The following is a 267,467-nucleotide window of genomic DNA, read 5'->3' on the forward strand; positions in this document are numbered from 1 at the left end:
TGATCCTCCTGCCTCAGCCTACAGAGTTGTTGGGGTTATAGACATACACCACTGCACCCATTTCTGAATCTTTTTTTTTAAACTGTTGTCTGGAAATGGAGCCCAGGGCCTCCTACATATCAGGCAAGTACTGTACCACTGAGCAACATCCCCAGACCCTGCAGAGCAGAGAATTTGAATGAATGCAGGCCCCTGTCCTTAATGCTATGGGCTAAAGTCAGGGTTTCTCAACCTTGGCATCCAGTCGGGGCTGGATCATTCTTGGTGATGGGAGGCTGTCCTGGGCGCTGTAGGACTTTTTAAGCAACATCCCTGGCCTTTACTGATTAGATGCCAGTAGTACCTCTTAGCTTGTCAAAATGTAGACACACATTGCCAAGTGTCCTCTGGGGCTGGGGGTGGCGGTGGAGCAGATCGCCCCCATTTAAGAACCACAGGCCTAAGGCAACATGCTAAGAAACAGTTGATGGCATGTCATGATACAGTGAAGGTACAATAAAATTCATCAAACGAGCTGGCAGTTAGCACCTAGTATGCACTAAGTGCTTTGGCTCAGTTAACTCATCCCTCACAGCAGCCTGTGAGGTGGCTCTGTATGAGGCACAGAGAAGCGAAGCCCGCAGTGCGGATCACACGGCTCGAGGATGGCACAGCTGGGAATCGAACGTGCAAATTACTGCCTGCTGCCCTCGCTGAGGGGACCGCAGGTCACTACTGCGCATGTGAGGACCGGTGCTTGGGCCCAGCTCGCAGTCGGCGCCCCCTGGCGGCCCGAGAGGGGCGGGGCCTGTGTGGGGGGGTCCGGGCGGCGGTGTCGTCACGCGCTGACTCACCGGGCCGCGCTCCCCGGCCGCGCTTGGCCATTTATAGAATCTGCGCTGCCTCTGAAGTCACGGTCCAGGCACGACGGGGGCGGGGTGGGGAGCTCCTGGCTCGCCCCCGACGGGGCAGCCGGGGTCTCCCGAAAGGGCAGCCCTCCCTGAGTCTGTCCTCTCCGATTCTCGGTCTGTGACGCTGTACTTCTTGTCCTGTCTGATTCATCCCCGTCTCTGGGTCGCTGTTTGTCGTTCCTTCTGTGTCGCCAAGGTTTGTTTGTTTTTTTTTTTTTTCAGTCTCTGCCTTTGCCTCTCTCTCTCCCTCTCTCTCTGATGGCGCTGTGAATCGGCCTGGCTCACTGTCTCTGCCCTCATGTCTCATCGCTCCTTCCATTCTCTCTCCATCTCTCCATCTCCGTTTTAGTTTCAGGGCTCCGACGCTTTCTGTGTCTCTCTCTGGAGGTCGCTGTATGGTCTCTCTATCTGGAAGAGAGCGGTGGAGGCAGAGAGAAGGGGCTGATCCCAACCGGAGGCCCCAACCCCGGAGACAGCTCCATCTCCAAGTGCCCACCTGCAGCCCCCCTGCCCAGCTCCCAGCTGGCATTTCCCAGGCTTCAACCCCTCCGTGCCTCAGTTTCTCATCTAAATGAGAAGTGTGGGATCTTGGAAGGAACCGTGTTTCCTTCCAAGTGTCAGTCCTGAAAGAAAAACCGGTGCCTCCCCTCTGCTTGAGTGAACGCCCTAAACCTTGAGCACAGTTCATCTCTGTCCCTGTGTATCCTGGGAGACGGTTGAAGTCCTATGCTGCATCTGCTTATGGTGGCAGCCCCTCTTTGCTGGCTCCCTCCTGGCCTAGCTTTTCCCTCCAGAAAACAGGTAGAGGCCATTGTTTCTAATGGCTTCTGTTTTGGGGTGCTCAGTTGGTACCAGACACTGTACCAGGCACAATCTCATTCAGTCCTCACCATAACCCATTGAGAATGGAAACTCTCAGACCTATTCCATGGGTAAGGAAACTCAAGGTTCAGAGAGGTCAAGCCACTCTCCCAGGGTCACACTGCTTATACCCTTCCTTCCAGACGCTTCCATATTTCTAGAGTCCCCAAGTATGTTCCCACCCCCAGGGCCTTTGTGCTGGCAGTTCCTGCCACCTGGAACACATCTCTGCAAGATGTCTGTATGGCCTCTTCCTCCCTTAATTCAGTCTGTGCTCAGATGTCACTTCTTCAAAGATGTCCTCCCTGAGCACCTAAAGCAATAGCATGCCCCAAATCCCATACTGCCCATGAGAAGGTGGGCAGGAGGGAGCTGTTCATTAAGTGTTTACATCCGGAAATGGGTGTTTTTTATCTTCTCAAAACTTTAATTTTGGCTGGGAGTGTAGCTAAGTGGTAAAGCACTTGCCTAACATGTGCAAAGCCCTAAATCCAATCCCCACCACTGAAAAACATTTTAATTAAAAATTTGATTTATAAAAATAGCCATGCCACTCTCTTCTGTTCCTGTCCTTTTTTTCCCTTGCCCTCTCCTGACATCTCACACATACATTTGCTTATTATTTATCTCATCCCATGAGAATGGAGACCCCATTGGGACAGGGATTGCCTCAGCACCCAGAGCAGTACATACATACAGCAGGCACTCAAAACCTGCTCACTGGGGGCAGGGGCTATAGCTCAACAGTAGAGCATGCACTTAGCATGCACAAGACCCTGGGTTCAATCCCCAGTACCACAAAAGCAAAAAATAAGGAGGAGGAGGAGGAGGAGAAGGAGGAGGAGGAGAAGCCACCACTGCCGGGAAGCTCAGTGGCACACACCTGTAATCCCAGCAACTTGGAAGGCTGAGGCAGGAGGAAAATGAAATTCAAGGCTAACCTCGGCCACTTGGCAAGACCCCATCTCAAAATTTAAAAAATAAAAATGAAGAGGGGCTGGGCATGTAGCTCAGTGGTAGAGTGCCCCTGGGTTCAATTCCCAGTACCCACCCTCACACACACACATGCACACACACACACACACACACACCAAAAAAAAAAAAACCTAAATAATAAAAGGGACTGGGAGTGCAGCTCTGTGATAGAACACCTCTAGGTTCAACCTCCAGTACTGCAGAGGGGGGAAAGGAGGAAAAATCTTGCTCATTGAATAAATATGACTAAAGTGGGTGGGCAGAGACTGGAGCTCACGTCTGTCTGACATGTGGATGCCTAACCAATACACAAGGAAAGGGCATGATTTCCCAGCACCTTCTGGATGGAGGTCAGTAGAGGTACGGGGATTTTTTACATTTTCACTTTTCCTCTGCCTAGAAGAGCAATTAGGGGAGTGGGCAGGGGGTGTTTCCACCATGCGACCAGCGCACTGGTTTCATTAAAGAGGTTCTTGGCATAAAAGTTAACTAGTGAGATCGAAATAAAACACACAGACTCAGTTACCTTTTTCTATGACCAGGTCCAAGACGGCTCCCCCTCTGGCTGTCACCTCGAACCACCCGGTAGGGCAGCAAGGATTACTCAGGGCTAGCAGGAGAGAGAGAGAGTGAGCACGCCAGGGAGTAGCCTTTTATTGGGGAACAAGAAATTCAGGGGAGAATTCTATCCAATGAAGGTTGAGGGGGGCCGCACTCCAAGGTCAGGGTCAGTGATTGGTCCCCGGGGTCAGTGGTCAGTCACACCCCCGCACGGACAGGCTCTCGCACCAGGAGAGGGCCGGGAAAGCTCCGACACAGTTTAGCCAGAGCGCCTCAGACCCAAACCGGGAGTTGCCCAGTCACGTGTGAGAATGGCTTCCCACAGGGTGTGTGTCACAGGCTGTGATGGGGGCTATAAAAACCATTCTACAACTTGTCCAGCCTGGACAATCCCTTGTCCAACCTTGATCTTTTGAATGAATTTTTTTTTTTTTTGTAGAAAAAACATCTGGTCGAATAAACTTAATTTTTTTTTTTTTTTTTTTACTGGTGACTCTCAGACTGGCAAAATCAGAATATGTAACACTAGGCAATGCAGGGATGTGGGCAGTTTATTGAGAGTTTTCAAAATGACAAATGTCCTTAACTTCTGAATCAGCATATCCTCTTTTAAAGAATATTATGAAGAAGTACAAATGTAGATATGAAGAACGAGAATATGTGCAAGAATATTTATCACAGTGGCCTTATCACCCTGTGGGTCCATCAACAGGGGACAAAGGAGATAGACAAAGATGGATCCAGAATATACAGTACTTTTTTTTTTTTTTCAACTAAATGAAGTCACGGTGGCTCTGCATTTAAATGCAGGGGCTCTCAGCCAGTTGTGATGGCATACACCTGTAATCCAAGCTACTCTGAAGGATTGCAAGTTAGAGGCCAGCTTGGCTGACTTGGTGAGACCCTGTCTCAAAATAAAATGGGCAGGGGAAGCTCAGTGGTAACTCAATGGCTTCGACCCCAGGACTGGTGGGGGGTAGTACTCTAGATCCCTGGCTTACAAGTTTGAAGCCTGCTCTGCTGCTTCCTGGCTGTGTGACCTTGAACAGATGTCTTAACTTTTCTGCACATCTATTCCCTCCTCTAGAAAATGGGTATATCAATAGTGCCTGTTCCCTAGGTTTTCTTTTTAAAAAAAACTTTCTGAGATAATTTTAGACTTATAGAGGAGCTGAAAAAATAGTATAGAGACTTCTCATTTACACTTCACCCAGGTGCTCCTAATGTTAACATCTTACATAATCATCATAAATTTATAAAAACTAAGAAATTAACTTTGCTACAATTGCTATATTTTCATTCGGATTTCTTCAGTTTTTCCTTTTCCACTTATGTCTCAAGATTCAAGCCAAGATCCCTCCTTGCATTTAATTGTCATGTGTCTTTAGATTCCTATGTGACAGTTCTTCGGTTTTTTCAACGACCTTGACAGTTTCGGAAAGTACTGGTCGGTTATTTTGTTGACCCTCTCTTTGTTTGGTTTATGTCGATTAGATTGAAGTTTTGGCGTTGCTGGGAAGGATGCCAAAAAGATGACGATGTGCCCTAATGCATCATACCAAGGGCTTCATGATGTCACCATGACTCACTGCTGGTGATATTAACCATGGTCAATTGGTTAGGATGATGTCTGCCAGGACCCTCCACCTTGAAGCTGCCGCTTTTCTAGGGTGTGTGTGTGTACCAGGGGCGCATTATCATTCAGTTACACTCTCAGTCCTTTTTATTTTTTGAGGCAGGGCTCGCTAAATTGCCCTGACTGGCCTCAAACGTGAGATCTTCCTGCCACAGCCTCCCTGTAGGTGGGATTACAGGCGTGTGCTGCCGCACCCGGCGCTTTGCTAGGATGCTTCTGAGGACTGCGTGCTAGAGTGTGCTTGGGTCTCACATGTAGTACCGTGTTCCGTGCTAATACTAGTATATAAAATAAGCAAACGTCTATGTTGAAATCGACTACTCTGGAAGCATAAATAAGAAAATAAAAGCCAAGACTGCCTCATGAGGCGGGACTTTGGGAACTCTGAAGCCCGCAGCCAGGAGATCCCATCACCGCCCACGTTCCAGCTCAATAGAATGAACTGCGCCTACGCGCAGCTGGATGCGCGGAACAGAAGGCAGTAGTGACCCCAGCCGCCGCCCGAGTGGGCTGTCATCTGGTCCTGGGAGGGGCGCGTAAGCCTTCTAGACCTGCAGCTGATTGGATGCAGTTTCTCTAAGATTGGCCAGTCACCGGAGCCCTGATGAAGAGGGTGTGCTGCGTCTGCGCAAAGTTGTTGAGGCAGCTTTAGGGGTATCCGCGACCTCCCATCAGCTCTCTGAACAGAATAACTGAAAAACTGCAGAAATTGGTGTTTTATTTATTGTACGGAGAATCGAACCCAGGGGCTCTGTGCCACTGGGCTGCATCACCCAGACCTTTCTATTTTTCATTTTGAGACAGGCCTGAAGGGTGGCCTTGAATTTGAGGTTCTCCAGTCTCAGCCTCTCCAGTCGCTAGGCTTATAGGTGCGCACCTCCGCGCCTGCCTCAGAAATGGTTAGTGAGGACTGATAACCCTCCTTGCCCAGGGCCATGGCTACTGCCAAGACTCTGTGTTGTGTGCTAATTCATTTGAGTTACCAACAGCCTAGAGCTCGGTGTCTCTGGGAGAGCACCGGAGACTCTCAATCTCACCTCAAGTCCTCACTGCCTCTAGGTCTTACCTAAAGGCGAACTCAGTGAGGCTTTCCTTAAACCGCCTGGTTTCCAACAGTTACTCCCCCCACCCCACTCCCACACCGCCTCCTGTCTCTGCTTCATTTTTCTCTAAATTACTTATCATTTTAAAAGGGGCACTAGGGATGGAACTCAGGGCCTCCCAATTGTTAGGCAAGAACTTTACCACTGAGCTGCACACCCAGACCTTAAAGTTGACTTTTAAAGACTATCAGGTATATGGAAAAGTGTATAAGACATCATTTACCACTTTCTGCCTTTTTAAGATCAAAGTATCAAAGTAAAATGCACAAATCCTAATAGACAGCTTGATAAATTTTTACATAACACACCTGTATAATCACTGCTAAGTTCAAACCATAAAATATTTATATATAATATAGGCCTTTTGTTTATTTCCTCCAATAGAATGTCAACTCCCTAAGGTCAGGGATCTCCTTTTGCTCACTGCTGTTCCACACTTAGAGGCATTTAACACATGATTGTTGAGGGACTCTGAGCCTTCTTGTGGCAGCATGGGCCTGGCCTCAGGCTCCTTTCACCCTACACACACTTTGGCTCTGGGTCCAGGTGTGAGCAGGGTTGGGGGGAGGTCTTTCACTTCTCTTCAGTCCCTTTTCATACTTTAGGGACAGAGGACTCCCTTACCCACTGCTGGGGATGTAGCTCAGTGGTAGAGCACCGCTGGCATCAATCCCCTATGTGTGTGTGTGTGTGTGTGTGTGTGTGTGTGTTTAGAGAGGCATCAAAGTGATTCCAGCTCTGCAGTGCAGACTCTATCCATGACCACAGCACACAGTAGGGTCATTAGAGAATTTCAGAAGCTGTACTCAGGAACCACTGTGGACAGAAGAATAGGAGTTGGGCATTAGAGAGTGGGAGGGGAAGCTGGAGAGGACCAGGGAGGCCTCCACATGTCCCCCATGCCCAAGTCCCCAGGATTGACCAAGCGCTGCAAGGAGATAGAAGTGGGCACAGAAGCCAGCAAGGTAAAGCAGTCACCACTGGGTCTGCAGAAAGATTGGGAAGACAGTGGTTAGGTGATTAGTCAGTGGTGCAGAAGAGAGTCTCAGGGCTTATTTTAAAGTCTCAAACAGAAGCAGAAGCAGATAGAATCCCAACAAGAAGGGAGAGTTGCTAGGGTTTACAGATAGGATGAAAATTAGAAAACCCCATCCACTCATTTATTCATTTTATTATTTTTCAGGGCCAAGGATTGAATGAGGGCTGCATTACACATGTTGCCACTGAGCTAAATTCCCAACCCCTCATTTATTCATTTTTATAACAATTACCCTTGCCTAGCATGGAGGCTCTGGATTTGATCCCTAGCACCACACAAATAAAAAAATTCCTTCTTCTCAGAGTTTATGGTAAATAGTAAACGCTGTGAAAAGAATATATTAGGATAATAAATAACTCCACTTATTGAGCACCAATTATGTAGCAGGCACTATACTAATCCTGTATGTCCTTGTCTCCCTTTCACAACAGTTTCTTGAGGTACTTTGTTATTCCCATTGCACAGAGGCAAAAACTGAGGCTCAGCAAGAGAAAATCAGATGCTTGAGGACATACAGCTAGTAAGGGTCAGGAATGGGATTACAACCCAGTTCTTCTGGGGTCCAAAAGTAGAACAGCATAACCAAGCACACAGTAGCTGTCCAGTGCATATGGGTGGGTGAATGGGTGGAGATAGCATCTCCAGGGATCATTATATACCGTAGTCACAGGCAAAGAGAGAAACTTCATGGCAATATGGACATGTGGTCCCTTTGTTGCAGAGAATCAGCACTAGGTCTGGAGGGAGGCAGGGGACAGAAGTGAGCAGGAGGTTGAATGAATAGGACCCCTAGGCCCACTCACCCAGCAGGAGTCCACCTATCATAGGGTAGATAACCAAAAGCCTGAGCCATAGTTCAAGAGATGAGAAGATGGCTCACCAACCCCCACTCTAGAAAGCTTGAACCAGGATAGGTGGGGGACTGACACAGAGAGGCCAAGTTCCTCTATCTGCCTCTGCCTTGGCTGGGTGTAATCACCAATTTTCTTTCATTCTTTCCTTTTTAATGTTTTTTAGTTGTCAATGGACCTTTATTTTATTTATTGATATTCGGTCCTAAGAATCGAACCCAGTGCCTCATACATGCTAAGCAAGCGCTCTGCCACTGAGCCACAACCCCAGCCCACACATTTTCTTTTACTATAACAAAACACTGAGGCTGGGTGACTTTATTTTATAAAGTTTTATTTAGCTCATAGTTCTGAAGGTTCAAGCACCCACATTTGGTGATGCCTTCTTGCTGGCAGAGTACCAAGTCACCTCAAGTCATCATGTGGCAAGAGACCGAGTTCACATGTGTCTTTTGGTCTTTCTTCCTCTTCTTTATTTCTATTTTTATTATTTATTTACTTATTTATTATTTTTAAGAAGAGGTCTTGCTGTGCTGCCCAAACTGGTCTCAAACTTACAATCCTCCTGCCTCAGTCTCCTGCCTAACTGGGGTCACAGGTGTGCACAAACCATTCCCAGCTCTCTACATCCTCTTATAAAGTCACCAATATTCAATCACGGGGGCCCTGTTCTGATGACCTTTTGTCATCTAATCACCTCCCAAAGGTCCCACTTTACCACCACAGTTGGATTGTTTCCACCCTCTTAATGCTTCAAAGTGGGGATAAAATGTCAACACCGGAGCCCTTCCCGGGCACACTCTAACCACACCCCAATCACAGTACTGGGTTAGAAAGAGGCAGTGGGCCTACCCATGGGGCTCCTGAGTCGGGCCAATCTTAGGTGAGAAATTTCCCCAAAGGGTTCCTTTTTCAGCTGGACATCCTCAACAGTGCCCAACCCATGTTGATGGATTCCCCCACCACAGGAGCGCAGAGCAGGAGCTGGAGTGTGTCCGCCAGGACCTAGCTCACTCTTTTTTTTTTTTTTAATATTTATTTTATTTCTTAGTTTTAGGTGGACACAATATCTTTATTTTACATTTATGTGGTTCTGAGGATCGAACCCAGTGCCTCATGCATACTAGGCGAGCACTCCACCACTGAGCCTCAACCCCAGCCCCCTAGCTCACTCTTAAAGGCTGAGGATGCTTGTCTCCACGGAGAGCAGGTGCCACCAGATGAGAGTACTGATGGCCAGGCGAGCAAACCTGGGGAGGGGGCAGGGGCAAGTTAGGCCCCGCCCCTTACGGCATGACCCCGCCCTCCAGCCTCGCATCTTCCTACTACCGGGACTCTGGCTCCTGGAGTTTGCCTGGTTCCAGGGTACTTGCAGGAGCTTATTTGGTATAAGATGAAATCAGGGCCCAGAACTATAGGAGGAGGAGGCACCACAGGGAGGAACCGGAGGTGGTCATCCTCCTGTCGCCATGTCCACACCCCAGGATTCTCCTCTGCCCTACTGCCTAGCTTCTATAGCCAGTGAGGCAGATGCCAGCTGTACCATCTCAATATCACCATACTCCGAAGTGAGATTAGCTGGATATCAGGAGCAGAGGTGCAGATCGGGAGACTCAGACGGTATCTCTCACATACGTTTAGGGTAGTCAGCCCTGTGTAGACCGTGGGGATCGGACACAAACACACAGAGAGATCACATGGGCACTCAAAACACAGTCACAGGGTTGGGGATATGGCTAGGGGATAGAGGGCTTGCCTAGCACGTGGAGGCCCCTGGTTCCTCTCCCAGTAGCGAAATCCTACTAAAGCAGGGCTGATGGGAGGGCTGGGAGGGCTGATGGGAAGACAACTTGAGTCCAGGAATTCTTGCCCAACATAGTGAGAAGCTGTCTCAAAACCAAAAAAAAAAAAAAAAAAAAAAAAAAAAAAAAAAAAAACAACAACAACAAACAACAACAACAAAAAATTCTGCCAAGTGTTTTGTAATTGTCCATTTCATGGGTGAGGAAATCGAGGCACATATGGGTTAAACACTGGCCCAGTCACGGCGCTACGTTATTGGTCTGTCTTCTTCACTAATGTCATCATCGAATCCGCAGATTCCAGAACGCACCTGGCATACAATAAGCGTTCAACGTTTGCTGAGTGAACGAAGGAATCCGCGTCCCTTCCACCTTTAATAATTCCTCTCCGCGTTTCAGGTGGGAGAACGAGGCTTCCGGCTGCCTCACTGAACTTCCAAGCTCAACACCCCGCTTCCTTCCCGGCCCCGAAGTTCCCGGCTCGGGCGCCCACTTAAAGGTTAGGGGTGTGGCCTGGCTTGTTATGAGGCGGGACCAACGCCTTTCCTCTTTCCTATTGGTGATTCTCCCTTTGTGGGAGGGGACCAGCTAAATCTGCTTTCTTGATTTGCTGTCTTTCCGGAGGACCGTGACCCGGAAGCCTTCTGGGCCAACATGGCGGCGCCCAGCAGCGACACGGAGCCGGCCCGGGGTCCTCGGCCTGCTGCCTGAGCAGGTAGGTCTCGCTTCGGAAGGCGAACCCGAACCATTGGGATGCCGGGCGTTCAGTTCCGGGCTTGGCAGTGCGGAAGGACAGCGTCAGAGAGACCCGGCTGCAAGGCCAGGGCGCTATGACCTCTTGGGGTGCGGGGCGGGTACGTGCCGGGAAAGGTTGCCGTCCTGTGCTACCTGCCTCACTCCCTAATCTTTGCAGATGGGATAGGTGACTCAGAAGGTAAGGCTCTCGCTCGAGGTCACACAGCAAGTTGTCACTGAGGCGGGAATTGGAATCTGCGTCTGGCTGTTTCTTCAAGGGACGCTGAATCCTGGCAGCCAGCCTCAGAGTTCAGGTTTGTAAAAGCTTACCGCTTATTCCCCTTTAATTGATATTTGTTGAGCATTTACCACGTGCCAGGTACTGCCCTGGATGCCAGACACACAATAGTGAGCAGGACAGACAAAATCTCCCATTTCTTGGGGGAGCCAAACATCGAACAAGTTAGAAATAAAGAAACGAAATAGGTGAATTCAGATATTGGTAGTTGCTAAAAATGCATTAATCAGAGTGATGAATAGAGACCAGAATGAACAGAGACGGCATGGGAGACCTGGAGGAAGAAAGTTCTAGGCGGAGGGAAGAGCAAGTGCAAAGACTCTGAGACTGTAGTAAACTTGGTTTGTTTCATAAACAACATAACTGGAACTGAGAGTAGTACGAGTTTTGTTTAAAGGGAAGACTCTGGCTGATTTTAAGTTTGAGATACCATTAAAAATTTTAGGTGTAGAGCCCTGAATTTAGTTTATATTTTTAAAAGCTCTCTCTGGCCATAGAGGGAGAACTGACTGGAAGGTAGGAATGGGTAGGTATCTAGTAAAGAGAGCACATCTATTGGGGCATTGGCCTGCAGGTGAAAGAAATGGGCGCATTTGGTATGGATTTAGAAATAGTCAACAGGACTAGTTGATGGCTTAATTGGGGGAGTGAGGGTCTTAGTAGACTTCCAAATGACTCCTAGGTTTGTGGCCTGAGTGACTAGGAATGGTGGTACCATTGAATAGCATTCAGAGGAATAAGTTAAGCAGGGATATCAGTATGGGACACATTAAGTTTGGGATGGCTGGGTATGTGCCAGAGTGATGGGAGGCTGGAAATGAATATTTGGGAGCCATAAGCACATACATCATCACTTCTCAAACTTTAACACACATAGGATATCTACATGTGAATGTTGTTAAAATGCAGATACTGATTCAGTAGGTCTGAGTTAGGGCCAGGATTTTGCATTTCTAATAAACTCCCAGTTGATGCCAGTACTGCCAGACTCTGGAACACATTTTGAGAAACAAAGGTTTAGATTATTAATCTTAGTTGCATGATAGAGTCATTGGGGTGCCTTAAAATTCTGATGCCTGGGCTCTACTTACAGTTACTCTAACTTAATGTATCTGGGATATGACCTGGGCATAGGATTTTAAAAACCCCCTAGATTATTCTAATATTAATCAAGTTTAGGGACCACTGGAGTTACATACAGGAAATATATATAGAGAAGAACAAATTGAATGACACCTCTGGGTAGCAGATAGACAAATCCAGAATATGAGACTCTGTAGCCTCATTTTTCTTTTTTTTTTTTTTAAAGAGAGAGGAGAGAGAGAGAGATGGAGAGAGAGAATTTTTTAAATATTTATTTCTTTTAGTTATTGGCTGACACAACATCTTTCTTTGTATGTGGTGCTGAGGATCGAACCCGGGCCGCACGCATGCCAGGCGTGCGCGCTACCGCTTGAGCCACATCCCCAGCCCCTGTAGCCTCATTTTTCAAAATGGTTTCTAGGCCACCAGCATCATCATCACTCAGAAGCTTATCAGATGTTCAGACTATGTCTCTACCTCAGACCTGCTGAATCAGAACCTGCATTTTAACAAGATCCCAGGGGATCTTTCTTGCATCTTCAAGTTTGCAAGCTCTACAGACTTCAGAAAAGGAAGCATGTCTTGCTGATTGGCAGAAAAACAGAGACCTGGGTGTCCTGAAGAGAACCAAAAATGTTAAATGGGGATGGTGGGAGAGGGAACTTAACTGTGTCAGACACTTTTGAGAAATTAAGCAAGATGAGACCTGAGAAGTAGCCACATAGTGCTGGTAAGATGTTGAACACACAGAGGCCTTTACAAGACTGGTGTCATTGGAGTGATTGGGGCAGTAGCCAAGTTGGTGAGTAAGGCAGAGATACAGTATGCAGACACCTCTTGGGAGAGAAACTTTGGTATAAGAGGAGTAAGAGGCTAGAGGGAGACTTGGTCAAGATGGCAGATGGTTGAGGCTATGGCTGTGGCTCAGTGGCAGAGTGCCTACCTTGCACATGTGAGGCACTGGGTTTGATTCTCAGCACCACATAAAAATAAATAAACAAAATAAAGATACTAAAAAAAAAAAAAAGATGGGAGATGGTGAGATAAGAATGATCCAAATTCATTCTCTGAGGTTCTGATAGAAAATCTGGACACCATAACAAAATTATGAACTAATATCTCTTTATGAATATAGATGTTAAATTTCTCAAAAGCACTAGAACACATACAGAAAGAATTGTACATCATGACTAAGTAGAATTTATCTCAGAAATGGAGGGTTAATTTAACATCTGAAAATTAACTAATCTAACACACTATAGAAAACAATAAGAGACAAAAACCACTGGATTATCTCAATAGATGCAGGAAAAGTCTTTTTTTTTTTTAATATTTATTTTTTAGTTTTAGGTGGACACAACATCTTTATTATATTTTTATGTGGTGCTGAGAATCAAACCCAATGCCTCATGCATGCTAGGCAAGCGCGATACCACTTGAGCCACATCCTCAGCCCCAGGAAAAGTCTTTAACAAAATTCAATATCCTTTCTGACAAAAACATTCAACAAACTATGAATAGAAAGGAAATCCCACAATACAATAAAGGTCATCTATGAACACATGTAGCTAACATCATACATCATGTTGAAAGATTGGCTATGGGACTGGGGTTGTGGCTCGCTGAGGTTGCAGATCACTCACCTAGCATGTGTGAGGCCCTGGGTTCAATCCTCAGCACCACATAAAAATAAAATAAAGATATTGTGTCCATCCACAACTAAAAAATAAAATATTAAAAGATTGGCTGTGTTCCTTCAAAGATCAGAAGTAAGACAAGACTGTGTTTTCACCACTTCTGTACAATATTGTACAGGTGGTTCCAGCAGGGGTATGGACAAGAAAAAGAAAAAGCATCCAGATTGGAAAGGAAGAGGTAAAACTCTCTCTATTTGTAGATTACTTGATCTTATATATAGAAAACTCCAAGGAATTCAATGGTGAAACTTTAAAACTAATATACAAGTTCAGCAAGATAGCAGGATATGAGATAAAAACAAATTACAATGCAAAAAGGAAATTAAGAAAAATTCTTCTTATACAATAGTGCTCTACCACTGAGCTATATCCCAGTCCTCCCTCCCTCCCTCCCTCCCTTCCTTCGTTCCTCCCTTCCTCCTCCTCCTCCTCCTCCTCCTCCTCCTCCTCCTCCTCCTCCTCCTCCTCCTCCTCCTCTTTTTCTTCTTCTTCGCTAGGGATTGAACTAAGGGGTGTTTAACACTGAGCCACATCCCTAGCCCTCTTTACTTTTATTTTTATTTATTTATTTATTTTGGTGTCAGGGATTGAATCCAGGGGCACTTAACCACTGAGTGACATCCCTAGTCCTTTTTAATTTTTTTAAAATTTTTATTATTATTGTTTAAAAATATTTTTAGTTGAAGAATGAATACAATGACTTAAATTTTTTATATGGTGCTGAGGATGGAACCTAGTGTCTCACACGTGCTAGGCAAGTGCTCTACCACTGAGCCACAAACAGTGACAGCCTCCTTTTTTATTTTGAGTCAGGGTCTTGCTAAATTGCTTAGGGCTTTGCTAAATTGCTGAGGCTGGCTTTGAATTTGCAATACTCCTGCCTTAGCCTCCACAGTCACTGGGATTATAAGCCTGTACCACCATGTCCAGCACCCTTTTTATTTTGAGACAGGGTCTTACTGAGTTGCCCAGCTGAGCTCAAACTTGGTGATTTTCCTGCCTCAGCCCCAAGTAGCTGGGATTACAGGTACTACTACAACCAGCAGAATAAAATTCCTAAGAATAATTTAACATGAAGCTAGGCATGGCATACTATTGTGTTCAGATGAATTTTAGACACTTTGAAGGGATTAGCTTTATAGTATGTGAATAAAAGTGTTTTTGAACAAAACAAAACATAATCAGAGCTGTGCCCCTTACCAAGTAAGACTAGATTTCAGTCACCACTGTGTACAGTGAATGCCTTCAGGGTAGGGGGTGTAGCTCAGTGGTAGAACATAGGCCTAGCATGCAAGGTCCTGGGTTCAATCCCCAGTACTGCAAAAAAAAGAAAAAAAAAAAAAAAGTCTGCCTTCAGAACGTGTACCCTCTAAAGCCTCTTTTCACGCTTTTTCCACTGTATGCTTGTGACCCTATCACATTGTCACTGCCACTGATGTTACTGATGTCTGAAATACTTACATTCAAGTTTATTTTTAGAGCAATTTAAGGCAACCATTAAGAAATGTGCTATTAGGGGTTGGGGCTGGAGTTCAGCAGTAGCATAGTTGCCTCGTGTGAGTAAGGCATTGAGTTCGATTCTCAGCACCTCATGTAAATAAGTAAAATAAAGGTCTATCAACAACTGAAAAAAAATTAAAAAAAGAAAAAAGGAAATGTGCTATTGAACTGGGCGCTGTGGTACCTGTAATCCCTGTGACTCTGGAGGCTGAGACAGTAGGATTGAAAGTTCAAGGCCAGTCTCAGCAATTTAGTGAGGCCCTAAGCAACTTAATGAGATCTTGTCTCAAAATAAAAAGGAATAGGGATATAGCTCAGTGTTAAAAGCCCCTCTGGGTTTAGTCCCAGTACCAGGGGGGAAAAAAAAAAAAAAAAGAAATTGCTATTGAGCCGGGTCCAGTGGCCATGCCTATAGTGCCAGCTCCTTGGGAAGCTGAGGAGGAGGATTGCAAGTTGAAGACCAGCCTCTGAAATGTAACAAGACCCTGTCAAAATAAAATTTAAAGAAAAGGGCTAGGGATGTTGCTCAGTAGGAGAGTGCTTGCCTATCATGTACACAATTATGAGGTCCTGGGCTCTGTCCCTGGCATCAGGAGAAAACAAGAAATACAGAAAAATGCAGTCAGTGCCTGAGTTTAGACATGTGACCAGGATTGGTTTGGACCATAATCCCCAAAGGTACAATCCCAGATTGCCATAACCTGAAATGTTGAAGTTCAGGAAAGATCAAAATCCTTAAAGCCCAAAATTCAGAAAATATAATTGTGGAAAAAATAATTTTAAAAAAATCAAAAGAGGAGCTGAGGTTGTGGCTCATAGGTAGAGCACTTGCCCGAGGCACTGGGTTCGATCCTCAGCACCACATAAAAAATAAAATAAAGGTATTGTGTCCTCGTGTCCTCCTACAACTAAAAAATAAATGTTTAAAAAAAAATCAAAAGAGCTGGGCACCATGGCGCATGCTTATATTCTCAGTGACTCTAGAGGCTGAGTCAGGAGGATCACAAGTTTAAAACTAGCCTTAGCAACTTAGGCCCTAAGCAACTCATTGAGACCCTGTCTCAAAATAAAATATAAAAAAGGGCTGGGGTTGTGGCTCAGGGGTTAAGCACACTTGGGATAAATTCCCAGTTACCCCCCCGCCTTAAATCAAAAGACATTTATTTATACTTTTAGGGGCTAGGGTTATAGAACATGGCTTAGCATGCCCATGTTGGATGGGCATGATTGGATTCCTGCCCCCCCCCCCCCACCAAAAAAAGAGAGAGACATTTATTTGCTTTTATTGTTTTTGTTTTTTTTTTTAACTACACATGACATTACAACGATCTTGACAATTCATACATTAGAATCAATTGGGGTATAATTTCTCATTTTTCTGATTGTACAGATTGCAGAATCACATTGGACATACAGTCACCTATATACATACAGCAATCATAATGTCTATTCTATTCTGCTGCTCTTTGTATCACCCCTTCCTATTTCCTACTGTTGTTTTGCAGTACCAAATGGCCTGTATCCACAGCCTCTTTCTTTCATTTATTCTTTTATTTTATTCTGCCACAGGATCTTGATAAGTTTCATATGCTGGTCTGGAATTTTTTTCTACCTATATCAGCCTCATGATTTACAGTGGTGTGGTACTTCACCCAGTATTTAAAAATTTTAAAAGGGATATGTGAGCCAGGTGTGGTGGCATATGCTTGTAGTCCCAGCTACTTGTGAAGCTGAGATATGAGGATCACGTGAGTCTACAAGTTTCAGACCAGCCTGGGCAACATGATTCCGTGTCTCAAAAGTAAACACAAACAGGGCTGGGGTTGTGGCTCAGTGGTAGAGTGCTCGCCTAGCATGCATGAGGCACTGGGCTCGATCCTCAGCACCACATAAAAATAAAAAATAAAGATATTGTGTCCACCTAAAACTAAAAAAAAAAAAAAAATAAGAAAAACAAACACAAACAGATATTTGAAAAACAAAATGATAGAGCCACGTGTAGTGCATGCTAAGCAGCTGCTCTACCACTGAGTTACAGCCCCAGCCCAGTCACACTACTACATGAAAACAGCAAAAGGCCAGGTACGGAACATGTATATACAGTGTTCTCTCAGCTCGGTACCATGGCACACACCTGCAATCCCAGCCACTTGGAAGGTTGGGGCAGGAGGATTGCAAAGTCAAGTCTAGCCTCCTCAACTTATTAAGACCCTGTATCAAAAAAAAAAAAAAATTAAAGGGCCTGGGATATACCTCAGTGGTAGAGCACCTGCCAACACCATGGCACTGGGTTCAATCCCCCCTGGGTGAGAAGCACACTTTATAGACCTCTTTATGTAATAAAATAGGCAATAAATTTTAAAAAAAGAAGAAGAATGTTCCAGTAGTGAGGTGAGGGAACTGTTACACTAGCAAATTTGTGAAGACAGTGAAAGGTTTGGCGCAGCAGAAAAATCCCTGATTATAATAGTCACCCAAGTCCATTTTTTAAAAATATACTTTTTTTTTTTTTAGTTGTTAAAGGACTGTTATTTTGTCTATTTATATAAGGTGCTGAGAATCAAACCTAGAGCCTCACACATACTAGGCTCTACCACTGGGCCACAAGCCCATCTTCTGGATCAGAAAACCATTTGAAGTCACAACAGGGTCATGGCAGGGCTGGCGAGGTAGCCATAGTCTGGAATACACCCTCTTGTTTCTGTTAGTAGCTAGGCTGCCAGGCTGATGCATCTCTTGTGTCTTGGCCAGGTGGCTGTCCAACCGGCGGAGGTATGAGCTGGGTGCAAGCCATCCTTCTGGCCCGAGGCCTCTCAAGGGGCTGGGGAGGCATCTGTGGGGCTGCCCTCACTGGAGCCCCCTTCTCTCAGGTAACCAGCAGGTGGGCATTGTATCAGGATGGAGGGAGGAAGGCTTGGGACTTGCTTTTTTTAAAATTTGTTTTAGTTGTAGATGGACACATACCTTTATTTTATTTGTTTTTATTTTTATGTGGTACTGGGATCAAACCCAGTGCCTCACGCATGCTAGGCAAGCGCTCTACCCCTGAGCCTGGGACAATCCCTGCCCTGGGACTTGCTTTTAACCCTTCTAAAATCTACTCAAAGGAGTCAGCTCTGGTTGGTCTGAGCTGGCCCTTCTGTGCTGAAGGCCCGTAAAAAGTCCCTAATTTATGTATGTATTTACTGGTGCTGAGAACAGAACCAGGGCCTTGCACATGCCAGACGAGTGTTCCACCCTAAGCCCCCTAACTTATTTTAAGGGGTGCTAGTACTCATGTGGGCCAAACCATTGACTTTGAAATTAAGGACATACGAGCTAAGGAGATTTGGGTGATAACTATGGGCTGCTCCTGCAAGCAGGTATAGAGATGGACACAGAAAATTGAACTTACTTCCTGTACCAAAGTGACCTGAAAGTAGAAGCATGTCAGTAGCCATAGGTCACAACAGCAGTAATGGAAGGGTAAGCGCTGCCTTGATGAGCAGTTACCCAGCCTGGTCCTGTGCTGTCCGCTTCACTTCCAGCATCCCATTTGTGGGGTTTCCCCTTCACTGTGCATTCTAGTGTTTCCTTTCTGATTTGTGCCCTATGCCCACACCACCTGTAGTATTAATTGGCTGAAATTTCACTTTAAATGAGTGCCTTCTTTTGTTTTTTCTTTTTGCAGTGCTTGAGATGCAACTAGAGCCTCACATGTTAGGCAAACGAGCGCTCTGACACTGAACAGATGGAGAATCACGCTCCATCCCTATTTTATTTATTTATTTATTTATGATACCAGGGATTGAACTCAGAGGCACTTGACCACTGAGCCACATCCCCATCCCTTTTTTGTATTTATTATTTAGAGACACGGCCTCACTGAGTTACTCAGCACCTCGCCATTGCTGAGGCTGGCTTTGAACTCCTGATACTCCTGTCTCAGCCTCCCAAGCTGCTGGGATTGCAGGTGTGCGCCACGGCCCCTGGCTCCAGCTCCTATTTTACATCTGATTTAATCAGGACATGGACTGGCTGTTGGGGGCAGCAGCAGAGTAGAGAGTGGAGAGCTCCAGTCTTCACTCTATTGCTTTGCAGCCATGTGGTCCCAGGCATCCCACTTCATCTTCCCGTTCCTCAGTTCCTCATCTGTAAAATGAACATGAAAATGCTTCCTCTTGTGGACAGTTGTAAAGATTAAATGAGCCTCACATTTATAACCTGCTCGAGGACTGCATTGCTTGCTTAGTATGTGTGTGGCCCTGGGTTTGATCCTCAGCACTGCAAAAAAAAAGTTCATAAAAAATGGCTCAACAGTTCCTGGCAGGGAAGACTGTCAGTATTGCTCCTGCATTGTGTTTTGTCACTCTGTATTGGTGTCTGATCTTGGGTTTGTAACCCACTACCGTATTCCTCAGAGACCCTCAAGATGCCAAGGGCCTCTCAGGAAAGAGATTACAGCAGCTGTCCTCTGTCCCCAGGTGCTCCCCCAGGCCTTGCGGGGCCTCCACTGTAGTACAACTACCCACAACTCTGAAATGTCACTGGTTCCTCATCCACCTGAGCCCCCGAAGAAGCCCATTAAGGCCCTGGCGCCCCATGAGGAGCTGTTTAGGCAGGAACCAGGTGGGGAGCGAGACAAAGCAAGCTTTGTGCGGGCTGTGCAGAATTTTGGGCAGTACAACGTGCGCAAGCGTGGCCACGTTGACTTCATCTACCTGGCCCTGCGTAAGATGCGGGAGTATGGCGTTGAACGGGATCTGACCGTCTACAACCTGCTCCTGGACATCTTCCCCAAAGAGGTCTTCCGGCCTCGCAGCGTCATCCAGCGCATCTTCCTCCACTACCCTCGGCAGCAGGAGTGTGGGATTGCTGTCCTGGAGCAGATGGAGAATCACGGTGAGGCCTGGGCACAGCTCAGGGTGGGGCAGTGGGTGACCCTCACAGCAGGCCACCTCCTGCTCCAGTTCTTGGGCTCCTCCATCACTCCATGGCTCCACTTCTTTCTCTCTCTCGTCCTTTTCCTGCCTCCTTCTGACTTTCCCTTTGATTTTGTTATCTGTCCCCTGACTTCAGTTTTCTATCTTCCTCTTCCCTTTCACTCCTCTCCCTCCCTCCCTGAGGTAATGTCTGCATCTGCCTGGCACAGGAGTGATGCCCAACAAAGAGACAGAGTTTCTGCTGATCCAGATATTTGGACGCAAAAGCTACCCCATGCTCAAGTACCTGCGTATGCGGCTATGGCTCACCCGCTTCAAGAACATCAATCCCTTCCCTGTGCCCCGTGACCTGCCCCAGGACCCCGTGGACCTGGCTAAGCTGGGCCTGCGGCACATAGAACCTGACCTCAGTGCCAGGATCACAGTATACCAGGTATCTACTCTTGTCCACTCCAGCAACTCTTGCCCCTGGTTGGGTCACATTGTTGCTCCTGGTAGTCCCCTCACCCACCTAAGTGACTGATTGCCTGGCTGAGCCCTCCAGTAGATTCCCATGGCCCTTACTCCTTGCCACAGCTTGACCTCTTAGAATCCATTTGGCTGCTATAACAAAATATTGTAGATTGGATGCATCAGTTCATTTTCCTGTTGCTATAACAAAATACCTGAGCATGGGTGCTTTATAAAGAAAAACGATGCTGGGCTTAATGGCACATGCCTGTAAACCTAGCAACTCAGGAGGCCGAGACAGGAGGGTTCCAAGTTTGAGGTCAACTTTAGCAATTTTGCAAGATTCTAACTCAAAATAAAAAGGGCTAAGGATGTAGTTCTGAGGCAGAGCACCTCTGGGTTCAATTCCCTGTACCAAAAATAAAAAAGAAAAAGAGGTTTATTTAGCTTGCAGTTTCAGAAGTTGAAAATCCAAGATCAGACAGCTCCCATCTGTTTGGCTTATGGTGGAAGCACACGCAGAAGAAATCATACAGAAAGGCAGAGAAATTCAGGGGCCAGCCTCACTTATTTTTTAACAACCCACATTAAAGAGCACCAATCCAGACCTGGGTGGAAACCAATCTGGGATATCAGTCCTGCAAGAACTACATTTGGTCTTTTCCAAAGGGTGATGCCTCCAGTGACCCCATGACCTCCCCCAAGGCCTCACCTGGTTTTGTTGTTTTTGCAGTACTGGTGATTGGATCCTGGGCTTCGCAAAAGCTGGCAATTAGTCTACCCCTGAGCTACATCCCTTTTAATTTTATTTTTTGAGACAGGGTAATCGCTAAGTTGCCCAGCTGGCCTCAAACTTGCCATCCTCTTCCTTCAGCCTCTGGAGTAGCTGGGATTTCAGGTGTGTGCCACCATGCCTGGTTGGGAGAGCATTTTATATACATATTCTATACCTCGCCTTTTGTTCTTTTTACTTAATGGTCTAACTGGGCTGGGGGGATATTTAGCTCCTTGGTAGAGAGACTCCCTTGCATGCACAGGGCCCTCCATTACATTCACAGCACCACTAAGTGGGGAAAATCACGACTGGGAGACATTGATCCATCTCAGCTCATTTTATAACTTGAAAGGACACACAATATGCATTACAAATGTTGTTCGGACTGGTATTTTAGTCAAAGAATTGTGGATGTTGCAAAACATTGTTTTATTTTGTTGTGTTTTTAAAATTATGTTCAGGGTATAAACTTTGAAAAGATACAAAAGGGAGTTCCTTCTCACTTTGGAACACTGTCCTTTGTTTTTCATGTCTCCTTCTTGAGATATCTGAATGTGAATTATTTTTCTTTTTTTCCTTTTTTTGAGACAGGGTTTCACTAAGTTGCTGAGGCTGGCTTTGATCTTATGCCTGGCTGTTTTTCTTTAATTCACCAGCCCTAAGCACTTGTTCCATGCCAGGCACTCAGTGTTTTAGTACCATCTGAAGAGCCATTATTGTCCTTGTTTTACACTTGGGAGGAACGAAAGGCTGAGGTTATGCAGCTTGTGACAGAGCCAGGATTTTTAACATAAGTGGGCTAGCTCCAGGGTTCCCTTGCTGTGAAGGTCTTTGATGTTGGTGGCTCTGGCCCAATTGGATAGAAAGGAGGAGAGAATTTTATTTATTTTTATGTAGTGCTGAGGATAGAACTCAGTGCCTCACATGTGCTAGGCAATTGCTCTAACAGAGCTACAACCCCAGTCGTGAGGATGGGTTTTTAGTGACATGTAAGGGACCCCATGGAGGAGTACTGGATTTGCTGGCATCCCTTTCTTTCTCCTGGCCGCCTCTGTAGAGGCTGAGGGTCACAGGCTTCTACCCCGATCCTTTTCGCAGATGCCTTTGTCTGATGATTTGACAGGTACAGAAGATCCCGTCCAGCCACACATCGTAGGTAAGGACCCAAGCATGGGGAAGCCACCAGGCCACTGACCTGTCCCAGCCACTTCTGGCTTCTACCAGGCCTGCTGGGTGGGCAGAGCCTCTCAGGACAGCAGGGTACATGTGTGTCCATACCAGGTATCCAGAGTCCCGATCAGCAAGCAGCTCTGGCCCACCATAACCCAGCACGGCCTATCTTCGTTGAGGGTCCCTTCTCCCTGTGGCTCCGCAGCAAGTGTGTGTATTACCACATCCTCAGAGCTGACTTGCTGCCCCCTGAAGAGAGGGTAAGAGTCTAAGCATGGGTGGTGGGCTGGTAGAAAGGGAGGCTAGGCCTCCTTTACTAGATCCTGGGCCTCTGACCCTGCCTGTACCCTGCTTCTCGAGGTAGAAAGTGGAAGAGATTCCAGAGGAATGGAACCTCTACTACCCAATGCAACTGGACCTGGACTATGCAAGAAGTGGCTGGGATGACTATGAATTTGACATTGATGAAGGTAAAAACTTGAGCATGGTAGAGTGCTTTCCTAGCATACACAAGGGCCTGTTCAATGGCCAACACCACATACACATCTAAAAACGCAGGACCCAACACAAGGGGAGGTGTGACCTCTGGAGTCCCAGGCTGAGACACAGCCTATATACCCACTCCCTCATACATGTAATGTGCCCCTAGGGCTCTAGAACTGAGGCCACTCAGGCCTGTCATCCCTTGGTTTTTTCCCTCCCTCCATGTCAAATTTAAGGAGCACTTCTGTGCTAGTGACTGGGTATTATCAGGACAGACCCAGTCCACGAGTCAGTGGGGAGACAGGCAAGTTACATTTTGAGAAGCTCAGGGGAGAAACATGCCACCCAGCCTCAAGTGGGGGCATTCAGGAAGGCTTCCTGGCAGAACCTGGAAGAAGCAGGAGGCATGGCCCACGTAATGAGTCTATGTGAGGGACCACTTGTGCAAAGGTCTTCACCACAAAGTACTTCGAAGAGGTATGGGTAGGGAAGCCGCTACATCCCACCGCTAACTCTGAGGGCCCTCTCTCCCAACAGTGGAAGAAGGACCCATCTTCGCCATGTGCATGGCAGGTGCTCACGACCAGGCGACACTAGCCAAGTGGATACAGGGCCTGCAGGAGACTAATCCAGCCCTGGCCCAGATTCCAGTGATCTTCCGCCTGGCAGGGTCCACAGGGGAGCTCCTAACAAATTCTGGGCTGGAAGAGCCACCCCGGCCCCTGTGCGAGGTCCAGGAGGAAGAAGAAGATCACCGGAAGCGACAGCAGCAGGGCGGGAGTTGAGTGTGAGCGGGCAGGAGGGCACAGGCAGAAGACTGGTGCGAAAGCACAAGATGACCTTTGAGTGTACAGCAAATAAAAGTTTTCCTGCTTGGGGCTGTCTTCCCTCCTTGGCTGTGAAGCAACCCCTCTTAAATATCGCAAATGCTGGGGAGTCAGCGATGGATCCCTCCCACTCGGCGGGCCTACAAGCTCTACTGCCAGGAACTTCACGCTCTCCAAGGGAAATTGAAAAGTAACGAAAAGAGGCGGGTAGAGAGAGCGCATGCGCATATTCTGCTCTAGTTCTCCTTTTGGCGCTGCCGGTCAGTGAGGGTCCGCGAGAAATTTCCCGGTGGCGCCGAAGATGTGCGCCACTTCCGGTCGGGCTCCTAACAACGGGGGAGGCTGGTAACTAGGGTGGGGGGGATGGCGGAGCGGGCGCCGGAGCCCGAGGCGGAGGCGGAGGCTGAGGCGGGCGCAGGCGGGGAGGCGGCGGCTGAGGAGGGAGCGGCGGGCCGCAAGGCGCGGGGCCGACCGCGGCTTACGGAGTCGGACCGAGCCCGGCGGCGGCTGGAGTCCCGGAAGAAGTACGACGTGCGGCGCGTGTACCTGGGCGAGGCGCACGGGCCCTGGGTGGACCTGCGGCGCCGCAGCGGCTGGAGCGACGCCAAGCTCGCCGCCTACCTCATCTCGCTGGAGCGCGGCCAGCGAAGCGGCCGCCACGGGTAAGGGGGCCCGTCCGGAGGGAGGGGGAGGGAGCGAGCAAGCGAGCGAGGGAGGAAGGAGACGCCCCCATCCCCCGCGGAGCTTGGCCCCGCCTGCTCCGGCTCAAGGCCACGCCCCCGGCACCTGCGAACTCCGCCCAGGGGCCAAACTGCTGGTCTGGGTCCCGGACTACTGGTGCCGCCACCCGCTGGGCTCGCGGCTCCGCCTCCCATGGCTCCTGCTGCCCAATCCTAAGATGCTCCCTGCCTTTCCACCCGCCTTTTGGTCTCTCGGTCCCGCCCTCTCAAGCTCTGGCTGCCCAATCCTAGGATGAGCCGCACCTCCAGGCGTTCTAACTACCCAATCCCTGCAAGAGCGCTCCCTCCCCTGGAGGCCTCGCTCGGGCTCCAGGTTCCCGCTGGGCCTTGGGATCTGTGGTCACGTTTTCCGAAAACCCACACCCGCGGCTGGGTTCTGGACATCCTGGAACATCCTGCTCTTCCCCTCAAGAGATCCTGGTGTCCCAAATGGGATTAAATATGACCCCATCCCCTCAACCCTAGGCTCCCCCCACATCTACACCTTCTGGTTCCTGGGGACAACTACTCCTTCTGTTTCCTGGGGAGCATTTCAGCCCTGAAAGACTCAAGTGAAGGGGAAATCCTGAAATAGCTAGTGAAGTGGAGGGAGAGATTTGCAAAATCTCAAACTTGAGAAAAAGCGAATGGAGTTTTTCCCTTCCTGCCTTATAGGCTAATGTGACAATTAAGTGAGTTAAAATGTGCAAAGAACTCAGAACAGCGCCTGGCAGTATATTAGCTGTTATGATGAAGATATCTATTCCTGTTTTTATTGCGAAAAAAATCGCAATCAATGAAATGTTCTGCTCTGGTTTTCACTTTCACCCATATGCATGTTTGTCTAGAGCATGTTCCTGAGGGTTAAGAATCAATCAAATCCTGCTGAATTGTACTCGCCCCCTCCCTAGGGTGGCAAGACTTTTTATGCCCAAGAGTATGTTCAGAAATGCTAGGAGCAGTAACAAAAATGCATGCTTCATGAAGCTGATATTCTACTGGACAGAGGGAATGGCTTATGCAGTGGCTTGTCTACTACAGACAAGAAACAAGGCTGGGTGCAGTGGCATATGCTGTACTCACAGTGACTCAGGAGGCTGGGGCAGGAGGATGGTAAGTTCCAGGCCACCCTTGGCAATTTAGTGAGGCCCCAAGCAACTTAGACCTGTCTCAGAATAAAAAAATAAAAAGGGGGCTGGGGATGTGGCTCAAGTGGTAGCGCCCTGGCCTGGCATGTGCGAGGCACTGGGTTCAATCCTCAGCACCACATAAAAATAAATATATTGTGTCCACCTAAAACAAAAAAATAAATATTTAAAATAAATAAATAGGGCTTGCGATGTGGCTCAGTGGTAGAGCACCTTGGTGCTCAATCACCAGTACCACAAAAAAGAAAATAATAAACAAATTGCACAGTATAGGAAAAAAAATCACGAGTGTGAGTTAGAAGTTTATTTTATTTATTTATTTATTTTTGTTGTACTGAGAATTGAACTGAGGGTCTCACACATACTAGGCAAGTGCTCTACCACTGAGCCATCCCACTAGCCCCTAAGTTGGAAGTTTAAATAGGGCCTGAGGGTGGGCCACTCTGAGAAGATAGCTTTGAGTAAAAGACCTGAGAGAGGAGCCATGCACATATCCCAGGGAAGAGTGTTGAGCGGAGGGAATAGCAAGTGCAAAGGTCCTGCAGAAGAGAAGTCAAAGACAGAGAGATGATGTGACTAGTCTTGCAGTACCTTGGCAGGCCTTGAGAGGACTCCAGACTCTCCTCCCAATGAGGAGAGCCCTGGCAGGAATTTTTGCTCTCCTTAAGCAAGGGAATTTCAACAGAGAAGTGACATGGTCTGGCTTATATTCTAAAAGAAGCGCTGTTCAGGGTGTATGTGGCAGAAAGAACGGGTGAAGTATGAATCGAAATAAGGTTGGCCAAGAGTTGACAGTTCAAGCTGGTTGTAGGTCCAAAGAGGGCACTCTAATTTTTTCTGTGTGAGTTTTTATATTGAAGAAAATAAAAAAACTTTTTTTTTTTTTTTTTGTCTCTGGGAATTAAACCCAGGGAGCCTCACATATCCTAGTTAGATACTCTACCACTGAGCTACACCACCCCCCAGCCCAACATTTTTAACAGCGCCTTACACCGAGGCTGTAGGGGTGAGCATGGGAAATAGAGACCAGGAAAGCAGCCAACCTCAAGAGAAAAGTGCTGTTAGGATCCTATGCTGCAGATGAATACAGAGAGGGGATGTCACTTGCCCAAGGTCATGGAGCCTGCTGCTGGGATATAGAAGAGGAAGAACAAGGAGGCAGGTAGAGCGCTCGCCCAGCACGGGCAGGACCCGGGTTCAATCCTCAGCACCACATAAAAATAAAGGTATTGTGTTGTGTCCATCTACACCTAAAAAATAAATATTAAAAAGGCTATCTTTAAAAAAAAAAAAAAGAACAAGGAGGCAGGTGGAGTGGGAGGAAGGGAGATGAGGGCCCCCAGAGACTCAGATAGACTGGCTGCAAGGTACTGGCCTTCAATTTATAAACCAGGTGCTAGGTGACAGTAGGGTGACCCATATGGGGTCAGGAACCTGCCTGGAAGGTCTGGCAGCTATCCTTGTGCAGGAAGCTATGGGGCCCCCCCCGGCCTTACCTTGGGTCCCCAAGGCTTTAGAGCACAGTCATTGGGCTTCAACCTAAGTGTGATGGTCAGCAGGCAGGTGAACCCAAGCTGTCTGCAGGAGCAGACTGTGGAGGGCAGCCTGGGGCCCTTGCAGAGCAGGCTAGGAAGGTCCGAAGCAGTCGTCCAGCTGGGTCTGACACTCTTCTACCAGGACTCCAGGGGCAGCATGGGTCCTGAGCAGCTCTGAGTCCTATTGCTGCAAAACAAGTGCCTCAAATTTAGCTGTTAAAATCGCACAAATCTATCATCTGGACTTTCTGAGGATCAGGAGCCGGGCACTGGCTCCTCTGTTCAGGGTCTCACTGAAATCAAGGTATCCACCAGCTGTGACCTCACCTGGAAGTACTCTAGGGAAAGATCTCCCTCCAGACTGCTTCGTGTCACTGGAAGAATTTGTTTCTTTGTGATAATAGGACTGAGGTCTTTGCTGTCTTGCTGGCTGTCAGCTGTGATCACTCAGTCTTAGAAGCCACTCTTGGGTCCTTGCCATATGGTACCTCCATGGGCCCCCTCCTGTCCCCATCTTTCCATTGTTGACTGCAGCAGGGCTTAGACTCTTTGAAGGCTTCCCCTGATTAACCATATTTCCTCTTTTAATTCCAAGTTACCTACCCATGAGAGGCATCCTATCATACCCACAGACCTGCCCACCTCAAGGGGAGAGGATGAGAGTGTCTTTACGTGGTATCCACAGGGATTGTTTCCAGGACCCCTAGTAGGTACCAAAATCCTTAAATGTTCAAGTCCCTTAAATAAAATGGTGTAGTATTTGCATAGAACTTATGCACATCTTCCCATAGACTATAAATCATCTCTAGATGACTTAGAAAACCTAGTACAATATAAATGCCATGTATATAGTTAAACTGTATTAGAGAATAAAGTCTGTACCTGTTCAATATAGATGCAATGTTTTTCCAAATATTTTCCATCCTTGGTTGAATCCAAGAATGTGGAACCCACACACACAGAGGGCCTACTGTACAGGGCTCCCCAAGACAGGCACCCTGAGAGTTCTCTTGGAACTCTGCCTGACACACCAACTTTCTGTTTCCCCTTCCCATTTCCTGACTGTGGGACCCAGGACAGATGGCCTCACCCCTCTGAGCCTCAATTTCCCTGTGTGTGAGATGAGTGATGATATCAGACCTCCCTCCGAGGGCAGGTGTCAGTGGAGGAGGGAGCCCAAGCCAGGCGCCTGCTGACATGGTGCTGGAGTTGGGCAGGTGAACAGAAGCTCACATTCTACCTAGAGCCAGACAAGTTGCTGTCATTTCTTAGCAGCTGTCAGGGCATGGCCCAGCCTTGATCCGCGTTTACCCATATTGCCTCTCTCTGTTGCAGGAAGCCTTGGGAGCAAGTCCCCAAAAAGCCAAAGCGGAAAAAAAGTAAGTGGAGCTGTAGCCAAGGTGGGGAGGAAAGGGACACGTGCCAGGGAGAGCCAAGCAGAGGGGACAGCTTATCTAAACCTCAGGGTGCATTATGTGCCAGCCCACAGTAGAGCGAGGCGGGACAGAGCCTGGAGCTCAGCCCTCCTGCCTGCTGGCCACAAGTTGGTAGGAGTCTGAACCTAGTATGACCTCCAAACCCTGGGACTGTGGGTCTCAGGTTATGTCCATCAGGGTGAAGGCCAGAAGTCCAAGGGAGAACCTAGGGTAGCAGTGAGCGCCCCCCCCTCCCCCACTTCTCTCCATTCTCTGGAGGTGGGGCTGAGCTGAGACTATGACCTTGAAATCCTAAAGGGTTAGGGATTGCCACTGACTTGGAGACCCTGGGTGTAATCCCTAGGCCTAAGGATCTCTTCTGGGCCGCCGCCTCATCTCCTGATCCCAAAGTTAGGGGTCACACCTCCATCCTACTGGCCAGGAGTCCTGGACCATCACCCTAGTTGCAGGTCTCATCTCGGGCACACTTTGTGTATCAAGCCCTGTTCGGTGCTGCATAGATGTCTTTGCTTCCTCTGTCCTCCCTGGGAGCCCTCAGAGATGGGATTCTTCTTTATTTCTTTATCTATTTTTGTTAACACAGGGCATTAAATCCAGGATCACTCTACCATCAAGCCATAACCCCAGCCTTTTTTATTTTTTATTTTGAGACAAGGTCTTACCGAGTTGCTGAGGGTCTTGCTAAATTGCTGAGATTGGTCTCCAACTTATGATTCTCCTGTGTCAGCTTCCCAAGTCACTGGGATTATAGGATTGTGCCATCATAGCCAGCTAGAATTCTTATTCTCCCCTGGTCCAGAGGAGGCAACTAGGATTTAGAGAAGTCAAGTCATTTGGCCGAAATCACCCAGCTAGGAAGTGGCAAAGCTGGGATTGGAACCCAGGCCTTCTGGCCCCACATGATAACCCCCTCGTAGCACCCTCTTATCCAGCAAATGTTTGCAGAGCACTACAGAGCACCTGACCCTGTGGAGACCCGCGGGAACAAAACAGATAAATGTCTCTGCTTTTGAGAAGCTGACATTCTAGTGAGGGAGTCAGACCAGGGACCTTCAAACAAGGAACCCTAGACAGTCTCTAGGTGCTCTCAGGAGAAAAAGAGAAACAAGTAAATTTGGCTAGGCTAGGATTTACACAGCCCTGGGTTCCAGCCCCAGTACTGGGAGTCAGGAGGGATTGGCTTCAGTAACCTGGGTGTGGGGTGGCCTCTCAGAGGAGGGCACATTTGATGAGAAACCTGCGTGGAGAGAAAGGGAGCAAGGCAGGTCTCTGGAAGAAGATGGCATGGTCCTTGCAAAGGCCCTGGGCCAGGCCCACACCAAGCTCATTTAAGGAGTAGCTAGGAGACTAAGTGGATGGAGGGGAGAGATAGGAGTGGGAGGAGCTGAGAGAGGGGGTGTGACTGAGCAGATGGTATAGGGCCTTGTGGGTCATAGGGTGGATGTTTGCTTTTACCCCAGTGAGGGCAGCCACAGTGGATTCTGAGAGAGGGGTGCTCTAATCAGGTGCCTTCTGGTGGCTGTGGAGGAGGGACAGGCACGAGCCAAGGAGACCACTGCCCAGGGACTGCTGGGTTCTAGGGCCAAGTATTGATGAGAATGATTACAGTACCAGGCAGCTAACGATTACTATGTACCTACTACATGCCGGGCTCCATTGGGCACATGGCTCCACTTAGCCAGTGAAGAGTCTCTGGCCAGTCCCTGTCATCTCTAGGGTTCTTGCCTCTGAGCCTCAGTTTCCTTCCCTGTAAACTGGGTGCAGGGCTTATGAGGGTATTCCAGCCCATGAAGGCATAGTGCCCCGGGTCCCTGTGGACAGTGGGCATGGCTGCTCATGCCTGTCCTGGGCCCTTTCTCTGCAGGGCGGCGACGCAACGTGAACTGCCTGAAGAATGTGGTGATCTGGTATGAGGACCACAAGCACCGCTGCCCATATGAGCCACACCTTGCCGAGCTGGACCCCACCTTTGGCCTGTACACCACAGCAGTGTGGCAGTGTGAAGCCGGCCACCGCTACTTCCAGGACCTGCACTCCCCGCTGAAGCCCCTCAGTGACTCGGACCCCGAAAGTGACAAAGGTGGGTCCTCAGGGCGAGGGTACATGGTGACTGTGGCATTTGGGGACTCTGCAGTCCCTCCTGGGTATGGACCTGGGCTGCCCTCCAGCCTCACTTCAGTGTCACAAATGTAACAGCAGCCGCACTGGCACTAGCTTCAGGGACAGTGACTTGGTTGAGCCCTTCAGAGATCTGTTGAGTCCTTGCAGAGCCTGAGTAGAAGAGATGGTCCCCACTTGACCTGGCTGGGCAGCTTCAGTGGAACCCGGGTTCTGGGCACAGGCTCAGCTTGGCAAGGTGGATGGTGCCCTCCTGGCCTCTAGCACCTTTTTTATTTTCTGTGACTCAAATTTGTCACTCTGGCTCATTCTCTTCCCCTCAGTCTTGCCAGGGTTCCCATTTTCTCTCCCCCTCACTCTCTTTGCTTCCCTCTCCCCTCCTGAGTCTGCTCTCTCCGTCTCCTTCCACCTCCCTCCCCAGCTCTTAGTCCCTGCCCCTCTCCCTCCCCTCTTTTTCTGTCCCACATTGGTCCTACTGGGCCAGGAGGGACTCAGTGTGGAAGGCCCAGTTGGCCATGTGGGGAGCAGAGGAGACCCCATGAGCGGCAAAGGAGCCTGCTGCCTCCAGGGCTTGGTGGGGCTGTGAGAGGAGCATGGGGCCCACTGCCAGGCACCTGCCGGGGCTGAGGGTGGGGTCAATCATCAGGGCTGATTCGTGCTGGCAGGCATCACAGAGCAGGTGGCATCCCAGCTGGCCAGGAGGAAGCTGGGGGTGAGAGGTGTTCCTGGTGGGCACCCACGCCCACGGTCATCCCACTGTGCAGCGGCCAGGCTCCCAGCTTGCGGGTGTCCTGTGCTCATGACCAGCACGCCACCCTCCTCTGCCGGTCAGAGCCCCCTCGATGTGCTCATTCCAGCCCTGCCCTCTGCCGCCCTGAATCATCCCTCCAGCCCTTCACAACCCTGCTTCATGGTCGATGAACCCTGGACCCCAGGAGTAACGTGACTGGCCCATCTGGCGATGGGTCAGGCTGGGGTGGGGTAGTACCCAGAGGAGCCCCTCCTTCCCCAAACCTATTGTAACTGCCAGATCTGGGCTCATAGGAATGAGCACTGTGATCCATTAGCCACATCTGCTAAGGGCATCGTGAGAGAAGTGACCTTGTCCGTATCCCAACCCTGCTCCCCCAGCAGTACCCCCTACCTGCTCTGCTTGGTGTCCCTGCCACCTATGAGTAAGTCAGGAGACCTACTGCCTGGGCTGTGGGAAGTCAGGGTTGCGTGGCTATTTCTGTCACTAATGCTTTTATTATCTGGAGAGAGGTTCAGCATTGGACTTAAGCTGGACTTCAGAGTTAGGTGTACCAGATGCGTGTCCTGGCCCTGCCCCCAGCTTTCTTGGTGACTGCCCCCTCCTTCAGGGGGTGCTGCAGATGTGAGGACAGCAGGAGAGGCTGAAACCCTCTCTCCCCAGCTTGCTGTCAGGCCTGGGCCGTCAGGAGTGGCCTGGGTTCGGGTTGGGTGTCTCAATGCCCATGTGTAACCAGTACATGAGGTGACCTACTCATGAAGAGGAGGGGGTCATTACACCTTACACACACAGCTTGAGAGGTTCTTGTTCACCGTCAGGCTGACCCTGATTTCAGACCTCTGGTGGGGTCTGGATGGCAGTGGCAGGAGTGTGTGGCAGAACAGAATCACTCACCTGATGGCCAGGGAGCAAAAGAGATCAAGGAAGGTGCCGGCGGCATCCCACAGTCTCCTGCAGGGCATGCCCCCAGTAACTGAAAGACCTCCTGGTAGGCCCCACCTCTGAGAAGTTTCCTCCATCTCTAGTCAGGTATAGAGGCACGTGCCTGTAATCCTAGGTACTCGGGAAACTGAGGCAGGAAGATCTCAAGTTCAAGACCAGCCGGGACAACTTAGCAACACCCTGTTCCCCAAATGAAAAGGTCTGGGGACTGTAGCTCAGTGGTAGAGCACTTGCCTCGCATGCTCAAAGCCCTGGGTTCCATCTCAGCACTGCAAAAAACAGACAAAGAACACTCGGTGCCCTCTTTGAGCCCTCTTCTGTTGAAACCCTGTACGTATGTCTTCTCATTAATACCCCAAATGCTCTTTCAAAGCAGGTGCCACAGCAATCCCCAGGACAGAGAGGTTACATGAGCGCTGTGCCCACCTAGCTAGAGGCAGGCACTGCTCTAACCTGGGAAGTCTGTACTTTCTACATGACCCTAGGACTGTAGGACCCATGGTCTCCAAACAACATGCCCCAACTGTGTCACAAGACTAACGAGGTGCCATGCATGGTGGCACATGCCTGTAATCCCAGCGACATGGGAGGCTGAGACAGAACTGCATGTTCTGAGACCAGCCTCAGCAACTTAGTGAGGCCCTGTTTCAAAATTAAAAAACAAAAACAAACAAAAAGGGCTGGGGATGTAGCTCAGTGGTAAAGCACTCCTGGGTTAGATCCCTAGCACCAAAGGGGGGGGGGGGATGTGTGACCGAGGCGGCAGTCATTTGTTTTTTCTCATTCCTAGTTTCCCTGGCTAAGATGTTGGCCCCTGCCTTCATCACAGTGCTGGTCTAAAAGTAGTTCTTTGATTCAAATGTGCCCTGCCCAGGGACCTCTTTTTTGAGATATTTACATTGCAGAGAAATAGCAGACCATAAACAAGATAAGTAAATAAAATATAGAATATACTTGAAGGTGGTAGGTGTTTTGGGAAAAAAGAAAGGAGCAAAAAGGGGCTTTTTGAGACAAGATGGTCCGGAGAGCCTCCCTGAAACATCACTAGATGAAAGGTCTGATAGACATGAGGGAGGGAGCCTTCTCGTGTATCTGAGAGAAGGGAATTCAGGCAGAAGGAATGACAAGTGCAAAGGCCCTGAGACAGGAACTTGGCTAGTGTCTCTGAGGAGCTAGTGGGGCATCTGGAGAGGAGGTAATGGGGAAGGGGCATGTGATAGTGCAAGGTGTGTAGCCATAGTAAGGGCTTCGACTGCTCCATCAAGTGAGTCAGGATTTTGATTGACAGATGCCAGCTGCTGAAACAGGCATACGTTGGTTGCTTCACACAAAGCCCAGTGCCCCAATCCATAGGCTCTGCCTTCCACGTGGGGACCCAGATTCTTTTTTTTTTTTTTTTTCCTGATACCAGGATTTGAACTCAGGGTTGCTTAACCACTGAGCCACATACTCAGCCTCTATGTTGCTTAGGACCTCACTGTGTTGCTGAGGCTGACCTCAAACTCAAGATCCTCCTGCCTCAGTCTTCTGAGCCACTGGGATTACAGGCATGTGCCACCATGCTGAGCATGTGGGGACCCAGGTTCTTCTATCTTGTGTCTTTAGCCTCCTTCTGGGTCCTGGCTGGCTGATCAGGACAGACAGGTAGGGGCTGGGCCCTGAGAGATCACATCTACTTCTGTTCCCTTGCTGGAACCAGCCAATGGGCTACATTGACATGCTGCAAGGGATGCTGAGAGATATAGTCCACCCAGGTTTTAAGAAGAAGAGCTGGGTTTGGGAACAGCTGGCTTATCCACAAGAAGTGATGAGTGGGTTCTCTGGAACCAGGGGACCAAAGAGAAGGGACTACTCTGGTCCTGTCCAGGGATGATTGGAGCCATAACCAGCATTTGCAGAGGGTGGAGGAGAAGCATTTGGGCTGTGGACAGATGACTTTTGGATGCAGTGCCAACAGGTTTTGCTGACAGATTGGAAGTGGGTGTGAGAGAGAAGTCAAGGTTAGCCCGGGACTTTGGCTGAGTACCAGGAGAGACAGAGCTATCACCCTTTGAGAGGCACACACATGAGCAGCACAGGCTCTTTTGGAGGGAAGATCCAGTAAGGAAGAGCCCAGAGTTGCTGAGCTGAGTCAGATGCCTGCGAGAGCTCCCCAGGGAGCTGTGAGGTGCAAGCCTAGAATTCCACAGGGAGGTCCAGGGTGCACGTGGAGTCATCAGGCCCCACATGGTTGTATAAAAACATGTATGGTGTGCGTGCCAGTACCTGTGCAAGTGGGTGCCCTCCATCTCAGTAGGTTCCTTATCCATGGGTTCACCCAACCAGGAATCATTTATATCATATTAGGTGTCATAGGTAATCTAGAGATGATTTGAAGTCTATGGGAGGATGTGCATAGGTCTGTGCAAATATTATGCCATTTTATGTAAAAGACTTAAGAATCCTCCAGTTCTGATATTCCGGTATCTACGGAGGTGTCCTGGAACTAATCCTCTGATTTGGTTCCCTGGTTATTGACTTATTTTCTCTCTCTCTCTCTCTCTCTCTCCTCTTTCTTTCCTTCTCTTTTCCCTCCCTCCCTTCCTTCCTTCCTTCTCTTTTCCCTCCCTCCCTTCCTTCCTTCTTCTCTTTTCCCTCCCTCCCTCCCTCCCTTCCTTCCTTCTCTTTTCCCTCCCTCCCTTCCTTCCTTCTCTTTTCCCTCCCTCCCTCCCTCCCTCCCTCCCTCCCTCCCTCCCTTCCTTCCTTCCTTCCTTCTCTTTTCCCTCCCTCCCTTCCTTCCTTCCTTCCTTCTCTTTTCCCTCCCTCCCTCCCTCCCTCCCTCCCTCCCTTCCTTCCTTCCTTCCTTGTCCTAGGATGGAACCTAGGGCCTCTGGCAATCTAGGCAAGTGCTCTACCACTGAGCTATGTTCCCAGCCCCCCTTTTTACATATTTATTTTTTAGTTTTAGGTGGACCACAATATCTTTATTTTACATTTATGTGGTGCTGAGGATCGAACCCAGTGCCTCATGCATGCTACACGAGCACTCTACCACTGAGCCACAAACCCAGGCCCTTCAGCCCTTTTAATAGAGCTTCCAAAACCCTTTGAATTTCCTGAGTGATAGAGGTTTTTGTTATTCACAAAGAGCCCCTTTGGAACACCCCGGAATCTATCTTAATAAAGTGATTAAGGGTGGGCCCCTACATATCTTCTGGATGGGGTTACCCAAAAGACCAAACTTAGGATCAGAAGTGGGAACTCTCAGCCCCACTCCCCAAACTGCAGGGGCTGGAGGTCAGGTCATTAAAAAACCCTGAAGAGTGAGTTTCTGGGAGCTCCCCGCTTGATGTACACATCACCAGCTCTGAGGGGTGTCCTCAGACAGGGCGTGGAACTCTGTGCCCCCTCCTCAATGCCTCTCTTCCGTTTGACTATGGTTGACTTGTATCCTTTATAAGAGGCTTGTAGTGATAAGTAGAGTACTTTTCTGAGTTCTTTGAGTCATTCTAGCAAATTATTAAACCTGAAGAGGTCATAGGAACCCCTTGATCACAGTTGGTTGGTCAGACATACAGAGTGGCCCAGGACTTGCAACTGGCCTTGGAAGTTGGGACAGTCTTGTGGGACAGAGCCCTTAACTTGTGTGATTTGAGGCTATCTCCAGGTAGACAGTGTCCAAATTGTATTAAAGTGTTGGAATGAAAGTAATGAATTAAACCAGTTAGTGTGGAGAATAGAGTGGCATTTAATGCCATCAGCCTGGGTGAGACCCGGGGATGAGCTGAGGGCTGGGATGAGGCCCTGGCTTGGGCCTTCAAGACATGAATGAGCTGGGGAGATAGCTCAGTTGGTAGAGTGCTTGCCTAGCATGCATAAGGCCCTGGGTTCAATCCCCAGCACCACAAAAAAAAAAAAAAAAAAAGACATGAATGAGCCGAAGAGACTAGGAAGGAGCTGCCAGGGTAGCCCAGAAAACAAGGATGTAGAGCTAGAGGCCCAGGGAGGACAGCACATCAGAGAAGCTGGGGTGGTCAGTTGAGTCAGGTGCCTTGGTGCAGCCAGGGACAGTGGCAATTGATAAATGACCACTGTTTTTTGGCAGTGAGAGAGAGGGTTACAGTGCCCTGCCCCTGGTGGCCCTTCAACAAATACTAGCTGCTGCTGCTGCTGCCACCATCGTAACTGCCTCCTTTCTTCTCTCATCACAGCGGGCAATGGCCAGGTGGCTGGCAGCTCTGACTCCCCCAGCTCTGGCTCAGGCTCCGACTCTGAGGAGCCCCCAGAGAGCCAGCCAGCCAAGGCTTCAGCAGCTGCAGCAGCAGTCACCCCCACCAGCCCAGTGGGCAGCAGTGGGCTTATCACTCAGGAAGGTGTGCACATCCCCTTCGACGTCCACCAAGTGGAAAGCCTGGCTGAGCAGGGCACCCCGTTGTGCCCCAACCCTGCAGGCAGTGGGTCTGAAGCCCTCGAGACAGTGGTGTGTGTGCCAGTACCTGTGCAAGTGGGTACTGGCCCCGGCGCCCTCTTTGAGAATGTGCCCCAGGAGGCACTGGGCGAGGTAGTAGCCAGCTGCCCTGTGCCAGGCATGGTGCCCGGCTCCCAGGTGATCATCATCGCGGGCCCTGGATACAACACCCTCACGGCCGAGGGCATCCACCTCAACGTGGCTTCGGGCAGCAGCGCCCCAAGCAGTGGCCTGGGCGAGGAGGTGCCCTGTGCCATGATGGAGGGTGTGGCAGCCTACACCCAGACAGAGCCTGAGGGCAGCCAGCCCAGCACCATGGACACCACCTCCATAGCCGGCATCGAGACCAAGAAAGGTCTGGAGGGCCCACTTTGGCCTCTGGCAGGGATCGGGTGGGACCTGGAGGGGGAGGGGAAGGAGTGGCCCTGGAGAAGGGCTTCTAGACAGCCTTAGCCCCCCATGGACACCGCCCTGTGTCCACCCCATAGAGAAGGAGGATCTATACATGCTCAAAAAGGAGGAGAAGGAGGAGCCTGTGGCCACAGAGCTGGCAGAGCTGGTGGCGACCGTGCCTGAGAGTGCAGAGCCTGAGGCAGAAGCAGATGGGGAGGAGCTAGACGGCAGTGACATGTCGGCCATCATCTACGAGATCCCCAAGGAGCCTGAGAAGTGGGTGCTGAGTTGGATGGGTGGGCACAAGGGCAAGAAGTGGCTCATGGTCTGCCTGGGCTTGGCATTCTGACACCAAGGGCCCCTTCCCTCTCTAGGAGGCGGCGGAGCAAGCGGTCCCGGGTGATGGACGCCGACGGCCTGCTTGAGATGTTCCATTGTCCATATGAGGGCTGCAGCCAGGTCTACGTGGCCCTCGGCAGCTTCCAGGTGAGGCCACCACCCAGGGCAGGCTGGTGGGCCTGTTCCTGTGTCTGGCTACCTGTGTGCTGGTCTGGGCAAGTGGTTCATGGAGGGCCCTGCTGTGTGCCACTGGCCTGTGATTCATCTTCATGAGCCCATCTGGCCCCAACTGGTCTCAGGAGCTTCCTTCAAATCCTCTGTGCATCCTGATACCTTGTCAGACCCCTCACCGCCTCAGCTATCTCTTCCCACAGAGATAAGGCATAACTGTCTGCTCACAGTTCCTCCTCTCCTGACCTCCTGAACTCCTCCCGCCTTGCCCTGGCCATGCTCTTGTTCTTAGCTCCGTGTGCTTCCTCCCCGTGGCTCTCCATCAGCAAGCCATTCCAGCCCCCAGGGCCAGTCAGGCCTGGGAGACTTGGGTCACTGTACCACCAGGAGGTTGGATCTGTAGTTTGCCCGCTGGAGACTGGATTTGGAACCCTGACGGCAGAGATGGGGTTTTGTCATATCCCCACACCTGGCATAGAAGGCAGGATTAGTAGGCCTTTGGATTTGCCAAGCCATGTCCTCATTAAGCATGAACTGAACACCCACTGTGTATAAGACCATCTAGTGAGTTTAAAAAAAATGAAAGAACAAAGGAATGAATGAATTAAATGCCCAGGGACAGCATAGCACATGATAGCCCTGGATTCCATCCTAGTCCTTCCACTCCCACCTCTGAGACATGTGTCCAACCACTGAGCCTCTGCAGCCTCCGTTTCCCTGTCTATAACTGAGCTGATGGTCACCAGGCCCTTCCCAGGGTTAATGGATATTCCAGTCCAGAGCCTGGCACAGCAGGTGTTTGGTAAACCCGCTCTGTGTCCCATGTGTACCTGTAGCAGTCTGGAAGCTGGGCAAGAGCACCCTTCCCTCTTAGCTGCCTAAGCTGATCCTGCCTACCTCCCAGCAGCCCTCTTTTCCCCCTACCTTCAGGAGGCCCTAAGGTGGGCCCAGCACCCATTCCTGCCCCTCTTGCCCCCAGAACCATGTCAACCTCGTGCACCGGAAAGGGAAGACCAAAGTGTGCCCTCACCCTGGCTGTGGCAAGAAGTTCTATTTATCCAATCACCTGCGGCGACACATGATCATCCATTCAGGTCAGGCCCTGGGCCAGCTGGCAGGACCAGCTGGGGACACAGGCAGGGACCTGGGAGCCAGGGCTGGAGCAGCCAAGGTTAAACCCCAGCACTAGTGCCTCAGACACAGGACTACCCCTCTTGGAGCCTCCATGTGCTCAGTAAGCTGAACCATAGTGACACAGGTGGGCCAGGCAGGACCTGACTTTTCTGCTCAGGCCCTTGACAAGATTTCATGCAGGACTTCGGGGTGGAGCAGGGACAGTGAACCAACTTCTGATGAGCCCTCAGAATGCCTGCCATATCACAGTAGTTTTTTTTTTTTTTTTTTTTTATCACTGTCCCCACCCTGAAAAACCCAAGTTGCTTAAAAAAATAAAAGCCAATATTTCAGAAATACTAAACACCAAAGGTGATACCACCATCTCTCCTCCAGGTGTGTCCTATAGCAGCACCCCAGGTCATAGATGGGAGCCAGTGGGGCCACCCAGGCCACAGGAGGGAGGAGAGTTGGGCAGAGTGTAGGACTGGAATTCCGGGTTTACCCCAGGGCAAGATTTGATACTTCTGTATGGCTGGGGAAGCTGGAGGGCACAGCTCTGAGGTTCAGAGCCCCCAATATTTTGAGAAGCCACAACTTTGGGTTTTTATGTGAAATTACCCAAAGTTCAAACACTGGGGACAAATTCAGATCCATCTTGACATTTTGCATCCTGTGCCCCTTAGAGACCAAAGTTTGAACCCCAGCTGTGCTTGGGCCTGTGACTGGGTGATGAGCTGCCACTTCGTATCATTTGCTGTCATTATAGGTTGACATTTTTTGAGCCCTGGGAAGCCATGGGGTTGGGCCTGTCAGCACTGGGGGAAACCCGCTTCCCCCCCCCTTCCCAGTGGCAGCATCCTCAGTCACATCTCTGCTGCCCCCAGGTGTCCGTGAGTTCACCTGCGAGACCTGTGGCAAGTCCTTCAAGAGGAAGAACCACCTGGAGGTTCACCGGCGCACACACACGGGTGAAACGCCCCTGCAGTGAGTGACAGGTTGTCCCCTAAAGGGTCTGGGAGGTTGGGGAGCCTACCTGGTGGCATCCACAGGCTTTCCCTCCATGCAGTTCCACCTGTGCTACCACCGCAACGGCACCTCCCCTTTCTGTAGGCTGCCAGCCCCCCTAGTCCCACCCGCTGACCCACCGGTTACTTACTTTTCGCCAGGTGTGAGATCTGCGGCTACCAGTGCAGGCAGCGCGCCTCGCTCAACTGGCACATGAAGAAGCACACGGCTGAGGTTCAATACAATTTCACGTGCGAGCGATGCGGGAAGCGCTTTGAGAAGCTTGACAGCGTCAAGTTCCACACGCTTAAAAGCCACCCGGACCATAAGCCTACCTGACATACTCGACCACTGACCGCCCCTATTTATTCGTCCACTCGGACATTGCACTCGGGCCTGTCTGGGCCTGGACAGCCGCGGGGCGCCCAGACCGCAGGCCGGAAGGAGGCGCCCCCACCCCCTCCCAGGGCTGGGCCCCCTGGGCAGGTCCCCACCCGCCCCAACCCCCTCTAGAGCTGGTGCCTGGGGCTGCGCTACCTGAACTATGTGTCGAGAGCAGAGAAAGATTAAAGTGCGAGAAGGGAGATGCCCTTCCCCTAGGTCTGGATGATTGAGGGGGCCCTCTCTCTCCAACCTACCTGGTCTCTTCCTGAGCAAGGCCGGGTTAGGGAGATGTCCCTACACACCCTAGAGGACCCTTTCCTTTGAGCCTCAGCTCCTACTCGTTCCTTGGGCCTGGGGGATCTTGGAGGTCACCAGGCATTTCCCAGGACTCAGAATCCTGGTGCCTCCTCCTAAAGTCTATCATGGAACACTCATTCCCCATCCACCCTCAGGAGGAGCTGGGAACGTGTTTAGTAAACCCCCCAAATGAAACATGTACAGCTAGTGACAAGCGCCCTGCAGAAAATGGAGTGATGTGTTGGTTTCCTGGCGTGCTGTTTAGGTGGGTGGTCGGGGAGGGCCTCCCTGAGAAGGTGGTAGTTGCCCATAGACTAGGAAGAAAACTAGGAGAGGTAAATATCAAGCCGGCCAATGCAAAGCTCCGGGGAATAACTCGCTCTGCTTGTTCCCAGATAAGATAACCACGGGGAAAAGGGAGTTGGCAGCAATTGGGTGCCTGCCTTGGCCCCATTTCCCTGAGGATGTTGCTGAAACCACCTCTGGGAGCAATGGGGAATGAAGCGTTGCCGCCAGGTGGCGCGCGAGCTGCGTAGGCCCTGGTGGCTGCCACCACGTGACTCAGGGGACGGCTGCTGCGAACCCGGGCACGTGCCCTTGGGAGCCCTGCGGCGCCACGCGCAGATTGGCCCCGGCTGGGCCGCACCTGTGCCTCAGTTTCTGCGTTGGACGCAGGTCTACTTTATCTTGGCACGGGAAGTGGCGAGGAAGAGCAAGTCCTGCTGAGGCTGCCCCCGCGAATCCTCTCACCCCCCTCAAACTAGTCCCCTTTTTTCTCCCTGTACGGCGGGAGCCAGCAGTTTCCATGGGAACCGCAATCGGGTCTATGCGCCCCGGAGTACCCCCATTGCCTGCACCGCTTCCGATCCGACAAGAGCCGAGAGGAACACTGGGTGGGAAAGCAGCCATCGCTTGGCGTCCCCAGCGTTGGCAGCCAAGTCGTCCCAGCAAGCCCAAGGGGACCTGCACTGCCACCACCCGGATTGCGCGGGCCACTGTGATTGGCCTGCCCTCTCCATCAGCGTGGCAGCATCCTCTGGTGCGCGCTCTCTCATTGGCTCAATCTCTAGGGCATCTTCCAACAATTGGTTCTCTCGAGGGCCATTCCTGATTGGTCAAATTAGGCTCTGCTTACTGATGGCATTCTGACAGTCTGGAGCCTAAAGGTGCATATACAAACAAGGAAAAGGTGGGGGCTGCGAATCTCCGGTACTGGGGTCTCTGCTACCTGCCAGCATCACCCTCGAAACAGCCGTGGGACCGCTGTCTGTGGTGCTGAAGTCTCGCTCGGAGGCTCCCTGCCCCACCCCAATGAAGGCTAGCTTCTGCACCTTGCTGCCGCCCCGACGTAAACACGCAAGTGTGCCCACGCACCAAAGGAAGCGGTGCTACACACACTGCCTTAGAGAGAGGACAGGTCCCGCCTAGCTGAGGGAGCATAACTCCACAAGAGGACCAATCACAAGCCCAGAAAGCCAGGCCATTTACCTGGCAGAACCACCACTGGAGTTTTGTGAGATCTACAAAGGATCTTAGAATTTGAGTTGTAGAATTGTAGTTGTAGCGTTTTTGGCAGGCTCGAGGACTTGGGTTCAATCCCCAGCACCAAAAGAGGGAGAAGGAGGATCTGTGATTTCCTGGGGTCCAAATCTCTTCATCCTGGAATTCCCCAGCATTGGAGTGTGCCAGTGCCCACCTTTTGAACCCCAGAGGCACAAAACCCACTCAAAATCCACAGAGTCTTAGCTTCCTTCCGCAAACAGATTTAGAGATACCCTAGTTACCAACACCACCATGGCCCTGATGTGGCTACCTGACCCCCCTCCAAATCTGGGGACCCAAGCCTCTGTTGAAATCTTGGTTCCTGGACCCTTTCAGGCCCCTCGGTGTACAGTGCCTCCGAAGGTCTTACATTGGAGTCACAATACCTCCGCTTTCTCTTTGCCCCTCCAGATCTAGGTGCTGGACGAAAGGGGTGCCCACACGGTCTCCCGGGCAGAAAAACTGCTTAAGAAAGGGTGCCGACGCAGGAAGCAGGGTCCGCGGGGGCAGGAGGACAAGATTCTGGCAACCCGAGTCTCCAGGATGCGCTTTTTGCAAGTGCTGAGTCCAGGCCAGCGCGCGTTCTTTTCCACCTGCCGCGCCGTCGGGCGCCGTGAGGAGGCGGGGCTCGGTGGCCCTGGCCAATAAGCGACGCCGGCGCTGGCAGCTGCTGCTATAAAGGGCTGGGGGCGGCGGCGGCGCGGCCCAAAGCGCGGAGCGCGCAGCGCGGGCCAGAGGGAGGGAGGGAGGGCGGGCGAGGGGAGAGGACTGAGCACCCGCGACCGGGCAGGCCGGACTGAGGGGTAGCGGCAAAAAGCAGAGCGCCGCGATCTCTGTCGGGAAGCGCAACCTCCCCGGGCCCCGCGGGGCCGCGCAGGGGGCGTCCTCAAGCCCTCGCCCGCTCCCTCTTTCCATCTTCTGCCGCCCGCAGGCCACCCCGGGGCCCGGTCATCCGCGCGCTCATCCTCGGGCTCGGACCCGTCCCTGGCCCTCGAGGGAGCCGCCGCCTTCATCGCTGCCTCTGCAGCGGCCACACCAGAGGCCGCCCAGGCGGGAACCCGGCGTGAGCATCGGGCGCCCCCCTAGGAGTGCACGACCCCCGGAGCCGCCCTCAACACGGACCGCGCCCGCTGGGCACACAAGAATGGTCACTGTAGGTATTCTCCTGTCGCCAAGAGAGAACTGGGGTGGGAAGGGGTTGGGTCCAGGCACCATGGAGATGGCGGGGGTGGGGGGGTAGGACCAGGCCTAGTTAGGCCCGGGTGGGGGGGGGTAGGACCGCACCTCGGGCCTGAGAGTGGGCAGAGCCGCGCCCAGAGTGTTGGGGGTGCTCGGAGTCTGGCCTGAGAGACCTTGGGGAGCCAGGCTGCGACTCAGGGGGCGTCCTACGACACCCTGGAGGCGAGATTGCACCCTCTTCGGAAGGCCTGATGGGGGAGGGGCCGCGGTGGCAAAGGATGCTTCCTCCATTCAGGCTCAAGACCCCGCAGGCCTCCCAGGCAAATGCAGGGCCCCATCCCTAGTGTTGGGCCAGGCCAAGGCGGCAGAGCATCCCCAAGAGCCTTGGAGAAGCGGGTGGCGTCGGATCGCGCGTTCCGGGCCTTGGCCGCGCCCGAGAGGCGGGCGTCTCGTCCTCGAGCCCGTCGACCTTGCGGCAAGCGGGGAGGGGAGAGGAGGGGGCGCGCCCGGAGGCCCCGCGGGCCCGCCGCCGCTGCTGCCGCGTCCCTTTGTTTCTCGGCGCTTCTTCGCGGGCCGTAGCCTCGCGCGGGCGCCTCGGGCTGCGGGGAGGGGGAGGGGAAAGAAGGGACCGCGGTGTGTTGTGAGGGCGCTTCCCGGCTCCTGGACCCCAGCCTCCCGGGAGATGGGCTAGGGAGCTAAGCAACCCCCTCGGCCAGGTCCAAATGCCCCACCCCGCCAGGACTCTGGGCCTCGGGGTGACCTTGAGCGCGCCCGCCCGCCCGCGCCACTCGTTCCGCGCCTGATGCTTTCAGCAGCCACCGAGCTGGTCAGCTCCCGAGCGCCCAGCCCCGCCCGTCCGGCCACGCCCTGCCTGACCACGCCCTACCACGCCCATCTAGGTCCCGCCCCCTAGGGCCCCGGGGGGCCCGGCCTCGCCCTAGCCCTCGGATTTCCACTCGGCAGCCCGGGCGTGTCCCGGGGGCGGAGCTGGCCAGTTATAGTCCCACCCCAGCTCCACCCCCGCCCCTGCCGCGCGACTCCGCTCCCCGCGCCACCGCGCGTCCTTTGTCTGGTCCCGGCGCCCGGGCCTCCCTTTTACGCTCTTCCTATCTCTCGATCGCTGCGTGTGTGTCTCTGAACCCTATGTCTCTTTCTGGGCTCCTTTTTCGAGTCATGGCCAGCACAGTGGATGTGGGGATGTTCAGCATTCCCTCCCTACCCGGGCCTCTCCGCTCTTGGACCCTGGTATCCGCCCACCTGTCTCTGAGAAACTCAAGCCTGGCTGGCCTGCTGTGTGTCCTAAGGCTGGTTCCTTCCCCTTTCTGGGCCTTATGCTGTTTCCCCATTAGAAAAAGGGAAACTAATGCACAAAGGAGAAGAGGGTGTGGTCAGAGGTCACCCAAGGGCCTGGAAGCTTTTGGAGGCCTGGGCACACCAATGGGGATACTCTAAGGCAGAGACATTCTAGGGTCCCGCTGGGAGAAGTGAGAGAATGAATTGAGACAGTGAGTGCCCAGCATGAAGGAGAAGGGCCTAGAAGTAGGAGGCTCAGTTGGCACCACGTGGTGGCCCAGCCTTACCGTGTGTGGCCACTCAATGCCCTATTGTCGCCAGTATCTTGGCATCTGTCACTGACTGGGGCCCTAGGATACAGCTGGGGGCCAAAGGGGCTGGAAGCAGGAGGGTCTCTAAAGAGTGGTCTCAGGTGTGCTCATGGCAAATCCTTATGTCACATGGATGGTGCAATAGTGGGAGAGTTGGAAAGAGTGACACAGAGAGGGGAGGGGGCAAAGAAGGGTTTGTAGTGGGGGCAGTGGAGAAGAGAGAAATGGAGAGGAAAGGGGGAGAGAAACCAAAGGAAGGAGAAACTCAGAGGCAGAGGCAGAGCAGGAGAGGCTGGAAAGGAAGGTCCCCTCCATGTCAACCTCTCCTCTCCATCTTTGACCTGCCCTCTCCCTTCTAACCTCACCCCCATTTTCTGATGTGGACCAGTCCTAGATGTACATGCTACCGTCATCCCAGGCCACAGATCACTGGGGGAGGGGGGAGGAGGAGGGGTGTGGCCTCCACCTATCTGATCCCCATTATCAGCTCAGCTGGCTCAGCTGCTGAGAAGGAAATGTGACACTGGCCCTGCTAAGCTGTCACAGCTGGGAGGGAGCAGGAGTGGTGGTGAGCTTAGTGGGCTAGGCCTCAAGGCCCTGGGCTGACCCTCCCTGTCAATTCCTAAGTCATCCAAGTTGGGAACACCAGTGGTGGTGACAGCCTCCTGTAACCTTGTAGACTGTGCAATCATCAGATCAGGAGTCAAATGCTGACTCCATCACCTCCATCTCTTCCCGTCACCCTTGGTGAGTCACAGGTCCCTGTAACTGACCCTCATTTCTCCATCTGAAAAATGGAGTAGACAGTCTCCACCTTTCAGTGTGGTTGTGGGAAGTCCATGAAAACTGCACATGGTCAGTACCTGGCACACAGGAGGACTTCAAAACCTGGGATCTGGGGTACCAGAAGCAGCAGCTTATATACTACAGATTGCCCACTGGACCCCCACAGCAAATACCATCAGCCTATCAGAGAACTTCACCTTGCTGAGCCTGGATGGGACTTCAGAATGCGTCTCCACTCGTGGAGATGCTATACCTTCCTTGGAGGGACAGAGGCCCAGAAAAGTGACATGACCATAAAGGCAACAGTAAAGAGGGTGGAGCTAGCAGCTGGCACACAGCATCCCTCAGCAAATCTTTATCGAATGAGTAGATTTCATCAACAGAGTGCATTTATTTAATAGCAGTGCCCAGGAGCTGGCATGGCAGCTCAGTGCTAGAGTACAGGTCTAGCATTCAGAAAAGTCCTGGGTTCAATCCCCAGCACTGCAGAAAATAAAATAAATAAAAGACAATGCTCAGGGCATGGCATACAGTAGGTGCTCAGTTTTGTGTCACTGTTATTTTTATTATTAGCCTTTGTGTTCAGAGTGAGCTCTGGGGTCCAAAACCCGGCTCTGAATTTATGGTCCACCACTTCCATCCTGTGCAAGCCCCTGAGACTCACAGAGTTTTGGTTTTCACTTGGGTCGATTGGGGAAAGGAGAATGTTCAGTTTGGGGAGAATTGACTAGGAAGTTTTGCATGAAAAAAAAAAAATCTTGTCCGGCAGGCTCTCACTCCATGACTCTGCTCTAGAAGAGCAGTGAGCTCAGGCTGTGGAGTGGGCTGCTTCACAGGCCAAGCCCATGGCAGACATCGCGAACCAACCAATGCACGTTCTTTTTGAGCCTGGATATGCCTTCCTAGTACTCTTCCAGGCAGTTGCCCTGAGTTGACTGGAGATATAGGGAAGTTGACCATCTGTGTTATCCTTTTGTTTTTTTCTTTTGTGCTGGGGATGAAACCCAGGCTGTCACACAGGCTAAGCAGGCACGCTACCGCTGAGCTACCTCCCCAGCCCTGTGGCATCCTTTTCATAAGAGTGAATGAGCTAGGTGTCATAGCCCATGCCTATAATCCCAGCAACTTGGGAGGCTGAGGCAAGACGATTGCAGATTCAAATCTAGCCTCAGCAACTTAGCAAGACTGTCTCAAAATAAAGAATAAAACAGGCTGGGGATGTGGCTCAGTGGTTAACATCCCTGGGGTCCAATTCCTGGTACAAAAAAAAAAAAAAAGAGTGAATGAGCTGGGTGCGGTGGCACACACCTGTAATCCCAGTGACTCAGGAGGCTGAGGCAGGAAAATCACCATCTTGAGGGCAACCTCTGTAACTCAGTGAGACCCTGTTTCTAAAAGTAAGTAGAGCTGAGGATGGAGCTCAGTGGTACAGTGCCCCTGGGTTCGATCCCCAGTTTGACGCCCCTACCAAAAAAATGAGTAAATGGGAGCCAGATGCTGTGGTTTGTGCCTATAGTTCAGCTACTCTGGAGGTTGAGGCAGGAGAATCGCTTGAGCCCATGAGTTCAAGAGCGACCCCAAGGCATGGCCATAGTGTTGATAAAACAGCTCTGGAGTTTAACAGGTCCAGGTTTGAAATCGAGTTCCCCATTCCTATCGCCTAATCTCTGTATGCTCAGTTTCCTTATCTGTAAAATGGCAACTGTGTCTCCTGTCTTTCAAGATTGTTGGAAAATAAATGAAAGGATACCTCAACGTCCTTTCCTCAGTGCCTGGCACATGGTAGACACTCCGTGAAGTGGAATGATAACCAATAACAGTATAAGGAGGCAGAGATGGTGGACATGACAAACCTGCTTACGTTTTCGATGATTATGCCCATGGCAGACACAATCCCAGAATGCTTTCCAGCTGTCCCCACATGTAACTTTAGATCCTTCTGCTGCCACCATGCTTGGAATTTGGAGTTTGCAGCAGACTGGAGCTGAGATCTAGAAATATTAAGTGGCATATCTGAGAGTACACAGCTGGGAAATGTTAGAGCTGACACCAGTCTTGGTTGTCAGTGGAAGTTGGAAATACAGACTTCAGATCGGGGAAACTCTTATGAAAACCCCTTGTCCACCATTTATACTCTGCTTGATCTTTGGGATTTTAAAACTGTCTGTTAACCTTAGTTTCCTCCTGTGTTAGAGTAGAGAGGGAATCTCCTCAGGATTATGAATAAGAAAAGAAAATTTTTGCAGGTAGAGTGTTTTGCACAGTGCTTGCCACACAGGAGTGCCCAGTATTTGGGGACAATTATGGTATTGCCTCTTGAGCCAGGGATGGCTGAGGTGATGTGTTCCTGCTGTTGTTTCTATTTCTGTGGCAACAGCAGACATTGCTGAGGAATCACAGCTGCCTTTTCTGCTGAAATTGTATATGACTTCTGAATCTTTTAAAATTAATTCCTCTAAGAAGTCCTGACCAATCAGTTTGATTTTATTTTGTTTTGGCGCTGGTGATTGAACCAACTTGAGTTTTCAAGTGAGGAAAAACTATTTGCCAACTGTGCCATAGGAGATGTAAGTAAATATTGGCTACTTTACCTTCCTGTGTACATGATAGACAGTACCAATCGCTCCCAGCACTATTTCCTACAGATGCCACTTTAAAATTCTCCGTATGGCTCTTCAGAGAGCCATTATCAATTATTTTGTTTGCTGCAAGGTAAACAGAGTCTCAAGAGGATAAGGGACATATTCAAGGGCATACAATGAGTTGTCAGAGCCAATACTAACTCGGTTGATTGGCATATGCCATAGTAGGAGAATGGCAGAATGGTCTCAAGTCTAGAGAGGTCTGCATATTTGTTACAGTGCTACTAAAATGTTGAGATGCTGTGTGACTTCAGCAATTTCTGTAACATTTCTAGTCTCAGCTTCCTCATCTATCCAAAAAAAAAAATCTACATTTGAGAGAATTTGGTGTATATTACATATAAAATAGCATTTCAGTATTTTTAGTTAAAAAATACTAAATAAAGAACTCTGCAAAACTTTGACAAACTGGGAGTATAGCTCAGTGGTAGAATGCTTAGATAGCATCACAATAACCCTGGGTTTGATCCCTAGCACAACCAAAAAGAAAAAAAGAAAACCAAATCAAGTAAATTTCATTTATCCTAGATTGGTTTAATATTGGAAAATCAATTGACATAATTTGAGGTATTAATACATTAAAGCTAAAAAGTCACATTTCAATATAGAAAAATTCAATAAAATTCAACATCTATTCCTTCAAAACAATCTTGTTAGGATATTAGAACAGAAGAACAAAATTTTCTTTGTGTGCAGTGCTGGGAATAGGCCTTGCCCAAGGTAGGCAAGTGTTCTACCACTGAGCTACACCTGCAGCCCTGAAGAAAATATTCTTAATCAAGCTGGGAGCCAGGGTGCACACTTGTAATCGACTCAGGAGGCTGAGATAGGAAGATTGCAAGGTGCAGATCAGCTTCAACAACTTTACAAAACCCTGTCTCAAAAATAATAAAAAAGGACTGTGGGTGTGGCTCAGTAGTTAAGCATCCCTGGGTTAAATCCCCAGTTTAAAAAAAAAAAAAAATTCGGGGCTGGGATTGTGGCTCAGCCGTAGAGCACTCGCCTAGCACTGGCAGGACCCGGGTTGGATCCTCAGCACCACATAAAAATAAAGGCATTTTTACACCTAAAAATAAATTTTTTAAAAAAATTCAAGCTGGGGATATAGCTCAGTTGGTAGAGTGCTTGCCTCCCATGCACAAGGCCCTGGTTTCAATCCCCAGCAACACACACACACATACACACACACACACACACCAAAGAAGAAAAAAAATTATCCAGATAAAAGTCATCTAGAAAAAAATCCATAGCAAAGATTATGTTTAGCCATGAAATGTTTAAAGTATTTCTCCTACTTCTTTTTGGTATTTTTTATTTGTTTGTTCCATTTATCTTTTTTGTTTTTGTTCTTTTCTCTTTCTTTCTTTTTAAAGCATTTCATTTTACATCAGTAATAAGGGAGCCATTATCACACTGTAGCCCCTGCAATAAGACAAGAAAAATAACAGGTATAGACTGGAGATGAAGAAATAAAACGGTCATTATTTGTAGGTGCTCTATGTTATACCAGAAACAAATGATAACAAAACCCCAAAACCCAAAACAGCTCAGTGAAAGAACTATGGGAGTAAATACCTAATAAAACAATTCTGCATAAAGCAAAGGAAATATTAACACATTTGGAATCAAAATTATCTTTGGCAGGAAGAGGAAAATAAACATCTTGGAGGGGCTTATGAGGCCTTCAGTGCTCTAAAAATATTAAATTTCTTATTCTGAAAAGTATTCATTTCGTTCTGAAAATGCACAGATTGATTTTGGGAATGTTTGTGTATATATAGTATATTTGCCTGTTTGCTGTTGCTATAAGCAAAATACCTGAGGCTGGATACTTATAAAAAAAAGAAGCTTACAGTTTTGGAGGCTGAAAATCCAAGAATGGGTAGGCCCATCTGTTCAGCCTCTGGTGAGGACCCTCTTGGCTGGGTCACAACATGACAGAGAAGCAGAAAGGGAAACAGCTATGTATACGAGAGGCCAAGTGCATGGGTTTATAGCATTGCTTTCTTGCAAACCCCTCATGCTTCAACATGTTGGAGGGTTCAGTCTGCAGCACTGAACCCTAAAACAAACCACTTTTGAGAGAACTAACTAGGGGCCCTTGAGAATAGCACTAATCCTTTCCAAAGGTGATGCCCCCAGTGACCTAATTACCTCCCACTAGGCCCCACCCCTTAAAGGTCCCTCCCCCAACACTGCCACACCAAAAACCAAACCTCAGCATATGAACCTTTGAGGGACACGCTCCGACCTTATCCAAGCCATAGTATGTGACATTTATTTACTCAGTGATGCTAGGGGTGGGGCCCAGGGCCTTGTGCATGCTGGGCAAGTGCTCCACCACCGAGCTGTGTCCCCAGAACACAGATGGTATCCATGAGATTTCTCACAGTAAAATCACATCAGGAGGGTTTTTTGTTTTCATTTTTTCCCCCAGTGCTTTTTCCAGTAAATACAAGGAATTATTAAGAGAAAAGTGCTGTCAGGCTGGGGTTATGCCTCAGCGGTAGAGCACTTGCCTAGCATGTGTGAGGCACTGAGTTCGATCCTCAGCACCTCATATACATAAATAAATAAATAAAAATAGAGGTATTGTGTCCAACTACAACTAAAACAAACAAAACAAAACAAAACAAAAAAAGAATAATGTGTTGGGAGCTGGAGCTGGGCCCAGTGGTGCGCAGCTGTAACCTAGCTACTTGGAAGGCTGAGATAGAGGGGTCACAAGTTCGGAGCCAGCCTCAGCAACTTCGTGAGGCCCTTTGCTATCTCAAAATAAAATTTAAAATGGGCTGGGGGAGCAACTCAGTGGTAGAGTGCTTGCCTTGCTTGTGGGGTCAGTCCCTAGTACTGTGCGCGTGCATACACACACACACAAGCAAATAATACATTGTCCCTTGGCTGTAATCAAGTCCCCTCAGATATGGCTGACCATGACCACTGAGCCCCTCCGTGTCCCTGCTGGCCCCTGGTGTGGGGACAGGGCGGTGAGCCGGTGTGACCTGTTGTCTCCAGCAGATACTGGGGGCCATGGAGTCTCAGGTGGGGGGGGGCCCGGCCGGCCCGGCCCTGCCCAACGGGCCACTCCTTGGTACAAACGGAGCCACTGATGACAGCAAGACCAACCTCATCGTCAACTACTTGCCCCAGAACATGACCCAGGATGAGTTCAAGAGTCTCTTCGGCAGCATTGGTGACATTGAGTCCTGCAAGTTGGTTCGGGACAAGATCACAGGTGTGGCTCCTAGCAGGTGGGAGGGTGGGAGGCGGGAGGAGAGAGGTGTGAAGGGACAGGTTTTACCCTAGGAGGAGTGGGGGCCAGTGGGAACTCTGGGGTCGAAGGTGTCGTGGGGGGCAGGGAAAGGTGGTTTGGGGTGGGGAGGGTCAGCCTCTCAGGCCTAAGCTTGAGGGGACACTGGCAAACCCCAGCATTGGGCAGGAAGGTCATTACCCTGGTCCTGCCACAGGGCAGAGCCTCGGCTACGGGTTTGTGAACTATTCTGACCCCAACGATGCAGACAAAGCCATCAACACCCTCAACGGCCTCAAATTGCAGACGAAGACCATCAAGGTCAGTGTCTTTATTCTCACCAGCCTCCCGTGTTCTCCCGTTGCCCACCTTCCATCCCCAAGGGGCCAGGCCTGAGTCTCTCCTTCCTGATTGGCTCACTGGCGAAGCCTTGGCTTCTCTGAGCCTCAGTTTCTGTACCTGTTAATGGGGAGAGTATAAGCCCTACCTTCTCTGGAGGCTGGGGAAGTGAGCCAGGCCTGGAGGTGGGGCAGGGTAACCAGGGTCCTCTGGGCAGCCCCCTTCCTGTCTTTGTCCTGGAAATGGGGGTGGGGGCCCATCTGCCATCTGGGGCCTAATTAGGGTCTGGGAGGGTGGGATTATGGAAAGCCCTTCCCCCACCTTTGTGTGATGCCCCTCCCCCATGGCCTCCACTCTCAGCAGCTGCAGCTGGGGACCCTACCAGCCCAGGTTCCCTTGGGGGGGAATCACCATGGAAACCCTTCTCTAAGTCCGCCTGGGGGTGTGTGGGCTCCGCCCTGCAAATCTGCTCCTGGACCCTGGGGGAGGTGGGTGGGGGCTGCCCATCTGGCCCCCAGTTTGCCAGGGGAACAGAGGTACAGGAATCTCTTGCCCTCCCTCACTGGGGGGCTGGGGAGATGAGGTCGTGACCCAAAGGGCCTCTCCATGGCCAACTGGCTTAGAGGTTCCCAGGGGGCATGAGGGTGGACCCTAGTGACTGACTGTGTTTGTACACGTCTGTGAGTGTCACCCGGAGCCATGAAACAGGTTAGTGATGTGGTGGTTGTGACATGGTATCAGTCAAGTGACTGCCATCATTGATCTGAGTGGTGAAGACCTGCAGTGGTCCCCGTGGGTCTGTAGATCTGGTGTTATTGTGACAGGTGCTTAGTGACATACTGCAGCTCCCACAGTGACCCAGTAGGGCACCACGGGTGTCTGTCATGGTGACATTGTGTGGGTGTGTCTACCTGTGCCCTGTGTTGGGGTAGAAAGTGTGCAACATCGTGTGCTTGTACGGTGGGCGACTGGCATGTCATTCGTCGACTCTTACTGTAGTTCGTGAAGCCTCCTGTGTCATCATGAATATGGGGATGGCCTTGTGACAGTCTCCTGCTGGCTTGTCCCTGTGCCATGCAGGGCGGTGCTTCTTGGCCTCCTGTGGGTCCCTGTGTGTGTCCCTGCCTGCGTGACAATCCTGTGAACTTGGGTCTGACTGGTCGCACCGGAAGACTTGGACCAAAGTGTTTTGAGTGCCTCATGTGCCAGGTCCCATCCTGGGAGGACTTTGGCCCACCTCTGCCTGCCCTCGGGGAGCCCAGGCCATAGAGACTAGGAAGGCCCATCAGACCTATTTTGTGCCTCAGAGAATCCCAGACCCCAGCACCTACCCCGAAGCTCAAGCCCCTCTTCTCCCCTCAAATCTGATCCATGAGTTAACCCTCCCTCGCCCTTCAAAGCTCCCAGCCCTGCGGGAGAGAGAGAAACCCTCAAATTCGTGGCTGTGACTTTTCAGTTTTTATTTATTATTTGCCTATTTATTTGCAGTGCTGCAGGTGGAACCCAGGGCCTCTCACAAGCTAGGCCAGCGCTCTGCCACCGAGCCACAGCCCCAGCTCCACGACTATGACTTTAAAAGTTACTCTTGTAGAAATGACAGTGGCCCCTGTGTCTGTTGCTAGAGGACCCCAGGTGCATGCAATAATCAGAATCCAGCCCCTCGGCCCACCCGCACCCTCCCGCACCCAAACTCATTTCATTTGCTTTTTGTTTGTTTGTTCTTACGGGTTGTTTGTTTTGTTTTGTTTTTTGTGGTACTGGGGATTGAACCCAGGGCCTTGGGTATGCGAGGCAGGCGCTCTACCAACAGAGCTCTATCCCCAGCCCTCATTTTTTAAATTAGTTATTTCCAATGAAGCCATACACCTTCACAACTCACTGCCCCCAACAAAAGCCAGACCCTTGACAGTGACTCCCTAAGCAGATGTTGATTTAGAAGAAATAGGAAGTAGAGATCAGCAGAAATAAGGGGGAGGGGAGCCCCACAGTGGCAGGTCAGCCAGTGAGCCTTGGGGGTGGGGCCTCCAGGCCACAGCTCCAGGACATGGATAAACACGCAGTGAGATGGGTCACACAGTGCTGCTGCTTTGTAAATGGACTTTTCTTTCCCCCACTTCACAATACTCACCACTGTTTCAGGAAAATAATGTACACGTCCACCATTTTCAAAACAGCTGAGAGAGTTTCAGTGTTGAGCTGGACCCTGATTAGTGACGCGACTTGAATGATAGGACCAACATATATAACTCACAACTGAGACGAGTACTTTGAGAAGTAGGGACCGGGACCACACTCAGATGGCAGGGGACAGGGAGTGTGTTTCAGCTGAAACCTGCAAAAGAAGGAAAGGGAAGAACATTCCAGCCAGAGAGAAGAGCATGAGGCTGGAACTTGCGGGGTGTATTTGACAAAAATGGAGAACACTGTGTCATTAGATCAGAGCAAACAAGGGGAGGAGTGGGGGAGATGAAGGTAGATTAGTGGTAGGGCAGAGTGCACAAGGCCTTGTGGGCTACAGGAAGAAATTTAGCTTTAATGCTGAGGAAGGTGGGAGCCATGGAGGGTTCTGTGTGGAGGAGGGACTTGACAGGGCTCAAGTGTTCACAAGCGCCCTCTGGCTGCTGTTGGGGGAACATATTGAAGGTTGAACACAGGTCCATGGTGGAGCTGGGCTTGGGTGGAAGTAGGGAGTATGCAGATTCCAGATAATTAGGAAGGTGCAGCCAACAGGGTTTATGGTGGGTTCAAAGAATGAAGGACAGAGAGGTGTTGAGACACGCAAGGCTGGAGGCTTGAGCATCAGGAGGACAGAACTGCCATTACTTTGGTCACCCAAGGTTGGGGGCACTCCCAATCCAGTGCAGCCATGCTGAGCATGGGCACCTGTGATACCCCTATGTCACCCTCTGCCTCCGGGTGCCCCAGAAATCTACAGATCAGGGGCAAGGACTTTGTGGGGGAACACCTGGGAGTCGGCAGCGTGGAGCTGGTAGCCAAAGACCTGAATGACCCCAGGAGCCCAGCGTAGTGAGGGGCCCACTCTCCAAGGGAGAGGGAAAAATCAAAGTTTGTTGATGGGGTAATGAGTATGCATGCAGGTCCCCAGAGGACTTGTGACCCGAGCCGCGGGGCAATCCTGACGTCCTCAGGTGACAGTTTCCTGTTCCCCACTCTCCCTAAAACCATGTAGGCACAGCCACGCCCCTCCCCCGTGCCACCTGGCCCCACAGTGACACTAGAGAGGGGTCTCCGCAGCTCTGTGAAAGGGACCTTTCCTAACTGTCCATGCGATGCCCCCCCACACAGGTGTCCTATGCCAGACCCAGTTCCGCATCCATCCGGGATGCCAACCTGTACGTCAGCGGGCTCCCCAAGACCATGAGCCAGAAAGAGATGGAGCAGCTCTTCTCCCAGTATGGTCGCATCATCACCTCTCGCATCCTGGTGGACCAGGTCACAGGTCAGGCTGCGCGGAGGGTGCACCTGACCGGGGAGCGGGGCAAAGGCCCTGGGGCGGGCAAAGCGGAGCAACCATGAATGGCAGGGCGAGAGGTGGGTCGGCGGGACTCCTGACTGGCGCCCTCACCCCTGGCAGGTGTCTCTCGGGGTGTGGGATTCATCCGCTTTGACAAGAGGATCGAGGCCGAGGAGGCCATCAAAGGACTGAACGGGCAGAAGCCGCTGGGTGCGGCGGAGCCCATCACGGTCAAGTTCGCCAACAATCCAAGTCAGAAGACGGGGCAGGCGCTGCTCACTCACCTCTACCAGTCCTCGGCCCGGCGCTACGCAGGCCCCCTGCACCACCAGACGCAGCGCTTCCGGTGAGCCTCGGGCCACCGCCCGCTCCCCTAGGTCCCCAGGTCCCCAGGCCCCCAGGCCCCGCGGGCTCCAGCTTGCAGCCCCCACCCCAACCCCACTCCCCCCAGCAGCCGCGCTGGCAGAAAGGTGGGTGTGTCAGGCCCGGGGCAGGCTCCACACAGCCGTGCCCTGCGGCCACTGTGTGGCATTATCATTATCAGGTACTGGAAATTGAACCCAGGAGCTCTTCCCGCCTCTTTCTTTCTTTCTGATACCTGGGGATTGAACCCAGGGCGCTTAACCACCGAGCCACATCCCCAGCCCTTTTATTTTTTATTTTGAGACAAGGTCTGGCTGAGTTGCTGTGGCTGGTCTTGAACTTGCCATCCTCCTGCCTCAGCCTTCTGAGTTGCCAGAGGCACAGCAGCCTCATGAGAACAGAACGTATATTTCCCCCTTTTTATGGAAGAGGACCCTGAGGTACAGACAGGCATCACAGGGGGACAATGGGAGCTCCTCATGGACCCTGGGTGGCCGTGGCAAGTTACCCACCCTCCAAGTGCTCTAGCAGAGTTGACTATGCTGTTATTGTTGCCTCTGCGAGGATTTATCCTTCCCAGAGAGACCGAGTCCTGGGCCCAGACAGCACCCGCCAGCCAGCAGGGAGGGGGAGGATGAGGACGCCAGGGCAGGCGGGCAGCAGCAGGGCAGGCGAGAGGCGGTGCCCGAGTGACCGCCGCTCCGTGCCAGGCGGTGTCCAGCCGGGCGGGGAGCAGGCAGCGGGCGGGGGCAGGGCTCTGCCGCAGGCTGGCCTGGTGGGGGTGGGGAGGACAGGCCAGCCTGTGGCGTCACTACAGCGGGGTGTGTCCAGTGGACACCTCTGACCACCACTTCTGCCTCCACAGGCTGGACAATTTGCTCAACATGGCCTACGGAGTCAAGAGGTAACAGTGCCCCCGCCCCACTGCCCCCATCCCCTCACCGTCCCTCCTTGGACCCCTGCCCGGCTGTACCCCTACCCCATTGCACTTTGCCCCAGGACCACCAGCGTAGCCTTGTCTGCTTGTGCTTAGGAACAGCATGGCCACTAAGAGATTGACACCAGGCAGACCGCGGTTCTGACCCTCGGGACCTCCCTGCCTCTCAGGGGCTGTCAGTATCCACAGAGCTGCTCTGGAGTGTGGGTCCAGGGGGGTGGCACGCGCCCTCCTGTTTTTTCTTCCCATTCCAATGAAAGGCAAGCAGAGCTGCCTGGGTACGACTCACCCCCTGGCCCCACATGAAGTCCCCGGGATCCACTGGCCACTGTTGATCATATGCGCCAAGGGTCCCAGAATGACCCCCTCCTGCTCCAAAGTTGGGGTAGACCTGTGGCCCCCGCACCACTGATCTTGTGGAAGTCCCCATGGTCATTGCTCAACAAGCCACCCAGGGCATGCTGAGAGGTGGGCTCTTGCCTTGGGGTGGGAGACTAGTGTGTTGGGGTCAGACCTTGTCCCTCCTGGAGGTGAAGTGACACTGAGCTGGTGCTCAGCACATAGTGAGCACTCAATAAAAGGTGGCCATCTGACGACTACTGTTACTGTTGTTCCTGACCTTAGTCTAGGGGGGAAAGAGATTGGAAAATGAGCAGGACTGATGCAGAGATAGAGATCAGGACTGTGCATGGACGGCATGAGGGGCTTGGACCAGCAGAGACCCCAACCCTCTAGGCGACCTTAGTACGGAGGCCTGGTAGTGGAGTCCCTGGCAGCAGGAGCAGGCTGGGCAAAGGCCCAGGCGAGGGAGCAAGCAGTCAGGCCCAGGCGGTCAGGGGTAAATGGTCCAGCTCTTAGGGTCCCTCCTACCCTCGCCACCAAAAGCTGAGTGATTTAATTCTGAAGGTCGGGGACAGGAAGAATGCCAGGGAGGCAATTTTGTCCTTTCAGTAGTTCATTCCTTAAGGACCTCGAGAGCGTTTCATTAATTCACTTAAACACCTCCTGAATATCTCCTGGGTGCTGTTCTAGAGCTGTAGCGTGCCAGGGAGTAGATTCTAGCAGAAGAATGTGAAGTTGATAATAGTTCAGCCATCCCCCTTATCCCCTGGGAGTAGAAGCCTGGAACCATAAATAATGCTGAACTCCACATGGCCCTTGTTTTCCCATACATAGGGATACCATGGAATGTTTTCACTTAACAAGTATTTACACACTGAGGTTGTGACTTTTGTAGTGTGAGATGCTACAGAAAAATTAGCACAATTTCATGGATAGATTTGTTTTTAGCATAGATCTTAGCAACCTCAGCAGTGTTTTTTTCTCTTTTCTTTAAGTTGAGAACTTTCACCTTTTTGCTTAAAGAAACTTTATCATTTCTCTTTGGCATATCTGAATTGCAGCATCACTACTCTTACACTTTGGGGTCATTGATTAAGAAAAAGAAGCGTTACTTGAACACAAGTATTGCGATGTTAAGACAGCTGGTCTGATACCTGATATGGTTTATTAAGTGACTAATGGGTGGGTAGTATATACAGTGTGGATACACTGGGCAGAGATAAATCACATCCTGGGCAAGACAGGATGAGATTTCACCTTGCTACTCAGAACAGTGTGCAATTTAAAATTTCTGAGTTGTTTATTTCTGGAATTTCCTGCTTAGTATTTTCAAAATAAGATTGACTACAGGTAACTGAAACTGCAGGAGGTAAAACTCTGGATAAGGGGGACCACTGTATATGATTTGAGTAGGAAAATGCTGGAAAGGGGCAGAAGGATGAGGAGGTGGGCCACTTTATGGAGACATAGGAGGCCACCTTGAGGGGGTGCTATCTATGCTGAGATGGAGGAGAGGCTCTGAACCCCCTGTGTTCATGTGCCAGCACTCAGCCCTGTTCTTCCAAAGAGGGTCTTCAGCCAGGTGAGGGTGCCAGGGTGCCTGGGGGGTGGGGAAATGGGGGCAGAGTTGCCCGAGGTAGTGTCAGGGTAGTGTCAGAATGGAGTCAGAGTTGGGTGGGAGGATGGACTGAGGGAAGGGCAGCAGCGAGGGTGCATTAGGGTTGAGATCTACAGGGCCCAGGACCAGTTAGGGTCCAAAGGTCATGGGATTGTTACAGATGGAGCAGATCATGGGTTGGTTCAGCCTAATATTCAGGGAGGGTCTGAGGCCCAGACAAGTTTGAGATCAGAGCTGGTGTCTCCAGGTCAGAGTCAGAGGCCATAGGGTCACTGCAAGCTCAGGACAGCACAGGGTCAAACACACAGCAGGCCCAATGAAGAGTCCCAGTGGCACCAGGGCATCCCATGGTCCCAGCGGGGTCGGAGGCATGCTGGGGATCAGGGCAGAGCCCGCGTGACCCCCAAAGTAGTCCCCTGTCGCTCATCGCCAGGTTCTCGCCGATCGCCATCGATGGCATGAGTGGCCTGGCGGGCGTGGGCCTGTCAGGGGGCGCGGCCGGTGCCGGCTGGTGCATCTTCGTGTACAACCTGTCTCCGGAGGCCGATGAGAGCGTGCTGTGGCAGCTGTTTGGGCCCTTTGGGGCAGTCACCAATGTCAAGGTCATTCGCGATTTCACCACCAACAAATGCAAGGGCTTCGGCTTCGTCACCATGACCAACTATGACGAGGCAGCCATGGCCATCGCCAGCCTCAACGGCTACCGCCTGGGCGAGCGCGTGCTGCAGGTGTCCTTCAAGACCAGCAAACAGCACAAGGCCTGAGCTGCCCCGCCGCCCCCGCCCCGGGCAGCAGAGAGAGAGAGAGAGAGAGAGAGAGAGGAGGGGCCCGAGAGAGAGAGCCCAGGCAGACCCACAGCCCTACGAAGCCACAGGGTGAGCACTCGGGGAGCAGGAGGGTCTGCAGGGGAGGGGGTGCCCGGGGGTCCCCCACTCCGCTCTCCCTGCCCCCCCATCCCAGGCTGCGCTCTTCACTCTCTCGTCTTGGTTTGGTTCATGGTGAAGGTTATTGTTTCTTTTCTCGGTTAAAAAGAAAGCAGAGACGAGCCTCCCAGTCCCCCCTCCATGGGATGGCTTGGGGGACATGGGGTGCCCTCTCAGGCCCCCTTGCCCAGGCTTCCCAACACGTCGGTGGGCCTGGAGAGAGAGGGGAGGGAACAGGTTTAAAAATCCCCAAAAAAGTGAAACATGAAGAGGGGTGTGGGCATTCCCAGCCCCCCAGAGCCCCTGGGTGGAATTCGGGGAGCAGGGGGCAGGGCTGGAAGCAGAAACAAAATGAAAAACAGGGGAGGGTGGGAGGGGAAGAAAAACTCTATTTTTGTAAAAAGGGAAAAAGACCTCGTGGAGAATTTTTACTGGGGATTCTTGAACTTGAAAAAAAAAATCACAAAAAAAGACAAAAAAAAAAAAAAAGAAACTATTTTGGCAGGTTATGTTTACCAACTGGGGCAGGGGTGTGGGGAGCAGGGCTGAGGGGCCGGGAGTCCACAGGGCCACACACAGAGGAACAGCCACACGAAGACATGCAGGGGCACATGCTTACACCACAGGGGCAGAGACAGGCACGGACACACTCAGAGGTCATTCAGGAACTCGCTGGCCAAACCCAGACACGTGGACAGGGGTAAACCTCAACAAAGAAGGAGACAAGTTTGGGGCTACATAATGTGGACACAGACAAAGGTGGCCATACATGCATGTAGGCGTGCCAACACACCCACAGGTCCACACGGACACACGATCGTGGACACAAGTCTGCTTGGATGTGTCGATCTAGACACCTGGTCACAGAGACACAAACACCCAGGAACACATGCACAGCACCCCACAGGCCCAGCAAGAGATCCCACCCCGGCCCTGACCCTGTCACTTCCTCCAGGCTGGCCCGGCCCCCCCTCCCAGAGTCCCCTTGGCTCCAACGTGCCCCAACCCCAGGTTCTCTGCACAGCTCTCTCCTGGCTCATCAGGGGTCTCCCTGCTGCCCACCAACAGGCGTGCACACGCAGTGTCCATGCATCCAGACACACAATACCTCGTTCCACTTTGGCATCATGGTGGGCTGGAGGCAGTCCCCACCCCCCACAACACTTGAGGCCAAAGGACCCCCTGTCCCTGGGGCTCAGCCTCCCTGGGCTGAGGGCGAGGCCCAGCCCTGAGCCTCCCCCAACCAGGGCTGGGCTTCCCCAGCAGCAAGCACCCAGCAACCCACCAGGCCCAGGGTGGATGGGCCCTGCGGCCCAGCCCCATGTCCCTTCCCGTCCACTCGTTACCCCTTTTGGTTTGTTGGGTTTTGTGTCTTTCCAGGTTGGGGAGGGCAGTGGGCAAGCCCCCATCTGGAGCTCCAGCCCTGGCTTCTGTCTGGATTTTGCTCCTGCCTCCCTTTTCATTCTTTTAAAAAAATTCCAACAGAAGCCAAAGACTGGAGCCCCCGGGAGCCCTCAAAGCCCCCACCCACCCCTCAGTGGGCCCAGTCAGAACTGAAAATTGCAAAGCCCCCCGACTAGTTCTAGTTGCCTTCTCCCGGTGTCCTCTGCGTTTGGTGTCTGGCCATGGCCCCATCTGGACGTCCAACTCTCTCTCCCCACCCCTCCCGGTGTTGTTCTTAAACGTCTGTGGAGCTTCTGCTGCAAGGAACAAAAAGAAAAAAAAAAAAAAAAAAAAAAAACGTCAAAAAAGCGACAAAATTTAAAAAAAAAAAAAAAAGCCAACCAAACGAGAGAAAAAAAAAAAGCAACAAAAAGAAGAAAAAAAAAAAAAACCACACACAGAAGAGATTAAAAAAAAAAGGAAAAAAAAAAAGACATAAACTGGCACCAGTTAACTTTCTTGTACTTTTTTGCTGAATTTAGCTTCTTGTAGTTTTAACTTATTGCTATGTTAACTATTTATTATTCCTGTTGCCCTGTAAGGAGATTTGTGTATATTTCTGTTACTTCATCCAGTTTGCAAGTTAAAGGAACGATGATGTTCTCTTTGTTTCTTTAAGTTTTGCCGAGATGTGGTTATGCCTAATTTATTTATAAAAGGGGAAGTGGAATCATTAAAGTAATAATAATTATTAATAACAGTAATGGTAGCCGAGTGGCACCCGGGGGGCGTGGGCTTCTGTGGGTCAGACCCCATGGCCAGCGACGTCCGGGGGTCTCAATGGGATTATTTTTGCTCTTGTCTTGAGAATTTTTTCAGTCCTCTTAGCTGGTGAAACCCCTAGCTTGTTCATGATACACAAACCTATTTATTCTTGTGGTTTTAAGTCCTCCTTCCTTTCCCCCTCCCTTCCAGCAGGGCAGGGACCCCTTAACGGGTCCACCCCCTCTTTCCCTGCTGTTTCTGGGGCTTTCTCCCCTCTGCCCTCCGCACATGCTGGAGGCATCCGAGCAATAAGGGCTGGGTTTGTCCCCCACCCTGGGGGGGCCAGGCTCTGGAGAGGGGGCACCTCCCCACACCCCCCACCGAGGCCTAGGCAGGGCCCTGCCACCCCCAAGACTGGGAGAGGACTTCTTTTTCTAAAACACAAAGCTCAGCCCAGCCAGGCCCCCTCCCTGGAGGCCAGCCCCTCCCCCCAAGGGGGCCAGGCCAAGGGCTCCCAGGAGAGGGGGGCCTCGGTCTTCCACGTCCCTGGGGGTCAGGGGCAGGGCCAGCGGGGAGGAGGCTCAGCCCCTCCAACCCTCCCTTCATCCTGTTATTTATTCGGAAGGTTTCAAATCACGACAGAGTCCATGTTGGAGGTGATAAAGAACTGTAAAAAAAAAAAAAAAGACAAAAAAAAAAAAACAAAACAACAAGAACACTTTGCGTTGCGTTTAGACTATTTATTACCGGGATTCCAGGCCTGGCCGCGGTAACAGACTTTTACATGGAATTGTTTAATTATTTGTACTTTTCATGCCAGAAAAATAAAAGTTCAGAATCTTAAGGTCTCGGCTGTCTGTGCACTGGCAAACAGGGATGGGTGAGGTTCTCTCATGCTGCTGTGCTGAGAGGTGAGCACAGGCTGCTGTCCCTCTCGGGGCCGGGGTCTCATTGCCCTGGGAGGGAAACTTGGCCTACCCATGGCACAGACAAGATCAGAGAGGATGAGACTGGCACAGATGGAAGCCCAGGCCACAGTGACCCAGGGTCTACCCGCCCCCTGCTGCTGGACTGTACTCCCTGAAGGCCATCTTCATGGATCTCTTGGGCTGCGGTGTCCCCTAATGATGAGGGAGGCCAGGCATTACCTAAGGTGGCTGCGTCCCCTTCGCTCACCCCACCCCATTCCCACCCTGGTAGAGCAAGCAGACATCACCAAGCTTGGAGAGAAGTCACATTTATTGTTTCAAGGTCACACAGGTCAAGTCATTCACTGTCCCCACCAGGGGAGGAAGAGGGGGGCAGGATGGGATGGAGGGGCACACCACCAGGGTGGGGGACCAATGAGGGCCAGTTCCTTTACCCCGTCTTTGGAGGCCACTCGGGCCGGGAGTTGGCTCTGCCCCACCTGGGCCCCTGGAACAGGGGGAGCCCATCAGGTTCCTGCCCACGGGAGGGGGAGGAACCCGAGGGGGCAGGCCTTGGTCCACAGAGTGAAGGGCAGGTGGGCGGCACTGCTGGGGGCTGGTTTCTTGCCTTGAGGTTCTAGAGTGGGAGAAAGAACAAATTAGAATGAGGGAGGGGCTGGGGTGCAGCTGGGGGAAGCAGCTGCCCTGGGTTCCACCCAGCATTGCAGAACAGAAAGAAAGAAGATGGAGACAGGATAGCGGGATGTCCCCACACTCAGGCGGGCAGAGACCCCATCTCCCTGCCCACCTCTGCCCAGCTAGAGCTCGTCGTGGTCTCCCTCGGCAGGTGGCTCTGGGGGTGGCTCCGGGCAGGCTGCAGGTGTCGTCAGCTCCATGAGGTACTCACAGCGACTGGGCTCTGTGGTGCTGGTCACCACGGTCTCCTTCCCGCACAGGAGGCGCACCTGGGAAAAAGGCAGGTGGGAGGCTGGGGCGGGCGCGGCCAGGCGTGGGTTCCCACCCACAGCCCCCTGCGTCGGGCACTCACGGTGGTGGAGCGGTTGGGGCCCTGCCAGCAGCCCGTGCCCTGTTCGTACTTCATGGCGCTGAATCTGTCGTGGTCTGGACCTGCCCATGAGCCCCAGGTGCTGTGGGAGAGCAAGGTGCTGAGGGTCTGCAGCTGGGGAGGAGGGAGGGAGGAGGCCCTGGCCTGGGACACTCACCCAAGGTTGGTGGGGGAGCCACCGAGTTTGGGTTTCTGCGAGACGAGTTTGAAGGGGCAGAGCCGGTAGATGTACCTGTGGAGGGACAGGGCTGACGGGTCAGGGGTCATGGGAACCCCTGCACACAAGGGGCTCACAGCCTCAAATTACACTGACCCTGGCCTCTGTCCCCATCGATGAGGAGGGCAGCCCATCCCTGCCACCGGCTCACTCACCCCTGCACTCAGCCACCGCCCCCTGCGCTGGCCGATTGGCCCAGGACTCACTCGTTGGTGGTCAGCTCGTAGCACTGGCTGTAAAGGTAGGCAAACTCCCCGTGGGGGCCAAAGTCAAAGGAAATCTCCTGCTCCAGGTTCCTGGAAGGGGAGGCATGTGAAGGGCAGCCAAGGACACAGGGACCAACACGGGAGCTGCCACTCGGGGACCCCCCAACAGAAGCCAGGCCCGCCAGTGCCCAGCTGCCTCATGGCTCCGGGATCTGCCTCCTCTAGGGAGCCAGGTGGTGTGGCTTTGCGTCCCCTGGACATAGGCCTGGCTACCTGATGGACTCCTCCATGTCCTTCAAGGACCGCTCAGCCTCCTCGAACTTGTTGCGGGCCTCCTGGGCAGCTGGGGAGGGAGCAGAGGTCAGAGTGGTGACCTCCACCCAGGAAGACGGAAATTGGGGTGCCACAGAGGAGACCGCATCCCCCTGCTGCCTGGTCTAACTTGGTCAAGGGTGGAACAGACTGGACCCAGGCGGCCTAGGGAAGGCCTCTCCTGCTGCTAAGATGCCTGGCTCCTGAGGGACCTGGCGGGCTCCGGCGCACCCGCTGCTGGCGGCTGCAGGGGTGACACAAACAAGCTGCAGCCCTGGGGAGACAGGCAGAGCTCTGGGGCTGGCGGGATGGGCGGCCTTCGCAGGCCTCAGTGTGCGGGGCTTACTGGGAGGTATCCCATCCTAGGGCAGGTGACAGGCACAGCCTGGGCCTCAGCCCTTGCTGGGAAAGGCAGATAGTGGGGCTCAGCTCCGGCTCCACTCCCAAGGGGCAGGGCCAGGCTGCTGGAGGTGACCACAGGGCCCAGGCTGGGGGCCCAGTGCCCTCCCCCCAGGTCGGGGCCTCACCGTCGATGAAGGCCTGCGTCTGCTCATCATAGGGTGGCATCTTGTCCTCCTCGGTGGGGCTGGCCGGCTGCGGGGTCTCGAGTGGGGGTGGGGCCTCCTGGGGAAGGGCAGTGTCAGCAGCAGCCTGGCCCCACCCCTCTGCCCCCTGCGCCCCAACACACACCTTGGGCTGCTCCCCCTGCACCTCCTCTTCCTCCTCCTCCTCCTCCTCTTCCTCCTCCGTCTCCTCCTCCTCTTCCTCCTCCTCCTCTGTGGGCAGCAAGTGCACTGATGGCTGCGGCTCCTCCTTGGGCTGCGACACATCAGGGGATGAAGTTTCTGGCAGCTCCGTGGGCAGCACCTGGCAGGGAGGCAGAAGGCGGGTGCTGAGGACAGGGGCACCTGCTCACACCATCACTGCCAGTGGCCCCACCCTTCTAGAGGAAGGGCGGGACAGATGACAGGAGGGGGCCTCTAGAAGACACATGGACTGTCCAGCTGGCCAGGGTGGCTGGGGGCCAGGACTGGAGACCATGCCTTTGTGAGGCAGTGGGGGCAGGGCAGGGGCAGGACGGCCTCCCTTCCCCCTCCCATACTGACCTCAGACCGATACTTGTCTCTGATGGCAGCCCAGACACGGTCATAGAACGAGCTGGCATCCGTGTGTGCATCCCCACCAAGGAGGGCCTGTTTGGCAAGTGGGGTCAGGACTGGGCTTCCACTGCCCGTTCCCAAGCACCCGGCACTGGGGCTTCGGACAGTGGTGCCAGGCACCAGCTTGTGGGGCCCTGAGGCCTGGGGACCAGATCCAGCAAGCAAGGTGCTGTGGCCGGAAGGGGGCAGCACAGGCCTGTTGAGGAGCAAGGCAGGGCTGGGCCTGGGGACCCCGGAGAAGGACAGAGGAGCCAGAAGGAGCAGAAAGACCCAGAGACAGCTCAAGCACCACGTGCCAGGCCTCTGAGGCCAAAGCCAAGGGGTGACAGGGAAGGACCCAGGAGTGGGCAGGAACAGAGAGAGGGACAAGGAGCAGCGGCCAGGCTGGAGAGTAGAAGGGAAGACAGAGCCAAAGGCTCGGGTGGGCAGGGCAAGCCGAGTATCCAGCCAGCAGGATGCCCGGGGTGGGGACAGAAGTGGGAAGCCGGCTCTCCCCTGCCCTGGCTCTTTCTTGGACCCCACCAGATGGGGAGAGGTGACCCTGGGCAGCCACCACCTTGGCCTGCCCAGGCAGCAGCTATGGTTGGGTGCCCCAAGAGCCCTGGCCGGGGTCAACAGGGAGCTTTCCACCAGAGCTGCCCGTTGGCCTGCCCACTCCTTTGTCCTGATGTCACCAGGTCTGTGGGCAGGTGGAGTACCTGGGCCTCGCCTTCAGATAGCACCCCATCTCCATCCGTGTCCAGCTCTGGATGGGTCTGCAGCTCAGCCACTGAGACCCTGTGGGGACAAAGACAGGGAGGGGTGAGGCTCCCTGGGGCTTATCCAGCTGCCTGGTGGGCCCGCCCGCTCCTGCCTGCCAGTGCTGTTCCCAGAGCTTCGCTAAGGACCTCCAGTGGGGTGGGGCAGGAGGCTGAGAGAGGCAAGGGCTGGAGTGGGGCCCCAGGCCAGAAGGAGCAAGCCCAGCGCCCCTTCCCCCGCCCGTGGCTCAAAGCAGAGATGGAGGCTGGAGACATGGGGACACTCACAGGATCCTTTTTCTGACCCTTACCAGCTTCTCCCTCCTTCTGCCCTCACAACTCAATGTTTTACCAAAACTGCCCACTGCCCAGCACCTGCACCCAGCCAGGCCCGGTACCCACGCTTGCCTGGACGCCACCCCCGCACTCCTATGACCAGCAGCCCCCCAGCAGCCCTTGCCTCTCCCTCCCGGGCTCTGAGCTCCCCTTGGTTCCCCAAAGCCCGGCCTTCACCATCTGCTGGGTTACTCAGCAAGTTCAAAGGCACAGAACTCACACAGGTCTGGCTTTCGCCACTTGTACTGGGACAAACTGGCCCTGGGAAAGCCATCCCTCCCCACAGGATGTTGTCTGGCCCAGACCCCCAGAGGTGAAGCCAGCGCAGGCTCTGGCCGGCTTCCCAAGGCAGATGGGCGGGGGGACCCCAGCTGGGCAGGCGGCAGGGCCACACTCACACCCCGTCCATGTCGTCATCCAGCTCCTGGAAGGTGTTGGCTGCCAGCTCCTGCTCCCGCTGGGCCCTGGACGCGGCCTGCTGCTCTGTGGAGGGGCCGGCTCTCGTCACCCTGTGCCCCGCCCACTCACTCCCACTGTCCCAAACTGGCCCTTGTCTGCCACTGAGCACCCCCTGTGTGTCCAGCGTGCTAAGGACACAGCTGTAGACAAGAGAAAAAAAGGTCCGTGTCCTCTGGAGGGAAAGGACAGGTAAGAAATGAAGTGGACAGGTGAAGCCTGGGCATGTGGGGTGGGGGACATGATGGGGAGAAGAGAAGTGGGCAGCGGGAGGGATGGACGCCAGGGCCTGGGCTGGCGCAGGCTTCCTGCGCACAAGGGCCTCTGGGATCCTACATGCTAGGGGGCGGACAACCCCACAGTGCCTTCAAGTGACATCCAGAATCCACCGGCTGCTCCCCACCCAGTCCCATCTGGCCCCAGCTCCTCACCTGCCAGGACCAGTCATCTCCAAGTTTTGGTTTCCTGGCACCTACCCTCACTCCCACCCCTCCCCCGGGGAGGGACTCGGGAACCAGGGCCTGTCCCTCTGTGCTCGGCAGTTCCCACTTCACCTGGAGCAAAGGCCCAAGTCCTCCCCAGAGTGACACACGGCCAGCCTGCCCCTCAGCACCCTGCCCTTCACCTCACTCCCCGCCTCGAGCATGTGGCTGTCTTGCTGCTCTCAGGAGACAGACCGACACCCCCCACAAAGCCCGTGCCCTGCTCCCTGCCTGGCTCGCTCCCCCGAGGGCAGGCGCTCACGCCGAGCGGAGGTTCAGTGCTGTGTTTCTAGCCTCTGGGGGGAGCCTGGCAGTCACAGGTGCCCGACAGGCTGGCTGGATGAGCTATGGGTTAGGAGAGATCGGAAAGAGCCTGTCAGCAGAGGGAGGGAAGAAAGAGGGCAGCAGAGGCCCAGAGACTCGGAGACCCACAGCAGGGCCTTAGAGAGGGGCTGCCCTGGTTCCTAGGGCCACCCACACCCCAGCTACCAGTATGAGCAGCAAGGACCACGTCTCCAATGCCGACCAGCAAGGCTCGGCCCCTCAGCTAGCACAGAGTGGGTTTCCTCCCCCTCCCCTCCTAGCCCGCTTCCATGGGGTGTCGAGGACTGAGACGGAGACCCTGGACCACGGCTTTGCACCTCCAGTCACAGCAGCACGACCCAACAGCGAGAAGTGCTTCAACAATCGCCAACCAAGGCCACAGGGATGGCAGGGGCAAGAAGATACAGAACACAGAAGTCATTTTTGCCAAAGGGACTTTGTCAGACCTGGCAAATTCAGATGTCTGTTTGATGAGACCTGGGGAGCAAAGGGGACTGGAATCAAAGTCCAAGGTCAGGAGACTAACAGGGCCCCCACAGACTCAGCAAGGCTATCTGTCAGTCATAAGCTAGATCAGAAAACTCCACAAGGGCTGAGCTGTGGCCCAGGGGTAGAGTGCTTGCCCAGCACCTGGGGGCCTAGGGCTCAATACCCAACACTGAAAAAACAAACACAAGGGTTGGGGCTGGGGCTCAGCGGTAGAGCACTTGTCTAGCATGTGCGCGCCCTGGGTTCGATCCTCAGCACCACGTAAAAATAAATAAAGGTATTGGGTCCAACAACAACTAAAACATTAAAACACACACACACACACACACACAGGGGATGGGGAGACATAATCTAACAGGTGCACATATCTCAGTTCACACACTGACTGAGAGCACAACAACTCCAATCTTGAACTTGGATTCAGGGGTCTCTGAATGGCAGCATTCTAAGCATCAGACAGAAAGAAAAGCACAAAGTACCTAGGCTGACAACTATTCCTGAAAATGACTTCCACACGATGACCAAAACACAAGGACAACGAGAAAAGAGCTGCCACCATCAGAGATCAGCCAACGGACAGCAGGAGTGAGCCTCCTAGCTCAGGCCCTCCTCCCGTCCAAGAGCAGACGAGCCCCTGGCCAGCCTGGACATACCTTCCCACTGCCTCCGGTGCTCTTCTTTGGCCTCCTTCTCTGGCTTCTCAGCCTCCTCCTTCACTGCCCGAAGCAACTCCACCTGGTCTTCCAGAGACTTCTTTCCAGCCTGTAGCTCAATGAGCTTTTTCTGGGAGGCAGAAGGCAAAAAGGCCAGCTCTCCTTCAGGTCTGCCCGCTTCTTAAAGCAACCTCCCTGCCTCTAATCCACTAGAGAAGGCCGTGGCCCCAGGGCTGGGAAGGACACTGCCAGTGTGCCTTCAAGGGACATCCAGAATCCACCTGCTTCTCCCCACCCCCATATCTCCTACTTCCTGGTTTCCTGGAAAAAGAGACCTTTCAGACACCTGGGTCTCCCCCTGCCTCTGGAGAGGAGCCCAAACACCCTGATGGAGCCCACAAGGCCCTGCCTGCTCTCCAGCCCTCTCTGTCCTGCCCTCATCTTAAAACTCACAGCTCCAACCCCCTGACAGCACTCAGACCCCCACACATGCTGTTCCTTTACCCTGGAACATTTTCCATGGCTAAGTCCAAATTATCCTAGGGCTTTTGGTTTAGATAGAGACCTCCTTCTCTAGGGGGGAGAGCATGGCAAGACCCACCTCTATGCTGCAAAGCTCCCAAACTTCCCTTCACTGTCTGTCTCTCCCCTGGGCGGTCCAGGTCTGGCCCTAGCCTCCTGCCAGTGCCTGACACGCCTTGTACTCCTACATCTTAAGAAGCAACAAGGGCTGAGGAGTTGTAGAGCGCTTGCCTGGAATGTGTGAGGTCCTGTGCTCTGTCCCCAGCACCACACACATACATGAAAAAGATGGAGACACTGGGGGACAGGCCAGGAAACCATCGATATCCCCACCTAGAGGCAGGCAGAATCCTTACCTCCCTGCCCAACTCTGCCTCAGCTAGAGCTCATCATGGTCACCATCAATAGTGGTTCAGGGGTTGGCAGGTGCTGCTGACCCATATCACCTTGTTTGGCCCAGCCCCAAAACTGGGAAGTCCCCGATCATCAACTCATTCTATAGACAGTGGCACCACAGACCAAGGATGCAGAAAGGAGGCCTCCTGTCCCTAAGAGACAGCAGAGACCCTTGAAGCTCACTTCAGTCCAGTGTCTGGCCTTGGCTGACCCCTGAGCTGACTGCCTCACTGTGCCAAAGACTAAATGCTCAGTGCTGTTCACCTGAGCAGAGCAAGGGGCAGACAGGTGGCAACTTGCCCCAGGACCCTGTTTAGGGGCAGGTACAAACCCCACGAGCACTGCCAGCCCACCCCTCTAGGCCTCAAGGCCCAGAATGTCCCAAGTCAGCCTCCAAGGGTGCCTCACCTGCTTCTCCTCCCGGGCCTTCTTCCAATCCTCAATAAGGATCTTCTTCAGGCGGAACCCTTCACGGGTGACCTCTGCCATCTGCTGCAGGGACTCTCTCTCCTTGCGGCCCTTCTCTCTGGGGTAGAGGGGACACATAGGCACCACCAGGGAGCACACAGGGCATACCCCATTGCCCTCTTCCAGAAGAGCTGAATGCACCTGCCAACCCCACACGCTCACACATCATGCTAAGGATGAGCCAGCAAATGCTCCTCCACCCCCAGGCTCCCAACTTTGGTGCCCCTCATCCCTTGTCCTTGAGAGGAAGGACAGTGCACAATCTTGGGGTCAAGGGGAGGTACTAGGGAGTATTGAAGACTGAGGGCTTGGAGGTGGTTCCTAAGAGACAAAGGAAAGAAAGGACAGAAATCACAGACTCCTAGACTGAAAGGGAACTGACAGAAATTGAACTTTGCTCAAGCCACTCTCCACTTAGAAGACCTAAAGTCAGGAGAACTTATATATAAGTGTTGGGAGTCTTAGCTTCCTTGCAAAACTAACCCAGCACAATAAAAAATAAATAAATAAAAATAAAAACAAAAAATACCTGACACAGCCCTCCCACCCACCTACCAAAGACAGGAGTTGAGAGTGGCTGTTCTGGTAGATGCCACAGTCCTCCCTACTCCCCACTGCCTCATACTTGACCCAGTTCTGTTGCTCACATCACCCACGTTTAAATTTCAGGCCCCACGCTAGCATGTGGTGATTAAAAACGGAGCAGGAGTTCCAGTGGAGCTATCAAGTTCCAGCTCTGCTACCTGCTAACAGGTGGCCCTGGACAAATCCTTTCCCTTCCTACACTTGAGTCTCCTCATCTGTTGGATAAGGAAACAATCGCACCTGCTTTGAGGTTACAGGGAGAGCCAGGGATGGAGGGTTCAGAAAACACCTGCCTGGCACAGAGTGAGCAGAAGAGGAGGGAGCCAGCACAAGCAAGGGGTGTGGCCCAGCAAGGTGGTGAGGGGTGACAAAGGGGAGGGTACTGTTATCACATACTTGCAGGTGTTTTCACAGATGATGCCACTGTTGTACTCATCTGTCCCGTCACAGCAGTCTGAAGTAGAGGTGGGGGCCAAGATCAAGAGCTGGCCGTGCCTCCACCCACCGGCCACCACTGCCTCCTTCCCCATGCCAGGGCCTCCATACTCACCACATATTGCATCGTTGACCCGGTTCGAGGGGATGTACAGGGCCTTGTAGCCAGTGTTGGTGCAGTGGAAGCTGCCATTCGGACAGGCAGCTGTGCCTGTGGTGAAGGCAGAGAGGGCCTGCTGAGTTCACCCAGCCAGGTGCCTAACTGTCATCTGCGCCCACAGCCCTGGACCCCCAGGACACAGAAAGCACCAGAAAGGTGGGAACAACCAAGGGAAGGTCAGAGCTGCACACTCGAGGCCTAAAACAACACTCTCCAGTGCTCCCTGCTGCCTCTCTCCTCTGAGGCCCTTCAAAACCCGGCCCTGCCGGCTCCTCTTCTGTTGTCGCCCCATCCCCAGCCAGACTGTCCCTGAGTCCCATCTCTGAGGGGTTGTAGAATGTAGGCTCTCCATCTGCAGCTCCTTCAGGATTCTCCTGAACACTCACTTCCCCTGAGAAGCCTTTCCTGATCTCCAGAATGTCCTGGAAGGGCAGGGTTCTCTGGGCTTCCACAGCACCATCTACTGCCCTGGTCGAAACAGCAGGACCTGATTTCTGTTTTCTTTTTTCTTGGGGGCGGGATGTAGTGCTGGGATGGAACCCAGGACAGACCTCTAGTATGGTAAACACACTCTACCACTGAACAATGCCCCCAGCCCAACATCGGCCAGGTTTCCGTGCCTGCTTCCTGGAAGCCATGGGAAGGCAGGACTGGGTTTCTCTCCATCATCTTATGGGGCCTTGGCGCTCAGCAGTGCTCACTAAATGAGGTGAAAGGGAGGTGAAAGGGAGGTGGGGGGATGTAGGGAGCTCACCAGGCTCGTCTGAGCCATCCTTGCAGTCGCAGTAATCATCGTTGACCTGATCAAAAGGAATGGTGGCTGAGCCATCCAGGCAGGTGAAAGGCTTGGACTCATCATAGAAGTGATGGTCTAGAGAGGAAAGAAGGCGAGAAACCTTCTCAACAGAATACCACCTCTGCCACGCCCACCCCTTGGTTGAGCCTGCGTCACAGGTAAAGTGAGGTAAAATGTTGCAAAGGCCCACCCCAGGAGCCACGGGTAGGCTCCTCCCACGCCCGACCCCCACCTCCAGCAAACTCACTGGTAAGGGCGACGCCCCGGGGCCTCTTGACCTCCACTGCCCGGCAGAGGGGCAGCAGAAGCAGCAGCAGCAACATCCCGCAGGGGCTGTAAGGCCGGAAGCGGGTTCTGCGGGAGGAAGGAGGCTGCGGGGAGATGTACCGCGTCCCCACGCTGCGGCAAGAATGGGACAACTGGTCAGCAGGAGAGGGCTACTTCCAGCCCATTGGATTCCTCCACCGCCTCTGGGCAATACGAGCTCCGATTTGGGAGCAGGGAGCAGACGACTCCCCAGTCCTGGCCAGTCGAAGAGAGTCTCACTTTGCTCAAATCAGGGGCGGGCAACTGAAAACCTCCGCTCCCTGTGCCGAGGCCAAGTGGGCAATCCGATTCCCGCCAATAGGCCCAAAGGGCTAACAGTTTCCCCCACCCACTGCGCAAACACCCCTTAGTTGCCCCTTGTACGAAATTAGACTGCCTTCCCACCCACTAGTCCATCACCTACACGAGGCCGAGGCAAAGGTCAGTAACACCCGCACCCCCCTTGCCCAGCGGCCAGGGATCCTGCTGTAAAAAGAAAGCGGAAAAGTCTAGGAAGCATCACTTCCGGTCCCACCATGCTCCTGGGAGAACGACAGCTCAGGGAAGCCATGTTGGGTGTGGCTAACAAGCGGGTGCCGGAACTGAGACGGCCATCTTGGGCAGGACTGTTAAGTCTTAAGAGACGGTAGATCAGAAGAATCGCGCTTAATGGCGGCGCAGAGTGCCTCCATCTTGGGAGTGGCGGCTCCTGCAACCGGAATAGAAAGTTCCTGAAAAATGCCGGTGAACCCCCAGCGGGAGAAGAAAAAGGAAAAAAAAAAAAAAAAAATGCGATGAACACGTGATTGCATCGCGGCTAGGCCTAGTCCCCTTCAGAGACCGTCCTTCTGCGCGTCATCAGCCAATGAGAGTCGTAGGGTGGAACGCAGGCGATCTCCATGGGAACTTCGGAGGGAGGAGGGGGGAGGAGGTTACCTAGCAACCGCGAGATGCTGAGAGGGCCAGCCAAGCCGTCGGTAAGTGCATTCCAGGCGCCCGAGGAACCAGAGCTGACGGATCCCGAACCGGAGCAGCGGACTCCTATTGCCCCTCTAGCTCCTAGCAGTCCTTGGCCCCAACCCAGTCATGACGTCTCCTCTGTGCAGGGCGGCCTCTCTCAACGCCCTGACTGCTCAGGACCAGGTCTCTACACCTTCTTCCAAAGCCAAGGGCAGTAAGGCTCAGGCCAAGTATGGCTATCCCCGAGGCAAGCACGCTACGCGAGCACAGGCCTGGCCCGCACGCAGTTCCAAGGCAGAATCCCTCCTCGGGGCGGTGAAGACTTCTGTGCACGCACAGGTGGTTGAGTTGCAAAGGAAGATTCAACTATTAGGTAAGATGGCTCCAAAGGACCCAGAAGGATCGAGGGTCAACAGTGACCACCCAGTTTGACTAGGCATGGTGTGACAAAGGAGTTTCACTAGTATGAATCTAGGTGGACAGTTTCTGGAGGCAAAAACTCACGCTTCTGTCGGGCTTGGTGGAGCAAGTTTCCAATCCCAGCGACTTGGGAGGCTAAGGCAGGAGGATCCCAAGTCTGAGGCCAGCCTCAGAAACTTAACGAGGCCCTGTCTCAAAATAAAAAGTAGAAAGGGCTGGAGCTGGAGCTTAGTGGTAAAGCGCCCTTGGATTCAATTTCCAGTACCCAAAACAAAAACAAAACGAAAAGAAACACTCATACTCATTCATGGTTTTTCTCATCTCTCTTTTCAAACTTACGAGCTCAGAACTGACTGGGGTAGGGGTTGGGTAGGTAGCTCAGTGGTAATAGTGCTTGCCTAGCATGTGTGATCCCTGAGTTCAATCCTCAGCACTGCCAGAAACAATGAGAGAGTGAACTGACTGGATTGTATTTCATATTTACTGTAATTTCGGTTCTTCCATATCACACATGTAGTAGTTAAAAAAAAAAAACAAAAAAAAAACAGATTCTAGAGCCAGAATTTTTGAGATCAAATACTGACTCTGCCTAATAGTTGTTTGACCTCGGGCCATTTAACATTAACCCTACTTGCTGTTTTTCCATCTGTAAAATGGAAATAGTAACAGTGCAAGGTGGCTACTTGGTATAAAGTGATTAGAAAGGTGCCTGGTATATGATAAAGTATTATAAAGTGAGAACTAATAGTTCTCATGGATAGGGCAATCTTGTCCTTCCCAGTGGCCATTTGATAATGTCTGTAAACATTTTTGGTTGTTACACTGCTGGAGACCAGCTGCTCCTGACATCTATTGTGTCGAAGCCAGGATACAGTTTAACATCCTACAAGGCACACAGCAGCTTCCCACAGCAAATTATTCAGCCAAAACATCAGTTGAGCAGATATTTGGGAAATCCTAGTGTGTAAATCATTATTGGTTTTTACTAAGAAATAATATTTCTGGGGTGCGGTGGCCCACACCTATAACCCAGGTACTTGGGAGGCTGAGGCAGGAAGATGAAAAGTTTGAAGCCAACCTGGGAAATTTAGCAAGACCCTGTCTCAAAATTTATTTAAAAGTGCTGGGATGTAGCTCAGTAGTAGAGCACTCCTGGGTTCAGTCCCCAGTTCTGGAAAAAAAAAAAAAAAAGAGAGAGGAGAAGGAGATAATCTTGAATAGCTGTTGAAGGTGTGGATGCAGGAGCAAGATTGCTTGTGACGTTGAGCAATTTAAACCAATCTGAGCCTTAGTTTTCTCATCTGTGAAATGGGTATGATGTGTACTTACTGGCATGTGATATTGAGTACCTGGAAAGACCTGAGTCCAGCATCCAACACATAAATAAGACCTGAAAACAAACTACTTTAACATGTATTTTGAGGGGATCGTAAGACATTTCAAGGTATGTGCACAATGTGTACCCATCAAGGTAATTGGCATATTCACAGACATTTGTCATTTCTTTGGAGAACACCCAAAATCCTCTGTACCATTTTGATATGTACAATTGACTTGCTGTCAGCCATAGTTATCCTACAGTACTAGAGAATGTTGGAAGTTATTTCCCTGTGCCGGTTAACCATCTTCTCTCCATCTTCAAGTATCATTATAATATTAAGTTGAAGACTGATTGCAAGAAGATCTTCCCTCTGGGAAGTCCCATCCTCCTACCTAATGACACTGAGCTTGTGTCTGCCCACCTCACCTGCCCCCAGAGAGTGACCGGAAAGCCTTTTATGAGAGCTCCCAGTGGAACATCAAGAAGAACCAGGACACCATCAGCCAGCTCCGAGAGGAGACCAAGATTCTCCAGCTGCAACTGACGGACTTGCTTCAGGTGAGGGTGAAGAGGTGGGTGGCTGGGTGCTGGGGGTAGGCAGGTGGCCTGAGTGAGGGGTGACGGGCTCCTCTCCTTGCAGGGAGATGAGAAAGTGGTCCAGGCAGTAATTCAAGAATGGAAATCAGAGAAGCCATACCTGAAGAACAGGACAGGCCAGGTTTGCCTCACCCACTGACCAGCTCCCTTGTCTCCATCCTGGGTACCCTTCTCACTGGACTTCCTGCTGCCACTTTCCACCTCTCCAGACCTTTCCCTACACCGGCTGCCAATCATTTACTCCTCGAAGAAATCTTTATTAAGCACTGGCTCTGTGTTTGACATGGTGTTAGGTGTCAGGGACCATGCAGTGACAAAACAGATCAAGTCTCCCTTCCAAGAAGCTCATATTCTAGTAGAGAAGCTGACCAACAAGACCCAAAATGAAACAAAACCTCCTCCAAAATTTGGGCATGGTGGTACAGCCTATAGTCCCAGCCATGTGGGAGGCTGGGCGGAAGGATCTCTTGAGCCCAGGAGTTTGAGGCCAATCTGAACAATCTAGAGACCTCATCTCTTGGGGGGGGGAAAACTGAACAACAGAGGTAAGAACAAAGGAATTTCCAGTAACGATAAGAGAAATAAATAAAGTAGTGTCATTTACTAGAGAAGGGCAAAAACTGGTACTTCAGATTGGGAGTGAAGTCAGCAAAGACCTCTTTCCAAACGAGGTGATATTTGAGCTGGGAATGGAACATTAGAAAAAAATCTGGGAAAAAAACTCCTGGCAGAGGGAACAGCAAGTGCAAAGTCCCTGAGGTAAGAAGAAGCATTGAGTGTGGAGACCAGGTGAAGACCAGGATAGCTGGGGAAGAGTGAGCCAAGGCAGGGAGACCCATCCTGGCCTCAACCATGACACGGGGTGTCATGGTTCCTTGAAGTGGAAAATAGACTTCAACAAGACAGGAGGGGAGGCAAGAGGAGAAGTCATCCAGGTGAAAGATGCTTTGGCCTGCACTACTACCAAAAGGGTAGAGGTTGAAGGAAATAGTTGCCTCCGGGGAAACCTGACAGAGATAAGAGAGAATTTGCTAACAAATGAGATATATGTGGGAGAAAAAAACTTTGATGGCATCAATGTTTGGGGATTTTTTTTTTGTCTGTTTTTGGTGCTGGGTACTGAACCCAGTTAAGCAGACATTTTATGACTGACTTACCCCCCCAGCAAGATTTGGGGTTTGAGTATGAATGGAGCTACCATAAGCCCAGATGGGAAAAATGGCAGAAGGACGCGTTGGTGAGACAATCAGGTGCTTTTGGAAGGGATGATTTTGAGAGTATGCATGTGGGCATAAGGGGAGGCTTAGTTTAGGTGTCTTCAGTGTAGAGATGGCCTCTAAGCCCCTGAGACTGTGTAAGATCACCAGTGGGGAGGGTATGAACCAGGAGGAGAGTCTGCGACTACCTCTCTCCGAAAACAAAAGACACAGAGACCAGAGACTGAATGGCCAGGGAGGTGGGTGAAAATTTGGAGATTGAATCCATCAAAGAAAATCTGCAGAGACGCTGATAAGAAGGGAGATGAAGGGGCTGTGGTTCAGTGGTAGAGCGCTTGCCTAGCATGTGTGAGGCACTGGGTTCCAGCCTCAGCACCACATAAAAATTAACAAAATAAAGGCATTCTGTCCATCTACAACTACAAAAAAAATTAAATAAATAAATGAAAATTTAAAAAAAGGGAGATCAAGGCCACTCTGTGGGAGAAGGGAAGAACTAAAAGACTCAGACCCCTGCTCTTGCACTTGTCCTCCTGCAGCAGGCCCTGGAGCACCTGGACCACCAGCTGAGCGAGAAGGTGAAGCAGGTAAATGCCTTGCGACACCAGGTGGTGTTGAGGCAGAAGCGACTGGAGGAGCTCCAGCTGCAGCACAGCCTTCGCCAGCTAGAGATGACCGAGGCACAAAACTGCAACACGGAGGAGGCCAAGGTAGGGCCTCCTCGCATAAGGAGGCGCAAGGCCAGGCCTGGGGAGCTGGGGCTGGGGGGAGGAATGGAGGAGGGAGGGGACTCAGCCATCCCTGCTGCCCACTAGACCTTGAGGAACCTGGAGAACCGCCTGGAGAAGGCCCGGATGAAGGCAGAAGAGGCAGAACATATTACCAATGTGTACCTGCAGCTCAAGGCCTATCTCCAGGTAGGCACTAGGCCTGCTTGGCGGGAGGAGGGCAGGTCTGCCCCGAACCACAGTCACAGACCTGTCCCACTCCCATGCCCAGGAGGAGAGCCTCAACTTGGACAACCGTCTGGACTCCATGGAGGCTGAGGTGGTGAGAACCAAACAGGAGGTGGAGGAACTGCACGTGGTGAATCAGGAGGCCCTCAACGCACAGGACATTGCCAAGGTGCCAGCCCACCTGTCGAGGTCTCCTCCCCCAGAATCTGAACCCAGCCTCGCCTGAGCCGCTCTTATCTGTCCACCACACCCTGCCGACCTGTCCCGGCAGTGTTTACCGGGGCCTGTGCGCTCTGCCTCCAGCCGACATAGGTACCAGCTGCCCCTCTGCTCGCCCTCCAGAACCAGCTGCAGTATCTGGAGGAGACCGTGATCCGAGAACGCAAGAGCCGTGAGCGCTTCATAAGTGATTGCAAGAAGCGTGCTGAGGAGAAGAAACTGCAGAACGAGCGCATGGAGCGCAAGGTGGGCGCACCCAGGGATGCAGGGCTTCGTGATCAGCCCACACCCAACACGACCTGGCCTTGTCCCTTCCCAGTCATGTCCCCATTAGCCCTCACCCTGAACCCTTTCCTACTCTAGACATTTCTTCTAACCCCCCCACCCTCCCTGACTCCACCTCCACTTGATGCGAGGGTTCCTCCCACATCCACCACATCCACATTCTGCCCTCCTCTCTCCTTCCCTCCCACCTAAGTGCCCCATTTTGGCGCTGCCAGAACCTCCCCTTACTCTCTGGTCTCCACTTATCCTTCCCCCTTCTGACCGGGCCTCTCTGACCTAAATCTGACCCTGCTGATAGTCCGCCCCTCTCTCGACTCCTCCCCTTTGTGCTGGCTCTGAAGCCACCTCCTGCCGAGTCCTCCTGATCCCCGCCCAAGTGTTCTTACCTGGCTCCAGGTCTTTGCACGGCCCCCACTCCCCAGTTTGAACCCAGTCCCCTCCCAGCCCTGACCCCAAACCTCAGTCCACCAACTGACCCTGGCTTTGATTCACTCCAAGAGCAGACTCAGCGGGAGCACATACTGCTGCAGTCGGACGACACCCTCCAGGACCACCTGCGCGCCAAGGACGAGGAGCTGCGACGGCGCTGGAACATGTACCAAATGGAGACAATTTTCGGCAAGGTCAAGGACGCCACCGGCGTAGCAGAAACGCACGTGAGTGCTGCAGTAGCCCCCTCCCTCCCCAGACGGACCCCAGCCGCGTCCCGGGGAGGGAGACCGCCACACTCCGCCTCCCCTCTCGCCGGCCTAGGCTTCTGCGCACGCACTTGCTCTCTTCATGAGAGACACCCCTTTCCCCTCAGCTGCCGGCCGACCGACCGGAGAAACTGCTGCCCTTTACACAAGACCCACAGGACTGCCTGCACCGCTTCCTCTCCTCCTGTCTTACCCCTGCACTGACTTCTTTGGCCTGCCCCCTGGGGGAGGACTCGTCTTGTCCTGTCTCTCACATTTTACAGTTGTCCTCTTTGAAAAATTTCTTCTTATTCTTCCTTTTTTTGATACCAGGAATTGAACCCAGGGACACTTAATCACTGAGCCACATCCCCAGCCCTTTTTAAATATATTTTATTTAGAGACAGGATCTTGCTAAGTTGCTGAAGCTGGATTTTTCTTTTAATACTTTTTTTTAGTTGCAGACGGACACAATATCTTTATTTTTATTTGTTTATTTTTATCGAATCCAGGGCCTCACACATTGGAGGCAAGGGCTTTACCACTGAGTTACAACCCCAGCTCCCTGAGGCTGGCTTTGAACTCTCAATCCTTCTGCCTCAGCCTCCCAAACCACAGGGATTTCAGGCGTGTGCCACCGTGCCTGGCTTGAAAAAATTTCAAGGCTCCTGTGTCCTCTTAAAGTGCCTGGTTTCCACTGAGGAACACTAGTCTGTACCTTTTGGGTTCTCTGTGACCTTGCCGCTGCTCCCAAGGAGTTGATCCCCAGGAGGCCCTGAACTCCCAAATATGGGATCATCTGGGGCACCAAGGCAAAGCCCTTTTCAGAAGTGGGTCCAGTGAGCGGATGGCTCCCCAGACGCCGGTATTACTAGTGAGAATGGACGAGATTCCCTGCCAGAAGTTGCTGGCACGTTAATTTTGGAAAGCAGCTATGCTCACCGCTGCTCTGTCCCCCACTCTATATCGATTTTGGCCAGCTGAAATGTAGACAGGGGCGCAAGAAAGATGATTTGTCCGGGATTTTGTACACTCTTGAGGCAACCCGGAGTCCGACCCACACTGCCCCCATACATCAGTTTGCAGAAGCCACCAGCTTAGACCACTTATCCTGTGTGGTGGGGAGGAAGGAGAGGAGACGGAGCAGGCCTGTGCCTCCCTAGGCTCTGACTGGGGCTGGGTGGTTCGCAGTCCGTGGTGCGGCGGTTTGTGGCCCAGGGCGACACCTTCGCTCAGTTGGAGGCTCTTAAGAGTGAGAACCAACAGACGCTGATGAGGCTAAAGGAAGAGAAGCAGCGGTTACAGAGGGAGCTCGAAGACCTCAAGTACTCTGGGGAGGCCATGATGGTGAGGTGAGGCCAGGGTGCTCAAGGGAGGCCGGAGGGAGGGCGGGGTCGGCAGTGCTCGGGTGGTGACTTCTCCTCCCCTCCCTGCAGCCAGCAGAAGATGCAAACTGAGATGCAGGAGAACCTCAAGATCGAAGGGCAGCGACATGCTGACGCACAGGATCAGCTGGAGCGCACCTTGAGGGCGATGCAGACGACTAAGGAAAACCTTGAGCACCTGGCGAGCAAGCTGAATCACGTCAAAGTGGTAGGCCCCGCCCTCGAACGGTTCAGAGCCTCTTAGGACTTTAGAGGTTCAGTCAAGCTTGGGGGTACCGCCGCCTAGGCCCAGGGAACCCAGGATGTCAAAAGCTCCGCCTACAGGAAAGCCCCTCCCCACTCATCGGAGTCCCCGCCCCATATCCCTGGTAAAGCCCTCTCTACCCCCAAGAGGCCTAGGATTTTAGATACTTTGACCTGCCTCAAGCTCCGCTCCCCATGGGAAAGGCCTAGTCTTCCTCCACCCCAAACCTCAGAGACCCTCCTCCAATCCTGGAGCGGCCTGAGACAGGAGAAGCCCCACCCTATCGTTGCACAAGTCCATTTTTTCAGAAGGTCGCTACTGCCTTCCTCGCGTTTCTTCTACCCTTCACCAAGAGGCCTCCCCGCACCTTTTTTATGCCTCTGGCGTTCAGAGACCCGCCCTCAAGGCGTGGCCTTTGATTTCAGAGTCCGGGCGCCTTGGGTAAGCACCAGCCCAGGGGGTGGCTCCTCCCCTCTGCAGCCGAGTCTCTGAGGGAAAACCCCAGCTTGGTGGCCCAGCCCTCAGAGGCCCAGCCTCTTGCAACTGACCTGGCTCTCGCTGGCCGCAGGAGAACGGCCGCTTTGCGGGAAAGGAATTAGATCCCAACGCTGGGGACTATCTGCAGAACCTGCTGGGCCTCGTGGAGGAAAAGTTGCTGAAACTGCAGGCTCAGCTCGAGAGCCACGATGTGCCGGAGATGCTGCGTCACATCGCCGACCGCGAGGTGCCCCTGAAGCCACGGGGCAGGACCCAGGAGACCCTGGGGCTGAGGGGGCGGGGCAGCCTTTAGGAGGCCAAGTTGGAGAAGCTCAGGAGCTGGAAAGGGGTCTTAGGGACAACGGTTTTGGTGTGGAGTGAGCCTTTTACAAAAGGGAGAGGAGCCGAAAGAGCTGCAGTGGGTCTCGCGAAGCCAGAGGGCGAGACTGGGGGATTCAGGGTGGGCACCCAGAGACTTAGGGGCAGGGTCCCAAGACCCGCGGTGGGCCTGAGTGACAAGTGGGTGCAGCTGGGCATCGCAGTGTCTGGTGAGAATGAGGGACGCAGCCGGGCTGGAGGAAAACTAAATAGGAGTGGGTAGTGGTCTCGCATCGGCATGGAGGAGGGGAGAGGAACTTCCCTGGGGCCCCAGCCTCGCCCTCACCTCCTCCTCTACCCCCTCCACTTAGTTCTATGCCACCCTAGAAGGAAAGCTGCCCCAGTACAACACTCGCATCCCCCTGCACCTTGCCAGTTCCAAGGACAAGTTCTTCGGTCAGTGCTGGCGGGAAAAGGGGGTGGGGTTTGGAGCGGCCAGAGGTGGTCTGAGCATGGGCTCAGGTCCAAGGTGGAGGTGGGTAGGGTGGTGATGACTGGGGAGGAAAGTCTGATTTGAGCTTGGGGAGCCGCATCGCCCCATCGCCCCGTGCCCTCGCAGACGAAGAGGAGAGTGAGGAGGAGGACAGCATAGTGGTGAGCCGCGCTTCACTCAAGATCCGCTCCCAGAAATTAATCGAAACCCGCAGCAAGAAGCGCAGCCGCTCGCGGAGGTCCTAGATTCGCATCTTGCCCATCTGGAGCCTCCATTCCCCTTCAGAGCCCCCGACTCCTCTGGGTCCAGTCACGGGTCCATGGGGCCCCTTCAAGGGCTGGATGAGGCCCGGACGGGGAGCTTAGCAGGCCAGTGGCAGCCCGGAGGAGAGGGGGCCGGACTAGATGTTCCCACAGTAAATCTCCCGAGGCGGGTCAGCGCTGGCCTCAGAATCGCGCAATAAAGGTCACTGACCAGCCTCCTGGGTATTCACCTCTTCTTGACCCCCTGCACGACTGAAAAGACATCGTCCCATAAAGGGGCCGCAGACAGCCCCTTCCTTCCAACCTGGGGCGTGATGACTCCTTTCAGCTGATGCATAAAGTCACGAGGGATACCCCCACACCTGGGGCGGAGCAGCCCTACCACTTGAGGACAGAGGACTCGGCCTGGGGACACATACCTGCCCTCCCTTAGCTATACGCAACTTCAGCTCTCCACACCTGAGGATAGAGAAAAAAGCCCTCCCTCGGGGACAGACGTGCCCTCTCCTGAGGCAGATTGATAGACGCCCACTGGTAGAACAGGGGTCTCCGAGGTGGGCCTGGGCATTGCGGTCGCGCGGGGGGCCACCAGAGTCCCGGGTCAGCCCGCCCAAGCGAGACCGGCCGCCCCGCCCCGCCCGCCCCGCCTGCCCCAGAGCTCAGCCACTGCCCGCCGGCCCTTCCGCCTCACTCAGCGGCGCCGCAGAGCAGGACGGGTGTGGGCCATGGAGCGGTCGGCGGGCAAGGAGCTCGCCCTGGTAAGGGGGTTGGGGATCTCGGAACCTCACAACCCGGTGACCCGCCCCCGGTCCAAAAACTTAAGGTTCCCACCCCTAGGACTCAAATCGGATCTGCCTCGGGTCCCCACTTCGGGACTCAGGGCTCTTAACCCAGTGAAGTGGCTGGTTCATGGGCGGGGGTCTTTGGGTGCATCTGAGGGAGAGATCAGAAGCATCCATGAGACTGAACCCTAGGACTCCACAAATGCCACCCCACCCCTTGAGAACCTGGGAGGAGTACCCAGGGCGGGAGGGCACTACCTGGGACCTGCCCTGCCGAGTCTTGTAGACCCCCGCGGGAAGCGGGAACCTCCCAGGAAGGCCCGGCTTGAGTTCCAACGGCTAGCTTGAGCCGTGGCCCCGGGACTGTCCTGAGCCCGCCTCCCGTCCAGGCGCCGTTGCAGGACTGGGGTGAGGAGACCGAGGACGGCGCGGTGTACAGTGTCTCCCTGCGCAGGCAGCGCAGTCAGCGCCGGAGCCCGGGGGAGGGTCCTGGGGGCAGCCAGGTGAGGAAGGGGCTGGGGGGGTCGGGGGCAAGAGGCGACCAGGTGAGGGCGGGTTGAGCGGAGAGACCTGGGAGTGACCGGGTGAGGGAGAAGCTGGAGAGCAAAGCTTGGGCCGCCAGGAGCAGTGGGGCTCGAAGGAAAGGCGGAGCTTAAAAGTGACCAGGTGAGGGTAGAAGGGTACCGGGGGCGGCTTGGTGAGTGGGGGTAGATCCAGGAAATAGTGAGGCCGGGCGATGGCGCGTTCCTGAGCGGGACCTGGGGTAACCAGGTAAGGGCAGAACTGGACAGACGGCTCTAGGGAAGTCGGGTTTAGTGGGTCAGAGCAGGAAAGAGCGGTGAAGTTTGGAAGCAGCCAGGTGACGGTAGGTGGGGCCTCAGCACAGCCGGTGGAGCGTGACTGGAGGGCCACAGAAGCCCAGGGTTGGCAAAGTGAGGGACCGAGGTCAGAGCTCAGGAGGACAAAGATGCCTGGAACCGGTTGCTGGAGAGTCCTTTGTGGACAAAGCAAAATAATAAATCAGAAATATTCAGATTCAGAGGAATAGACAAGATCAGATGGAATGGCTAGTGATGGCCGTGAATGAAAAGGGGCGTGGGGGGGCTCTCCTGGTCTCTCACTGCCGTCCCTCCCTGCCCCCCGCAGACCCCCACTCCCGCTGCCGATACCTTCCTCCACTACCGCACCAGCAAGGTGCGGGCGCTGAGGGCCGCTCGGCTGGAGAGGCTGGTGAGCGAGCTGGTGTCAGGAGACCGCGAGCAGGACCCAGGCTTTGTGCCTGCTTTCCTGGCCACCCACAGGGCCTTTGTGCCCACTGCCCGAGTGCTGGAATATCTGTTGCCACCACCGCCGCCCCCGCCCCCACCTTCCAGGTCAGTGGCCCTCAGAAACCTGCAGGTTCTCATCCCCAGATTCCCACCTGGGCTCCTTCCCCCACCTCCCCAGGTTTGGAACCAGGAAACACTCCCCACCCCAGAGCCCTCCTTCTAAGCACCCTCTGGCGCCCCCCTTTCATCTGATGAGGGCTTCTTCCCAGGGTAGAGAACAAGAAGACGGAAGGACAAGATCTGAGCTTCAATAAGAACTTGAGGTTGGCCGCCCTGAAAGGTGGGGGATGAGTGGGGTGGAGGGAGGAAAGGATTTCCAAGGTCAATGGTCAGTCTTGAGGTCTGAGGGCTGGAGGCTTGGCTGACCTGAAAGGTTGGGAGCTCCCAAGCTCGGGGCCCAGCTCTGAGCCTGCTCCTCTGTCCAGGGCTGTGGTATCTGTGCTGGGCTCCTGGCTTCGGGACCACCCTCAGGATTTCTGTGACCCTCCTACCCACCCAGACCTGGGCAGTGTCCGACTTTTTCTGGGCTGGGCAGCCCCAGGGAGTGCTGAGGCCCGGGAAGCAGAGAAGCTTCTGGAGGATTTCTCAGAGGAGCCTGAGGGAAAGCAACAAGAAGAGGAGCTGCTTGTGACTTGGGCAGGTGAGGGGTTCTGGTACCCGTTGTGCTCTGAGAAGGCAGTCCCATGCTGTCTGTCCTTCCAACTTCCTCCCCACTCTCAGAATCACAGATCTTGGGCAAGGATTCTAAACCACCTTGAGTCTCAGTTCTCCCCTCTGTAAAATGAAGATCTTAACTCTTTATCAAAGAATTAGCATTTGCCTTTGCTCCCCCTCTATCCAAAGGTACTCTGCCCTTGGGCTAGGGACCTGGGTTCAAATCCCAGTTTTGTTATTTGCTGACTGTGTGATCATGGATAAATCACTTCACCTCTCTGAACTGAAAAGGGAGGGGGTGGTGATAACAGTGCTTATTTCATTAGGCTCTTTATTCATTCATTAAATATTCAGCCACTGGTTCTGGCCCATGTAACCATGGACTAGGGCTCCCAATTCCTCAGGAAAGTTATTCAGTTAGAAAACAAACAATGGGGACTTGGCCAATAGTATTATTTTACTGATCCTTCATTATTAGATATCTACCACTTATAATAAAATGTCAACCATTAGTCATATTGATATTTTATTGTAGACTAGGTGCCAGCAAGCTGTCTGGTCCTTTATAGGACAAAAGTTGTTGACCACTGATATAGAACATTTTTGGAGTAGGGGAAAATATCTATAAACCTCACTCAGGTCTTTGTTGACATGTCACCTCCTCACTCACAGTGGCTTTCTTTGGCCCTCTCCTAACAGACAACCCCTCCCAACCTGTGTGTCCACTTAGTCTTTCTTATTTTTCTCTACAACACTCTTGACATCCCTCCCTGGATTCTAGCTTTTGTTCATTTCTGTGGCCTGTGAGCACAGGAGAGGAGGATCATATTAGTCTTGTCCTGACTCTGCCCCCAGGAGCAGGAATCACATGGATTAGTTGACAGAATAATTGTATCCTGCTTACAGAGTATCAGCTTTCACCCATCTGTGTTTGATCTGATCCTTATCACAAAAGCTTCTATCTCCTTAATCCTTATCCTTTAATCCCAAGATTAAAGTGGCCACATTCCTCTCTGCTTTCCAAAGTGGCAGCCACTTTCTCTATCCCTGGTGGCAAAGTCTCAGTTGTTAATATATTTGCACCCCGCTCCTTCCCTCCCTTGCCTTCAAGGTTTAATCAGTGAATCTCAAGTCTTTAGAATCACATAGTCCAATACGGTAGTTAGTAGTTACTACCCTTTGTGGCTATTTAAGTTAATCAAAATTAAATTTGTTAATTTTTTAAAATAAAAATTCACTTTTGCCATTATGCTGATCACATTTCCAAAGCTTGGTAACCACACTGAAGTGTTCAGGTAGAGCACATGTTGACCATGGCAGAAAATTCTATCTGCTGTAGTGGGACGTGGTGCACACCTGCAATCCCAGCTACTGGAGAGGCGGAGACAGGAGGATCGCAAATTTGAGGCCAGCCTCAGCAATTTAGTGAGAATTCATCTCAAAATAAAAATTTAAAAAAGGGCCTGAGGTGTATCTGAGTGGTGGAACACCTGCCTAACATGGGGGAAAATCCTGTGTTCTATCTCCATTACTGCAAGTAAACACAAAATCAACATTTTTAAAAAGCAGGGCTGTAAGCCCCTTGCGGTCAGAGGAGAAAAATGAACATTTATTGAATACCTAACATGTGCTAGTGTCTGAAACACACTTTTTTTTGTAATTATTTTTAGTTGTAGATGAACAAAATACCTTTATTTTATTTATTTATTTTTATGTGGTACTGAGGATTGAATCCAGGGCCTCACATGTGCTAGGCAAGTGCTCTACCACTGAGTTATAACCCCAGCCATAACATCTTTGAGTTTACTTTTTCCTATGGAAAACTTCAGACATATACAAAAGTAGAGAGACCAGTATAAAAAACATTTAGTCACTTATTACTTAACTTCAACAATTTTCAATTAGACCAAAAAAAAAAAAAAGGGATGTCTCAGACTTAATTACCTTGGGTATGCACTTGTAACTGATGAGGGCTTTTAAGACATAACCTTCATGCCCATAAACATTTCAAGAAATTCAGAAATACTTACCATATTTTAAGTCCATATTCAGATAACCTCATTGTTCCTAAATTGTCTGTTTTACAATGTTCTGTTCTTCAAATTGGAATGCAAAGAAATTCTACTCAAGGAATTTGACTGTTTCTTTCCCAGGTCTCCACTATTCTATCACAGTTCTCCCCTTCCCTTGCCTTTTCTTGGATGCTGTGTGTGTGTGTGTGGGGGGGGTCATTTGTCCTAAGGTGTGTCTCACATTCTTCTCGGTTCACGTGCCGGCTTCCCATGGTGCCATGCAGGTGTTCCTCTGTTCCCCCTCATTGCTCAAAAATCTAAACATTAGATTAGGTTTAGGTGCAATTTTCCCCCCAACTCTCACAAAAATTAAAGTTTTGTAATGCTACATGTCTAATTTGAAATGAAAGAGATAATTAAGCAAAGATAATTTTAGGACAATATGATAGTATCATATGAAGGAGAAATAATGAAAGTCACTTATACAATAATAACAGGTTTTGATGGTTTTTTTTTTTTTTTTTTTTTTTTGTTGTTTGTTTGTTTGTTTTCACCAGGAATTGAACCCAGGGTGCTTAACCACAGATCCATACCCCAGACCTTTTTGGTATTTTACTTAGAGATAGGGTCTTGCTGAGTTGCTTAGGGCCTCAGTAAATTGCTGAAGCTGGCTTTGAACTTTCGATCCTCCTGCCTCAAGCAGAGCTGCTGGGATTACAGGTGTGCAACACCAGGCTTGGCATACAGATGTTTTTGGTGTACTAATGCCTTGGCATGACTCACTTGGACACATGATGAGGGTGTCCAGTGACTTTGCCTGTAGTAGTATCACAGTGAAGGTGACAGCCACAAACACCAACTAGTGCCAGAGAGTGCACTGACAATGCAAAGACAGCTACATAGACAATGGTGACATTGCTTTCCAAATGGTGAATAATACTTGCAATTTCCAAACAAACAAACAAACAAAGTTCAGAATCTCAAGGTCCTTGCATCCTTGAAGCCAAAACAATTTGATTATGAGCAAAACAATCAGATTCTAGGTGCAAATTATAGTAAATAGATTTTTCCCATAATACAAATCTCTGGAGGGCCATTGGCTTTGGGGTGGCTAAATTAGCTATGCAGTCATTCTTCCAGGAAGCAAGATCTTTTCCTCAAAATGTCCCCTAGGGGGCGCCACCATTGAAACCCACCACAGAAAAATCATTCAGGTTTATGGAATACTTTATAGCAGTCTGGTATGCATAACTCATTTGCTCTTTTAAAACAATTCAGATAAAGAAGTTAAGGCACAAAGAGATTAAAAGTCATGTTTTATCTTTTTTTTTTTAAAGAGAGAGGGAGAGAGAAGGAGAATTTTTTTTTAATATTTATTTTTTAGTATTTGGTGGACACAACATCTTTGTTTGTATGTGGTGCTGAGGATCGAACCCAGGTGGCATGCATGCCAGGCGAGCACGCTACCGCTTGAGCCACATCCCCAGCCCGGCATGTTTTATCTTGATTTGCACAGCAAGGCTGGTGGACAAGCCTGGGTTTGAATTTGGAACTTTTTTCTTTGTGGTGCTAGGGATGAATACCTGGGCTCTGCACGTGCTAGACTCTACCACTGAGCTACACCCCATCCCTAAATTTGGAACTTTCTGACAACAATCTTCCCTCTCTCCAAAAGAGGACAGAAGAGTCTGATCTTAATACAACCTCCAAATCCTGCTTTCCACTTCAGATCTCTGTTCTGCCCTTTACTGAAGGTGTGACTTAGGGGCAAATTGTTCTGTGCCTCAGTTTCCCCACCTTAAATGGTGGATAAATTATAGCACTTCCTTCAATGGAGTTAGTGCCCTGAGCTAGCAAGTTAATTCATATGAGGTATTAATTTTTTAAAAAATATTTATTTTTTAGGTTTAAGTGGGCACAATATCTTTATTTCACATTTATGTGGTGCTGAGGATTGAACCCAGTACCTCATGCATACTAAGCGAGCACTCTACCACTGAGCCACAACCCCAGGCCCCCAGTGAGGTATTCATTATTGTTGCTATTACATCTTTTAAAATACTCAGGGAATTCACCCTATAGATGAGGGAGGTGAGGTTGAGCATAAAAGGATTTGCCCAAGATCACACAGGCAACTCTGGATTCAATTTGAGGGTTTTGATTCCCCTTCCCCCCACGGAACCCAGGGCACTTAACCACTGAGCCACATCCCCAGCCCTTTTGTTGTATTTTATTTAGAGACAGGGTCTCACTGAGTTGCTTAGGCTTTGCTAAACTGCTGAGGCTGGCTTTGAACTTTCGATCATACTCCCTCAGCCTCCCAAGCTGCTGGGATCATAGGCCTGCACTTCCGTGCCTGGCCAAAGTGAGCATTTTAAACCACATATCATTCTCAGGACCTCCCAGGGCCCAGTCCCCCAGACCAGACTCTCCGGAGGGCTTCATGGAAGAGGAGGAAGGGCCGAGGCGGGAAGGTCCCGAGCTCCTGGACTTCAGTGTGGGCGAGGTGGCCGAGCAGCTGACCCTTATGGATGTGGTGAGGACTGCAGACCGTGGCAGGGTGGGGATGTAGAGGGGAGGCGGGTTGCCGAGCCCCTACCCTACGCGCCTTCCCCTGACCAGGAGCTCTTTTCACGGGTGCGTTCCTGCGAGTGCCTGGGCTCGGTGTGGTCGCAGCGGGACCGCCCCGGGGCCTCAGGCGTTGCCCCCACTGTGCGTGCCACTGTGGCCCAGTTCAATGCAGTGACCGGCTGTGTGCTGGGCTCTGTGCTCGGGGCGCCGGGACTGGCAGCCGCGCAGAGAGCCCAGCGGATCGAGAAGTGGATCCGCATAGCCCAGGTGTGTGCCGAGGGGCGGAAGAGAGTGAGATGGGTCAGGGGCACAGGGCGGGGCCAGGGCACCTGCGGGGGAAGGAGAGGAGTTGGGGTTAGAGATGGGAGGAGCTTGGGACGGCTGGGCTGAGAGGCTGAGAGTGGGGGTGATGGGGAGGGAAGGAGACTGGAGGCATCCTGAGGGAGCCTGGGCAGAGGTGAGGCCGGAGCCTGAAGAAATGGGGGGGGGGGTCGGGACAGAGAGGGGCATGTGTCCAGGCGATGGGAGGGGAAGTAAGTTGATACCTGCGGTGACTGGTGACTTGGGTTCAGGGAGGAGGGTTCTAGGTCCAGAAGAGGGGCTGTTGACGCGTCTAGGACCCAGGGACCAGGAGAAGCCAAGTTCAGAGGGAGCGGCCGAGTCCGGAGAGGGAGGGGTCTCCCAGAGGAGAAGGAAGAGGCTTAGCTTGTCACGTGTGGGGCGAGACTTGGGGGTCTGACCTGAGGTCAGAAGTCACAAGATCAAAGGTGCCTGGTTCCTGGGAGTCAGACTAGGGACGTGACCAGCACCCCCATCCCATTAGTGCTGCCGAGAACTGCGGAACTTCTCTTCTTTGCGAGCCATCCTGTCTGCCCTGCAGTCTAACCCCATCTATAGGCTCAAGCGCAGCTGGGGGGCTGTGAGCCGGTGAGCCTGGGTTGAGGGTGGGGGCCACCCCATCCCAGCTCTGACCTTCTCAGCTCCTGACCCCTGACCACCCCTCTCTGTCCTTCCAGGGAACCGTTATCCACTTTCAGGAAACTTTCACAGATTTTCTCGGATGAAAACAACCACCTCAGTAGCAGAGAGATTCTTTCCCAGGTACAGACAGACTGGAACCCAGTGAATCCCAGGCCCAGCAAGGGGACTTGGGACCAGGCAGGAGGCATCGTCTTGTCCTTGTCACAATGTCCTTTCACTTGCATTTCAGCAGTGACAATTCTCCCGTCCATACTCAGCCTCACATTTTAATTTTCTCTGCTGTTTCCATTAGAGTTCGCACTGGGCCACAACCTTATTTATTCATTCGACAATATCCAAGAAGTCATGAGGGAAGGTTACTGAAGGTCAAAGTCATAGCCAAGTGTGGAAAAAAAATTGTTCTGGGGATTTACCTTGATAAGCAAGATTTTTAAATGTGGGCCAACAAGTTGGATTCGTTTTAGGCAAGAGTTAGGTTCTAATTACAACCAGGAGCTGGTTCTTAGAATCCAGATAGATGGAGTGTGAGGCCTGGAACCCTCAAGATAAGTGTGCGACTTGTTCACTCCTGCAGGTCTCAGTTTCCCCACGAGGCCCCCGCTGCGCCCCCTTATCTCCACATGCCCCTGCCTGCATTATTGCCCTTGTCCCTGTCCTGCTGTCATGGGTTTGGCCTGGCTGCAGCTGTCCCTCCCTCCGTCTCCATCAGGACAGGAATTCTGTCTCTCTCATTCACTGCTGTCTACTCAGCACCCAGGATGGTGAATGGCACTCAGTAGGTGCTCAATAAATGCCTTGTTAGTGAAGGCATATTCAAATAATGAGAGTTCAAGGGACAAGCCCTACCTAAGCATCTACTGTGTACCAGGTGCTATTCCTGCTGTGCCACCAACCAGGCATGATCACTGTCCCAGGAGCACGGGGACTCCAGCCCTGGACAGGGAGATGCAGAATGCAGCACTGTCTACTCCAGTGACCGCATGAGGAGCAGGCAGAGCAATGATGAACCAAATTCCCAGTGGGCCTGTCCCATCCAGGCTGGGGACAAGGATTCCCTTCTGTGCCCGCCATCACCCCTGCTCTCCCTCTCTCTCCACGTGTACTTTCCCCGGGGTAGCCCCCTCCTTGGGTTGGCTTGAAAACTCGCTTGTGATTCTTGAAAGAAGGAGGGGTGTACATGGTGGGTCTTGAGGTGACCTCTCTGAGGAAGGGTCTAAGGAGATCCCAGGGCCACTCAGTCCTTCCCTCCCCCACAGGAGGAGGCCACTGAGGGAACCCAACAAGAGGACAACCCTCCAGGAAGCCTACCTTCAGTGAGTGTTCCAGTTTGGGATGGGGGTCGAGGGGGACCTGGGGAGGGATGGGAGGTGATGGGGTCAGTGACGACGGCTAGTGACTAGAGCTTTGGGGGCAGCAGAAACTGCCCCCAGGTCCTGTTCCCTACCTTGGCACCTTTCTCACGGACCTGGTTATGCTGGACACAGCTCTGCCGGACATGTTGGAGGTCTGACCCTTGACCCTTGATCCCAGCTGCACGTACCCCACCCAGCACAGTAGGCCTCATACCACTCGCCCTGGATCCTGCCTTGTACTCCTGACCCCAGCTCCCTTAGCACAGTGGAGCTCCTGACATCTTAGCTCTTGACCTTGACCCTTTAACCTTGACTCTGATGGCTCTAGTTCAAGTAAACTTTGCCCCCAGGGGGATCTGATCAACTTTGAGAAGAGGAGGAAGGTGAGTGGCACTGGGCAGGATATAAGGAGGTGGCCTGAGGTGTGGGCAGCGGGGCAGGGTCTCAGCCACTGCCCCCTCAGGAATGGGAGATCCTGGCCCGCATCCAGCAGCTGCAGAGGCGCTGTCGGAGCTACAGCCTCAGCCCCCACCCACCTGTCCTGGCTGCCCTGCGTGCCCAGCGCCAGCTCAGCGAGGAGCAGAGGTGACCACCCTGCGGCCTAGCCCAGCCCCACCCCAGCTGACCCTGGATCACACGCAAGGTCCTGCTCACCCAGTGCACTTCCCTGGCTCCTTGCAAGACCCACATCTGAGCCTGGGTCCCAACCTGTGACCTCCAGCCTAGTTCAAGGGTCACCACTGACCTGTAATCCCACACTTGACCCCACCTGCCATTTTGACTTCCACCTGCAACAACTGTCCATCTGTCCTCTTCCCTACCTGATCCTATCTGATGATGAGTCCCTTCGTGACTTCTGCCATCTGAGTCTATGACCCTAATAACTGACCCCTGGTTCTGAGCAATGGACCTAGCCTGGATGTCTTCCTGACCACTAGACTCAACTGTCCCAATTGTTTCTCATTCTCTCAAATCCATGACCTTCACTGTGGTCCCAGTAATGACCTGGTCCTGAACTTTAGCCTTGACCCAATTCATCTTATTCTCACTCTGCAAATCCTTGTAGACCTGCCACTCAAGCCATCCCACTCCATCCTAAAGAGCCCTAATCCCTCATTGACCTGCTTTCCTCCCTGACCCCGAGGAACTACCAGCTTCTCCCCCCCCACACCCAAACTTGACCCCAACTGACGCTGACTCCTGTCTCCTCATCTCTCTCTGATGCCTGGACCCAACCCCCATCAACACACTGATCCCTCAGCTACCGAGTCTCCCGGGTCATCGAGCCACCAGCCGCGTCCTGTCCCACTTCCCCGCGTGTCCAGAGACGCATCAGCCTCACTAAACGTCTTAGTGCGTGAGTCTTGGGGGCTGCTGGGGGCGCATGGGCAGATACTGGGGGGCTGCTCCAGGGCTGAATCTGGCCTCAGCCTCACCCCCTGTCTCCATCCTCAGGAAGCTGTCCCGAGAGAAAAACTCGTCCTCTGGTAGCAGTCCTGGAGACCCCTCATCGCCCACCTCCAGGTGGGTACCCCAGTTAGAAGACAGCCTGGAGACAGCAGAGCCAGGGGTCAGGGCCGCTACCACCTCAGGCTCTGTGTCCCCCCAGTCTGTCTCCAGGGTCCCCCCCATCCAGCCCTAGATCTGAGGACCGTCATCTTGGACCCCCTGCTTCTCCAGGGCCCCAGGGCCCCAGCAGCAAGGTACCACGCCTGCCTGTGTTTGCATGGAGGGCTGTGTGTGTGTGTGTGTGTGTGTGTGTAACACAGGAGTGTGGGACCCGTTGAGTTCTCAGGGGTCCATCCAAGAGACCGTGTGGGTCTCCATAGCCCTGTTTGATCGGTCACCCACCTCGTGGCACAGATCTGGAGGGAGCTCCTGCTCACCCGCAGGGCATTCTGCAGAATACTCACCCTCTTACTCAAGTGTGTCCCTAGGAACCTGCACACCTGAAGGGAACTGGGCTGGACACCGTGGGCGGTGCTGTTCACTGGCATGGGCTTGCGGGTGTACAACAGGCGCGAGCGTGTGTGAACACATACTGCTTTCCTGTACACAGGATTTGCCTGTGAATGCGGGTCTGTGTGTATCTGGGTCATGTGCACATTTGTTTCTGTAACAGGGAGACGGGGTCTAGGTATGATGGGCTGGCGCATATGTGGGCCTGCTTGTGTCCCCTAATTGTGTGTCCGTGACTCTGGGGGTGTGGAGGGACGTTTGATTGTGTGTGCTGGGGAATGTGACCCTGGGCCTATTGAATAGACCACTGGGGGAGGGGCCTTGTGGTCTCCCACCCATCAGCACTGCGGATGCCTCTGCCCCCCCACTGCCTACAGCTGCCCCTGGGCCCGGACCTGTCCCTGACCAGTCCTCGCATCCCCCTCCCTGGGCAGCAGAGCTCGGAGGCCCGTGTGATTCGCATCAGCATTGACAACAACCATGGGAACCTCTATCGGAGCATCCTGGTGAGGGGCTGGGCTGGAGGCTTGCTGGGGACAGCCTGCCCTTGGGGCTGGGGCCCTCCCACCTCACCTCCTGCCCCCCTCTTCCAGCTTACTAGTCAGGACAAAACCCCCAGTGTCGTGCAGCGAGCCCTACAGAAGCACAATGTGTCCCAGCCCTGGGCCCGTGACTACCAGCTCTTCCAAGTCCTTCCTGGGGACAGGGGTGAGCAGGGACAGCTGGGAGCACCAGACTGGGAGGCAGGTGGGAAAGTAGCGGTCTGGCCAGGGCCAAGGCTGGAGCCCAGCGTTACCTGGGCTCACAGGGCCACAAGGTGTTTTAGGCACAGTTAGGGGTAAGATGGAGCAGGGTGGGGAGAGGAGGAGGAAGATATCCCGTGGGTTCAGGTAGCATTGTACTATTTCCCACCCTCACGCTGAGCCAGGTAGGAGGTTGTCCTGGTCTGGTGTGATGGAGGGGGCACTGAAGTTTGGCTTCTTAGAATTTATGAGCCAATGAGATTGTCCTGGTCAAATGCAAGGAGGGACTAGAAGTTTGTGTAACCTTAAATTTGTAGGATCATGAGTTTTTGGGGGCTCAACCTGGAGGGGCAGAAGATGACGGGGTGTCTGAGCTTAGATACAGGAGGAAACGAGGTTGTTGAGGCTCACCCTGGGGACCCTGGAGATGCCTGAACTTGGAAGAGGAGACAGCCACATGCTCTTGAACCCAAGGCAGAGAGCATGAGGTTGTTCAGTGTGGAGGCAGGTCAGAGGCTGTCTAGTCTTGGACAAGGAGAGACAAGAGTCATGGCGGAAGGGTGGCTGGACATTGGGAAAGAATGTATGAAACTGCAAAGGCCATGAACTCGAGCAGATGGGAAGTAGCAAGTCACCCAAGTTCATGGTGCCCGCAGCCTGAACTTGGCTGGGAAGTGGTAGGGGGAGGGGGAGGTGTGCGGGGAGTTGTGGTGTGAGCACTTTAGACCCCACTGCAGGAATGGCAGGAGGTGGCCCAGGCGCTGGGGAGTTGTCACTGTCCCCAATGAGAAGAGAATGAGGTTGGGTCAGCACTAGCTGGAGGGACCCAAGGCTGTTGAGGCTCTAGAACAAATGATAGAAAGTTGCCCAGGTCCTTTGTGAACCCACCACCATCTCCATGCCTGGCCAGAGCTCCTGATTCCTGACAATGCCAACGTCTTCTACGCAATGAGTCCAGCTGTCCCTGGGGACTTCGTGCTACGGCAGAAGGAGGGGACCCGGCACACACCTTCTGCCTCCACAAGCTGAGGTGGCACTCTCCTCCCTCCAGGTCACAGGCCCCTTGGGCAACTTGGGACCTGGCTTCTACAGCCATGGGGGCCGGGAACCCCTCTCCTGGAAAGCCTCTGTCCCCTAGTAGGGCTCTGTATTTTCTGGTAACCCCGCCTCAACTTCAGCCCATCAGCCCCTGGCCCTCTGACCTCTGAGTCCTGGACCCTCATTCCCGTGATGTTAGCATGCAGGGTGGCCACGATGGTGACAAAAAGGCAGAGAAAACCGAGAACCCTGAGAAAGGCACTGATAGTTACTGTGGATGCCAGAGTGGACCCTGCTGCACATGGAGGGAGGGTGTAGGGGCACTCCCCGACTTTTGGAGGGCAATGTCTTTCCTGATGTGTATATAGGAGAGTGAAGATTTGAAATTGCATCAGAAACAGAAAGAAATCACCCTATCAGAAGTCAATAAGGGCCGTGAAGACAGAAAAAGCACGTGAGCTCTCACTGCCCGTAGGAAGAAGAAACCGGTGGAGAAAGCAGACCAGGAGCCGAGCGGCCACTGCAAAGTAGTGATAACGATTCGTAGTAATAAAAATATTAACATGCCCACCACGGGCTTCTAGTCTGAGCTGGACATCCACTAAGCGCTTTATATCTCACTGTATTAATCAGAGTTTTTTTGCTTTAAGTAGTTGAAATCCTATTCAAATAGGTATGTACCAAAAAGAAAATTGATAGCTCATGTAATTGAGAAGGCAACTGGGTCTGGCTTCAGGCACAGTTGGATCCAGGGACTCAAAAGATATCAGAATTTTATTGCTGTGTGTTGGCTGTGGTTTTCTCTGAGAATGAGACTGTTATCCCCCAAAATCCAATTACCCTTTTCTATAGTAATAGAGTCACTGACTTTTTAGCTAGCCATTCTAGTTAAAGCTGCATTTCCTAAATCCCTGCATCAAGTGTGGCCATATAAGATATAAAAGGAAAGAAGAAGGGGTATATATCTCCCTCTCCCTCCTTTTTCTGCTGGTTGGAATGAAGATGTGGAGTGGATCATCTTGGATTGAGTGGCCCATGTCCTCTGAATGACTGAGCAACAAGCTGGAAGGAGCCTGGGTCTCTGCGACCTTGGAGCTGCCATTTTAGGATGCTGCCACTGGACTGTCACATAGGAGAGAAATAAATTTCTATCTTTCTTAAGCCTTTATTATTTGGTTCTCTGTTACAGTCGCTCAAAGAACAATTAGTATAGCCCTACTCCAAGGCAGGCTCACATCCCACCAGTGCTACTGACACCGGTTCTGGGAAATCAGGATTGGGTTTCATTCCCCTGGTGTGGAGACTGAACACCGAGAAATGCCAAGGCAAGAGCAAAAAGTTTTGTTTAAAGGGTAGAGGGGGAGAGAGAGGGGAAGAAGAGGAGGAGGAGGAGGAGGAGGAGGAGGGAAGAAAAGAGAAGAGAAGGGAGACTCCTCTGTAGAGGAGGGGACCCAAGGCTGGTGCCCGAGGGAGGGGGTGTTCTGTCCTCTGTAGATTTCAGATTTCCTTTCTTCTCATGCCCCCTCCTCCTCTATTTTGCCTACTTGACGGAAAGGTGCAGTGACCCAGAGCAGGAAAGGAGCCATTTAGAGGTACCGGCAGGAAGGGAGTCACCCAGGAAGTGCTCATTAACAACTCCTTGAGGAGAGGAACAGAACCTGGAGGCAGGTGGCCTTGGCAACAGATTGGAGGAGGGGAACGGGCTCTGGAGGTATTAGCATTTTGTTTCCTTTTGAATCAGCTCTCATTTTCCTGACTCAATCGATCCTTGCCTAACTGACTGTCCTTTTGCCCTGGTCTGAGGGCCCTCCTCTGCCAACAGAACTCCTCCTTCCCATAGTGACCACAGCAAAAATCTCAGAGCAAGTTCCCACTGGACCATCTTGGGTCACATGTCTATCCCTGAACCAAATGCTGATTGGCCAGATTGGGGTCCTGTGCCCACCCCCTGAGCTGGCACAGAAAATTCAAATCACAGGGGGGGTGTCTTGGTGGGCACACACATGGAAGTGAAATTCAGATGCTGTATGAGGAGGAGGAGGAGAAATTCTAGTGAATGGGCTTAAAACAGTTCCTACGGTTCTTTCTTTCTTTCTTTCTCTTTTTCTTTCTTTCTCTTTTTCTTTCTTTCTCATCCCAGCCCCAGTCCCTATGGTTCTAACCTTGTCCCTTTTGAGAAATAGCAAGGAAAGCCCAGGCACCATCAGGAGTAAGAGAGGGGATAGAAGAAGCTAACCTTCATGTAAGGTCTGATGGAACACTGGTTACAGTACACATCATGCTACTTTTCAGAGTTGTTTTTCTTCTGTGAGTATAAAGACCTGAAGACCATTTGAATATAACAGCATCCTATTTGAACTAACCCAAGCAACTAATAATTGCTATCCCCACTGTGTGCTCACTGTGTGCCAAGTTTTAAGAATTTCACTTAGCCAGGCTCCTGGCACACACCTGTAATCCCAGCAGTTCAGGAGGCTAAGGTGGGAGGATCAAAAGTTCAAAGCCAGCCTCAGCAATTTAGCGAGGCCCTAAGCAATTTAGTGAGACCTTGTCTCAAAAGAAAAAAGTAAAAAGTTCTGGGGATGTGGCTCAGTGGGAAAGCGCCCCTAGGTTCAATCTCTGGTATCCAAAAAAAAAAGGAAAAAGAAAAGAAAAATAATCTAATTTAATTCTCACCATACCCCTAAGGACTGAGCACTGTATTATCTCCGTTTTATACATGAAGAACTGAGACTAGCAAAAGTAAGTGGCTGGGCTGGGATTGTGGCTCAGTGGTAGAGCACTCGCCTAGCATGGGCGGGACCCGGGTTCGATTCTCAGCACCACAAAAAATTAAAGGCATTGTGTTGTGTCCATCTACAAAAAAAAAGTAAGTGGCTGGTGTTCAAACCAGAATAATATAACACCAGAAGAAATGTACTTAACCACAAGGCCAGTTTACCACTTTTATTTACAACTGAGTGTCTCTCTGTCTCTGTCTCCCTCCAGATGCCAGTTACCTAAGGAAAACATCCTCACTGATCTGTGTGTTTACTGGGGGTGGAACCCAGGGCCTGGTACACGTTATGCAAGTGCTGTATCACCAAGTTACACCCCCAGCCCCAACTTCTGTGGTTTCCTTCCTTCCTTCCTTCCTTCCTTCCTTCCTTCCTGTTTCTTTCTTGGTGCCGGGTACTCAGGAATAGTTGTACGGGCTACACAAGATCCACTGTTTGTCTGTATCTCTTAGCTTGGTTCTCTCTATTTATGGGGGGGCGGGCTACTGGGAATTGAACCCAAGGGCACTTTACCACTGAGCTACATCCACTGCTCTTTTTTATTTCAGAGTCTGTTCAGGGTCTGCTAAGTTGCTTAGGGCCTCTCTAAACTTCTGAGGCTGGCCTCAAACTTGCAACCCTCCTGCCTCAGCCTCCTGAGCTGCTGGGGTTACAGGCATCCGACGGGCTCTCCCCTAATCTTTTACACCATAAATACTTTTACTATGTGCCAGACTCTGTTCTCAGTGGTGGGACTACAGTAATCAAGAAAAGGGTCAAATGTCCCTGCCCCCATAGACTCAATAACAAAACATTAAACATATATCAGGTGACAAGCACAGTAGTAGCCAAAAAGGGAAAAAAAAAAGTTGTTTAAAGGTGAAGGAGGCATGTGGGGGAGGTGATCAGAGAAGGCTTCACTGAGGAGGCAGGTGCGGGGAGAGGTCTGAATAAGGTGAGGGAGAGAGCTCGGTTAATATCTAGGGGAAAAGCCTTCCAGGGAGAGGGAAGGAACAGCACACAGCTCATGTCAACTTCACCGTCTGGTTATTTCTTCCTTCCTACTGGCAAAGATGCCTCTCTGGTTACACCACAACATCTGCAAGAAAAGGGAGCCTCTTTTCCCAGCAAATCCAGCTGAAATCTCAGGATGGAAGCTCAGACTGTCTTGGTTAACAAGCCCACCCTGAACCAATCACTGAGTGTCAGGGAATGGTGTACTCTGATTGGCTAGTCTGGGGTAGGAAAGCTCAATGGTTACCCCCTCCCTTCTGTAGGTGTGCACCTCTGTGCAGGTATGTACCCCAGTTTGAGAAATTCAGTCCTAGTGAATGGATTTGATGATTTATAATATAATTATTTTCCAGATTATTAAAAGAACCATATAAAATAAAATACCAAGTGTATAAAAATGTAAGGGGCTGGGGTTGTGACTCAGCGGTAGAGCACTCGCCTAGCACATGCGAGGCCCTCAGCACCACATAAAAATAAATAAATAAATAAAGGTATTGTGTCCAACTACAGCTGAAAAATAAATATTAAAAAAATATGTGGGGCTGGGTTTGTGGCTCAGTGGTAGAACACTCACCTAGTATGCATGGGGCATTGAGTTCAATCCTCAGCACAACATAAATATAAAATAAAGATATTGTGTCAACCTAAAACTAAAAAAGAATATTTTTAAAAAGTAAGCATTTCCCCCCACAAAATCATAAATGAAGTCTCACTCCAGAATATGTGTAACTTTACAAATGAAGGACCACGTTGTACCTTCCTCGCAGCAGGAGCAGGAGCAGCCCTGCTCCTCTACTCAATTGCTAGTCGTTATGATGATTGTTCTTATTTCCAGTCTGGGGAGGAGTGCTGATCAGCAGGATAATATCAGTAGCTTACATTTTTTAAATGCTTGCTACGCATCAGGCTAGGTTTTACAGATGAGAAGAATGAAGATCGGGTAAGGTAAGTTACTTGTCTAGGGTCACATAGTCACACAAAGTGTGTCCGATGTTGCTTTTGGAGCTGTCCTTGGCCTCCAAGGGGCCACTGGTCCCAGGAGGGCCCCTGCCCCCTCCCGGCGGGTGCTTATCTCTGCCCAGGCTGCGTGCTGGTCCCGCCCCTTTGGGGGAGCTGCCTCTTGGAGGCTTCTGGCCGGGAAGAGCCTGCCTGGTCAGCTGTGTCCGGTGGAGGCAGCTGCGGAACCCAGCTGTGGACTGTGCCAGGGGCTGGTCCTCGGGGCAGGAGCCCTGGGCTCCCCGGGGCCGGGTGGAACCATGGGCCACCTCAGGGCTCCCCTTTGGCCCCGGGTCAGTCCTCTCTTTCTCCTGCTTGCTGAAGCAGCTTTGGCGCCCCCACTCAACCTGCCTAACCCCAAGCTTGAGAGCAAAGGTAAGAATGGAGTCTGTGTGGACCCCCACCCTGAGTCCTGGAGGGCAATGCTGGGGCCTGAATTCCCACTCTGGGTCCTGAGGGCCATTCTAGGTTCTGTACCTTCAGACTGGATCCTGGGGAGCAAGCTAGTGTCTGAATCCCCAGACCCGGTCCCAATGAAGCATGCTGGGGTCTAAGTCCCCAGGATGGGTCTTGGGGAAGAAGTTAAGAGAGGGGCATAAGATTCTTATTTTAGGGCTGGGGATGGAGCTCAGTGGTAGAGTACTTGCCTCCCATGTGTGAGGCACTGGGCTGATCCTCAGCACCACAGAAAAATAAATAGATACTTTGTGATATATATACATATAAATGATTCTTATTTTATCTTTTCAGGGAGTCTAGGACATGCTAAAGCCTAATGGAACAAGGGTGTGCTGGGTCTAGGACTCCTGCAGTCTGAGTCCCTGGGGGGAGGGGATCAAGCGGACCCTCCAATTGGGAAAAGAGGCTAAAGCCTCGAGTCAGAGGGGCCAGGCTGCAGGCGACTGTGAACACGGTTTGCGAGCGGGCGCCAGATCCCTAGCCCCGTCGGGTGGAAGAAGGGAGCGGGGGACACGGTTGGCGCTATCGGGAGCCTGTTGGGGCAGATAGGGGACCGCCTCCTCCATACACACCCAGCAGTGCACACATCCAGGCCTGGAGCAGCGCGGGCAGCTGGGGGCCGAGGTCTTGAAGGTTGTGCACTGCTCAGCTGGCCACGGGGTGGGCGGGTGTGTGTAATGGGGTGGGGGACAGTAGGCAAGCAACCTGCGCTGGGGAGTTCCAAGGGCACCCCCTCTGCAGACCCCTGGAGGACCCTGCTCCGGGAGAGGGCGGGGCGGTGCTTTTTTTCTTATCGCGTCCGCACAGGCGGCGGAGGGAGGGGAAGGGGGCTGTGGCCAGGAACAGGGCTCGGCTTCCCTGACCCCCTCTCATTGTCACTTCCCAGCGGCCCTGCTGGCAGCCCGCGGGTCCGAAGACCTTCTGTGCTTCACCGAGAGATTGGAGGACTTGGTGTGTTTCTGGGAGGAAGCGGCGAGCTCTAGGATGGGCTCCCACAACTACAGCTTCTTTTACCAGCTCGAGTGAGTCAGGGCAGATGTCCCACCGGTGTGTGTGTGTGTGTGTGTGTGTGTGTGTGTATCGAGGGGTGCGGTGCGGGCAGGTAGAATTTCCCGGAGGCCATAGCCTGAGATGTCCCCTAGAGCCTGGAGTTGGACGGCGCCTCCGGTTGTGGTCACTGGTGGAAAATCTACCAGGCCAGGGCTAACACTCCCCCTAGTGGCACGTGCTGGAATACTCCAGTGATCGCCGCTTCCACGCGACCCCAAAACATCAGGGACTGGGGCAATATAATTTCTATGCTGGACTCAGGCGTCACTACCCCGGAGCTGGGGCTTCCCCCGGTGCTAGTAACCAAAATGCCACCACAGTCTGGACAACACAAATTTCCCAGCTCCCCCTCCCAATTTGCTTCCTTCTCTCCTGGGTTCCCCGGCGCATAGGGGTGAGCCACGGAAGCCGTGTCACCTGCACCAGGAACCCACTGCCCGTGGCGCGGTGCGCTTCTGGTGCTCGCTGCCTACGGCCGACACGTCGAGCTTCGTGCCCTTAGAGCTGCAAGTCACAGTGGCTTCCTCGGGCACTCTGCGCTATCGCCGTACCATCCACATCAACGAAGTGGGTATGTGCGCGGAGAATGGAGGAGGGGTCAGGGGAGGGGGTCTTAGTCTCCGCCCACCTGATCAACCCCACTCTGCAGTGCTCCTGGACGCCCCAGCAGGGCTGTTGGCACGGCAGGCCGAGGAGGGCGGCCACGTGGTGCTACGGTGGCTCCCGCCTCCTGGGGCACCTATGACGACCCAAATCCGCTACGAAGTGGATGTCTCGGCCGGCCACGGTGCAGGAGGATCGCAGAGGGTGAGGCCTGCCGGGACCGTCCAGCCCTAGCAGCTCCACAGCAGACTGCCTGCCCCCCCTAAGTCCCCACCCAGAAGGGCCCCACGGCCCGCCCTCGAGGCCCGGTCCCTCCAGCCCCATCCCTGACGGCCCACATCCCACTGCCTTGATGCCTAAGAAAGCTCCACGCTCATTTTCACTACCCCTTTGCCAATGCCCCGCTGATCCGCTTCAACCCCAACTTCTGTCACTCTTAAATCCCTAACCGCACACTTCAGGACGCAGTTCACTCTAGGCTGTCGGGCTCCGCCTTTAGGTAGCGCAGGTCACGCCCTTTGTTATGGGATCTTTACTCTGATTGGCCTTGAGCTTTCCTGGGATACGCCCCCTACTCTCATTGGCCCAGACTCAGGCATTGCCTCTCTCTCCGACTAGCTGGATCCCGGCAGGGCCCGCCCCAAGCGCCCTTCTCTGTACTCCACCTTGTGCCCCTCGCCCAGGTGGAGATTTTGGAGGGTCGCACTGAGTGCGTGCTGAGCAATCTGCGTGGAGCCACGCGCTACACCTTCGCAGTTCGTGCGCGTATGGCCGAGCCGAGCTTTGGTGGTTTTTGGAGCGCCTGGTCTGAGCCTGTGTCGCTGCTGACTGCTAGCGGTGAGACCCAGGTGGGGGTGTGGAAGGAGCTGGGGAGAAATGCTGGGCAAACCCATGCCCTGACCTCCTCCTTACTTCCTAGACCTGGACCCCCTCATCCTGACGCTCTCCCTCATCCTGGTGCTAATCCTGCTGCTGCTGGCCGTGCTTGCCTTGCTGTCCCACCGTCGGTAAGCGCCCCCCCCCGCCCCCGCAATCTGGGCACGTGGATGTTCCTTGGAACATCCTTCTTTCACTAGGGAAAACTAGATTTAGGAGGAAACACTCTCCCAAAGTGACCAGACCCAGATTCTTGGTTAAAATTTTCTGTCCCTGGGAACGTGCACCTGGTTTTCCTTGTTCCTCAGTGTCTGCTCCTTCTTGGATTCCTTTGCTAGTTCCTTTTCCTAGTGTAATGACTTTTATCAAATCAACCAGATGGTCTTAAGCTTCTGAATGGCCCTTGACCCTTGTTGTCAAGTTCCTTAGATGCTTAATGATCTGACTAGCCATTCTGAGGTCTAATTCCAAGCACACACCGTGCCTTTTCACACCCCAAGTCTCTGCACCTGCAGTTCCTTCTGCCTGGGATGTCCTTCCTGCCGTGCCCACTAATTCACTTTCATGGCCTTGTTCACTTATTTGTGGGAAAGTACATATTGGGTACCAAAATGTGGTAGGCACTGAGGAGAGAGTGGAGAACAAGCCAGATCCTGCTTACAAGTCCCTGACTTTGTGGATCTCGTAGTTAAGTCAACAAACAAGGCAGACAACAAACAAGGGAACCAACAAATATTTAATTATAAATTGCTATGAGTACACACACACACACACACACACACACTCACTCACTCTCCCTGTCTCTTGCTGTGTGAAGCTTTGCTCTGCCTCAGGACTGCCAGCAAAGAGGCCATCTCCAGATGTCGGCCCTCAACCATGTGCCTTCAGAACCATGAGCCAAAATAAACTTCTTTATAACTCATCAAAAAAAAAATTGCTGGGCTGGGGGTGTGGCTCAAGCGGTAGCGCGCTCGCCTGGCATGCGTGGGGCCCGGGTTCCATCCTCAGCACCACATACAAACAAAGATGTTGTGTCCGCTGAAAACTAAAATATGTATGTGTGTATATATATATATATATATATATATATATATATATATATAAAATTAAAAAAATTGCTATGAGTGATATCCTAGAAACACATGGCATGGGTACATATATGATGGGATAGTTAGGGAAGGCTTCTGGAGTAGAAACCTCAGAGTTGATAGGAAGCAGCCATGTGAAAAGTGGGGAGAAGAAACTGCAAGTGCAAAGGTCCTTTGGTGGAAATGAAGTTGGGACACTGAAGCAGCTGTAAGAGATATGGCTGGAGCACTCTGTGAGGGGGGAATGATGAATGAGGCAAAGGAAATACCAGGAGGCTGATCACGCAGGACCTGTGGGGCAGGGGAAGGAGTTTGGATTTTGTTTTGTGTGTGTGTTGGGGATGGGACCCAGGGCCTCAAGAGTGCTAAGCATGCCTTCTACATGAGCTACATCCCCAGCCCTGGATATATTCCGAATGCTGAGAAACCACTGAAGGGAGTGATAAGAGTAGTGACAATAGTGCTCCTCCAGGCAAACCCTGGCAGGTTCGGAGCTTGAGTCAGTTTATATTGAGCTCCTTGTCATCCTCACAAATCCGCTCTAATTAGCCTTCTGAAGGACCTCACTGATGCTTCAGCCAAAGCCCCTGTTCCCCAGTCCTGATGTACCCCTCTGTGTCCCTCATGATCACAGGGACCAGGAATATTTGTACACATGTGACTGGGGGCTAAGAGCAGTGGTGAGTGTTCAATGGCTTATGTCCACCAAAATATTTCTATCAATTTCAACAGGGCCCTGAAGCAGAAGATCTGGCCGGGCATTCCAAGCCCAGAGAGCGAGTTTGAGGGTCTCTTCACCACCCACAAGGGTAATTTCCAGGTAGGTGGCCTGGTTGTCCCCCCAGAGCCTGGGGCTATCCTGCCCCTGAAAGTGGAAGCCCTGGCCTCTGAGCAGCTGGTTTTGCTTCTCCAGCTGTGGCTCTCCCAGCACGATGGCTGTCTCTGGTGGAACCCCTGCACACCCTTCACAGAGGACCCACCAGCCCACCTGGAAGTCCTTTCAGAGCGCTGCTGGGGGGTTACCCAGGCAGTGGAGCCAGGAGCAGATGACACGGGGCCTCTGCTGGAGCCAGTGGGCAATGAACGTGCCCAGGACTCCTATCTGGTGCTGGACAAGTGGTTGCTGCCCCAGAGCCCATGCAGTGAGGACCTCTCAGGGCCTGATGGCAGTGTGGACACAGTGGCTGTGGATGAAGGCTCAGAAGCATCCTCATGCTCATCTGCTTTGGTCTTAAAGCCCAGACAAGAGGGCGCCTCAGCTGCCAGCTTTGAGTACACCATCCTGGATCCCAGCTCCCAGCTCCTGCGTCCACGAGCACTGCCTCCTGAGCTGCCCCCCACCCCACCCCACCTGAAGTACTTGTACCTCGTGGTTTCTGATTCAGGCATCTCAACTGATTACAGCTCAGGGGACTCCCAGGGAGCCCAAGGGGGCTCCTCTGATAGCCCCTACTCCAACCTGTATGAGAACAGCCCTGTCCCAACCCCTGAGCCTCTATCCCCCAGCTATGTGGCCTGCTCTTAGGACTCCAGCCTACAGATGCTTGGGGATCCAACAGGACTGCAGCGCCAGTTCAGGTCCAAGACTGACCTGAACAGGAACGGAGAGGCTGCCCTCAAGGCTAGGGGCATTGCTAACTTTGACTGTTTACCCGACCCATTCTGCTCAGAAAGTCCCAACTGTGCAGTATTTTATAATATGTATGTTCTTTTTTTTTTTTTTTGTATATACATATATGTATAAAATATGTTAAGTTTTTCTACTATGACTTCTGCAAACTCTCTGTAAGCCCCATATTTCCCTAGGCCATGGCCACAGGGGCAGCAGATAAAGTCCTTGATCTCACTCTGAAATTTTGGACCTGGCAATGTGAAGACTAATCATAATGAAATAAATTAGTCATGTAAATTATACTAGCTGGTGTAACAAGCAGCTCCTAGATCTTAGTGGCTTAGCTCATTACATGGTTTCTCGCTGATATCCTAATTCAGACTGGTGGGAAGCCATTTTGGGATGAGTCAGAGGCCCAAACTCTTTTGGTCTATAGCTTAGTCTTCTCTTGGGATGACCATGGGGTCCTTAGATCGATGCTGTACGTCCTGTCAGCTAATAAACAAAGGGATGCAGCAGAATAGCAGAAGATTCCACGGTTCATTTTAGGGATCTCATGTGAAGACAGTCTCTTTTGTCACATTCTACTGGTCAGAAAGTCATGTGACCCAACTAGAACCATGGGATGCTGGGAGATGTAATTTGTTGTACACCCAAGGAGAAGAAAACTTTTTAGTAACCCTCTATCTAGTCTCTATCACTATAACAACAATAGGGGCTGGGGTTGTGGCTCAGCCATAAGCACTCGCCTGGCGTGTGCAAGGCCTGGGTTCAATCCTCAGCACCACATAAAAATAAATAAATAAAAATAAAGGCATTGTGTACAACTAAAATAAATAAATTTTAAAAAAACAACAATAAAACAATATCTCACAGGGCTTTATTCTGAATAAGGCTTTTTTTTTTTTTTTTTTTTGGTTCTGGGATTGAACCCAGGGGTACTCTGTTACTGAGCTACATCTCCAATCCTTTTTATTTTTTATTTTGAGACAAGGTTTCACTAAGTTGCTTAGGGCCTCCCTAAGTTGTTGAGGCTGGCCTTGAACTTACAATCCTCCTGTCTCAGCCTCCTGAGTTGCTGAAATTACAAGCTTGTGCGCTACACCTAGTCAGGCCATGTTTTAAAGAAAACACTGGCTCCTATAATTACAACTACTCAGGAGGCTGAGGTGGGACGATTGCAAGTTGTAGGCCAGTCTCAACAACTTAAAGAGACCCTGTCTCAAAAATTAAAAAAACAACTGAGGATGTAACTCAGTGGTAGAGCGTCCCTGGGTTCCATCCCCAGTACTGGGGACAAAAGGGGGTGGTGAGAGAAAGTACTGTGGTGATGCCAAATATCATTATGGCATTTAGCAGCAATTTTCATTTGACCCCTTTTTAAAAGTTTGGCTTAATCAGAGAAAGCTGAAAACATGCATACTTTATGCTACAGAAATTCCACTTTTTAAGTATATACCCTAGGTATATATCCTGGTACACCTATGTATACTGGACATGTTTACTAGAATGTTCAAGCAGTAAATAAGTCAATCTGATGAATAAATTAGGGTATAGTTGCCCGTGGATTAATATGCAACATCAAAAAAGGAATGAACTAGAAGATGTGGCTGAGTCTTAGTTACAATCTTAACTGGGCAAAGAAGGAAGCCTCAGATTACATTTATCATGAAACTCTTTATGCAGTTCAAAACAGTAAAAAAAAAAAATCAATTGATTGGACATAATATGTACATGGTAATACTAGGGTGTTTTTGCTTGTTTATGGTATCGAGGATTGAACCCAGGGCCTCACACATGCTATGCAAGCTCTCTCCCCAACCTCTATAATGCTAATTTTTATTTATTTTTATTTTTTAGGTGTAGATGGACACAACACAATGCCTTTATTTTTATGTGGTGCTGAGGATCAAACCAGGGTCCTGCCCATGCTAGGCGAGTGCTCTACTGCTGAGCCACAATCCCAGCCCTATAATGCTAATTTTTAACCCCTATATATAGAGCTAAAGAGAAGAAGCACTTTATATTCTTTAAGTGATGAATCTGCATACGTTCCTGAAATAAGTATTCCAGCCCCTGGAAACTGAGGCAGATAGGTTGTCACACACCAAGGTTCAGGGCTGGTCTCTAGAGCTTGAACTCTTGTCTGAGCTGGGGTCACAAGCCTGGGTGGGCCACCTGGTGATCTTCATCTCTCCATCTGGTTGGAAAGTCACACACCACTCTGTCCTGGGACCCAGCCCACTTGGCTCAAGGCAGGCTCGGATGTGGCACTCTCCTGGGCCTGGTGCATCTGGCTGCAGCCAGCACTGGGCAGGGAAATACCGCTGGAGCAGTGTCAGCTGCAGGGCATCCCCACTGTCTCCTTCCTCCTGAGTCTGGAGGGCCACCATGAGCCCACAGTCCCGGTTGGGTCCACGTCGGTGGCTGAAGTAGGCAACTGTATCCAGAAGCAAGGCAGCCAGGTAGGCGGCTTCCTGGGGCCCAGGGTCTTTTGCTAGGTACTCCTCCAGGCCATCAAGCAGCAGTAGGGAGGGGGCAGGCCCCGGAGCCTCATGGGCAGAGCACAGGAGCCGGAGAAGTTCTCCGGTTGAGGGTGGGTACTGGAAGCGAATCTTCTAGAAGATTCAAAAAAAAAAAAAAAAAAGAGAAAGAAAAGAAGAGGCCAGATTCAGCACAGGAAGTCAGACTCCCTGCTGTCCCAGACTCTCTCGCTCCCTAGACAGCTGGTTCCAGGGTGACAACGTGGTAAATATTCTCCTATTCATCCTTTTTCCAGCACTGCCATAGTCCTAGTTAAGGGCCAGTACTGCCAGAGGAAACCTGCCCCTACCATCACTCTCAGTCCGACCAAGCCCTGAAAATTTAGCTCCATTAGCCCCACCCCTCAATTAACATTGACCCCGCCCCCTGGGCCTGCCTCTAACACCGCCCGTCGTGAGCTGCTATTTCACTCAATTAAGTTCCGCTGGTTCCACCCCTCACGCACTCCTGACTCCACCCCATCATGGCCGCTCGGGTGAGCCCTCCCGCCATCCCCGCCAGGGACCTACCAATCTATCACTCAATCCTCGACCCGCCCCACTATTGGCTGGTATGCCTCTGGTCCCGCCCCACCGTTACCTGCAGCCGCAAAGGGTCAAGCGCCGCACCGGTGCCGCGGGGCAGGCTTTGAAGAGGCCTACGAGTCAGGAAGAGGACAGGGCCTCGGCCCTCTCCTGCTGCCTCCAAGGCCGCCGCAAATAGCAGCGCTGTTTTTCCAGAGCCTGGAGCACCGAGTAAGAGCAAAGGCGGCCCCGCCTCTGCCGTGTCCTCCCCGGTCCCCACCGCGCTGCCCCGGCTTAGCACCCGCCTCAGCGTCTCCGCCATTCGCAACACATCTCTGTCCAATCGAGAGCGCATTCCCAGCCTTGATCCCTCCCAAACTGAGGCCTCATTGGTTACAGTAAACTTAGCTTCTCTATTGGTCCCTGGAGCTGTCCGTCAAAAGTAAATCGTGTTTGCTAGCTCTCCCCCTGGGGACTGAGCAGATAACCTAGTCTTGAGTTTTGGAAAGATGGAGGAATTTAAGGGAGATAAGACCTTCCTCTGAGGGAGGCTTCTGGGGGAAGCAGCATGAGTACTATTACTGTGACTAATCAGCTAGTCAGCTAATCAGCATATCTTTTCCTATGCTTTCATCTTTAGTCTGTGCTTACAAGGTGTCTTGTAAGCAACATATACGCATTGAGTGTTGGAGCAAACAGGCCCAAATCACTGACATTACTTCAAGTCTCCTAGCCTAAGTTTGCTCACCTGTAAAATGGGTCTCATGGTGTCTCAGGGCAATATTGATGGGCTTGTGTCTGTGTGTGGTTTTGATGATGTCACCCAATGCAACTGAGAAGTGTAGAGGGATGAGTTGTGTGCTTGTGTCTCTACACACCTGAATATGGTCACAAGTGTTTGGGGCCACAGGTTCAGGCACACTGTGTGCAAACAACAACGACACAACAAAACAGCAACAGCTACCTAAGAGGCTCTGTGAGAAGAGGCTACTCACCTTACTTTCTCATTGGCATGGGGGCTTCTCGAATCTTGCTTGTGCTGAGGGAAGGAGCGAAGGGGGAATATAAGACAAAAGAGGCAGGAAAGAAAGGGGCTGGGAGAGAGAAATTCAGTAGAGGTCTGGTTTGTCTTGTCACCTCTGTCACTCCAGGGCTCAGAACAGCGTTAACACATTGTAAGTCTCAAATATGTTCTTGTTAAATCAGCAAAGGAAGAAAGGTAGGGATTTTGAGAAACTGGGTGAGAGGAAGGAACGAAGTGAGTGAGCATGATCACTGACTGGGTCTCCTCACCCAGACTTTGCCCCAGAGCTGCCACTCATGTCTGTGTTGCCCTGGCAACCTGGTCTCCTGGTAACTTCAAAGTGGTGCTGTTGCCTGGAGACCCAGGGGCAGGGCAGAACTGTGATTTCCTGGGCTTTCTCTCTCTCTGGGACCAGAAAACAGCTCCACAACATCCCCCAATACACCCACTCAAACAGCTGGGTACCCCCACACCCTTCACACACACACACACACACACACACACACACACCATGACATCTCTGCATATATTTCAATTCCAGAATCTCCATCATCCACATGCTCACAGCTATATCCATCCAGACACAAAGGATCCCATATGCATTCTGTCCTGTGTTCACACACATCCTTTCTCTTGCACACACACAAGAACACACTCTGATACAACTGTACCATAGCCACTACCTGCATGCATGCACATGCACACAAACACATACAAACTCCGAGGCACATGGTTACTCAGCTCTGTCAAAAATACTGCCTCAGCACCCACCCCCACCAGATACATTACACTGCAACACATCAGTTATACAGAGTAGTCAACACTAACATCACACAATTACCTACCCAGGGGCATTCTGAGGCCCCAGCTCAGGCCCTTTTTACTTGATGTTCCTTTACCCAGAGCAGTCATTCATAGACATCTGTTTATCTCATGTTTTGGTACTGGGGATAGAATCCAAGGGTTCTTTACCACTCAACCACATCCCAGTCCTTTTTTTTTTTTTTTTTTTTTAATTTTGAGACAAGGTCTCACTAAGTTTTTGGGAGTCTTGCTAAATTGCTGAGGATGGCCTCAAATTGAAGTCCTCTTGCCTTGGCCTCTGGAGTCATGGGGTTATAGGTAAGCACCATCACACCCAGCAGATTTATAAAAAACAAACAACTCCAGGGGTTAGGGTTGTGGCTCAGTGGTAGATGGCTCTCCTAGCACATGCGAGGCCCTGGGTTCGGTTCTCAGCACCACATATAAATAAATAAAATAAAGGTCTATCAACAACTAAAAAAAATATTAAAAAAAAGAAACAACTCCATTTAGGTCTCTGGCCAAATAGCATCTACATGGAGAGGCTTTCTCTGACCATGTGTGAAAACTTGCACAGCCTTCTCTGTTTTATTCCAAAGAGAGGGAGTCTCATCATGTTGCTCAGGCTGACCCTGAACTCCTGGACTCAAGTGAGTCCTCTGACCGAGCCCCCTGAGGAGCTGGGACTAAAGATGTATACACCACTGCACCTAGGCTCGCTCTTCAACTGCTTCGAATACCATCACTTCCAACACTAAGCGTTTACTTGATGACATCTCTCCTCTCTACAGTGTCAGCTCCACAAAGATAAAGTCTTTGTTTTGTTCACTGCGAGGTCCCCAGCTCCTAGCACAGCACTTGGCACCCAGTAGGTGCTCATAAATGTCGGCTGGGTGAGGACATTCAGTCGTGATGCAGACATTTGGCAAATCTCTCTGGACCACAGTTCTTTCTGTCACTTCTCAGAATTCCGTTTTTCTGTCTTCACAGAAAGGCATTTAAAACAGAGATGCTCCATGGGAGGGCACAGCAGCCCATGGTTGGGGCTGCAGAGGGGCCAGGGGTGGAGAAGTGGTGGTTCAGGGTCAGTCCCTGCTTCCTCTTAGTCTATGCCATGTTCAAGCGATTGGTTCATTACTCCAACAAACATTGTTTGAGAATCTCTTGTATTCCAGGGCCCGTTCGAGCCACCAGTGCCAGGTGCTTTGATAGAGCAGCTGGGGACCCAATCATGAGAGAAAAATAGACAAAGTCTCTGACCTAGTGGAGCTGACGAGAAGAAAACAGCCACTAAACATAAAGTGTATGAGCAGATGATTTAAAAATTGTTTTCACAGGGAAGAGAAGGTGGAAAGACCAATTGGATTTTTCAGTTTCAAATAGGGTGGTCAGGGTAGGATTTGCTGGGGAGGTGACAGCTGAGAAAAGACCCGAAGGAGGTGAAGGAGTGAATGAAGCATGAATGCAGGGGAAGAGCCTTCCAGGTGGACACACATGGAAGTGCAAATGCCCATGGCACTAGGAGGTTGGCTTTTGCTTAGAAAGCCACTGCGGTCTTGAGAGAGATTTTTTTTGTGTGTGGGGGGGTACTTGGGATTGAACTCAGGGACACTCAACCACTGAGCCACCTCCCCAGTCCTATTTTGCATTTTATTTAGAGACAGGGTCTTGCTGAGTTGTTTAGGGCCTCACTTTTGCTGAGGCTGGCTTTGAATTTGTGATCCTCCTGCCTCACTCAGCCTCCCAAGCTGCTGGGATGACAGTCATGGGCCACCATGCCCGGCTTGAGATATTGTGTGTGTGTGTGGTACTAGGGATTGACAAGGGCCTCACATGTTAGGCAAGTGCTCTACGACTGAGCTATACTCCCAGCGTGTTCTCAATGTGTGTCTTCTCTCTCTCTGTTATGGGTACTGGGGATTGAGCCCTTGTGTGATTTACCACTGAGCTACATCCCCAGTCCTTTTTATTTTAAGAGATGGTTTCACTAAGTCACTGAAGGCCTTGCTAAGTTGCTGAGGCTGTTATGGTTTAGATATGAAGTGTCTCTCAAAAGCTCATGTGTGAGACAATGCAAAAAAGTTTAGAGGTGAACGATTGGGTTAAGGATCTCACAACCCAATCAGTGAATTAGTCTCTGGATAGGGATTGACTGAGTGGTGCCTACAGGCAGTGGCTGAATGCGGTGGGTCATTGATACATATTTTGTGAGCCTTTGATATATATTTTGTGAGCTGAGCTTAGTGTCTCTCTGCTTCCAGATGGTCATGCCCTGAGCTGCTTGACTTCACCACATTCTTTCACCATGGTTCTGTCTGACCTCGAGCTGCGAGGAATGGAGTCAGCCATCTATGAACCAAGACCCCTGAAACGGTGAGCCCCCAAATAAATTTATCTTCTTAAAATTGTTCTTGTAGATATTGTGTGTGTGTTTTGTCACTGCAGCAAAAAGCTAAAACAGACTGTCCTCCAACTTGTAATCCTCCTGCCTCAGCCTCCCAAGTAGCCGAGATTACCAGTGTGCACCAGAGCACCTGGCCACAAGGGTTTCGAGTCAAGGACAATAGTGTTCTTTCGTACGTTCTAAAACACAGCCGTTTTGGTGGAGTTGAATTTGAAATGCTGTGACTCATGGAGGTGTTCTCTACTGGAGTTCATCCATCTTTTAAAGTTGAGAATGAGGTCAAGACCAGGGCTGCTGTCACCAACCTTCAGACCTAAGTCATTCTTACCCCCTTGTCTCCGCATCAGCACCTTGGACAGCGGTAGCGGAAGTGGGCAGAGGTGCTGTCCGTGGTACTGAGGTTTTATTTGATTCTTGGCCCAAGGGGAAGTTCAGGGGGAAGCACGGATTTCAAGTGTGTGAGATGTAAACAGAGCCGTGGTGGGCCAAGCAGGTTGGTCGATGCTGTCTGTCCTCCACCTTCAGCTCACTAGTTCTCCCATTTTATTCCCTGTGGCCAACGACCCATTTCACCATCTCCCCAACCTCTTCTTCCTCTATTTCCAACTCTCCCGCTCCACTCCAGCCCTACAGACCTCTTTGCTGTTCCCCAAACACATCAGGCATGGTCTCCAGCTCAGGAACTTTGCACTTGCTATTTCTATCACTGGATATTTACATGGTTCCTTTCCTTTACTCCTTCACATCCCCCTGGCCATGCTCTTTAAATTGTAAGCCAAGTCCCATCCACAATTCTCACATTTTCCCTAGCTTGCGTTTTCTCCTTATCCCATATCACTCTCTAATATATCAGCAGTCCCAGTCCCTTACCTAAGTCTTTGATCTCAGAGTTTGGAATTCAGAACTTTTCCAATTTTTTTTAAAGGTAATGTGGTGTAAATTCTGTCTTGCATAATACCCCTAGTGGGGCCTAGGTTTATATATAATATACCAAGACCAAACACCTTATCTACAGTAAAACAAGAATATTTGCATCAAGTGAAATAATTAAAAGCTATACTTAACCTCACATCAGTTCAGATCAGGTTTTAACACAAGGGAGTTAAGAAAGGATTTTGGTTTTCAAAATGGGCTTGGTACAATCAAAAGAATGAGAAGTTATACTCCATTTATGTATGATGTGTCAAAATGTATTATCATGTGTAACTAATTAGAACAAATAAAAAGAAAGAAAATGGGGCATGCCTTTAACCCCAGCTACTCAGGAGGCTGAGGTAGGAGGACCACAACTTTGAAGCCAGCCCTGGCAACTTGGTGAGACCTGTCTTAAAATAAATTTTTTTTAAAGGCTGGGAAGGTAGCTCAGTGGTAGACCACTTCTTGTCCAGCATGCCTGAAACCCTGAGTAAAATTCCCCTCAAAAATGAAAAAAAAAAATTTTTTTGTTTTCAATCTTTTATAAAAACTGGTAGTGTGAATCTATCTGTATATAGGTTATTTTCTTTGTTGCTTATCAGGTATTAGCTTATGAGTTCCACGAGGGCAGGGATTTGTATCTGTTCTGTTTACTGCTATGGTCCTTGTGCCTGCCCCCCCAAATTCCTGTTGAGATTCTAACCTTTAACCTAATGATATTGGGAGGTGGGACCTCTCATAGGTGATTAGGTGCTGAGATTCGTGACCTAATTAAAGAGGCCCCAGAAAGCTCCTTCTTCCTTCTGCCATGTCATAGTAGAATAAGACAGCCATCCAAGAGGGACAGGCCCTCAACAGACACCAAATTTGTTGCTGCCTTGATCTTGGACTTCCCAGACTCCATATTTTTTTTTTTTTTTTTTGGTGCTGGGGATTGAACCCAGGGGCACTAACCACTGAGAAACATACCTGGCCCTTTTTTGTATTTTATTTAGACACAGGGTCTTGCTGAGTCACTCAGCACCTTGCTAAGTTGCTGAGGCTGGTTTTGTACTTGCAGTCCTCCTGCTTCAACCCCCTGAGCTGCTGGGTTTACAGGTGTGCGCCACCACACCTTGCAGCCTCCAGATCTTTGAGAAGTAACTTTCTGTTGTTTATCAGCCACGTAGCCTATGGTATTTTGTTTCAGCAGCCTAACACAACCTGACACTTGGTAGGTGTCCCATAGTGTTTGTTGAATGAATGTGGCAAGAAGGGAAGCAGATTCCCCTTTCCTGGTTCCTAAGTATCTCTGGGATCCAAATGGCCTGTCTGAAGCCCCACAGAGCCACAGTGTCTGGAGCTCCCTGTCCTTCTGCCCTCCCCAGTCTCTTCTAAGTTCTTGGGGGTTTGGCACTTGGCACAAGCTCCCAATCAGTCCCTTGCTGCCAGATACTTGGCTTGGAGGTTCCTAGTGTCTCCTAGCATCCTCCTTCCCTCTCACACCCTTGCCCTGTCTCGTGTTCGCTCTGCCCCTCTGGCTATTGTCAGAAACAGGCCAGCTATCTGAGGAACACCTTCATGTGAGGCCCCAGTCATGTATTGTTTGCCCTAGTGGCTTGTGAGGATTATCTGCATTGGACGGATGAAGAAACAAGAGCACAGAGAGATTAATTAACTTTCCTGAGGCCACACAACAAAGAACCGCCAAGCCATATTTTGACCCAAATTGCTGGCTCCATGGCCACACAACTGCATCTCCACAGTTGTCCTCAGATACACTGTGACAGTACACCCACACCCAGATTCACAGCCATCCAGACCCACAGTCACAGTCCTTCACACCCCACTGCCCGGGGGAGGCAGGCAAGTGGCCAAACTTCTGTTATAAACAGGTTTTTATTAAAGATGAGAAGCCAGATCTTTATTAAAGATGAGAAGGGTGCAGGAAAGGGGGACAATGTCTCCTCTGCCCACTGCATTTGGCTGCTCAGGGTAGGGGAGCCCCCTCTGCTCCACCCATGCCCCCCAAGATGGCACATCTGCATGAGGCTGAGGCATGGGGGGCAGTGTGAAGAACAGGGTGGGTTCCAAGAAAAAAAAGTTCTTTCCCACAGCCCTAATAAATAACAGAAGGGTTGGGTGGTGCGCTGGGCACAGGCAAGGGGAGACACAGCACCCTGAACCCCAAAACATCTGAACTGGGGTAAGCCCTGCTTAAGTAGGGAGTCAGGTGGGACTGGGTGAGAGGGTGCATGTGGGGGAGGGGCTGAGGGAGAAGAGGTACCCCAAGGACCCTGCCATGGGGGAGCCTGCCCCCCACACTCCAGCTGGACCCTGTGATTCTGAGGAGAAAGGATCTGGTAGCAAAGGATGAACCCGTCTCCCCCCTCTCCTCTGCACAAACTTAAACACAGGCGGTCCCCCATTGGCTGGAATCATACCCACCCACTCTAAACTTCTGAAAGCCCAGGGCTCCTATTGGCCGTTCAGACACTGAATGCAGGCTGGAGTTGCCCTCTTGCCTGAGGAGTCTAAGAAGTGAGAGGGAGGCTCCCATTGGCTAGAGTAAACCCCTTTTGGGTAGAATTCTGAGAACTGGGGGTTCTCATTGGCTGGGCAATGGCCAATTGAGTCAAACTTTAGCCCTTAAAAGGACAATCCTAGGTACAAGGGCCCAACCAGCAGATGTGCCCACTGGAATGTCCCAGAGGGCAAAAGAGGCAGGGGTTCCCCTCCCCCATATCCTTCCAGCCATCTTCTAATGTCAGGGCCTGGCTGGTTTGTGGACAGGAGGCTTTGGCACTCACACGGCACACGCACATACACGTGTGGCAGGGGAGAAAGGGGGACATGGGCAGGTTCTGGGTGGATAGGTGGGCCTCACAGCAGGTGGTCGCGACTGGCAAACAGGTAAGGGCTGAAGTTGTCCCGGTGGAAGGGGGAGGGGTAGAGTCCACTGAGGGTATACAGGTCCCGCAGCAGGGGAGTGGGCAGCAGCAGCTTCCGGCCACGTCCACCACCCCCGCCTGGCCCCCCAGGTCCAGGAGAGGAAGGTGAGGGGCCCTGGCTGGGAGTTGGCGCTGGAAGGGGCAAGGGCAGTGGTAGGGGCGTTGGCTCAGACCTCAATCGAGGGCGGGGCACACGAGGTGATGAACACATGGCTGGGGCCCTAGAGGACACACAGCTGGGGATCAGGTGGCCACGGCGGGCGCAGTTCTGCGGCTCTAGAGGGCAGGCATCAGAGAGCAGGGCATTAGAGATCTTGGCAGGGGGCCATGAAAGTCTAGGTGAGAGCGCAGTGGCTGCCCACCGGGAAGTCCCCCCTTGTTTGTCCCCCCACTGTCCCCACACTCACTGGATGGGGTGAGCCGTGCCGGTGTCGAATGCGGCCTGCAGGCCTCGGGTTCCTGAGACATAGAGGCAGAGGGAAGGGGCTAGAGGACCCCTGGAACCCACCGGCCACAACCAAGAAAGGCTCTTTAAGCAAAGAACCCAGTGGAAAAGACAACCAGAGTTCTCTGGATTAATGGTGTCCCCTCAGGGGGCAGAAGGTGTGCACTCCCAGTCTTCAGGGCTGTTCCCTCCCTGAGACCTAGTCCGCAAGTGTGGCTGACCTCTCCACCTCCCCAGGGCCCTGCCATCCCACTTCCTGCTTCCTTGGGCCTTCTCCACCCACCACCCTCTCCAGCCGGGTACAGCCCCCGGCCCCCCTTACCTGGGCCACACTTAACTTTTCGAGGGGGCTGTCCATGGTGGGGGCCTGGCCCAGGTCCTCCCAGGGGGAGAGCCTTCGGCCAGAGGGAGGCCGGCTCTGGAAATTGTGCACAACACAGGTGACCTGTGACAGAGAGAAAAGGGCCTATTGAGGCCTGAGGCCAATGGCATAGGAGTTACGTAAATATTATCCCCATTTTTCAGATCAAGAAACTGAGGCTCAGGTTTCCACAAATAGCTAACATTTTGATGGTATTTACTATGTGCCAAGCACTGCTCTTGCGCTTCACTAAGAGTTAGGTACCCACAGGGCTGGGACTAGGGAGAAGCAAGCAAGGCTGACTGTCAAGGGCAGGATTCACCCTGTCTTCATAATAGCTCTTTTGGTTTTGGTTGTTTGGTTTGTGGTTTTTGCTTTTTGTTTCTGCGGTGCTGGGTATGGAAGCCAGGGCCTCACCCATGCTAAGCAAGCGCTCTACCACTGAACTGACCCCCAGCCCCATTTAAAATGTTAATGTTTTGTATGTTGTGATTACTTGGCATGAATTTTGATTTTTAAAAAGATTTCATTAAGCCAGCGCAGTAATCCCAGCGGCTTGGGAGGCTGAGATAGGAGGATCTCAAGTTCAAAGCCAACCAAGGGGCTAAGCAACTCACTGAAAACCTGTCTCCAAATAAATACAAAATAGGGCTGGGGATGTGGCTCAGTGGTTGAGTGCCCGAGTTCAATCTCTGGTACCAAAAAAGAAAGAAAAGAAAAAAGAAAAAGAAAGAAAAAAAAAGATTTCATTAAATTATTTATCTTAATTGCTGAATGTTTGTCTTCAATTTTGCATCCAAGACAGGGCCTTGCCATGATCCTGATCCTGTTATTCCATTTCACAGATGAGAACATACAGGCCTGGGTCAGGTTAAAGGACCTGCCCAAAGTAATGTGGAGCCCAAGGCCAAGGGGCCGATGGGAGGTCTCCCATGGAGATGGGTGGGTTTGGGGCTCACCAGAAAGGTAGCGATGGCTGCTCCAGTCAGGAAGCCCGCCAGCACGTCCGACCAGTGATTGCGGTACTCCGCCACGCGGACCACGCCCACCAGGAAAGCGGGGCACAGCAGGGCCAAGCAGAGGGAGGGTTTAACCAGGCGGGAACCCTTCACGCGGAACACGAGGGTAACATACATCTGTGGGAACCAGACTGATCAGAGGACACACTGAAGTGAGGTCGATCAACCCTCGGGGACACTGTCTTTCAGGCTGAGAAACACCATCAAACTTTGGGGCTGGAGGGCGCCATCCAGGACTACAGGCACAGAGTAAGGGACTCCAGGGTTCCAAGGAGCTCTTGCAGAATGGGGATGTGACTGAAATGGCAACTAGAGGGATCAGGAGTTGGGGTCATGGAGTCCCACGCACACAGTCTGCTGGGCTAGGGGAATGTGACCAGAGCTCCAAAGAGCAGAGGTCGGGACCTGGGACCCTTGTACTACCTGGACAAAGTCCCAGACGCTTCCTGGGTGGGGATGGGTTTAGGAAGTGGTGCCAAAGGGGCAGCTCTAAGAGCTTCAGCGGGTAGCATGCCCAGCCCCAGGAGGCCACTGCCAGGTTAGAACATCATCCCAGAGACCAGAAAAAGGAACAAGCAACAGAGGTTGGGACTAGGGAAAAACAGGAGAGTTAGAGATCAAGGGCAACAAGGGCGGGCCAAGGCCCAGGGGAAGGGCTGACGCCCACCGTCTAGCCCCCACCTACTCTTCAGGACTGTTGCCTTGTGGGAACCTAAGGAGCAGAGTTCGACACTCCCAGGACAGCGTCCTGATCCCAGTGTGGCGGCAAGAGCCTTCTTTGGGCATGCCGTTACCAGGGCAGGAGCCATGGTTAGACACCAAGGGCAGGTCCTGTGGCCAGGACCCAGCGGAGGAGTCAGGGACCCTAACGATAGACTCCGCCCTAGGACGGGATCATAGCACCTGGGCGTGGCCTCATGGAGCAGGAGGTGGTGAGGAATCTAAGGCTCCAGGTCTGGAAGCCTCCTGACGGCAGCCCACCTCATGCGCGTGTTCCTGACCCCTCTGCTCCTCCAGGTGCTCACCGCCGTATAGGTGACCGCGTAGGCGCAGAGGGCTGCATCCTTGCAGGGAAAGGCGCGGCGCGCAGCAGCCACGAGGCTGGGGCTACCTGCACAGGCACCCTGGTCAGTGACAAAGCGGTCAGGCCCTGGACGGTCAGGTGAGGGTGGTGAGCAGCCCAGGGCGGTGTAGTTGGGGCGGCACACTGACAGGAAGTGTGGCGTGGGGTTGCCAGTCACCACCTGCCCCGCATTGGCGAAGATGGTCGTGGTAAAGAGGCCGAAGGAGTACACGCCTGGTGGGGGGAAGGAAAGGGGTTCATGCCCTCAGTCCTGATGCCCAATGGCCCTCCCCCTGAAAGCCCCCAGTCTCCACCAGCTGCTTGATTCCTTGTTCCTAGAAGCACCATTAAAGCACACCTGGGACCATATTATACCTGGGCCAAGGTCCCCCTTCTTTGGGGACCACCATGAAGGACCTCAGAGCCTCCTACCCCTGGAACTTTCACTGTAAGAACATGTGGCCTCTGTCCCTCTCAGATTATCCTATGTCAAGAGTGGCCTTGCCTTGGAATCCCATTACAGCAGAGGCTGGACCCTGTAACCAGCATCCCATCAGATTAGGCCCAGGCCTGGGACCGCCTAAGAAAACCCTAAGGATGGCTGGGCCTCTTTATGCCTGTCCCACTTTTGCTGAGTTGATCCCTTTTCCCCTGGGGCCCTAATCAGCCAGAGCTGGATCTCCAGCCCTCTGCCACTGGAGCCATGCTCAGATACACGCTCTACTCCCAGCCCCATGACCAACTGTGATTGGGGCCCCAGGTAATGTGACTGGGAGTCTCACCTGCCTGCTCTGAGGACCCACTGTGTTTGGCCACAGGCATGGCGCCTTCTGTGCCCAAAACTCCCCGTGTTCCATTTTTGGGCCCTCTTCCTCCATGTGCCATTGTAGTTGGGTTAGGCCCCTCCAAGTCCTCCAGAACCTCCATTTTATTTCTAACTGAACCCAAGTCCCTCTTTGCCCCCTGTAGTCTCCATCACGCCAACTGGAAGACTTTTTCCTTCATACTCTGAATTCTATGATGGCAGAACCAGTCCTTCTCCCTTTGCCTCTGCAACTGCCTCCCCCTTTCCTATTACTACAGGGCTGACCATGGGCTGAGGCTCTCACCCAGGAAGCGAACCAGCCTCCGTAGCGGGGGGCTGAAGCGGCAGCAGGCCCCTGACACGATGGTGCTCTCCCCGATGACGGGGCTGGCTGAGGGTGGCGCGGGGAAAAAGGCACGTGCCAGCTCCCCCAGCAGGATCTGTGGACAAGACCAAGATGGGGTCTCCCTGGCCTTCAGGCCCATATTTCCACCAGCCCATGTGGCCTTTTGGCCTCCTGGGAGGTCCTCTCCGGGGTCTGACCAAGGCAACCCACACCATCTCACCGTAAGGGTGGGCCCAGCAGTGACCAAGGCATAGATGAGGGCGGGGGGTGCTCGGCTGGCAGCCTCAGGCCCCGGATACGGCTTGGCGTAGGTGCTGTCATAGCAGAAGAACCCCTGGGTGTGCACGGGGAAGGTGTCTGTGAACTCCAGGCGGTAAGCAAGCAGAACCACAATGCCCAGCAGCACTGACTGCACCAGCCAGGGCAGGAGAGAGCAGAGAGAGAAGAGAAGGTCAGAGGCTCTGCGGCCATGGAGACAGAGAAAGAGAAAGGAGGGAAACAGACATGAAGATGAAGAGGGACCACGACAAGGAGGGAGGGAAAGAACAGAGGGGAAGGAGAGGAAGAGAGAGATGAGGACAGAAGTGAGAGAAGACAGGAGAAGGGGAAAGAAGAGGAAAAAGAAGGGGGGTGGGAGAGAAAAGGGAAGAAAAGGGAATGAGAGAGAGGAGGGAGAGTAGTGATTACCAAGGAAGAGTGAGAACAGGGCCCAGGCTCAAAACAGATGGCACACCCAGTGGGATTACACCTGAAATTATACTGTAGAGAAGCTTCCCACTAAGCCTTTCTCTGTGAATTTATATATTTTACATTCCTAAGAGCCCTTGGAGAGAGGGACCCTAGTACACCCATTTAAGGATGAGGAAACTGAGGCTCAGGTGCCAACACACTTAAGAGTCCTGGAGTATGGATGGACAAGGCAGAGTGGGATTAGAACTCAGAGAAGGACACTTTCTGAGCCCAAGCTTGTAACCACTTCTCAAGAGAAGGGGGACAGCAATGGAGATCCTTGGGTAACAGGGAGAGATTAGGGAGAGATGGAATAATGGATCCAGGTGGGGACCTGGCAAAAGAAGGGAGACTGAGGTTGGGCAGAGATAGAAGAGACAGGAAGACGGGGTGCCACCTCTGGGAGAGGTTCTGGGGTCCTCACCTCCACAAAGACAAAGCAGGGAATGATGGAGAAACTCCTCTTCGGGTGAGGTCTCCCTCCCGCCATAGTGAAGGCTGGGCCTGCAGAGCAGGGGCAGGGAGTGGGACCGCCAGGGCAACCACTGGGACCCTGGCCTCATCCCTGTGGCCACAGGGACCACTGGTTCTGCCCCTTGAGCCTTCTGGACAGCTTTGTACAATCCAGATCCTACCTCATTGGCCCGTGGGATACTCCACTCCAACACCACCTTTAGCCTGTCAGGGACCCCAAAGATTCTACAGTGGTCCCCTTCTACAGCCTTCGGAGCTGGTAACCAGAGGCCTTTTAGGAGGACCCTCCCCACTTGGCCTTTAGAAGGGCTCCTCCATGACACCACCCCCACCAGGTTTTAGGGGATTCCTTGCTCTTTCCCTGGGGAACTCCATGCTCCATGCCCCCAAACCCTGCTGGGTCCCTCCGTGAGGCCCTTTTCCCATGGCCTCCTTGGGGGTCCCCTCCTCAGTCCCCATGGGCTGTGGTATCTGGTGCGGGCTGATAGCCAGGCTCGCCTTCTCTCCCAGCTGCTTCCCCTCCTCCCCCACCTCCCAGCCAGCTGCCTCTCCCCTTCCCTCCGCCAACCCTCTAACCTCAGTCTCCAGACTTCAGGGGCCAACAGTCACACCAGCTCACACCCATTCTCCCACCTGAACTCACCTGTGAAAATGCCCTAGGGCTTCTGACAGGCTGCCGCCACCACAGACTCACAGCCACTCCTGGTGGCCAGCAGGGCAGGGATAGTCACCCCCATTGTGAAGATGTGGAAACTAAGGCCCAGGTAGGCAAGGGTAGGCACTCTGGGTCCAAAGCTCCATCCACGAGGCTCGTTCTGCCATGTGACATGAAGGGTAAGGGTCACCAGAGGCCCCAGATGCCCCCAGAGTCACCCACATTAGCACCCTCACAGTGTACAACCCAATCACAGCCTCCAGTCCCAAATACTGCACCCCCATGACATTCATTCATCTGTCCCAATGAGGACCAAGAGCACAATACTGGGCGCCTGCCTCATGGTGAACAAGACAGGGCGCTCATTCACACAGGTACCCAACACCCACAACCTTCTAACAGCATTCACACACACACACACCAGGCACAGCATGCGCACGGCCCGTCATGGACACCCACACAGATCAAACACGTTCCCCCACACAGTCACATAGTCAGGGAGACCAGGAGACCCTACACATGTCACAGCTACAAGAACAGCCCCACACAAGTCCTCATCCTGTCACAGTCATGGAAGTAGACTCAGGCTGCCAACACACTTAAGAGTCTCAGTATAGAGAACCACCGTACACAATGGGAGTCACAGACCGGGTCACAGAGTCACACCCCCAGTTACAAGGCTTTCAGTGGCAGCCACACACATTAACAGTCTCTCATCCATTCTGACAGTCACTGGAGAGACAAGGAGCCATCCACAACCACAGCCACATGGTCACACAAGGGCATACCCATGGACCATGACAAAGACTCACATGTGGCCACATAAGGCATACAATCACAGACCCAAGCCACACACTCACATCATCAGAAAGAACACACAACAGCAGCCACACAATAACACACACACACACAACCATACTGACACCAAGACGGCCACATACAGTAAAAGCAATCACAGTGCCGCCAAATAGAAGCCACAACATCAGAGAGAGAGAGAGACACACACACACACACACAATCTGAGTGACACTGACAACAGCAGCCACACGATAGAGCAGACACACACACGGACACACCCGAAGTCACACAATCACTGCCATACAACCACACAACGACAATTACACAACCGCACACTGACACACAATGACAACCACACAATCAGTCACCCTCAGCCACCCTCACCACCATCGCTTGGCTCCTGACGTGGAGTCCTCTACCCATGCTCCCCTCCCCCAGCCCGGTCTGAAGCCCCAGCTCGCCGCCTCCCTTCCCCCTCCCGGTGCTGGACCCGATGGGACCCAACCTCGGAAACCGGAGTCCGGGCCTCGACCAGCAGATGGAAGATGGGAAGCCCCCGGAGGGGATGAGGCGGTGAGAGGACGCCCCAGGCCCCCCTCACCCAGTGCAGGCCGCCACCGCCGCCTGAGCCCCCGCTCCGCACAGACGGCCCGGGTGCGGCGGGGCAGACAGACGGATGTCTGGCCGCGGTGACGGACGCGGAGACGGAGACACTGTCGGGCGGGGGGGCGGGGCGGCGCAGGCTCCGCGGCCGCGGGAGGGGCGGGGCCTCCGGAGCCTCATTTGCATCGCCCAAGGGGCGGGGCCTTGCGGCGCCTCCGGAGCGTGTCGGGGAGGGGCCTCGGTTGCTCCTGGGAGCGGGGCAACTTAGCACAGATGAGGGTGGGAACGGAAGGACGGGGGCGGAGGAGGAGGACCCTGGGGTGGGAGGCCTCGAGAACGGGAGGGCGGGGCTTCCCAGCGTGACGCTGAACCCCTCACGCCCTCTGGGCCTCAGTTTCCCCATTTGGGCATTTGTAGCAATTTGTAGCAGAGGGCCAGATCCTTGGGACTCCCTAGAAAGAAAAGGCCCTTTGGAGAGATTGTTTGGTCACTCGTGTCTGGACATACTGACCCCTGATCTTGTCATATACTAAGTCTGGTCTCACTATCCCCTGACTCTAGCCCGCACATTTCGAACAGTCCCTGGGGTCTCTACATCTTTCCTGACACTGCGAAGTAAATGGTGGGAGTAAATGGAGGGAGGGCACAGGAAGGACAGGAGCAAGCCCTCAGGGGTGGAGGAGGGTCTCGGCTAGTTTATTCTCTGTCTGGAGGGGTCTTCAGGAAGAGCAGTCCCGGCTGCTCAATCTGTGGAGAAAGAGGGCGGGTCAGGGCCTGGCCCAGGGGACTCCAGGGCTTCAGGACAGGGGCCAGATGCCCAAGGAGGGAGCTGGGGTGGTCCTGAGGGTCTATGCTGTTGGAATCAAGGGCAGGCCAGAAGGGAAATGGGTGGGGTGGGGGTCAGGGAGGATCCTCACCGTGTGGAAAGGATCGGCTCTTGCCGAATTGTGGCTTATCAGAGTCTGAGTCCGAGTCCCAGGAGGGGAGTGGAGGGCTCAGGCACCGGTGCCCATTGTGGCCTGTGGAAGAGACATTGTGGCCCTTCACACATGAGCTCTGAATGTGACCCTGAATGACCCCTGGATGAAACCTCCCATAACTCCTTAATGTGACTTCAGAGCATTACTTAATGTAACAGTAACCCTAACCCTAACCCTAACTATAAAATAAGACCCAACACCTGGGCGTGATGGCACATCCCTATAATCTCAATGACTTAGGAGGCTGAGGCTGGAGGATCACAAGTTCAAGGTCAGCCTCAGCAACTTAGGGAACCCCTGTCTGAAAATAAAAGATAAAAGGGCTGGGGATGTGGTTCAGTGGTTAAGCACCCCTGGGTTCAATGCCCAGTACTGGGGGAAAAAAACGATACTAAATCTCGAAAGATGTGACTCTCTAATAGAACCTCTGAACATGACCCCACTAAGCAAAGCTGGCTAATTACTCCACCCCCGACTTGTGAGTGATGCTCAGTCTCCTCACCCCTGAGGCTTGAAGCCCGGGGGTGGACCCCCGAAGACATAGTAAGGCCATCAATGGAGTTCTGCAGCCCATGAACAGCAGACCTATGGGAGATGGAGAGATGTGGATCCCCCAAGACACTGGACTGCTCCAGGTGGGGACTACGCAGGGGGAACCCTAGGGAAGGTGAGTCCTGTGGGGAGAGGGAGGTCTGAACTCAGATGGGTTCCAGGTTCCAGTGGTCACTGCCAGATGGAACTGGAGGGAGCTGGTCAGATGAGGCTCAGCAGTTAGAGGTCAGACCGAGGGCTGGGCATCACCATATGTCACTCAGTTCCTTCTGGAGGTCATCCTTCCAGCAGCCATTGCCCCCCAGTGGCACCTCCTCAGTCTCTGGCCAGGCAGATGGATCAAACCCCTGCTGCTTCATCTTGGTCAGGACCTGGGATCCGCAGGGATGAGAGATCAGACACAATGATAATAATGACGATGGTGAAAGGGGACCATTATGAGAACTTATTATATGCCAGGATGCATTCAAAGCACTTAACCTTCAGTGAACCCAGCTACAGGATCAGGGAGAGCTATGTCATTATTATACCCATGACACAGAGGAACAAATTGAGGCCCAGAAACACAAAATGACTTACCTGTGCTTGCACAGTGGTAAGTGGCAGAGCTGAGATTTGAACCCAGCCTCCAGTCTGACGGCAGAGGCTGGTAGAGACCCCACACTCCCACCTTGCCCAGGGTCCCCCATCTGTTCCGCTCACCTTGCGGCATTTCACCTGTGTCTTCTGCATTTTCTGGATGTTCACCAGGTTCTGCGCGATCTCCTCCTCCTGTGCCTCTGTGGGGGGAGGGGGCTCAGGGGGACAATCACAGCAACAGGCCCCCCCTCTTGGCTGTAGGCTCTAGGCACTCACGAAGCTTCTGATAGATGAAGGTCACCTCCTCCCGTACCAGCTCCAGCTCCTCCCACAGGAACTTCTTGCTGAGGGAACAGGGCAGACTAGACCCATACTTGCTACCTTCTCCCAGGTCTCCCTTGCCTCCCAGGTCCCCATCTGTTCCCCCACACACACCTGCCTACCTTCCTCTTACTACTGTCCCTCTACCTCCCACTCCTCTCCTCCTGACCACTCTTCTCAGCCTCTCCACTCTGTTGGCCTCCATCTTCCTGCCTCCTTCCCCCCTCAGCCTCCCATACCACCCCAGCCTCCTCAGTCCCTAGCCTCCTTCCCCATCCCACCTCCAGCTTCCGGTCTCCCCTGCCTTCTGGTCTCCCAGCCTCCCCAGCACCCTCTCCCCAGCCACCAATCTCCCCTGAGCCACTCATCCCTTCCTCCTATCCCCCAAGCCTTTCACTGAGCCCTCATCCCCTTCCCAGGCCTCTCCCCTGTCCCTCTTCCTGGCCTTCCCTGCTTCTCCCAGCCGTCAGGCTGCCCTCCTGTCAACACCCACCTGTCCCTGATTTCTTGGGCCAGCAGCTGCAGGCAGCGAGTGGTGCGGACCCGCTGCACTTCCTCACTGTCACGCAGGGTCTTCTGCAGCCCCCGAAGGCCTTGGGCCAGCGCCCCATAGAGCTCCTGCCGGCCCTGCTCTGTGTCCCACTTCTGGCCCTCCTTCTCTCCCTGGCGGCCCACAGGGCTCAGCACCTCTGCAGAGAGGTTGGGACCTTGACTGAGCCCTGAGGTCAGTTTTAAGCCCAGCTTGCCCTAATCTTGGCCTGACAGGGTCCTGGAACTCAGACTGGCTGACCCTGACAGAACTACCCACCAGCCTGACCTTGACTTCCATCCAGTCCTTACCTTCAAGCTGCTGGATTTTGATTTGTTGCAGGCAGCTCTCCTTCTCCAACATGGTCACAGAGTGGTTCAGGAACTCAAAAGCCTGTGAGGGAAGAGGTCAGGCCTGGGGTAGGAAGGAGGGCAAAGTGGGGCAGAGGTTGCTGAGGATGGGGCCAGGGTGGTTTACCTTGGTCTGAGCCTGTAGCTGGCTCTTGAGTGACTCTAGTTCACATCTCAGGAGCTTCTGGGAGTCAGGAATCATCATCGTAGACTTAGCTGTGGGCAGAAGTAAGGGTGAGCTGGGGTGGGGACAAGGGCAGCACAGAATCAGCAGAGGCTCAGATTGGGATAGAAGCTGGGGTAAAGTACAGATTGGGGGTCTGCTGAAGCTGGAGCAGGGGTGAATGGTTAGTGGTAATGGTGGTCATCTGCAGGGCAGAGGTTGGAAGGGGAACAGCCAGGTCTTTCCCACAGTTACATTGGGAAGGAGGGTTCTTACCTTTGACTTTGGAAGAGTTGGTCTCCAAGGGCTTCTAGGGAAGGGGGACAAGAAGGGAGTGGAAATTTGGCCCAATTTGGAAGGTTGGACAAGAGTTGGGTCTTCTGAGATATAGGTGTCCCAAACCACAAGCGCTGGCAAAGCTGCCTCCAGGCACATCTGGCTTGCACATGCTCAGAAATGCACTGTGTGGCACATCCCACATGTGTGTAGACCTGTAAGTTGCCCCTGATAGCAGATGCCAGCCCTGTCCCTGGCTTGGGCTCAGGTGATGGCCCTCCTCCGTAGGGGCAAACAGCCTTGACAATGTCTGCAGTGGGCATCAACGGCACTACACACGGTTGCCAAAATACAGACACCCAGACATCCAACCTCAGGCACAGCCATGCATGCTAGGTTGTAAAACCCAGGCATCCATTTGCTCACATTTTGACATACAAGCCAAATCACAGCCAGAGACACAGCAAAACAAACAAACAAAAACCCCACCAAATAACATGACTGCACATCCCTTCCATCCACTCCTTACATTATGGAGATCCTGATGAGAGGAGGACGCTGTTCTAGGTGCTGAACACGTATAGCTTGAGTACCCTTGAAGGTCCCCCTGCCCCATAACCCCTTCCCTAAGTCCCACAGAAGTATACTGCAGTGTTTTCCTAGACTGAAGGGGTTTCCTGGGTGGGGTGACCTTGGCTGTGTTTTGATGCCTCTTCAGAAGATCCTGGTCATTACAGTGCTCCTGCTGGTCTGGGTTAGAAATGGAGGGAGCCCCATGTGGCTGAGGTCCCGAGCCCCACCCTGGTTTCCAATCTATAATCCTCACTGTGTCCTCAGAGGCAATAGGTTCCAAGGTCTCTGGTTCTGTGGTCCTGGTCCAATAACTCCTACAGTCCACAGCTTTGTCTGAAGAAGACCCTAGTGGGGAGGACTTCCTTGAGGGACAGGCCAGAGCATGCCTTGCATCCCCAGCCCCTCCCCTCTCCAGCCTGAAGGCAGCCCCTCAACAAACTCACACTTCCCATAAGCAGGCAAACACACGTTGGAGGATGAATGAGAAGGGGAGTGAGGGGGTACAGAGTAGTCCTGGTCCAGGGGTAGGCCAGCCAAAAGAGGGTCACTGTGAAGAGGGGGACAAAAGTTTCTTTGAGACCACCCCTCGTATCCCAACACTCCAGACCCTCCCTGACAACCCAGAGAGGCCTCAGCTCTGAATACCCAGCCTCTCAGTTATGGTAGGAGCTGAAGCTGGATGAAAGATGATCCCACTCCCAGCAGTTAGGTGGGGCAACAAGGAGGACCTAGAAGACTCCAAAGAAATAAGGCCTTGGAAGAGCCCAGAGATGCAAAGGACCTTAATACTGGCCCTTAAGGGGAGGCCATTCCTGGAAGGAAATAGCATGTGCAAAGTCTGGAGATGTAGAACCTCATGTTCTGTGTTAGTAAATTCAGGATGGCTGAAGGCAGCATCCAAGAGAAAGCAGCAAGAAGTCAGTAGAACAGCTCAGCTAAGGCACTGAAGCCAAGCACAGGAGTTTGGGCCTGGCCCTACAGGTGAATAAAACCAGTAGTGGGTGAGCAGGAGAGGCAGGGCATATCTCTTCAATAAATGTTAGCTCAATTTGAGCCCAGGCCTGTGCCAGCTAAGGCTGGGAACAGGAAATAACTTAGCTCTGGATCTCACATGGCCCCTCCTGTAGAATCAGAGCTGACACAGATGGAAAGACCTGGGGCTGATCTATTTGGAAAAACTTCCAGGTGAAGGGCACCTTGCCCTGGCTTACACTCAGCCAGTTCTCCAAACTTTTCTACCTTCCTCTTCTGTTGCCCTTGCTGAACCCTCTGCCTGGTGTCCTTCCCCTGGCTCAGTCTACCTGGAGGCTCCTACAAAACCCTACTTGGCACACCATCGGAAAACCTCTATTAATCCTTTTTTTTTTTTTTTTTTTAGGCTCATATTTTCTGAGTGTTCACTAAATCTTCACACCAACCCTGTAATGTACAGGTTATTCTGCCTGAAATTTTCTAGGGACCCCTTCAAGAGACACTGATTTAGGGAGATCCTCATCTTCTGAGGCAGGAGAGCATCACGGATAAGAAACGACACCCTCCAGCTGGACGGTCAAATCCCAGCTCTGCTGCTTCCCAACTGTGTGGTGTTGGAGAATTCTTGGGCTTCTCCATGCCTCAGAGTGTCTCCAACCACGAAAATGGGATATCATTGTATCCATTTTACGGGGTTGGCATGATTCAGTATATTGATCCATCTCAATGTTGGCAGTTTAACATAGTGGTGACGGACCTGAAGACCATGGGGGATCTGAGAGATTTGGAGGGGGAAAAGAAAAGCCATATCTGAACCTCAGCTGCAGGAAGTCATGCCTACCCTTCCCTGCCCACCAAAGTTGATGGATTCTTCCGCCATCCTCCGGGGAGAATTCTTTGGGAAGGGGGCGGGGTCAGCAGCCTGGGCCCCGCCCCCAGGTCGTGAATCCTGCCCTAGACAAGCTCCGGACTGCCTTCCATCCCTACCTACCGCATACCACCAACCTGTTCATGCTCTCCCATCAGGGACCGCGAAGCCAGTCCCCAGCTGTGACGCTGAAATTTGATCCTATGGGGGCACCATCGTATTTCCTAGGCGCGGAGGCCTAGGAAAGAGTCACAGAGAGGGGTGTGGCCGGCGTTTTAGCTCCGCCCTCCGCCGAGGGATCCGAAGGCCTATTTGGTGCCTTAGTAGCCGCGATGTCATTGGATGAAAGCCTGGAGAGGGGGCGGGATTCCAGGCTGCTTCTCGCTAGCCGATTACTCAATACCTGGAGGGCGGGACGGGGGCTGCAGAACTACGATCCGATTGGTTTCGGACTCAGCTGGAGGCGGGACGAGTTCTTGGTTGGGGCGGGTCCCGACGCGAGGCTGCAGGCTGCCCGGGAGGTCCGCGGTCCGCCCCGGAGCGCGGGAGAGAGGTACGGAGTTCGGACGGTACGGCCCTGGAGACTGGCCCCAGCGCCTGCGGTCTCCGACTCCGGGGGCTCCGGGCAGAGGCCCGGGCTCCCGACAGTGGGATCGGTGTCCTCGGATGAGGTTTGGGTTTTCCCAGGAGAGACGAGGCCTTCGGGAGAATATGGGAGAGGGTCTTCCTAGGATATGTCGGGTCCTGTTGGAGAGGAGGGGCCTTGGCTGTTAGAACTGGATCCCCGGAGGGATACTTAGGGTGATCTCTGAAGACCAAGCGGGCTTGAGCTGTTGGGACGGACATTTGAGGGGCTCAGAGGTGGCAGGAGTGTTGGGGTAGTCTAGGGAGCCTGAGATCTCGAGTGCTGACGTTTGGTGAGTTGGGGTCGGGGTTGTCACAGGACTACTTTGGGTCTCCCCACCCCCACTCCTGGGCTGCTTTCCCTGGATAGCTGTTGGATCGACTGTGACCCTCACCCGGAGCAGACCCACAGAGTTTAAGGCCACAGGGCAAAGGTAAAACCCTGAATCACTTGGTGCCTGTTCCCAGGGCAACAAGATGGAGGAAGGCGGGAACCCAGGAGGACTGATTAAGGTGGTCCATCTACTGGTCTTGTCAGGTGCCTGGGGCATGCAAATGTGGGTGACCTTCGCCTCAGGTAGGGACCCTCTTTTTGGCCATCATGGATACCCAGGGTGGGGATCAAAATGGGAGGGGAACCTGGAAGTGTCCTAATAGGCATGTGGTCCCCTACCTCACAGGCTTCCTGCTTTTCCGAACCCTTCCCCGACATACCTTCGGCCTCGTGCAGAGCAAACTCTTCCCTTTCTACTTTTACATCTCCATGGGCTGTGCCTTTATCAACCTCTGCATCTTGGCTCCACAGCGTGCCTGGGCTCAGCTTACATTCTGGGAGGCCAGCCAGGTACGCAGTCTTGAGTGCCACTATCTTCTGGAGACTTGTTTCCAAGATCCCAATGACCACCTATGATCATCCCTTTGAGGAAGAAAGAAATCATGCCCCTTCTTCCTGGTGGAGACAGAGCTGGGCACTGGCTATCCTTGAGCAGTGCACAGTCTACACAACTGTCCCCAGCAGTCCTGTCTATCCTCCAGTATGTCTCTCTTGGCTGCTGCTCCCTCTCTTCCCCATGGCTGGGCCTGTTGCCAAGCTGAGGTGACTCAGCTGTGCTCGGACTCTGACCCCAGCTCATTGTTTAAAAACCAGCCCAACTGGGGATTTAGGGTTCCCTACCCCATTCACACATGTCCCCAGCCATGAGGCAAGGGACCATCTCTGCATCTCAGGTTTCTCTACCTTGTTCTCCCTTTGCCCACTAAGTTTCTCAGATGTGGGCAGGTTAGGCCTGACAGGTGTGACAAGAATAATCTAGAGACAGAAGAGGATTATGGGTGACTAGAATTTCACAGATGTTTTAGTCACTTCCTGTGGACCCAAGTTATGGAGTCTGGGCTGAGGATAGAGGAGAGATGGGCTCCATGTTTTGGGATAACGAGGAGTCAGTCAGTTCTCTGTCCTAATTTTGGGAAGAGAGATCCTGCCCTTAGATAGCCACAGTTTGGGGGAACACAGGAGATGGGGAGACAAGCCCCTGCCCCGTGGACTTTCAGTCTGGGTGTCAGAGGAGAGAGGCTCAGGGGGAATAGAGGAGATGGAGCCACCCCCACGGCCTTTCCTTAGGGGCCGCCAGCTTCAGGTCCTCTTTCTGGGTCCAGGGAAGTGGGGGGGGGGGGTTGCTGGCTTTGATTCAGTGCTGTCTTGTTACCATTCTGGACTGTGAGGATGCAGACGCGCCCTCCCCAGAGCCCCTCCCACCCCCAGGCACAGCTTACCTTCTCTTCCCGCTGCGCTTGCCAGCTCTGCCTGCAGCTCCTGAGCCTCACCCTGGCTACCATCAATGCCCACTGGCTGGAGCCGCACACTACAGCTGCCATGTGGGCCCTGCAGATTGTGGAGAAGGAGCAGGGCCTAGGCGGGGAGGTGCCCGGCAGCCTCCAGGGCCCCGACCCCTACCGCCAGCTGCGGGAGAAGAACCCCAAGTACAGTGCTCTCCGCCGGAACTTCTTCCACTACCATGGCCTGTCCTCTCTTTGCAATCTGGGCTGTCTCCTGAGCAATGGGTTCTGCCTCGCTGGCCTTGCCCTGGGCCTCAGGAGCCTCTAATATGGACCCTGTATGTCAATAAATGCTTCTTTGGAGATGGCTTCTGTCGTTTTCTCGGCCCATGAGAAGCAGGGATGTGTGTGTGCAATGGTAGCTCTGGTCCTGTTTCCCTATTCACATGGCATGATTCAGAATGTTAGTTATACAGCCCCTAAGTCTTTTCCACTAGTGATACCCATTCATTGAGCACCAGCTGTATGGCAGGCATGGTGTTAACCATTGAACATACCATGTATTGTTGCAACAATAGCTGGTTCCTATCCCTAAGGGACAATTTCCTATCCCACTGACACTGGGAGTGACTGTGTGACTTGCTTTGGCCAATGGAATGTGAGCGGATGTGGCATGGGTCTCCTCTAAGGAGAGGTGTTTCAAGACAGGACATACCATGCTGCATTTTCCCTTTACCACTGCAACCATTGTGAGAACCAGTCATTGGCTATTGTGTGTTGTGAAGACTTTGGTGCTGTTTGTTACTGAGCATATTCAAGCCCTTCCTAACTAATGCACTGCATCTCAGTTCACCCGCATGGCACACGTAAAAAGAACCTACTGTTCTCCTGAGACACGGATGTGCAGAATTTAGCCAGTTGCTTGAACGCCAACAAATCCTGAACTATTGTAACTACTCTCCTACTGGCTTGAAGAAAACACGGCTTCTTTTTAAAATCTAAATGCCAATTTTATTTATTTATTTTATGTCAAATCTTACTGTGTGGGGGCTGGGGTTGTGGCTCAGTGGTAGAGTGCGGCGCTCTCTATGCATGTATGAAGCACCGGGTTCGATCCTCAGCACCACATAAAAATAAAGGTATTGTGTCCATCTACAACTAAAAAAATATTTTAAAAAAAGAAAAAAAAAGATCTTACTGTGTGGCCTCAGGCAAAGAGCTGCCCCTCTCTGAGCCTTGGTTTCCTCATGGGTAAAAGGTAGTTTTAACTACAAATGCCCACTTTAGGACCACGCACTGCCCTTTACCAACACTAACTCATCAGAATCCTCACACAACCCTGTGAGAGGGGCCACTTGAAGGATGGAGAAACTGAGGCCCAGAGAGGTTAAGAAGCGTGTCCAAAGTCACAAGACTAGAAAGTGTCGGCGCTCTTAACCGCGGGGCAGAGCCTAGGGACGGTCTACTCACCACCCGCTCCGCTCGCGAGGCTCGGGCCGGCCTCCCGCCCCTCCCACCGGTGCCTATGAGCCCCGCCCCGGGGCGGCCCTGCCCACCCCGCCGCCTGGGCGGAGTCCGCGCGGGATCCTGGTGGCTGCGGGCGGCGGCGGCGGCGGCGGCGGCGGCGGCGACTGCGGGGGCCCGGGTCGCGGCCGAGGCCCGGCCGCAGCGAGTTTGGAGAGTTCGGAGGCGGAACCCCGCGGGCAGCGCCCCTGGCGCGAGGTGATCCCTTCCCAGGGCGCGCACCCCGCTCCTCCCCTGCGCGTCCGGCAGGTCCGGGAGCCGGGCTGGGAGGAGGGCCGGGGGCTGGGGAACAAAGGCGGGGCTGCAGGGGACGCCTCGTCTTCCCCCGCGCTCCGCAGGGCTCCTCCGGCAGCCGTAACGGGGCGCGGGCGGGGCCCAGAGCCCAGCTGGGGACTTGCGATGGGACCATATGGTGATGGGGGGAAGCAACTGCGCTCCTCTGCACCGGCTGGGGTGCCTGAAATACAGTGTAAGGGACAGATCCAGGCCCTCCGCTAGTGTCAGGCGTGAGGGAGGGTCGGCAGATGGTCAGGCAGAGGTGGGACCGGTGACCGACAGAGGCGGAGTGGGGCGGGGGCCCTAGGCTGGCAGCCCTGCCCAGCGTGCTTCTCTGCCCCTCCTCAAACTCGTTCTCCCGGAACACGGGGTGGGGCCCGGCTTGGTCCGCATTGAAAATGAACCGAAGCCTCAAAGGTGGTTGAGAAATAGCTTAACCCAGGCTCCCCGCGCCTGCGTGCCTCCCATTCATGCAGGCCTTCTTGTGCTGGGGAAACTGAGGCGTGGGGAGGGAAGGAGGGTTGCAGGTGCATCCAGGACCTGGAGGACCCGTGGCAGACTGTGGGCCCATCAGGCTCCTGGGGTCCAGTGCCTGGAGAGGAAGGAGCAAGGGAGCAGGTGGTGGTCCTGGAGGTAGGGTTTGTTATAATTATGTGGCTGGGATAATTTGGATTTGCGGACTCTCACACCTGCCTGGGTGGATTGGGGCTGAGGCTGGGGTGAGTCAGCCTTGGCCAGAGGCAGACAGGCTCAGCCCCTTTGACAAATAGAAAATGGCAGGTCCCCACTTGGGAGTAGAGCTGGGGCTTTAAATTCCTGATGTGTCCACAGAAACCCCCCTCACCCCGGGAGTCAGGGAGACAGTTGAATTGGGTTTGGGTGGTGAGTAGAACATGCACCCTAGTGGTGGACACCTGCCAAAGTCAACACCCAGGCCCTGCAGTGGGGGGTTGTCTGTCTTGCTGGCAGGCTCCCCCCTCCCAGCTAACACCTGGGCCTCCCAGCTGCTCACTCTGGGGCAAAGTCCACACCTGCAGCTTCTGCAGACGTCCTCAGGGGCCAGAGGAGGCACCCCCCCATGCAGTGCGGGGTGTCTGAACCCTTAGCCAGGCCTAGGGGCCTCAAGACAGGAACCCCCAAACCCACTGTAACAAAGGCTCAATTTTTTCCTTTGTGTGAAGATTAAACAGCAATGGCATTTATTGAGCACCAACTGTATGCCGGGCACTGTTTTATAACCATTGGGTGTATTAAGAGCCTCCCTCTTTGTCACAGCTGTGCCCTGGATAACAGGCCTAGTTCTACTCCCAGGCAGGGCAGAGGCAGTCTCAGTAAGCGCTAACGGACTCAAGAAACTCATTTTAGGCTCCTGACTACCCACCCTTTCAGATAGGGCTATAACACAACCCCATTTTTCAGAAAAGGATGATGAGGTCGAGTCAGAGATGATGCCTCCGGGCTCTGGGCCTCCGACTGCAGAGCTGGGCTCCAGCCAAGCCAGGTGGATGCACCGGGGCTGTCATTGGTGTCTGATTCCCCTGTAGGACTCGCCTTTCCCACCGAGGACTCCAGGCCTTGTCCCCAGCAGGCTCCTGCCAAGATGGCATCAGCAGGAGACCCCCCAGCGGGCCCTCGGGACGCTGCAGACCAGAACTTTGACTACATGTTCAAGCTGCTGCTCATCGGCAACAGCAGCGTGGGCAAGACCTCCTTCCTGTTCCGGTATGCCGACGACTCCTTCACGCCCGCCTTCGTCAGCACCGTGGGCATCGACTTCAAGGTCAAGACTGTCTACCGCCATGACAAGAGGATCAAGCTGCAGATTTGGGTGAGCCAGGCAGCTCTGTGGGTCTGTGGCAAGGGTGACAGTCCCTTCAGCGTTGTTCATTAGAGGGTTCCTCAGGGGAGGGAGAGTGGCCCAGAGTTGGTGAGGGAGGTGGTACCTCTGGGTGTCATTGTCAGGGTGAGGCTGGCCTGGATGGCCTGCGGGGGGCCTGAGAGGGGAGATGGTACTCACCTGGGCCTGTTTGAAGTGCTGGCAACAGTGAGGAAGTGGTTGGGAGCCCTCTGAGGGTCCAGCCAGGGAACCCCCACTGCCTGTCTGCAGAGCCACGCCCTTGGCTCCCGAACCAGCTGTTGGTCCAGATCATCGCGGTTTCAAGTGCACCAAGGTGTCCTGTCAGGATGACACCCTCTGACCCGGGTGGCTCTTGGAAATGAGGTCAAAGGTGTTCTTAAGTCTATGAGAAGTAGATGACCCCTCAAACTGGGAACCCCTGCAGGGCAGGGCCAGCTGTGGCTGCGAATGAGTTCATGTCTCCCCCATGATTGGGACTGTGAGGAGCACTGGGCAGCGTCCCCTTCCAACAGAGTCCTGCAAGGTTTGGGTGGGGACAGGGTGGCTTCTCGCCACCTGACGCTGCTGTTTGCTTAGGACACAGCAGGCCAGGAGCGCTACCGCACGATTACCACTGCCTACTACCGCGGCGCCATGGGCTTCCTGCTCATGTATGACATTTCCAACCAGGAGTCCTTTGCTGCTGTGCAGGACTGGTGAGTGCTGCTGACCGCTGACCCCTTGACCTTTGTCCTTTCCCTGCCATCCCTAAACCCAGCTCATGGCCTGCCTCCACAGGGCCACGCAGATCAAGACCTACTCCTGGGACAATGCCCAGGTCATCCTCGTAGGGAACAAGTGTGACCTGGAGGATGAGCGTGTGGTGCCTACTGAGGACGGCCAGAGACTCGCGGATGACCTTGGTTAGTGCTCAGCCTGGGCCTCAGGCCCCGGGCCTCCCAGAACCCAACCTTCTTCCCACCCTCAGGTCCCAGATCCAACAACCACCACCAGCCCTTTGAGGATCTGCCCAGAAAAATACCCATGGGTGTGCCACATTCTCCATGTAATTTGATTTCTGGAGAAATCCATAGGAACTTCCATGCCCTGGGAACCCAGTTAATGGAGACTGGGATCCTAAAAAGGCAACTGACTTTTCCATCTCTTTTGTGTTATATCAGGCATCAAAACCCACCGTCTGCTACCTGTTTTTGTGCCATCTGTGATCTGTGAATAGTTTTAACTCTTTTTTTCCTTTCTGCTGGAGATGGAACCTAGGGCCTTGTGCATGCTAGGCAAGTGCTCTATGACTGGACTACATTCCCAGCCCCACTTTTTATATTTTTAAATAGTTGTAACAAAGAGAGAGAGAGAGCAAGAGAGACTGAGAGAGCTCAATAATATTTCGTGACATGGGAAATTTATTATTTTTAGATATCTGTAAGATTTTGTTTTAACCTTTTTTTTTAAATAATTTTTTAAAGAGAGAGAGAGAATTTTAACATTTATATTTTAGTTATCAGCAGACACAACATCTTTGTTTGTATGTGGTGCTGAGGATCGAACCCGGGCCGCACGCATGTCAGGCGAGCACTCTACAGCTTGAGCCACATCCCCAGCCCTGTTTTAACCTTTTAATTGACAAAATAATTATACATAATAATCGTAACACATATTGGGTACAGTGTGATAACAAGGTACGTGGATACAATGTGTAATGATTAAATCAGAATAATTATTGATTCCAACTCTTACACATTTATTTTTTTTAGGGTTTGGAGCCTTTGAATGCCAGTCATCATAAATATATACTGTGAAATATATATGAAATTCAATTGCAATGTTTTAAAAAGTATTTTTAAGTATTTATTTTTTAGTTGTAGGTGGACACAATATCTTTATTTCATTTTTATGTGGTGCTGAGGTTCAAACCCAGTGCCTCACGTGTGCTAGGCAAGCACTCTACCACTGAACCACAACCCCAGGCCCCTTAACTTTTTTTAATATTTATTTTTTAGTTGTAGTTGGACATAATACCTTTATTTGTTTTTATGTGATGCTGAGGGTCAAATCCAGGGCCTTGCACTTGGTAGGCGAGCACTCTACCACTGAGCTATAACCCCAGCCCAAATTGCAATGTTTATAGGGGTTGGAGATGTGGCAAGGCCCAGGGTTTAATGCCCAATACTATTCACACACACATAAAAAGAGGAAAAGGAAAGATTAAAAAAAAAAAAAAAACTTGCTTTTATACTTGAAGCTTCCCCAGGACATAGCCATACTCATTCACTTATGTATTTTGTAGCAGCTTGTCTTCTACAATGAATAGAGCTGTGTAATTGAGACAGAGTACATGGCCCAGTCAGCCTAAAATCTTTACTTTCTAGCCCTTTATCTTTCAACTATAATAGTCCTCTTTCCCTTTTCATTTTATTTATTTATTTTTGGTACCAGGGATTGGACTTAGGGGCACTCAACTACTGAACCACATCCCAGACCTATTTTGCATTTTATTTAGAGACAGGGTCTCACTGAATTGCTTATTGCCTGCTTTTGCTGAGACTGGCTTTGAACTTGTGATCCTCCTGCCTTAGCCTCCGGAGCCGCTGGGATTACAGCGTGCGTCACCACGACTGATGGAATTTGTTTTTAATTCCTGGGAATCAAACCCAGGACTACACACAGATGACACCAGGCCCCTACCACTGAGCCACACCCTGAACCCTGAGCCAGTACTCAGGGGCAGTTTGCTGAACAACAAAGCAGTGAATGGTGGAAGGAGGGTGTGAATGGAAGGAGGGTGTGAACTCTCCTACTCTGTGCCTCGTGACAGTGCTGCCACCACACTGTCCTCCTGGGCAAATGTGGTCTTTCTTACCCATGTGTGCCTCTGCCTCATACAATCTGCATTTTTTATATCTCAGTGTATTCACTACAGAAATTTACTAGAGAAACTAGAAACTACAAGAAAGTATCAAGATAGAACTAAAATTCATTTGCAGTCACGTCACTTGAAAATCATTACTAATAGCATTTCTGCTATTTAGTTTTGTGGTCTTTTTTTTCTATAGAAATACACAAATGTTGGGATTGGGTTTGTGGGGAGCAGATATGTGCATGCCTTTTATCCCACAAAATTGGGATCAAGTTCTGTCCTCTACTTTGTATTCTAATATTTTAACCTAATGACAGGGCGTGGGCCTCTCCCCTTGGCCCTAGTCTCCAGGTGATTTCTGCAAGCAGAAAAATAATACCTGCAAGTATTCCACTTCCTGATGGGGCATACCCAATTTCACCATTTCCAAGCAAGTGGGGGCTCCAAGGCCCAGCCCCACAAAACAAAGACAGTTTCTCTGACAAATCAATGTAAAAATGACAAGGAAAGCTGGGCGCAGTGACGCACCTGTAATCCTAGTGGCTCGGGCGGGAGACAGCAACAGGAAGATCGAGAGTTCAAAGCCAGCCTCAACAATGGCAAGGCGCTAAGCAACTCAGTGAGACCCTGTCTCTACATAAAATAAAAAATAGGGTAGGGCTGCTCAGTGGTCAAGTGCCTCTGAGTTCAATTCCTGGTACCCCCCCAAAAAGGGGGGGGGGGCTGGAATGGATCTCAGTGGTAGAGCTCCCCTGGGTTCAATCCCCAGTACCACCAGAAAAAAAAATAGTGTGTTTGCTGGGAGTTAGATGTAGGGGTTTATACAGGCTGAACTTTACCATTGAGCTGCACCCCCTGACCCCCTCATTTTTTATATAGTGCATCTTGACACAGGGATTGAGTCCTCTCACCTGTGCTATGTGTAATGTGATGGTAGGAACATTTTAATTTTTGGCCCACCATGACTAGTGGCAGTTGGGGATACATTGGAGGACCATTCAGGAACAGGTGAATGCAGGCATACCCTACAATGACCTTCAAGACTTGCAGAGTTTTCAGGTTGATGGGTCACTTTTTTTTTTTTTTTTTGGTACCTGGGGTTGAATTCAGGGGCCTCAACCACTGAGCCACATGCCCAGCCCTATTTTGTATTTTATTTAGAGGCAGGGTCTCACTGAGTTGCTTAGCGCCTCACCATTGCTGAGGCTGATTTCAAACTCGAGATCCTCCTGCCTCAGCCTCCTGAGCTGCTGGGATTACAGGCGTGTGCCACTGTGCCTGGCTTTTGTTTGTTTGAGAACAGGTTGCACTGTGTTGCCCAGGCTGGTCTTGAATTCCTAGGCACAAAGAATTCTCCCACCTCATCCTGCAAGTAGCTCGGACTGCACACATACCACTGCGCTCAGTGTTGGTGAGGTACTTTTTGCAGTTGGGCACGTCCCCAGAGCATGTATGCTACCCTGCTCCTTTGGGAAGACAAACTTTTCTTTCTTTCTTTCTTTCTTTTGTTTGTGGGAATTGAACGTAGGGCCTCACCCATGCTAGGCAAGGTCTCAATCACTGAGCTACATCCCCAGCCTTTTTAATTTTATTTTGAGACAGAGAGGTGCTAAGTTGCCCAGTGTGGACTTGAACTTGAAATCCTGTTTTAGCCTCCCAAGTGGCTGGGATTACAGGTGCACTCCATTGCATCCAGCTCTTGGCTCCATTTTCAAATAAATATGTGGCTTGGCAGGCCTCTTCGGGCAGCAGAAATTGGGTTGAAGCTGAGCTGTAGCCACCTGTGGACACCCCATGGCTACTGGACATTATTGTCTGGACTGTTGCAGCCACTGCCTTATGACAAAGAGATTCTTAGGATTGTCCAGTTCAGGGCTGCTGCTGCAGAGTTTTATTATCATTACCAGTAGCAGCAGCAGCAGTAGCAACATCGTTTTTCTCGTTTTACAAATGATCAAACATAGTGTCAGAGAGGCTAAGACACTCAGCCAAGGTCCCACAGCAGAATAAAGGGCAGAACTGGGCTTAGAGCCCAGGCATGCGGGATGCCCCAGCCCAGTCCTGCTCCTGGGAGTCTCACGGGTGTCTCCACCTTATATCCATCCAGGTTTCGAGTTCTTTGAGGCCAGTGCCAAGGAGAACATCAACGTGAAGCAGGTCTTCGAGCGCCTGGTAGATGTCATCTGTGAGAAGATGAACGAGTCCCTGGAACCCAGCTCCAGCCCAGGCAGCAATGGCAAAGGCCCAACCCTGGGGGACACCCCAGCTCCCCAGCCCAGCAGCTGCAGCTGTTAAGGATGGCTCTTGACCCCCTGCTGCCCCCTCCTGCCTCTGCAGGGACTGTGACTGAGGCACGAGCCACAAGGGCTGTCTCCAAGCTCAGGGCACCCCCATCCCTGCATGGCTCAGTCCCTTTCCATGTCACCATGGTTAGGCAGCCCCTGTCAGAGGCCGCACACCCCAGGGGCTCAGCTCCACATTTCAGGCAGGGGCTTGGGGACATTGCCATGCACTTGTTTGCTGCTTTCCCAGACATTTTAACAGGGGGCTGTGGGCAGCATGCCTGGGGGAGGGGCATCCACGGTGCCTTCGACCTTGGACCCTTGCCCCCGTGCCACCCTGTGCTGGCATTGCCTGGTGCTTACAGGCTGGAGGAAGATGTCTTGTGGCGTGGGTTCTCCAAGTTAATCCTGGGAGGTGTTGGGGGAGACCCTCTTTCTCAGGTCCCCCAGCTTGGCTTTGAGCCTATCCCATGAGTCTTCTAGATGCCAAGGTTCCAAGATGGGGCAGCGATTTGGCCCCTATACACTTCTCCCTCTGGCTTGCAGACCGTCTCCTGGTGAAAACAGTGTGAAGGCCCACAGAAGAGACAGTGGGTCAGACCCCCACCCCCGAGGGACTCTTAAAGTGCTTTGTGAGCTTTCCTGGGACCCATGTCACTCTTGACCCGGTCACTGTCTTGACTGATCCACTTCATCTCTGATCCTGAATTGAATTCTAGAACATTCTAGCTACATTGGTAGGGCCAAGAATTGCCCAACTCTTAACATTCCTGCTTGGGGCTTTCTGCCAGGAATTAACCTCGGAGCAGGAGACTGGGCCCTCCCTCTGGGGCCCCATCCGCCTGGTTGTATTTTCAGCAAGATCTTTCCAAATCTTACATCCTGCTACAAAAGGAAATTGGGCAACAATCCCACAGCCTGCACTTGCTGGTGACTTCCTGATGTCAGGTTTGGGCTTCTCCAACTTTTGAAGACCCAGTGTCTTGTTCCCAAGCCATGTCCTCAGGGTCCCAGTGACATGACATTTGTGCCAGTGGAGGAGTCCTGGGTAAAGGGTGCTTTGGGGTCAGGAAGGAGAATTGGGAAGTTGGGTTGCACCAGCTTGTCATTGCCTCCACTTGTGGACACAGCTGGGGACTGGCAGGTCCTCATGTTCGTGGGGGGATGTGCTGTGATCAGTGTCAGGGAGCCCACAAAGCCAGGACCCCTCTTTGGAGGGTGGATGTCAATTGAGGATCTATCTTGACCCTGGAGCCCAGAGGCTCTTGCTACCCACTGGGGTCCAAGCTTGCCTGGCATGGCACCCCTCACTGCTCCAAACCCCCACTGACCGCAGCCCGTACCGACACTGTGAGGAAGCCTAAGTGGATTCTTGGGGTCCCCATCACCCTGATTCCATGTCAAGGCTGTGTCCACTGCCCAAGCCCATGCAGCCAGAATGATTTCCTGCAGTTTTAATAAGCTCTACCTCCGCCCTGGGTATATGTGTGGGAAAACCTGGCTCAAGTTCAAATTAAATGACCAAATGGAAATGGACAAATCTTACCAACCCACAAAGGAGGGTATCTGAATGTTTGAGGTGGGAGTCCACTTTTTCTCGCTGCTTGAATACCAAAGTCAAAGCATCTCAGAAAGCTCTGAAGATGCTACAGGCTCATCAGGATTTTGTTGGCCAATCCATTCTTCTTAAGCTGCTGCCCCAAAATGATGGACCAGTGGACCATTGGTCGAGGACACCCATGTGATAAAGCAGCTGTGGCCGCATCTTGAACTTGACCTGAAGTTTTCTGTTTACGTTTGATTTTTCAAAAGTTCAGTTTCAAGTAGCAAACGGAGAGGGCTGCCTCGGGGTTCTCTCAAAACTCGGGGAATAATGTAGGAAACATTTTTTGGTTTCTCCTAAAACTGGGACAGATTTTAAGTTTTATTATAGCAGGGAGGTTTAGCTCCAAATGATCACAAGGGAACTGAAACCAATGTCCTCTTGGTCACTGAGTGGGAAAGAGGTCTGTTGAGTTTATAAACAGAAATTAAACCAAAGGCCGTGGGAAAACCACTTCTGAGCTCCAGAGGACTGAGGACAGAAGAGCTACCCACCAGTGCCTTGCTATTTCCTATTAGTAGTGTGTCTTTCCACGGGCAGTTTCAGTTGGAGGTTCTATTTTTCTTTTCCTTTTGCTTCTCCAGGGATCACCTTCTTGCATATTCCTTAACTCCTCCGCCTAGACTCATACAGGGTGAAACTTGATCTCAGTATTAAAGCGATAATTCTGCTACCGGCTCCTCCCTGACAGTTCTGATACACTACTGAATGAACTCTTGGCAGGTCATTTGTATCCTGAATGTGGTTCTGTGTAAGTGATTCCTTGGTGTCCAACTTGGAAATATATGCACTTTTCTCCACATGAAATAAAGTAGTTATGCCTGAATGCATTTGTGCTTTTGCTTCTATTAGTAAAATGCAGCTTCCGGGAAAGGGTGGACAGTCAGTTGAAGTTCGTTGGTGATACAGCAGAGCTCTCAGCAGGCCTGGGGCTGCCTCTTGTGATGCCCTATAACCAACAATTTGGTTCTAGAAAGTTCCACCTTGTGGAAAGCAGGAAGGGTGATATTTCTCCACTTAATCCTACTAAGTCTGTCCTTCCCACAGTAGCCACAGGTGACTCTGAACATTTGAGTCAGAGTATGTCCATCCTCTGCTCAGAACTATCCATGGCTCCTACCTTATTTGGGGAAAATGCCAAAGCCCTCCCCCTGTGATCCACAAGGCCCTGCATGATCTGACTCATGACTCCACTTACCTCCCCGTAGTTGCCCCCATGGCAGCCATGTTGGCCTATTTGTTTTTATTCAAATATACTGGGCCCATACCTCAGGGCCTTTGCACTGGCTCTTCTGTCTTCCTGGTCCACTCTCATCCTAGATCGTCTTACATGATTCCCCTCCTCTCCTCCTTTAGTTCTTTGTAGAAGTCCAACCTTCTCATTGACACCCCTGTTTAGTCCTACAGCCTCTCTCCAGTGTCTCCCCCCACTTTCTCCTTGAACTTAACACCTTGATCATGCTAAGTGCATGCTCTACCACTGAGCTCCATCCTTAGTCCCTCCCCGGTATTTCTGATGTCCCTTCCTCTGTACTTGATATCCCTCCAGAACCCCTAAAACCTAAACTACTATACAATTTACTAGTTTAAGTGTCTCCCTCACAGCTCAATTTTGTCCTTTTCCCTGCCAAGTGTCACTCTGTTTCTGACTGTGATAAAATAAAAAATAAATATTTGATCTTTGTCTCCACTGGTTCCTACAAACGCTTCTAAAACCCTTAGAATCTTTGGAGAGAGAAGAGTATCTTTTGCACACCAAGGAAGCGACTGGTGTGATGTGGGGGGGGGTAGGAAGCTGCAGGGTGGGGCTAGGTTTTGAGAAAGACCAAGGCAGAATTAAGGGGTTATTCGTGGTCCCACCCTTCAGCTCCCTGCTCACCTTGGGGGAGGGGGCAGAGAAGCTGGAAGTTGAGTTGATCACCAACGGCCAACACAAACCCCTAAAGGATGGGGTCCCGAGGGTTTGGGGTTAGTGAACACACTGAGATGCTGAGACGGGGAGAATACATGTGTAAGAAACTTAATCCAAAGTCATATGTTAGTGGTACTGGGAGGATTTGGGGTGGTCATGAGGATTAGATGAGGTCCCCTGAGAGTAGGGACACCCATAACGACATTGTGGCTTTATTAAATGAGGAAGAAGCCCTGAACTAGCACGAGTGCTGCGTCTCACCTTGTGATGTTCTGCATCACTTTAGAACTCCACACCAGAGTGCCCGTCTGCAGGGAGGACTCACTAGATGTGGCACTGGATATTTATATATATATATATTTTCTACCATGGATTGAACCCAGGGGCACTTTGCCACTAAGCCACATCCCCAGCTCCCACTCCCCTTTTTAAATTTTTTTTTCAGTTGTAGATGGACACAATATCTTTATTTATTTATTTTTATGTGGTGCTGAGGATCAAACCCAGGGCCTCACATGTGCTAGACAAGCATTCTACCACTGAGCCGCAACCCCAGCCCCTCCCAGCCCTCTTTTACATATTTTATTTACAGACAGGGTCTCATTGAGTTGCTTAGGGCCTCACTAAGTTGCTGAGGCTGGCTTTGAACTTGCAGTCCTCCTGCCTCAGCCTCCCAAGCGGTTGGGATTACAGGCGTGCACTGTGCCCAGCTTATTTATTTATTTTTTAAATTTTGAAATAGGGTCTCGCTGAGTTGCTGAGGGTCTTGCAAAGTTGCTGAGGCTGGCCTTGATCCTCCTGCCTCAGCCTCCTGAGTGGCTGGGATTACAGGCATGTGCCACCCTGCCTGGCTCCCAATAAACTTTTCTTTTGTATATAAAACTCCGTCTGTGATATTATTACAACAATAACAACAAAAATGGAAAAGGACACCAGGGAATTCAAGCGAGGGCAGTTTTGTGGGACTGAGCCCTTAAAGTGAAAGGACCCCTTTTGAAATTAAAAGAAACTTCCTGGTAAATGGTTTTATTTCTTGAGCTGAGAGCAGGCGCCAAGGTAAGACTGACATTTTTCCAGCTAAGCATAGCCGAGTTAAATCTGCACATCACATGTCCTGCCATTTGCAACATTGGTGCCTCCTCTTCTCTTATAAAAGCTTCTGCCCTCTGAGTCCCCAGAGATGGAGATTTAAGACAGGAGGATCTCTATCTTCCTCAACTCCGACTTTGAATAAACCTATTTTCCTCATCAGTCTGGCTCTCGAGTTTCTGTGGAGTGTGACAGGAGGCAAAGCCAGATGCCCCCAAGCGCAAAACTGCACAGTCTCACACTAACTCCAGGTAATGTGGATCAGGACCAAATTGAATGGCAGGACACCCGGATGGTGTCCATGGAGAACTGGAGAACTGCTCTGTGTGGGGAACCCCCATGTGTGTTCTGAGTGTTGTGAGGGGGCTGGGTTGTGGCTCAGTGGTTAAGCGCTTGCCAAGCACGTGGGAGGCACTGGGTTTGGTCCTCAGCACCATGTAAAAGTAAATAAAGTAAAGGAACTGTATCCATAATATATATACATATACATATATGTGTATGTGTGTGTGTGTGTGTGTAAGAAGATAAATAAATACAAATTTTATATATACGTACATATATTTATTTATTTACTCAAAAAATAAGTGTTGTGACTGGGGTTTCTGACATAGAGCAGGACACTCGATGATGTTGGTTGAATGTGGGCATGTCTGCAGACCCCAAAAGAGAGACTAAGGCCAGGAGCTCCACAGCCTGTCGGAAGATTCTCAGCTCTGCTCTCTGTGTCTTTCCTCTGCATCCCTGACTCCCAGGAAGTGGTGCCCTTGAACAAGGGGCAGTTGCCCAAAGCCCCGACCTAGGCCTGAACCAATGACTGTGCCAAAAGGTGGAATGAGCTGATTAGCTGGCGGGGTCACATGCCAGCCCCTGGCTCAGGCACCGACAGTCTGAGACCAGCGGCTTCAAAGAAAAATAGATGTGTACTTGCCTGAAATGGGAGGTTGATTGCCACGGTAGCAAATGTGACCTGCCCATTCTACCTTCCTCTGATCCTTCCAAAATAAAGACTGGAGCCTGGCGATAGCACACACCTGTAATCCCTGCAACTCAAGAGGCTGAGACAGAAGGGTTATGAGTTCAAAGCCAGCCTCAGCAATTTAGCAAGGCTCTAAGCAACTCAGTGAGACCATATGTCTAAATAAAATATAAAAAGGGCTGGGCAGGGGCTGGGGTTGTAGCTCAGTGGTAGAGCACCTGCCTCACACATGTGGGGTACTGGGTTCAATCCTTAGAACCACATAAAAATAAAATAAAGATTATTTCCATCTAATCTAAAATAATATTTAAAAGGGGGTGGGGTGGGGATGTGGCTCAGTGGTTGAGTGCCCATGGGTTCAATCCCTCCAGAATTTGCTAAGTCTCCATTGTGCAATCCCTAATGAATAATTCAGTCTCCTGTGGTCACTGGATGACACCTTTGGTTCATTGATTCTCAGCAGTGACCATGGGTGCCTTAACATCTATCTCCTTGGTACCCCATGACCAGGCCACATCCCTGTCCAATTGAATGAGAAGAGGCTGGGGGTGGGGCTCAGTGGTACAGCACCTGCCCAGCATGTGCAAGGCCCTAGGTTCCATCCTCAGCAGGGCAAAAAGAGAGGAGGAGGAGGAGGAGGAAGAAGAAGAGGAACCTAGAGGTTCTCAAACTGGTTTTTCCCAGACCAGTAGTGTCTTGTTAAGAACTTTCTAGAAATTCAGATTCTTGGCCCTTCCCAGATCCCCTGAGTCAGAAGGTACCCAGTTTTTACAAGCCATCCAGAAGAGTCTAATGCATGCTCCAATTTGAGGATTGCTGGGCTAGAACAAAAGGGACCCCAGAGACGTGACAATCAAACCGATGTGTGGAGCTTGTTTGGATCTTGATTCAAAGACACTCAGTATAAAAAGACATTTTTAAGCTAATCAGGAAAATTCGATGATGGCCCAGGTATTAAGTGATTCCAAGGAATTGTCGTAGGTGTGATAATGGCATTCTGGTTGTGAACACAAATGAATATATTTTTAGAGATATCTACTGAAGGATGAAGGGGAAAATGACATTGCCTGGGATTTGTTTTAAAATAACCCATCAAAATGTCTCACCACAAAAATAGAGTTTGTAATCGAGGTGACGGGATATGACTTAATCACTTAATTACTGAGCCCAGGTTCCGAGGCTCCTCCCAAGAACAACCCAGCGTCCAGGAGAGGAGAGCTGGGGACAAAGAAAGGCCTTATTCAGTAGCCACACAATGAAGAAGAGGGGGCTTTGCTCACACAGTCCACCTCTCCACGCTGAAGGGCCCAGGGGGTCCAGATCAGGTAAAGGAAGAGGAGGGAGAGGGACAGGCTAATGAGGGGGAGGAATATTCGTGTCTCTTCTGGGAAGGGGCAGAGAGCTTCCAGGAACTCGGGTGCCACCTCTTTTCACTCCTTTTATGGTCTGGTATTTCCGGAAGTGGCCCTTGAGTTTGATGGATGCCTTTACCTGCAGGGTTGGGGCCAGGAGACAGACTGGCAAGTCAAGGTCAAGTTAACCCTGTGTTATGGTTATGGATGAAGCATTTCTCAAAGGTTCAGCGTGTCCACCTGCAGAGGGAGGACATCTAACTCAAAAGTTAAGGCAACAGGGGGAAGGGGGGATGGAGGAAAAGAAAAAAAAAAAAGCTTATGGCACAAAGGATTCGCGACATGCTTTTTCGTCTTATTCCAGTCACCCACCCACGGGATGCCTGCAGGCCCAAATGAAGGGTGAATGTTTTCAGCCAAATTGATCTTCAGGTCCCAGAAGAGAAACCTAGGCAACTTTCATCATCGTGGCTCACACTCAGAGACCTCATCTACAGCAGAGCTGGTGCGAGACCAACAATGTATTGCCCAGCTGTGGGACCTCCAAAATTAGTGGGGCTCTTTGTTTTGTTTTTGGTACCCGGGATGGAACCCAGAGGGGCTTTATCACTAGGTCACATTCCCATCGCTTTTTATTTTTTAAAATTTTGAGACAGGGTTTCACTAAGTTGGGGAGGGTTGTACAAATTTGCTGAGGCTGGTCTTGAACTTGTGGTCCTCTGGCCTCGGTGTCTGCAGCAGCTGGGATTACAGGCATGCGCCACCACACCCAGCTAAAATTAGTGATTTCTAAATTAATTAAGAGCAAGTATAACTAGAAGGTTTATGCTGGGTGCCGTGGCACATGCCTGTAACCTCAGCAGCTTGGGAGACTGAGGCAGGAAGAACGCAAGTTCATACCCAGCCTCAGCAACAGAGAGGCACTAATCAACTGAGACCCTGTCTCTAAATACAAAATAGGGCTGAGAATGTGGCTCAGTGTTTGAGGGCCCCTGAGTTCAATCTCCAGTACCTGCCCCCCAAGAAACTAAGTTTATTTATTTTTTTCCTCAGTAAGATATATATATATATATATATATATATATCAAGGGCTGGGCCTGGGGCCCAATGGTGGAGCACTTGCCTAACATGTGAGAGGCACTGGGATCAATCCTCAGCACCACATAAATAAATAAAATAACTAAAGGTATTGTGTCCATTTACAACTAAAAGAACTGGGAATGTGGCTCAGTATTTAAGCATCCCTGGATTCAATCTGTTACCAAAAAAAAAAAGGATCTACATATCAAAATATTACATTGTAAATATAAAATTTACAGAAATGTATAAATTATGATTTATATATGAATGAAGTCCTGAGGGTGTAGTTCATTAGTAGAGTGCCCAGGGTTCTATCCCCAGCACTGCAAATAATAATGACAACAATGCAATGCCAGGTGTGGTGGCTTACACCTGTAATCCCAGCAACTCAGGAGGCTAAGGCAGCAGGATCGCAAGTTTGAAGCCAGCTTGAGCTACTTAGCGAGACCCTGCCTCATGATAAAAAGTAAAAAGGAGCGGGCATGCAGTTCAGCGGCAGAACACTTGTAGGAGGCCCTTGGGTTCAATCCTCAGCACCACAAAAAATAAAAATAGATGAGCCAGGTGCAGTGGCACTTGCCTGTGACCCCAGTAACTCAGAAGGCCAAGGCAGGAAGTTAGAGGACACTCTGGGCCGCATAGCAAGACCCTGTCTCAAAATAAAAGATCAAAAGGGCTAAGGATGTAGCACAGTGGTAGATTGTCCCTGGGTTCAATCCCTAGTACCACAAAAATAAATAATAAACATAAAAATAAATTAAAAAACAGGATAAATAAAACAAATGTTAAAACTGTTATGACATTGATTCTTTGGGGGTTTCTTTGGACTGAGTCTCTTGACCGCTATAAATGTTCCAGATTTTTTCACAGAGTAAACAGGAAAATTGTGAGAGAAAGAAGGACGTGACATCTGCTATAGTTTGAATGTGGTTTGTGCTCCAAAGGCGCATACGCCAGGAGCTGTGTCAGCAGGGTGGTGCTTTGAGCAGTGTGGTGGTCCTTTAAGAGGTGGGGCCTAGTGGGAGATCTCAAGCCTGGCTCCACCCCTGTAACCTGGCTTCCTGTCCGTCTACATAACGTTTCCCTCTTTTATTCAGCTCCTAGCACTGTGGTTCCCTCTGTCATAAGGTAATAAAGCCAAGGAAACCCTCACCAGAGCTGGCACTAGGCTGTTTGGACTTTCTGGCTCCCAAACGAAGCTAAATAGAATTCTCTTCCTTAAAGTACCCACCTCGGGCTTTTCATTATTGTAACAATAAAAGGACCCATACCCCATCCGGTTCGGGTATTTCAAGCTAAAGTCATCGTTAGCTGGTATGAGAAACGGCACTGAGGAGAAGAGTCGGGATGGATGGGGGTTTTCTGAATTCTTTATTATCAGTCTTGCTCCCGAAAGCAGTGAGGGCCACAGAGAAATAAAAATGAGTCCCAATCTCCAGAAGCCAGGCGGGCCCACGTTTCCGGTCTTCTCCATGGTTTGGTGTCAGCCCAGCTTGATGAAGAGCAGCAGGGTGGCAAGGATTCCCGGCAACTGGGATGGAGAGGAAAGAAACACTGAGGTCTTGCTGGAGACCCCGAAACCAGCCCAAACTGGAGTCATGGAGTAGGGGGAACCTCCCAAGGCAGAAGTTTACATGGGGCTGCAGGTCTGTCTGGGCCAAGTTAAAGCCGCGTTGGTCCTGTTGACAGGGACCCAGCAGTGGGTACGGGGCGTAGGCCTTGTCATGGTGCCTGTGAGTCACTGAGCCTTTACTTTGCTCAGATCTTATGTGTGCTCTTCTGATTCCTGATTTCCAGGCTCTTCTGCCTCTGACTTCCTGTGAGGTTTGGCCACTAGGAAGCACAGGCAGGAGATAGGGGAGGGCAGGAGAAGTGGGGTTGGGTGTTCTTTGACCGCCTCTCTTCTGCCCATCCTGAGCTCTCCACATGCACACTGTGGACAGACGGCCCCCCCCCCTGGTTTCTTGTGGATCTTCTTCCTAGTTGTTCTACCCATCATTAAAAGTGTGGCATAAAAATCTCCAACAACTACTGCTGACTTGTCTATCATACTCCCCCATCAATTCCACCATTTTTTGCGTCATGTATTTTGGAGTTCCATTTTGAGGTGCATGTGTGTTTATATTAATGTCTTTTTTGTTTGTTTTACACACACACACACACACACATATATATATATATATATATATATATAAACATTATATATATATAATGTTTGTAATTATAATGACTTCCATAAGCACTGACCCTTTTATCATTATGAAATGTCCCTTTTTGTCTCTAGTAACTTTTTTTGGTCTGATATTAGTGTAGCCATGCAGCTCTATGTTATATATAGAGTACTGTTGACATGGTACATCTTTTCCCACCCTTTTATTTTCAAAACATTTGTGACTTTGAATCTAAAGTGTTTCTTGTACACTAAATATAGATTGATCAGAATTTTAAATCCATCCTTCCAATCTCTGTCTCTGATCAGAATGTTTAGTCCTTTTACATTTAATGGAATTGCTGATAAAGTAGGATATCTATCTGCTACTTTCTAATTTGTTTTCATTTGCCCTGTGGTTTGACTTTCTATTCTTTCATCATGAACTTCTTTTGCATTAGATATATTCTAATGTACTATCTTAATTCCCTCACTTATTTTACAATATTTTAAAATTATTTCTTAGTGGTTGCCTTAGGGAATACAGTTAAAAATCTTAATTTTTGCAATGTAGTTTGGATTTGTGGCAAACTAATAACATACAAAATACATGCTCCTTTATAGCCTTATTCTATCTTCTTTTGTAGTATTATTTTCATACAAATATACTATTTATATACAAGTATATTAGCATAATTTTTTAAAAAAAGACACAGTTGTCTTTTTAAAAATTTTTTATTGCAGATGGACATAATACCTTTATTTATTTTTATGTGGTGCTGAGGATTGAACCCAGTGCTTCATATGTGCAAGGCAAGTGCTCAACCACTGAGCCACAATCCCAGTCCCCACAGTTGTCTTTTTAATTAGTTGATTGACTAATTAGATTTTTGACAGAAGGTCTTGTTATATTGCCAAGTCTGTCCCTGAATTCCTGGGCACAAGTGATCCTCCTACTTTGGCCTCCTGATTAATTGGACTATAGATACCCACCACCATGCTCAGCTGCAGTTGTCTTTTAAATTAAGTACAAGTAGACAACTTTGAGTGAAAAATACTTTTTACATTGTTTTTCTAATTTTTATTCTGGGAGAGGATTCATATTAACCTATTTGGTCTCATTGTCCAAGATATGGAACATGTATAAAATTTTAAATATAGTATGTCATTATGGATATATAATTATATATCATATATAGTAATATAATTATAATGATATAATTGACATAATAACATACACAAGTATGAGGTTATTATTTCCCATCTCTTTTAATGAACTTGTGTCAATGTCTTTGAAATAGTCACAGAATCACAACATGGGATTTAACAGGTCAGTATCTTTTGTCCTTCATTTTGGCCTTGGGGATACCCTTTAGGATTTCTGTGGGGCGGGTCTGCTATGACTGCTTTCCTTGGTTTTGGTTGACCTGGGAACGTCTTAAGTTCTCCATCATGTGTGAAGGGTAATTTTGCTGGTTATTGAATTCTTAGTTGACAGAATTTCTTCTAGCATTTAAATATGCAATGTACTACCTTTTGTCCTCCATAATTTCTCATGACAAATGAGTTGTGACCCTCTTTCTTTCTTTGGTTTTGCTTGGATTTTTGTCTGTGTTCCGTTTCGGACACTCAGGGTTGAACCCAGGGCTTCACTCATGCTAAGCACACGCTCTACCCCCGAGATGCCCCTCCCGTCCTGCCTTCTTACACAGTGTGTAGGTGTGGATCTCTGGGAGCCTGTTCTACTTGGAGTTCATCCAACTTCTTGGATCATAGATTCTTAATGTGGAGACTGTCTGGTTGCCACCTTTTTCTTCTCCCCTTCGGAGACGCCTGGTGCACATATGTTGGCCTTTTTGATGGTGTCCCATAGGCCCTGAAGCTCTGTTAATTTTTCTTTCTGTCCCTCAGACTAAATAATTTCAGTTGATCCAGCTTCAAGTTCACTGATACTTTCTTCTGCCAATTTAAATTTGTTTCTGAATCCCTATAGTGAAGTTTTCATTTTAATTGTATTTGTTGATTCCAAAATTTCTATTTACTTCTTTTAAAAAAATCATACCTGGGCTGGGGGTGTCCCTCAGGATTACAGCACATGATCAGAATGTGAATGGCTCTGGATTTGATCCCCAGTAACAAACGCCCCCACCACACACACACACATGACTTGGCAACAATTTGGCAACTCTAGAAATCAGATTTCTACTTCTTCTCAGTTAATATTATTTTTTTAAGTGGGGAGTACTGGGGATTGAATCCAGGGGGTTTAACCACTGAGCCACATCCCCAGCTTTTAAATTTTTTTTTATTTTGAGACAGGGTCTTGTTAAGTTGATGAGGCTGGCCTTGAACTTACCACCCTCCTGCCTCATCCTCCCCTGGCCACTGGAATCACAGGTATACACCACTGCACCAGGGGAGGGCCCACACATTGAAGGTCTCGTCATCTCCCAGTAATAGCACAGACTGGTGACCAATCCTTTACCACAAGGGCCTCTGGGGGACATTCCAGATCCAAACCCTAATATCCAGCCTTGAGGATTCTTAGCTAGCAATAGAAAACAGACTAGGATGACTGTCCATGTCAAAGAGCTCTTCAGACAGGGCTCAGGAGTCAGAAAAGCCCTTGTACATAGTGTCTCCACAGTGAGTGGCCTTCAGGCCTCTCTAGTGAAGTATGGAGTACACATCCCCTTACAGCCACTGCCTTGTGACACACTAGACAAGGTCTCTCTAGAACTGAGGAGAACCTTCCGGAATCAGTTCATGCAGGGCATCACGCAAAGCCTTTGAATTTCACCTCATCGGTGCCTCCCAACCCATGAGAGGAGGCCACGGCCTCATACAGATAGTGAGTGGTGCACCCAGGGCCAAGTCCAGGGTCTCCGCTCTTGGCCCCATGGGACCCCCACCAGGAAAGAGGTCAAGAAGACATGTCCCGGGCTGGGGATGTGGCTCAAGCGGTAGCGCGCTCGCCTGGCATGCGTGCGGCCCGGGTTCGATCCTCAGCACCACATACAAACAAAGATGTTGTGTCCGTCGATAACTAAAATAAATAAATAAATTATATATATATATATATATATATATATATGTGTGTGTGTGTGTGTGTGTGTGTGTGATCTTCAACTGGAGAGGTGATGTGATTAGTCTGGGGTGTGGCTCAGTGGTTGGGTGCTCACCTAACAGGTGTGAGGCCTCCCACTTTGACTGGTCTCCTAACCTCTCTGAGCCTCAGTTTCCTCATCTATAAAACAAACAAAAAAAAAAACTATCATACTCACATCTCATGAGGTTACTGTGAGAGATGAGTGAGAAAATCCATGTGAAGGGCTGAGAAGGTGCTGATTACATATGTAACAAAGCCCTTCCATTCATATGTAAAGTGCACTCAGAAATAACTAAATAACAGTGCCAAGATATATATATATATATAAACAGCCTCAGTGAGGGCTTGGTCACATGGCTGGCCAATACTATCACTAGGAGTATCATATTTTTATCATGACTCTGCAGCTTCAGCTTTCTGTAGAGTAGGCAAAATGCCCCAGACTTGAGATGATGTGGATTCAGATCCCAACTTTGTCAAAGCCATGTGGCTTTGAACTACTCACATTCCCTTCCTGGACCTCAATCTCCCCTATGAAGTGGAAAAGGTAACTTGAACCTCCTGCTATAGTTTGGATCTAGAACATTCTTCAAAACGCATGTGTTAAAGTCTTGCTCCCATGTGGCACTATTGGAAGATGATGGAACCATTAAGAGGTGGGGCCTAATGGGAATGTTTAGGTCATGGGGGGCGGGCTTCCTTGAAGGGGACTGTGGGACCCTGGGCTTTTCCTCTCTCCTTTTCATCCATCCACGAGGTGAACAGGCTTTCTGTGCCACACACTCTCGCCGTGGTGTGCTGCCTTGCTACAGGCCCAAAAATAATGGGGCCGATTGACTGAAACCTCTGAAAGTGTGAGCCAGAATAAACCATTCCTCTTTTTAAATTGATTATCTCAGATATTTTGTTACAGCAAGGAAAACTGAGTAATATGCTCCTCAAGATTCTACTATTAAAAGGAGCTGAACCTGACACGGTGGAGCACGCCTGTAATCCCAGTGGCTCAGGAGCCTAAGGAAGGAGGATCGCAAGTTCAAAGCCAGCCTCAGCAACTCAGTGAGACCCTGTTTCTAAATAAAAAGGGCTGGGAATGTTATTCAGGGGTTAAGTACCCCTGGGTTCAATCCCTGGCACCAAAAAGAAAATGGGGGGATCAAACACTCAATGAACGTTGATTTCTCTCTCCCTCATCCCCTTTGCTAGGGTCCCCACAAATAAGCAATTTTTAGAAAGTCAACAGCCAGCAGGCTGGGACATGAGGACCACAATTTTGAGGCCAGGCTGGGCAACTAACTTAGTGAGACCCTCTCTCAAAATACAATCAGAAGGACTGGGGGGTGTGTTCCAGTGGTAGAGCTCCCTTGGGTTCCATCCCCAGGACCACAGGAGAGAAAAGTCACCAGCCCTTTGGGCCTGTGGAAGCAACACAATTGAAACTGGAGTTACCTTCTGGTGGATGACATCTTTGGACACTGTATGCCCGTCACAGGCTGCAGCTCCTATGGATATGCAGCAGCCCCTTGGGTAGGTGTGACCAGTTGTCATTTCAAAGGAAGAGCCAGAAAAATCCGTGTAGTTATTCACCCCACAGCACTTTAACTGCACAGAGAGCAGAAGAGGACATACTGAAGACTCTCCTTCAAATAATAAAACAATAACAACAGTAGACATCGCAGTCACCACTGCAAATCACAGTCCAGGGCAATCTGCTGAATGCTGCGACACCACCGGCGGCGGCTCGGAGCCTTCCCTGCCTCCGAGGCCAAGGCCCTGCACAGCCCGCCTCCTCACCGCCTCCCCTTTACTCACTTTACTGATTTCTTCACTGTTCCTCAAAAACTCCTAGCAAGCCCCAGCCTCCAGGGCTTGCATAGGCTGTTCCTTTTTTTTTTTTTGGAATGCTCTTCTTCAAATATCTGCTGGTTCCCTCCCTTACTTCATTCAGGTCTCTGTTCAAAGGTCCCTTCTCAGGAAAGCTTTTCCTGACCACCCTTTCTAACCTGGATCAGTCAGGCTGGGCTCAGTTATGTGGCTATAACAAAGAGCCCCTCCATCTCAGTAGAGTCGTCCCTTGGTATCTCTAGGAGATAGGTGGTTCCCGCTACCCCACCCCACCGAGAGGTACTAAAATCCACAGATGCTCAAGTACCTTATATACAATAGGGAAGTTTACATAGAACCTACACACATCCTCCTGTATAATTTAAATCATCTCCAGATAACGAGAATGACTAAATGTATTTGTCTTACTTTATTGTGCTTAACAGGCACTGTTTGTTTGTTTGTTAAACAAATTGAAGGTTTGCAGCAACCTTGCATCAAGTCTGTTGGTGCCATTGATCCAAACCTTGGATGAATGTTAGCACTTTTTTTTTTAAAATATATATTTTTTAAGTTGTTGATAGACCTTTATTTATTTATTTATATGTGGGGCTGAGAATCGAACCCAGTGCCTCGAACATGCCAGGCAGGTACTCTACCACTGAGCTACAATCCCACTTCCTTCCTTGCTTTTTTTAAATGCAACTTATCACCCTTGATATTGTTTCTTATTGTTTTCTCGTCCATCTCCCCATTCAAGTATCATGAACAGAACAGGATTTTTAAAATGACTTATTGTGTTCCCAGAGCCCCAATCAGTGCCTTTCACATAATAGATGCTCAATGAATATTAGTCCAAGGATTGGATGAATGAATGAGAATCATCTTCCACCATCTCAAGTTTGAAAAGCCAAAGCCGGGAGGTGGACAAGCTCTGTTCCCCATTCCACACCTGCTCCACAGCCTGACCTTGACTGTCAGCTCCTGCAACCTGAGGGCTGGGGATATAGCTCAGTTGGTAGAGCCTCGCAGGCACAAGGCCCTGGGTTCAATCCCCAACACCACCAAAAAAAAAAAAAAAATTGCAACCTGAAACAGGACATGGCTTTTCCCTTCCAGAGACTGTCCTCAGCCACTTGGCCCAAGAACTGCTCCTTAAATACCAAGGGACAAGATGGGAGTCTCACCACCTCATGCCTATTGGGATCATGATTATATATTCATTAAAAAAAAACAACAACAACTTAGAATATGTTGCCCAGCAAGTGTTGGCAAGGATGCACAGAAATTGGATTTCATGTGTATTGCTGATAGGAATGAAAAACGCGTGGCTGCTGTGGCGGGGTCTGGTAATTCCTCAAGAAATTAGACACAGTGCCGGGCACAGCACCTATAATCCCAGCACCTCGGGAGGCTGAGGCAGGAGGATTGCAAGTTCAAGGCCAGCCTCAGCAACTTAGCAAACTTCTGAGTCAAAATAAAAAATAAAAAGAGCTGGGGGTTTGGCACTTGTCTAGCATGCACAATGCCCCTGGTGGAAAAATAAATTAATTAATGAAACAAAGAATTGCCATATGATCCAGCAACTCCATTTCCAGGTAAAAGCAGGGACTTGGACAGATACCTGTACAACTGTGTCGGTAATGGCCTTTTATTCCTGGTAGCCAGAAGGCAGGAGTGACCTGAGTGTCCACTGCTGGATGAATGGATAAACAAATTGATTTGGCCTTGAAAAGGAAATTCTGACACAGGCTACAGTATGAATGAACCTTAAAATTATGTCCCGCCAAATAAGCCAGTCACAGAAGGTGAGAACCACTGCATGGTGCCACTCCCAGGAAGTCCCCAGAGTCACCAGAAAGCAGAAAGTAGAATGGGGGGTGGGTAGGGAGCTGGTGGGGAGGGAGAATGGGGAGTCTGTGTTTAACGAGGACCGAGCTTCAGCTTGGGAAGATGGAAAGTTCTGGAGAGGGATGGAATTGAATGGACTTTCATGCCACTGACCTATATGCTCAAAAATGGTAAATTTTATGTAGCATACATTTTACCACATTTTTTTTTTAAAGAGAACCTCACCTTCTCCGTGACCAAGTTCCACTGTTCAGAATAGTCGTCTGGCTCGTTGTAACCTCTGTAATTCTTCCTCAGAGTCATGAAGGTGTGCTCCAAGGCCACTTCTCGAACCTTGCAGATGAGACCGGAGACAATAAGCACACAAAAAGGCAAGGGTGGCCCATGGAGGGGGTTTGTTTCTTATGGGTAGAGAGGAGAGGGGGGATCTCCTCTTTTCTTACCCTTGGTTCCTGGGTCTGTGCTAGAGGGGGACACATTCAGGCTGTCATGGTGCCCGTTGGGGAGGGGGACACACGGCAGAGCGTGGGTCTGCAGCCACGCGCATCTGGTTGTACCCATCACTAATGAACTTGAATCATCTGCTCTTTCCAATCGCCCACAAGCTGCTACACCCACAGCTTGGCTCTAACTTGATTCAAGAACCGAGTCTCATCCTCACCAACCAAATCCCTCTCGGCACATGTGAGGGGAGAAACTTAATTTTTTGATTATTTAAATAAAGGTTTACTTTTTTTTTTTCCTTTTCCCCAAAAGAGGCGATCCAGTCCCATCTTCAAAACTGACAAAGCCCAGAAGGGGAGATCATGAAAAGTGTCTACCTCCCACCTCTTTCTCCCAGCCAGAGTTCCTCCCACTTCATGTCGATGACTATTCCTGTTTCCTGTGTCCCCAAAGAGATATTGGATGTGTGTCAAAGCCGAGGATATTTTCATTATTTTTCTCCTGGTTTGAAACTGCTGTCACTGTTCTGCATCTGGCTGCTCTAACAAGAGTAGCAGGTGTTCTCGGTGCCCTGTCATTTCTGTGCACACTGGTCGGGCCTCCAACTGTCAGCAAGGGCAGGTTCTTGGTGGCCTCTTTGACTAGGCTCCCTGTGAGCCGCCTACCCAGCACCAGCGGCTGAGTGGAGTTGGTGGATCAATACCCTGGCTCCCTCGCGCCTGGAGTGAAATAACTTAGATGCATGTTCTACCGTGTGTCCCAGGCCTCCCTAGTAGGACCAAGCCCTTTATGGGCTGTTTTTCCTTTCCCACTTTACTTCTCCTGTCTCCTGTAAGTGCTTCCTGGTATCGCCTCTCAATAAACCACATGCCTTTGAATCTTCCTGGGGGACTGCTAATGAAGACAGTGTTCTGTCCTAGAGAACCTCCCATCTCGGGCACAGACAGCTAGCTACCTCCTTCCTTGTTTCTGGGAGCACAGGACTTCAGTATGCGGATGTCTTGTAACTCACCTAAGCCCCTGGGCTGTTTGCAATCTCGCTGTGTGTTCAATCTCCAGTGTCACAAGCCCTGGTGTGGTACTGGCTAAATTGTCCAGACTGGTCTGGAGGTTGCAATGCTTCTGCATCAGCCTGAGAGCAGCTGGGATTACAGGCCCGCACCCTGCGCCTAGCTGTTCCCAATCTTCTGCACACCCCGGTATGACATATGTCACTCTGCGCCTAAGCAAATAAATCCCTTGGGCAATTCCCAGAAACAAGACTGTGGGGTGCACGTGCCCAGGCTTTTGTTATTTTGATGAGTTTTGCAAAAATAATCCTCTGTTCTGAACATTTTTTCAAAACCCAACAAGGAGTGCTTTTTTCCAATCTCCCTCTTTCCCTGCACCAAACACAGGAGACCTGGTCTGAAATGATCTCGGCAGGTTTCTTGTGACCTTTAGGAAGGGAAATTTTTAACTTTGCGCCTCATCTCTGGAGGCACGTCCCGTCCAAGGGACCCACAAATCCCTCCATCAGCGGATCTCTGCCATCTAGGGGCCGGTACCCAGTGTGGGTGCCCCCCGGGGGCGGGGCTTCTATCCTTTTCTGTTCCATTCAGAAATGGAGCAGGAGAAGCCACTTGGGACTTACCATGCGGAAGAGAGCGAGGACCACAGCAGCCGCCGTGATTTCCAGGATGAGAATGATAATCATGAGCAGGAAACACTGGAAGGCAGATGGGGACAATGTGGGGCTGGGAGCCTATTCTGCCACATCCGGGGGGGCTGTGTGCCCCCACCCCACCTCCCATCCCAGACCTCTGTCATGCTCCAGTTTGGGAGAATTCACACCTGGGTCAGGGACGGGAGGCTGGTGGGTTTTATTTCTCCCAAGTCACTTTTCTGCATGTTGGGGAGGGGGGTCAAGGATGCTAGCACTGGGGCATTTGGGGGAGCTGCTAGCTGGACCCCTTTTGGGGAAGGCTTAAGAGGAGACTTTAAAGCGGGCTGTGCAGAGAGCAAGCTCAGGGGAGAGGCAGAACAATGAAAAGGATCCGCTGGGCACCTTGGCTCCATCTGTAAACCCATCTACTTGGAAGCTGAGGCAGGAGAACCCTGAGGCCCGCCTGAGCAACTGAGAGCAGATTCTGTCTCAAAAATTGTCGACGGGGGGGGGGGGCTGGGGTTGTGGCTCAGCGGTAGAGTTCTTGCCTCCCCCGTGTGAAGCACCGGGTTCCATCCTCAGCACCACATAAAAATAGATAAACAAAATAAAGGTATTGTGTTCATCTAAAAATATACTTGTAAAAGTTAAAAAATAAAAATAAAACTTGAAGAGGGCAGGCGGGCCAGGTAGCTCAGTGGTAGAGTGCTTGCCTGGCACGTGGGAGGCCTTGGGTTCCATCCCCAGCACTGGAGGGGGGTGCAAGGGTGACAAATTTTAGACAAGGACTCAGGGAAGTTGCTGATGCCAGGTCAGTTGGAGCCCCGGGGAAGTAACATTTGCTGAATTAACTTTCTGATAAAATTCACATGCCTGGTAGACAGCAATGGGAAATGCTGCTGTCACCCATCTCAGAGAATCCCCTTTCTCCTTCGGGCATTCCGTTTCCCTATCGGTACAAGTGGCAGTGGGGCCAGCTCAGGGGGCTTCACTGGGGTCTGTAACCCACCTTGAGGACACACGGGGGTCAAGTAAGCTCGGCTCCTGGCTTCCCATCCATCTATTCCCATCTGTATCCACTGTTATTATTGCTACTATTATTAAACATCTATTTGATAACCCATGCTTTGAGTCGCCAGGCTGGCCACCGGCAGGGCTTCTCTGGCCTTGACAAGGAGAGGCAGGAAAGCACAGTGGACACGTGTCCTGGTTCCCACAGTGCACAAAGCCTACACAGGTGCAGGGTTTAGCAGCTGCAGGAGCCCTGCTAAATGACACAGGTAACAGCTGGTAACAACTAATAATATGTCCCTGCCTCTGGGTGGTGGAGACGTCCAGAAGACAGACACCCGGGAGTCTCCAAGTCCTCCTGGCTCCACCTTTAGAATCCGCCCTTAGTCTGCCCACGCGACAGGGTCCAGCCTCCTCGCCCCCACACGCTGTTCCGCCCTCGGCCACCAGAGGGCGCGTTGGAGCCTTGGCGTTGAGGCCATCCGACGCCACCCCAAAGACTTTTGTTTCCCCAGAAACAAAAGTCTCAGGAGGCTTTCCAAGGACAGGGACGTATCCTGAGGGTCAAGCTAATGGAATTTACTGACAGGTTAATGGGGGTGGAAAACAGAGGAACTTGAATGCTTTTAAGTCAAACAAAGGATAAAACAGTGCCCACTTCTTCACTATGGAGCGAAAATGAAATTTTGCAGGCGCGGAGCCTGTTGATTTGTGGAATGAGGTCATTGAGAGAAAATGGGGGAGCTGGGAGTGTGGCTCAGTGGTAGAGCTAGCATGCAGGGTTCAAATCCCAGCACTGGAAGAAGGAAGGCGGGAAGGAGGGAGGGGAGAAGATAAGGAAAGAAGGAAGGAAGGAATTGAGAGACCCATCTTAGCGAGGCCCAGGGGTGCTTCTAACAGTCAGTTATCTGTGCTCTGAGAAGCGACTAGACTAAGCATCTCCCTGAAAATTCCCCCAAATAAAATAACCAGTGTTTCGCAGTCACGCAGTGGAAGAAGGAGAGCAACATGCTAGCGACAGATTAAACCTAGGTGGGACAATCTGCTCAGACGGACTTCTAGGGGGCGCATCCGAGATGAAATGGAAATGGGGAAGCTGAGAGCCGGCATCTGGAGAGATGCTAACTCAAGCTGGCTGTGCGAATGAGTGGCATGCCGTCTGCACAATCATACCTGAAATGTTCCTACTCCATAAACTTGTACAGGTAAGGGGATTACAACGGAGCTCTGTCAGCAAAAGACAGGCACATGGACCAACGGAACACAGCAGAACTGATCCAAGTGTGACCGGGAAGACTGCCTGGGCCACTCAATGCATGGGACAGTATCTCACTGGGGTGTGTGTGAGTGTGTGTGTGTGTGTGTGTGTGTGTGTGAGAGAGAGAGAGAGAGAGAGAGAAAGAGAGAGAGAGAGAAATCAGATCCCTACCTCACACTACACATACAAACTCTAAATAACTAAAAATGAGAAAGCAAGATTTTTTGAAGAAAAACCAGACAAATAAAATTTACAACCTTGGGGATCGGAGGAATTTAGGACAAGGTATATCCTAAAGGGAAAGATGGGTGCATCTGTTGCCATGAAGCAAGACATCCCAAACACAGTTGAAATAGGGGACACTAAGCAAAGGTGTTTGTCAGACAGATAATGAAGGATTCGTACACGGCGTGGGCCATTTGGGGGTCTGTGTGCCGATCCAACTTACAAAAAAGAGAGTGCTTCTGCTTTCTTTCGTAGCTCCATACCACCCCGCGAGGCCAAGCAGTACCGTGATGCAGCCTATGACCAGGCACAGGTAACCAAAGTGAAAGAGGTATGCAGAAGACAATCCAAGGACCCTCGTCAGGGTGGCCTCTCCATACTTGACATTGAGGCCCAGGCCAATGAGGATTATGCCAGACACCTTTAGAACAGAAATAAGAATGGTGGGGGGAGTGGTCTTTGAGGTGTATACAGATAAAACTTTTCCTGAGAGCAGATAGAAGGAAACACAGGCCAATAAAAGCAGCAAACATGTTTTTTAAAATGATAATACTCAGAGCTGGTGATGATGTAGAAAGGTTTTCATAAGTTGTCACCAGGCAACACACTTTGTGGTTGGGGAGGGAGGTGGAAGGAAACTGTACAACTTACAACCTTAAAATTTTTTATCTTTTTTAAAAAATATTCTTTTAGTTATCAGTGGACTTTTATTTTATTTATTGATACGTAGTGCTGAGAATCGAACCTAGTGCCTCACACATGCTAGGCAAGTGCTCTTCCACTAAGCCACAACCCAGTCCTAAAATTTTTACCTTTTAAGGCTTTATCCAGAAATTCCATTCCTAGATACCCAGCATAAGGAAAATAGTCATAGTTGTGTCTCAAGAGACACAGGGATATTTGTTACAGTGTTTTTTTTTTTTTTTGAGAATTTTTTAATATTTATTTTTTAGTTCTCAGCGGACACAACATCTTTGTATGTGGTGCTGAGGATCGAACCCGGGCCGCACGCATGCCAGGCGAGCGCGCTACCGCTTGAGCCACATCCCCAGCCCCTGTTACAGTGTTTTTAATGGAAATAGAACATTAAAAATAACTGAAGCAACCAGTACCTCAGATGGGGTGAGTGAATCATGGTAGAATCCTGCATTGGGATCTTGGATAGTTATGTTGTAGGACAGGGATGGGCAATTTGTTTCTGAGAATCCACAGATATGATGGCCATGACAGATCTTAATATGTCTTTTAAAACTACTCAGTTCTGCTCATGTCATTTGAAAGGAGCAATCTGCACACAGTCTACAAGTAAGCAGTTTGGCTGTGCCCCCAAAGCACTTTATAGCAGGCCAGGCTGTGGCTTACTGATCCCTGTTGTGTGAGCATGTTGACTGACACAGAAAGCTGTTTTTATATATTTATACCAGGGATTGAACATGGGGGCGCTTACCCACTGAGTCATGTCCCTAGCCCCCCCACTTTTTTTTTTTGGTGGTGCTGGGGATTGAACCCAGGGCCTTGTGCATGTGAGGCAAGAACTCTACCGATGAGCTATATCCCCAGCCCCCTAGCCCTTTTAAATATTTTATTTAGATACAGGCCTCACTAAATTGCTGAGGCTGGCTTTGAACTTGCAATCCTCTTGCCTCAGCCTCCCGAGCCACTGGCGTGTGCCACATACCTGGCTTCAGAAAGCTATTTTTAATGCTTTCATGTGTTTTCTTTTTGTCTGCCTTGCTCATTCTAGGGAGGTGCTCTACCAATGAGCTACATCTCCAACCCCTTAATATGGCATTTTTTGTTTGTTTTTGTTGATGTTTTAAGGTGGATTGTAAAGCAACGTTACATGTTTGTCTACTGTTTTTTAAAGGTATATGGAAAAGTCTGGAAGGATTTAAAGATGACGATGGTATTTCTAGAATGACAACTCCCTGACAGGCTAAGCCTTTCAAATGCATTGATGCATTGAATTCCCATCAAAATATTACAATACCGTTGTCAAGATGAGAAGTGATATCTAATTTGCTTCTCCTTCTTGGCAACTTTTCTCTACCCTATTTTACAATGAACACAATTACTTTTCTAACAATGCACACTTTGGGTTATTTTACAGTAAGAAAAAAATGTTTTGAAAAAATTGAAAGATCAAGAAAATAAGGGGCTCGGATGTAGCTCAGTGGTCGTGTGTGCTTAGAATGCATGAGGTCCTGGCTTCAATCCCCAGCACCAAAAAAGGAGAGAATGAAAAGAAATTAATCATTCCCTCCTGGTCTTCCCCCGTCCAAAAAAAAAAAAAAATATTTTCTGCAGGATTCGGTTCAGAGCTGAGCCTTTCATCACAGATCTGCAGTCCCCAAGATCACGTGCATCTGTGCTAATTTCACCAGCTCTGAGTCGATCCAAGCCTTCACCTGTTTCCAATGTGCCAGCTCCCCAACAGCCTGCCCTACATCTCTCCTGCTTCCCCGGGGATCACAGATCTGAATGCCAATTTGGATCAACTTATTTCTGTCTTTCAGGGACCTGGACGTGGAGGAAGGGCTGAAAAGTCCCAGAGCCTGAGTTGTGACATACTTACAGTCACGAAGCCATTCAGTAAAGATAACGTTTTCTTCAAGGAAGAATATGGAGTGTGTATTTCAGCCATGTTGGCCAGACTGGGGTGCCCGGGACATTTAAGTCAGCATCTTCCTACACCTCTGGGCTACTGTTTCTCAAGATGTCAGAGGACTGGGGTAGGGGCACGGAGTTCACTTACTCTGCCCCTCTGTTTCCTAGCTGCCCGATCATCTCCCAGGGCTGCCTGGCAGCTGCCCCACCTCAGTCATAAGCCTTTGTCACATCACAATCAGAAGCTGGAGCAAGGCTCACAGTATCAGGGAAACCGGTTCCCCATGCTGTCCCCTGTGGGCTTCTCATTCTCCAAACAGCCACACTAGGATTGGATAAAAAGCCATGCAGTTCCTCTTTGGCACCCTCCACCCCACCGGATGCCACCAGGGTCCTATGGGTAAAGTGCTCAACACAGACCATTGTGTAATTGACATCCGCAGTAGACTGGGGTCTCCAAAAGAACAGGCATCTGGATGTCCTATTCACAATTGTGTCCCCAAAGCCTGGTTCAGTAGGTACTCAAGAAACCACCAGTGGAATGAATGAATCAAGAGACTACACACAGTGCAGGGATCAAGGTGCAAGTCCCTGGGCCCTCCGAGGCCCTGCCCATGCTTCACCCATTCTTCTCCAAGGCCTGAGAGGCCAAGGATCCTGCCTGAGGCCTCACAGGAAGCAGGATGAAGGCTGAGCTTTGAAGTCTCAAGGGTGACATGAAGGCAGGAACCTATGAAGCACAGAACCCCTTTGAGGTCTGCTCTGCTCATTTGCCCTTGAGCTCTGTGCCACAGGTCATTGCCTTTTCTTGATGATGACAGAGATGTAGTGGCATTTCTGCATGTGCACAGAAAGCAGCTCCTGCAGCACCTAGTCCACCTGGCTTCCCCACCCCGGGCCAGACACATCCTACCCCAGGCTGGTCCCTTTCTGTCCTGCCCTGGGCTGGAGTGTATCTGTGTCCAGGTCCTGGGTGGCTGGGTTTGGGGAAGGGTGCGGCTCAAAAGGGCAGAAACAATTTACACTTTAACTACTTCCATGTTCCTTTGTCAAGTCTTCCGATTCTTGAACGTGGAACTGGACTACATGTTAGTGGAGGAGTCACTGTCTCCGCCCTGGCCCACGCCTTTCTCTGAAAGATCATTTGAAATGAGCCTGAACTAGGGGCTGAGGGCAGGAGAATGGGGGGTGCAAAGGAACCTGCGAACTTGTAGAGTGCAAAGGAGGCCTGGGAAAGGGTTTAAAGCCCGCGAAGAGGGGGCTCGAGGCCGGGAACGGGGAGGCAGGTGCAAAGGAGACTGGAAAGGAGGGGGACGCAGAGGAGCGTGGGTGAAGTGGCGGTGCAAAGGATGGCAGAGGGCCGCAAGGACTGGACGTCGGAGCAGTGAGACGAGGAAACTTGCAGCAAAGGAGGATTGAGCGCGCGGCGGGTGGCCCGCCCCTCAGAAGCCCGGCTCTGGGCCAGCCCCTTCCCTCTAAGCCCCGCCCCCGTGCGGCCCCACCCCGGAATCACCGCAAAGCCGTCGCTCAGCTCCCGGCCTCGCGCGTCCCCTGGCGGCGATCAGCGGGAGCGCGGCAGTAAAGTGCCGCTGCTGGGGCGCCTCTGCAAGCCCCTTTGGGCCCTGGCCAGGCAGTGCAGCGCCCGGACTCTGGTGTCTCCCAGCCAAACATATGCAGCTATGCCCTGGCCATCCAGAGCTACCGCTTGGTTGGTCAGCCTAAAGAAACCAAGCCGAGACAACTCTCCTGCACCGCGGGTTCCAAATCCCAATGCACACCCACTGAATTGATGACTACCGAGGGATTGTGCAGGCATCTGGCAAATTACAAATGCAAGACATTTGGCAAAAAGCGTGGAGGAAACCAGAACAATTTGTTTGTAGCAGTTCAGATTCTAGAAAACGGTATCCTTGGAGTGTCACTACAAAAGTATTAGGAGGATCTTTAAATGCTATTGTAGAAATAATAGAAGAGCCACTCTGATGTATCATTCTTTCCCTTTGCTGGAGATTGGACCCCAAGGCCCCCAACACACACTAGGCAAGCACTCTACCACTGATCTACAGCCTCAGCCTCCAATGTATCTTTACTAACAGAACTTAAGATATGTTGAGATGCTTATTTCTCCGCATGCTTGGTCTTCTTCTTCTTCTTCTTCTTTTTGATACTGGAAATGGAACCTATGGTATTTTACCATTGAAATACACCACAGCCCTTTTTATTTTGAGGTAGGATATCACCGATTTGCTCAGGTAAACATGGGAAAACAAATGGATTTTTTTCTTTAATCTAGTAAAAAAAAAATCCTTGGGCTGGGGATATGACTCAAGTGGTAACCATGCGAGGGGCACTGGGTTCCTCAGCACCACATAAAAATAAAATAAAGATGTTGTGTCCCCCGAGAATTAAAAAATAAGTACTGAAAAAAAGGGTAAAGGAAAAAAATTCTCTCTCTTAAAAAAAATCCTTAATTATGAAAGTGATGTCTGTTTCCTTTTGCTAAGTCACTGAAGTTGGCATTGAGCTTGTGATTCTCCTGACAGCCTCCCCAGTGACTGGGATTACAGATCTGCAACACTGAGCCTGGCTCCTTTACATTTTAGATCTTTTTAAAAAGCATGATTTCCAAGAAAATAGAATGTCTCAAATGAAAATACATGTCCACACAGGGCATTTATGTCAGTAACCCATGTTGGTCTGCAGACTTTCCTTAAATTCATGTATTGCAGGGCGTGGTGGTGCACGCTTGTAATCCCAGCTAAGACAGGAGGATTGCAAGTTCAAAGCCAGTCTCAGCGATGGCAAGACTCTAAGCAACTCAGGGAGACTCTGTCTCTAAATAAAATACAAAATAGGGTTGGGGATGTGGCTCAGTGGTTGAGTGCCCCTGAGTTCAATCAGGGGTAAACCCCTCCCCTGAAAAGAAAATCACCTAAGCTTGCACTTCGATTCAGCTGGTGGATTGCTCATGTCAAATTTGCAGCAGCGATGTTTGTGTTTAGGTGCCACAAAACCGGATCCACACCTGACAAAGGGAATTTTGTGACTTAGGTTATTTTGCTAACAATCATTGGGAAAGAAGGTGACACATCAGAACCCATCAGAAAGGTCTGGAGCACACAAAGGTGCCTCTCTTTTCTGAGGCTTGTATAGGTTCTTAGCATCAGTCATTTGCTCTGGGAGTGCCCAGGCCACGCACCTCATCCTTCAATGGAAATGGGTACAAAAGCGTCACCAGAAGGCAGCACCAAATGGAAGTCTTTGATGGGACAGTAAAAGATGATGATGGCAAACACTGCTACCAAGTGGAAAAGGAAATAGCATTTTCATAATTAAGGATTTTTTAAGAGAGAGAGAGAGAATTATTTTAATATATATTTTTTAATTTTCGGCGGACACAACATCTTTGTATGTGATTCTGAGGATCAAACCCAGGCCGCACGCATGCCAGGCGAGCGCGCTACCGCTTGAGCCACATCCCCAGCCCCAATTAAGGATTTTTTAAATTAGACTTTTAAAAAATTCCATTTGTCTCTGCATACTTCTATTCTGACTCATGCTCTGTGTTCTGAGGTTCTGCTGAGAGGCACTGAGGGGTGACCTGGAGGCCCCTGTCCTGTTGGGACACTCACTGTTCTCCCAGAATCTCATTGTTACTACAAAAGATAAAGGAATTTCTACTCCTTTGAGCTACTTTTGGCTTCTGGAAAGGAGAGGAGCGAAATCATGGAGTACCAAGAGATCCTTGATAATATTCAAAATACTCACCCACAAGGTATGCCCAGGCAGCCATGAGCCACACAGAGCAGAGGGCCTCAGGGTGTGGACCCTGCAGAAGTGGGGGGCTGGTAGCCAGGAGGAAGGATGTCCTGATGAGGGTCTGGGTAGCAGCAAGTAAGTGGCTGCCAGTCCAATGGATGAGGGTGAGCTTCTTGAGGGGGCTTCTGCTCTTGTTAGCATGAGGGGCGCTGTACAGAATTTCCTGCTTTAGCCAGGCGGCTGGTCCCAGGAATGTCAAGGCTCCTCCACGGGGGTCTCAGTGTAGCACCCTTGAAAATCTCCTAAACAGCTTCCAGGGATTTTTGCACTCTCATGTCTCTGGAGGACCTATAATAACTGCAATGGGAACATTTTAAAGCTTGTGGGCAGGATTTATCCTGGGAATTTCTACTACAGATTTATTTAAATGCATATAGGTCAAGAGTTGGTAAACTTTTTCTGGACGGTGCCAAGTATAAACAGTTTGGCTCTGCAGGCTATACCATGTCTGTCTAGATGCGGCCAGCTGGGGAGCTGGGGTTGTGGCTCAGTGGTAGAGCATTTGCCTGGCATGTGTGGGGCACTGGGTTCCATCCTCAGCAATACACAAATTTAAATAAATAAAATAAAGGCATTGTGTCCCTCTACAACTAAAAAAAAATTAAAAAGAAACCATGTAAATAAACAGGTGTGGCTATGTTGCAATAAAATGTGTTTTGCAGCATTAAACTTTTTATTTACAAAACAGGCAGCAGGATATTGTTCTGCCAACACCAGCCCTTAAAACTAGTTTGAGTTGTTGAATGATTGGAAACAATATAACTATCTTTTGAAAGGAACTGGTTAAGTATGGAATGATCCGTTTAAAGAGAGAAATACCCAGAAGCTGAGAATATGCATGTAAAATTCTTAACTAAAATAATTGTCAACAGGTACTGAAACAAATACCTGTACACCCTATGCCCCTTGTTTATAGCAACATAGCAGTAGCCAAAATGTCAAAATGTCTTATCCATGGGTATAGGTTCCAATATACACTGACTTCCTGAAGCTGCAGATAGTACTGAATCCTACATATACTATTTTTCCCCTTTATCTATGCACCTGTGATAAACCTTCACCATTTTACTTACAGGCAGAACTTTTAGGCTTCTCTTTGGCATATTGAAACTCCAGCATCACCACTCTTGCACGTTGGGGCCATTATTAAGTAAAATAAGTGTTACTTGAACACCAAGCACTGTTGTACTGCAACATCTGACCTGATAATCCAGATGACTAAGTGACTCTCGGGTGGGTAGCAGAGACAGGAGAGGCTGCTATAGTCCCAACCTCACAGATTAAATAATGCTCAAAGCTTGACTGGGTGATGGCTTCTCATGACGAGGCAGAAGATTTCAATAATAATCAGAAGATGCAGAAGGTTGGTCATTGAATTAATTTGTTCATTGGTCAAGCATTTATTGAGCACTTACTGTGTATACCCTGGACAAAGGGATGATTCACATTCAGGATAGGACTGTGTGAGATTGCATTATGCTACTCAGAATGACATGCAATTTAAAATCTGTGCAATGTTTCAGGATTTTCTGTTTAATATTTTTAGATTGTTGTTGGCCTCGGGTAACTGAAGCTATAGAAAATAAAACCATGGATAAAGGTGGTACTACTGTGTTTTATGCCCATTTTATAGATGAGAAAACTGAGGCCAGAGGGGATGTATCACCTGCCTCAGCTCATTGAGTGAACAAGTGGCAGAGGTGAGATTTGAACCAAGTGTGTCTCCTCATCGTTTAACTCCTGTTGTAATGTGAATTTCCCAAGTAGATTTGCTGGCAGCTTCCAAGACCATGACTCAAGTGCTGACATGTGTCTCTTTCATCACTTAGAGGCTCAGAGTGCTGAGACCCAGGATCCGGGGCCATTCACCAGCTGGGCATGAAGGTTGGAGAAGGACACAGTACACCCATCCACCTTTTTATCAACCTCTGAAAACTTGCAGTACGCTGTCTCAGGCTTGCAGTTGGTTGCAGAAAGTATTTTTAACTTCTATAAAAAATCCTGAGCTATTGAAATCAGCAGAGCCATTGAATCCACAGTGTTTTGAATAAAAAGAAGGAAGACTTATTTGTGAACTTGAACTGCCAAATTACACTGGTTTGACTCAGTAGCGGGTAGGGTCAATTCTGGAGCTGTTCCCTTGAAGAACTCTAGGAGGCGCTATTCCCATAGGAAACGATATAAATGGTGCCTGGTGGTGCTTCCCAGGTCTGCAGTCCCCACCTTATGGAGACAGAACGGTTCCCTTGGTCCATGCAGGCCTTCCTCCAAACACTGTTTCCTCTCATTGCAGGACTGTGGGTCAGCATTATCTTCAACCCATTTTGTGTGTGTGCGTGTTGTGTTGCTGGGGATTGATGGAACCCAGGGCCTTGCACATGCTAGGCAAGCTCTCTATCAGTATGCTACATCCTGAGCCCTGCAGGACATTTTTCTAATGATGGAGGAAGGAACTGGGTTCGGAAAAGTTGGTCCCTCCAAAAAAATGGAGCTTCATCTGAGTTTTTGCAATGTGCTCTGAAAGGTTGTGCTAAGAACCTTCTGAGTGAGAACTGACCCAGCTGTTCAACCTACTTCCGGCCCGGAGCCTGCGGTGCACAACTGTAACACCAGTGGTTTGGGAGGCTGAGGCAGGAGGATGGTGAGTTCAAAGCTAGCCTCAGCCACTTAGTGAGTCTAAGCAACTCAGTGAGACCCTGTCTCTAAATAAAATACAAAATAGGGCTGGGGACGTGTCTCAGTGGTTAAGTGCCCCTGGATTAAAAAAACGAAAACCGAACCCTACTTCTGTCTGGTGAGGATGTGGAGAAAGGGAAGATCTTCCTCACCATTGGTGGCAATGTACGTTGTACAGCCATTATGGAAACGGTATGGAGAGATACATTGGAAAAACTAGAACTAGGTCTACCATATTGTGGGGAGCTGTCAGTGGGAACCAGCGCCCCTTAGCCTTGGGCGATGAGAGTGTGGAGATGTGGCAAGTCAGCCTTGGGCAGGGTGTGTATGAACAATGAGCACCGGGCACAGGGAGGACTGAACCTATGGTGTCCCTCTGTTTGGGCAGGTGACATACGTCTCTTTTCACTAGCTCCCCTTAGGATGGGCGTGGCCTTCCTAGATGTCAGTCAACCTGCTGACAGCAAGACACCCCGAAGCTAGACTCTGGATCCCCTGAAACCTGACCCCTTGCCTCATTTGAATGGCTTCAGCCCAATAAAAGGGTTCAGCTGGTTGGTGTCTCTTGCTCTTTCTTGCCCGCCTTTCCCCCCTGGTGGGAGCTGCAGCTGAGTAGCAGTCACTGAACCCAAAGAAAAGGTACTTTCTGCGTCTGTGTCTTTATTTATTCCCCAAACTCACTTGGAGTGACCCTGACCAGTTTAGTCGTGCACCATAGGATCCAGCAACCCACTCTTGAAAACGAAGGGTGAAGGGTAAGGAGTATAAGTCCAAGGACATTTTCCCTTTCTTCAGCTCTTCCCCCATCTGCCTCCTCCCCTTAAAATTTAAAATTTTGTCATTTAAAATCCCAGACCTCAGGGGCTGGGGTTGCGGCTCGGCAGTAGAGCACTTGCCTAGCGTATGCAGGGCTCTGGGTTCCGTCCTCAGCACCACATAAAAATAAAGTAAAGGTATTGTGTCCAACTGCAACTGAAAAACGCAATGTTAAAAATAAAAAAATCCCAGACCTCAGTCGGAGGAAAGAGACACAAAGGAACTGCTATCTGACTGGTACTGAAGCCCCTTCCCTAATGGCTCAGCTGACCCCAGGACAATAAGCCCCAGGAAACTCCCTGTTCACATTCCTGTCCCACCCTAATGGCTCAGCGATGCAATGAACCCCAGGAATTGCCCTCCTGCCCCCCTAAACCAGCCTGTGTAACCAGGCCCTCGATTCAGCCTCCCTTCATTTTCTGCTCCGAAAATGAGCCATTCCAGGAGCTCGACCAGGATGCGGCTGAATACTGAATAAAGAAAGGCCCGCTGACCCCAGGTGTGATTCCTGCCTCCTGCCTTTGTCCCGCGTGCGTCATTTGTGCTAACACTACATAAATCCAGAGATGAAATCAGTTTGGCAAAGACCCATCTGCACTCCACATTCATTGTGGCACTATTCACAACAGCCCAGATGCGAAACCACATCGGTGTCCTTAGATGCGTGAAAATGAGGTACACATACACAGTGGAGTGCTATGCAGCCACGATAAAGGTGAAATTTTTTTTTTAATATTTTTTTTTTTTTTTTAGTTTTCGGCGGACACAACATCTTTGTTTGTATGTGGTGCTGAGGATCGAACGCGGGCCGCACGCGTGCCAGGCGAGCGCGCTACCGCTTGAGCCACATCCCCAGCCCCTAAAGGTGAAATTTTGTCATTTGCGGCAATGTGCTTGGGACTGGTGGACATGATGTTAAGCGAAGTAGTTGGGCACAGAAAGAAAAAATTCTGCATGTTCTCAATTACATGTGAAAGACCAAAAAAAAAAAATTAAAAAAAAAAACCTTACTTATCAAAAAAAAATCAAGAATAAAATATTGGCTAGGCACAGTGGCTCATGCCTATAATCCCAGGAGCTCGGGAGGCTGAGGCAGGAGAATGGTGAGTTCAAAGCCATCTGCAAAAGCAGGTGCTAAGCAACGCAGTGAGATCCTGTCTCTAAATAAAGTACAAAATAGGGCTGGGGATGCGGCTCAGTGGTTGGGTGCCCCTGAGTTCAACTCCCAGTATCCCTGCCCCAAAAAAGAATAGAATATTGAGAAACAGGGTTGTGGCTCAGTGGTGGAGCATTTGCCCAGCATGTGGGAGGCACTGGGTTTGATCCTCAGCACCACATAAAAATAAATCAAGGTATTGCATTCATCTACAACTGAAAAAAAAAGAAAGAAGAAATAAAAGAAAATATTATTGATTTCCAACGGCTAGGGAGAGTGGGAGAGTGGAGATCACTAAGAGTCCAGGGGCAGTTAACCAGGGAGAACAACGTCTAGCATTCTATAACATAGTAGAGGAACTATGGTTGACAACAATTAGCTGAATATTTCAAAATAGCTAGTGGAAAGTATTTTGGATGTTCCCAACATAAATGACACAGAAGAAAAAAGAGGGTGGGGAATCGGCTCACTGTACAGTACCCTCCGTTCAACTTCCAGTGTCGCAGGGAAAAGAGGGAATCTAATTTGCTCTTCCTGAGCCCCCCCCCCCCCAGGAAACAGAGGAAAGGGCAGGATGTTGTTGTTTTTGAAAGGTGACCCGGATGGGGTCCCGGGCTGACCAGCCTCTGCTTCTTGGGGGGGTTCCCTGGACCTCTCAGCCTCTCCTTGTTGAGCCTGGGGAGATGATGGGAAGCAGGACCACGTCTAGGACCAGGCAAGTGAGAGGATTTGAGGAAACAGAAAGACAGCTCTGACCTGAAACTTAGCCAAATCCTCCGGGGTCAGGAAAAACAGTCCCTCCCTGGGCAGGAGTTTTCCTGGCAGGCTGCGTTCATACTGTTTGCTATGGTTCTTTTTGAGAAGCTCTGGGAAGGTCAGCGTATGAATGTCTGAGGGTCCTGACTCCAGGCTGGTGATGAAATGTGAGGGTAACCAGTATAAAAATGGAGTCACTTCCCCGGGTGCGGTGATGCAGGCCTGTAATCCCAGCCTCTTGAGAGGCCGAGAAAGGAGGATCACGAGCTCAAAGCCTGCCTCAGCAATGGTGAGGTGCCAAGCATCTTCGTGAGACCCTGTCTCTAAATAAAATACAAAATAGGGCTGGCTCAAGTGCCCCTGAGTTCAATCCCCGGTACCCCACCCCCCCAAAAAATGGAGTCACTTATGTCAAAACCTAACAAAGTGGGGCCAGGAGGCCATAAGGAAGGAGCCATGGAACACATGTACCTGTAAGAAGAGTTGCAAGGACATCCCCAGAACGGCGATAGCCCAGGCCTGGGTGTGCCCAGGGGTGAGCGCTGGCCTAGCATGTGCAAGGCCCTGGGTTGCAGCCTCAGCACCATGAAAATAAATAAATACATAAGTTAATTAATTAATTCCATTTTATATCTAGTGTGTGTGCACGCGTGTGTGTATACACACATTCATACACAATCATCTCTCAGTGTCCTCTGGAGATTGATTCCACGGCCCTCCCTTCCCAGGATACAATTAGCACAGACGTTCAAGGGCCTATATAAAACTATGCAGTACTCATAACCTACGCACATCCCTCTGCAGATTTCAAATAATCTCTAGATGACTTATAATACCTAAGGCCATGTAAATGCTATGAAAAGAGTTGTTGTATTGTATCATTTGGGGAATAATGACAAAAAAAAAATCTGCAGGTGTTCAGCACAGATGCATTTCTTTTTTCAAATATTTTCAATCAGCAGTTGGTTGATCGCTTCTCGGCCTTTTGGCTAAGATTAAATATAGCAGTTGGTCAAATCTGTGGATGCAGCATATGTGGATATGAAAAGATATGAAGTCATCTCGTGTGCATAAATTTAGGGCTATGTATAGATGTATAGATGTATAAATACATATATATGGTATGTAAATACATGTAAAGATATGCAAATATGTAAACATGTGTGCGATATACATATAAATGTCTGTGATATTTATATACGTGCATATGTATATATCCTTGTATATATATTCTTATATCTCTCTGCATGTGTATGTATACATACACATGCTGTCCAGGAGGAGATGGGGACAACACTGCAGGGGAACTCTGAACTCAGTCCTAGGAAAATAAGGGATCAACCTAACGAAAGGAAACCGAGTGGGCCAAGGAAGCAGAGATGCGGGAAAGCCTCTCCCACGCCCAGTCCGCTCCTGGTGTGCCGAGGACGTTCGATGATGTGCTTTGGTACCTGACTGGCTGCAGGGCCACCACCTCTGAGCTTGAGCCCTGGTGCCAGGTAGGACAGATGGCACAGCACCAAGATTAAAGAGCTGAGTCTAAGTCGGCACAAGGCACACGCCTGTAATCCCAGTGTGTAAGGATAGCCTTGGGCCTTAGCCTGAGCAACTCTATTTTAAAAACCTGCAGTCTCCCAGGCACAAGCCTGCAGAGCCCTCCAATACGTCATCAGGCACAGCCTGGAACAGGCCATAAACAAGTCACTTTTCACAACCCTAGTAAGAGTCAGAGTGAAGTCTCTTGGCATAAACATGTCACTTGCCTTAACCTTGATAAGGGTCAGAGTGTAAAATCAGGGCAGAAGCCACCAAACCATATAACTTGGCTCTAAGGTGTAAAACGTCACTAAGAAACTTGGTGACAACTGATAGGGACCCAAAGGGCAAGCAGAAGCTCCAAAAACTAGCATAAATAATAGAGCAAAAGGACAGACATCCGGCCAGCCGATACGGTGCACACAAGCCCGGGAGCCTGATGAAGACCTGGACTGACATCCAACACTTCTCATCATCTGCCTGATCCTCTGCATCTCCTCACCGCTCTCAAACTCTACAGCAGCCTTTGACCCTGGTGAGAACTGCGACTTCTCCTTATGACAGACTCCTCAACCAGCCGTCAACTCCACTCCAGAAGAAGCCTCCACCAGTTCCTGACCTGGTCGCTGCCGTCTGAGTGAGTGTGCATCTGCTGGGCTTAAGGCCTAACACTTAAGACTTTAGATCTGGCACTTAAGCTTAGCATACAGAGGCAGTGTCTGTAATAAGTCCGTCATGATTAAGCGTGGTTGCAGTGCTTAGGGTTAACTTAGAACTGTTTGCTTTGACTTGATTATGTCGATTGCAGTGCCCAGCATCAAGGATTGTCATTTTCTTGATTAAGAACATATTGAGTGAATTGTATTGAGTGATTTTGAGAGAATAATGCATTGATAAGGGCAGAAACACATGAAAACCTTCTTTATTTCTCCTCTCGACTGCATAAGTCACACCTTTGACCATTGTGACACAGTGGTTTGGGAGGCTGAGGCAGGAGGATTGTGAATTCAAAGCCAGCCTCAATAACTTAATGAGGCTCTAAGCAATTCAGTGAGACCCTGTCTCTAAATAAAATACAAAATAGGGCTGGGGATGTGGCTCCGGTGGGCAAGTGCCAGAGTTAAGTCCCCGGTGCCCCCGCTACAAAAAAAAAAAAAAAAAAAGAGAGAGCTAAAGAGAGACCCGAGCTGACCAAAGGCCACACGAGAACCCTCACCAGGAATCAAACCAACCAGTCTCCGGAACTGTGAGAAGTGAACCTCTGCTGTTGAAGACTTGCAGACTAGGGCCTCCCTCCCCAGCTCTGGCTGAGGTTAGAGCCCAGGCCCTCCCACATGCCGGGCAAGTGCTCTGCCATTGAAATACACCCCCAGCTCCTTAGATCTCTCTTTCTTAATAGTTAATGTTGGGGCTGGGGGTAGCTGAGTGGTGGGGGTTTGCCTAGCGTGTCTGAAGCCCTGGGTTCCATTCCCAGCACCGCAACAGAACAAAACAAAACAAAAACAGCTAACATTTATTAAGCGCCCACTGTGAACCAGCCCTGGGCAGAGCTGTCTGCACATGGATTCAGTTAATCCCCCTCCCCCACCAGTGGTTCTCACTCACCCACCGGAGACATTGGACAATGTCTGGAGATATTTCAGTTGTCACATCTGGGAGTAGGGTGCTAGTCAGGACACAGCTCAGCCTCCTCCAATCCTTGGGACGGTCCCCGTGACTAAGAAGTATCCACCCGCACCTGGAAAACTCAGAGGCTGAGGTGGCCACACCCCTGACCTAGGTATCTCCAACTCACAGGCGAGAAAACTGAGGCCCAGGGGGGTTCAGAGTCACTCAACCTGCAAGCAGCAATGAAAGCTGAGGCAGGAGGATCACTTGAGCCCAGGAGTTCACAGTCAGCCTGGGCAGCATAATGAGATCCATCACATATTTTAAAAAAAGAAAAGAAAGCAAGCCAGGCATGGTGGCTTGCTCCTGTGGACCTAGCTACGTGGGAGGCTGATGCAGGAGAATCACCTGGGCAACGGGCAAAAACCTGTCAAGGAAGGAAAGGAGGGAGGGGGTGGGGGAGGGGATCACCAAGCTGAATCACCCACTGCCCATTTGGCATTCCCAGCAGCAGCCTCCGAGTTTTCCAGTTTTTCTGCATCCTCCCCAGCCCTCAGTACCCTCAGTTGGGCTTTGCCATCAGCCAGTTGAACACTGTAAAGCAAAGGTCCTGCAGGTGGGCAAGCTGACGCACGGCAGGACTCGAACCCAAGCATCCAGGTGTCTAACCACTATACGGGGCCACCTCCTTATCTCTGCAGAATCGTTTGTTTGTTTTGCAGCAGTGGGGATTGAACCAGGGCCTTCCACATGCTGCACCACTGAGCTGCAAACCCAGCCTTTTTAAATTTTGAGACAGAGTCTTCCTAGATGCTTAGGTTGACCTTGAACTTGCTCCTCCTGCCTCAGCCTCCCAAGCATTGCTCCCATGTTTAAAGGAGGTTGGTGAAAATAAAGATGCAAATTGGTTTCTTCCTTGTTCATGGATCTCCTCCTCCCAATTCTATTTGACACACCTTTGGGTGTCAGGGGTCCCGGACGTCAGGATGGATGCGAATACCTGGAGAATGAGCAGGCTCAATGAAAGTGGAAAGGGATCTGCGTGCACAATGCGATATTACTCAGCCATAAAAGAGAAGGAAATCCTGGCATTTGTGACCACATGGATGGAACTGGAAGATGCTATGTCAAGTAGCATAAGCCAGGCACAGAAGGACAAATTCTGCATTTTCTTGCTCACATATGGAGACTGAAAATCGATCTTACAGCAGTGGAGAGCAGAATAGGGTGTGCTGGAGGCTGGCACACAGAGGGTGGGATGGCAGACACCGAATGCAGTTGCACAGCAGGGATAAGGCCTAGTGGTCCACAGCACAGGAGCAGGACTCGAGTCTACAACTTATCATGTGTTTTCTAAAGATCTGGGAGGAAGGAGTCTGAGGTTGGCACACAGAGAGATGGTAAATGTTGAAGGCGACGGGAATGTTGAGTGCCCTGATCTGAGTGCTACCTGTGGTGGATGGGAATGGAAGTGTCATGAATATCATGCATAACATACATAATTATGATGCACTGATTAAAAAAAATAAACAAATCTATAGTTTCCAAAAGAAATGAGTTCCAGGGACAATGCACAGGCATCCAGACAGACAAGTGTTAGGTGACTGGGCCATCTGTTCAAAGAAAACAGGAAGCCTGTGGCCTGCCGTGCTGGCCTCTCTTTGTGACTTCAAATCCCAAAGGCAGGCCTGGACACCCTGAGATGGCTTCCAGCTTCCTTTCCCAGCTCCGGAAGCAGCAGGAAAAACAATCCGACAGGGCAGTGTCCCCCAGTGTTTGGGGCTGTCCTGGCCATACATCACCTACGGCAGTCACAGCCATGGAGGTTCAGCGCAGAGACTGCCACACCCATTTCACAGATGAGGAGACTGAAGCCCAGGGAGGCCCCGGGTCATGCAGTCTGGCTGTGACTAAGGCAGGACCCCAATCCAAGAATCTCTGGACTCTAAGTCCTACTTATGATTGTTCCTACTCCAAAACACACTAATTCAACCATCCATCCATCCATCCCTCTGTCCAGTGATTCACTGAACTGCTAACGTGCATCTGAAGAACCAGGGGGGAGATGTCCCAGAAAGCGACAGGCACAGATGCATCCTGTGACTCCAGTGTGTGATCTGCTCTCTCAGCCCAGTGTCCCGCACCTGTAGGCAGATGACCTCCTGGGGCTAGTGGGAGCCTGTGAGTGGCAGGTGTTCACTGAGGGATTGATGGATGGGTGTCCCCTGCATGCCACCCCGCACCCAGGCTCACCTGTTTACTACCTTCTTGGGGCATGTGGAGGCACCAGAGCTCCCTGCCTGTGAACCTAACAGGGCAAGTCCTGCCAAGGGCACCAGGGGGCAGTGGGCATCTACATGTAGCCCCCAGCACCCCTCAGTCTGGGAGGCCCAGGAGCCTCGTCTCCAGCAGAAATCGATCCCTCCAAACTAATGGTAGTGATAGTAGGCACGGGGGACAGGAGGGCATTCAGCATCATTCATCCTTTTATTGAGCACCTACAGTATGCGCAGGCCTGTGCTGGGTGCTGGAGACATAACAGTGAATAAGGCAGAAAAATCCTTGCCTTCATGGAGTTCACATTCAAGTGCAGGGACAGATGTAATGGGACCAGTGACAGGCAGTTATAGCCAAGTGTGATCAGGACTATCAGGGGAGAAACCAGAGGCTGGAGGGAGGGGATTCCCTGACCCCAGTTTTAACAGTGGAGGGAGGTGGTCAAGGAAGGCTTCCAAAAGGCAGAGACCTGAGGAATGAGAGATGTTTAGAAATGTAAGGAGTCGGGGAAGCCAGAGCCAGTGGCACACAGCTGTGATCCAGCAGCTTGGGAGGCCAAGGTAGGAGGATCACAAGTTTGAGGAAAGCCTCAGCAATTTGTTGAGACCCTACCTCAAAATAAAAATTAAAAAAGACTGGAGATGTAGCTCAATGATAGAGCACCCCTGGGTTCAAACTCCAGTACCAAAAAACAAAAAGTAGGGGGACACAGCATTTCAAGGTACAACCAATGCATAGGTCCAGAGAGACTGCACAGAACAGAAAAATACAAAAGCCTGTTCTAATGCTACAATGCTTCAAATGGCAAGCCCCGGATGCAGCACTGAGTAGCGGATCAGGAAAATAAGAGACACCAGAAATAGATATTAAGAGAGTACCAGCTACATGCCAGGTGCAGGAGACCCCAAGGAGATGAAAAATTCAGCAACCCAGACTCAGTAGGATGGAGGTTTGAGTCAGGACCACAGGCAGCTGTGGGGGACAACAGTGTCCAAGCTGAGATCCAGGGATGAAAAAGGGATCAAGCAAATGAGGAGTGGGTGGAACAGTGTTCCAGGCACAGGGAACAGCAGTGGGGTGTGGCGTGGCTGAAGGGAGACGTCCTCAACACTCCTCACTCACAGAGATGGGATTCGCCAGCCAGGCTGCTGAGTCCCACCCAGCACCTGCCACCCCCTCAGCCCCACTGCTCTCCAGACCCGTCACTCACCCTGCTCACACCCCCACAATGTGTCTTCTGCGATGGCAGCCAGAGGAGGCCAAAGTACCCTGTTTGAGCAGCTGCTAGGGTCACCCCCAGCCCCGCCTGTCTGAGTCAGGCCTGGCTGCGCCCTGGAGAACAGCCTCAACAATCAGGTCTGGCAGGCACCAACCAGGGCAGGTGCCAAGCTCCAGGCAGCTTAGGTGCTCTGCTTAGAGGCATCTTTGAAACCACTTGTCCACCAACACAGTGCTTTGGTGTCCTGGGCTCACGGCCCCCACTGGCTTTTAGGGAATTGATGGTCCAGGGCCCCATCCACCTCCTGCTGCCTGTTCCTCATGCTGTGACCTACCTGGAGCCTTCATGGAGCAGATGAGAAAACTGAAGCTCAGAGAGGTTGAAAAATTTACCCTAGGTCACACAGCCAGGTCTGGAACTTAGCTAGTCTAAAAACAACTGGGGACACGCTACCTGGGTCCAAATCATGGATCTGACATGGATTCATAGGCATACAGGGCAGGTCCCTTCTCCGGGTTTCCCTCATCTGCTGGCATTACAGATCATGCAGCACTTGTGGGAAAGGGGTCTGCGTGTGGAAAGTCCCTGGAGCTGTGTTCCGGGGTCCAAAGGAATAGCGAAGAGACGGCAGCTGGAGTGGAGTGATTGAAGGAGAAAGAGGGAGATTAGGGTAGGGAGGTGACAGATCATACCGGGCCTTGAGGCTGTCGAGGACTTGGGATTCTATCTCAAGTGAGGTGGGAGAGATGGAGGGTTCTGCACAGAAGAGGGACATGACATTACCTATGTGTTCCCAGGCTCCTTCTGAGCAGTGAAGGGGGAACCAACTGGGTGGGGGGATCCATTAGAGGGAGGGGGGAGACCAGATACAAGGGGGTCACTGGAACTAGGCCGAGGGGAGAAGAGAAGGCTGTAAATCTGTTTCCTACCCAGCCTGGCTCCAGCAGTCTGAGAGGTGAGGCAGGGGCTGCAGCTTGGCAGGCTGGGTGAGGCCCAGCAGGGAGTTGTGGGTGGAGCGACATCTCCCAGGCCAAAGTGGCTGGACTACTCTGGGCAGGTGCGTGGGCTGCTGCCACCTGTGTGTACATCACAGGTACCAACCTGGTAGCAGTCAGGTGTCAACCTGGGAGAAGCCCTGATGTGGCCTCACCCTCCAGGACAGAATCCAGGGCCAAAATGGCAGGGTTAAGTGGACCCTCCGCCATGCAGGCCTCTTCCTGTGGGACTGGCTCCTCAGACAGTGATACTGATTCACTGGGCAATTGGAGCAAGTCCCTGTGTCTCTCTGGGTCCCATTTCCTCATCTGTGGGTGGGAGATAATGCCAGCACCCATACGTGGTGGGGAAGAGAGTAATACCTGCGAAGGCCTGAGCCAGAACATTTCCTATTATTATTCAATTTTAAATTCTCCCTAGGAGGGCAGGGGTGTAGCTCGGTGATAGAGCACTTTAGTAGCATGTGGGAGACCCTGGGTTCAATCTCTAGCACCACCCACCAACGCACAAAAATACATACAAGTTTTTTTGTGTGTGTGTGTGTGTGTAATGTTATAGATAAGCTACATCACACACACTCCTCCATGGGACGTTCTGCAACCACGGCTGGAAGGGCTGTTCAGGAGGACTGGATGACTTGCCCATGCAAAGGCACGGAGTGGGAAAGGGCTGGCACATCCACAGATGAGCGAGGGCTGGAGACTCTTCTAAACTCCTAGCGCGGCTAGGAGAGGGGCCAAAGGGGAGAGTTTTGGGACCACAAATTAACCAAGATATCCCCACAGCTTCCTTCCGGTGAACCGAGGCTTCCGGACTGAATCTCAGATCTCACTGCCAGATCCCGGCGTCACGTCTCCGGTACCCCAGAGCCCAGCAAGACCCCTCCACCTCTTCACCCCAACTCCCGCCTGCGGGCGGGGCACAACCCAGGACGTCCCTGGAGACAGCTGGGCGTCCTTCTGAGCCAGCGTCGAACACCCGAGCCTCAGTTGACGCGGCTGTACGAGGCGGGAAGCCAGTGGTCCCACGTGCGTGCGCCGCAGACCGCGCGCAACGCTGTCCGTGGGTACGCGTAGGGCAGTTATTCGCGTGAACTTCATATTGTTTCGGGCGGGAGTCGGAGCGCGGAGAGAACGTCCCGGGACGGGCGTCGGGACACGCCGGGCCTCCGCCCTCGAGCCTCACTCCCCGGCCGCACTCCGACCCTCGGTTTCCCCGCAGCCCCAGGGCGCCCCGGAGGCGCCCCCGGACGGCAGAGGCTGCGCTCTAGGCGAGGCCACCCGGAAGGACCCCGGCCCCGGCCCGCCCATCCCTGACCACGCCCCCAGACCTGGCCCCGCCCCGTTCCTGCGCCCGCCCCGCCCCGCCCCGCCCGGCCGCCCAGAACCTGCGGCTGCCGCGGAGCGCGGGGCCGAGCGCGCGGCGGCGGAGGACCGGGCGCCATGGCGGCCGCCGAGCGCCGCGCCTTCGCGCACAAGATCAACAGGTAGCGCGGCGGGGACCCGGTGGCCCTGCTGGCCCCGCCCCGGCGACCCGCCCCTCCCCACCGGCGCGCCGCGCTCAGCCCCTTCCGCTCGCCAGGGACCCCCGAGCGCTTCCTCCTGCCGGCTGGGGACCCCAGGAGGCGCGGAGCTCGGCTGGGCGTGGTGCCTCGGCTGGCAGCGCGGCGGCGGCGGAGGTCTCGCTCCCCGTAGCCGGAGGACGCTCGGGGGCGTGTCCGGGGGGCTCCCTGGAGGCGGCGGCGCCTATCCTGCGCGCTGGCGCGGGCTCCGATTCTGCTGGTCCCTCGTCCTCCTCGCGCCCGCTGGGTTGGGGTGGAGGGACTTTTTGTCCTATGCTGGGTGACTGGCTTGCGGCACGGAACAGGGATGGTGCTCTGGCGGCTTTTGGAACCCCTCGTTAAGTTTCCCGAGCCCTCCCCCCGCCCCAGGGTCCAGTGCCCAGCTGTCTGGTGAGGAGCGGGGAGCAGGGGACAGCTGTGGACAGCCCCCCACCTCCTGCTTCAGGCTCTCCCAGCACGAGCTGGACGCGCTGGGGATGGATGATGGGCGATTGAATGGACAGAGTGGGGGCTGGGGACAGAACCAGCTGGTGGGCAGACGGGGGAGGGGACAGGCGCCAGGCGCTGGGGGATCCATTTCCGTGGCCACCGGGGATTGTGAGAGATTCAGCCTGAGTGGGGGATGTCAGATTCTCTGGGGCTGACAACTGGGGTCTTTGCTGCTAGGGTGGGTTCAGAATCTGCTCAAGTATCCTGTCCATGGGGGACCTGCCCCGACCCTCTCAGGTCAAAGAGCTATCCTGAGGTCCCGCCCTGATGGAAACATAAGAAAAGACCCTGCTCTTGGGGGTAGATACAGCGGGGGAGACAGATGAAAAGCATGATAAGGTGGCTGTGGGAGTGCCCCTGTGCTACGGAGGACCTACTTGACAGGGAATGGGATGGGGAGGGTGGAGGCTGTTTAGTTCTCTTGTGCTGAGAAGGTGTGGATCAGCAGGTGCATTTCAACAAAGACCTGAGGCCAGGGCGGTCCAGGCCCAGGTGTAGGACAAGAGAAGTGGCAAGTGCAAAGGCCCAAGCCAAGGGGGACAGTAGCAGTAGATCTTTCAGAACCTTTCTGTGGAGAGGACTTTGACTTTACCTCCAGTGTATAGAAGCCAGGCAGGGTTTTGAACAGAGGAGGGATGTAACCTGGTATCTGGGGCATTATGGTTGGGCAATTTTTATGATCTGCCATTATTTGTTTCTGAATTGTTTCTGTTTGGACTCTTGGTTTCTCCAAGCCTGGAGATAATATTTATTGACTGGTCTCTTTACGACTCAGTCCCTATATCCTTGAGTCCTAGCTTCAGTTGAGTGAGAAAGAGGGGTCTTGGTTCCTGTCCTGGGAATGATGCTGGAGAACCCAGGGTAAGAACAGAGAAAGATCCTGAGGCCTTCCTGAACTGTCAGCCAGTGGCCCACAGCTTCTAGAGCAGGCTAGTGGGCACCCAGGTGTCTAGGCTGGACCTGGACCTGCGTTCATCCATTCATTCAGTTGTTCAAAAATACCAGATTAACCCAAATATTAGGTAGTTCTCCACTTTCCCAACGAGCAGATTCTTTCTTTTCCTTTGTTTCCCCCCATCCTGTGGATTGAACTCAGGGCCTTCTGCCTGCCAGACAAGTGCTGTACTACTAAGCCACACCCAGCCCCTTTTAAAGATTTTATTTTGAGACAGGGTCTTGCTAAGTTGCCCAGGTTGGCCTCGAACTTGCGATCCTTCTGCCTCAGCCTCCCTATTAGCTGAGATTACACGTGTGCATGAACAGATACTTTAAGTCAAATACAGTATACAATGCTGATAAACTTTAATGCTTGTTATGCACTTGGTCTCCTTTTGGGATATCCCTTGTTAAATTGTCACTGTAGCTTGTGAGCTCAGATGTGACTGTTGAAACCGAAGCTCAAAGTGAAAGGTCTGGACTTTGTGGCCCTGAAGCCCAGGAGAATCTTGGAAGCCACACCCCTTCCTGTCTCCATATGTCCTAGAGCATGCTTGCTGAACTCTTCACCGGAGTCTCTGACTGTAGCATATTCTTTCTGGGATTGTGTTGTCTTATATGTACAGTTTACATTTCTTTGTTTAAAGAAATAATGATTCAGTGGCACACGCCTGTAATCCCAGCTACTGGGGGGCTGAGGCAGGAGGATTGCAAATTTGAGACCAGCTTGGACAATTTAGCAAGACACTGACTCAAAATAAAAATTTTTTATATAGGGGCTGGGGATGTAACTTGCTTGTAGAGCCCTTGCCTTGCATATGTAAGACCCTGGGTTCAATCCCCAGTACGACAGGGAGAAAAAGAAAAGAAGGGAAGAAGGAAAAAAAATTAAAAAGGCTTGTATCACACACTACTGAAAAGTTATCACAGAGGACTTTTACACAGGTCTAAGTGGTGCAGCCTGCTGCCCACCTGGGCTGCCTAGCATCACCTACTGCTGGAAGCTCCAAACCTGTGTCGCATTAACTGTCCTGAGTACCGTAGACCAGGGTGTTTGCGTATCTGAACACAGAGAAGGCATAGTATAAACTCAGGCTGGGCGCCGTGGTGCACACCTGTAATCCCAGTGGCTCGGGAAGCTGAGGCAGGCGGATCTCGGGTTCAAAGCTAGCCTTGGCAATATTGGGGCGCTAAGCAACTCAGCCACGTCGTAATCTTATGGGCCCACCCTCGTACATGCAATCTGTCATTCTAATGTCAATATTCAGCACTTGACTATATCATTACTATTATTATTTGACCTTTTTAAAAATAGCGACATTTGACATCCATACAGAAAAGGACAAAGTTTTAAAAGTAATTATAAAGCAAACATCAGGAGAAAGGCTCCGTGGGTCAAAGATGGGGACCCTCCAACTCTAGCAGCCCCTCCTGACATGGGCCCAACAGCCCCACAGCAACCCTTATGCCTATGACTCCTGCGACTGGCATTATGGTTCCTCTATCCCAGTTGGCACCCTGTCGGCCGTGGCTTAGTTTTGCCTTTTGAGAATGTCATGTGAACAAACACTGGGTTGTTGAATCTGGGCACAGTTTTCATGCAGTGTGCTCATTTTGGAAGGCTCATTGCTGTTATTTTTCATTGCTGTATACTATTCCCGTCTGTACTGTTTGCTGTTTGTGTTCTCCCTGTGTCTGATCAGTGAACATGTGGGTTGTTTCCCTTTGGGACTCTTGTGATCAGGACTGCTGTGAACATTCCTGGCCATGTGTTTCCTCTTGAGTATTTCCGCCTTGGAATGGAATTGCTGGATTCGGGTATCTTTTTTTTTTTTTTTTACTTTTAAGTTTTGCAGTACTGGGGATTGAATGGAGGGGAACTCTACCACCGAGCTGCATCCCCAGCCCTTTTCATTTTGTTTTGAAACAGGGTCTGGCTGAGTTGCCCAGGGTGACCTCGAACTTGCCATCCTCATGCCTCAGCCTTCTAAGTAGATGGGTCACAGGTGTGTGCTACCATGTTCGACCGGATCCGGGAATCTTCGGTCGTGCTTGACGATGGCGCATTTTGATCGTTCCAGATGATCGTTCCAGATGTGTCGCCGTACTCAGCATCAGAGTGGATGAGAGTTCTGTTCATCTCCTCGCTGATGCTCCTGTTGTCTTCAGAATTTCCTGTCGATGGCGTGTTTATATGATTTTATTTGGATTTGTTTTCTTCCCTTGCTTTTTGCACTGGTGGGAACACACAGTGCCTGAGGCTTCTGTTGTTCTTGTTTTTGGCTTTAGTATGCTCCTTCCCTCTGAGGGTAGACCTTGGTTGATCTGGCCTCCCGGGGGATGCGGTCCATAGTTGTTACCCTGTCTCCCATTTCAGTTTCCCCAGGTTGTCTCCTGGGAAAACCCACCAAATTCAGCTTAATATTTTGCTTCCTATTTTTAAATCTGCCTTGTTGGGGGCATCTGAACCAGGTTTGATGTGGGGGTGAGAAAAGGAGGAATTAGGGACATTTCTTAGGTGTGGACCCCGGGCGAGGTCAGCTGTCATTAGAGGGTGTGGTGTGGCCGCAGTACATGCCGTCTGCCTCCAAGAACCCCACGTGGCATGAAAGGCACGTGTGGTCCTGAGGGACAGACCCAAGGATCTGGATCCGCAGCTCATTTAGATGCTGTTGGGTCTTGGAGGGTGCGGATGGAGGGCGCGGAGACAGAAGCTGGGTGCTGGAGCCCCCCGTCCCTGGCCCTGCTCCCCCCCACACACCGCAGAGTGCTATTCTGGACACTTCCAAGTTTGGCTGTGTGGCCTTGGGTGGGTCACAAGCCCCTTCTGAGTCTCACTTGACTTTGATGTAGAAACAGAGCCAATGAACAGGCTGGGTGGTGCACATCGTAATCCCAGTGACGGGGAGGCTGAGGCAGGAGTATCACAGGTTTGAGGCCACCCTGGGCAACTTAGCAAGACTGTCTCAAAATGAAAGAATAAACAAGAGCTAAGGCTATGCTCAGTGGTAGAGCAAGTGCCTAGCATGCCCGAGGCCCTGGATTCAATCCCTAATACTGGGTTGGGGGGAAAACAGCCAGAAAACTCATTTTCCGAGGATTGTGTTTGAGCACCACATAGTGACCGCAAGCCTTCATTGAGCACTTATTATGTGCCATGCGCTGTACTTAGAACAGCTTAATAAGGTAGGCACTGTCCTGAACCCAGAGGCCAGGAGGAGAAGTTACTTATTGTATTAGTCTGTTTCATGTACCTCAACAAAGTATCTGAGGTCAGGTACCTTTATCAAGAAAAGAGGTTTATTTAACTCACACCAACTTTTGACATGTTGACCTCACCTAATTCTAATCACCACCCAAAGGCACCACCTCTAAACACCACAGTTGGATTAATTTTGAATGTATTTATTTATTTAATGGGAATTGAACCCAGAGATTGTTTTACCACTGAGCTCCATCCCCAGCCCTTTTTCTTGTTTATTTAGAGACAGGGTCTTGCCACGTTGTTGAGGCTGGCCTTGTACTTGTGATCCTCCTGCCCCAGCCTCCCAAGTCACTGGGATCGGAGGTGTGCCCACCATGCTGAACAGTCTTTCTGCCCTCTCGGCGCCTCACAGTGGGGATGAAATTTCAACACGTGAGCCCTGGGGCACACACTCACCCCAGATCCAAATCTCAGCGCTCGTCCATGCTTGACCAGCGCCACGCGCAGAGTGCAGCAGCAGAGCCCACTGACCCCCGGGCCAGAGACCCAGGGCCAGTGGGAAGTGAGGCCGGAGGTCGTCCATCCCTCCTCCGTCCCCTCTGGGGTAACAGCTGCAGAACAGCTGGGACTTGAGCACAGCCTTGTGCCCTGGCTGGCATCTTTAATAAATCTCCCCCAGGCCCTGCGTGCCCAGGGTTCAGAGGAGGCTGCCCGACTGTGAGCACAAAGCTCTTTTTTTTTTTTTGCTGTACCATGATGGAACCCCGGGCCTCGCACATGCTGGCCGAGCTGCACAAGCCCTGATTTTTAACACTTTGCATTTCTGAGAAGCTCTTTCACCCTGCAGCCGGCAGAAGCCAAGTTCTGGGGCTGCTGACAGAAACAGTGGGCAGAACATGGAGACCCAAGATTGAGGCTGGGCTGTCTGGCCGGAGCGCCCCCTCGCCGGGTCCTGGCCAGGTTCTGTTTCATCCACACGGGTTTGAATTCAGAGGCCGCCACATAGGGCTGAGGTCCCAGGTGGCCTCAGTCTCCCACATGCCCACCCTGCCTTGAGGGTCTTACCAGGTCCGCCACACGCTGTCATCTCATCGGTGGGCTGTGGGTCATGGGGTGTGTGGTTGTCACCAGTGCATTTGGGGGGCACAGTTTTTTGGTGTGGGAAATTGAACCCAGGGACATTCAACCACCGAGCCCCAGCCCCAGCCCTTGGGCCTCACTAAGGTGTGGGGCTGGCCTTGAACTTGTGGTGTCCTGCCTCAGTCACCCTCCTGAGTTGCTGGGATTACGGGTGTCTGCGACCACACCCACGTAGGGCACAATTTTTCATTATGGGAATTTCCAAGGATCACAAAAAGTGGGAAGCGAAAGGAATGGAATCCGAACACTCTTGTTTTGGCCTCTTGATTTTTAAGAGGGACAGAGGCTGGGGGTGGCTCAGGGGTAGAAGAGCACAGGTGTGAGGACTGAGTCCCGTCACGAGCCACACAGGTCCACATGCACAAAAGTAAGTGAGAAAGACAGGTCCCGGGGGAGGTGACCACCTGCCCGAAGTCACATAGTTAAAAGGATCTATTGTTTTTCCCAAATCAGCAGATTTTGGCAAGTGTGAGGGTTTGGCTCATTCCATCGGGAAGACTTTATTGAGCACCTAGTATGTGGGGGCCCTGAAGCTGGAGCATCTGTGAGAAGCGCGGAGCCCGAGCTCCTGCCTTCGCTGAGCCCTGGGAAAAGGGTCGCCATGCTCAGAGTGCAGAGTGCAGCCAAGGGCCTCTGTACCTGCGGTTCCCTTGCCCTACACAGTGTCCCCCAGGTAACCCCATGGCTCTCTGTCCCTCTCCTGTCCTTCCAAGCTCAGCTGAAGGCATGGAGGGCCTGGGTGATCCATGTCCCACTGGATCTGCCCCCAAATTCCTGCACTGGCCTTCTTCCCTGTGAGTCTCAGCCATTCACTCGAGTTCAGAGACAGCTCAGACACGGGCAGGCCCCCGTGCTGACCTGGAGGCTGGGTGTGTGTGAAAGTTCTCTCTCTGCCAGGCGGGTGCCGCGGCACAAGCTGTAATCCCAGCGACTCAGGAGGCTGAGGCAGGAGGATTGCAAGTTCAAGGCCAGCCTGGCAACGCTATGTTTAGTGAGACCCTGTCTCAAAATAATAAGTGAAAAGCCCTGGGATGTGGCCCATGGTAGAGGGCTCCGGGCTGCATTCCCCTGACTGGGAAAACACCACCACCTTTCCCCTTCTCTGGCCTGGGGTCATGCTGGCCCCCACGGTGGCATCCCATCTCAGCCCCCCTGTGAGCTCAGAGCAGCTATGCGGGGGGACTGGCTGGGCTTGGGCAGGAGTGATTGGAGAGGCCTATTGCTCGGGTGGAACGAGGTGCAGGTCCTAGATGGGGCGCAGGGGGCTGGGCTGGGCATTTGGGGAACCCAGGGAGGGCAGAGGGAGCAGAGGCAGGACCAGTGGGTCCTTCAGGCTGGTTGACGTGTCCTGGTGGGACTGTGGGTGGTGAGGGGGTGCGAGATCCACTTTGGGGTGCAGGGTGCCGACTGCCCCGGGCTCGCAGCCCGAGTGTGGCGCCCGCGCCTGGGCGCAGCTTCCCTGGTCTGGGTTCTCCTCACTTAGGATGAGGCTGGCCCGAAGCCTGGGTTTCCCTGTTCCCCAGAGGCTCTCCTCCTGTCCCCCCAGGACGGTGGCCTCTGAGGTGCGGAAGCAGGTGTCCCGGGAGCGCAGCGGCTCCCCGCACTCCAGCCGGCGCAGTGGCAGCTCCCTGGGGGTGAGTAGGGGCAGCCCTGCCCCTGAGGGAAACCAAGGCTCCAACAATGGTAGCACTGGGAAGGCTGGCTGAGCTGGGAGCCCGTGGGTGGTCCCTGGGAGGTCCCCTTGCCCCCTGGACCACCCACACGGCTTCCTGCTGCTGCAGTGGGAAGGGGTGGGCCTCCTGCCTGTGGGCCTGAGGAATTGTCTTCCATTCCTTCCACCATCAGATCCCTCCCTCCTCAGGCAGCAGCTTGTGATTTCCTTCCTGGAGCCCCTGAAGGGAAGGGTGGGGCCACCATGCTGGATGGAAAGTCTGAGGTCATTGTTTTCTAGACCCTCTGTAGCTCCAACGCCCTCCATGGCTCCCACCACCCTCCTAGTCCAGTCCCAGGCCCATGGTAACCCACCTCCACATCCAGCCCAGGGGGAAGCGGCTGCTTTGCCCTGACCCAGGTCATGGCCACTTTGTACTGACCCAGGTCCCCCTGACGGAGGTTGTTGAACCCCTGGACTTCGAGGATGTGCTCCTAAGCCGGCCGCCAGACGCTGAGCCCGGGCCCCTCAGGGAGCTGGTGGAATTCCCATGTGATGACTTGGAGCTGCAGCGGCAGCCCCGGGAGTGCCGGACCACGGAGTCGGGGATCCCAGAGGATGGGTGTGTCCTGCCCCACGCCCCCTGCCTGCCACTCCACCGCCTCGGCCACCCCTCCACACCCCTCTCCTGCAGGCTGCAGGTTCCAGCAGCCCCAAGTCCAACTCCTGGCTCTGCTGGGTGACCTTGGACCACTCATCCTCCCTCTCTGAGCCTCCATCTCTTCACCTCTGAAATGGGCAGAAGGACAGTCCTAGCCTCCCAGGCCACGGGAAGGACCTGCACTGGCCTGGCTCTGTTGACCCTGATTTCTTTTGCTGTAGAAAACTGGATGCCCAGGCAAGGGCTGCTGTGGAGATGTACACGGAGGACTGGGTCATCGTGTGCAGAAGGTTGGTCCGACTTGGGGACAGTTTAGTAGTGGGTGGAGGATCAAGAGTCTGGGTCTGAGCCGTTGTCTGTGGCCAGTGCTCCTGTTTATCTGCCCACTCTCTCGCAAGGGCAACTGAACTCCTAAGATAGAGCCCCAGGAGGACTCTGGCCTTGCAGGCCCCACGTGGCCCTCACCAAGCATATCAGTGTCCTAGGAGCCCTGAGCCCTGCCACCTGTCCGGCCCCACCTCCTGCTAGGTACCAGCACCTGAGTGCCGCGTACAGCCCCATCACCACCGAGACGCAGCGGGAGCGGCAGAAGGGCCTCAGCCGCCAGGTCTTCGAGCAGGACACCTCTGGGGACGAGAGATCGGGCCTGGAGGACTCGGTGAGGACACCCCTGGCCCGGGTCACTGCAGGAGCATTTGTATAGTCTCAGGAGATGACCCTGTCAATGCTGAACTCCAGACAGGCCCACGAGTACCTGCCCCATGAGTGAAAAGTCGTGGGTGGTAATTACAATTTTCATTGAGTGCTTAGTGGATACTTAAAGTCACTTGTTCTCTTTTATCTAATGGATCAGGGAAATTGTTGCACCCATTTTGCAGGTAGAGAGACTAAGGCATGATAAAGTTACTAGAGGATCCTGAGCACCTACTTGATACCAGTACACTGTTGGCACACTACGGGTAGTTACTGCAGGCATCGTGGTACTGTGTCCATTGTTGTTATTCGTAGATGGGGAAACAGGCCTTTAGTAATGGTCACAGACTCACTGTCACAGAGCTGAGCTGGAACCTGAGTGGTCAGGTGGAGTGTGAGTAGGGCCCAGGGCAGGTGACACCCCAGATGGAAGGGCTTGTCTCCTCGCCGGGCAGCAGTGAGCAGAGTCCCAGGAAAGGCTCTCATTGGTCCAGCCCCGGCACGGCCTTACTTTGGAGCCAATCCCTGGGGCTGGTGGGTGTGTCCCGATTGGCCGAGTTCTCTGAAGCCAGAGTGTGGGAGGAGCGGCCTTCCCAACGCGGTAAAAGGCACGGGTCCCTGGACAAAGTCCCTCCTGAAGCGTCCAAAGCCCCGGGTAACCCTGTCGTGGCTGCTCTTCCCCAGCTTCCCTGTGTATAGACTAGCCATAGAGCAGTGCATCCAGCTGGCGCTCAGTGCTTGTGCGTTCTCCTGGCAGGATGACTCCCGGCGCTGCTCTGGCTCCCCAGAGGACACCCCTCGAAGCAGCGGTGCCTCTGGCATCTTCGACCTGAGGAACCTGGCAGCCGACTCCCTGCTGCCCTCCCTGCTGGAGCGGGCCGCCCCCGAGGACGTGGACCGGCGCAACGAAGCCCAGCGGCGGCAGAACCGGCCCCGCGCGCTGCTCCCCCTCTACCCGGCACCTGACGAGGTGGGTGCCCGTGGCCTCGCCCTGAGCCCGAGGCCAGGCTCGTCCAGCCGCCTTGCATCCCTGGGTACTACCCAGCCAACACTTACTGGGTGCCTACTGTATGCACTATCCTGAGTCAATAGCATTTACTGCACACCTGCTAGGCATCCTGTATTTATCCAGTATGCATTTATGCAACCAATATTTACTTATGCCTACTGTATACTTCTTTATATAATCAACCAATATGTATTGAGCACCTACCATGCATGCCTGTATTTATCCAACCAACATTTGTTTGGCACCTACTGCATATGCCTGTATTTTTATTTAGCTATTGAGTGCCTACTGTATACTCCTGTATTTATCAGGTTCCTAAAGTATACAGATGCTCATCTACTTACTGTGGGGGTTACAGCCCAATAAACCTGTTATAAGTTAAAAAGATAGTAAGTAGAAAATGTATTTAATAACCTTCCCGCCAAAGGCCCTTGCTTAGCCTCGCCTATATTCCATGTGCTCAGAATACTTGTGTCACCCTACAGTGGGCAAAATCATCTAACACAGAGCCGATTTTATAATAAAGTGCTGAACAGCTCATGGAAGGTATTGAGTTCAGACCAAAAGTGAAAAGCAGAATGATTATACAGGTATGCTTTTGCACATCAAGTCAAAAATTATGAATTGGTGGCACACGCCTCTAATCCCAATAACTCAGGAGGCTGAGGCAGGAGGATCACAAGTTCAAGGCCAGCCTCAGCAACTTAGCAAGACCCTGTCTCAAAAAACGAAAGGAGCTGAGGATGGGACTCAGGGGTAGAGTGTAGAGCACCCCAGGGTTCAATTATATATATATATATTTTTTTTTCCAATCAGCATTTATTAAATGTCTTCTATACATGCCTGTGTTAATCCAGTGTTGAGTTGTACCTGTTGTATCTCTGTATTTATTGGACCTATGTGTCTGGGTGTCTGCTCTATGGTAGGGACATTACCATGAATAGGGTAAACCCAGTCCCTGTCCTCAGAGTTCGGTCTAGTGGAAGAAAGACCCTTCACTGGGAAATCACAGTGTGAACAGGTGGTGCCAGGCTGCAGTACCCGTCGTTGTTCCTCACACTGCCCTAGCCAGGGCCTGCAGCGGCAGGGCATGGGGAGCACCTGCAAGAGGTGCCTGTCTAGGGCCGAGGGTCAGGGAAGGCTTCCTGGGGAAGTGCCAGCTAGCCTGGCCCTGAGCAGCCAGCAGACCTTACCAGACGAGGAGGAGGAGGGAAGGGCATTCCAGGTAGGGAACAGCACGTGCGGGGGCTCAGAAGCAAGGCACCGAGGGAAGTCTGGTGAGGCTGAGGGTGGCGCTGGTCCCGCGCCAGGCATTCCAGGGCCTTCCTGGAGGACGTATCCCAGGGTCCCACCTGGCTCTTGGCAGGATGAGGCTGTAGAACGCTGTAGCCACCCGGAGCCACCCCGAGAGCACTTTGGACAGAGGATCCTGGTCAAGTGTCTGTCGCTCAAGTGAGTATGCTGACCTGCCCTCCCCTCAGCCACGCTGTTTTAGTGTATAGTCACCCGCCACACGGGTGGCACCATGACTCAGGCACCTGCAGCCTGCGAGGCCACCAGGAGCTTTCACGGGGAAAATAAGATTCCCTTTGTCATTTGGAACTGCTGCTCCTGGGCCAGGCGTGTGGGTCCGTCAAGCACTCGCCCCGCATGTGCAAGGCCCTGGGTCCCAAGACTGGCCCTGGGCAGTGGGGCATTGAGCTGCCATCCCTTAGGTGCCGGGCTCTCCTCTCAGCCCCTCGCCTATATCAGTTTCACCCCAACCTTGTGAAGTGGGTGCAGATAGGGAGACTGAGGCACACGCTCACAAAATTGTGCCCAAGATCACACGACTCATGGGGCCCAAGTCTGGCACTTGCCTGCCCTGCTGCTGGGAGCCAGGGTAACCGGGGTGCTAAGGATCCTGGGCCCGGCTCCCAGCCGCACAAGGCCCCCTCCACGTGGGACCCCAGGGAGCAGCCAGAAGTGCAGCAGACGAGTGCGTGGGAACAGAGCTGAACAGGATGTGGACTTGGGCCCCCGCCAGGCCCTGCCCTTCCCCGCCCCCAGTTCCTGCCTGGATAGGGACAGGAAAAGGAGGTTCCATTCTGGCCCGAGGCCTGGGTGGGCCTCCCACCTCAATCCCAGGGCTGGAACAGGCTCTGTGGGCTCACGCAGTCATTCAGCAAACACCCTCCGAGGGCCTATGCTGTTCAGGACACAGAACCCCACGAGGACCCATGGAGCCCGGAGAGGACATACCCAGGGGCTCTGTAGGCCCAGCTGGGGCTGCCCTGCTCCCTGGGGAGGAATCACCTAAGCTAAGGCCCAGCAATGAGCAGGAACTAGCCAAATGGGAGGGAGGGAAGGATGTGAGGAGTGGGGCAAGGAGTGCGTGGGCACCTCACCTTCTGGAGCAGGAAGACACGCCAGGAGGTGGGCAGGGCTGGGCCCCGTGGGGTTTTGTTCTCAGGACAATGAGGAGGTTCAGGTTCCAAGATGCTTCTTTACCAAGTGGAGTAGCAGGGAGAGGGTTTTGGTGTGCCAGGACTGGGCTCCACCCTGGTGGCAGAGGCGGCAGCAGTCATTCCAGAGATGGGGACTGAGGGCATTGCAAGTGGGTTAATAGGACCAAGAGCCACTTCCTTGTGACCTGGGTGCCAGGTGTGGTTGCAGGTGGGGCTGGGTACATGTCGCCTGCTGAGAGGAGGGGGGGACAAACCTCTAGTGCCTCGGTTTCCCCTTTTGCAAAATGGGACACATTAGTCCTACAAGCCACAAAGACCCCCGGGAGTCAGGTGCCCTCCACCACACTCTCCTTGGGCCTCGACAGAGTGGGTGTCAGGGAGCTTGGTCCCCATTGACCCACAGGTTCGAGATAGAAATTGAGCCCATCTTCGGGATCTTGGCCCTGTACGACGTGCGGGAGAAGAAGAAGGTAGGAGCCCCCTTTTCCTCTTGCTGCTCCTCTTCCTTCTGGGCTTCAGGGGCTGCAGGCTTCCTGGAGACAGTGGCTAAGCTGCCTTTCATGTCCCCAGATTTCAGAAAACTTCTACTTTGACCTGAACTCAGATTCCATGAAGGGGCTGCTTCGTGCCCATGGCACCCACCCCGCCATCTCCACCCTGGCCCGCTCCGCCATCTTCTCCGTGACCTATCCCTCACCCGACATTTTCCTGGTCATCAAGGTGCCTGGTGGGGCAGGGCAAGGGGGTAATAACGATGAATGCCACAGGTTCAGTCCCTGCCCTCAGGGGATGAGGCAGACATGTTACCAGAAAGAGGAGCCCCCCCCAACCTGGATGGGGGAAAATCATAGAGGGCTTCCTGGAGAGGTGGCAACTGAGCTGAGACCCATGGACAGATAGGCCTGGGGACAAAGGACATCCCAGGCACATGCAACAGCCTGGGGTGGGGGGTCCCAGTGGGGAGGCAAGTGAGATGTTAGGAGGTTTGTGGATGATGATGACAGTGTTTTTTAAGCCAAGACTTGCTCAGTTAATTGGGGCAGGAAAGACGTGGTCAGTACATTGATGTGGGATTTTCTTTCCAGGTGGGGTCAGTTTCTTCCCCAAACCTTCAGTTAGGTACAATAATGAAATGGGTCGAGTGCCCACAAGCAGACCCTGCTGATGGCCTGGTGTCACAGGGGTGCAGTCTTCACGGTAGCCCCCAAGATGAGAGTTGCTGTGCCCCCATTTTATAGATGGGGAAACTCAAGGCGCAGAGCAGGTTAAAGACCTGCCCAGGGTCCCAACACCCGAGTGGTCAGGACTGAAGGAGTCCAGGCCTCCTGACTCAGAGCGGCAGCCTGTTTATGCTAATGCATGTTATGCCAGGAAAATGTCCATAGCTAAGTGTGAGCTGCGACTTACAGTTTGGGGTGGTCGGAAGGGTGGTGAGGAGGTGGCCACTAGGCAGGCAGAGTGCTGGTACCAGGGACAGCAGGAGACATGGGCGATCTTGGAGCACAAGCCCCAGGGTGAACTGGGGGTGTAGGTCAGTGGTAAGGCCATTTCCTAGCATGTCCCTGGGTTGATCTCCAGCAGTGGGATGGAGAGTTTGGGGGTCCAGGAACCCCCCATGAAGAGGGGGCTCTTCATGGGGCCTTCCTGCCCCACAGTTGGAGAAGGTGCTCCAGCAAGGGGACATCAGTGAATGCTGTGAGCCCTACATGGTGATGAAGGAGGTGGACACGGCCAAGGTACGAGCGTGGAAGTTGGACCTGGCGGAGGGCAGATGCCGCACTTGGCAGGCCTGGGACACTGAGCTGGTGGGGTCGGGGGTCTCCCTCAGAACAAAGAGAAGCTGGAGAAGCTGCGCCTGGCAGCCGAGCAGTTCTGCACCCGCCTGGGCCGGTACCGCATGCCCTTCGCCTGGACGGCCGTGCACTTGGCCAACATCGTGAGCAGCGCGGGGCAGCCGGACCGCGACTCGGACTCGGAGGGCGGTGAGGAGGCGGGGCCGGGGCGGAGCGGTGGGCAGGGGGGCGCCCTCTGCCGGCCGAGCGCGGCGCTACAGCTGGGTCTCCGCGTCTCTTTGTCCCTCATCTCCTGTCACTGTCACTGTCTCCTAGAGCGCCGACCCGCCTGGACTGACCGCCGCCGTCGGGGACCCCAGGACCGAGCGAGTAGCGGGGATGATACCTGCAGCTTCTCTGGCTTCCGCCCGGCCACATTGACTGTCACCAACTTTTTTAAGCAGGTGTCTGACTGGGAGGCAGGGGACTGCCAGGAGAGGTGCCTGGGGACTCTCCCCACCCTTGTGGTTGCTTGGATCCTGGGGACTCAGCCCTTTATCCCTGGCTCATGGGGACCTGTCCCTTGCAGGAAGCGGAACGGCTCAGTGATGAGGACCTCTTTAAATTCCTGGCGGACATGCGGCGTCCATCGTCCCTGCTGCGGCGTCTGCGGCCTGTGACCGGTGCGTGGTGCCCCTGTCAATAAGGGAGGGTTCAGTGAACCCGCACTAAGCACCTGCTGTGTCAGGCGCCAGGGACTCAACTCTGACCGTAATTGACAAATTCCCCAACTCAGGGGCTGAACTTTCAATGGAGGCCACAGATAAAAGAAAAAAATGTGCATCAAGTAGGGATCATGGGGGGTGGACGCGTCATCTCTGAGGGTGAGAGAGGAGTTGAGGGTGACTTGGAGCTTTTTACACCTGAAGATCAGAACCACCAGCGGGCAGCTGGGGGAGACAGGGCCTCACCTGCGTAGCCCCAGGGGGTCCCACACAGGTGCAAACTGCTTCCTCCTCCCCAGCCCAGCTCAAGATCGACATTTCCCCAGCCCCCGAGAACCCCCATTTCTGCCTCTCCCCTGAGCTGCTTCACGTCAAGCCCTACCCAGACCCCCGGGGCCGGCCCACTAAGGAGATCCTGGAGTTCCCTGCGCGCGAGGTCTACTCTCCCCACACCTGCTACAGGTACCGTCCCTGGAGTGGCTGGGCCCTGGCATGGGGGACATTCAGGAGTCCTGGCAGGCAAGGTCTCCTTTCCCACAGACACACACAGACACCCAGGGTGACATGCCACTGCTCTGCTTTAGTGCAGGATGTGTGGGCACAAAGGGATGCGCGTCCTTCCTCCACCCGCCCAGGGAGGCCATGTCCTCCGCCATCCACCCCGCCTGCTTCTGTCTCTGCTCTGTGGCTGGAAGCGGCGTGCCCTGGCCGGCCCCACTGGACAGGCAGCTCCTCTCTGCTTGGGGGCCGCATGGAGCACAGAAGTGTCCCTTGCTTCATGACTGGTCCTCTGTTCTGCCCAGGCAGGCTCAGGCTGGAAGTGCCGCGGTGTGGAGTCTGGGGAGGGAGACGGGGAGTTTGGCTCAGCCAAACTGGGGCCACTGGACACCAAGTGGGGGGCCCTTTCCGGCTCCCTGCACGTGCCCCAGCCAGCTGCCCTGCGTGCCAGGCCCCCACCAGGCTCACCTCTCCTGGATCCGCCGCAGCCAGTGTTGCTGAGCTGCCATCTCCTGCCTCTGTCGCTGCACATGTCCCGTGAGAGCCCATAGGAAGTGGCTCTGCTTGTCAGCGTGAGCCTGTGTGGCAGGGAAGAACCTCAGTGGGGGCCTCCTCACCTCTCATCCCCTGACCCTGCCCAGGCCTCCCTGTTACATTGACTGGGGCAAGTCAATGATGCTTTCTGGCCTCAGTTTCCCCATCCGTAAGATGAGTTTAAGACGCGACTTTCTTTGTGAAGTTATGAGCATCACGTGGTCTATTAAAGGGCATCGAACAGTTCTAGATACTTATTGGGCACTCACGACTTACCAGATACCTTAGTAATAAGCACATATCGAGTACCTATTATGTACCCTGCCCTTGAATTGAATTGCTCTGAAATATCAACTGTGCTCTATTTGCAAATGGGGAAACCGAGGCATGGAAAGGGATGTGGGTTTTGCTCAGGGTCACAGAGTCGAGGTCATAGAGCTGGGAAGTATCTAGGACTCAAGGTTCAGAAGAGAGTTCTGGCCAGAAGTCAGAGTCTCAATCCTCCCAGGGCCAAGTGCCCCTTACCTTTAAGGTCTCAAATTCTTGGCGGGCATGGCCTAGCCAGGCACCCTGCAGCTGGGCTTCCAGTCGTTGCACGCTGTCCCGCAGTACCCGCTGGGCCTGGGCCACCTCCGTTAGCACCTGGGCTGTGGCCTCTGCCTGCAGCTGCAGATCATCCTCCTCTAGCTGTTCGGGAGATAGTGGGGTGTTAGGAGCCAGCTCCTCTGTGTTTGCCCAGGACTCACTAGGTTTCATCACTGAGGTCTTGCATCTTGGGACCCTCTTCAGTTCTGGGCAAAACTGGGGCCACTGGACGCCCTACACACTCCTACCCACCCCCACGACACCCCCGCTGCCCTACCCACCTGTATCTCCAGCAAGCTTGTGCGAAGTTCCTGAGCTGCGTCCCGGCCTTGGCTGACTTGTAGTCCCAAGAGCCCCAGTGCTTGGCCATAGAGGCCCAGGCTCTGCCCGGCCTCTGTCAGTCGGGCCTCCGTGGTCTTGTACACGCCGTTGAGGGCCTGGCCCAGCTGCAGGGCCCCGTGGAAGAGCAGGGTCAGTTCCTCATGCTGTGCCGGCTCCAGGCCACCCATGGGGGCCACTGGGGCAGGCTGGGCCACTGCTGCCAGAGCCCACAGGAGGCACAGAGTGAGTGCAGGCATGGCTGAAGGACAGGGCTGTGGGCACAGTGCTGCTGCCGCTGCCTTTTATGTCCCCACACTGCCATTAACCCCCAATCGTTAACTGGCCACCAGCTGCCCCGTGTTGTGCAAGGGCCTGGCAGGGGCGTAGTAGTTGCATCAGGCGAGTGTCCGGCCGGGCCACGCTGAGATCACGCTGGCTGGGGCTCAGGGCCAGTTGTGGGTTGGGGGCACTAGGAGGGATTGGCCCAGGCATCCATGGAGGGGCCCTGGGGCTCACGCTGAGCTTATGCTTTCCCTCTGATGGGCAGCAGGACAGCGGTGACTGTGTGGACACGGGGTTCACCTAGAGCTGTTCCAGTGGCCACGCGGCACCAGCTCTCCTCTGGCACTTCCCAGCCTGCAATGCGGGGTCTTTGCTTTGCAGCTTAGGTGGGAACCCAGGTCTCTGTGCGTGCTGAGCCAGTGCTCTGCCCCCGGCCACATTCTCACCCCAACACCGGGGTCCTTGTGGACCTGGTTGGTGGCCAGGGAGCTTGAACATATGGCAGAATCCTTCCCAAGGACACATAGATTCACTCCAGGGCCCACGTATGCCTCAGATCAGCATGAGTGCTATTTTACTCCCTGGATGACTGGGGGCAAGTGCCTCAGTTTCCTTACCTGTAAAGTGGGGGTGCTGTGTGTCCCACCTTGCTGGCTGCTTGTAAGAAGTAAGTGAATTATTTCATTTTGAGTCCTGGGCAAATACAGAATTAACCCTGGCATCCAGTAGGTGCCACATAAGTGTTTGGTGCAGTGATTGTTGTTGGAGTTACCTGTCATCATTGGTGCTGTTGTAAATTTTTGGTTGAGTGGCCTGATGTTCCATTACACAGATAGGGAACCTGAGGCCCACGGGTAGGTTGGGACTTATCCAGAGTTGCAGGGTGGGAGGCAGCACCCTGACCCCAGCCCCACCTTCCAACTCTGGTCACAGTTTTCCCACCTGAGGGACAGGCCACATAACTCTACAGGTCTCTTCTGGGGAACGGACAGCTGGGCCCGAAGAACCCAGTCAGTCTGGGCCTCTGTGGCCGGGCAGGTCAGCCTGGCAGGGATCAGGCTGCAGTGCTGGCCACCTGGCTTCCTCGGCCTCCCTAGACTTCCACCTGTGCCCTGAAGGTGCCCATCTTTCCCCAGCCTCTGCCATTCGTATCTCATGCCTGGTGCTGGATCGGCCTGCCCTCAGCTCAGTGCCCCAGCCTTGTGACCCCCTTGCCCCTGTGACTGTGTCCCTCTGAGCCCTGCCCTCGCCCTAGGAACCTGCTCTACGTGTACCCGCACAGCCTCAACTTCAGCAGCCGCCAGGGCTCCGTGCGCAACCTCACTGTGCGAATCCAGTACATGGCTGGCGAGGACCCCAGCCAGTCCCTGCCGGTCAGTGTCTGCGCCCCGGGGAGCAGCAGGGATGGGTCATCCCGGCGGGTCCCTCATGTCCCCACTCCCCCAGGTCATCTTTGGCAAGTCCAGCTGCAGCGAATTCACACGTGAGGCCTTCACCCCTGTGGTCTACCATAACAAGTAGGTGGGGATGAGGCCGGGCAGGGACGGTAGGGAGAAGGGACATGGGAGGACCTGCGGACACTCCTGGGGTCAGGGACACACCTAGGCATGGAGCCAGGAAGGAAGGAGGTGCAGTGCCCAGAGCCCTCTGGGGGCCGCCAAGGCCAAGGAGAGGACCCCGCCGTGCTGGACCCGACGTGGGGCCCCAGCCCTCCAGCTGACCCCCAGCCTGCCCTGCCAGGTCCCCTGAGTTCTACGAGGAGTTCAAGCTGTGCCTTCCGGCCTGCGTCACCGACAACCACCACCTGCTCTTCACCTTCTACCACGTCAGCTGCCAGCCCCGGCCGGGGACCGCCCTGGAGACGCCCGTGGGCTTCACTGTGAGCCCAGCCACCCTCAGAGCCCTCCCTGTCCCCTTCCTGATGCTGCGCCCAGGCCTGACCCCTGCTCTCTCCTCAGTGGATCCCGCTGCTGCAGCACGGCCGCCTGAGGACTGGCCCCTTCTGCCTCCCTGTGTCAGTGGACCAGCCGCCACCCAGCTACTCCGTGCTCACACCCGATGTACGTGCCTGGGCTGCCCGCCTCCTGACGCTGTCCCCTGTAGCGCCCACTGATGCCCTGGCCACCTTCTGTCAACGTTTCTGTCCTCGCAGAACCCCACGGGCGAGCGTTCCCGAGACCCCACCTGACTTCCACCAGTCCCCCGGGAGCCTCGTCCTCTGGGGTGTCCTCCCCTCCCTCCCATTGCGTGTCCCTTTGTCTCCCCTAACTGGCCCTCACTTCTGCGCTCACTGACCCCATAGCAGCCTCACTTCGCTGATTATTGCGCCCCAGGAGTTCGTCCAGGACTGCCTCTGCCCCTCCACCCCTGTTAGTGTGTGTGGCCCTCCCTCTTCCTGTCCAGCTGTCCGTCAACACCCGGGGGCTCAGGCCCCCTACAGCGTTCCTGACTCATCGTTTCCTCCAATTAACCTTCACCCGTATCTGTCCTCTCGTGTGCATGGTGTCCTCTCTGCCTGGCGGACCCTCTTAGTCCACCGGGACTGGGCTGGGGGCAGGGTGCTCGCCTGCTCCCTCGGGCTAGGCCACGCTCAGGCCATGGTGTCGCAATGGCTGGGGCGGCCTGGTGGCCTGATCTATGGGGGAGGGTCCTCCAGTGCCCACCAGGCACCTCCCTCCCGCAGGTGGCGCTGCCGGGCATGCGCTGGGTGGACGGCCACAAGGGTGTGTTCAGCGTGGAGCTCATGGCCGCGTCCTCTGTCCACCCCCAGGTATGGGGTGGGGTGGGAACCCAGGAGTCCTGCCCTGCTGCCCTCCCGGTTGCTATGCAGTTGGGTAATAGTTGTCGCTGGCCAGCGAGGCCTGGCCTCGAGCCGTGGACGTGACTTTGATCAGCTGGCCGGGCTCTCAGGGAAGCTGCTGACTCAGATGGAAGTGGCCTTGGTCCCCGGGGCTTTCCTGGACCGGCAGCCCGGCTCCCTTTGTGTCCCCCACCCAGGACCCACACCTGGACAAATTCTTCACTTTGGTGCACGTGCTGGAGGAGGGGGCCTTTCCGTTCCGACTCAAGGACGCGGTGCTGAGCGAGGGCACCGTGGAGCAGGAGCTACGGGCCAGCCTGTCGGCGTTGCGCCTTGCCAGCCCCGAGCCCCTGGTGGCCTTCTCCCACCATGTGCTGGACAAGCTCGTGCGCCTTGTGGTGCGGCCCCCCGTCATCAGTGGCCAGATGGGTGAGCAAGGGTGGCCTCGGGCCTCAGTTTCCCCATCCAGAGAGCGACCCCCTCAGTGCCCTGATCCTGAGTTCCTCCTGTAGTCAACTAATTTCCTCTGGCCTCAGTTTTCCTATCTGAAAAATGGCCCCAGTCTCCGGCACCCAGAGCAGGTCCTCTGAAGTCCCTTGATAGCCACTTAAGTCCTTCGACCCTAATGACTCTTCCTCTGGAAGGTCAGTAGGCAGGGAAGAGGCCTTGGGCCCTGGAACTTGAACTCTGCTCTGCCCGGCAGTGAACCTGGGCCGTGGAGCCTTTGAAGCAATGGCCCATGTAGTCAGCCTCGTCCACCGGAGCCTGGAGGCAGTCCAGGATGCCCGTGGTCACTGCCCGCTGGCTGCCTACATCTACTACGCCTTTCGCCTTCCTGGTGCTGAGCCCAGCCTTCCAGGCGGTAAGTGATGGTGGAAAACCCTGGGAGACAAGAAAAATCTGAGAAGAGCAACTCAGTCAGAGAAAAGAGTGTGTGCAAAGGCCCCAGGGCCACACAAGCCTGCACTGAGCTGGCAACTTGCAAGAGAGAACATTTCACCCACTTTTGCCCCAGCCACAGGAGTGTGACCCCTGTACACTGGACTGGCAGCTGATTCGACCATTCAGCAAGCATCTTCATTAGGTTGTGGCAGGGACTCAAGCTAGGGTGCCTGCATTTAAATCCTTGTTCTGTTGCCTGCAAGCTCTGTGACCCTGGGCAAGGAATTTGACCTCTCTGAGCCTGTTTTCCCATTTGTGAAACAGTGATAATAGGGCTGGGGTTGTGGCTCAATGGTAGAGCGCTCACCTTGCACATGTGAGGCCCTAGGTTCAATCCTCAGCAGCACATACAAATAAATAAAACAAAGGTATTGTGTCCATCTACAACTAAAAAATAAGTATTTAAAAAAAAAAAACAGTGATAATAACAGTACCAGCCTTGAGGAGATGCTGGTAAGAATAACTAACGTAATCCATGCAGAATGCTTGGTACAGAGTGAACGTCCAGTAAAAACTGGATTTGGGCTGAGGGTGTAGCTCAGCGGTGGAGCACATGGCTAGCATGCACAAGGCCTGGGCTTCAATTCCCTGAACCATAAAGAAAATTAGAATTATTATTATTTTTTTTTCTTGGTTCCAGGGATTGAATGCAGGGGCACTTGCCCACTGAGTCACATCCCTAGCCCTATTTTGTATTTTATTTAGAGACAGGGTCTCACTGAATTGTTTAGTGCCTCGCTTTTACTGAGGCTGGCTTTGAACTCTATGATCCTCCTGCCTCAGGTGTGCACCACCAAGCCTGGCAAATTCTTGCTGTTGAATAGTTAAATCATATGTGCCAGGCACCATTTCCAGTGTTCTTCAATCTGTGCAAATTGCTATGAAGCAGTTGCTATTTTCATGCCCATTTTACAACCTGGAAGCGCAGAGAAGGAAAATGGCTGTATCGAGGGCCGAGGATTGGGAGGGGGCTGAGACTCATCAGGCAGGTGGGCCAGGGCTGACCCTACTCCGTCCATCCCCAGGGGCCCCTCCGGTGACTGTGCAGGCTGCCACACTGGCCCGTGGTTCCGGCCGCCCTGCAAGCCTCTACCTGGCCCGTTCTAAGAGTGTGAGCAGCAGCAACCCCGACCTGGCTGTGGCCCCTGGCTCCGTGGATGATGAGGTTTCCCGCATCCTGGCCAGCAAGGTAGGGCGAAGTGGCCATGGCCTCCGAGTGGGCCGGGGGCGGGGGGCAGGAATCCCACTGCTGATGAGAATGGAAAACAGAGAGCACGACTTGGAGAGGACACGTGTCCTGGCTGCCGGCCAGCGTGTGGCTGTCATGGAGGGGGGCTGCAGGTCAGACTTTGTGCTGGCTCTAGCCTCCACCCGAGGATGGGTGGTGGAAGCTTGGACGGCCTGACTGAAGAGTCGTGTGTACCCAGCGTGGCAGGCGCATACATGCATGTGCCCCGGACACAAATGTACACGGGTGCATATACACATGCACCCCACGCTCGTACACACTGCATACGCATCTGTACCTTGCTCGTACACACACGGCGCATATGTGTGTATGCCCGTGCTCATGTGCGTGGCTGCATATGTGCATGCATTCCACGCACTTGCATGCACGGGTGCACACACTTGTGTGGGCACACATCTAGTTCCGGGTGTTTTGTGCTGCTCTCCTTGCCCTCCTCTCGGGACGCTACCACCCCCCCCCCGTGTATCTCCAGGGCGTCGATCGCTCACACTCCTGGGTGAATTCTGCTTATGCTCCAGGAGGCACCAAGGCTGTGCTGCGGCGGGCGCCCCCTTATTGTGGGGCCGACCCCAGACAGGTGCCCTTCTTACCTGCCCTGAATGCATGTGACTCCATCTCAGCATGAGCTCCTCCCACCTTCCTGGCTGTGACCAACTAACCTTGGGGGGGCTGCCTGAAGGAGGTGGCAGCCCCTCCTGCCTTTGTCTGGGGCTGTGGAGTCTGTGCTGCAAGAATTGCTGGGTTGTTTCAACCTACCTTTTGCTGTCACATAGGCCACAGCCTCAGCAGAGACACAGCACTGGGGTGATATGCAAAGAGCATGTAAATCATATGCAAATCCAGCCACCTATAACCTCACTGCCCTGCATGGCCTGTTCCCTCCCTTTGATCCACCTCTGTCCGGGGGACTCTCCGCTGTCTCCTTGGCATAGGCAACTGAATGGTGTCAAGGGTGAAGCACTGGACCCCTGGAATCCCACATCCCTTTCAGACAAAGGCTCCCCTCTACCATGCACCTGGCCTGGGAGATGCTTTGGTTCAAGTCCCAGCTGTGCCATGTCCCCAGCTGGTGCTCCAGGCAATGGGCTGAATCTCTCTGGTCCCCATTTTCAATGGGGCCGTCTCCCTGGGTGTTCATATATGGCAGAGGCGCTCAGAAAAGGGCACAGCAGCACAGTCCCAAGCCTGGGCACTAGTTGGGCCGAGGCAGAGCTGGTTCTACTATGAGGAATGCTCCGCGCCCTGCCCCACCCCGAGTCCCCAGTTAGTCAGGGAGATAGACACAGACATGCAGGTGTGTACCTCTGGGGAGGAACAGCCTGAGAGGAGGTGAACGGAGACAGAACAGGGCACCAGCTTTCCTCCTGGAGGACTGGGGGGACCTCTCCAGGAAAGGGACATTTTTTGCTGGACCTGAAGAGTGAGATGAGCCAGGGCGAGTGGGTGTGGGTTCCAGGCAGAGGGAAAGGCACACACAGATGGTACCCAGCTCAGATGACACCGGACAGCAAAAGGAGGCTGCCCTGCTCGCCTGGCCCCAGAGCCTGCCACTTGCCTCCCGTGCCACACCTGGGGAACTGTCAGCAGCACAGGCAGGGGACTTTTGCACAGACCTCTCCCAGATCACTGGCAATCTCAAAGTCTGGGTTCGTGGGCCTTGCCTGTCCCCCCTCAGCATTTTCTGGGGGATGCTGAAGATTGAGCCCAGAGCCTTGTGCCTGCTGAGAGCGTGTGCTCTGCCACCCAGCTGCCCCTGCCCTAGCACTTTTCACAGGGCTGTCGTCAACATTCTCAGTTCCCTGAAGAATCAGGGAGGCCTCGCAGAGCAGGTGGGGGGTGATGAGGCTGTGGAAGGGGGCCCTCCAGGCAGGAGTAGCGCTGAGGCTGGCCTTGTGGTGGGTGAGCCCGGACGTGGCTGGACCATGGAACTGGAGGCCCCCAAGTGCCAGGGCAGGTCTCCATCATGAGATCTGCTCCCCTCCTGTCCGGCACAGGAGAGGGGCAGGTGGAGCTTGGGCCTCTGTACCTGTTCCACGGGCAGGAATCACCGAGGCCAGCTGAGGCCCCACGCGAGGCTGGAGCAGGGCCCGGCCTGGAACCTGGGGCTCTCGATAGCATCTCGCCTCCTGTGCTCATCTGCTTTCTCCTCTGGTCGCACCCGCCTCTTCCATCCATGCAGCCCACCTCACCACTCCTTCACACTCTGCACCTCGTCCACTCTCGTGGTCACCTCCTGTGGCTCCAAACCCCTTCACAGCCCCACTGGTTTCATCTCCTCCCCCCTGTGCTGTCTGCCACTGGCACTGGCCAACCTCGGTCCGAGCTGGGACCCAGTCTATCCACCTTCCCCTGTCGGTGGTTCCACATTCTCACCTGTTCTGGTCACACTGGTTTGTCACCTCCTCACTACGTCACTTTTTTTTCATCGACTTGACTCTAGCTACTCCTTCTCGATCCTCGCCTCCACCACCCTGGCCAGCCCACACCACCTTGACCCCTCCCCGGCCAGTGCACACAGACCGTGCCTCCTCCCCTCTGCCCTCACCAGCCCCCCATGGCCCCCACACACTGTCTCAACCCGTTCTCTGTTGCTATAACAAAATACCTGAGACTAATTTATGTGGCTCCAGATCTGGAGGCTGGGAAGTCCCAGAGGATGGTGCTGGCATCAGATGGGGACTTTTGTGATCACTGTATCCTAACTTTTGTGTCACAGCAAGACACAAAGGTACTTGTTCAGGTCTCTTCTTGTAAGCCACCGATGCCATCAGGAGGGCCGACCCTCTGACCTCATCCAGTCCTAATCACCTCCCCGAGGCCCCCATCCCCAAGCACCATCAATGTGTGACTTTGGGTTTTAAGTTCACAAATCATGACACTTCAGGGACACACTGAGACCACAGCGCACATCCACGTGGAAGCGCTTTTTCCTCTTCTTTTCCTCCTACCCATGTCCATGAGGACACATTTTTTTCTCCATTCAGATGAGTCCACGTGGACCTCTGTCTCTCCCACCATGTCCCTGCCACCCCCCCCCACGCCAGCTCTCCTCGCCATCCATCCTCTCCATCCCATCCCATCCTAGGCCATCGACTGCAGCTCTAGCCGAGCCTCCTCCTACCTCGAGGCCTCCTCCACGGCCCTGCCAGCCCCCCAGCCGAGACCCACTGTGCAGAAGGTAGTGGGGGGGATGGGTGGGTTCCATGTTTTTTGTTCCCGGCCCCCAGCAAAGGGATCCAGAGCTGCTCCCCGATCCAGAGCCCAGCCTGGGAACTGGCACCTCAGCTGCTCTTGCCCCTGTCCTTCCGCATGGCCTCTGCTGTTGACCCCAGTCCTCGAGCCTCAACCTCCCTTGCCATGCTCTCCAGGGGCGGTGTGGGAGGGGGTGGCACCTGGCTCTTGGTGACGCGGACCCTGCCTGCAGCTGCTTCACGAGGAGCTGGCCCTGCAGTGGGTGGTGAGCAGCAGCCCTGTGCGCGAGGCCGTCCTGCAGCACGCCTGGTTCTTCTTCCAGCTCATGGTGAGACCCCTGCTCTCGGCCCAAGGAAAGAGACCCCCAGGCAAGACCCTTTAAAAATCCCTGAGGTTACACCTTAGACCCCCTGAGAAGTGGCCTCCAGAGATGCTCACAGAGAGAGGACCCCGCTTCCCTGGGAGACTGGGAGACAGGTCACTCTCATGAGCCACGTCCACTCAGAGAGGGGACCTCCCTCCTCGAAGAGGTGTCCCCACACAGAGAAGGATCAGGCTTGAGACCACCTCCAGAAATTTAAGAGGTCCCCTCCTGAGAGGATGTGGCCACATCACCAGACCCCTAATGCGCCCACAAAACCTAACCCAGGGCTCCGTCAAACTCGGAACACGGGTCCCAATCTCTGGCCCCCCCCCAGACTGCCCAAGCCTTTCCCCCACCCCAGGCTTCCCGCTCCTGAACCCAGGGCCGAGGACCCCGGGAGGCTCTGCCCGTGGCTCCTCAAGCCCCGCCCACGCCACAAAGTCCACCCAGAGCCCTCAGGCTCCTCCCTCGGCCTTGGCTACAGGGCTCAGCCCCGCCCTCCCACGGTCCTTCGGCTAAAGCCCCGCCCCTCGCCTGTTCGCCCCGCCCCCAGGTGAAGAGCATGGCTCTGCACCTGCTTCTGGGCCAGCGGCTGGACACGCCCCGCAAGCTGCGCTTCCCTGGGCGCTTCCTGGATGACATCACTGCCCTGGTGGGCTCTGTGGGCATGGAGGTCATTACTCGCATCCACAAGGTGAGAGATTCGTGACCTCAGTGAGGGGAGGGGCTAAGCGAGGCTTGCGGCCAGCCAGGTGAGGGCACGAGTCCTGCCCCATGCCTACGGCTGCCAAGCCACGAGGCCGGCCTTTGGATGGCTCTGTTCCTGTTTCTTGAGTACCTGGGGTACACAGCCCTATTTTGGATGTAAAGACACATCAGTAAACAAAACAAAAGCTTTGCCCTCTTGCAGCTGAGTTTTAGGGGGAGACTGAAGGTGGTGAGGGAGCAATCTCTGGGAACCGGGGAAACAGAGGTCCAGGCAGGAGAAACAGCAGATGCAGAGGCCACGAGGCAGGACTGTGCCTGGCGTTGAGTAGGCGAGTATGGCTGGAGTGGAGTGAGCAGAGCAGATCCATTAGCTCTTAGCACAGGGCCGGTATGCAGTAGATGCATAATAAGTAGATATTGCTATTCTGAGATCACCAATTCCAGTACCTGTGAGAGTTGGGCAGACAGTAATAATCAGGATAATAATTAAATGGAGCATTTATTGAGCACTTACTGTGTATCTAGGTATAGTACCTAGATGCTATTAAATTCTAGTTGGGGCTGAGCACGGTGCAGCACACCTGTAATCCCAGTGGCTTGGGAGGCGGAGGCAGGAGGATAGCAAGTTCAAAGCCAACCTCAGCAGTTTAGCGAGACACAAAGCAATTCAGTGAGACCCTGTCTCTAATAAAATACAAAATAGTGGGCTAGGGTTTGGGCTCAGTGGTAGAGCATTTGCTCAACGTGTGAGGCACTGGTTTGATCCTTGGCACCACATAAACAAACTAAATAAACTAAATAAACAAAGTAAAGGTATTGTGTCCATTTCCAACTAAAAAAAAAAAAATACAAAATAGGGCTGGGGATGTGGCTCAGTGGTCAAGTGCCCCTGAGTTCAATCCCCAGTACCAAAAAAAAAAAAAAAAAAGTTCTCCTAATTGCACATGAAGGTAGTTTTTTTCCCCATATTTAGTTTTTAGTTGTAGTTGGACACAATACCTTTATTTTATTTATTTTTTATGTGGTGCTGAGGATTAAACCCAGGGCCTCACACATGCTAGGCACGTGCTCTACTGCTGAGCCCCAGCCCCAGCCCATAGTTAAGTTGGTTTTTTTTTTTTGCTCAAAATCTTTCTTTTAATTTTTTTTTTTACACAATACCTTTATTTTATTCCTTTATTTTTTTTATGTGGTGTTGAGAATCGAACCCAGGGCCTCGCACGTACTAGACGAGTGCTCTACCGCTGAGCCACAGCCCCAGACCCTTTCTTTTGAATTTTTAAGAGCAAAATAAAATTATTTGGGCTGGGGATGTGGCTCAAGCAGTAGCGCGCTTGCCTGGCATGCGCAGGGCGCTGGGTTCGATCTCAGCACCACATAAAAATAAAATAAAGATATTGTGTCAACAGAAAACTAAAAATAAATATTAAAATAAATAAATAAATAAATAAAATTATTTAATTTCGGTTTGAAAGTATTTTACAGACATGATTTATGAGTATGCCACAATGAAAACTATGAAATTAGTTTTGTTGTCTCCATTTTACTGACGAGGATGTTGAGGCAGAGCATAACTGATTGGCTTAACCTGGTGCCACACACAGGAAAGGGTTTGGATGAGGACTTGAAGCCATCCACCCGCTGCAGAGCCTGGGTCCTCACTGCCAGCTTCAGTGAGGAGAGGGGGGCTTATGGTGACCAGAGAATGCTTCGGACGGGCAACCTGCTCAGCTCCCGCCAGCCCAAACCCCGCAGGAATGTCTCTGCTGAGACCTGATGTCTGATTTTAAAGAGAAATAGCACTTTAGGATTCAAAAGGAACTTTCTGGTTTTTGAAACACATTCTGGCCCAAGCCAGCCCTTGCACAATCCCATGTGACCTCTGGCTGGTCTTGAAGGTCTGGCTTCACGGGAGCCTTTCCAAGGGCTGACCTGGATTGTGCAGAAACCAGCCCCAGAGGGCCTGCAGGGAAGAGCCGTGCTCCTGAGCAGCTGCACTGTGGCTGCCCCCAGGGGACATCAGCCACAGCCACTGTGTTTCATTCACTCACTTAATATTTGCCAAATACTATCAGCCTCCATACAGAAGGCTGACTTAGTCTCTGTCCTCCTGTGGACTCAGAGTCCAGTTCCTTTAGGGTCGCAGGGAACTAACTCAGGCTAACTTGTAAGGCCACCAAGTGGTTGACAAGAGCAGGAGGGCAGAACAAGGCCCCACCAGATCTCAGGTCCTGCTGGTCTCTTCTGTTCCTCATACTTTCCAGGCACATTCTGCCTCTGTGCCTTTGCACTCACTGTTCCCTTTACTTAGAATGCCGTTCTCCCCTTGGCTCTTTCTTTGGAAATTGTGAAATTTCACCCTGTTCTGTTGTCTTTGAACCTGCAGTTCCTTTGTTTATTGTCTTTCTTCCCCACATGAGACTGTGTGTTAGACAAGCAACGGGACAGTGTCTGTCTCATTCACAGGGTTAAGCACACAGCAGGTGCTCAATTGATGCTTATTAAATGATTGCTATGTATGTATCACGGCAGAGATTAATGTGCTTGAACACAATCACAAATGCTTTAAAAATCACAAAGTTCAAATGCTTTGATCACAGAGTTTATTTCTGAGCGTATGTAGGCTACAAGGAGCTCCAGAGTGTGGCCTGGCCCTGGCCCTGGCCCTGGGGGTTCACCATGGTGCCCACATCAGATATTGCAGGCTGTGGGAAGGGGAAAACCTACCTTTCCACTTAAGTGGTCGCCTCACTTCCTCTTCAATCCCACTGGCCAGATTGTGGTCACATGGCTGTGCTCAGCTGCAAGGGAGGCTGGGAAATGTAGTCTGCCCAGTTCTGAACTCTGGACAAAGCTGCAGTATCTTGGAGTGGAGTCGAGCTCTGCAGCTGGCGTGCTATTCAAATCTGGGTGAGAGTGGAAGGAAGAGAGCATCCTGGATGGAGCATGGGGAAGGGAGGGACGTCAGGGAGGACAGCCAGGAAGGGACTGAGTTCCTCGAGCCCAGAGATGGAGGTGTCAGGATGACCCAGGGCTTGGGGGCAATGGCACAGCTCGTGGAGGTCACTAGTGGCCTTGGTGACAGCCCAGCAAGGCAGTATGGATTTGGACTGAGAGCTTCTGTGTCCCCAGGACGCAGAGCTGGCCGAGCGCCTCAACGCCAGCCTGGCCTTCTTCCTCAGTGACCTCCTGTCCCTGGCAGACCGCGGCTTCGTCTTCAACCTGGTGCGAGCTCACTACAAGCAGGTAGGCGTCAGCGTGGCCAGTGACGTGGCGGAGGACACATGGGGTGATGCGCAGGGCCACGTTGGCATCCCCAGTGACTGCCCCTTCCCTACAGGTGGCCACACGGCTACAGTCCGCCCCTAACCCCACAGCGCTGCTGACCCTCCGCTTGGACTTCACCCGCATCCTGTGCAGCCACGAGCACTACGTGACCCTCAACCTCCCCTGCTGCCCCCTGTCACCCCCGGCCTCGCCTTCCCCATCTGTGTCCTCCACAACCTCCCAGGTAGGTAGGCCTCCACTTCTGCCTCCTCCCCTTGGCCTGGAACACACCTCAGCCCATCCTCTGTGGTTCCCTCATTTCTGTTTGGACCGCTGAGACCCAGGGCTGCTGCCAAGGTGGGCTGACCCTTTACCTTTGACTTTTCACCTCTGAACCTTCACCCTGGCCCATCAGTCTTGGCAGTTTCCCTGGAAGTAAAGCTTGATTTTTTCACCCCTGAATCTGAGAGTGACATTCCACCTGCTGTTTCTCAGTCTTCTGACTTTTGACCCCATGACCTGTCACCTACAGATAGGTGACCTCAGACTCTCAGTGCTGGCTTTAACCCCATGCTGTCACCTCCAGATGAGTTACCCCAGTCTCTCATCTCATGATATCATAACTCCAGTCACTCCAAGATGGCGTTGAGGTGACCTCACCTCCACCCCTTGACTGCAGGCACTCTGCCGTCCCCCGTTTCTCCCGACCCTCTGCAGAGCTCCACCTTCTCCAGCCAGGCCCCGGACCCCAAGGTGGCCAGCATGTTCGAGCTGAGCGGACTGTTCCGGCAGCAGCACTTTCTGGCCGGGCTCCTGCTGACGGAGCTGGCTCTGGCCCTGGAACCTGAGGCCGAAGGGTGAGCCCAGATTCTGCGGGACCCCAGGGCAAGTGGCTGTGCCGGGAGTACGTGCTCCCTCCTGAGCACCCCGTCGCCCCGCAGGGCATCCCTGTTGCACAAGAAGGCCATCAGCGCCGTGCACACCCTGCTGTGCAGCCACGACACGGACCCCCGCTACGCCGAAGCCACCGTGAAGGCCCGCGTGGCCGAGCTGTACCTGCCGCTGCTGTCACTCGCACGGGACACTCTGCCACGGCTACATGACTTTGCTGGTCAGCAGGCCAGGGAGGGGTGGGTCACGTGGTCCAGGGTTCGGTCCCCCAAGGCCAGGGTGGGAAAGGCCAGAGCTCTCGGGTCAGAGCAGGGGCGAGAGGCCAGTTCTACCGCAGGCTCTGTGGAGCCCGCAGCCTCTCCAGCCTTAGATTCACCCGGAAAGTGGGGACAGTAATGGCACCAGTGACTTCACAGAGCAGTTGAGGTACCGTAGCTCTGACCTACTGTCAGCCCCCAGCCACAAGTGGCATTGTCCTGACACCTGCTGAGGGGGTGTGGGGGGACAGTGGGACGCGACTGGGTGAGAGGAAGGTGGGGCTGTGCGTCCACTCATCAGCAGACGCCCCGGGCCACAGAGGGACCTCGTAGACAGCGGCCGGCAGCACAGACCGGGCCTTGGGGGTCGGTCCCGTCCACCCTCCGGGGAGGCTCTCAGCGGTTTTCTCTTGAACTTCTTTCCTGCTCCGCTTTCTCTCCGCGCTCCTGGGACTCCGCTCCACGTACGTCTGCCTGGTGTCACACGTCAGCTGTGTCCACTCCTTTACCTCTGTGCCTCACCTGGGAAGTGTTCTGTCCACCTGTCTTTGAGGTCACTAATTACGGCCTCTGTCCACCCTGCCATTGAATTCTTAATTTCAGATATTACATTTTCATTTGAAAAACGTCCAGTTTCATTGTTTTTCATAGCCTTCATCTTGATGCTGACTCTCTCCATCTCTTGGCCCACTGTGCCTGTCTTTTCCTCTGATTTTAACTACGTTATTAATTTGTTCACTCATTTCTGAGACGGGGTCTTGCTGCACTGCCCGGGCTGGTCTCAAATCTCTGGGCTCAAGCCATCCCCAGTCTCAGCCTCCCGAGCAGCTGGGACTGGAGCTCACACCCCACACGTGGCAGATCTGCGGACATCAGCTTGTCGTATTCGCGGGTCTGCCTCTGCTGCCCCTTTTCCTCTCCTCCGTCTCATTTTCCTGTCTGGTCATGTGTCCTGTGGTTTTTTTTTTTTTTTTTATTGTGTTTTGGACGCTGTATACGAAGGAACCACAGGGCTGAAGCAATGCGGTCTTCCCCAGAGAGCTCTTCCCTTCGCTGTCAGGCAGAGGCCGTGAGGGGCGGGTCCCCTCCTACGCTGAGCTGGGCTAGAGTTTCAGAAGTCTCCAGCGCAAGGCAGACGTGGGGGCATCTGTGGTCCCAGCTACTCGGGAGGCTGAGGCAGGAGGATCACTTGAGCCCAGGAGTTCAAGACCAGCCTGGGCAGCATAGGCCCAGTCTTTTAAAAAAAGAGAGAAAGAGAGAGAGAGAGAGACACTGAGACTCTAGGGAAAAATCTGTAGTACATCTGTTTTCAGCTCCTCCCTCTGGTGACAGTTCTTTATAGGCCAGGGATATTTTTCAAGATAATAGATTTAGGGATCAGACTGTTGAGGTTCAACTCTTAGCTCTTCTCTTTACCTGCTTTGTGAGCCTGCACAAGTAACCTATCTGTACCTCAGTTTCCTCATCCTTAAGGGAATAATAAAAGTACCTGCCTCGGGGTTCTTTTGAAGTTTAAGAGTTAATTTAAAAAAAACAAAAATTTTTTTTTGCAGTCAGTGCTGGGGATTGAACCAGGGGCCTTGCCGACTGATTAGAGCAGGAGGCTGCGGAAACACAAATGGGTGCTGTACGAACAGCCACCGTGTTGCTGCTGTTCCTATTGTGGTCATGGTCTTCATCCTCTTTGCTGTTTGTGTGCGTGTGTGGTCCCAGGGACTGAACCCTAGGGCTCTCTACCACTGAGGTGCATCCTTGCCCTTTTTACTTTGAGACAGGGTCTCACAAGTTGCCCAGGCTGGCCTTAAACTTGGGATCCTCCTGCCTCAGCCTCCCAGATAGCTGGGATTACAGGTGCACAGCACCACACGCAGCCCTCTGAGTCCCTAAGAGTCCTGTGGGCCAGGTTGTGGTCTAGCCATTGAGCACCTAGCAGTGCCCAGAGTAGACAGAGCCCAGGCTTCTGTGGGTCTGACAAACAGTAGCATAATTAGAATATCTAATTAAAAGCAGAAAGTAGGTTCTGGGTGTAGAAGTCAGATCCCAGCCTGACCTGGTGGGGAGGGGGTGATGTGAGACTTCTGGAACTTGGGGCCCGGGTTTGGCACTTGCTGAGGACTCATTCTTCTCCCCCATCCCCACCTCCCTGCAGAGGGCCCAGGCCAGCGGTCAAGACTGGCCTCCATGCTCGACTCAGACACTGAAGGCGAAGGGGATATTGGAAGTACCATCAACCCGTCGGTGGCCATGGCCATTGCGGGTGGCCCCCTGGCCCCTGGCTCCCGGACCAGCATCTCACAGGGCCCTCCAACCGTAAGTATGAGGCTTGTGCCCGGGGACACCATCCAACTGGCTGAGAGAAGTCATGTCATGAGAAACACATGGGCCAGTATTCGTCTCAAGTGGAGAAAATGAACCGGCTCTGGCCCTCTCTGGCCCCAGGCATCTCGCTCCGGCTGCCCGCTTTCTGCTGAGTCCAGCCGGACGTTGCTGGTGTGCGTGCTGTGGGTCCTGAAAAACGCAGAGCCAGCCCTCCTGCAGCGCTGGGCTGCTGACCTGGCCCTGCCGCAGCTGGGGCGGCTCCTGGATCTGCTGTACCTCTGTCTGGCGGCCTTCGAGTACAAGGTCCGAGGGAATGGGCGGGGCTGTGGTGCAGGGCAGGCTCAAGGGGCCCGGTGGGCCGGCGCGCAGGGCTGGGGTGTCTGCGCACAGGCTCCCGCCAGGCTGAGGTCAAAAGGGCTTAGTTCTGTGTCAGCCAAGGAATAAGAATAGAATTTGGAAGGTGGTGACATGGGAAAGAGAGAAGTGAGCTGCATCTTCTAGCGAAGGTCCTAGAGGTTGTATGGGGCCCAGAGCAGAAGGACTGGGCTGCCCAGAAAGAGCAGAGGTCACTCTGAACCCCAGTCCTCTGGGCCCCCAGGGGAAAAAGGCCTTCGAGCGCATCAACAGCCTCACGTTCAAGAAGTCACTGGACATGAAGGCCCGGCTAGAGGAGGCCATCCTGGGCACCATCGGGGCGCGGCAAGAGATGGTGCGGAGGAGTCGCGGTGAGAGGAGGACCCGTCCCCACCAGCAGGCCACCTCAGTCCCCCAGCAGCAAGCTTTCCCCAGAAGGAAGTCTGTCAGCTGGGGTGTGGCTCATTGGTGGAGGCTTGCCTACCTCGCTCAGGCCCTGGGTTCCATCCCCAGTCCCACACAAAAAAGGAAGTCCCCCATGTGTCACTAGTGTCCATATTCTCCATCTGTCCTCATGTTATTTGGGTTTGGGGTGCCTGCCTACTCCGCAAGGTTTAGCTTTGCCCAGCATCCCTCAGGATTTTCCCATGACAGTGTCTTCATAGTGTGTTTTTCCCATGCTCATGTGTGTCATCCTGTTTTTATACATCTATGAACACGCACTCACATCGCAGAGAGGAGCCCATTTGGGAACCAGGAGAATGTTCGATGGCGCAAGAGCGTTACACACTGGAAACAAACATCAGACCGCGTGGACAAGTAGGTCCAGTGTGTGTGATACTGTAACAAGCTACTCCAGGAAGGCTCTTTATAAAGAAAAGAGGTTTCTCAGTTGTATAGCACTTATTTAACACGCCTGAGGCCCTGGGTTCATTCCCAGCACCACACACACATACAAAAAAAAAAAGAGAGAGAGAGAGAGAAAGAAGAAGAAAAGAAAAATGGTTTAGAGTCTGAAAGTCCAAGACCAGGTGACCCCATGAGTTTTTGCCTCTGGCAGATGGCATCATGGTGGTGGGAGCCTGTGTGGGTGGAACCAGGCTTTTCCACCAGTCCACTCTTGAGAACTAAGGAGTCCCACAAGAACGACCTTAATCTCTTCTGAGGGACGTAAGGACATTGCGCTAATCCCCACTTCTGAATATCGCCATACTAAGGACCAAGCTGTCAGCACATGAGCCCTTGAGGGACATGCAAACCACTGGGCAACCAGTGGAGGAAGGGAGCTCAGTTGTGACATGGGATCTGGCCCTGAGTGGCTTCACAAGACCTCATCTCCCCTTCAGGACCAAGGATGAAATGGAGCATGAGGCCTTGGTGGATGGGAACCTGGCAACAGAGGCCAGCCTGGTGGTTCTGGACACGCTGGAAATCATCGTTCAGGTAGGGTTTGATCCAGCATGTGCCCACACAGTGCCCTGTGATCTCCCACTCTGCGCTCCCTTTCCTTCCCTAAGCCTGTAACCACCCCAGTCTCTAATACCTGGATTTCTGGCCCCTTTCCCCAAAGACGGTGATGCTGTCAGAGGCGCGAGAAAGCGTCTTGGGCGCGGTACTGAAGGTTGTGTTGTACAGTCTGGGCAGCGCCCAGAGTGCCCTCTTCTTGCAGCATGGCCTGGCCACCCAGCGGGCTCTGGTGTCCAAGGTGAGCACCCCTCGACTTCCACAGTTCACAGAGTCATAATAGCTGCCCATTCACTGGGCATTTACTTGACAGTTTCATGAAACAGTCTCCTTAGCTGCAGTTTACAGAGGAAGGGACTGAAGCTCAGAGTGGTCACCCCACTCCCCCGGGTCACACAGCAAGGGTGCAGAGCCAGCTCTGACTTCACAGGCCACTGTTGATGGCCAAAGAGGGCAGAACACCGATGCCCCTGCCCAGCCCCATCTGGCAGCTCCCGAGCCAGGACGGGGAAGGGCTAAACAGCGTCCTCTGGGTCCCGGGGGCAGTTCCCAGAGCTGCTGTTCGAGGAGGACACGGAGCTGTGTGCCGACCTCTGCTTGAGGCTCCTGCGACACTGTGGCAGCCGCATCAGCACCATCCGCACGCACGCCAGCGCCTCCCTGTACCTGCTCATGCGCCAGAACTACGAGATCGGCCATGTGAGTCGGGGAGGGGCTGCCTAGGCCAGGCTGGGTCAGGGCAACTGTGGGGGTCGCAGTGTCCCAAGGGGAAAGAGGGAGGGGTGGCAGTCACCGAGCATCTCAAGCATCTTGGGTGGGCAGAGGGGTCAGGATGAGGGGTTCAGGTGGGATGGGCTTCTCCATGCAGATGGGGGTAGCAGCCGGCAGCCTGGGCAGGTGCTGGATGGGGCCTGGTGTCCAGGCTCCCGGGCCACTCTATCTCCCCTGCCCCACAGAACTTTGCCCGTGTGAAGATGCAGGTGACCATGTCACTGTCGTCCCTTGTGGGGACAACGCAGAACTTCAGTGAAGAGCACCTGCGACGGTCCCTCAAGACCATCCTTACCTACGCTGAGGAGGACGTGGGGCTGCGGGATAGCACCTTTGCAGAGCAGGTGACGCCCGTGTCCCACCCTGGGCCAGCGGTCTGCCCTCCCCTTCCCAGCCCTGACCCCACCCTCGTTGGCCGCGGACATTCCCTGGCTCCAGGTGCAGGACCTGATGTTCAACCTGCACATGATCCTGACCGACACGGTGAAGATGAAGGAGCACCAGGAGGACCCCGAGATGCTCATCGACCTCATGTACCGGTGAGCCCGCCCGCCCGGCCTGCGGCCTTGCCCCGTGCCTCCTGGCCCCAGGAGAGAAGGGGCGGCGGGGAGGAGCAAGCCTGCAGTGACAGGAGGGACAAGTAAAGGGGCAGGAGAGCAGACAGGTGAAGCTGGCCGGCCAGCAGACAGACCCCTGAGGGGACGACGAGACACAGGGGACCTCCCCTGCACTGTGACAGGGACCCGAGCGGAGGAAGAGGCTGGGGCCCCAGATCCCCTTCAGGGCTTTCAGTGACCTGATGACATCCCTCGCGGCCCCACCTCTTAAGAGACCCATCACCTCCTGAGAGCACCTCTGGGGGTCAGGCCTTTACTTCATGGGCTCTGGGGGACACTGAGATCCAAGCCGTATTTGGCTGGAGATGACTGGGTGGCGGAGCGCTTCCCTGGTACATGCGAGGTCCTGGGTTCCATCCCCAGTGGGTGGGGGGAATTCCAGATGATAACAGAATGACAGATGAGAACCAGGACAAGTGAAGGGGAGGAGAGGTGAGGGAGTTCACCTGTAGTGCCAGGTTCTCCGGAGGCCAAGGCAGGAGGATCACAGGTTCACGGCCAGCCTGGGCAACTTGGCAAGGTGCTGTGTCAAAGTAAAATTTTAGAAAAGGCTGGGGAGGTAGCTCAGGTCGAGTGCCCTGTTCAAGGAAGGAGGGAGAGAGGGAGGGGGGCAGGAGGGAAAGGAAAGAAAGAAAAGAAACGTGGAGTCGGGAGCTGGGCAGGGGGACCCACCTGTTGGAGATAGGGATGGCAGGGCACCTGGGAGGTGCCCACGGGGGTCAGGTGACACAGTGCACAGAAAGGAATGGTGAGTTCAGGGGGGGTCAGGGTTCCACAGGTGAGCTCATGAGCAGGCAAAGTGAGAGTGACATGGGGTGGCAGTTGAGGGGACAAGAAAGAAGGAGGGGTGGGATAAGTGAGGAGACAGGCAGATGGGGGAGGAGGGGAGATAAGTGTGGAGTCAGGTAAGCAGAAGGTGGACGAGGCGCAGCAGAGGAGACTTATAGGTCACCAGGAAACAGGTAACAGAGGACAAGTGAGGAGAGGGATGAGGGGAAGAGGTGAGGTGGGCCAGGAGGGGCCAGGTGAGCCGGAAGGCAGGTGTGGGAATGGATGAGGGGACAGGCAGGTGGGGGATGGGCTGGCAGGGGGATGGGTGGGGGACAAATGGGTACATGGGACCAGGTAAGCAGATGGGCGGCCCATGGCAGAGGGTGGGGTAGTGAGCCTCGTGGGTGGATGGTGTGTGGGAGGGACCCGTCCTCACGTCCCTCTCACTTGGACACCAGGATCGCCCGGGGCTACCAGGGCTCCCCGGACCTGCGGCTGACGTGGCTGCAGAACATGGCGGGGAAGCACGCGGAGCTGGGCAACCACGCAGAAGCCGCCCAGTGCATGGTGCACGCCGCCGCCCTGGTGGCCGAGTACCTGGCCCTGCTTGAAGACAGCCGCCACCTGCCTGTGGGCTGTGTGTCCTTCCAGGTGAGCGGGTGGGGGTGGCGAGCAGGGAGGGGAAGGCCAGGTGGGGCAGGCCAGGGTCTGATGCCACCTCCCACCCCAGAACATCTCGTCCAACGTGCTGGAGGAGTCCGCCATCTCCGACGACATCCTGTCTCCTGACGAGGAGGGCTTCTGCTCTGGGAAGCACTTCACGGAGCTGGGGCTGGTGGGGCTGCTGGAGCAGGCGGCCGCCTACTTCACCATGGTGAGGCCCGGGGCTGCAGCACAGGGCTCGGCCGGGGTGTCAGCTGACCTCTGCCCGTGCCTTTCCATGCTGGGGACTTAGCAAGGACGATGTTGCTCCTCAGAAGCCCTCTTCCTGCCTTTCTCCCCATTACACCTTTGGAACAGGCCTGGCTGTAGCCAGCCCTCCTTCCACACACAGCTGCAACTGGAGGTTTGTTTCCATAGAACCTTTGCAGCAGTGGGAAGGAAGACAGAAGCTTATTGCTTCTGCCCTTTTCTGTCCTTTATAAAACCAGCCTCTGAGCCAGGCGCCGTGGCTCACACTTGTCATCCCAGCTACTCAGGAGGCTGAGGCAGGAGGATCGCAAGTTAGAAATTTAGCAATGCCTTGTCCCAAAATAAAAAAAATTAAAAGGCCTGGGGGTGTATGTAGCTCAGTGGTAGAGCACTTGTCTAGCTAGCGGGCACAAGGCCCTGGGTTCCATCCCTATACAGCAGAATAATAAATAAAATATAAAAGCAACTCCCACTCCACTCTTTGGAACACCTATTCCATTTTATGGAATGAAGTGTGGCCCAATTCTGGAATTGAAAATAAAGCCAATTAACAGTTTTAAGTGACTGGGGATGTAGCTTATTGGTAGAATGTGTGCTTAGCATGTGTGAGGCCCTTGGTTCCACCCCCAGTACTGGGTGGTGGTGGGGGGAGTTTAAAGAAAGTTGTAATATGCCCCCTGCCCCATACCCATCACCCCAATTCTGCAGCTACCTGTGTTATTCTGTTGTGTTTCATCTCTTCTTCGTCCCTAACATTTTTTTCCTGGGGTTTATTTTAGAGTATTTTTTGTTTTTTTGACATATAAAAGGACAGAGTTCACAGTTTTTATAAAATACATGCCGCTAGTGCATTTTAAACCCTCCCCCCGCTCAACATGGTCCAGCTGGTAGTGGACATCACCCAGGGGGTTATTAAGAATGCAGATCCGGGGCTGGGGTTGTGGCTCAGCAGTAGAGTGCTTGCCTAGTGCCCGTGAGGCACTGGGTTCGATCCTCAGCACCCCATAAAGGTATTGTGTCCATCTACAACTAAAAACATATTTAAAAAACACAGAGTCCTTGGCCTCTGCTACCCTCCAACCAGGCCCTGAACTTAAACGAGACCCCAAAGACTCGTACGCCTGTGCACGCCTGAGACACTCCGGCCTGAAACACATCCCAGCTGTCGCCCGTCATGTGCTCACTGCCTCTGTGTGTGGCCCTCACTGACAGAAAAAAGCCCTTTACAAAACTCTCCTCCCTTAGGAGCGAGTTCATAGGAATGCTTTACTATCACCTCATCCTGGTCCACGTTTGGATGTCCCTGATGTATCCTAGTTATCATTTTGGAGACTGGGGGTACAGCTCAGCGGTAGAGCACATGCTTAGCATGCACAGGGCCCTGGGTGCAGTCGCTGACACTGTGTGTGTGTACATAGATTTTTTTTTTCAGTCGCCTATCTTGAACCAGGGTCCATAAGGGGCCCATCATTACTATGGCTGATGGGGGCCTTTCTGCGTGTGGGGGGTGGGGTTCTGGGGGTGGAACCCCAGGGCCTCTCACAGGGTAGGCAAGTGCTATACCACTAAGCTGCAGCTACAGCCCCAGTCCCTTTTTAAAATTTTAAAATTGATATGTAATTATTGTATTTATGGGGTACAATGTGATTTCTGTTTCTGGGAATTGTATTTATGGGGTACAGTGTGATTTCTGTACTGGGAATTGAACCCAGGGCTGCTTAACTACTGAATCACATCCGCAGCCCTTTTTAATATTTTATTTAAGAGACATTGCTAAGTTGCTGAGGCTGGTTTTGATCCTTCTGCCTGATGTTTTGGTACAAGTATGCGATGATATAAGCGTAGATACAATGTCTATACCATATGAATCAGGTACCAGTATGGAATAAGCAAATTAGGGTAATTAGTGCCTCCATCAACTGAAATATTTATTATTTCTTCAGTTAAGAACATTCAAAGTCCTCTGTTTTTCCTTTTTTTTGATGGTGCTGGGATGTAACCCAGAGCCTCACACAATCTGAGCAAACTCTCTACCACTGAGCTGCACCCATCCATCTTCCAGCTATTTGGGAATGTATGATACTTTATTGTTAGCTTCATCATCCTGCTAATAGTTAGTGTTATGCATCTTAAGTCTTTTTAAAACACTTTTTTTTTTTTTTTTGGTACTAGGGATTGAACCTAGGGGCTCTTTACCACTGAGCTATATCCCCGGCCCTTTTTTATTTTTTTATTTTGGGACAGGATCTCACCAAGTTGCTGAGGGCCTCACAATAAATGGCTGGAGCTGGCCTTAAACTTGCAATCCTCCTGCCTCAGCCTGCGAGTCTCTGGGATCGTAGGCATGCACCACTGGACCTGACTTAAAATACTTTTTTAAAATAAACTTTTTTTTTTTTTGAGTAGTTTTCAGTTTACAGCAAAATGGACCAGCAAGTACAGAGATTTCCCATATCCTCCTTCCCAACACAGAGATTTCTGCACTATCAACGTCTCTCCAAGTGACACATTTGCTGCAGTCAGTGAACCTACATTGACACATTGTCACCCAGAGTTCATAGTTCACAGCAGGGTTGTTTTGATACATGTACAATGACATTCATTCACCATCATAGTATCATACAAGGTAATTTCACTGCCCTGACTCTGAAGTCTTTTAATCTAAAAAGACAAAAACTGAGGAATCCGTTTGCAGTCAGTTCCCTATATTTTTGAAATAAGGTTTTATGCTTTTTTTTTTTTTTTTTTTTTTGTCATGCTGGGTATGGAACCCAGGAACCCAGAGCTCGGGCATGCCAGGTAGGCACTCTACCACTAGGTACACCCACACCCCTCCCAGTGAGATTTTTTTCAATATGCCAACTCCTCTAGTGATGTTTTAATTATTTAATTATTGTCACTTTGTTGGAGTCTTCAAAGACAATGTCCTTGGGTAGAAGCCAGAGAGTGGACACAGACTTTCTGACAGTCAGTCAACAAACGCTTAAGGGTACCTGCTGTGTGCCAGGCTAGATGCTGGCCGCAGCTGGGGGCAAGGGGCACCTACAGATGATTATTGTCACGTGCCAGGAAACAATTGGGCATGGAAGTCGGGCACCAGGCCAGATGGGCTGGTGTTTAGATCCTGGCCTCAGGAACCCCTTCATGTATCTGAGGCTCAGTTTCCCCACCACCACCGAGAAGGATCACAGAGCTCCTCTCAGCAATAAAGGGACAAAATACAGATGTACCCAGCATCTGACATTGGAAGCTTGTTACAAATTGTAGAGAGCACAGAGGGCTCTGTGGGGGCCAAGCAGAAAGGCCAGTGCCCCATCTGGGTGACAGTGGTCAGGGTGGACTTCCTGTAAGAGGTGAGGGAGAGCTGGTAGGAGCAGAGTGGGGGGACAGGAGCAAAGGCAGCAGGGGTTCTAGGCAGCACAGAGGGTTTGGGGGATCCTGACCCCATGCCTTCCACCGCCCCACTCCAGGGTGGGCTCTATGAGGCAGTGAATGAAGTCTACAAGAACCTCATCCCCATCCTGGAAGCCCACCGTGACTATAAGAAGCTGGCCTCAGTACACGGCAAGCTGCAGGAAGCCTTCACAAAGATCATGCACCAGGTGGGCCCAGGACACGATCCCCAGGACTGCCTTCGGGCCCCCCATTTCCGTCCCCATCCCAGGCCCAGCTGACCTTGACTTTCCCCCACAGAGCTCCGGCTGGGAGGTGAGTCCACTTGCCCTCCAAGGCCACCTGCCTCAGGGACCCTTGTGATGCCTGGTCAGCAGCGGTCAGGGACCACTAGGGGGCACAAGAAGAGCGTGACCACTGGCCAAGGGGGCCCGAGGCTCTGTGGGTGATGACGCACCCCCCTCCACCTCCCCCCTTTCCCCAGACGTCCCCCCCTGCCCCAGATCTCCAGGGCAGTATGTGAGTCACCCAACTGGTGGCTCTCGAGGCACCCCTCCCGCAGGCAGGGCTAGCTGTTGCTGCTGCATGGGGGGTGTGGAGGGAGGGGCTGCGGGTCTCCCTCGCCCTCTCTCAGCCTCTGCCTGTGTCTCTCTCCTCCGTCTCTCCCCAGCTGTCTCTGGCCTGTCACTCTGGCTCTCCCTTTCTAAGTGTCTAGTCTCTGTCCTGCCTCCACAACTCCCAGCTTCCCACAGGATCTCTGCTCCTCATCTCTGGTTAATGCCCCCCCAGTCCCGCCTCTTCCCTTCTATTTTTAGGCATCTCCTAGTTTAGGGAGAATTTTCTGGCCAAAGATGGCAGGAACCCAGAGTCCTGGCAGGCGTGCTGGGTGGGGGCCCCTCCCTCCCCAAAGCCCTGATCTCTGCCCATGGAGTGATTCTCATAGGGTGCCATGGCCAGGACCCGAGGGGAGGGGGGTGACATCTGACCCCTGCCATGACTGTCTCTCTCTGTTCACCCCCCACCTCCGGCCCCACTGTGTCTGCTCCGCCCTGCCCGGATCTGCCTTGGTGAGTGACCTGAGCACCCACCTTCCTTTCCTGGGGGAGGTGGCATTCTTGGGGTGAAGAGGGATTCCTTCTTTTAAACGTCAGGCTCTGGCAGGAGAGAAATGCCCTAGAACAATGCAGCCAGAGCCTCTGTCCCAAAGCAAAAGACAACCCGATCACCCTTCAGCCATTCAAGCATTTATGTAGCACCTGCTACATACCAGCCCCATGGGCATCGGGACCCAGAGATGAGCAATACAGTCCCGCTTCTAATTTGGTATTGGGATCCAGATGATGAACCGCTGCATAGGGAGGCGGGAAAAACAGAAGTCTGGGGTGTTAAATGAGAACAACAACTTGGGGAGGTAGACAGGTCGGGGAGTATGGGCAGTTGGCTGTGGTCCAGACCTACGCCCTGACATTCTCCAGGTCCTCTGCTTGTGCTCATGACTGGATGTTCTTGAGGTCCTCATAACCCCCTCCTGATGTTCTCAGGGGTCCCCCTTGTCCATGCCAACTTCTTCCCCAGCCCTATCTTGCTTCCCTCTGCGTTCTGCCTTGTGGGGCACAAGGACACCCATCTCTGGATTAGGGAGGCCTCCAGAGGTGCCTCCCAGACCTCAAAACCCCATTCTCCCAGCCCCAGCGTGTATTCGGGACGTATTTCCGAGTGGGCTTCTATGGCGCACGTTTTGGGGACCTGGACGAGCAGGAGTTTGTGTACAAGGAGCCCTCAATCACCAAGTTAGCTGAGATCTCCCACCGATTAGAGGCAAGTCCAGTCTCTGGGGGATGAGGGGGGCAGGACACCAGGCTGCCTGGGGACTGGAGTGGGGGCTGCAATTGTGCAGATCCGAGTCAGCCCCATGTCCTCAGGAGTTCTACACAGAGAGGTTTGGGGACGATGTGGTGGAGATCATCAAAGATTCTAACCCTGTGGACAAGTCCAAGCTGGATCCACAGAAGGTGGGCTCTCAACCATCCTCCCAAAATCCTGTATAAAAGGAGATTCTAAATACTATTTCCCAGAGAAGCTAAAATCCTATTTCTCTTACACAACTCCAAAACTTATTTTCCTAAAGCCTATTCCTCAGGGTAGTCCCAGTCATCCAGATGTAGGAAGACCTGGGAACCCTAGAATTAAAAGCCCCCAGACTCAGGGCAGCCAGGGCCTCTTTCCCCAGGCCTGGGGCCCCAGGTGCCTGTGCTGGGGCTGTGGAACCCTCACCCCCACCCCACACCCCAGGCCTACATCCAGATCACTTATGTGGAGCCGCACTTCGACACTTATGAGCTCAAGGACCGTGTGACCTACTTTGACCGCAACTACGGGCTGCGAGCCTTCCTGTTCTGCACGCCCTTCACGCCAGATGGGCGCGCACACGGGGAGTTGCCCGAGCAGCACAAGCGCAAGACCCTGCTCAGCACTGAGCACGCCTTCCCCTACATCAAGACGCGCATCCGTGTGTGCCACCGGGAGGAGGTGGGCGCAGGGAGGGGAGGGGGGCATCAGATTCAGCGGGCTCTGGGAAGGGGAGGTATAGGGACCCTAGACCTAGGTTGGCTCAGCAATCCAGACCTAGAAAGGGGTGGCATGGGGATCCCAGATCAAGGAAGACCCAGAAAGGAGAGGTGCTGTGAACTGTGGGTCCAGGGCAACCCAGAGAGGTCTGGATGTACAGTCCATCCCCTTCCAGCCAGAGAGGAAAGGCCTGGAGACCCCAGATCCAGGAAGAGGCTCAAGTACCCCAGAACTGGGTTGGAGAGGTGGGGGGCACCTCAAACTCTGACCTCCAGACCCAGGGAGGCCGGGAGACCTTAGACATAGGGACGTTGGACTCAAGGGCACCAGACCTAACCTCTAAGGCTGGACCCTAACCATGCCACCACAGAGTCAAAGGCAGCTGCACCAGTACCCCCACCATGGCAGAGCCCAGCAGACAGAAGCCCCCAGGGCCCATTCATCGCCAGCCTCTCGGGCCCTCTGCCCTCAGTGGGATCCCAGCTTCCTTGGGCTGACCGGGTCAGGACACCATCAGGTCCCAGCAAGTGTATACACCCTCCCTCACCCGCAGACAGTGCTTACACCAGTGGAGGTGGCCATCGAGGACATGCAGAAGAAGACACGGGAGCTGGCCTTTGCCACTGAACAGGACCCTCCAGATGCCAAGATGCTACAGATGGTGCTGCAGGGCTCTGTGGGGCCCACTGTGAACCAGGCACGGCTCGTCCGGGGGGTGCAGGCTCCCAGGGCGACTCTAGGCCCCATGCAGGCACCCTCATGGGTCCCTGTCACCCTGTAGGGTCCCTTGGAGGTGGCTCAGGTATTTTTGGCAGAGATCCCAGAAGACCCCAAGCTCTTCCGGCATCATAACAAACTGCGGCTTTGCTTCAAGGACTTCTGCAAGAAGTAGGTCTGACACTCTCCCAAAGGCTCCTGTGTCCCCCGTAGGCTCCTGTGTCCCCCGTTCCAGCTCTTCACTTAACGGGCCCCCACTCTTGCTGATAGCTCCTCCTCAGTTTGCCTGACCCCCTGGTGGGTCTACCTGCAGGCTGGGTCCTCAGGGACTTGCTTTCTCTGCTGACCATCTCCTGCCCTCTGGCCCTCAGATGTGAGGACGCTCTGCGGAAGAACAAAGCCCTGATTGGGCCTGACCAGAAGGAGTACCACCGCGAACTGGAGCGCCACTACTGCCGCCTGCGGGAAGCGCTGCAGCCCCTGCTCACCCAGCGCCTGCCCCAGCTGCTGGCCCCAACCCCAGCCAGCCTCAGGTGTCCAACCTGGGCCCCCTACCCTACAGAGGGCAAGCGGAGGCTGGCCAGGACAGACACACTTGCATAGCAACACTGGCGGAGCTCACAGCTTTGCATATCTCCATACGTACAAAGGCAGGGCAGTCTCTGGGAGGCCATGTCCCTGACATGTGTCTTCAGCTGTCTGACCCTCAGTTTCCACATCTGTGAAACTGGCCGGATTCATACCTCTCATGGCGGATTCCAAGAATCTGCAAACCCCACAGCCAGATCAGGGCGAAGATAAAAGGGGCAGGAGAGATCTTAAAAAGATCTTTGGAAGAGGAGGGGGCGGTGTCATAAGAGGAGGTGGAGGGGGGAGCCCTGTGGAGTTGGAGGCCCTGCTGGGGACCCATGCTGACTAACCCTGTTCCTCCCCCAGGAACTCTCTGAACAGAGCAAGTTTTCGGAGGGCAGACCTCTGAGCCCAGAGGACCAGCATCCAGGCCTCAGCTGTCTGTGCCTTGCTGGGAGTCGCCCCTACTGCCCTCTCAGCCTCAGGGTGTCTGCACTGTACTTGGGGTTGAGCCCTCTGCTCCTCTGTCTGTCTGCTCCTGTCTGTGTGCACTGATGCTCCCTTTTTTAATTTAAAATGGTTTTTATATGCAGCCTGTATGATGTGGTCACTGGGGGATGGGTCACGTGTGTACAGTCCATCCCCTCACAGCCATGTGTCCTGTGACACCCACTGAGACACTGATAACCTCCTGGGTGCTGGGTACAGTGGTGACTGCCCTCGTGAAGCTGACACTTTAGTGGGGAAAGTGACACAAATAATCCACAAATCCACTGGGAATAATAACAACACTTATCAAGTCCTCACCGAGTGCTTCCAGAAGAGCCGGCCACCCCGCGATGGGGGTGTAGCTCAGTGGCAGAGCATTTGCCTGGCAGGCATGGGGCCCTGGGTTCAGTCCCAGCAAGGTGAAACTTTTTAAAGTTTAAAAAATGTGGCCACCCCATTTATGGGCTTTTTTACTGAGGGACCTCTATTGGGCTCCTGCCTAGTGGTTAAGCAATCTCCTCAACATTCCTGTCAGATTGACGACATGATTAGCCCCATTTTGCAGATGGGGAAACTTGGGCTCAGTGCAATAAAAGATGGATGAGCCTGGGATTGGAGTCCAGGTCTGGCTGACTCTGGCGCCCAGGCCTTAGCCGCCGCCTATGCAGCCTCGCGCTAGAGCAGCCCCCCTCCCAGCCCGCGATGGTCACGCCACCGTGTACCAGGCCTGTGCTGGGCCGCTTCCAGCCCTGCGCGGGGCAGGGGGTGGGAGGGAAGGGTGACCTCCCGCCGCCGCGCCCGCCCCAGAGCCCTCCCCGAGCTGGGCCCCGGCCAGCCCCGCCCCCCGCGGCCGCCCAGATGCAGAGGGCGGGGGAGGCCAGCGATCGGGGATCCAGCCCCTGGGACGGCTGGCGGGGACAAAGGGGGACGAGTCGGGCACCCGCGACGTGCACACACACCTGCCGTGCAGGTGAGACCGCGTCCACCCCACCACTCTGCCTTTCCCTTGACCCTACTGGCCTGGGGCACCCGAGGGGCGGGGCCTGCCGGGGGCGGGGCCAGGGGCGGGGCCAGCCCGAGGGCCGGGCGGCCAGGCGGCGGCGCGGAGGACGCAAGGGCGGCGGGACGCAGGGACGGCGGCGGCCGGAGCGCGCCAGGCGAGTAGGACCCGGGCTTGGGTCGGGCTTCGAGTCGGGTTCGGAGTTCGTGTGCGGTTCCTTCCCCACCTCCAACTCCGGGCACAACCTCGTGGTTCCTTAGGAACCACTGCCTCCAACCTCAACTGTCCCGAACTTTCCCGACTGAGAGCATCTCGGTCTCGCGCCCCTGTCCCCTCCCCATCTTTGACCCTAGCCCCACTTCCCGCTTCCCGCATCTACCTCCATCCCTCCACCGTGCCCTGCCTGTCCCTCTCCCCCACCCCTGCCTCCCCTCTACCTCTCTCCTTCGCGGCATCTCTCCCTCTCTCGGCCCCTGTCCTGCCCTCCCGCCCTTCTGTCCCTCCTCCCGCCCTCTGCGGCGGGGCCAGGCCCCAGGCGGCGGGAAGGCGGCCCGGCGTCCGGCCGGGCTGGGCCTCGGCCTGGCGGCTGGGTCGGCGTGGGGAGCGGCAGCTGTTTGCTATTAGCCTGGGACCCCGCAGGCCCCGCCCCTCCCTGCATGGGGCGGGGTATCCTCGCCCCCAACTTTGGGGCGGAGAGAGGGGCAGAAAAACCCCGGAGATGTCCTGGCTGGCAGGGAGGTGCTTTGGGGAGACCCTGTACCCCTACCCTGAGCTCCCCCACGTGACCCTTCTTGGAGACCCCTGTACCCCTTCCCTGAGCTCCCCACGTGACCCTTCTTGGAGACCCCTGTACCCCTTCCCTGAGCTCCCCACCTGACCCTTCTTGGAGACCCCTGTACCCCTTCCCTGTGAGCTCCCCCACCTGACCCTTCTTGGAGACCCCTATACTCCTACCCTGAGCTCCCCCACCTGACCCTTCTTGGAGATCCCTAACCCCTTCCCTGAGCTCCCCTACCTGACCCTTCTTTCCCCTCCTGTTCTCCCAGGAGTCCTTCCACCCACATGCTACCACCCCACACTCCCAGTGTCTCTTTCTTTGGCCATGGAAGGTGGTCAGATAATTGGAGACCTGCAGACCTCCATGTCTGGGAAATGGGTAGAGGGCCGTGGAGTCTGCAGGGAGTGGCTTGGTGGGTTCTAGTTGATTGGCTTTTCCATTGCCCAAGTGACCCGAACAAGTCGATGCACTTTTCTGCCCCCTTAGGTTCTCCATCTGTAAGCCAGAGAAATAACTACCCACCTTGACTATTGTTATAGTGTTGATGGTATTTGCTACACCTACTGGGTGTACCTGCTCCCCCTGCCCCAGGCTATACCAAACCTGCTCCCTGCCTCTAGGTCTCTCCTAAGTCCCCAGAAAATGTTTCAGATCAACTTCCTGTTGCTCATGGGGGTGAGGCTGCAGGCAGATGGAAAAACTGGTGACCGTGCATTCCAGGTGTGGAAAGCCAGTGAAGCGAGGACAGAGACGTGGAGAGACAGGCAAAGAGAAGTGGAGAGACTGAGAGACAGAGAGGTGGAGAGACAGGCAGAGAAGAGTGGAAAGAGAAAGACGTGGAGAGAGACTAAGCAAGACAGGACAAGAAGACATACTCAGCTGTCCCTGGAACCCCAACCCCGCCTTCATGCCCAACAGGTGCCCCACTTGGTCCATCTTCACAGGTACCCATTGCCCAGGTACCCTCATGCCAGAAAGGGTTCACTTTCTTTGTGGGATGAGCTATGGGTTCTGCAGCAAGGTGGCTAGAAGTCAGATTGCAGAAAGGACTGGCCAAGTTCAGTCAGGGTTTGGGGGACAAAAGGGCCCTGGCTAGTCTCCAGGGCTGAGGGGGGTTTAGTGAGAAGCCCTGATTGTTCCTCCCTTTTGCAGCCTCCAGGCGCCCTCTCTTACTTCCTCCCCTCCACCCCATGGCTTCCCGGGCCTCCGCCCCAGCCCTCTATCCCTGCTGCACCCCCAAGCCCGGACACATCCTGGGGGGGCAGGAAGTTCTGTGTAGCCCAGCAGTGAAACTGTTTATTTTTAGAGAAAATTGTTTCCATAAAGGGGAAGGGCTTTGTGCCTCCCACTTTCCCTACCCCCCATCAGGGCTCTCTGCCTTGGGGTCGCCTAGGGGTCCACTACCCCTGTGTGGCTTCTTAGATCCTTGCAGGAAGACTGTCCCCCGTTAGCGCCCCAGCCTGTCTTAGCCCCCAATTTTTTCTGTGGCCAGCTCCAGGCCTGGGCTAAGGAGAGGGGGTTCAGGAAGGGTGGGGCTGTCAGGCCTGGGGCCCCCGGCCCTGGTGCGTGTGGAGGCAGGGCTGTGGGAACAGCTGGAGCCTGTCCAGGGGCTGGACAGATGTGCACGCAGGCCTTAGGTTTGGTTTCTTTGTTCCGGGCCTTTCCTTGGCTTGGCAGGGTGTGTGCATATGAGAGGGTCCCAGACCTGGGTGGGGCCACTGTGTGGCCACATTCCCCTCCCCCTGCAGACTGACTCCTCCTGACCCGTTCCACCACCCCCTCTCCCCAGGTAACGTTCAGCCAGTGCTGCAGGCAGTCTGACTCACTGTCCCCCAAGTGACTCCTGAGGAACAACTGCAGACAAGAAGATGGCCCAAGTCCTGCATGTGCCCGCCCCTTTCCCAGGTCAGGGGTCTGGGGGGGAGGGGGAAGGGCCCTGCCCTGGGAGTTCTGGCCAGGGCTTTGCCCTGAGGGCCGAGGGGGAGGCCACAGCCCAGCCCTGGGAGGACTTGAAGGAGACAGAATCTTGCTGGGACGAAGGGGTAACCCAAGGGGGAGATAGGGACCTGTCCTGGGAGGCTGTTGGGGGACATGGTGCAGCACTGGGGTCCTGGGCAGGAGAAGTACAGCCCTGCCGTGGCCGGGGGATCTGAAGGAAGGAAACTTCTCGCTGGGAAGGGGTTTAGTTTGAAGGGGCCAGAAATCCCTGTGCTGGGGGACTTGGGAGGCACAAGACAGGGTCAGCACAGAGAGTCAGAGTGGGACACCCTTTCCTTCTGGGGGTGGGCCCCGCTGTCCTGGGAGAGTGTGGGGAAGAGACAGCCCTGCTGGGGGACTGAGAGGGAGGCAGTCCGGGCCCTCTGTCTCAGGGCAGGCAGGAGGACGCCCAGTCTCCAGGGAGCTCAGCCTTGCCCTGGGAGGCCTGAGGGTGACCTGGAGTCGGTGTGGAATACCAGGTGGGCTCCAGCCTTCAGGCACATGGAACCTGGCCTGCCTGGGCCCAGGCAGAGGGACAGCGGTGCTTAGAGGTGCTGGCCTCTCTCTCCACCCCAGGGACCCCGGGCCCAGCCTCCCCGCCTGCCTTCCCCGCCAAGGAGCCTGACCCACCCTACTCAGTGGAGACCCCCTACGGCTACCGCCTGGACCTGGACTTTCTCAAGTACGTGGACGACATCGAGAAGGGCCACACGCTGCGGCGGGTGGCTGTGCAGCGCCGTCCCCGTCTGGGCTCCTTGCCGCGAGGCCCTGCCTCCTGGTGGACGTCCACCGAGTCGCTGTGCTCCAACGCCAGCGGGGACAGCCGCCACTCGGCCTACTCCTACTGCGGCCGGGGCTTCTACCCGCAGTACGGCGCCCTGGAGACGCGCTCCGGCTTCAACCCGCGCGTGGAGCGCACGCTGCTGGACGCCCGGCGCCGCCTGGAGGACCAGGCGGCCGCGCCCCCCGGCCTGGGCTCCCTGACGCCCAGCGCTGCCGGTTCCACGGGCTCCCTGGTGGGCGTGGGGCTGCCACCGCCCACGCCTCGAAGCTCGGGACTGTCCACGCCGGTGCCGCCCAGCGCCGGGCACCTGGCCCACGTGCGGGAGCAGATGGCCGGTGCCCTGCGGAAGCTGAGGCAGCTGGAGGAGCAGGTGAAGCTGATCCCTGTGCTGCAGGTGAAGCTGTCGGTGCTGCAGGAGGAGAAGCGGCAGCTCACAGTGCAGCTCAAGAGCCAGAAGTTCCTGGGCCACCCCACCGGGAGCCGTAGCCGCAGCGAGCTCTGCCTGGACCTCCCGGAGCCGCCCGACGACCCGGCGGCGCTCGAGACCCGGAGTGTGGGCACCTGGGTCCGCGAGCGGGACTTGGGCGTGCCCGACGGGGAGGCGGCGCTGAATGCCAAGATCGCCGTGTTGGAGACCCAGCTCAAAAAGGCCTTGCAGGAGCTGCAGGCAGCCCAGGCCAGTCAGGCCGAGCCCCAGCCCCAGGCCTGGCCCCCGCCCGACAGCCCAATCCGAGTGGACACGGTCCGGGTGGTGGAAGGGCCGAGGGAGGTGGAGGTGGCGGCCAGCACAGCTGCTGGGGCCCCTGCACAGAGAGCGCAGAGCCTGGAGCCTTACGGAGTGGGGCTGAGGGCCCTGGCGACATCAGGAGGGGCAGAGAACCCCCCTGTGTTCCGCAGCCACGAGGTGGTGGAGACCATGTGCCCAGTGCCCACTGCGTCCACTAGCAACGTCCACGTGGTCAAGAAGATCAGCATCACAGAGCGGAGCTGCGAAGGGGCGGCAGGTGAGTGCGGCGGGGGGAGGGGAAAGTCTGTGGATTGTCTTTCTCTCCACTGCTCATCCTGCACCCTGGGAGTGGCAGGGCCCAGCCTTTCACCAGCCGCATCATCCAGCTCTCAGAGCCTCTGTCTTTTCATCCACAAACAAGTGAGCCACTGACCTAAGGGCTGTAGAGACCATGTGGAGAAATTGGGTGTCTAGCGTGGGACCTTCTGCATAGCTCATAGTAAAGTTCAGAACAGGAGTTATCTGGAGGAGGCTCTGTGTAAGTCTGTCGGTTAGCTGGGCAGAAACCCTCCTTGTGTATTCAGTAAGCGGCGGGAATCAATCTCTGGTACAGGAAACAGGTTGTTCATATAACCGGCAGCCTCAGGTTTAGCTGGATCCAAGTGCTCAGATGCCATCAGGAATCTGTAAGTTAATGTCATTCTCCTTCCTACCCTGGAGATGGGCAGAGGAAGGTGGCCCCATCACTCCAGGGCTTTTTCCTTCCAGCTCAGTGGAAAGGGAGCCCTTTAGTCTAAATAGTACCAGTCGAAGTCCCAGGAGTGGCCTTCATTGACTGAGCCAGTCACTGCACCCTTCATTGCCTATTCCTGGATCCTGAAGGAAGAGAAGCCCCACCCAGGCTCTGTGGCCTTTAAGAGAGGAAGGGGGTGCTCCAGAAGAAGGGCTGAATCTTTATGCCAGGAAAGTGGGTGCAGGGTGTGCAGAACATCAGCTGCCCAGGCACTGCTGCCCTGAGGGCCCAGGGAGAAGCTACCAGAATGACTCATAATAATGACAGCTGTTCTTTATTGAGTACCCGTTGAGGAGTACTAAATGCTGTGCAAAGTGTTTTACCCAAGGGGGGGGGTCATCTGTGCAGCCAGAGGGCCTGAGTTTAGATTACACTTCCTGCTGTGTGACCTGGGTGAGCAATACCACCTCTCTGGGCCTCAGCTCACCTCTCTGTGAAGTAGCATAGTACTGGTTCCCACCTCTGAAACCCTGGTGAATTCACGTACACAGTAAGTGCTCAATCAGTGCTTCTTGCTGCTTCTGCTAGTAACTTTAGGTCAACCTGTTTATAGCTGGGGAGACTGAGGCTTCACTCGCTTGCCCTGTGTCACACAGCCAGGAAGCAGCTGAGCCGGGATCTGAGCCCAGGCCAGCTTGAACCTGGGGCAGGGCTCCAAGATGGGTCCCAGATTCCCCTCCCGCCTGCAGGGTCAGCTGCCCGGCGCCCAACCAACATCCGGATGGCAGGGACTGAGGGCAGGGACCCAGCTGTGCTTTCTCACTTCCCTGTGTTGTTCCTGGCCAACTCCGGACACCACTCCTCTGTTCCGTGTCCATCCAAACACCCAGCCCTGCGACTCTGGCCTTCAGCCAGCGGTCCCGCCCGGCCCAGCCTCGGAATCTCTGAGAGGCACCCTCCATTCCAGACATGCTTCCCAGGGCAGCCATGGGGCCTCCTGCTTGCAGGACATACAGACACAGCAGTGTCCACCCCCTGTGCAAGCCGCTGTCCCTGAAGGTCCTTCCTGGTGGCTTACTCCACTCCCTCTTGCTGCAGGCAACCTTGGTCTTTGCCTTGCTTGGGTAGAGCTGGAGTACATTCATTCGTCTCGATATCTCATTTAGCAGACCTTTATGGAGAGCCCACTAGGTGCTGGACTGTTGTAGGCACTGGGAATGCAATCGTGAACTAGACAGACAAAAGCCCCTGCAACAAATGAATAAGAGACTGCAGTGATCGGAAATGTCACTTCAGGGAATTCACGTGTTTAAAGCAAAAAAGTAGAGACGTGGAACTGGGGACAGCTAGATAGGGTGGTGGCCTGGGTTCAGCTCTGACTTCCCTGCTCCTGGGTCCCGCAGCATGCTGCGTAAGCCCTCTGTGCCTTAGGTCCTCATCCACAAACTGGGGTCCTGCCAGTCTGTTACTGAAACACTCTGAGCCTTCTGTCACGGCCAAGGGCACGGCTTAGTGATAGAGCAAGGGTTTTACATGTGTGAAGCCCTAGGTTCCCTCCCCAACACCACAAAAAAAGGGGAAAAAAGGTGGGAATCATGTCAAATGGTCAGCAGGGCCCAGGGCATGAGGCAGGGTGCAAGGTCACCTCCAGGCCTTGTGGCATCTCCCAACCAAGATGCAAAGGAGCCAGGTGGGCAGAGGAGTAAAGGAAACAGTGTTCTGGGCAAGGGCCAAGCGGTCAAAGGCCCTGAGGTGAAGAAGGACTCCTCAAAGTGTCGAACGGAACCAGTCACTCCGGCAGCACCGGAGGCTGAGGCAGGAGGATTGCAAGTTCATGGCCAGCCTCAGGAACTTAGTGAGGCCTGACCTCCAAAAATTAAAGTAAAAAGGGTTGGGGACATAGCTCATGGTAGAGCACCCTGGAGTCCATCCCTAGTACTGAAAAAAAAAAAAAGAAAATTATGGCATTCCAGGGTGTTATTTAATGCCTGTTTCATATTTTATTTTATTCCTTTGAATTCACAATGACCCTATGAAGTGTTGATGTTTTAATTCTCATTTTACAGATGAGGAAACCCAGGCCCGGGGAGGTAAAGGAATTTGCCCAGGGTTCTCAAAGCCAACGTTCAAACTTTGTCTTTAGTTTAACATGATCCTCGGAGCATTTTCTCTATTCGTCCAAATTCTTTGGACACACTATTTTTTAAATACTGACACCATTTTTTTTCTCTTTTTCTTTTGTGGTGCTGGGGATGGGACCCAGGGTGTTGAGTGTGCTAGGTAAGTGGTCTACCACTGAGCTACAGCCCCCCAAAACAATCAATTATTGATTAATTGATTGATTGATTGATACTGGGGATTGAACCCACAGGCAGTTTACCACTGAGCCACATCCCCAGCCCTTTTTATTTTTTTGTTTTGAGAAAGGATCTCACTAAGTTCCTTAGGGCCTCAAACTTGTGATCCTCCCGCCTCAGCCTTCCAAGGAGCCCGGATTACAGGTATGCACCATCATGCCTGGCCCAGAATTGATTTTTAAAAATTTAAGTCATTGAACTGCACCAAGTGTGGACAGAGCGCCAGGCCGTGGGCATGTAAAGTAATTCAGTAAAAGACATGAAGGCCCTTGAAAATACCCTTCCTGAAACCTGTCGTAAGCAAAGAGGGTGGACCACGCGAGACGTTCTCCCAGCATTGAGTTGACCTGAGTCTCCAGTTTGCAAGCCACACCCGCTGGTCTCCTGCTTTGCTTTGGTATATTTCTTCTCTGTCCCTTCTGTCCTCCACCGGACAGCTTTGCAACTCTGCAGGCTCTACCTTCTCTGTCTCGTCAGCTCACCCGTCTCCGTCTCGTTTTCCCTGCCTTATTGAGACATTATCAAATATTAAGGAAAAAACCCAAGTGTTAAGTATGGACGCTGAGCCAGTTCAGTGCCTCCTCCTGCCCTCATGGTGCAGAAGCAGCCATCGGTGAGACGTCAAGGAACAGGCGTGCCTGGTGCTGTGTGCACACCTCTGGTCCCGCAGCTGGGGAAGTTGAGGCAGGAGGAGTGCAAGTTCAAGGCCAGCCTGGGCAACTTAGCTAGACCCTTCTCAAGGGATAAAGGAACAAGCTTGGCTGTGCCCCAGCGAAGCTTTACTTGTGCATGCTGAAATTCGATTTTTTAAATATGTTCCACATGTCCTGTAGCATTTATTCTTTTATTTTTTTCCCAAACCACTTAAAAATGTAAAAACTGTCTGGTATGGTGGCACATGCATATAATCCCAAGCAACCCTGGGAGGCTGAGGCAGGAGGATCACCAAGTTCAAGGCCAGCCTCAGCAACTTGGTAAGGCTCTAAGCAACTCAGTGGGACCTGTCTCTAAATAAAATACCAAAAAAGGGGTGGGAGTGGGGCTCAGTAGTTAAGTGCCCCTGGGTTCAATCCCCAGGACCCAAAAAAGAAAAAATAGAAAAGAAAAACTGTGCCCATAGACCACACCTTCCCCATCTCTCCTCTGTGCCATTCAGGTACCCCCACCTCCACCACTTCTTCCCCCCATCTTTTTTTTTTTTTTTCCTAATGTGGTGCTGGGGATTGAGCCTGTGCCTCTCACATGGAATGCAAGTGCTCTGCCGCTCAGCGTCACTTCCATTTTTATTTTGAGACAGGGTCTCGCAGAGTTGCCCAGGCGGGCCTCAAACTTGTGATCCCCCGGCCTCAGTGGCTGGGTCTACAGGCGCATGCCACCCCGCCCGGCCCTCCCCTCCCGTTTGCTATCATTCCTGGTTCTTCACCTTTCAGAAGTTTATTTAGATATTTGGTGTCACTGGAAAATATGCCCTGTGTGTGTTTAATTTCCTTAAATGGTATTGTGTTCAGAAAAACAAAAATCTCTTTCTTATTTTTTTTCCTCCTCTTTTTTCCCCCCTGTGCTGGGGATGGAACCAGGCCTCACGCAGCTTGGCTGCGGCTCTCCCACTGAGCCGTCCCCCACGTCTCCACGTACGCTGGTGGGTTTGTGGGTTTTGTTTTTTTTTCTTGTAGATGGACACAATACCTTTATTTCATTTATATGTGGTTCTGAGGGTGGAACCTAGTGCCTCACACATGCCAGGCAAGTGCTCTGCCCCTGAGCCACCACCCCAGCCCTACACTGGTGTTTTTAAATCTGGTTTGTCACTTTCGAGAAGCTGAGTAGATTTCTGTCCTGGGGGAGTTCCAGCCTTTCCCCATCTCCTCCCCTCATGGTGGGAGCCAGGAGGTAGCTTCCACCTTTGGCTCCTGTGGACGATGCTAGGGCCACTCTCTCCCTGGCCTCCGGGTCCTGTCTGGTGGTCTGTGCCAACGCCCCGTGGGATGCCCTCCGCCGGGCCTGGGCTGCTGCCTGGCTCCCCGTGTCTCCATACGAGGCCCATCCACCTTTCTTGCTTTGCCCGCCTTTTGCTGGTGCAGAGTTCTCGCTCCTTGTTGGAATTTGCATTTCTCTGGTTTCCAGTGCGGCTGAGCATCTCCCTGTGTGTCTAATGAGCCTTCGTCCATTTGTCTAGGAGGAACTTTCAGAGGTTCTTGGCATCATCCAGAATAGGGAGTGGCAGACGATGACCTGTCGCCTGTTTTTGTGGCCCTCAGCTGAGAAATGTTTTTATATTTTTAAGCAATGGAACTGGGCCAGGGTGGAGCCCGGGGACGGAGCACTCGCCTAGTGCCCATGGCCCTGGGTTCCGTCCCCAGCAACGCCTCCCCCCAAAAACTGATGGTGAAACACACAACATAAAATTTATTAGTTGAACCATTTTAAGGGGACTGTTCATTCATGGCCGGGAGCTCGTTCCCACTGTCGTTCAGCCATCCCCACCTCGAGCTCCGGAGCGTTCACCTCTTTCCCCGTTAAACGCTGATCCCCAGCCCCCCAGCCCTGTACCCCGCTCTGCCTACTCTATTTCTGTCTCTCTGGTCTGGTGACTCTGGCACCTCCAGTGAGTGGAGTCTGTCTGCACCTTATGTCTGACCGATTTCACGAGCCTGTGCTTCCGTCTCATCTGTTCTCTCTCCTGTGACTCTAAGTCAGGAGCCCTGAGTCTGGGGCAGAGATGGGGAGTGACAACCATGTGCACATAATCCCAGTGGTTCAGGAGGCTGAGGCAGGAGGATCGCAAATTCAAAGCCAGCCTCAGCAACTTAGCGAGGCCCTAAGCAACTTAGCGAGGCCCTGTTTCTAAATAAAAAAAAAGAAAAAGGGCTGAGGATGTGGCTCAGTGGCCGTGCGCCCCTGGGTTTCAGTGCCCAGCACCAAAATAAAAAATAAACACAAAGGTTGGGAATGACCATCTGCCTCCCCACACATTCCACTTGGCTATACCGTGTGTTTAACGTGGGTTTATTGTCGAGGTTTAAAAGAAAACGAGGCCAGGTGTGTCACTGGGAGGTAGAGCACTTGCCTCGAATGCACGAGGCCCTGGGTTCCATCTTCAATACTGCATAAAAAATAACAATAAATGTTAAACATATAATAAAATAATCGGGGAATTCACGTACACTGGCATTTGCCTCTGACTCCCATGGGAGTGCAAGCCTCGACCACACCCTGGGTCCAACTGTCCCTAGGCCCAGTGTCACCTGCAGCCCCGCCCTCCCACCCTGGCCTGTTCGGGGCCTCTCTCCCTTCTCCGCTACCCTTGAGTGTTGCGTGTGAACTTAAGGAAGTCATACTGCATGTGTCAAGAAGATTGTATCCATTAAGGGAACTTCAAAGCACTGGCCTTCAGCAGCTGTGCCCAGTGGCAGGAAGGGGAAACCCCACACCCCGCGGAAGTGGCAACTCCGAGGCCATGTGTGGCCTGGGGGCCTGAATGGATCCTGAGACAGGGCAGCCTGGCACGGCGGAGGCTGGACGGTCATTCCCTCTCCCGCCTGCTGGGCTGGTGCATTAGCCCCCTGCTGTCACTATCCCAGCTTGGGCGGCAGATGACCCAGGGATTGTGCCTAGGAAGTCACCTTTGTCCTCAACCTACTTAGGAAGCATTTCAACTGTGATAAATACACGTAAAACTTACCAGTTGAACCTTTGTTTCTTTCTTGCAGTGCTGAGGATGGAGCCCAGGGTCTCCTGGGCTTGGCAGGTGCTCCTCCACTGAGCTGCACCTCAGCCCCAAGTCCTAGGTTCCTAATAGCCATTGTGGCCTCACTTTCCTGATGATTAAAGCAATGCCTGCCTAACGTCAAATCAGGGGATCCAACACTCCCATGCTTTAGGCATGTAATGCTTTTTGGGGGGAGGGCGGCACCGGGAATTGAACTCAGGCACTCACTCGACCCCTGAGCCACATCCCCAGCCCATTTTTAAATTTTATTTAGAGACAGAGTCTCACTGAGTTGCTCCGTGCCTTGATTTTTGCTGCGACTGGCTTTGAACTTGTGTTCCTCTTGCCTCAGCCTCCCAAGCCGCTGGGATTACAGGCATGTGTCACTGTGCCTGGCTCATAGATACATTTTGTGGTTTTTTTCCCTTCCTGTAAAAAAAAAAAAAAAAAAAAGTAATAAGGATGGGTATAGCTCAGTGGTTGTGCTCCCCTGGATTCAATCCCCAGTACCAAATAATAAATACAAAGCCTGGGAATGGTCATCTGCCTCCCCACATGTTCCACTTGGCTATCCAGTGTGTTTAATGTGAATTTATTATTAAGGTCTAAAAGAAAAAGTCAGGAGGCCAGGGATGTCACTCAGTGGTAAGAGCACTTGCCCAGCATGCACGAGGCCCTGGGTTCCAGCCCAAAAAAGAAAATAAACAGGGGCGTGGTGGCACACACCTGTAATCCCAGCAGCTAGGGAGGCTGAGAAAGGAGGATCACAGGTTCAAAGCCAGCCTCAGCAGTGGCAAGGTGCTGAGCGACTTAGCAAGGCCTTCTCTCAAAACATAAAAGGGCCGGGGCTGGGGCTCAGTGGCTAAGTGCCCCTGGATTCAGTTCATGGTACCAATAAATAAAGAAGAAAAACTGAACACGAAATGAATTCTAAAACACAATGCTACTTAAAAGGGGACTGGGATGTGGCTCAGTGGTAGACAGCCCCTGAGGTTCAATCCCCACTACCAAAAAAAAAAAAAAGGAGTTTACAGTAATCTGGAAGTAACAAGTATTTCTCCAGGGCTCTTGACATGCTGGGATTGTGGTAAGCCCTTCATGTCACTCTGCCTTCTCTCGTCTGCACAGTGGTGATGCCATGAGGTAAGATGTGTCATCTGCTTGAATACTTCATACAGCATCAGGGCGGGGACTCCCAAGCCAGCCCTGTAGGGCCACAGGGACCCTGTCCCTGATCAGCTGCAGGGCAAGCCACAGACTAGGGTTAGTGTAGGATTTTGCCACCCACTTGCTGGTGACCTTGGAGCTCTTGTCCCAGCCTCACCTCTAAGAGTCGCTATGCCTCAGTTTCCTCCCCTGCCATAGCCTGACCCTCCAGATGACACAATGTAAGACTTAGCCCTTGTGAGAGCACCTGGCTCAGGACATGTGAGTGACAAGCAGCAACTGTCACAACTGTTGTCATTTGCTTGTTGTGACCCTCAGCAGACACCTCATTTCGTGTCCTTCCAGGTCTCTCTCAGGCACCTACAGAGTCCTCGTCCCCGCCAGGGTCTGCAGCAGCCGCCGCCCAGGTGGAGCCCGAGAAGAGCACAGGCCAGGAGCCCACGGGTGACTGCACCAGCAGGGAGCCCACCAGGCAGGTGGCCTCTAGCGAATTGGAGGAGGCCAGGGGTGCAGGTAAGGGGTGGTGGCCATGGAGGGGGACAGGACCAGGGTGACCAGGATGGGTTGAGCTCTTTCTGTGACGCAGTCCTCCCTCTAGGCGGTTCCCTGGCCGGAGTGCGGTCCATCATGAAGCGGAAAGAGGAGCCCGCGGACCCCGAGGCCCGGCGCAGGAGCCTGCAGTTCGTGGGCGTCAACGGCGGGTGAGAGGACCCCCATCCCTCAGCCCTTCCCTTTTTTTCAGTTCATTCATGCAGAAGAAAGAGCATAATAAACACCTTATTCTAAGTCCCCCACTTGGGCTAATCCATTGACTCAAATGACAACAGGTAGATGAGGAGACAGGCCTGAGGAAGCTACGTGTCTAGCAGGGGTAGTGATCCAGGAGACCAGGTATGGTGGTGCACACCTGTAATCCAGTGAGGGAGGCTGAGGCAGGAGGATGGCAAGTTTGAGGCCTGCCTCAGCAATTTAGCAAAGCCTTAAGCAATTGAGCAAGATCATGTTTGAAAATTTAAAAATAAAAAAGGACTGGGGGTGTAGCTCAATGGTAAAGGGCCCCTGGGTTCAATTCTTAGTACCAAAAAACAAAACTCAGTGACCAGGAGTTTGCCCTGGCTCCAGAGCTTGTGGCTGGCCTAGCCCCTGGGAGATGCCGATTCCACTCCCTGCTCTGATGCAGCCTTGATCCAGTGGGGCAGTGGGTCCTGAGAGCAGGTTCCAGGCCGGATGGAGCCTCTGAGGAGGCACTGCTGGCCCTGACCCATAGGAGTCCCAGAAGCAGAGGACAAGTAGGAGCAGGCAAAGTGAAGGGCGGGGTGTGGGAGGGCGCTGCTGATAGAGGCGCCAGCCCAGGCAGGAGGAGGCAGATAGAGAAGCAGGACGCCGAGGCAGCCATGGCCAGTGGGAGCCTCCAGTGCCACCCAGGAGCTTAGGGTGTCCAGGAGCAGCAAGGAGCCCAGAAAGTCCTGTGCAAGGCAGGTGCAGGTCGAGTTGGTGACACCCACGGGGCAGGGGCAGGGGGCATAGAGATAGAAGTTGTAGAGCAGCACCCGGCGTGGCCAGTCACAGCTGCTGTTCCTGCAGCGTGGACGGGATGCCAGCTGCCGTCCCTTCCTGGATGTGCATCTCCTCACCTGCCTTCCTTCCTCCCCAGGTATGAGTCCTCATCGGAAGACTCCAGCACAGCTGAGAACTTCTCAGATAATGACAGCACAGAGAACGAGGCCACAGAGCCCGAAGACAGGGTTCCAAGTGTGGCCTCAGTGCCCCAGCTCAGGCCAGGGACAGCGATGGCCAAGACCAGCCGGCAAGAGTGTCAGTTATCTCGGGAGTCTCAGCATGTACCCACAGCTGAGGGGGCCTCGGGATCCAACTCGGAGGAGGAGATCCGGTCAGTTTTCTGGGTGGGAGAGATTCAGAGAGGGTGAGGACGGTTGAGTCTCTTTCTCAGATCCAGCCAAGCCCTCTGAGAGCCCACCTACCAGTCATGCACACTGTAGTGGGAATTAGCGAACAAGTGCTTTCTCCTGAGCATCCAAAGTTCTGGAGGCCATCAAAGCCTCTTTCTAGCTCCTGGTGTTAGGTTTTAGGAGACAAAAGTCTCTCCTTACCACTCCTCTTCTTTGGGGCATGTACTCTAACACCCATTCTACTTTTTTATGTCTCCTATTTTTTTTTTTTTCCTGATAAAAAATCTGCCCTGAGGAAAGACTTTCTGTTCACTCCTGGCCATTTGGAATGACCCAGCCCACATGTCCACTTTGTCCTGTAACCTGTGTGTTCCCCGTGACCCTGGTGAAGAGGGTCTGCAGTGCCGCCCTTCAGTTGACCCTGGCAGGACTTCATGGGTGCCACAGTGGAGAGCACTCCTCAAGCTTCCCAGCTGGACATGGGGTGGGGACAGGAGTCCAAGGGACCTGGCGCTCAGACCAAGGTCCTCTTGTTCTTTGGCAGGATGGAGCTGAGCCCCGACCTCATCTCGGCCTGCTTGGCCCTGGAGAAGTACCTGGGCAACCCCAACGCCCTCACGGAGCGGGAGCTGGTAGGCTGAGCCCTAAGCAGACCCCCATCCCATCCCACCACTCCTGGCTGCTGCTTGCCCTTGGTGGCCCCCTCCATCTGCCTAGTGAGGACCCTGAGACCCACAGCCGGGGGTCTGGGATGGGTGGGACTTGAGCCGTGGACCCTGGAGACGGGCCAGGGAGGCAGAGGGGGCCCCGGTTCAGTGGTTGCTCTTGCTTCTGCGGCCTGAGGGGAGGGGCTGCCTTGCTCTTGCCCTCGGAGGTGGTCTCCAGGCAGAGGCGGCCTTCTGGGAAGGCATCCCGTGTCTACACCCGCCCTGAGGGTCTTAGTGAGATGGGGTGCTGTCCCTCAGAGCCCTGTGCAGGGTGGGGGGCACCTCAGTTGGCTCCAGGGGCTCCTCTGGGGGGAAGACCTCCCCCATCCGGGCCTTTGTCCCTCTCGCCCCTCCCCCACCTAGAAAGTGGCCTACACCACGGTGCTGCAGGAGTGGCTGCGCCTGGCGTGCCGCAGCGATGCACACCCCGAGCTGGTGCGGCGCCACCTGGTCACCTTCCGGGCCATGTCCGCGCGGCTGCTGGACTACGTGGTCAACATCGCCGACAGCAACGGCAACACGGCGCTGCACTACTCCGTGTCACACGCCAACTTCCCTGTGGTGCGGCAGCTGCTGGACAGCGGTGAGCGCGGGTGGCCCGAAGGGGGCCCAGCCTCCCTGGGGGACACAGCCTCCCCTCTGGTGGAGGAGGCGCATCTCCTTCTGTTCGTAAGGACCCCTCGTCTAGCTGTATGATGGCAGTGGGGACCCCCGGGGCAGGGAGGACTTCCAGGGAGCAATTAGGCAGCGCCTAGACGGAAGGAGGAGAGCGCAGTGGCGCTCAGGGCCGGGAGGGAAGGCGGCTTCCCTTCTGATGGTGGAGGCCTGGCGGTCCCAGGGCTGTCATCCACCAGGTCCCCTCCCCACCATGCAGGTGTCTGCCAGGTGGACAAGCAGAACCGCGCGGGCTACAGCCCCATCATGCTCACCGCCCTGGCCACCCTGAAGACCCAGGATGACATTGAGACTGTCATTCAGCTCTTCCGGCTTGGAGATGTCAACGCCAAAGCCAGCCAGGTAGGTACAGGGGCCCTGGGCCTGCACAGGCCTGGGGAGCTTGGCCCCTTGAGTGAGCCCCCACTGCGTGCCAGGCCCAGCGGTGCCCTCAGCTCCCATTCCGGGGAGCGGCCACTCCACAGGCTCAGAGGGCTGCCTCACTCCTCGAGGTCAGAGTCCAGGAGGTAGGATCTGAACTGTGGTCCAGCTGCAGAGCCCTGCTCTTCATGACCTGCCGTGTGGCCGCAGGGCCTTGGGTTCATCCCTAGCACTGTCCCTCCCCCCAAAAAAAGAAGAGTAGGACAGCCAAGACCCCATGGGATGCTGGGAAGGGGGGATGCAGCAAGTTGGGGCGCTCAGCACAGGAGCACAGGGAAGCCCTGGAAGGTTCTGGAGCCGGGGCCTCGTACCTTTGGTCCCACATGGACTATGACCATGGTCCTTGCCCAGGCGGGGCAGACAGCCCTGATGCTGGCGGTCAGCCACGGGCGAGTGGATGTGGTGAAAGCCCTCCTGACCTGCGAGGCGGACGTCAACGTGCAGGACGATGACGGCTCCACGGCGCTCATGTGTGCCTGTGAGCACGGCCACAAGGAGATCGCGGGGCTGCTGCTGGCTGTGCCCAGCTGTGACATCTCGCTCACCGACCGCGTAAGTGCCCGCCCAGGGGCTCCCCGGGAGGGTGGAGTGTGACCAGGCAGTAGCACAGCAGCGGCTTCTTTGCAGGATGGGAGCACCGCTCTCATGGTGGCCCTGGATGCCGGGCAGAGCGAGATCGCGTCCATGCTGTACTCCCGCATGAACATCAAGTGCTCGGTGAGTCTCAGGCAGGGTGGGAGGTGACAGGTGTATGTGAAGAGTGGGTGGTAGGCCAGGCGCAGTGGCTCACGCCTGTAATCACAGTGACTTGGGAGGCCGAGAGAGGAGGATCACAAGTTTGAGGCAGCCTCTGCAATTTAACCAAACCTGGTCTCAGAAAGGACTGAGGATGTAGTTAAGTATTAAAGCACCTCTGGGTTCAATCCCTGGTACCTTCCCCACAAAATCATAAGGTATGGGAAGCTGAGACAAGAGGATCGCTTGAGACCAGGAGTTCAAGGCCAGTCAGGGCAACATAGCAAGACCGTGTTTCAAACAAAGAAATCGTAAGTCAAACCATAGCTTGAAGACTGTATTTCCTGGGGCTGGGGATGTGGCTCAAGCGGTAGCGCGCTCGCCTGGCATGCGTGCGGCACTGGGTTTGATTCTTGGCACCACATACAAATAAATTAAAAAAAAAATAAAGGTCCATCAACAACTAAAAAAATATTTAAAAAAAAAAAAAAGTGACATTTCAGCCTGTATCTGAAGAAGTGAGGGAGTGAGTCACGTGGCCATCTAAGCACAAGGGGCAGCCATGCAAAGGCCCTGAGGCAGGAATGTGCCTGTGCATTTACGAAGCATCAGGGAGCCCAAGAGGAAGAGGCAAGGGCAGAGTGACGTGGCAGATTGTGGGAGACCAGGGTGGGCCAGAGTGAGGACTTTGGCTTAGACTTCAACATGTCAGCATATTAAAGTCCTAGAAAACCTCACTGAAAAGAAACCTAACTCTGCGTACTCAGCATTTCTTTTATTTGACCACAGAAATCTTGGTTTGTTTTTTTTTCCCCAAATCCTGCCTTAGCTGGGCATGGCAGCACACACTATAATCCCAGTAACTTGGGAGGCAGAGGCAGGAGGATTGCAAGTTTGAGGCCAGCCTAGACACCTGAGCAAGACTCTGTCAGTGGTAGAGTGCCCGCCCAGCAGGCATGAGGCCCTGGGTTCCATGCCCAGAACAGACAGAGGAACTGCCTAAGGGGGCCCAGGGCCGCGACTGCCCAGACAACCGCCCGTCTCCCACTCACCCCAGCTCCCACGGAGCCCCGCCTTCCTACATCCCCACTACCCTTGTGCCCTGTTCAGGGTGTCGGGCCGCGGGGCCTCAGTCCTGTCCCACAGGGAATCGCTGTGGGCCTGCTTCCAACTAGAAGATGGGAGTGACAGGGCCTCTAGTGTCCTAAATGTCCCTGCAGTTTGACCTGTGGCCCTGTCCCCAGAGACCCCTGAGGGACAGACCCTCATCCATCACCTGGACCACTCACTGCGGTATCTTCCACCCTGGCCCCCACTTCCTGGCCTCGCCCTACTCCCCGACCTCCAGCCTGTCCCCCCGTAGCAGCCAGAGGCCACTGTGGACACTGGAGTCAGGGCACCTCTCTCCACTCTCAACAGTCTACGACTCCTGCCTCACTGGAGAAAAGGCCACAGTCCTTCTGGGAGCCCATCAGGCCCTATGCAGCCACCCTTCCCCGCTCCTGCCAGGGTACCCGTATCACAGCTCCTCTGCTTCTGCCCCAGGACCTTCGCACTTACTGTTCCTCCAGCTGCCTCTGCCAGCCTCTGGGATCAGGTCACACACACACACACACACACACACATGCACGCACGCACACACACACGCTCTGCCTGCATCCCCTCCATCTCTTATCCCCAGTGACAGTCCTCCAGCCTTTGTTTCTTCAAGGCATCCCTTATTTGAAGCCAAGAGCTACACCTCCCGCAGGGCAGGCCCACCCACCACATCCACAGGCCAGCCCTAATGTCCACGCCTCAGAAAGGGGATCTGAAATAACACCAAACAAAGAGCACTGGCTTCTCGTTACAGTTCGCCCCGATGTCAGATGACGAGAACCTGGCGTCGTCCTCCGCCGAAGAGTAGCCAAGGGAGGGAGGCCGGAGCCTCCCTTGGGGCCACTGGCCCGCCAGCCGTCCTGTCTCCTCTCTGCCCCTCTCTCCTCCTCGGGCTTCCTCCCACGCCCCCAGGCCCAAGTCTGGAAGGCAAACAGTTTTCCCTCCGCGTCCCCAGGGAGCCCAGGACACGGACGCGCAGGGGACTCCTGCTCCAGTTGGTTTTCCGGCACCCAAGTTCAAAGCAGCGGCCCAGAGCAAAGCTAAACTCTTGTCTAAAGCGGCGCCAGTGGCTGTTGGCTGGGGTGTGGGTTTTATAAAGAACGTTGAGAACAATCAGCCGGCAATTATGGGCGGAGGAGGGGAAAATTTTATATTTTTGAATCATTGTCGGGGGAGGGGCACGATCCTCCTGTGTGTTGCCAAATTTGAAAGTCACTGGAATTGTGTGTGCTCCTGTAATCCTGGATGTCAAGGCACGGTCATCACTCGAGTGGCTTTGCCCACCCCCCGCCTCCCCCACTCGTACTAACTGTCCAGTTATAGCGTCTGTTGCCCCCACTCCAGGTGGCTTTCTAGGGGATATTTCTTCTCTTGCTTCACAGAATAGCTTCCGCCCTGTCACATCACCCCCTGGGCAGAAAGCTGAGCCCTTCTCTCTTGTTGTGTCTGCCAGCATCACTCCCACTCAAGTTGGGGGACTCAGGACCCTGCGGCCTGTGCCCTGGTAGCCTCTGACTTGTAGGTAACCCGTTCACAAGGAGAAATGACCCAGAAATCCATCCCGCCCCTGTACAGAGGCCCTGGCAAATAGCAGTTTCCTAGAAAATCCTTCAGACCTAGAGTTGAAAGAAAAAGATCCAGTTCTCAGAGTGGCTGCTACATCCAGAGCCCAGAACCGTGGTTACAGGGCCCTCCTCTTCCTCCACAGGTCTCCAGAATTTCTCTCCTCAAAGGAGAGAAAACAGGGAATGTGTTTGTTGGCAAAGCATAGGGCAGGCTCCACAAACCCCATGTGTACACAATTAAAAGTTGGCTGCCCCCAGAGGACTCCCAGCAAACTTAAAGAGACAGGCCTCTGCCGAAAACCAAACAAAGGGCAGCTGGATTTTTTTTTTTTTTTCAAACAACCTAGAGACTTTCCGGAGCTGCCTGGAGTAGAGCCTGCTGGAAACAGGGCTCGCCAGAGAGGCTTATGGTTTCCTTCTGGGTCTGTTTTGTCCCCAGAATCTCAATGTGGTTCTCCTTCCTGTTCCTTTCCTCGGGAAGCAGGAAAAAGATCAGGCTTCCAAGCTCTTCAGTGTGCCTTGTTAAGGCCTCCCGAGGCCGTCCTGCCCTCCAGGTCCACAGGGCTTTGAAGCCCCAGCCCAGCAGGACAGAGTGAGCCCCAGGAGCGCACGGGTTCATGAAATAGAGCCGGGAGCTGTCTGCTCACCTAGAGAAGCAGGCTTCTGGGCTTGCTGTAGCCTGGCTTGCTTGGATTTTTGTAGAAGGTCAGTCTATGCTTGGACAAGAAGGCTTGGGCGGTCCAGGACGGGGTGGGTGGGTGGGTGGGTGGGGTGCGTGTGAAACTAGAGAAAACCCCAGGTGAGCGAGCAGGTGCTGTGTCCAAGCTCCCAGAAGCAGCCCTTTGGCCCAGGAGTGCTGACCCCTCCCATCACCCGCATCACTCGGTCATTCCTCTCTGCATGCCCATTGGGCTGCACGGGGTCATGCCCCGTCCCTACCCTCTTCCCGCGTGTATTCCTGAGCTTTAATTTCACTTTCTGACCACGGTACGTCCATAAAGACAGTATTACACTAAATGAAGTATTCTTTTTTGTAATCTCTTTTTTAGAACGTAAAGAATTTAATAAAGCTACAAATAATGTGGATGCGCCTCTGTCTTTGTGTCATTGTAGTTGTCCGTGTGTGGATGGAGCCGGGGCCTTGTGCGTGACAGGCAAGTGCTCAGCCTCAGCCGCGGCCCTGGCCCTTGCTAGGTTTTCTCTCTCTCTCTCTCTCTCTCTCTCTCTTTTTTTTTTTGGATGCCCAGGGGCCCCTAACCCTAAGCCACATTCATACTTGGCCTTTTTAAAATTTTATTTAGAGACAGGTTCTCCCAGAGGCTGGCTTTGAACTCACGTTCCTCTTTCCTACCTCAGCCTCCTGAGCTTCTGGGATTACGTGTGTGCACCGTGGCGCCTGGTCCCCCAGCTCTTCCTTTTTTTTGGCACTGGGTAGTGAATCCAGGGCCACTCAACCACTGAGCCATACCCCCAGCCCTTTTTTGTATCTTTAGAGAAAAGTTCGCACTGAGTTACTTAGGGCCTCGCTGAGTTGCTGAGGCCGGCTTTGAACTCACAATCCTCCTGCCTCAGCCTCCCAAACCCCTGGGATTACAGGCATGGGCCAGCCCTTACTTTTTATTGTTTTAAGTACATACCTTTTGTGCACAAGTTGTACATAAAAGTTGTACATAAAAGTGGCTTCTGCAAACCAGTCACCAGCACCAGGAGAGGAAGTGGAGTGCCCTCAGCTCCCCCGCAGCCCTCCAGCCCCCTCCTCCCAACTGCGATGGGGCTGGAGGTTCCCCTGACTCCTCCACTCCCTTCAGTTTCCCCCTGGGCTGTTCAACCAGGAGACACAGAATGGGTGACTTTCAGAAGTTTTTGGAGGTCCCAAACATTTAACGCAAAGGAGAGCACTTCTAAGTGGAAGGTCCTTGGCTCTTCTCAGTTTCCCAGGACTTTGTGAGCCAAGAAGGGGCCTTTAGGAAATGAAGGATTGTTTCTCACGAGGCCGTTGCCAGGACCGTTTATCATCATCTTTGTTTTCTGTCAGCTCTTACTGAAGACCCTGTCCGCCCCACTGAGTTTCTTTGCTTTTTTTTTTTTTTTTTTTTCTTGTGTGTGTGTGTGTGTGTGTTTCATTTTTGTGGTGCTGCAGATGGAGCCCAGGGCCTCAAGCATGCTGGGCAAGTGCTCTACCAAGAGCTGCACCCCCAGGTCATTATATAGACACATTTTTTTTTTTCGTACTTGGGATTGAACCCAGGGCACTCCACCCCTGAACCACATCCCTAGCTCTTTATTTTTCATTTTGAGACAGTGTCTTGCTAAGATGCCCAGGGTGACCTCTAACTTGTGATCCTCCTACCTCAGCTTTCTGAGTCACTGGGGATTACAGGTGCATGCCACTGTCCCTGGCTCCAGCCCAGAATATTTTTGAAAAATATTTTCCCCTTAGTTGTTGATAGATGTTTATTTTATTTATCTATATGTGGTGTTGAGAGTGGAACCCAGTGCCTTACACGTGCAAGGCAAGTGCGCCACAGTCCCAGCCCCAGAATGTTTTTGATTCTGGTAAAACGTACATGTGATAAAATTGACCATCTTAACCAATTTCTTTTTTGGGGGGCGGTTTCCTGGGATCCAACTCGGGGCCTCACCGGTATGTACTCTACTGCTGAGCTACAGCCTGGCCCCATGAATCTTTTTTTTTTTTTTTTTTTTTAGTTGTAGATGCACACGATACCTTTATTTTATATATTCTTTTTTATGTGGTGCTGAGGATCAAACCCAGTGCCTCTCATGTGCTAGGCAAGCGCTCTGCCACTGAGCCACAGCCCCAGCCCCTTGAACTTTTAAGTGTCCAGTTCAGTGGCATGAAGTACACCCACAGGTTGTGCAACCCACCTCCAGAACACCTTTCATCTTGCAAAACTGAAACTCTGTCCCCATTAAACATTCACCCCATTCCCCAGCCGCAGCCTGCGTTCTCCATATCTGTGAATCTGACTGTTTTCAGGGTCGCCTCTAAGTGGAGGCCTGCAGGATTTGTCCCTTGGTGTCTGGCTTATGTCCCTCATAAAGCCCTCCGAGTTCCCCAGGGCATCCTCGCACTTGCCAGGACCACCTTCCTTCTCAAGGTGGAATCCTCTTCATTTTATGGATGGACCACACCGCGCCATCCATGTCCAGTGATGGGTACTTGGGTTGTTTCTGCCTCCCGGCTCTTGTGAATAATGCTGCTATGAACTCGTTCTTGCTCATTTCTATCCCAGGCCCTGCTTTTCCATCTTCACATACCTAAGAGTAGAATTCCTAGTAGGATGATTTGATTTCTAATTTTTTCCTTACTGGGGATTCAACTTGGAGGCACTTAACTACAGAGCCACATCCCCAGCCCTTTCTTACATTTAGAGACAGGGCCTCGCTGAGTTGCTTAAGGCCTCAATAAGATGCTGAAGCTGGCTTTGAACTTGTGATCCTCCTGCCTCAGCCTCCCTAGCCGCTGGAATGACAGGCATGTGCCACAGGCATGTGCCACCTTGCCCATCCCTGTTTCTAACTTTTTGAAGAATGTTACACTGTTTTCTAGAGCAGCTGCATCATTTCATGTCCCTATCAAGAGTGCACAAGAGCAGGCTGGGACTCAGTGGTAGAGCACTTGCCTAGCATGTGTGAAGCAGTGGGTTCGATCCTCAGCACCACATAAAGATAAATACAATAAAGGTATTGTGTCCATCAACAACTAAAAATATTTTTAAAGCGTTCATGAGGGTTTCAATCTCTCCTCATCAGCTGGCTCCTTTTATTTTACTTATTTTTTTTTGGTTTGTTTTGGATAGTGGCCATCCTAATGACTGTCAGGTGGACCTCACTGCTTTTTTTGGAAGGGAGGTGGGTGGCCTTTTTTGGCAGTATTTCTGTCTGTCAGGCTCTGGTTGCACAATCTTGCATGGCTTATCTCCTGGACATCCCGCTCCAGATGATAAGAGAAGGCTATCTTTAGCCCCAGAGCTTAGAAAGAAAGATTGTGAATTTGCCAAGGACACAGGTAAGCTGCCCAGCCAGAAACTGAACCCAAGATTTGGGTGCGTGTGACATTGGGGATTGAACCCAGGGTCGCTTTACCACTGAGCCACACAGGGTCTTGCTAACTTGCTGAGGCTGGCCTTGAACTTGCAATCTTCCTGCCTCAGCCTCCTGAGTCACTGGGAGTACAGGCATTGCCACAGGGCCTGTTTCCTTTGCCCCCTTCCTCCTCCCTTCCTTCTTTCCTCCTTCCCTCCCTCCCTTCCTTTCCTCCTTCCTTCCCTTCCTCTCTCCCTCCCTTCTGTGATGGAACTCAGCACCTGGTGCATGCTAAGCAAGCACTCTATGGCTGAGCTACACCTCATGCTGGGGTGATTCCTAACTTGAAATCTAAGGATAGCCTTCCAGGGTCTTAGAACTCGCCAAAAGGTGTGTAAGGGCTGAAATGTAGCTTAATGGTAGAGCACTGGTTTTGAATGCACAAGGCCCTGGGTTTAATCCCTAGTGCTGCAAAAACAAACAAGCCAAAAGGTGCAGAAAATCCAAAAATGTATGGATGTTGTGTACATGAGTCTCTCTCCTTGCTTTCCTAGACTTCAAAGGAATCCCAGGAAAGCAGTGTCCCTATCTATATAAGCAATTAAAAAAATAGAAGCAGCCCCTCGGCAAGTCCTGTCTCTTGTAAATAAGCTGAGGAGGGAGATGATGGAGCCCGTCAGGACCCTGACAGTTTGCCGAAGTTTCCACTGTGACTCCTCACTTTGCTCCCTGGCAGCTGGAGCCGAGCTTGGAACTTGGTGCGTGCACGCACTGATTTTTCTCTATTCTATGTTGTAGCCACGCACTGATTTTTCTCTATTCTATGTTGTAGAAAATACTAATCATGACACCCGCCCCCACAAAGCGATACCTTTACAGTTTGAGGACCATGTCACTGAATTTTGTCTTTCCTCAACTGTAACCCCTCACATAGTGTGAGGTTTGAGGGTATTTTAGGCACTCCACCCACTCGATTCCATGTGTGAGTCTCACTTAACACCTATATATAACACTTTACTGAATACCAGACACAATCCTTATTTTATCCTAACAGCAGCCCTGAGCTCGGCACTAATTATGGCCCTCCTTTTACTGAGAAGGAAGGTAAGGCACTGAGTGGTTAAGTGACTAGCCCAGGATAACACAGCGCACAGCTACTGTAAAGCTGATTGGAACCCAATGAGACTGCAGACTTCATTTTGGTAACCAATTTTTTTGTTTGTTGTGTGTATCCTATACACACACTATAAAACGTCGGCTCCATAAGAAGCAGCCCGAAGCTTTGCCCCTGCAAACGCTGCTTGCACGCAGCAGGCCCTGGACCTTGGCCTCCCCGCCCAAAAAAAAAAAATTCAAGGTCGCGCAGCAGCTTTCCACCCTGCGCAGGCGCGGCAGGCCGACCTCCCGGAGACGTCCCCTCGCCGCTCCGATTGGTCATCATCTTTGACTGACAGAAGAGCCAGCGCAAGCGCACCAAGCCAAACCGGAGGCGTCCTCCCACATACCAAGACGCCCCCTCGCTGCACCTACTGGCCATAGCTTTTGACTGACTGAGAAATAAGCCAATGAAACCAAGCCCCTCGGGAAGGGGCGTACCCAGCGGGCAGTCAAATTTGCGCGGGTTTGGTCCTGGCGTCGTCATGGCTGCCTTCCGCGATATCGAGGAGGTGAGCCAGGGACTGCTGAGCTTGCTGAGCGCTAACCGCGCCGAGGCGCAGCAGCGGCGGCTGCTGGGGCGCCACGAGCAGATATTGGAGCGGCTGCTGGAGACGCAGGACGGCGCCGAGCAGCGGCTGCAAGGTGAGCAGGAAGGGCGTGCCCTTGTCACTGCAGTTAACCTTGCCAGAGTTTTTTGTTTGCTTGCTTGCTTATTTGTTTGTTTGTTTTAGTTGTAGATGGACAAATAGCTTTATTTTGTTTATTTATTTTTATGTGGTGCTGAGGATCGAACCCAGGGCCCCACACGTGCTAGGCGAGCACTCTACCACTTGCTTGCTTTTTTAAGGCTATTAAGTTTTCTTTGGTCTGGTAAAATTAAAACCCTAACATAAGAGAAGGGCACAGTGGAGCGCGCCTGTAATCCCAGCGGCTCGGGAGGCTGAGGCAGGAGGATCAGGAGTTCAAAGTCAGCCTCAGCAAAAGTGAGGCCCTAAGCAACGCAGTGAGACTCTCTCTAAATAAACTATAAAATAGGGCTGGGGATGTGGCTCAGTGGTTGAGTGCTCCTGAGTTCAATCCCCAGTAAACTGTACCCCTCCACCCCCACCAAAAAAAAAAAACACAAAACATAAGATTTGCCATTTTAGCTTTGTGTGTGTGTGTGTGTGTGTGTGTTTTTTGCAGAGATGGGGTCCAGACATTGAGCCTGCTGCTGTCACTGAACAACCTCCCAAAGTTCACTTTAGTCATTTTTAAGCACTAGGTTCAGCAGAATTAAGTACATTCGCACTGCTGGGGGACCACCATGCATATCTAGAATTTCCATCCTCCCAAACTGGAGCCCTGTCTCTATTAACACTAACACCCCTCCTCACTTCCCCAGCCCCTGGCACCCATCACTCCACTTTATCTCAATGAACATGGCTGTGATGGTAAGTGAGCTCACATAGCAACTGCCCTCTGCTCACTGGCTTATTCCACTTAGCGTAATGTCCTGAAAGTTTGTCCACGCTGCAGCCTGTGACAAGATTTCCTTCCTTTTGTAGGGGATCATAGTCCACTGTATGGATGCCCGCACTGTGTTTATCTGTGGTCTGTCAGTGGACACTGGCTATTTTGAATAATGCTTTACTATGATCACGAGTGCGCATGTATCTCTTCAAGATTGTTTTCAACTCTTTTTTTGGGGGGGATGGTACCAGAGATTGAACTCAGGGGCACTCGACCACTGAGCCACATCCCTAGCCCTATTTTGTATTTTAGAGACAGGGTCTCACTGAGTTGCTTGGCGCCTCACCATTGCTGAGGCTGGCTTCAAACTCATGATTCTTCTGTCTCAGCCTCTGGAGCCACTGGGATTACAGGCATTACAGGCGTGGGCCCCTGCGCCCGGCCCCCTCCCTCCTCTTTACTTTCCCCTGCACTGATGGTTTGGGGATTGAAGGGACTGAGATTGTTCCAGGGAACCTGGGCTTTGAGGCACACAGACCCCGTGCACATCCGGTGAGGAGCTGTGTGCTTAGTGGGCAAGTCTCTCTGCTTCCCAGATGGAGAGATGGGTTTAACCACCCGCCTTGGGACTGGGTCGTAGCTCAGTGGTGGAGTGTTGAGCATGTGTGTGGCCCTGGGTTCCATCTCCAGCACAAAATAAAAATAAAAAGTACCCTCTGCAGAGGGCTTTTGATAATGCTTGGACAAAGAACTCTTGGGTCATCCCATGGCACTTGGTCAACACGCCAGCAAACAGCGCTGCCTTATGGACACCCACAGTGGGAGATCAATCCGGGGAAGAAGCAAGGAGGGATGTTGAGTGGGAGGGTGGTGAAGGGTGGGAAGCCTGTCTGCCAGCCAGCCCTCCGCCATCAGGACAGGAAATCGGTTGGCACCATCCCCCACAGACATGGGGAGAAATGGCCACATAAGCGAATTAAATGTGGATGTCGGTGCCAGGGAGAACCCCTGGGAGTTCACAGTGGCTGCTCGAGGGTCGGAGTGCTGCAGGAGTGTGTGTGTGTGTGTTTAGGTTGTCACAAATACATCTAATACTTTTTTCTTTCTTTTTGGTACCAGGGATTGAACCCAGGGGTGCTCCACCACTGAGCCATATTCCCAGCTCTTTTTATTTTGAGACAGGGTCTTGCTAAGTTCTGTGGGGCCTCACTCAGTTGCTGAGGCTGGCTTCGTACTTGCAATCGACACCCCAGCCTCTGGGATAACAGGGGTGCTCCCCCACACCTGGCCACACGAAATACTTTGATGAAACATTAACGTCAGTTTTTGAGAACTTAAATGCAGGCCCTTTTGGAAGCATTTTAACCTGTGTCTTCCGTGGGCTGGCAGATTGCTCCGACTCTGGAAGAAACACAGTAGCCTTCTTAAGATGTTTTGGATTTTTCTCAGTATTCTGTTCAACATGTGTTTATTCCGGGTAGTGTCTGGAGATATATGGGGAATAAAAGATGTGGTTTCTGATTCAAGGAAGAAAACAAGGGATAAATCATTCAGCGTGTGGGCCAGCCCACCTGCCATAGAGGCTCGTTTCCCAGGGAACCTTATTTTTGTGTTTATTTTCTTGTACTGAGGATTGAATCCACTGCTCTACTTCTGAGCCCCATCCCCAGTCCTTTTCATTTTTTGTTTTGAGACAGGGTCTCGCTGAATTGCAAAGACTGGCCTTGAACTTGGATCCTCCTGCATTGGCCTCCCAAGTGGCTGAGTACCTGGGGTTACAGGCCCGTTGCTACCCTGCCCAGCTTCCCAGGGGATCTCGAAGGGTGGGTGTGCCTGGAGGCAGGAGCACAGGGACATCCTGGAGCACAGGAGAAGGGAGCCCAGGGCTGTGAAAACTGTGAAACTCCACCTTTGAAGAAGGAAGGGTGGGGAGGACAGCAGGTGACAGGGTGAGAAGCTGGTGAGGGTCCTCGGGAAGCCAGCACGGCAGTGCCTGCCTGAAGCCCCAGCTACTCCGCAGGTGGAGGCAGGAAAAATAGCTGGAGCCCAGAAGTTCTAGGACAGCATGGACACCACGGTGAGGCCCGAAGTCAGAACCAAAAAGAAAGACTCTCAGGTGCCTGTCGCGATGGGCAAAGGGTGACTTAGGCATAAAGAATGTCCACGGGCTTCTGCCCTTTTCAATGCTTTATTCACTCAAATCACTCAATACAATTCTACTCTATAGGTTCTTAATCAAGAAAATGGGAATCCTTAATGCTAGGCACTGCAGTAGACAGAATCAGTTCACAGCAAACAATTCTAGATTAATTCTAAGCACTGTAAATACACTTGACAGACACTCCCTCTGCATACTAAGCTAAGTGTCAGGTCAAAAGTCTCAAGCCTTAGGCTTTAAGTCTAGCAGATGCACACTCACTCAGACCGCCCTGATCAGGTCAGGACCCAAGGCAGGATTCTCCTAGGGTGGAGCTGACAGCCAGTTGAGGATAGGGTCCTAGGGAGAAGAAGTGGCTCTCACCATCAAGATGTGGCTGTAGAGTTTGAGAACAGTGAGGAAGATGCTGAGGAACAGGCAAAGATGAGAAGAGTTGGGATGTCCAGGTCCTCATCAGGCTCTCAGCGTGAGGGCATCAGTGTCGGCTGGCTGAATGTCTGTTCATTTGCTTTTTTATACTAAAATTTGGGGCTTCTGACCACCCTTTCAATCCCTACCAGCTCCCACGGGATTTCTCAGTGACATTATTTGCCCTGGGGTTACAGCTTCTGGTCTGGTAGTCCCCACCCTGATTTTCTTGCCTCTCCCCCTTATGGGGTGAGGACAACTTGACAGAGGCTTCACTCTGAGCTCCTCAGGGTGGGGAGAAATGACTTGTTTATAATGGAGGGCTCTGTGGGCTGCCTGGTGTAGGCTGCCTGCCAGGTTTCAAACTGGAGTTTTAAAACGGAGTTGCTTAGGCTAAGGCCTAAGGCCATCCTTACAGTGCCTCTGAGCCTTACCCTGGAGACATGGAGCCTTCTCTGAGCAGGGCACAACTTTGCATCCTCTAATGCAGCCACTCAAGGCCCAGAGGGGAACAAATTAGCATATTGACCCAGGGAGAAGTCAAAGCAGGGGGACAGTTAGGAACTGTTGGGTGGCCTTGGAGGGACAGTGGACTCTCGCAAGGAAGGAAGAGAATCAGAGCCAGACAGGAGCTGCCAGGCTTGGATGGTGACTAGGAAGTGGAAACTGAGTCCCGGGGTTCTAGGCTTCCTGATACGACTTGTTTTTGTTGTAAACTATGATTAGAGGCTGCGGTGCGCCTTGATGGTAGAGCCGGGGCCTAATATGAGGCTCCAGTTCATCCCCAGTACCACCAAATCCACACAGTTGCGATGGCGCACACCTGTAATCCCAGCTGCTCCAGAAGCTGAGACTGGAGGATTGTGGGTTTGAACCCAGTTTGGGCAACATGGAAAGACGCTTTCTCAAAAAAAAAAAAAATAATAATAATAATAAAATAAAAGATCAGGTGTTACAGGAAGGACCAGAGCCAGATATGGTGGCTCACATCTGTATTCCCAGTACCCTAGGAGGCGAGGCAAGAGGATCACAAGCCAAGCCCACCCTGGGCAGCTTAGAGAGACACTGTCTCAAAATAAAAGGGGCTTGGGGCTGCCCCTGGTTCAGTCTTCAGTACCACCAAAAAAAAGGGGGAGAGAGAAGGGCCAGATCCCATATTTCACAATTTTTGGTGTATTTAAATGTGTTGTGGCAAAAATGTGCAAGTTCTGACGGCAACTCTGGAAATGGACTTGTGATCTGAAGTGGCGATGCAGCTTGCAGTGGGGGGTGGGATGCCCTTCCCTGGGACCTCCTGGGGGTGGGGGGACAGACCCCAAGGAGCCTTCTCTCCCTCTGCAGAGACACTGGCTGCAGAGGAAGAGGTGGCCCAAAGCCTTCTCCACTCAAAGGAGCGCAACTGCCAGGGGAATGCGGAGCTACAGCAGCTGGAGGCCGAGCTCCAGAGGGCGGCTGAGGACGATGCCCGTCTGCAGGCCAGCCTCCTATATCCTTGACCGTGCCCATCGTCCTCCCTAGAAATCCCTTGCATGGGGCTGGGGTGTGGCTCGGGGCGGGCACTCGCCTAGCAAGCCCTGGGACGGGATCCTGGTGCCTGGGCCCGACGTGCAGTGCGGTGGTCTCCTTCCAAGCCGGGGTCCTTAACGACCTGCCGCACTCAGCTCACCGGGGAGCAGCAGGAGCTCAGGGAGCTGGAGGCCGATCTGGAAAGACAGGAGAGGGACGTTGATGAGGACACGACCGTCATCATCCCTTCTGCCGTGTAGGTTCCGTGTAGGTTCTAGGAACGTGTGCTGGGGCTCAGCCTGCCGCCCCGTCCTGCGGCTGCAGGTTCAAGTTGATGCAGGGGTAACTTTCTTCTCTCTCCCTCCCCCCTCCCGCCCTTGTCTAGGTATGTGGCTCAACTGTATCACCGAATTAGTAAAATAGAGTGGGATTACGAGAGCGAGCCAGGAGTGATCAAAGGCAGTATCCTTTTATTTTTTTTGGAGAAACTGGTGGGAATATGAAGGGGTGCAGCCGCTCTGGAACACAGTGTGTGGGATCCTCAAAAACTAGAAATCGAGGGGCTGGAGTGGTGGCTCAGTGGTAGAGTGCATGCCTAGCGTTCGCTAGACACTGGGTTCGAACCTCAGCACCACATAAAAACAAACTAATGTTTCCACCTAAAATTAAAGATACATAAATAAATAAATATTTTAAAAAAACAAAACAAAAACTAGAAATAGAATCACTCTGGGATCCAGCAGTCCTGCCACTGGGAATAGACACAAAAGAAGGGAGAGCAGCAGGGTGTGGCAGTCTCGGTGTCCCGCTCACAGCAGCCTTGGTCACAGCTGGCCGGGAGACAGTCTGACATCGTGAGCAGGGTGAGCAGGTGAGGTGAGTTGATGAGCAAGCTGTGCTCCACCGGGACCCGGGGCACCGCCCTAAGGAAGGAGGTCTGGAGGCTAGAGGCCGCTGAGAACCCTAGGCCGGGGAGAGAAGCGGCAGCCGGCTGTGAGCAGTTCCACCGGGCCAGCGGCCACTTCATAGGGGCTGAGCAGGGGCAGAGGGGGCTGGTGTTCCATGGGGACAGACTTTCAGTTTGGGAATGAAATTCTGCCAATGGACGGTGGTGAGGTTGCCCAGCACTGTCATGGTGCTTAACGCCAAGAACGGGACCTAAATGTGGGTAAGGTGTGGATTCTGTCACATTTATTTATATATTTATGTATGTATGTATGTATTTATGTATTTAAAAATGTTTTTAAGTTGTTGGTGGACCTTTATTTATTATATGTGGTGTTGAGAATAGAACTCAGTGCCTCACCCATGCTAGGCAAGCACTCTACCACTGAGCCTTCCCTGTATTGCCCAGGTTGGCCTCTAACTCCTGGACTCAAGGGACTCTCCTGCCTCTACCTCCCAATAGCAGGGACCAAAACCATGCACAGGTCACCATGCCCTACTAAAGAAATGTTCTGTATTTTGGGTTTTTTTTTTCCCCCCTTTCCTGGGGTACTAGGGATGGAACCCAGGGCCTGGCTCATGGGAGACAAGCACTCTACCCCTGAGCCATGCCCCAGCCCCTTACTTTTTTTGGTACCAGGGACTGAACCCAGGGTGAACATAGAGGTGCTTCACCACTGGGCCACATCCCCAGCCAGTTTTGAGACAGGGCCTGGCTGAACTGCTGAAGCTATCTTTGAACTTGCAATCCTCCTGCCTCAGCCTCCCAATCTGCTGGTATTACAGGCATGCTCCACCACACGCAGCCGTACTTCACACTTTTTAAGAAGATAGCATGTTAATTTTTTCTTCATGAAAATGTATTTTAGTCTCTAAATATCTTTTTGTAAGGGGTGCTGAGAATTGAACCCATAATCTTAAACTACAATTGAGCTACATCCCAGCCCCTCTAAATATCTTTTTTGTTTTGGTGGTATTGTTTTGGGGTTTGTTTTTCCACTGTGTTAGACCTGAGTATCTTAAACTTTTTTTTTTTTTTAAAGGCTGGCCAAGCCAGGTAATCCCAGTTACTTTGGAGGCTGAGGCAAGACATTCACAAGTTCGAGGCCAGCCTCAACAAGTTAGCAAGACAAGACCCTTTCTCAAAAGTTAAAAAAAAATCAAATGTTAAAATGGCAGTCCCCTCCCCGCCCCCAGGTTGTGGAAGGGCCAGGTGTGTGAGGGGTTTTCCTTGCATTGGAACCTTCAGTCCATCACGGCCCCAGCGTGGCCCAGCCCATCCACCTGGACAGCACCCAGCTCTCCCAGAAATTCATCAGTGACTACCTCTGGAGCCTGGTAGACACCGAGTGGCAGCCAGGAGCCTCGTGACCTGCAGAATCGGCCTTGGCGGGTAGTGGGTAGCTCCGTGATGATCAGTTTAAATATGTGTATATATTCTGCTGTGAGTACAACTAAGTAGAACAAATAAAAAAAGAAAAAAATGTTTGTATATAAAAGGTGTTTTTATTATCCTTTTGTTGTTGTTGTTGTTAGTGGGGATTGAACCCAAGGCCGCTTAACCACTGAGCCACATCCCAGCCCTTCTTCATATTTTCTTTTGAGATAGGGTCTCTCTGAATTGCTTAGGGCCTCCCTAAGTTGCTGAGGCTGGCTTTGAACTTGGTAGGATCCTCCTGCCTCAGCCTCCTGAGCAGCTGGACTATAGGCCTGGGACACTGTGCCTGGCTGCAAGGTTTCTTTTTCTCCCTGATTTTGCGGTGGGATCTTGGCCTGACCCGGGCTACACAGCTGTAGGGCCCTGACTTAACCTCCCCTTACAATGACACTGTAGCCTAGGACCACAGAGTCTGTGCACTTCTCTTCCCCTGATGCTGGAGATGGAACCAGGCCTCCCTCCACTGGGAGGCACCCCAGGTTCTTGGACATGACGTGAAAGGAGAGCAGAGCCCCATCCACACCAGCAGCCAACCTCAAGCAAGGTTTGGGAGCAGATGTGGCTCTCCCTCCTCAGCCCCAGTGACGGGGGACAGGTTAGGCTGTCAGGGCTGTCCTGGATGATGTGGGACATTTAGCGCCTTCCTTGCCTCCGCCCACTGAATACTAGTAGCTCCTGCTCTCTCATGACAACAGGACATGTCTCAGCCATTGCTGGGTGTCCCGGGGAGAAGTGACACACAAGGCCAGTCTGCAAGTCTGGCATCAGCCCCTTGGCCTTTGGCTGAGGAGCTGCTGTCACCTTGGTGGCCATTCTTGCCAACATGGGGCAGGATGCTCGCCCCAGATGGTTCACCCACAGGACCACAGGAGCCAGGCATGGCGCAGCCCCAGCCCACAGCGGAGTCCAGGGGTGGAGAAGAGGCGTGTTTCCCTCTGGTCTTGCAAACAGACTGGCAGGCTGCAGGGCACAGATAAGGGCACAAGGAGCTTTTATCTTTGGCCCTGGCCCAGGCTCTAAGTGCCCTCCTCCCCCAGAATCAGCTCTCCCTCCTGAAGGAGAAGCCTGGCTTTGTTCTGGGAGGGGGCCGAGGGGTGTCCCCTGCTGGCCACTCATCCCCAGCATCCTGGACCTGTTTCCCCAAGAAGACAGTCCCTTCAGGGAGGCTGCGCCCAAGCTCAGAGGGACTATGTGCCCCTCACCCTGCTCTCCGGCTTCTCTGCCACCTTGGCCAACCCAAGCACTGACCTACAGAGGGAGCGAGTGGGTGAGGAACGTGGCCGAGTGGGGCCCGGCAGGCGGGTGCAGGGAGGTGCCTGATCTCACAGGGACGGGGAGGCCCCTGCTCTCCCCATGCCTGGGCCCTGACTCACTGCCCAGCGCTGGCCTTGTGCCCAGGACAGCCTCGGCCTGCAGCCTCCAGCCCGAGCCCCACCCCCACCCTGGTGGTTCTCTCAGAGCCGTCCCATCGCCACTAGCTTGTTCTCGAATTCAAGAGGCTCCCGAAGTACTGGGCCCAGACCTGCTGAGGTAGGAATGAAATTCAAGTCCCCACAACCAGGGAATGAGGAATCGGGTCACTTGCAAGACGGGGACTTGGCCCCAGCACCATCCAAGACACCTTTATAGATGTGAAAACTGAGGCACGGACAGTCTGGGGGCTTGCCTTAAGTCACAGGAGTGACACCCTGGATTCTGAACCACACTGCTGGGACCCCAGGGTCAGCTCTCACTTCTAGCCTGAGATCAGACTTGAGCTGAGGGATCATCTCCGCTTCCCAGGTGGGACCTGGTCTGTGAGGGGTCTGTCCTCAATGCAGAGCACCCAGGAGGGAAGCGGGAGTTCACAGTGGAACCCATGGCCGCACATGCTGGAGCCCCAAAGGGGACAAATCAGGCTGACATTGCAGTGCCCTGCTGTCCTGTTGCAGGCGTGGTGTCACTAGGTGGCCTGGCTTGACATCAGTGTTTCTTCCCTGGAAAACAGAACCACAATTGTATCAGGTCTGCAGGCCAAGCCCTCGCACTGGCCCTGAGATCAGCTTGGTGGCCCCAGCTGGGCGTCTCCTGATGCCCTCCCAGGTTTTGCAGGGAAGAGGTGGATCCTCAAGACGGTGCTAGGCCACTGAGCAAGGGCAGCGCAGGGGTGGCCATGTCCTTTTCTTGAGCCCTCCTGTGGCCTGGCATCTGGTGTCCCTTACTGTGAACCCACCCTGCAGAACTAGGAAAGGCAGGGTCAAGGTTGTTCTCCATCTACAGACAGGAAACAGGGGTGGGGCGTCCAAGTCCAGAGGCCGGACTCCAGCGCAGGTGGTGGAAGGCAAAGCCACCATCCTCCTGCTGCCCTCGACAAGCTGAGAAGAAGCCAAGAGGACTGGCGGTGGGTTGTGGGCATGACTGGGTCTGAGACTGGAGCCTCCAGGTGACTTGCCTCCTCCTGTGGCCTGCACTCTCAGCGCTCCTGGTGGCCTCTCCTGTTCCTCAGAAATGTAGGCTCGCTGCCCAGGTCTCGCCAGCCCTCCCGCAGAAGCACACCCAGTAAAGGCCACACGAGGTCCCGCAAGGGCCGTGGGCCTGGCCGCGTGTTTTCTGGCAGTGAAGGAACCCTAGATAAAGCCATTAATCTCAGGTTTTGCAGGCAGGTGACAGAACTGGGGTTTGAATCCAAGTCCTCTGAATCCAGAGCATGTCCTGCTAATTCCGACCATGAATGAGATCATTTCAGTTGGTGATAAATGAACTAAAGAAAATAAAACGCTGTGGGAGGGAGAACTCTGTAGGGGGCCCCAGGACGGAAGGTCACTGGGCCCAGACCTAAGTCCCCAGGGAACAAAGGTGTAGAGACAAACTCCCAGGCAGGGGGACAGAAAGCTCAAAGTGCAACAAGGAAGCTGGCCTGGAGGGGACCTTGATCACACTGGGCCTGCAGTCCACAGTGGAATGTGGGGAGAATTTTCAAATTCCTGTAGTGATCCAAGGGAACCTGCCTGCCGTTGACCACTCCCCTTTGTGTGTGTGTGTGTGTGTGTGTGTGTGTGGTGGGGATGAAACGCAAGGACTTGTGCATGCTAGGCAAGGGCTCTACCACTGAGCTCTTGACATGAGTCACATGCAGCAGCCTGGGCCATCTTGGTGACTGATCTCACTATTTACCCCCAAATCTCCCTCCAAGTCCCTCAAGCCCCATCCCAGAGGCACCCGGGCTTCAGGGAGAAGCAGGATTCAGCAAGAAGGGACACCCCCATTCCCAGAGCAGGAGTTAGCACAGAAATGGGAGCTGCCAGGAGGGGAGCTGGACGAAACCCAGGAGGCCTGAGAGTGCCGCCCTGCTCAGTGGGGTGACATGAACTGGGCCATGTCACACAGAACCTCAGCTGCTTTCTTATCCCCTTCATGACGGAAAATCACTGCCTGCAAGTGGGGGCGGGGTGGGGCGCAGCCAGCTGGGGTCAGGGCAGCACCCCGCCCGCCTCCACCCTCAGCCCTGTGTGCAGCCCCGTGGGCTCCAGGCTGACTCACCGCAGACAGCTGTGCCTTGGGACGTCAGCCCAGGGGGCAGGAGCGGGCAGCCGGGGGATGCCAGTCAGGAGTCAGGCTGGGGAAGCTGCTTCCTCCCACTACCCATCCTGTCCTGGCCAGACCTGGGAGCTTCCAAGTGGGACAACAGAGACCCTGACTGCTCACGCCATCCGCGTGTGCGCGCATGCGCACACAGCCCCTAACCCTGCAGAGCCCGCACCCCTAACCCTGCAGACCCGGGGGGACCAGCCCGCAGCGGACACCTTTCCC

General features: G+C 52.7%; 17 protein-coding genes and 1 long non-coding RNA gene across 59 annotated transcripts; 11 read left to right on the forward strand and 7 right to left on the reverse strand.

The window, feature by feature from the left end:
* The first annotated feature begins 10,312 nt into the window (after positions 1–10,312).
* Ecsit (ECSIT signaling integrator) lies at positions 10,313–23,709 on the forward strand. Its single transcript, XM_046436435.2, has 9 exons — positions 10,313–10,433; positions 10,632–10,767; positions 17,783–17,901; positions 19,495–19,912; positions 20,163–20,386; positions 22,277–22,334; positions 22,460–22,608; positions 22,713–22,818; positions 23,369–23,709. Exons 3-9 carry the CDS (start codon positions 17,806–17,808, stop codon positions 23,614–23,616), a joined length of 1,299 nt encoding a protein of 432 aa, XP_046292391.1. The 5' UTR covers positions 10,313–10,433; positions 10,632–10,767; positions 17,783–17,805; the 3' UTR covers positions 23,617–23,709.
* A 312-nt stretch (positions 23,710–24,021) lies between these two features.
* On the forward strand, positions 24,022–40,656 carry Znf653 (zinc finger protein 653). 2 transcript variants are annotated; one of them, XM_046436433.1, is made up of 9 exons: positions 24,022–24,320; positions 28,396–28,439; positions 30,361–30,576; positions 36,498–37,109; positions 37,243–37,423; positions 37,522–37,633; positions 38,637–38,751; positions 39,658–39,757; positions 39,940–40,656. In XM_046436433.1, exons 1-9 carry the CDS (start codon positions 24,022–24,024, stop codon positions 40,115–40,117), a joined length of 1,857 nt encoding a protein of 618 aa, XP_046292389.1. In that variant the 3' UTR covers positions 40,118–40,656. The 2 variants fall into 2 exon arrangements, with proteins under 2 accessions (XP_046292389.1, XP_046292390.1); XM_046436434.2 differs by having other exon boundaries at positions 39,658–39,768; positions 39,940–40,076.
* A 2,099-nt stretch (positions 40,657–42,755) lies between these two features.
* Elavl3 (ELAV like RNA binding protein 3) lies at positions 42,756–59,815 on the forward strand. Of its 3 annotated transcripts, none has more exons than XM_058576633.1 (7): positions 42,756–43,154; positions 51,231–51,447; positions 51,680–51,783; positions 55,108–55,261; positions 55,397–55,622; positions 56,505–56,543; positions 58,949–59,815. In XM_058576633.1, exons 1-7 carry the CDS (start codon positions 43,146–43,148, stop codon positions 59,298–59,300), a joined length of 1,101 nt encoding a protein of 366 aa, XP_058432616.1. In that variant the 5' UTR covers positions 42,756–43,145; the 3' UTR covers positions 59,301–59,815. The 3 variants fall into 3 exon arrangements, with proteins under 3 accessions (XP_058432616.1, XP_058432615.1, XP_046292393.2); XM_058576632.1 differs by having other exon boundaries at positions 42,757–43,154; positions 51,228–51,447; XM_046436437.2 differs by having other exon boundaries at positions 42,757–43,154; positions 51,228–51,447; positions 58,970–59,815.
* A 3,013-nt stretch (positions 59,816–62,828) lies between these two features.
* Positions 62,829–73,165, reverse strand: Prkcsh (protein kinase C substrate 80K-H). 3 transcript variants are annotated; one of them, XM_046436448.1, is made up of 18 exons: positions 73,046–73,165; positions 72,563–72,714; positions 72,274–72,390; positions 71,475–71,570; positions 71,321–71,378; positions 70,280–70,397; positions 68,954–69,083; positions 66,948–67,032; positions 66,175–66,253; positions 65,423–65,509; positions 65,028–65,183; positions 64,844–64,940; positions 64,278–64,347; positions 64,005–64,094; positions 63,739–63,813; positions 63,564–63,663; positions 63,324–63,480; positions 62,829–63,152 (listed from the first exon to the last, which is right to left on the reverse strand). In XM_046436448.1, the coding sequence occupies exons 2-17, from the start codon at positions 72,636–72,638 to the stop codon at positions 63,334–63,336; spliced, it is 1,581 nt and encodes a 526-aa protein (XP_046292404.1). In that variant the 5' UTR covers positions 72,639–72,714; positions 73,046–73,165; the 3' UTR covers positions 62,829–63,152; positions 63,324–63,333. The 3 variants fall into 3 exon arrangements, with proteins under 3 accessions (XP_046292404.1, XP_046292402.1, XP_046292403.1); XM_046436446.1 differs by having other exon boundaries at positions 65,007–65,183; XM_046436447.1 differs by having other exon boundaries at positions 65,007–65,183; positions 73,042–73,060.
* Positions 73,166–73,216: 51 nt separating this feature from the next.
* Odad3 (outer dynein arm docking complex subunit 3) lies at positions 73,217–82,669 on the forward strand. Of its 3 annotated transcripts, XM_046436443.2 has the most exons (13): positions 73,218–73,954; positions 75,759–75,880; positions 75,963–76,040; positions 77,676–77,846; positions 77,952–78,053; positions 78,136–78,261; positions 78,435–78,557; positions 79,100–79,252; positions 80,465–80,625; positions 80,710–80,866; positions 81,471–81,626; positions 82,069–82,153; positions 82,317–82,669. In XM_046436443.2, the coding sequence occupies exons 1-13, from the start codon at positions 73,708–73,710 to the stop codon at positions 82,433–82,435; spliced, it is 1,800 nt and encodes a 599-aa protein (XP_046292399.1). In that variant the 5' UTR covers positions 73,218–73,707; the 3' UTR covers positions 82,436–82,669. The 3 variants fall into 3 exon arrangements, with proteins under 3 accessions (XP_046292401.1, XP_046292399.1, XP_046292400.1); XM_046436445.2 differs by lacking the exon at positions 81,471–81,626 and having other exon boundaries at positions 73,217–73,954; XM_046436444.2 differs by lacking the exon at positions 75,963–76,040.
* Positions 79,752–81,589, reverse strand: LOC131423905 (uncharacterized). Its single transcript, XR_009226045.1, has 2 exons — positions 81,451–81,589; positions 79,752–80,551 (listed from the first exon to the last, which is right to left on the reverse strand). It is a non-coding gene; the product is annotated as an uncharacterized LOC131423905 (long non-coding RNA).
* Positions 82,670–83,110: 441 nt separating the features above from the next.
* On the forward strand, positions 83,111–97,163 carry Rgl3 (ral guanine nucleotide dissociation stimulator like 3). 7 transcript variants are annotated; one of them, XM_046436440.2, is made up of 20 exons: positions 83,111–83,211; positions 83,625–83,738; positions 84,382–84,608; positions 84,773–84,826; positions 84,989–85,203; positions 89,626–89,765; positions 89,852–90,067; positions 90,624–90,727; positions 90,817–90,901; positions 92,038–92,094; positions 92,196–92,285; positions 92,484–92,516; positions 92,597–92,718; positions 93,395–93,490; positions 93,589–93,657; positions 93,743–93,836; positions 94,470–94,598; positions 94,686–94,800; positions 95,746–95,865; positions 97,063–97,163. In XM_046436440.2, exons 1-19 carry the CDS (start codon positions 83,179–83,181, stop codon positions 95,862–95,864), a joined length of 2,112 nt encoding a protein of 703 aa, XP_046292396.1. In that variant the 5' UTR covers positions 83,111–83,178; the 3' UTR covers position 95,865; positions 97,063–97,163. The 7 variants fall into 7 exon arrangements, 5 of the variants coding, with proteins under 5 accessions (XP_046292396.1, XP_046292395.1, XP_046292394.1 ...); XM_046436439.1 differs by lacking the exon at positions 97,063–97,163 and adding an exon at positions 96,242–97,034 and having other exon boundaries at positions 95,746–95,886; XM_046436438.1 differs by lacking the exon at positions 97,063–97,163 and adding an exon at positions 96,242–97,034.
* A 268-nt stretch (positions 97,164–97,431) lies between these two features.
* Positions 97,432–106,632, forward strand: Epor (erythropoietin receptor). 3 transcript variants are annotated; one of them, XM_046436451.1, is made up of 9 exons: positions 100,904–101,014; positions 101,390–101,731; positions 101,985–102,120; positions 102,541–102,719; positions 102,798–102,955; positions 103,435–103,588; positions 103,671–103,758; positions 105,448–105,535; positions 105,629–106,632. In XM_046436451.1, the coding sequence occupies exons 3-9, from the start codon at positions 102,083–102,085 to the stop codon at positions 106,238–106,240; spliced, it is 1,317 nt and encodes a 438-aa protein (XP_046292407.1). In that variant the 5' UTR covers positions 100,904–101,014; positions 101,390–101,731; positions 101,985–102,082; the 3' UTR covers positions 106,241–106,632. The 3 variants fall into 3 exon arrangements, with proteins under 3 accessions (XP_046292406.1, XP_046292405.1, XP_046292407.1); XM_046436450.2 differs by having other exon boundaries at positions 97,432–101,731; XM_046436449.2 differs by lacking the exon at positions 101,390–101,731 and having other exon boundaries at positions 97,432–101,014.
* Positions 106,633–107,989: 1,357 nt separating this feature from the next.
* Swsap1 (SWIM-type zinc finger 7 associated protein 1) lies at positions 107,990–109,697 on the reverse strand. The gene is made up of 2 exons (XM_046436452.2): positions 109,451–109,697; positions 107,990–108,945 (listed from the first exon to the last, which is right to left on the reverse strand). The coding sequence occupies exons 1-2, from the start codon at positions 109,694–109,696 to the stop codon at positions 108,442–108,444; spliced, it is 750 nt and encodes a 249-aa protein (XP_046292408.1). The 5' UTR covers position 109,697; the 3' UTR covers positions 107,990–108,441.
* A 6,683-nt stretch (positions 109,698–116,380) lies between these two features.
* On the reverse strand, positions 116,381–125,281 carry Plppr2 (phospholipid phosphatase related 2). 4 transcript variants are annotated; one of them, XM_046436461.2, is made up of 10 exons: positions 124,652–125,281; positions 123,337–123,508; positions 122,644–122,723; positions 121,711–121,824; positions 121,449–121,584; positions 120,302–120,573; positions 119,217–119,393; positions 118,219–118,341; positions 117,859–117,910; positions 116,381–117,727 (listed from the first exon to the last, which is right to left on the reverse strand). In XM_046436461.2, exons 3-10 carry the CDS (start codon positions 122,707–122,709, stop codon positions 117,384–117,386), a joined length of 1,284 nt encoding a protein of 427 aa, XP_046292417.1. In that variant the 5' UTR covers positions 122,710–122,723; positions 123,337–123,508; positions 124,652–125,281; the 3' UTR covers positions 116,381–117,383. The 4 variants fall into 4 exon arrangements, with proteins under 4 accessions (XP_046292417.1, XP_046292416.1, XP_046292420.1 ...); XM_046436460.2 differs by having other exon boundaries at positions 121,711–121,899; XM_046436464.2 differs by having other exon boundaries at positions 117,547–117,727; positions 118,235–118,341.
* A 136-nt stretch (positions 125,282–125,417) lies between these two features.
* Ccdc159 (coiled-coil domain containing 159) lies at positions 125,418–131,430 on the reverse strand. Of its 9 annotated transcripts, none has more exons than XM_046436454.2 (14): positions 131,316–131,430; positions 131,050–131,150; positions 129,516–129,619; positions 129,029–129,417; positions 128,500–128,533; positions 128,188–128,276; positions 128,022–128,103; positions 127,675–127,870; positions 127,137–127,204; positions 126,984–127,060; positions 126,531–126,652; positions 126,232–126,314; positions 125,667–125,768; positions 125,418–125,496 (listed from the first exon to the last, which is right to left on the reverse strand). In XM_046436454.2, exons 2-14 carry the CDS (start codon positions 131,055–131,057, stop codon positions 125,492–125,494), a joined length of 1,359 nt encoding a protein of 452 aa, XP_046292410.1. In that variant the 5' UTR covers positions 131,058–131,150; positions 131,316–131,430; the 3' UTR covers positions 125,418–125,491. The 9 variants fall into 9 exon arrangements, 8 of the variants coding, with proteins under 8 accessions (XP_046292410.1, XP_046292411.1, XP_046292409.1 ...); XM_046436455.2 differs by having other exon boundaries at positions 131,050–131,113; positions 131,316–131,423; XM_046436453.2 differs by lacking the exon at positions 131,316–131,430 and having other exon boundaries at positions 131,050–131,240.
* On the forward strand, positions 131,336–133,675 carry Tmem205 (transmembrane protein 205). Of its 3 annotated transcripts, none has more exons than XM_046436466.2 (4): positions 131,336–131,465; positions 132,005–132,113; positions 132,217–132,380; positions 133,335–133,675. In XM_046436466.2, exons 2-4 carry the CDS (start codon positions 132,014–132,016, stop codon positions 133,638–133,640), a joined length of 570 nt encoding a protein of 189 aa, XP_046292422.1. In that variant the 5' UTR covers positions 131,336–131,465; positions 132,005–132,013; the 3' UTR covers positions 133,641–133,675. The 3 variants fall into 3 exon arrangements, with proteins under 3 accessions (XP_046292422.1, XP_046292421.1, XP_046292423.1); XM_046436465.2 differs by having other exon boundaries at positions 131,412–131,481; XM_046436467.2 differs by having other exon boundaries at positions 131,451–131,583.
* Positions 133,676–134,926: 1,251 nt separating this feature from the next.
* Rab3d (RAB3D, member RAS oncogene family) lies at positions 134,927–144,535 on the forward strand. 4 transcript variants are annotated; one of them, XM_046436470.2, is made up of 5 exons: positions 134,927–135,085; positions 136,657–136,940; positions 137,547–137,665; positions 137,748–137,872; positions 141,932–144,535. In XM_046436470.2, the coding sequence occupies exons 2-5, from the start codon at positions 136,713–136,715 to the stop codon at positions 142,117–142,119; spliced, it is 660 nt and encodes a 219-aa protein (XP_046292426.1). In that variant the 5' UTR covers positions 134,927–135,085; positions 136,657–136,712; the 3' UTR covers positions 142,120–144,535. The 4 variants fall into 4 exon arrangements, with proteins under 4 accessions (XP_046292426.1, XP_046292424.1, XP_046292425.1 ...); XM_046436468.2 differs by having other exon boundaries at positions 134,989–135,085; positions 136,532–136,940; XM_046436469.2 differs by having other exon boundaries at positions 135,019–135,034; positions 136,532–136,940.
* Positions 144,536–151,601: 7,066 nt separating this feature from the next.
* On the reverse strand, positions 151,602–166,275 carry Tspan16 (tetraspanin 16). The gene is made up of 6 exons (XM_046436712.1): positions 166,207–166,275; positions 163,855–164,052; positions 161,126–161,200; positions 159,274–159,381; positions 156,823–156,975; positions 151,602–151,649 (listed from the first exon to the last, which is right to left on the reverse strand). Exons 1-6 carry the CDS (start codon positions 166,273–166,275, stop codon positions 151,602–151,604), a joined length of 651 nt encoding a protein of 216 aa, XP_046292668.1.
* An 18,217-nt stretch (positions 166,276–184,492) lies between these two features.
* Positions 184,493–230,324, forward strand: Dock6 (dedicator of cytokinesis 6). Of its 7 annotated transcripts, XM_046436730.2 has the most exons (50): positions 184,493–184,583; positions 191,975–192,062; positions 192,526–192,701; positions 192,962–193,030; positions 193,269–193,398; positions 194,191–194,403; positions 195,809–195,894; positions 197,293–197,359; positions 197,460–197,609; positions 198,545–198,625; positions 198,718–198,871; positions 198,998–199,125; positions 199,251–199,344; positions 199,686–199,848; positions 202,862–202,979; positions 203,053–203,123; positions 203,347–203,485; positions 203,565–203,666; positions 204,290–204,376; positions 204,604–204,835; positions 205,110–205,268; positions 206,374–206,537; positions 207,070–207,174; positions 209,683–209,775; positions 210,022–210,117; positions 210,707–210,847; positions 213,994–214,107; positions 214,202–214,372; positions 214,846–214,985; positions 215,070–215,239; positions 217,426–217,586; positions 217,716–217,898; positions 218,194–218,320; positions 218,684–218,768; positions 219,296–219,392; positions 219,520–219,654; positions 219,960–220,112; positions 220,370–220,528; positions 220,623–220,723; positions 222,031–222,223; positions 222,303–222,446; positions 225,955–226,086; positions 226,178–226,192; positions 227,570–227,695; positions 227,800–227,889; positions 228,170–228,406; positions 228,999–229,142; positions 229,227–229,333; positions 229,534–229,695; positions 230,099–230,324. In XM_046436730.2, exons 1-50 carry the CDS (start codon positions 184,540–184,542, stop codon positions 230,139–230,141), a joined length of 6,339 nt encoding a protein of 2,112 aa, XP_046292686.1. In that variant the 5' UTR covers positions 184,493–184,539; the 3' UTR covers positions 230,142–230,324. The 7 variants fall into 7 exon arrangements, 6 of the variants coding, with proteins under 6 accessions (XP_046292686.1, XP_046292687.1, XP_046292688.1 ...); XM_046436731.2 differs by lacking the exon at positions 209,683–209,775 and having other exon boundaries at positions 227,564–227,695; XM_046436732.2 differs by lacking the exon at positions 209,683–209,775.
* Angptl8 (angiopoietin like 8) lies at positions 199,947–201,619 on the reverse strand. The gene is made up of 4 exons (XM_046436737.2): positions 201,285–201,619; positions 200,944–201,105; positions 200,353–200,462; positions 199,947–200,223 (listed from the first exon to the last, which is right to left on the reverse strand). Exons 1-4 carry the CDS (start codon positions 201,579–201,581, stop codon positions 200,196–200,198), a joined length of 597 nt encoding a protein of 198 aa, XP_046292693.1. The 5' UTR covers positions 201,582–201,619; the 3' UTR covers positions 199,947–200,195.
* Positions 230,325–231,087: 763 nt separating the features above from the next.
* Kank2 (KN motif and ankyrin repeat domains 2) lies at positions 231,088–250,905 on the forward strand. Of its 4 annotated transcripts, none has more exons than XM_046436739.2 (14): positions 231,088–231,191; positions 232,720–232,958; positions 233,789–233,904; positions 234,553–235,764; positions 243,799–243,966; positions 244,052–244,154; positions 245,108–245,344; positions 245,908–245,995; positions 246,434–246,653; positions 246,945–247,087; positions 247,517–247,717; positions 247,793–247,882; positions 248,119–248,211; positions 249,753–250,905. In XM_046436739.2, exons 3-13 carry the CDS (start codon positions 233,868–233,870, stop codon positions 248,182–248,184), a joined length of 2,565 nt encoding a protein of 854 aa, XP_046292695.1. In that variant the 5' UTR covers positions 231,088–231,191; positions 232,720–232,958; positions 233,789–233,867; the 3' UTR covers positions 248,185–248,211; positions 249,753–250,905. The 4 variants fall into 4 exon arrangements, with proteins under 4 accessions (XP_046292695.1, XP_046292694.1, XP_046292696.1 ...); XM_046436738.2 differs by having other exon boundaries at positions 232,720–232,943; XM_046436740.2 differs by having other exon boundaries at positions 232,720–232,917.
* Positions 250,906–256,198: 5,293 nt separating this feature from the next.
* Positions 256,199–263,726, forward strand: Spc24 (SPC24 component of NDC80 kinetochore complex). 2 transcript variants are annotated; one of them, XM_046436743.2, is made up of 5 exons: positions 256,211–256,413; positions 261,131–261,275; positions 261,447–261,551; positions 261,681–261,757; positions 263,490–263,726. In XM_046436743.2, the coding sequence occupies exons 1-5, from the start codon at positions 256,254–256,256 to the stop codon at positions 263,609–263,611; spliced, it is 609 nt and encodes a 202-aa protein (XP_046292699.1). In that variant the 5' UTR covers positions 256,211–256,253; the 3' UTR covers positions 263,612–263,726. The 2 variants fall into 2 exon arrangements, with proteins under 2 accessions (XP_046292700.1, XP_046292699.1); XM_046436744.2 differs by lacking the exon at positions 261,681–261,757 and having other exon boundaries at positions 256,199–256,413; positions 263,490–263,723.
* The last annotated feature ends 3,741 nt before the right edge of the window (positions 263,727–267,467 follow it).

This window comes from Marmota monax, unplaced genomic scaffold, assembly GCF_021218885.2.
Source record: "Marmota monax isolate L192 unplaced genomic scaffold, Marmota_monax_Labrador192_F-V1.1 WCK01_AAM20220418_F8-fsc00021, whole genome shotgun sequence".
NCBI classification, from domain to species: domain Eukaryota; kingdom Metazoa; phylum Chordata; class Mammalia; order Rodentia; family Sciuridae; genus Marmota; species Marmota monax.

Coding starts and splice junctions, on each gene's coding strand:
- Ecsit (XM_046436435.2), top strand. CDS start 17,806: ATGAGCTGGGTGCAAGCCATCCTTCTGGCCCGAGGCCTCTCAAGGGGC. Junction 17,902..19,494: donor CTGGAGCCCCCTTCTCTCAG/GTAACCAGCAGG, acceptor CTCTGTCCCCAG/GTGCTCCCCCAGGCCTTGCG. Junction 22,335..22,459: donor CGTCCAGCCACACATCGTAG/GTAAGGACCCAA, acceptor TGTCCATACCAG/GTATCCAGAGTCCCGATCAG.
- Znf653 (XM_046436433.1), top strand. CDS start 24,022: ATGGCGGAGCGGGCGCCGGAGCCCGAGGCGGAGGCGGAGGCTGAGGCG. Junction 37,424..37,521: donor ATCCCCAAGGAGCCTGAGAA/GTGGGTGCTGAG, acceptor TTCCCTCTCTAG/GAGGCGGCGGAGCAAGCGGT. Junction 39,758..39,939: donor ACGGGTGAAACGCCCCTGCA/GTGAGTGACAGG, acceptor ACTTTTCGCCAG/GTGTGAGATCTGCGGCTACC.
- Elavl3 (XM_058576632.1), top strand. Junction 51,448..51,679: donor GGTTCGGGACAAGATCACAG/GTGTGGCTCCTA, acceptor GTCCTGCCACAG/GGCAGAGCCTCGGCTACGGG. Junction 51,784..55,107: donor TGCAGACGAAGACCATCAAG/GTCAGTGTCTTT, acceptor CCCCCCACACAG/GTGTCCTATGCCAGACCCAG.
- Prkcsh (XM_046436446.1), bottom strand. CDS start 72,638: ATGTTGCTGCTGCTGCTTCTGCTGCCCCTCTGCCGGGCAGTGGAGGTC. Junction 65,184..65,422: donor GAGACAAGTATCGGTCTGAG/GTCAGTATGGGA, acceptor CCTCCCTGCCAG/GTGCTGCCCACGGAGCTGCC. Junction 64,095..64,277: donor GACATGGAGGAGTCCATCAG/GTAGCCAGGCCT, acceptor CTCCCCTTCCAG/GAACCTGGAGCAGGAGATTT.
- Odad3 (XM_046436443.2), top strand. CDS start 73,708: ATGACGTCTCCTCTGTGCAGGGCGGCCTCTCTCAACGCCCTGACTGCT. Junction 76,041..77,675: donor TGAAGAACAGGACAGGCCAG/GTTTGCCTCACC, acceptor GTCCTCCTGCAG/CAGGCCCTGGAGCACCTGGA. Junction 78,558..79,099: donor ACGAGCGCATGGAGCGCAAG/GTGGGCGCACCC, acceptor CTCCAAGAGCAG/ACTCAGCGGGAGCACATACT.
- Rgl3 (XM_046436440.2), top strand. CDS start 83,179: ATGGAGCGGTCGGCGGGCAAGGAGCTCGCCCTG. Junction 83,212..83,624: donor CGGGCAAGGAGCTCGCCCTG/GTAAGGGGGTTG, acceptor CCTCCCGTCCAG/GCGCCGTTGCAGGACTGGGG. Junction 89,766..89,851: donor AGCTGACCCTTATGGATGTG/GTGAGGACTGCA, acceptor TCCCCTGACCAG/GAGCTCTTTTCACGGGTGCG.
- Epor (XM_046436449.2), top strand. CDS start 100,900: ATGGGCCACCTCAGGGCTCCCCTTTGGCCCCGGGTCAGTCCTCTCTTT. Junction 103,759..105,447: donor GCCTTGCTGTCCCACCGTCG/GTAAGCGCCCCC, acceptor CAATTTCAACAG/GGCCCTGAAGCAGAAGATCT. Junction 105,536..105,628: donor CCCACAAGGGTAATTTCCAG/GTAGGTGGCCTG, acceptor TTGCTTCTCCAG/CTGTGGCTCTCCCAGCACGA.
- Swsap1 (XM_046436452.2), bottom strand. CDS start 109,696: ATGGCGGAGACGCTGAGGCGGGTGCTAAGCCGGGGCAGCGCGGTGGGG. Junction 108,946..109,450: donor TTGACCCTTTGCGGCTGCAG/GTAACGGTGGGG, acceptor TGAATCTTCTAG/AAGATTCGCTTCCAGTACCC.
- Plppr2 (XM_046436460.2), bottom strand. CDS start 122,709: ATGGCGGGAGGGAGACCTCACCCGAAGAGGAGTTTCTCCATCATTCCC. Junction 118,342..119,216: donor CAGCCATCGCTACCTTTCTG/GTGAGCCCCAAA, acceptor TCTCTGTCACAG/GTCACCTGTGTTGTGCACAA. Junction 117,911..118,218: donor AAAAGTTAAGTGTGGCCCAG/GTAAGGGGGGCC, acceptor TCTATGTCTCAG/GAACCCGAGGCCTGCAGGCC.
- Ccdc159 (XM_046436454.2), bottom strand. Junction 127,205..127,674: donor GCCCAAGAAATCAGGGACAG/GTGGGTGTTGAC, acceptor CTGTTCCCTCAG/CAAGAAGTTCCTGTGGGAGG. Junction 126,653..126,983: donor CACAGGTGAAATGCCGCAAG/GTGAGCGGAACA, acceptor TGCGGATCCCAG/GTCCTGACCAAGATGAAGCA.
- Tmem205 (XM_046436466.2), top strand. CDS start 132,014: ATGGAGGAAGGCGGGAACCCAGGAGGACTGATTAAGGTGGTCCATCTA. Junction 132,114..132,216: donor GTGGGTGACCTTCGCCTCAG/GTAGGGACCCTC, acceptor CCTACCTCACAG/GCTTCCTGCTTTTCCGAACC. Junction 132,381..133,334: donor CATTCTGGGAGGCCAGCCAG/GTACGCAGTCTT, acceptor TGCGCTTGCCAG/CTCTGCCTGCAGCTCCTGAG.
- Rab3d (XM_046436470.2), top strand. CDS start 136,713: ATGGCATCAGCAGGAGACCCCCCAGCGGGCCCTCGGGACGCTGCAGAC. Junction 136,941..137,546: donor GGATCAAGCTGCAGATTTGG/GTGAGCCAGGCA, acceptor CTGTTTGCTTAG/GACACAGCAGGCCAGGAGCG. Junction 137,666..137,747: donor TTTGCTGCTGTGCAGGACTG/GTGAGTGCTGCT, acceptor CTGCCTCCACAG/GGCCACGCAGATCAAGACCT.
- Tspan16 (XM_046436712.1), bottom strand. CDS start 166,275: ATGGCTGAAATACACACTCCATATTCTTCCTTGAAGAAAACGTTATCT. Junction 156,976..159,273: donor GGAACTTGGTCACGGAGAAG/GTGAGGTTCTCT, acceptor CTCTCTGTGCAG/TTAAAGTGCTGTGGGGTGAA. Junction 151,650..156,822: donor AAGATGTCATCCACCAGAAG/GTAACTCCAGTT, acceptor TCTCCATCCCAG/TTGCCGGGAATCCTTGCCAC.
- Dock6 (XM_046436730.2), top strand. CDS start 184,540: ATGGCGGCCGCCGAGCGCCGCGCCTTCGCGCACAAGATCAACAG. Junction 203,124..203,346: donor CCTGTGGTCTACCATAACAA/GTAGGTGGGGAT, acceptor CTGCCCTGCCAG/GTCCCCTGAGTTCTACGAGG. Junction 217,899..218,193: donor TGGCGGCCTTCGAGTACAAG/GTCCGAGGGAAT, acceptor CTGGGCCCCCAG/GGGAAAAAGGCCTTCGAGCG.
- Angptl8 (XM_046436737.2), bottom strand. CDS start 201,581: ATGCCTGCACTCACTCTGTGCCTCCTGTGGGCTCTGGCAGCAGTGGCC. Junction 201,106..201,284: donor CAAGCTTGCTGGAGATACAG/GTGGGTAGGGCA, acceptor TCTCCCGAACAG/CTAGAGGAGGATGATCTGCA. Junction 200,224..200,352: donor CTGCGGCGGATCCAGGAGAG/GTGAGCCTGGTG, acceptor CTCCCTCCCCAG/ACTCCACACCGCGGCACTTC.
- Kank2 (XM_046436739.2), top strand. CDS start 233,868: ATGGCCCAAGTCCTGCATGTGCCCGCCCCTTTCCCAG. Junction 245,996..246,433: donor CCCTCACGGAGCGGGAGCTG/GTAGGCTGAGCC, acceptor TCCCCCACCTAG/AAAGTGGCCTACACCACGGT. Junction 247,088..247,516: donor TCAACGCCAAAGCCAGCCAG/GTAGGTACAGGG, acceptor GTCCTTGCCCAG/GCGGGGCAGACAGCCCTGAT.
- Spc24 (XM_046436743.2), top strand. CDS start 256,254: ATGGCTGCCTTCCGCGATATCGAGGAGGTGAGCCAGGGACTGCTGAGC. Junction 256,414..261,130: donor CGCCGAGCAGCGGCTGCAAG/GTGAGCAGGAAG, acceptor CTCCCTCTGCAG/AGACACTGGCTGCAGAGGAA. Junction 261,552..261,680: donor GTCATCATCCCTTCTGCCGT/GTAGGTTCCGTG, acceptor GCCCTTGTCTAG/GTATGTGGCTCAACTGTATC.